The 288,358-nt window shown below is 43.2% G+C and overlaps 12 protein-coding genes and 1 long non-coding RNA gene across 24 annotated transcripts in view; 7 read left to right on the top strand and 6 right to left on the bottom strand.

Annotated features, from left to right (window-relative positions):
• Positions 1 to 4,328, top strand: part of LOC139581583 (trypsin-like) — a 7,691-nt gene extending 3,363 nt beyond the window's left edge. Inside the window, exons 5-6 of the mRNA XM_071411510.1 lie at positions 963 to 1,111; positions 3,709 to 4,328. Of these exons, the coding sequence (XP_071267611.1) occupies positions 963 to 1,111; positions 3,709 to 4,026 (467 nt within the window). The 3' untranslated portion in view covers positions 4,027 to 4,328. The remainder of the gene's footprint in view (positions 1 to 962; positions 1,112 to 3,708) is intronic.
• A 15,988-nt stretch (positions 4,329 to 20,316) lies between these two features.
• saxo3 (stabilizer of axonemal microtubules 3) lies at positions 20,317 to 25,723 on the top strand. 4 transcript variants are annotated; one of them, XM_071411491.1, is made up of 6 exons: positions 20,317 to 21,814; positions 22,150 to 22,289; positions 23,097 to 23,276; positions 23,374 to 23,490; positions 23,829 to 23,923; positions 24,078 to 25,723. In XM_071411491.1, exons 2-6 carry the CDS (start codon positions 22,188 to 22,190, stop codon positions 24,451 to 24,453), a joined length of 870 nt encoding a protein of 289 aa, XP_071267592.1. In that variant the 5' UTR covers positions 20,317 to 21,814; positions 22,150 to 22,187; the 3' UTR covers positions 24,454 to 25,723. The 4 variants fall into 4 exon arrangements, with proteins under 4 accessions (XP_071267592.1, XP_071267583.1, XP_071267600.1 ...); XM_071411482.1 differs by having other exon boundaries at positions 22,122 to 22,289; XM_071411499.1 differs by having other exon boundaries at positions 20,317 to 22,289; positions 23,124 to 23,276.
• A 36,707-nt stretch (positions 25,724 to 62,430) lies between these two features.
• On the top strand, positions 62,431 to 160,949 carry LOC139542598 (voltage-gated potassium channel KCNC1-like). 5 transcript variants are annotated; one of them, XM_071348357.1, is made up of 6 exons: positions 62,431 to 63,048; positions 108,200 to 109,160; positions 122,182 to 122,385; positions 147,355 to 152,504; positions 152,879 to 153,532; positions 155,760 to 160,949. In XM_071348357.1, exons 1-4 carry the CDS (start codon positions 62,431 to 62,433, stop codon positions 147,498 to 147,500), a joined length of 1,929 nt encoding a protein of 642 aa, XP_071204458.1. In that variant the 3' UTR covers positions 147,501 to 152,504; positions 152,879 to 153,532; positions 155,760 to 160,949. The 5 variants fall into 5 exon arrangements, with proteins under 5 accessions (XP_071204458.1, XP_071204550.1, XP_071204368.1 ...); XM_071348449.1 differs by lacking the exon at positions 152,879 to 153,532; XM_071348267.1 differs by having other exon boundaries at positions 147,355 to 153,532.
• Positions 160,950 to 161,730: 781 nt separating this feature from the next.
• On the bottom strand, positions 161,731 to 173,400 carry baxb (BCL2 associated X, apoptosis regulator b). Its single transcript, XM_071348737.1, has 6 exons — positions 173,121 to 173,400; positions 172,921 to 172,951; positions 169,810 to 169,974; positions 165,069 to 165,207; positions 164,855 to 164,959; positions 161,731 to 164,332 (listed from the first exon to the last, which is right to left on the bottom strand). The coding sequence occupies exons 1-6, from the start codon at positions 173,140 to 173,142 to the stop codon at positions 164,189 to 164,191; spliced, it is 606 nt and encodes a 201-aa protein (XP_071204838.1). The 5' UTR covers positions 173,143 to 173,400; the 3' UTR covers positions 161,731 to 164,188.
• Positions 173,401 to 173,485: 85 nt separating this feature from the next.
• aldh16a1 (aldehyde dehydrogenase 16 family, member A1) lies at positions 173,486 to 189,599 on the top strand. Its single transcript, XM_071348141.1, has 17 exons — positions 173,486 to 173,891; positions 177,579 to 177,678; positions 177,840 to 177,966; positions 180,888 to 181,045; positions 181,194 to 181,271; positions 181,558 to 181,745; positions 182,190 to 182,348; positions 182,658 to 182,816; positions 185,486 to 185,642; positions 185,731 to 185,806; positions 186,001 to 186,106; positions 186,284 to 186,414; positions 186,531 to 186,698; positions 187,775 to 187,979; positions 188,167 to 188,352; positions 188,484 to 188,609; positions 188,716 to 189,599. The coding sequence occupies exons 1-17, from the start codon at positions 173,805 to 173,807 to the stop codon at positions 188,881 to 188,883; spliced, it is 2,379 nt and encodes a 792-aa protein (XP_071204242.1). The 5' UTR covers positions 173,486 to 173,804; the 3' UTR covers positions 188,884 to 189,599.
• Positions 189,600 to 197,737: 8,138 nt separating this feature from the next.
• Positions 197,738 to 200,772, top strand: LOC139542268 (ferritin, middle subunit-like). Its single transcript, XM_071347536.1, has 4 exons — positions 197,738 to 198,140; positions 198,450 to 198,596; positions 199,969 to 200,094; positions 200,398 to 200,772. The coding sequence occupies exons 1-4, from the start codon at positions 198,033 to 198,035 to the stop codon at positions 200,551 to 200,553; spliced, it is 537 nt and encodes a 178-aa protein (XP_071203637.1). The 5' UTR covers positions 197,738 to 198,032; the 3' UTR covers positions 200,554 to 200,772.
• Positions 200,773 to 220,988: 20,216 nt separating this feature from the next.
• LOC139542209 (ferritin, middle subunit-like) lies at positions 220,989 to 223,055 on the bottom strand. Its single transcript, XM_071347408.1, has 4 exons — positions 222,732 to 223,055; positions 222,188 to 222,334; positions 221,833 to 221,958; positions 220,989 to 221,363 (listed from the first exon to the last, which is right to left on the bottom strand). Exons 1-4 carry the CDS (start codon positions 222,831 to 222,833, stop codon positions 221,208 to 221,210), a joined length of 531 nt encoding a protein of 176 aa, XP_071203509.1. The 5' UTR covers positions 222,834 to 223,055; the 3' UTR covers positions 220,989 to 221,207.
• Positions 223,056 to 230,010: 6,955 nt separating this feature from the next.
• LOC139542147 (ferritin, middle subunit-like) lies at positions 230,011 to 233,045 on the top strand. The gene is made up of 4 exons (XM_071347272.1): positions 230,011 to 230,445; positions 230,745 to 230,891; positions 232,256 to 232,381; positions 232,685 to 233,045. Exons 1-4 carry the CDS (start codon positions 230,338 to 230,340, stop codon positions 232,838 to 232,840), a joined length of 537 nt encoding a protein of 178 aa, XP_071203373.1. The 5' UTR covers positions 230,011 to 230,337; the 3' UTR covers positions 232,841 to 233,045.
• Positions 233,046 to 248,818: 15,773 nt separating this feature from the next.
• LOC139542015 (ferritin, middle subunit) lies at positions 248,819 to 251,685 on the bottom strand. Its single transcript, XM_071347025.1, has 4 exons — positions 251,327 to 251,685; positions 250,805 to 250,951; positions 249,652 to 249,777; positions 248,819 to 249,171 (listed from the first exon to the last, which is right to left on the bottom strand). Exons 1-4 carry the CDS (start codon positions 251,426 to 251,428, stop codon positions 249,016 to 249,018), a joined length of 531 nt encoding a protein of 176 aa, XP_071203126.1. The 5' UTR covers positions 251,429 to 251,685; the 3' UTR covers positions 248,819 to 249,015.
• Positions 249,773 to 251,469, top strand: LOC139542509 (uncharacterized). The gene is made up of 2 exons (XR_011668512.1): positions 249,773 to 250,076; positions 250,506 to 251,469. It is a non-coding gene; the product is annotated as an uncharacterized lncRNA (long non-coding RNA).
• A 1,603-nt stretch (positions 251,686 to 253,288) lies between the features above and the next one.
• Positions 253,289 to 255,907, bottom strand: LOC139541523 (putative nuclease HARBI1). 5 transcript variants are annotated; one of them, XM_071346555.1, is made up of 8 exons: positions 255,855 to 255,907; positions 255,686 to 255,772; positions 255,315 to 255,598; positions 255,200 to 255,235; positions 254,547 to 255,101; positions 254,362 to 254,477; positions 254,154 to 254,265; positions 253,289 to 254,059 (listed from the first exon to the last, which is right to left on the bottom strand). In XM_071346555.1, the coding sequence occupies exons 5-8, from the start codon at positions 255,016 to 255,018 to the stop codon at positions 253,689 to 253,691; spliced, it is 1,071 nt and encodes a 356-aa protein (XP_071202656.1). In that variant the 5' UTR covers positions 255,019 to 255,101; positions 255,200 to 255,235; positions 255,315 to 255,598; positions 255,686 to 255,772; positions 255,855 to 255,907; the 3' UTR covers positions 253,289 to 253,688. The 5 variants fall into 5 exon arrangements, with proteins under 5 accessions (XP_071202656.1, XP_071202572.1, XP_071202486.1 ...); XM_071346471.1 differs by having other exon boundaries at positions 255,200 to 255,598; XM_071346385.1 differs by having other exon boundaries at positions 254,547 to 255,235.
• A 6,594-nt stretch (positions 255,908 to 262,501) lies between these two features.
• On the bottom strand, positions 262,502 to 264,730 carry LOC139541951 (ferritin, middle subunit). Its single transcript, XM_071346918.1, has 4 exons — positions 264,229 to 264,730; positions 263,697 to 263,843; positions 263,345 to 263,470; positions 262,502 to 262,874 (listed from the first exon to the last, which is right to left on the bottom strand). Exons 1-4 carry the CDS (start codon positions 264,328 to 264,330, stop codon positions 262,719 to 262,721), a joined length of 531 nt encoding a protein of 176 aa, XP_071203019.1. The 5' UTR covers positions 264,331 to 264,730; the 3' UTR covers positions 262,502 to 262,718.
• Positions 264,731 to 284,506: 19,776 nt separating this feature from the next.
• Positions 284,507 to 286,641, bottom strand: LOC139541872 (ferritin, middle subunit-like). The gene is made up of 4 exons (XM_071346791.1): positions 286,240 to 286,641; positions 285,701 to 285,847; positions 285,344 to 285,469; positions 284,507 to 284,863 (listed from the first exon to the last, which is right to left on the bottom strand). The coding sequence occupies exons 1-4, from the start codon at positions 286,339 to 286,341 to the stop codon at positions 284,708 to 284,710; spliced, it is 531 nt and encodes a 176-aa protein (XP_071202892.1). The 5' UTR covers positions 286,342 to 286,641; the 3' UTR covers positions 284,507 to 284,707.
• Between the last annotated feature and the right edge of the window lie 1,717 nt (positions 286,642 to 288,358).

Below are 288,358 nucleotides of genomic sequence, written 5' to 3'. Positions count from 1 at the left end.
CATTGTCAAGCCACAGTCAGGTCCAGAATTATTGGCACCCTTGATAAAGATATATATATATTTTTAAATTAAATAAATCATAAATCTTTCTTTCAATGCCTCACCTTGCGAGGATAACGGCACTGAGCCTTTTCCTAATATGAGGTATCTCAGACCATTCCTCCGTACATAATCTTTCCAGATCCTTGATATCCTTCATTGTAAAACCACAGGTTATCAATGGGTTTAATGTCCGGTGACTGCAAAAGGTTAATTTTTGTGGTCAATTGACCATTTCTTTGTGGATGTTGATGTGTGCTTGGGGTTGTTGTCTTGCTGGAAGATCCACTTGTGGAAAAGTTTCAGCCTCCTGACAGAGGCAATAAGGTTTTTGTCTAAAATGCACTGGTACTGGGTGAAGTTCATGATGCTGTTGACCTTAACAAGAGCCTCAGGAACAGTGGAAGCAAAATAGCGCCATGACATCAAACATCCACCACCATATTTGACAGTAGGTTTGGGGTTCTTTTCTGCTTATGCATCCTTATTTCGACGCCAAAACCACCACTGGTGTTTGTGGCCAAAGAGCTCTCTCTCTCCGTACTCAAATCTCATAAAACAAATTAGGAAAAGGCTCAGTGCCACTATTTTTGCAAGGCAAGGTATTGAAAAAAGAGGCGCTAATAATTTTCACCCCTATGTTTTTCAGATATTTTTTTACTACATGTTCTCTGAGCAATTGTTTCAGTTTAACATAATTTTCCATACAATATAGCTCAGTATTCGTACTATTTTATAGTATTTTTTTGCTCATCTTCGTCAGGGGTGCCAATAATTCTGGACCTGACTGTACAACCTTTACCTGTACATATATCACCTTTTGTCAAGTTCAGTTTCTATCAATACAGTTGGAGCAGATCACAAAGGATCAGAAATGTATACAACGGTTTATCGGTAAAAGGTGACCTGTCTCTCCTCCTCAGTGTCTCTGCCCTCACCCCAGACCCTACAGGAGGTGGAGCTGCCAGTAGTGGGGAACAGGAAGTGTACCTGTCTCTATGCTGGAGTGGGTTCAATCACAAGCAACATGATTTGTGCTGGTCTATTGGCGGGAGGAAAGGATTCCTGTCAGGTGATACATGGCTGTGTTTAATTCCAAATACTGTAGTTGCAGAGCTAAAGCTGCATTTTAGCTGCGGTCTGCAGAGCTATTATTTAAAGGTCCCGAACAGTCATTCTGATTCCCATGTAAAATAACTTTTTGTATGACTACTTTTTCTCTCGTGTCAAACTACCAGGAAGTCTGAAAATACAGACTGAGTGGGGAGCTAGTAGGCTGAGTGGGTGGGTAGCTCACCTTGACGGTGAGGTTCTTTGAAAATTTCTTTGTCAAGCAACATGGATGCAGTGAGCATTGTTTGCAGTGAGCATTGTTGCAAGCAAATTTGCTTACACACGAAGCAGCTCAAACAACATTGAAATTGCATGCAACATCCAATCCTGTCATACATCACATCATGCTTTCACAAATGATTTGTCCAACTATTTTGTTATTGTAACGTCATCAATATAGACAAAATGTTGGCCATATAATTTATCTAGCTAGCCCAAATGGAATTGTCAGCACTGTTTATCAAGCTAGCTAGCTAATTCATTTTGGACAATTTCGATTGAAACTTTATAGGGTGAGTGCTGTCTGGGTACATTTAATTAAAATATATATATTGACTGCCAGACAATCTTCATATATCATGACTATCAATGATATAAAGAAGTTTGTATGAATTTCTTCTTCCTCCTCTTCTTCTTAAGGTTTTATGGTAGACTACACCTATTGCTGTATTGCCGCCACCTGCCGTATGGGGTATTGAAACAAAAACTATTCTATTATGGGAATATTCTACTATTCTATTACGTCATACAAAATACAAAAAAATACATTAAAAAACCATCCCACCCCAGTCATAGTTCAAATCACATCCCTAAACAGGCTCAGGTGCAGAGCATTCATTGAATGTAGCATTCATTGACAGGATTTCTTGTAATGCCTCTGCTATAAAATCCCTGAGTCTCAAAAAACGCTCAGCCGCACTCACAATGATGCCTATTTTCGCCGATTCCCTCTCCGTTTGTGCGGTGCACTTGATAATCAACGCAATAAACGCCACAAAGTCCACCTTCTTAACATGCAACATGTCAGGATCCCTCTGTTGACAAGGAACATCACCTGGTGCCTCTACTCCTACTACCATTACTTCTTCAACTTCACTCCTTTCTTCCACTCTTCTCACCGCCTCCAGATAGGAGACATTCTGGACAGCCCTGATTCTTGCCATTCTTCAGCCTAACAGGACACTTCAGAAATTCGGGTGCATCTTCACCACCACAATTGCAGCATTTAGACTCAGCTGGCGTACGATACCCCTCCCATGACACATGACCAAATAATTTGCCTTTATCACACTGCTCGGGTTTGGGTCACGTAGGCTCTCACAGGGTATCTCATAAAAGCCAAATACATGTGAGAAGGCAGAGACTCTTCATAAAAAACTATAGAATGGATGGGGTAGGCTTCCTTACTCCATCCGCCATGCGGGTCAGACGTTGTGCACCAACCGCTTGATCCAATTCTTCACGTATACACTTTGCATTTACTTCTAGCGCCACCCCAGAGGACACCCTTGATAGGTGCCCTGCTTCAAAGATCCACACATGACGCATTCCAATCCAATATCTTCTTGAGGCGCAGAGCATGCTCCTTCTGTTCCATCGATACGCAAAACAACATAATAAGCCCACTTCTCGTTACTCTCATCGACGCCACCTCATCCAACGCATCCACCATTTTTATCGAGACTTCAAACTGATCTCCCAGGTAACAGCATCAATTCAAAACCTTTACTCCGACCAAAAAAGAACCAGAACTAGGCTTGGATTTACTAGATCCCACGACCACTTCTCTTATTTCCTTTTGAATTCGCCACTGTAATCCAATTCCTCTCACTCTCATCTCCACTAGACACACCATCTGATTCAAACATAAAATCTGCTTCCGCCATTTTCCTTAGCCTGCTTTGTATGAATTTTCCAATTGTAATGTCGCTTGATGTAATGACATTACAACTGCGTAAGCGTTTTGGGCAACCCTTCCCCTGCTTTTGTTCCATGCTGGCCGAAACCCTAGCTAGCCAGTTACTAGCTAACACAGATGAAACAGATGAAAGTGGAAACCTATCAGTATCTTTGCCTTGAATAGATGAATAGGGGGCACCTCTAATTATATTTGCTGACACACTGCAGTCAAATTTTGGCACCGGTAGACTATCTACCTAGCTATCTAAACCACGCCCCTCTGTCAACACGCCTTATGCGATGACAGTTACAAGGCGGGTCATAATGAAATTAATAGTACATTACCATTGGTGTATTAAAATGAGAGGCCTTATGTGACGTCACATAAAGCCCTTAAAAATCCCGCCTCCTGAATCCAAGTGTTTGACATGGGGGAGGGGACCAGTAACTTTATGATCCAACTTTATCAATGTAGAAGCAGCAGTAATAGTTTGTTCTGGTTTAATCCAAATATCATCCAATTTCAAGAAAAACATGATTTTAACTGTGTAGGACCTTTAAAGACAAATTAGAGATGATCACAATCCAAAATCATGAGAACTTCAGCTGGTAATTGCATTGTTCACTGACCCCGATGCAACATTTGTCTCTGTACAGGGAGACTCAGGGGGGCCGCTAGTGAGCAAACCGGGCTTAGTCTGGATCCAGTCTGGTGTTGTGAGTTTTGGAGTAAGCTGTGCTAGACCAAATTTTCCAGGAGTGTATGCCAGAGTGTCCCAGTACCAGGCCTGGATCAAGAGCCAGATCAGCACTGACCAACCAGGCTTCGTCACCTTCTCCTCCAGTGGGAATAACTCTGACCTCACAGTCACCTGTGCTGCACTGTCCGGTGGGGCCACACACCTCCTCTCCTTCTCCCTCTCCCTCCTCCTCTCCCTCTCTCCTATTCTTCTTTCTTTCTATCTTTTCTTATAGGGCATACACTAAAAGTGGATTCTATGTCCGCTACACTTCTCATTGTATGTGAAAAGCACTGTAATAGTATGTTAAAACTGTCAACAATACGTGATTGGTTTCATTCAACATGAATATGACTCTACTGAATCTACTAATATTTTCTTCTTGTGATGTAAGTAATTAAGTTGGAGAGCAAATGTTATTGTGTTATGCTATAGGATTACATTTGGTTGATTATCAGAGCTCAGTTCAGGATTGTTAAGAGAGTAACACATAGACATCACAAGTGATGATTAAATGGAAACCTATTTTTATTATTATTTAACAAGTTGTGTATATTTTTCCATCTTGAGTATACTGTATCTGCAAATAGTTACATTCTTTATAGTGAACTACAGCTATTTGTCATTGAGCTTAGAATGCCTCTCAACAAGCATCTCCTATCATGTAATGGTGGACAGGCAGGCAGGTAACTATCAGACTGCCATAAATACCAAGTGTGTATTTATTTTGACCAAGACCGTAGCAAACAGTTGCAAAACCATTTACTCTTTGTTTTATTGGTATTTTTTAAGGAGTGGGGCAGTCCCACTAATTTGTTTGCTTTTATTGAAGAGATAGAACAGTGTTGGAAAGACAGTGAGAGGGTGAGTCAAAGGGCAGTGAGATAGATTCAAACCCATGCCCACTCTGGCATACATGTGTTCCAGGGTCAGCGGCTGTAACCACTGGACCACACAGGTCACGTTAAACCGTTTACTCTGAAGGGAAATGTTTTGCAATGGAAACAAGAGTTTCTATTGGACAAATTCAGGTAGGTCCCGTTCCGTTCTGTTTGGTTTGTTTGGTTCCCAGTGAATATACCCCAATTGGTAACCCTCTTACCTGGATTGGGTCATACAAACTCACTTAACCAGAGAGGTGATATCATCACTTTAGCTAAAATACATCACAGAATTGTACTTATAATAAAAGGAATGACATGCATAAATGAGACTTTTGAAGAAAAAAACATGCAGGGCTTGACATTAACCTGTTTATCCACTTGTTCTTCAGACAAGGTGACTGAACATGTTGTTTAATGCAAGAAGCCACTTTACAAAATAAAATGAATTATTATTCCCATACCATTATTACAGAGAATCAGACAAATGTTACCCTCTGCCTATTGGTTACTTAGCTTATTCAAGCCTGTCTCAAAATACAACACTGCCCCTTTAAGACCAAAAAAAAATCTCTTTACCTGATTTGCTTTTCAAAGATGTCTAGAAATGTATATGTTTTGTGCTCTGTAGGAAGCAATCACTCCCTATTACTGACTACAACTGATCTATAACTGGGCTAATAACTCACTATCTAGCAAAGGATATGAACAAAATGTGCACATGTGGCTACATGCAGCTTTCGCTTTGATCTCAAAACAAGTGCATCTACTCACCACCGCTCATGCTGTAAACACAGTCCAGTTTAAAGTAAATGGCACAGATCCATATATGGCAATGGTCTATTTGCATATAAGCCTACTGCAGCTCTGATTGTTTATGCCACACCGGTCTGTGTAGAGTACGTGCTGTAGTGCATGTCAATGCAATAGAATCCTACTCCGATGCGTTCTGCCTACAACAAACTCAAGTCGCACCGCATTATTTCTGCCTCATGCACAAATGTACGTTGTTACTCTTGTGAACAGAGAAAATCAAATATTCCTTGACATTAAAAAATACCCAAGCCACTAATAATAACAACTAAAGCACATAGATACACTTTCCTACTCATTCATTACTGCTGCAGTGATGGTTGTAGCACTGAGTGTAAACAGGAAGAACGTGCATTTTATGGGTTATAAAAATGTTGAATACTAAGAGTTGACAGTGCTGAGTAAGAACTTAAACATGAACTCAGTCATAAAAACAGCAGCTCTTTGCTGTATTCGTTGACAGTCTCTCTCTAGTCATGGTTTTAAACGTTTTGAAATCTCACAGTATCAACCTTGCTGTAGCTTTCTTTTATGCCTGCTACGTTACTGCAGACACTGTCATCTGAGCCATCCGATTGGCCAGCGGTAGACCTATAATGCACTTGATTTGCTCTCTGGGACCACCGGGAAGGCAGTGTTTTACATTCAGACACATTAAATGGTTTAAAATGGCAACATTCGACTACCCGGCGCGCAGGGCTGCTGAATTGAGTGCACCAACTGACAACAGTGGAGACAAATAAAAAAAAATAGGAACACAAGGCTTTATCGTTGGGTGTTTTGCAGAAATGTTTGGTGATCGACCAGCAATGCCTTGGAGATCGACCAGTCGATGGCGATCGACCAGTTAGTGACCACTGATCTAGAAAATTGAGTGAAATTAAATCTCGTACATCTGTCTGTGGGCTAATATTTCTGCGCGGCAGTCTCGGGGCTACACACGCAGTTCAGAGGGAACATTGGTGTTAAAGAGGAATGGAAATGATAGGCTTTAGAATGCCAGCTAACTGTAAATCGCCAGCTAACTATAAATCGCCATATTGCCATTTGTAGGAGAGAAAGTTTTGGAATTCCCAAAAGTGAGAAGCAGTAGCTCTGAGTCTGACAATTAATTAATGGCAGAGGAGGACACAGTTATTGAGCCAATAAACCTCCTTAAACATTTCATGTTATCGCCCCAGGTCAAAAAGTTGGCAAGAATAGCAACATACAGTAGATCGGTGTAGCAGTGACACAAACCGGTGTCAGTGCGGATGCTGCCAGATAATAGCCAGGGAGGATGAGTGTGTGTGTTGTAGAGCGGTGGTGTTGATACAGCACAAAATCCCAGTGGATAGTGGCTGTATTACATCCAGTCAGAGGTTCCTGTCAGTCTGTTTTATACTATTTTTTAGAAACCTTTAGAAGCGGTTACTCGACCTGTCAGCGCCACTAAACCCGTTACTGATAACCAATAATGGTGAGGTAAATGTAAGAAGTAGAATACACCCGACTGTAACTAAAAGGTACTACCGCAGTTTGGCGTGATGGTAACGTTCTTATATTTTGAATTGACGACAGGGGTTCGAATCGTAGAAAGCAACATGTAACGTCATAAATACATCCAGATGTATTTTTGATTGTGGATTAGAGTATACATTTGATGTTTGGCTATCAAACATATTTTTTATTTCTTAGCAGAGCATACAGGCTGGCTGCTTACCACCAGTTCACCCCATGGGAATGAGGGAGAATGTAAGAGGTGTATGGCGCGTCATACATGCGTGGGTCTTTTGTTAGGCGCGCATACCCAGAATCAAGTGGCATCTACATATGGTTTGAGCGTTAATAAAACGAGTTAATTTTAAATAGCCTCCACTACCAAATAAAATGTCTATACATGGAGTTTGTTCTAGGTGTCTGAGGTCATTATTTTTCAAGACATAACATTAGCGCCTTATGTAATAACGCCTTATGTAAAACAAAAAAAAAATATATATATATATATATATGATACAATCTGACTTGCTAAAATGATTAATCACATTCCCATACATTTGGTATCTTCTAAGACAATGATTCTAAAAATAGTATAAATTCTCTGTCGACTATAACAACAGGTCCAAGTGTTACCAGAAAAATCTAGCTTGGAAGATAAAACTGCTTTGAACACGCACCACCGGCCCGGTTTTAGATCTAACTTAGGCTGCTATTTAGTGGAAAGAAATGGTAACTACACTGAGCAACTAGTTGGAGATCTTAGACACTCGAGTTGGCACTTTGTTTGAGAAAAAGCACACATTACAAACAAACCACGTAAAATAGGTAGTGTTGAGATGCGGTCAGATATTCAGGAGGCAGAAGGTTCGGGTGCATACGTGTTGGTATTTATTTACAGTGTTCAAGTATAGTGGTAAATGGTAAAGATATTCACAATATTTACAATTCCAAATTGGACGAATAGACCTATGGGTGATAGAAAACAAACGAACTGAGCCTCATGCAGGCTTACTCTGCTGCTACCTTAGCTAGGCAGGTTGGGGTGTACCAGGCTCAAGCAGCCTCCCCAGTCAATTTTCCAAAACAGAAGTCAATTGCCACCTAAAACAAGGACATCCTGGAATGTATCATAAATCACCATAACATACAAAACTGGCTAATACACACAAATATAATTATGTAAAAGTACCACATAACATAATATTTAAACATTCAAATATACAAACATTTCATAGCGATCAATCAACGAGACATCTATAGTTGAAGTCGGAAGTTTACATACACTTAGTTTAGAGTCATTAAAAGTCATTTTTCAACCACTCCACAAATTTCAGCTACTTCAAGCATGACACAAGTCATTTTTCCAACAATTGTTTACAGACAGATTATTTCACTTATAATCCTCTGTATCACAATTCCAGTGGGTCAGAAGTTTACATTACACTAAGTTGACTGTGCCTTTAAACAGCTTGGAAAATTCCAGAAAATGTCATGGCTTTAGAAGCTTCTGATAGGCTAATTGACATCATTTGAGTCAATTGAAGGTGTACCTGTGGATGTATTTCAAGGCCTACCTTCAAACTCAGTGCCTCTTTGCTTGACATCATGGGAAAAATCAGAAGAATTCAGGCAAGACCTCAGAAAAATAAATGTAGACCTCCACAAGTCTGGTTCATCCTCGTGAGCAATTTCCAAACGCTTGAAGATACCAAGTTCATCTGTACAAACAATATTACGCAAGTATAAACACCATGGGACCACGCGGCTGTCATACCGCTCAGGAAGGAGACGTGTTCTGTCTCCTAGAGATGAATGTACTTTGGTGAGAAAAGTGCAAATCAATCCCAGAACAACAGCAAAGAACCTTGTGAATATGCTGGAGGAAACAGGTACAAAAGTATATCCACAGTAAAACGAGTCCTATATCGACGTAACCTGAAAGGCCGCTCAGCAAGGAAGAAGCCACTGCTCCAAAACCGCCATAAAAAAAAAGCCAGACTTCGGATTGCAGCTGCACATGGGGACAAAGATCGCACTTTTTGGAGAAATGTCCTCTGGTCTAATGAAACAAAATATAACTACTTGGCCATAATGACCATTGTTATGTTTGGAGAAAAAAGGGGGAGGCTTGCAAGTCAAAGAACACCATCCCAACCGTGAAGCACGGGGGTGAAAGCATCATGTTGTGGGGGTGCTTTGCTGCAGGAGGGACTGATGCACTTCACAAAATAGATGGCTTCGTGAGGAAGGAAAATGATGTGGATATATTGAAGCAACATCTCAAGACATCAGTCAGGAAGTTAAAGCTTGGTCGCAAATGGGTCTTCCAAATGGACAATGACCTCAAGGATACTTCCAAAGTTGTGGCAAAATGGCTTAAGGACAACAAAGTCAAGGTATTGGAGTGGCCATCACAAAGCCCTGACCTCAATCCTATAGAAAATTTGTGGGCAGAACTGAAAAAGCATGTGCGAGCAAGGAGGCCTACAAACCTGACTCAGTTACACCAGCTCTGTCAGGTGGAATCGTCCAAAATTCACTCAACTTATTGTGGGAAATTCAACTTCCGGCGCCGAAAAGAGATGGCCGCCTCGCTTCGCGTTCCTTGGAAAATATGCAGTATTTTGTTTTTTTATGTGTTATTTCTTACATCGGTACCCCAGGTAATCTTAGGTTTCATTACATACAGTCGGGAGGAACTACTGAATATACGATTAACGTCAACTCATCATCGTTCCTACCAGGAATATGACTTTCCCGAAACGGATCCAGTGTTTTGCCTTCCACCCAATACAATGGATCTGATCCCAGCCGGCGACCCTGTGCGACGCCGAAAAAGGGGCAAACGAGGCGGTCTCGTGGTCAGGCTTCGGAGACGGGCACATCGCGCTCCACTCCCTAGCATACTACTCGCCAATGTCCAGTCTCTTGACAATAAGGTTGATGAAATCCGAGCACGGGTAGCATTCCAGAGAGACATCAGGGATTGCAACGTGCTCTGCTTCACGGAAACATGGCTAACTCAAGGGACGCTAACGGAGTCGGTGCAGCCAGCTGGTTTCTTCATGCATCGCGCCGACAGAAACAAACATCTTTCCGGTAAGAAGAGGGGCGGGGGGGTATGCCTTATGATTAACGAGAAGTGGTGTGATCATCATAACAACACACAGGAACTCAAGTCATTCTGTTCACCTGATCTAGAACTCCTCACAATCAAATGTCGACCGCATTATCTACCAAGGGAATTCTCTTCAATCATAATCACAGCCGTATATATTCCCCCCCAAGCAGACACATCGATGGCCCTGAACGAACTTTATCTGACTCTTTGTAAACTGGAAACCACACACCCTGAGGCTGCATTCATCGTAGCTGGGGATTTTAACAAGGCTAATCTAAAAACAAAACTCCCTAAATTCTATCAGCATATCGATTGTGCTACCAGGGCTGGGAAAACCCTAGATCATTGTTATACTAATTTCCGCGACGCATATAAGGCCCTCCCCCGCCCCCCTTTCGGAAAAGCTGACCACGACTCCATTTTGTTGATTCCAGCCTACAAACAGAAACTCAAACAACAAGCTCCCGCGCTCAGGTCTGTTCAACGCTGGTCCGACCAATCTGAATCCACGCTTCAAGACTGCTTCGATCACGCGGATTGGAATATGTTCCGCATCGCGTCCAACAACAATATTGACGAATATGCTGATTCGGTGAGCGAGTTCATTAGGAAGTGCATTGACGATGTCGTACCCACAGCAACGATTAAAACATTCCCAAACCAGAAACCGTGGATTGACGGCAGCATTCGCGTGAAACTGAAAGCGCGAACCACTGCTTTTAACCAGGGCAAGGTGACCGGAAGCATGACCGAATACAAACAGTGTAGCTATTCTCTCCGCAAGGCAATCAAACAGGCTAAGTCCCAGTACAGAGACAAAATCGAGTCGCAATTCAACAGCTCAGACACAAGAGGTATGTGGCAGGGTCTACAGTCAATCACGGATTACAAAAAGAAAACCAGCCCCGTCGCGGACCAGGATGTCTTGCTCCCAGACAGGCTAAACAACTTTTTTGCCCGCTTTGAGGACAATACAGTGCCACTGACACGGCCCCCTACCAAAACCTGCGGGCTCTCCTTCACTGCAGCCGAGGTGAGTAAAACATTTAAACGTGTTAACCCTCGCAAGGCTGCAGGCCCAGACGGCATTCCCAGCCGCGTCCTCAGAGCATGCGCAGACCAGCTGGCTGGTGTGTTTACGGACATATTCAATCAATCCTTATCCCAGTCTGCTGTTCCCACATGCTTCAAGAGGGCCACCATTGTTCCTGTTCCCAAGAAAGCTAAGGTAACTGAGCTAAACGACTACCGCCCCGTAGCACTCACTTCCGTCATCATGAAGTGCTTTGAGAGACTAGTCAAGGACCATATCACCTCCACCCTACCGGTCACCCTAGACCCACTCCAATTTGCTTACCGACCCAATAGGTCCACAGACGACGCAATCGCAACCACACTGCACACTGCCCTAACCCATCTGGACAAGAGGAATACCCATGTGAGAATGCTGTTCATCGATTACAGCTCAGCATTTAACACCATAGTACCCTCCAAACTCGTCATCAAGCTCGAGACCCTGGGTCTCGACCCCGCCCTGTGCAACTGGGTCCTGGACTTCCTGACGGGCCGCCCCCAGGTGGTGAGGGTAGGTAACAACATCTCCACCCCGCTGATCCTCAACACTGGGGCCCCACAAGGGTGCGTTCTGAGCCCTCTCCTGTACTCCCTGTTCACCCACGACTGCGTGGCCATGCACGCCTCCAACTCAATCATCAAGTTTGCGGATGACACTACAGTGGTAGGCTTGATTACCAACAACGACGAGACGGCCTACAGGGAGGAGGTGAGGGCCCTCGGAGTGTGGTGTCAGGAAAATAACCTCACACTCAACGTCAACAAAACAAAGGAGATGATTGTGGACTTCAGGAAACAGCAGAGGGAGCACCCCCCTATCCACATCGACGGGTCAGTAGTGGAGAAGGTGGAAAGTTTTAAGTTCCTCGGTGTACACATCACGGACAAACTGAATTGGTCCACCCACACAGACAGCGTTGTGAAGAAGGCGCAGCAGCGCCTCTTCAACCTCAGGAGGCTGAAGAAATTCGGCTTGTCACATAAAGCACTCACAAACTTCTACAGATGCACAATCGAGAGCATCCAGGCTGTATCACCGCCTGGTACGGCAACTGCTCCGCCCACAACCGTAAGGCTCTCCAGAGGGTAGTGAGGTCTGCAGAACGCATCACCAGGGGCAAACTACCTGCCCTCCAGGACACCTACACCACCCGATGTCACAGGAAGGCCATAAAGATCATCAAGGACAACAACCACCCAAGCCACTGCCTGTTCACCCCGCTATCATCCAGAAGGCGAGGTCAGTACAGGTGCATCAAAGCAGGGACCGAGAGACTGAAAAACAGCTTCTATCTCAAGGCCATCAGACTGTTAAACAGCCACCACTAACATTTAGCGGCCGCTGCCAACATACTGACTCAACTCCAGCCACTTTAAAAATGGGAATTGATGGAAATTATGTAAAAATGTACCACTAGCCACTTTAAACAATGCCACTTAATATAATGTTTACATACCCTACATTACCCATCTCATATGTATACAGTGATCCCTCGCCACTTCGCGGTTCACTTATCGCGGATTCGCTATTTCGCGGATTTTCATAATGCATTTTTTATTTTTTTTTGGTGCATTGTGCTCTGCATTCTGATTCGCTAAAAACTCACTCCCGCTTCTTGTATCAAAACATGCTACGAATTGTGCTATCATTTTGTCGTCTCGTGCAGTTATGTGTACGTACATAAAACAGCTTGGCAAATTTACATTAAGTTGGCCAGGAAGGAAGGAAGGACTAACGCTTGGTCGCTTAGCAACCATGGTGCGAATGGCCACTGAACTTAAGCGAGTAGCTGAGGAATGGGACCCTTTGATGAGCCGTTCATTACAGTTCTCCAACGTAATCGATGGTGGCATGTCGGTGTACAAGGATCTTTTTGCAAAGAAGAAAAAAGAGCGACAACAGCTGCCTATCACTATGCTCTTCTCCCGAACAAACACACCTGCACCGCGGGCTTCAGAAGAAGAGAACACTGCAGAGCGCAGTCAGGATGCAGCGGCCCAGTCTGAAGAGCAGTGAAACGGCCTACACGTGAGTCACTGTATTTGTATACATGTAATAGTTGCTAATTGTAAAAAAAAAAGAAGTTTTCTATTTCGCGGATTTCACTTATCGCGGGTCATTTTCGGAACGTAACCCCCGCGATAAACGAGGGATTACTGTATACTGTACTCTATATCATCTACTGCATCTTGCCATCTTTATGTAATACATGTACCACTAGCCACTTTAAACTATGCCACTTTATGTTTACATACCCTACAGTACTCATCTCATATGTATATACCGTACTCTATACCATCTACTGCATCTGCCATGCCGTTCTGTACCACCACTCATTCATATATCTTTATGTACATATTCTTTATCCCTTTACACTTGTGTGTGTGTGTAAGGTAGTAGTTGTGGAATTGTTAGGTTAGATTACTTGTTGGTTATTACTGCATTGTCGGAACTAGAAGCACAAGCATTTCGCTACACTCGCATTAACATCTGCTAACCATGTGTATGTGACTAATAAAATTTGATTTGATTTGATTTGATTTGGGAAGCTTGTGGAAGGCTACCCGAAACGAGTTAAACAATTTAAAGGCAATGCTGCCAAATACTAATTGAGTGCATGTAAACTTCTGACCCACTGGGAATGTGACGAAATAAATAAAAGCTGAAATAAATCACTCTACTATTATTCTGACATTTCACATTCTTAAAATAAAGTGGTGATCCTAACTGACCTAAAACAGGGAATTTTTACTGGGATTAAATGTCAGGAATTGTGAAAAACTGAGTTTAAATGTATTTGGCTAAGGTGTATGTAAACTTCAGACTTCAACTGTAATAATGATGGGTGTGGTTTTGATGGGACTGTTTTACTCTCCACAGTGTAAAATAACTCTAGTTATTAACAGCAACATTGGGGGTTATTTTACACCACTGAGTGTTAAACTCACTCTGTAAGAGTGAAATTAACACCTGAATCAACACTAGAAATATAACACTGAAATATCAACGCTGGCCAATTTGCTGAGTACACTTTATATGACTGGCGACGAAAGCAACATATTTTTTGTTATGACACAAATTAGTAGGATATTCTGCTGACACTAACAAACAGATACAAATGACATCCATCTAATCTAGGCATACGAAAAGGGGAGACACAATTGTACAATATGATGTCCATCTAGCCTGGACGAGGAAATTATTATCCCCCCCAAAATCTTTCAATTGGGAGTTGAGAATCTTAAAAACTAGAGACAGAATAGACTATTTACTTTGTCGTTGTTTTCAGCAATAGCCATTTGCTTTCTAAACTATATTTTTTCGACAATTGTATTTAGAAATATTGCGATAGGCCTATTAAACTGCTTTTCACTGACAGCTGCAACTCAACAATCACCTATTTGGTAGGCTATTTGCAGCGCACCACGCACACTGCCCAAGATGTGCACTAAAAACAATCCACAGCTCATTTTTAAAAGAAGCAAATGATCCTCTGTGGCCAAATCACATCCTCTGGTGCAGTATTTTAAAATATTTTATTTATTTATGTATAGACATGAGTAATTATATAGCAAATTTTGGCAAATGTTATTACATTTACTTTAGGGGAAGTTTATAATCCCTATCCTATTGGATGTGCTGCCTATGCCGACGTCAATGTGAAAGTAACCGGTGCATAAAACAGCTGGCCACCAGCCAGAGTTCAAATGCCAATGTTATATCTAGCTTAGCTGTCAAAGAAAGCACATCTGCACAGTTTCACATTGTACATCATTCTGTTATTTAATGACATGTGCCACTCATTCTGACAACCCATTCATCCGTAAAACAGCACACTGTCGTAAACCATAACAATGTACAGTACGAAGAACAGCACGTCGTATCATACATAACATTTTCCAACTTTCTAAAACCAGGGACTGGTACCATATATAAAAATGTCCATAGGGCAAGAACCTAGAGTGATACCTGTAAGAAAGAAACATTAACCCTTAAACGGAAGAGGTAAATAACAACTCTCCGAACTAGCCAGTTCAGTCCATTAACCTGGAGGTTGACTAAGACACCTAACGGAGCCTAAGAATGAAAGGAGGTTAAGTAGTCCCCCAGATGAGCAGCGCGAGTTCGTTCCCTCATAGGCCGTTCTTCAGCCGCAAGTGGCTCTGGCCCTTGGGGAGCCCACAGAGGGTGTGGCTCGGGTGGTAGTAGTGGAGGAGGTCCATGAGGTGGCGTCTCTGGCCTGTATGTCAGTTTTGTGTTCCTTGAGGGGCAGGGACTGTTCTGAGGCGGCTGGCGTGCCAGCGTGATCCATTGCTCAGCATGAAGGTTGCGGCCCCCAGTTGTCGACTGACCTGCAAGGGGTCCTACCAGAATGAGGCCATTTTGTTGCACCGTTGAGGCTGTCGGGCTCGGACCCAGTCTGCCACTTGGATGATCGGCTTCTTCACCCTGTGTGCCTTGTCGAAACACTGTTTCATTTCTCTTTGTTGCCTGGTCACCGCCTGCTTTCCTTGGGTGCGCCTAGTCGCCGGTTCTGCTGCTCTCTGTGTTCTGAGTCTGTCCAGTGGCAGATCCATTGCACGACCTAGCATGAGAGATGCCAGGGAGACCTGTGTTGTTGTGAGTTTGCTTGCTCTGTAGTGCATTAGCGTTTGGTTCAAAGCAGTCTGGAACGTGCACCCCTGGAACAGGTGCGTTCTGATGCCATTCTTTAGCTTTTGGTTGAAGCGTTCCATCCCTCCGTTAGTTTGTGGGATGTAGTAGGCCGTGCGGATGTGTTTGATTCCCTTGTTGCTGAGATAGGAGGAGAACTCGACAGAGGTTAGCTGGAGCCCATTGTCCGTGGTGAGGGTGAGGGGTAGGCCCCACCTTGTGAACAGACTGTCTAGGATGTTCACAATGGCTTGTGCTGTGACAGTTCTGAAAGGAACCACTTCTGGCCACTTAAAATGGATGTCATATGCCACCACTAGGAAGCGCTGATGGTGAGGGACTGCATGCCCATGGATCTCGCCACAGATGTCTAGCTGGATGTGCTCCCAGGGGCGGGACGGCCACGCGAGAGGCAGCAGTGAGGGTGGGGCGGACTTTTCTGTTTTCTCACTGTAGCACAATCCCTGACCAGGGCTTCAATGTCGTGGTCGATGCCTGGCCACCACACAAGGTCTCGACATCGCAGCTTGACCTTCACTGTGCCCAAGTGACCCTCGTGCGCCATTGATAGAACACGTCAACGCAGGCCACTGGGGACCACAGTGCAAATCCCTTGAGAGACACAGACTTCTTCCCAGCAAGAAAGTTTGTGCTTCACCCTGGCGTAAGTTGCCAGCTCTTCTGGCACACGTGATGGCCATCCAGTGTGTATGTAGGTGTGCAGGGTACACAGTGTGGGATCCTGTTCCGATGCTTGCTTCAGCTCCTCCAGTGAGACAGCTGACTGGAGGGGAGCGTAGAGCATTTGTATGAGCTTTGTTTCGTTGTCTTCTGGCAAGACAGTCGGAGTAGGAGCGTCAAAGGAGCATGAGAGGAGGTCTGCCACCACGTTATCCCTCCCAGGAGTGAACTTCAACTGATTGTCATACTGTCTGAGGCGGTCGGCCCATTTGTGCAGCCGAAGTGGCTTGTGGCCAGTTACTGCTGCCGACAGTAACATTGTGAGGGACTGGTGGTCGGTTTGGAGCGTGAACAACAGGCCATATAGGTAGAGGTGCCACCTTTCGCACGCCCAGACACAGGCCAGTGCTTCTCGTTCGCCCAAAGAGTACCGTTGTTCAGTGGGGCTCAGGGCCCTTGAGGCGAATGCGGCAGGCATCTCAATGTCATTCTGCAGCTGTGAGAGGACAGCTCCTAGTGCTCCAGCTGAGGTGTCACAGGTGACAATGGTGGGGCAGACGGGTCAAAGTGAGCCAAGACTGGGGCTGTGGTGAGCTGGCTCTTCAGTGAGCGGACCGCGTCTGAGCAGGCTGCCGTCCAGGCCCATGGCTCGTTCTTCTTGAAGAGCTGGCGATGGGGCGCTGTGGTCTGAGTAGTGGGGCAGAAACCGGAGGTAGTAGGCTGTCATGCCCAAGAACGAGGCCACCTGAGAGGCTGAGGTCGGTTCCGGGATGCGGAGGACGGCTTCAATGTTCGACATGAGTGGGGCAATGCCAACAGGCGGAACCCCACAAACTCGACGGCTGGAACTGCAAAGGTGCACTTTTCACCATTCAGGGTCTGGTTGTTCCGCAGTAGAGCACTGAAAACTCTGTGGAGTCGATGGTCATGGATGTGGAGGTCATGGCCGTGGACCACGATGTCGTCCAGATAGACTGCCACCCCGGGTATTCCAGCGAAGATGGTGATCATCACCTTCTGGAAGCAGCTGGGGGCGGAGCTAAGTCCAAAAGGCTTGCGTGTGTATCTGAACACACCTGCATGTGTGACAAAGGCTGTGAGGTCTCTACTGGCTGGGTGGAGGGGCACCTGAAGATAACCCTGACGCAGGTCGAGCTTCGTGAAGACCGTGAAACCATGAAATTGTGCAGTCAGCTCCCCAGCTGTAGGCAAGGGGTACTTATCCGGGACAATAGCCTTGTTCACAGCACGGAGATCCACACAGGTCCGGATTCCAACTGACTTTTTAGTTGCGATGACCAACTTTGAAATCCAGGGGGCAGCGTTGACTGGCGCAATGATGCCTACCTCCAACTGTGACTGGAGATCTTTTGTGACGTCATCACGCAGTGCAAAGGGAATGCGCCGCAGGGGCTGCATGACTGCGGTCACGTCCGGGTTCACTAGGGGCCTGTGAGTGAAAGCTGTGAGGCAGCAGAGTCCATCAAACAGAGTTGGCCAGTTCTGTTGCCATGTGCCGGAAACTTGGTGGACAGCTGACCCACTCATCTCTCAGTGTGAACCCCAAGCCTGTGAAGAGGTCGAGGCCCAGGAGGTTGGCACCCCGCTTTGCAATGTGAAATGTGAATGATGGCAGATGCTTGGCGCCGTAGAGCACTGGGACCTGGAGGGTGCCTGTAATGTCTATCTTGGATCTACCACACCCACACAGGGCAGTGGAGGGCTGTTGGAGTGGTAGGTGACTGAAAAACGTGTAAGTGGCAAGGTTCAGCAACGACACCGCAGTGCCAGTATCCAGTAGCAAAGGCAAACCCACCTCGGCCAGCTGCACAGTGCATGTCTTGAATGACACATGGTTAGTGGAGAAGGTTTGGATTTCAGTGTGTTCATGTTGAGGGTGAGATGAAAATAAGGGCCTGTTCTGGGTGGAGCTAGTATGCAGCTGGGGCAGAACGACACACTTTAGCAAAGTAATTGTATTTTGAACAGTTCTTCCATATTTTCCCACAGGCTGGGCAATTTGAAGCTCTTGAATTGTGAGAGCTAGCCCCACAGTTGCCATAGCTACTTGTTTGTTTATCAGTCTGCCTGCTGCAGGGGCATGCGGGTGTCTGTGTCCATGCAGCTGTCAACGTGGGAGGGAGTGCGCAGCGTGTGATCGTTGTAGTGCGCCTGCTCGGGTAGAAGCTGCTGTGTGAGAATGGCTGGGGGCTGAGTGTATGCTGCAGAGCTGTCTGTTAGCATAGTAGAGCATTCCAAAGCCGCTTCAACCTGGAGTGCTATTTTGCTGGCTGGGAATTTTTAAAGGGACAGTACACGTTTATCACAGTTGTGTGAATGAGTTACATGAAACATCGGGGAAATTTAAAACGAATGATTTGAGGGTATTATCATAATTATTAGTTTTTGTTTTTGTGGTAAACGTTTGGGTTAAGGGGTTTTCCATGTTCCCGAGAGACAAGATAATATTAGGAGTTTTACTTTCTGAGTTTTATTTAGACAAGGGATTTTTTAAGATAAAGGGTTCTTTTGATATGTCTAGACATGGGATGGAACACGAATGTAGGTGTAACCTTTTTGACCTATTTTCGTTGCATTTTCCTGTGATTTGATCACTCACAGGGAAGTGTAGTGAGAGTAATGCAATTGTGGTCATTTGGGAATACTAGTTCTAAAAATCCCATTTGTCATCGATAATAAATATGGGATGATATGATACATTGAGGTTTGAACAGGAGATATTTTAAGCCAATAGGGCAGGAAAGTAATAGGTTTCAGTTCTTAGAGGAGTGATCCTGGGGGGAGAGAGCTTATTTAAATAGTAAGGACTTTAGAGATTGACACTATAAGACATGTTGTTGTTATTTTTAAATCCATGATAAAGTCAAAAGTGAGACACTTAGTTAATATTTATTAGAAAAAGGCAGACAGATGGGTCTACCCCGCACTGTTGAGACCTTGAAGGTTTGAGAGCAGAGTGGGGAGGGGGGTACCATGAAATGAGCAAGGTAGGCTGTGAAATAAGATAGTAGAGAAGGGGTTTAACATATATAAGCAGCACAGATACATTTTAAAGTAGATAAGTCACTTGACAGAGAATTGGAAAAGTATAGATATGAATGGACGCCCAAGGTACAATTGGACATGTGGAAAATGAAAGGGGCGTTCCTATTGTATAATGTAGAACATAAGAATATTTTACTACTCATAATTAAGTCCTTATTTAGAGTAGGTAAGGTTGTTACCTGGCCAGAGCCAGGTATCAAACGGGGGAGGGGTACATTGTGGACTAACATGATTCTGGCCAACCAGGGGGGTGTTTGTAAAATGTTTGGAGAGCAATGTTGCACGTTTGTCCCTAACAATACCAGTCTGGATGGGAGCATTTCAAAAGCTCTGAGTGGGTTGGAAAAGTTATCTGTGGAGATGAAGGGTCTTGCAGGTGTGGAGGAGAGTGGACTGTTCTCCTGGCTGGGTGGTTGGTTTGGTGAGTGCACTGTATTGATGGTTACTGGATTTCTGACCCTAATTGTATTTTGCTATGTTTTCTGTTGTGCTGCTTGCATTTTACCTTGTGCCAAGAAATCTATTGCAGATGCTGCTAAGGCCTCTGGCATGATGCCCCTGCTTGCAGATAGTGGGGAGGATACTGAGACCAATGAACAGAGGGGGTTGACTGAGGGTGACCCATGGTTTGCTGTAAAGGAGGTTTATTAATAACACTGTTCTCCCTAAGAAGGTTATAAGTTCCTGGGTGGTAACGAGCCCACCTAGTATATGGAAAAGGGATGGAATTTTTATTGTATGTGACACCTTTCGGGGGAATCAAAAATAAAAATGTCAATCAAAAATGTTTAAGTAATAAAAATGTCTATGTTAATCAAAAATTGTTTATGTTGACACCTATAGGTGTCAAACGGGGGATTGTGGGGTTTTTATAAGGTTTTTGACATGCTTAACTAACTATTCTTATGCATTAAAGTTTGAATTGCTGACTCTTGTGAACCTGCATTTTCCATTTGTCTCTACTCTTACCAGTGCTCTGTCTAGCCATGAATATCAGCCTGAAATGTGTGTGTGTTAAAGAGAGCGCTGTACTGTATGAAATATGTGTGTGTATGCAACAAATGTATCAGTAGTGTGGGCGCTGTACTATGTGACCGAGACTGTGCTAATCTTAGAGAGACACAGGAGGGGGGTGAATCAGGAGACTGCTGAATAGACAATAACAGATAAACTATACACACGAAAAACATGTGAGGTTCTGAGTTATGCACTATAACCCAATACTATAACAAACGTGATTAGCAACTATATCATATGTGATTGAATATTGTATTGTATGTGATTGAATACTATAACAAATGTGATTTGATATTGACAAACTGTTTGAGCGCCTGGATGTCTGTGTGTGTGTGTGTGCTGGAAGTAACAGTTAGCTCAGATAAGAAGCTGGGAAGCTGTAGTTAGCCTTGAGCGAGAACAGAGGACAATGCATACAGGTGCAGATATCTCAGACAATGTTATAAAACTGTCTGACCTCAGTCTTTGGGGTGAAGGAGCGTAATCTACACAGCAACAGTATCGGGACATCATATGCGCTAAGGGGCCAGGACTGGCTTAAGGTGCCAACATCAACGATAGGCTGGGTGAGTCTAAACCACGCCCAGTCTCAGTCTAAACCACGCCCAGTCTCACGAGTATAAAATATTATCTTTGTCAGAAACAAATCAGTTCTCTGTCTTATCCTGCGTGATGAAACATTGAACCCGTATATACGGAAATTGTATTTGCCATTTATTAACTTTTGAATTAAACAATTATTTTAACCAAGTTCAGGTGTTCCTATCTCAGTTGAACTTTCGCAACCCTAACAATAGCTCCATCAAGTTGTAAATTATCCGATTCCAAAAGTAGTTTCTCCTTGTCTTTATACATAACATCCCCTCTATCAACTGATCTCGTCTTGAACTGTCCCATAGTTACAAGAGCTAGCCAAATCCCTCAGATTAGCCATGTTGCTTTGAATGCACTCACCCAGGCGTTAGTGTCTTTTCCATAACCGGTAGCGTCCGAGGAGCACGCGCTCTATCCCGGCGAAGTGGTTCAGTAGGATGCTGACTGCAGTGGTGAATGTAGGAGCCGATCCAAGCGCTCTGAAAATCATATGTACCGAGGCAGTGACGGAGCAGTGCTGTCCTCCACTTGTCGAAGATTCTAGAAAAGTCCACATCTTTGAGATAAGTGTTAAAACTTTCAAGCCAGTTATTCCACGGGACTGGAGGTTCGCCAAGCACGGCGAGGAATGGTGCTGGTTGTGGTAAGCTAAATTCAGCCATCTTCGTCGCCAATGCTATATCTAGCTTAGCTGTCAAAGAACGCACAGTTTCACATTGTACATCAATCACTCTGTCGTGTAAGGACATGTGCAAAGTGACGTGTGTGCGCGCGCAGAATTTGCGCCAGTAGCGTCTACGGTATCCATGACGATATTACCTAAACAAAGCATAATGTTCAAGCACTGTTGAAGCTCCTGTCGTGTTTTCTTTCCTTTTCTGCTGATTTGAAGAACATGCGTATACATGTGTGATACCTCGTTTTCTTCATTCATGTTTATGGTATTTTAGTAGCTAAGTGAACAGGACTTTGGAACAGGGAGTTCCTGTTGTTGGATCAACTGTCACATCGATCCAATGGCTTTGTGGAAGGGACACAGGCGAGAGCTGGAACAGACAAGTGCAGGTGTCGGCCATATGTATGTGCAGCCCGTGCCTTTTTATGTGGAGAGTCACAAGGTAGGTTTAAGAGGAAGACGATTTACAATTTGAATTAGGCCTAATAAAGATTCAAAGAATTCGATTCAAAGAATTCTGACGATAAGTCTTCTAATTTTAATAAGAGATATGGCTCGGTAGGTTTATGTGTTTCAGTAGCTATATTTTTCACCGGCTATAGGATATTTTATGATTATCCGTGTTTAAAAGTGTTTACACCCACTCTCTCTAGCTTCGTTTATACTTGAGCAAGCATGTCCTGATCTTGTTCACATTCTGATTGTGTGCACATTTTCAGAAATATGGTATTAAAATGTGTCTCATATATCCACTGTCAGCATTGTGACCAGATTTCCTGTATGCAAATTATTTGACAGCTATTCTTTCAAAATAATATTGCTATATTATTTTTTTTAAGACACATTCATACCATAAATCAATAGTGCCACCTGTCAATGATTTTGGGATAATGATGATTTACATGGTTTCACGGTCCAGATCTGTCTACACTTGTAAGATATTCAGACCCAATGTGTGCCTGACATCCTCCAAAAGTGGTCAAGGAGATCTGATCATAATCAGATCCCAATGCGTCTTTTAATAGTCTACCCTGTCTGAAAAATGTGGGTACAATCAGAATGTGGACAAGATCAGGACAAAGGATGCATGATAGAACCAGGTATAAACAAGGCTTCTCTCGCTCTCCACACACACACACATACACACACACACACACACACACACACACACACACACACACACACACACACACACACACACACACACACACACACACACACACACAAACACACACCTTGTGTGTTTCAGGGTGCATCTCTGCCCCCTCTGTTCCAGCGTTCTCCCCTGGTGTCCACCAGCAGTCACTTCTCTGTCACCTCACGCTTGGAGCACGACAGGAAGCCTCAGACGGGGCCCCTGGCCAACACACTGCACCCACGTGCCCCTCCACACTGGAACACACACTTCCTCAATGAGCTGGCACAACAGGTGAGGAGAGAGCGATTGAGCGTGTATGTGAGTGTCTGTGTTTTCATTCAAAGGTAGCACCTGATTGGTTGTGTGTGTGTGTGTGTGTGTGTCCCAGCTCCGGGACTGTGGGACAGTGCGCCTGCTTTCTAAGCCAATCAGTGAAATGCAGGACAGCTACAGGGGCCAGGCTGCTCCACATGGCCCCCTGCTGGACCACTACTGCACCCTGCTGGTAAACAAACAAACAGACAGACAAACTGACAATAATATTGGGCAATATTTCATGTTCTGACATAATGACATAGGGCCCGATTCAGATAAGTACACTTAACATGGACTTGGGTCTAAGCTAATAAGCATTGATTTAAGTAAACATTTTTTAACTGAAGTCCATGTTAAGTTAACTTCTCTCAAGTCTGAATAGTGTATTTGTGAAATGGAAATTGTGAATACATCTACCTTTCAAAAGTAAACAATGGAGCCAGTTGAATGTGTGAGTGGAAAGATGAGACTAAATGAATGAATGAATGTCCAACCTGTATTCCAACAGATCTGTATATCTTCTCTCAGGCACTTTATGGACAGCTTGATCCAGGCCAGACCCCGACTGTGACAGCAGATCCTTTAGTCAGTACAGCTCATGCATACTACAGGCGCTTTAGCAGGTACCACTACACCAGAGAAGTCTGATTGTGTGTGTGTGTGTGTGTGTATATATATGTGTGTGTATTTCCTTTATTTCGCCACTAGAGGGTAGTGTGTGTTTGTGTGTGTCGTATCCCTCTCTCCCCTACCTTTCACCTTTTTTTCTCTCCTCAGGTCAGAGATTGCCCCTTCCTCTGCTCTGGAAGCCCCTTCCTCCTATCTTAGCCTGAACAAGAGCTCCACCCACAGCCGCCTGCCGGGCCACAAAGCCCCTCCCACCATGTCCTGCCACCCTTGGCTGCCCCGCCCCTCTGTGCCCTTACCCTATGGAGGGAAACACAGCCTGTACAGGGACAGCTTCCGTGTGCCTGCCCCTCACCCTGCTCCCTCTGGTCCCTCGCCTGTTGCAATCCCAGACTGGCGACAAGCCGGGACTGAAACTGGGGCTGGAGGAGCTAAGAGAGGGCTTCTCAGGGACATCGTGGAGGTCCCCAAAATGTACCTGACAGAGAACCGGGTCTATGGGGGGAACCGGACCGTACTGGTCTGAGACCGCGCCGGACCGTGCTGGTACGTGTGTGTGTGTGTCAGAAAGACAATAACATGTGTGTATTTTGCCAGATGTCACCAAGTGCAATCTAATTTATACAAGGACCATGACCCCACTTTGGAGTCAACCGTCCCAGTGTTTTTTTGTAACTATTTATCAAAGGCCCAATAAACAGGCAGGGTTTGAAGAAGACTGATTGATTTATCAATCACCACCAGTGATGCATGACCACGGGGTCCCAAGAGACACAACATATTTCAAGGAGTTGTAGGACAAAGGCTGCGAAGGCTGAGCTGAGATCAGTTTGGGCATTAGTGTTTCTTATTGTTAATGTTTTAATGGGAGCGGGCTAAGCTGGTCCAATATCTGTGTTTAGGGGGTCCTTCAGTCTGGAGCTAGAGAGAGAGACCAGGGCAGTATACTGTAAATACTGAATGTATGTATGTATGTATGTATGTATGTATGTATGTATGTATGTATGTATGTATGTATGTATGTATGTATGTATGTATGTATGTATGTATGTATGTATGTATGTATGTGTGTGTGTGTGTCAGGGAGAGAGAAATGCTGAGTAGGTTAGAGGTTATTTTGGCATCATCTCACAAATTACCCTCAGAATCCACTGGAGTCCCTCCGTCCTTTCTGCCTTTTTCTCTTCCGCCCACCTGCTCTCTCGCTCTTTCACTCTCCTCCCCCTCGTTCCTCCCTCCGGCAACACGCCAGACGGAAAAAGAGAGACAGAGAGAGAGATGGAGGGAGAGAGAGAGGGAAGAGATGGAGTAGGGTTAGATAAACATGCGTATGTTTATACAACTCTACTCCATCTCTTCCCTTTCTCTCTCTCTCTCGCTCTTCTTCCATCTGGCATGTTGGGGCAAATAAGGAGGTTAATACATAGAAGTAACAAATACATTAGGAATGATGTACACTTAGCACCAATTCAGAAAGAGAGGTAGATCTACGGTAGGGGAGAGAGAGGGAAAACGACAGAGAGAGCATTCAGATAAGCAAGTCAGAGATGTACAGACTAAGCTGACAGAATCATTGCTTACCACATCGGTGTATTTGTGTGTGTAGGCCTAAGTGCAACATAATTTATCTGCTAAAAATACAAATGGATTTAATAGTTACACTAACTACCTGTATTTGTGTTGCATGTGACTTGCCCAGAATCAATAATTTATCTGAACATGTATTTGAATATCAGGCTGTGCATTAATTAAAGGTTGTTGGCAGCTCTATAAAATAAACTCAGCAAAAAAACAAACGTCCTCTCACTGTCAACTGTGTTAATTTTCAGCAAACTTAACAGGTGTAAATATTTGTATGAACATAACAAGATTCAACAAGTGAGACATAAACTGAACAAGTTCCACAGACATGTGACGAACAGAAATGGAATAATGTGTCCCTGAACAAAGGGGGAGGTCAAAATCAAAAGTAACAGTCAGTATCTGGTGTGGCCACCAGCTGCATTAAGTACTGCAGTGCGTCTCCTACTCATGGACTGCACCAGATTTGCCAGTTCTGGCTGTGAGATGTTACCCCACTCTTCCACCAAGGCACCTGCAAGTTCCCGGACATTTCTGGGGGGAATGGCCCTAGCCCTCACCCTCCGATCCAACAGGTCCCAGACGTGCTCAATGGAATTGCAATCCGGGCACTTTGCTGGCCATGGCAGAACACTTACATTCCTGTCTTGCAGGAAATCACGCACAGAACGAGCAGTATGGCTGGTGGCATTGTCATGCTAGAGGGTCATGTCAGGATGAGCCTGCAGGAAGGGTACCACATGAGGGAGGAGGATGTCTTCCCTGTAATGCACAGCGTTGAGATTGCCTGCAATGACAACAAGCTCAGTCCGATAATGCTGTGACACACCGCCCCAGACCATGATGGACCCTCCACCTCCAAATCGATCCCGCTCCAGAGTACAGTCCTCGGTGTAACACTCATTCCTTCGACGATAAATGCGAATCCGACCATCACCCCGGGTGAGACAAAACCGCGACTCGTCAGTGAAGAGCACTTTTTGCCAGTCCTGTCTGGTCCAGTGACGGTGGGTTTGTGCCCATAGGCGACGTTGTTGCCGGTGATGTCTGGTGAGGACCTGCCTTACAACAGGCCTACAAGCCCTCAGTCCAGCCTCTCTCAGCATATTGCGGACAGTCTGAGCACTGATGGAGGGATTGTGCGTTGCTGGTGAAACTCGGGCAGTTGTTGTTGCCATCCTGTACCTGTCCCACAGGTGTGATGTTCGGATGTACCGATCCTGTGCAGGTGTTGTTACACGTGGTCTGCCACTGCGAGGACAATCAGCTGTCCATCCTGTCTCCCTGTAGCGCTGTCTTAGGCGCCTCACAGTACGGACATGCAATTTATTGCCCTGGCCACATCTGCAGTCATCATGCCTCCCTGCAGCATGCCTAAGGCACGTTCACGCAGATAAGCAGGGACCCTTGGCATCTTTCTTTTGGTGTTTTTCAGAGTCAGTAGAAAGGCCTCTTTAGTGTCCTAAGTTTTCATAACTGTGACCTTAATTGCTTACCGTCTGTAAGCTGTTAGTGTCTTAACGACCGTTCCACAGGTGCATGTTCATTAATTGTTTATGGTTCATTGAACAAGCATGGGAAACAGTGTTTAAACCCTTTACAATGAAAATCTGTGAAGTTATTTGGATTTTTACGAATTATCTTTGAAAGACAGGGTCCTGAAACGGAGTTTATAATTCAATCATGTTACCACGATTTCTCAATTGGTATCATATTAATTTATTAATATCAATCAATTATTCAACTTTTATTGGGTTTTCCCACGCCGGACCATTGTCTTCCGACAGGTGTCATCATAGTTCCCCTCAGTCATTTGGGGTTTCCCCTACACGATGCTGGTAGTCCCTCCACATTATTTATTTACTAATAAAGTATCTGATATTGCACTAACGATGCTACACTATTACCTTTCTTCAATAACTGTATACATCCAAATGGTCTCTGGGCTGCTCTGACACCAATGTAGCGATCCTTAGTTGGGGGATTTAATAATGATGACCTACCCCAGCCAAACCCTAACCCGGACGACGTTGGGCCAATTGCATGATACATGTCACTGTATTTAAAGATGAACTCTGCCACTCCAAACAGAGCACCAGGTGAATCCCCGACCAGTTTTACCCCATCTGCGGGGGAGGAGGAAAGAGAGTCAAATATGAATGAATAACGGATGAGTGATTTATTAATTAATCAATGGATGAGTGAATGAATGAATGAATAAATAATCAATGGAGGAATTAATGAATGAATGGACGAATTAATGAATGAGATGCTCATTCAATTCTTCATAGGAAAGAAGATTAGTTATATTTTCTTCTACAATGTATAAGACCAGGCTTCCGTCTAGCATTAGCTAGTTCATTTTCAAATGAAGAGATTTGTGGGATGATTTAATTTGACTGTGTGGAAACTGGCAACTGATTTACTGATGCAAGTGTTATTTGCCCTACAAAATGTTGGCATTCAGATAGTTATTTCTGGCCACCCGTGAGACTAAATGTAATTCCTGTCTATCTCTTCTCTTGCGTTGATATCACATGATAAGGTTGAACTCCGATTCTTTTGAAATTTTAAAAGGTCCTGAACAGCCTTTCTGAAAAGTACATTTCTCTCATGACTACCAGGAAGTTTGAAAGGACAGGCTGAGTGGGCGGGGAGCTTATATTCATTAGCTCGCCTTGACTGACAGCTCTTTCAAACACCTATGTCAAGCAACTTCGATGCAGTGTTGCAGTAAAATCGTCACAAGCAAATCTGGTAATACACAAAGCAACTCCAACATTGAAACTGCATCAATTATTTTTTTTAATACATCTCCTGTTTGGCATGTCTCTTGTGATGCAGCTCACAGCAGCACTGATGGATGTGTTGACTTGACAACTGTTTTCGCTGCACAATATTTAGAAGTTTTCCCTTTTCAGGTTTAGAAGAAGTGACTACTAAATGCTAACTCCCGTTCGTATTGGCTGGTAGCATAGCTTGCATACAGAAAATGGTGGTGGTTGTAAAAGTTGTTTTTAATTGTAATGCAGTTGATTGGTGACGATGACATCAACATGTATTGGGGTTGACATACAAGCATTAGACTAAGATTTTTACCTGAACATAGTGTGAAATACACATTTAAAACAACAGCCTAAATGTAGGCACATTTTGCTGGGGGGCAATGAGGAGATTCGGGATCTCCCCCCACGACATCTTTTCCTCACGCGTTTCCATGACATTCCCATTGTTTTGGTCAAGTTCCATTGACCGCTTTACCGCAGGGGCGGTTTCATGAGACATGAGCACACCCTAAATGCAGGGGGGGGGGGGGGGGGTGGCTCTAAATAACGCAGATTTAACCATTGTCCTATTTGTTAAAAATGACATTTGTGGGCCTCCTGAGTGGTGCAGCGGTCCAAGACACTGCATCGCAGTGCTAGAGATGTCATTACAGACCCGGGTTCGATCCCGGGCTGTATCACAACCGGCTGTGATTGGGAGGCCCATAGGGTGGCGCAAAATTTGCCCAGCGTTGTCCGGGCTAGGGGATGGGTTTGGCCGAGGGGGCTTTACTTGGCTCATCGCGCTCTAGCAACTCATCGTGCTCTAGCAACCTTTCCTTCATGACCTGGCCTCTGTAAATTGATATAGAATCACCTTGATCCCCTCTGGCGAAGACGCTTGGACCTCTTTCTTTATATTTTCAGTGGTATTGTTAACAAACATGCCCCCATAAAGGAAATGAGAATTAAAAACAGGTTCAGCTTATGGTTCGACCGTGATCTGGCAGAGTTACTCCACCTCAAGAATTCCATTTGGCGAAAGGCTCGGCACACGCATACTCAGGCTGACTGGCTGTCGTTCAGGCAAATGAGAAATAAGTGCACTCAGGCTATCCGGAAGGCTAAAGTTACTTACTTTAAGGAGCAGTTCTCTCTGTGGGTCTAACCCCAAGAAGTTCTGGGAAAATGCTGAAAGACCTGGAGAATAAACCCTCCTCCTCACAGCTGCCTATGTCTCTTAATGTTGATGATGTTGTTGTTACTGACAAGAAGCACATGGCTGAGCTCTTTAATCACCACTTCATTAAGTCACGATTCCTATTTGACTCAGCCATGCCTCCTTGCCCGTCCAACATTTCCTCATCTCCTAGCCCTTCTGACGCGACTAGCCCTGATGCTCCTCCCTCTTTTTCTCCTGCCCCGCTACAAAGTTTCTCCCTGCAGGCGGTCACTGAGTCCAAGGTGCTAAAGGAGCTCCTTAAACTTGACCCCCAAAAAACATCTAGGGTCAGATGGTTTAGATCCTTTCTTCTTTAAGGTTGCAGTCCCTATCATTGCCGAGCCTATCTCTGGCCTTTTTAACCTGTCTCTCCTTTTTGGGAACGTTCCCATTGTTTTTAAGGCAGCCACGGTGGGTCCTTTATTTAAAGGGAGAGATCAAGTTGATCCTAACTGTTATAGGCCAATTTCTATTTTGCCCTGTTTATCAAAAGGGTTGGAAACTTTTTTCCATAACTGGCTTTCTTGATGTCTAGAGTATTCTCTCTGGTATGCAATCTGGTTTCCACTCAGGTTATGGATGTGTCACTGCAAACTTAAAGGTCCTAAATGATGTCACCATTGCCCGTGATTCTAAGCAATGTTGTGCTGCTATTTTTATTGACTTGACCAAAGCTTTTGATACGGTAGACCATTCCATTCTTGTGGGCCGGCTAAGGAGTATTGGTGTCTCTGAGGGGTCTTTGGCCTGGTTTGCTAACTACCTCTCTCAAAGAGTGCAGTGTATAAAGTCAAAACATCTGCTGTCTCAGCCACTACATGTCACCAAGGGAGTACCCCAAGGGTCGATCCAAGGCCCCACGCTCTTCTCAATTTACATCAACAACATAGCTCAGGCAGTAGGAAGCGCTCTCATTTATATGCATATGATACAGTCTTATACTCAGCTGGCCCCTCCCCGGATTTTGTGTTAAACGCTCTATAACAAAGCTTTCTTAGTGTCCAACAAGCTTTCTCTGCCCTTAACCTTGCTGTGAACCCCTCCAAAGCAAACGTCATGTGGTTTGGTAAGAAGAATGCCCCTCTCCCCACCGGTGTGATTACTACCTCTGAGGGTTTAGAGCTTGAGGTAGTCACCTCATACAAGTACTTGGGAGTATGGCTAGACGGTACACTGTCCTCTCAGCACATATCCAAGCTGCAGGCTAAGGTTAAATCTAGACTTGGTTTCCTCTATCGTAATCGCTCCTCTTTCACACCACCTGCCAAACGAACCTTGATTCAGATGACAATCAGATGACAACCTTCCCATGCTAGATTACGGAGACGTAATTTATAGATCGGCAGGTAAGGGTGCTCTCGAGCGGCTAGATGCTCTTTACCATTCGGCCATCAGATTTGCCACCAATGTTCCTTATAGGGCACATCACTGCACTCTATACTCCTCTGTAAACTGGTAATCTCTGTATACCCTTTGCAAGACCCACTGGTTGTTGCTTATTTATAAAACCCTCTTAGGCCTCACTCCCCCCTATCTGAGATATCTACTGCAGCCCTCATCCTCCACATAAAACACCTGTTCTGCCAGTCACATTCTGTTAAAGTTCCCCAAAGCACACACATCCCTGGGTCACTCCTCTTTTCAGTTCGGTGCAGCTAGCGACTGAAACGAGCTGCAAAAAACACTCAAACTGGACAGTTTTATCTCCATCTCTTCATTCAAAGACTCAATCATGGACATTCTTACTGACACTTGTGGCTGCTTAGTGTGATGTATTGTTGTCTCTACCTTCTTGCACTTTGTGCTGTTGTCTGTGCCCAATAATGTTTGTACCATGTTTTGTGCTGCTACCATGTTGTGCTGCTGCCATGTTGTTATGCTACTGTGTTGTTGTCATATGTTGCTACCATGCTGTGTGGTCATGTGTTGCTGCCATGATGCCTTGTTGTCTTCGGACTCTCTTTATGTAGTGTTGTGGTGTCTCTCTTGTCGTGATGTGTGTTTTGTTTTTTTAATCCCAGCCCCCATCCCCGTAGGAGGCCTTTTGCCTTTTGGTAGGCCGTCATTGCAAATAAGATTTGGTTCTTAACTGACTTGCCTAGTTAAATAAAGGTTAAATAATAATTAAACATAAATTGTTGGTGTTTTACAAATAGTAGTCCACCTAGATGGGCATTCCTAAAATGTAATTTCCGGTGACACTTTCAACTCGTACCCTACAAGGTCCGGAGCCTGCAGGTTTTCTTTTCTACCTCATAATTGATTGCAGTAAGCACGGACCGACGCCGATGCCTTTTGGACATCTTATTTTTATTTCCACCTTCATGGATGTTGGTTTTTGGTCTGGATCCGGACCAAATCTGAACCAATCATAGACATCTAGGTTTGGTTTAGATTTTGTCTGGTCTGGACCTTGATTAGGCCAAAACATAGACAACTATACATGACATCTTTTCAACTTTCATTCAGAATGGAAAATAACCTGATTTCAACACCCGGAAAATACATATTTTCAACTGTCATACAGAACTGAAAATAAACCTGATTTCAACGTCTGGAAAATACACCTTTTCACCTTTCATTACGAACCTAAATAGAACTTAACTTCAACATATGAAAAATACATTATTTTGCTTACTGGGACTGTTCTAGTTTTGTGGGGATAGCAATTTCTTTGTCTCCACTACTGCTGCAAAATGGCTAGAACCATCCCTGACCCCAAGTTTGCCACCCTCATGTGCACTTTTTGTTCCGGCACCTCCTGGTTTACAAAAACTTATTCGGGATTGGTGGGTCCCCTGCGGGACGGTTGAGCTAACATAGGCTAATGCGATTAGCATGAGGTTGTAAGTAACAAGAAAGTTTCCCAGGACATAGACATATCTGATATTGGCAGAAAGCTTAAATTCTTGTTAATCTAACTGCACTGTACAGTTTACAGTAGCTACTACAGTGAAATAATACCATGCTATTGTTTTAGGAGAGTACACAGTTTTGAACATGAAAAGTTATTAAGAAATAAATTAGGCACATTTGTGCAGTCTTGATGCAACATTTTTAACAGAAATGCAATGGTTCGTTGGATCAGACTAAAACTTTGCACATACACTGTTGCCATCTAGTGGCCAATATCTGCATTGCACCTGGGCTGGAATAATACATTATGGCCGTTCTCTTGCATTTCAAAGATGATGGTACAAATAAAATACAAAAAAGTTATTTTTTCTTTGTATTATCTTTTACCAGATCTAATGTGTTATATTCTCCTACATTCCTTTCACATTTCCACAAACTTCAAAGTGTTTCCTTTCAAATAGTACCAAGAAAATGCATGTCCTTGCTTCAGGGCCTGAGCTACAGGCAGTTAGATTTGGGTATGTCATTTTAGGCGAAAATGGAAAAAAAGGGTCCGATCCTTATTAAGCACTGCTTATGTAACCATACCAAATGTAACATATCATACACATTTGAGTGTCCCGGATTTACGTTTACTATGTTACGTCTAGTTTATGAGACCAGTCTGCATGGGGCGATTCTCGTTTGGATAAAATAACATTCTCTCTCCTCAGTCCTCTCTCCTCCAAATCAAATCAAATGAAATTGTATTGGTCACATACACATGGTTAGCAGATGTTAATGCGAGTGTAGCGAAATGCTTGTGCCTCTAGTTCCGACAATGCAGTAGTATCTAACAAGTAATCTTACAATTCCCCAACAACTACCTAATACACACAAATCTAAAGGGGTGAATGTGAATATGTACATATAAATATATAGGATGAGCAATGGCCGAGCAGCATAGGCAAGGTGCAATAGGTGGTATAAAATACATTATATACATATGATATGAGTAATGTAAGATATGTAAACATTATTAAAGTGGCATTATTTAAAGTGGCATTGTTTAAAGTGACTAGTGATTGGGTCTAAATGTTCGCAGCAGTCTCTGAGTTAGTGATTGCTGTTTAGCAGCCTGATGGCCTTGAGATAGAACCTGTTTTTCAGACTCTCGGTCCCAGCTTTGATGCACCTGTACTGACCACGGCTTCTGGGTGGTAGCGGTGTGAACAGGCAGCGGCTCGGGTGATTGTTGTCCTTGATGATCTTTTTGTCCTTCCTGTGACCTGGAAACTGATCAAGTGGTCGAGGAGTGTGTCAATTCGTTAGTAGGCAAACGGAAAAGTGTCCACCACTCCTTGATAGCCCTTTTCATCAAGGATACTCATGTATATCCTACCACAGAAGAGTTTTGACATCTGCCACACCCCATTGGAATCAGCTTTTGTTTTGTCAGAGGAGAAAAACATGCTCAAGTTTAAAAACAATATGCTACTTATTGTTTTATCTATAAATATCTTGCACACTTAACTAAATTTGCTTGGAATCCACCTCTGTAAACGTCATTTGCCTAATAATGCGCGAGTCGAGATCTGGACCGTCTCATTTCAATCAAACTCATTTCCATCCATATTCACTCTCCTCGCCGACTCTCCTCGCCAATTCTCCTCTACAAACTTTGACCTTTTTCAAAAGGAGGCAAGAGAGGACGGAGGAGAGAGGATGCAGGAGGTGAGCACATCTAATTGATAAAAGGCCCAGGTGCCACCTATCCCTTCAATAGAGCTAAAGGGAGGGAGAGAGGGAGAGAAATAGAACGAGGGATTGGGCTACCAAGGATTTGCTTGTATGGAAATCCAAATGAATGGCATACAATAATAATCAGAAATCAGAAAGGGAGCAACAGGGCGAAATAACCTAAATATAGCCTACCACTAATCAGAAAAATCTGCAAGTTTGCAACCCGATTGGTACGGATATTGGATAGGCTTACACAAAATCAATGTGTGGTATTTCTTGACAATGGACTACGGAAAGCTCTAGAGTTCCTTTGTGGAGATAGGAGAACGTTCCAGAAGGACAACCATCTCCGCAGAACTCCACCAATCAGGCCTTTATGGTAGAGTGGCCAGACAGAAGCCACTCCTCAGTAAAAGGAACATGATAGCCCGCTTGGAGTTTGCCAAAGGCACCTAAAGGACTCTCAGATCATGAGAAACAAGATTCTCTGGTCTGATGAAACCAAGATTGAACTCTTTGGCCTGAATGCCAAGCGTCACTTCTGGAGGAAACTTGGCACCATCCCTACGTTGAAGCATGGTGGTGGAAGCATCATGCTGTGGGGATGTTTTTCAGCGGCAGGGACTGGGAGACTAGTCAGGACCGAGGAAAAGATGGAGCAAAGTACAGAGAGATCCTTGATGAAAACCTGCTCCGGAGTGCTCAGGACCTCAGACTGGGGTCTGAGAATGACCCTAAGCACACAGCCAAGACAACACAGGAGTGGCTTCGGGACAAGTCTCTGAATGTCCTTGAGTGGCCCAGCCAGAGCCCGGACTTGAACCCGATCGAACATCTCTGGAGAGACCTGAAATAGCTGTGCAGCAACGCTCCCCATCCAACCTGACAGAGCTTGAGAGGATCTGCAGAGAAGAATGGGAGAAACTCCCCAAATACAGGTGTGCCAAGCTTGTAGTGTCATACCCAAGAAGACACACTGTAATCGCTGCCAAAGGTACTTCAACAAAGTACTGAATACGTATGTAAATGTGATATGAGGTTTTTTTATGTTTATAAATGAGCAAAAATGTTTAAAATCCTGTTTTTGCTTTCTCATTATGGGGTATTGTGTGCAGATTTTTCAAATACATTTTAGAATAAGGCTGTAACCTATCAAAATGTTGAAAAAGTCAAGGGTTCTGAATAGTTCCGGAAGGAGCTGTATATATACAAATGTATGACACCCTTCAAATGAGTGGATTTGGCTATTTCAGCCACCTGCTGACAGGTGTATAAAATCGAGCGCACAGCCACAGCAATCTCCATAGAACATTTTAACTAAGGGGCCTAGCCCGAACCATGAAAAACACTTGACTTTAATATTAATCTGAAGACTGTTATTGATCTAATTAACTGTGTTTAATTGTTACCCAATTCAATTAATCATGTAACAATTAACACATTAGGATCTGGGGCACCACGAGAGCGGTACTTTAAAGAGTTACCATCTGTCACGGCCGTTGTAAGAAGCGGACCAAAGCGCAGCGTGGTGAGCGTACATATTCCTTTTTATTAGGATGACGCCGACAAAAACAATAAACAATACAAAACAACCGTGAAGCTTAAGGGCAATGTGCCACAAACAAAGTTAACTTCCCACACTGAAAGGAGGGAAAGGGCTACCTAAGTATGGTTCCCAATCAGAGACAACGATAGACAGCTGTCCCTGATTGAGAACCACACCCGGCCAAAACATAGAAATACAAAATCATTGAAAACAAAAACATAGAATGCCCACCCCAAATCACACCATCTCGTGACACCATCTCCAGAATTATACTCTAAAAGGTCTTTACCTATCACATCTATAGACAGTCAACTTATTAATCATAACCTCGTATCATGTCATCATCATTCAGTGGCGACCTCCTTGCATAGGCAAAAACCCCAGCCTTACTTATGATCCAGTACTACACAAATTGGTTTAATTATTTATTTACTAGCTAATTTAAGGGAACACAGGATAAACACACACACTGCACCGGTTATTGACGGGAGACGTAATACACTGAAAACAGGTCCCTAGCGAAATGTGTGGTGGAATTATTGTAATCAAAAGTAGAGACTTTTAGATTTCTTCAAAACAATCAAACTTTATTATTTAATTACTGCAGTAATGGAGCTGGTTGGTAATCACCCCTGGAGGTGACCACTGAGAACTCAACCAGCTGGTTTGAGCCACAGCATTTTATAGCAAAGTCCATCCTCCTTCAGTCTGCATGACACACAACAGATGTATGGAATGGGTCACAAGGTTAAGATTTGTATGAAAGATACTTATAATTCACATCAGACAGTATCTGCTGTAACAACAGTTTTCATTGTGTAGAGACTAGTGTCTGGCCCCCCAACTCCATACTGGAGCCATGTCTCCATGTATGGTATATGGTACCACCATGTATGGTCTATGGTACCGTATAGAACAGAAACATTAACTCATGTTCTGGAATGCTCTTCTCATGCTCTTCTCAAATCCCATCCCTCTCTTAATTTTTTCATATTACATGTACAACCCATAGTATGGAAACTTCAGCTATGTAGTGTGTGTACTTTCCATGTTACAGTATTTCCTTTATAACATTTTAACATCACAAAATAACAAACAAAATGATATTAATGTTCTATAGATTGCCTCTGACCATTCCCCACGTTCTACGTTTGAAATATTGTTCAAATATTCGCTTTTGAACATGTTAGAGTTTCAGTGGAAAAAAGGTCTGTTGAGACAAAGAACATTCCTTGGGTGAATTTTGAGAGCACAGGCATGGATCTTCTCCCTTGATTTACAACAGGATGTGAGTTGTTAATCCCCACTAGTTCTTTCCTTCCCCCTCTACGGGTGAGAGGGGGTCTGATTGAAGTTATTCATTGCAAACCTGATCTGACCTATTTGGTTTCTCGTGGACAGTCATGACAACAGTCCCAGACCATTATTCCTGCTCCACCAAACTTTACAGTTGGCACTATGCATTCGGACAGGTAGCGCTCTCCTGGCATCCGCCAAACCCAGATTTGTCCGTCAGACTGCCAGATGGTGAAGCGGGATTCATCACTCCAGAGAATGCGTTTCCACTGCTCCAGAGCTGAATGGTGGTGATTTTTACACCACTCCAACCGACACTTGGCATTGCACATGTTGATCCTAGGTTTGTTTGCGGCTTCTCGGCCATGGAAACCCATTTCATGAAGCTCCCAAACGTTTTTTGTGCTGACGTTGCTTCCAGAGGCAGTTTGGAGCGCGGTAGTGAGTGTTGCAACCGAGAACAGATGGTTTTTATGTGCAACGTGCTTCAGCACTCAGTGGTCCCATTCTGTGAGCTTGTGTGGCCTACCACTGTGTGGCCTATCGTTGTTGCTCTTAGATGTTTCCACTTCACAATAACAGCACTTAGTTGACCTGGGCAGCTCCTGCCCATGGCAGAAATTTGTCAAACTGACTTGTTGGAAAGGTGGCATCCTATGACTGTGCAATGTTAAAAGTCACTGAGCTCTTCAGTAAGGGGATTCTACTGCCATTGTTTGTCTATGGCTGTGTGCTTGATGTTATACACCTGTTAGCAATGGGTGTGGCTGAAATAGCCGTATCCACTAATTAGAAGGGGTGTCCACATACTTTTGTTTATAGTGTCGATATACAGTAGGTACAGTGCAGTTGATATACAGTTTATTAGGTACACCCATCTAGTACTGAGTCGGACCCCCTTTGCCTCCAGAACAGCCTGAATTATTCAGGGCGTTCTACAAGGTGTCGGAAGCGTTGCACAGGGATGTTAATCCATGCTGATGCGATGGCATCACGCAGTTGCTGCAGATCGGACAGTGGTACATTCATGCTGCGGACAGCCCGTTCCATCTCATCCGGACTGCGCAGGCCACTCAAATAAACTTAACTCTCTGTCATGATCCAGGCTATGTTTTATCACTCCTCAGTTGTCCAGTGTTGGTGATCACGTACCCACTGGAGTCACTTCTTTTTGTTTTTAGCTGATAAGAGTGGAACCCGGTGTGGTCGTCTGCTGCAATAGCCCATCCGTGACAATGATCGACGAGTTGTGCGTTCCGAGATGCCGTTCTGCACACCACTATTGTACTGCGCCATTATTAGTCTGTTTTTGGCCCGCCTGTTAACCATTCTCGCTCAACCTCTCTCATCAACAAGCTGTTGTCGCCCACAGGACTGTCGCTGACTGGATGTTTTTGTTTGTCGCCCCATTCTCGGTTTACTCCAGACATGGTCTTGCGTGAAAAGCCGAGGAGGGCAGCCGTTTCTGAGATACTGGATCCGGCGCGCCTGGCACCGACTATCATACACAGCTCAAAGTCGCTTAGGTCCTTATTTTTGCCCATTCTAACGTTCAATTGAACAGTAACTGAATGCCTCGATGCCTGTCTGCCTGCTTTATATAGCAAGCCATGGCCACGTGACTCACTGTCTGTAGGAGCGATACATTTTTTTGAACGGGGTGGTGTACCTAATAAACTGTCCGGTGAGTGTAGATATACAGGAGGTACAATATATACAGTATAAATATATAGGTCTGGTTATGACTAGCTATGGCATTATGCTACAGAGTAGCCATTCCATTAATGTCTGCTGATGATCCCTATCTAATCTTTTCAGCTCTCTTTCTCCTACACACTCGTCCTTTTCTTTCATCTATCCCCCTCTACTAGAAATCACTCTCTCTCCCATTCTTTCTGTTTTTTTTTATTCCCATTCAACCTATTGCCCTCTACTGACCTCACAAGGCCACAAGGCTCGACCTTTCACCTCAGACTGACACACACACACACACACACACACACACACACACACACACACACACACACACACACACACACACACACACACACACACACACACACACACACACACACACACACACACACACACACACACACACACACACACACACACACACTATCCTACTGACTCCCTCCCTGACTCCCTGGGATAAGAATAGGTTCCATCAAGTTCATATGTGATTTGGTTTAACACAATTATATCCCTCCTTCTCTCCCATTACTCCTTCTCTCTTTTTCCCTGTATTCCCTGGGTGCTTTACGTGGGCCTATAAAGAGGAGGTAATTAACCGCGAAGGGCAGTTTTATTAATTAGCTTTTAACGAGAGATGAGAGGAGAGAAGGAGAGAAGGGGAGAGGAGGAAAGGGGTTAAAGCTATCTTAAGGATATTGTTAGCTCTAGATATGGGAATAGACGGGATGGAATCGTTTCTGTCAGGAAACGCTTCACATCTCCCTCTGTCTCTCTCGTTCTTCCCGTCTTTCTCGTTTTCTTCTTTTAGAGTGTCTTCATTTGATTCTCTCACCTTTTTTTGTCTGGGTTTGAGACAGTTCTCTATTCTATTTCTCTTTTCTTCTTTCGTTCTCTATCTCTCACTTTCTAGGTGTCTCTGCCCCTCTCTCTCTCTCTCTCTCTCTCTCTCTTTATAGTCTCGTTTATACCTGGCGCTAATCTGGTGCCTGATCTTGTCCACTTTTGGATTTTCCCCCACATTTTCAGATGTGTGTCTACACATGGTATTAAAATGTGTCTCTTCTCCGTCCACTGTGTCCACATTTTGTGACCATTTCCTGGTCACTCCCTGTATGCAAATGATTTCACAGATATTCTTTCAAAATAATATTTATTTATTTAAATTCTTGATGTCATAAGGTGGCACACCTGCCAATTATTTCAGAGGACAGGAAAATGATTTCTTAAATGGGTTCACTGTCCAGATCTCTCTACACTTGTAAGGGCATATCTACACTTGACACTTACATGTGACTTCTGAAATCAGAATAAGATGATCGCATTGAAAAGACAGGTCTAGAAGCACAACAGTTGCCACTTCAGCAGGTGGTTAGGGACGCATTGTGTGCGGATAGCTCCTCAGTCTGGACGCAATCATGCTACCAAAAGTGCATACAGTGAGTGGCGTCATCAGCACTCCACCAACAAGTCTTCAGAAAACGTGTGTTTTGGGAGCGAGAGGCACCTTTTCATTATAACATTGTAGGAAATACTTCCCTAGCGTGTGAGGAAAGTATTTGCTGCTCTCATAAATACTAGCCAGCTAGTTAACATTTAGAAAAACAAATGTTTGTTTTGCTAGAGTTATGCTAACCGTTTGCAATCCTTTTAGCTTTGCTAGCTAGCTTGTTAGTTAGCTACAATAATCAAGTTGTTGTTGTGTTATAATCATATTTTGCCAGAATACATACTGGCATTTGAATATAGCGTGGGAAAAGGGTATCCTGACACAATGTGGACACGATGGACACATTTAATCGGAATTCCATATTCAAATGAACATGATTATGGTGTTTGCATAGCTCTACTGTACAGTAATATACAACACCTACAGTGAAAAACAAAACTGACGCTGTTACATTTTCTCAGTGTAAGAAATGAACAGCTGTAGTGTTACAGTAAATCATTTTGGGGTGTTGTTTTAACACTGTATGGTCTAAAGGCTCATTTGTGTATTTCACAGGGTGCCTTTTCTTTTCCAGTGAATGGTAGAGTTACCACCCATGACTATTTGTTAGTGACAGAGACATGGTTATTGAATTCTTTCCTTTTAAAAGGCCTGTGGCTTTTACCATGTGAGTACCTAGGCGAATGCTATCATTCATATTTAACTCTATGACAATACATACACTGAGTATATCAAACATTAGGAACACTTTCCTAATATTGAGTTGCCCTCCCCAAAGTGTTGAAAGCATTCCACAGGGATGCTGACCCATGTTGACTCTAATGCTTCCCACAGTTGTGTCAAGTTAGCTGGTTGTCCTTTGGGTGGTGGACCATTCATGATACACAGGGTTGGGTAGGTTACTTTCTAAATGTAATCCATTACAGTTACTAGTTACCTGTCCAAAATTGTAATCGGTAATGTAACTTGGATTACCCAGATGGAGACAGTGTCAAAGTAACAAACGTTTATTATTAGAACAGGGGGCAGGCTATAACTTGGGTGACTGCAGTCTCTGACAATTTTATGGGCTTTCCTCTGACACTGCATATTGTATAGGTCCTGGATGGCAGGGAGCTTGGCCCCAGTGATGTACTGGGCCGTTCGCACTACCCTCTGTAGCGCCTTACGGTCAGATGCCGAGCAGTTGCCATACCAGGCGGTGATGCAACCAGTCAGGATGTTCTCGATGGTGCAGCTGTAAAACCTTTTGAGGATCTGGGGACCCATGCCAAATCTTTTCAGTCTTCTGAGGGGGAAAAGGTTTTATCGTGCCCTCTTCACAGCTGTTTTTGTATGTTTGGACCATGATGGTTCATTGGTGATGTGGACACCAAGGAACTTGCAACTCTCGACCCGCTCCACGACAGCCCCATCGATGTTAATAGGGGCCTGTTCGGCCCGCCTTTTCCTGTAGTCCATGATCAGCTCCTTTGTCTTGCTCACATTGAGGGAGAGGTTGTTGTCCAGGCACCCCACTGCCAGTTCTCATAAGGCTTTACTTTGATGGCCTAGTTTAACCCTAACACAGCGGTGTTTAGAAACTCCTGGTTTACAGGCCACATCAGGCCTGCAAGTCGAATTATGCTGGCTTGCAAAGTCATGTGTAATTCCTATTGGAATCCAGCATGAGTTAGGATATTCAACCGTTGTCGTTTTTATTCACCCGCAACCTGCATTCAGAATGACTGTCAGGGTTAGGAAAGTTGATAAGAAGACTACCTTACTAATGAATTGTATCTATCTTTGTGTGGCTCAATGATCAATGTTTCAATCAATTAATGTACATGCAAAAACACAGATATTAAAAACAATCCTAAAAAATCTGCTTCCAGTATAGCATGCTGGGAAATATGATATTGATGGGTGTGGTTTTGATGGGACTGTTTTACTCTTCAAAGTGTAAAACAAAAATTCTGGTTATTAACACCAACACTGGGGGTTCTTTTACAATCCTGAGTGTTCATTTCACTCTTAAAGAGTGAATTTAACTCCTGAATCAACACGAGAAATGTCACACTGAAAAATCAACACTGGCCAATTTGCTGTGTGAAGGAGTGTGTGTGCTGTGTGTGTTTGTGTGTGCTGTGAGTGTGAGTCTTTTCTCTCCCCCACAGCAGTACCCCTAGTCTTAAGGTGATCCATGCCCACTGTCGACGACCTGGTGTGAGCGCCTGTGGTACTCGTCTGTGTATGTGTGTCTCTATTCGTCTCTCTCTCTATTCTCTCCCTCCGTTTATTATTCATCCCTACCTGACTCCCTCCACCCTTTCCTCTCTCCCTACACACCTCCTTCTCTCCCCCACCCCTCCCGATCTCCCACTGGTCTCGGCTGTTTATTCATTACAATTGGGCAGAGTAGAATTCTTCATGCAGTACCGGTTAACAGGTCATCAAAGAACAATGACAACCCTTTCTTTTTGAGAGAGAGAGAGAGAGAGAGAGAGAGAGAGAGAGAGAGAGAGAGAGAGAGAGAGAGAGAGAGAGAGAGAGAGAGAGAGAGAGAGAGAGAGAGAGAGAGAGAGAGAGAGAGAGAGAGAGAGAGAGAGAGAGAGAGAGAGAGAGAGAGAGAGAGAGAGAGAGAGAGAGAGAGAGAAAAAAGAAAAAGAAGAAAGAAGCTAGCTAGCTAACAAGGAGAGAGAGAGGTCATGATCAGATGATCAGATGAGCTCCTGCATTTTTCAGCATTTTCTTTAAAAAATATAGATTTAGAGTTAGTTAAACTTGGATTTTTTGTGGAACTGAGAGATACAGCTTCAACTGTAACTGACTTGATACAGCTTCAACTAGCACTGACGTGTCAAGTGAGAGGTGTCAAAGACCATTAGCCCAACAATGGCAGGAGAGTCGAATAGTCTACCCCAACCAAATGGAGAGGCCTTAGAAGCTCCCGCCTGCTGTTCAGAGGTAATTAAAATACAGTACCCTGTGAGTGTAAAGAATGATAAGGCAAGAAAAGAGCACAAAATGAAGCTCCTTATGGAAAATCAAGAGACACTTTTTGCTGACTATTACAAAAATGGGAACATCAGCAACCTTATCTTCCACACAAACCATCCCCTGGCATGGCACAGTGCTATATTAGCACACTACCCCTCTGTTAAGAGAGGGGGGGTTAACGAGGGGTGGAAACTCAGGATACTTGACAACGAGGACTCTGAGTCAGCTAACATAAATCTATATAAGTCTGGAACAGTATTGGTACAGGGCAACCCCAAACAGTTTCAGCTGGACTTTCACCTAATCAAAGAATTAGCCCAGCAGGAGAAGCTCTCCCTTGATAAAGATACCCCCACCCCAAGCGGGTCAGACCAGACCTCTTCATCATATAACCCCACAGACGAGCAACCCTCAGCAGACAGTCAACCTCCCAGTACAGAGCACATCTCCCTCATTGAAATTAAGGATAAATTCACCCAGCTGGAGGTAAGGCAGGTGGAGCTGGAACAGCAGGTGATTACACTCCAGTCAGCACAGACCCAGACAACAGTCCAGCACAACAACCCCTTAACCAGACCAGGAGAGCTGGAGGTGGAGAGAGACATATCTGCACTCTGGACAGTGGTGAGACAACTTCAACAGGAGAAAGAGCAGAAGCAGGAGCAGAACAAAGCACTAGAGGAGAGGATCAGACTGCTGGAGGAGAGGGAGAGGGGGATGGAGGAGAGGATCAGACTGCTGGAGGAGAGGTTGAGGGGGATGGCATGTGACAGAGAACAACCCACTCGGGAGGTGGCCATCCCCACAGAGACGCCAGCAGAACAGCCCATCTCAGCACCGGACAAAAGTCTCGACACCACAGCAGAACAGTCCACACCAGACCCTGACCATAGAGTCAACATCACAGCAGAACAGACAAAAGAAAAACCCCAAGCCCAGCAGCTCTCACCCCCCCTGAGCACCCCCCCTGTCAGCCACCCTGATAGCCCTCCTGACAACCCCCCCACACCCACTGAGAACAAACACAAGACACAGATTGTTCTCCTTATGGACTCAAATGGGAAATATATAGAAGAAAAAAAACTTTTTCCCAAACACAGTGTGTCTGTGTCTTTATCACTGACCTCAACCCAGAGTCTCTCAGAGCGTTCACAGTCAGCCCACTGACACCCCTATCAGACCACAGCAAAATCACAGTCTACTTGAACAGAGCAATACTAAATCATGAGGCATCAAAGCCAAAGGAACTGAGTAACATTAAGAAATGCTATAGATGGAAGGAATGCAGTTTGGAAACCTACCAAAAAACAATTAGGCAACAGCAAATTCAATCCCTTTTAGACAACTTCCTGGGTAAAATGTTCCACTGCAATAGTGAAGGTGTAAACTTGGCAGTAGAAAATCTTAATAGTATATTTGACCTCTCAGCTTCCCTATCAAATCTAAAAATCTCAAATAGAAAACAGAAGAAAATGAACAACAATGACAAATGGTTTGATAAAGAATGCAAAAATCTAAGAAATAAATTGAGAAACCTGTCCAACCAAAAACATAGAGACCCGGAAAACCTGAGTCTACGCCTTCACTATGGTGAATCACTAAAACAATACAGAAATACACTACGGAACAAGAAGGAACAGCACGTCAGAAATCAGCTCAATGTAATTGAAGACTCCATAGACTCTAACCAATTCTGGGAAAATTGGAAAACACTAAACAAACAACAACACGAAGAATTATCTATCCAAAATGGAGATGTATGGGTAAACCACTTCTCCAATCTTTTTGGCTCTATAACAAAGAATAAAGAGCAAAAACATATACATGATCAAATACAAATCCTAGAATCAACTATTAAAGACTACCAGAACCCACTGGATTCTCCAATTACCTTGAATGAGTTACAGGACAAAATAAAAACCCTCCAACCCAAAAAGGCCTGTGGTGTTGATGGTATCCTTAATGAAATGATCAAATATACAGACAACAAATTCCAATTGGCTATACTAAAACTCTTTAACATCGTCCTTAGCTCTGGCATCTTCCCCAATATTTGGAACCAAGGACTGATCACCCCAATCCACAAAAGTGGAGACAAATTTGACCCCAATAACTACCGTGGAATATGCGTCAACAGTAACCTTGGGAAAATCCTCTGCATTATCATTAACAGCAGACTCGTACATTTCCTCAATGAAAACAATGTACTGAGCAAATGTCAAATTGGCTTTTTACCAAATTACCGTACAACAGACCATGTATTCACCCTACACACCCTAATTGACAACCAAACAAACCAAAACAAAGGCAAAGTCTTCTCATGCTTTGTTGATTTCAAAAAAGCCTTCGACTCAATTTGGCATGAGGGTCTGCTATACAAATTGATGGAAAGTGGTGTTGGGGGTAAAACATACGACATTATTAAATCCATGTACACAAACAACAAGTGTGCGGTTAAAATTGGCAAAAAACACACACATTTCTTCACACAGGGTCGTGGGGTGAGACAGGGATGCAGCTTAAGCCCCACCCTCTTCAACATATATATCAACGAATTGGCGCGGGCACTAGAACAGTCTGCAGCACCCGGTCTCACCCTACTAGAATCCGAAGTCAAATGTCTACTGTTTGCTGATGATCTGGTGCTTCTGTCACCAACCAAGGAGGGCCTACAGCAGCACCTAGATCTTCTGCACAGATTCTGTCAGACCTGGGCCCTGACAGTAAATCTCAGTAAGACCAAAATAATGGTGTTCCAAAAAAGGTCCAGTCACCAGGACCACAAATTCCATCTAGACACCGTTGCCCTAGAGCACACAAAAAACTATACATACCTCGGCCTAAACATCAGCACCACAGGTAACTTCCACAAAGCTGTGAACGATCTGAGAGACAAGGCAAGAAGGGCCTTCTATGCCATCAAAAGGAACATAAATTTCAACATACCAATTAGGATCTGGCTAAAAATACTTGAATCAGTCATAGAGCCCATTGCCCTTTATGGTTGTGAGGTCTGGGGTCCGCTCACCAACCAAGATTTCACAAAATGGGACAAACACCAAATTGAGACTCTGCATGCAGAATTCTGCAAAAATATCCTCCGTGTACAACGTAGAACACCAAATAATGCATGCAGAGCAGAATTAGGCCGATACCCACTAATTATCAAAATCCAGAAAAGAGACGTTAAATTCTACAACCACCTAAAAGGAAGCGATTCCCAAACCTTCCATAACAAAGCCATCACCTACAGAGAGGTGAACCTGGAGAAGAGTCCCCTAAGCAAGCTGGTCCTAGGGCTCTGTTCACAAACACAAACACACCCCACAGAGCCCCAGGACAACAGCACAATTAGACCCAACCAAATCATGAGAAAACAAAAAGATAATTACTTGACACATTGGAAAGAATTAACAAAAAAACAGAGCAAACTAGAATGCTATTTGGCCCTAAACAGAGAGTACACAGTGGCAGAATACCTGACCACTGTGACTGACCCAAACTTAAGGAAAGCTTTGACTATGTACAGACTCAGTGAGCATAGCCTTGCTATTGAGAAAGGCCGCCGTAGGCAGACATGGCTCTCAAGAGAAGACAGGCTATGTGCACACTGCCCACAAAATGAGGTGGAAACTGAGCTGCACTTCCTAACCTCCTGCCCAATGTATGACCATATTAGAGAGACATATTTCCCTCAGATTACACAGATCCACAAAGAATTTGAAAACAAATCCAATTTTGATAAACTCCCATATCTACTGGGAGAAATTCCACAGTGTGCCATCACAGCAGCAAGATTTGTGACCTGTTGCCACAAGAAAAGGGCAACCAGTGAAGAACAAACACCATTGTAAATACAACCCATATTTATGCTTGTTTATTTTAACTTGTGTGCTTTAACCATTTGTACATTGTTACAACACTGTATATATATAATATAACATTTGTAATGTCTTTATTGTTTTGAAACTTCTGTATGTGTAATGTTTACTGTTAATTTTTATTGTTTATTTCACTTTTGTATAATATCTACCTCACTTGCTTTGGCAATGTTAACACATGTTTCCCATGCCAATAAAGCCCCTTGAATTGAATTGAGAGAGAGAGAGAGAGAGAGAGAGAGAGAGAGAGAGAGAGAGAGAGAGAGAGAGAGAGAGAGAGAGAGAGAGAGAGAGAGAGAGAGAGAGAGAGAGAGAAAGAGAGAGAGAGAGAGAGAGAGAGAATACAATACAATACAATACAATACAATACAATAGAGTGAAAGCCAGAAACAGATGGATATCGTAAACCAGCAGCACACTGCACCGAGATGGGGGGAGAAAGGGAGGGGGAGACTGCAGCATTTTGTCAGTCCGCAGTACCCCAGTGTGTCCTCTAGATGTCTCCTGTGTACCACAATGAAGGAGATGCAGGCAGAGATAAGGAGAAAGGCACTGCACTGTAGAGAGAGAGAGAGAGGGAGATGCAGATATACTACAGTGCATAAAAGCCAGCCACATACGGTTGGGTAGATCTCTCTCTCTCTCTCTCTGTGTTCACTGTGTCTCCCCAGAGGTACTCATATTTATATGTGGTATTCCATATCTGCGTACTTCCCATTTGAATCCTCCTCCTCCTCTCCTCTCTTTCTTCTTTCTTTCTATATTTGCTGTATTCCACCTCTTATTTTACTCTCACACACATTATATCTCTTCCCTTCCCTCTGTCTCGCTTCCTCTCTGGTAATCCCCCCCCCCCCCCCTCTCAGAACCAGTGTACTTTTCTCTCTCATCCCTCTACTATAACCACACCATCCAGGCCCTCTCTTTCTGTCTCATCTCCCTTTTTTCTTGTCCTCCGTCTACATCTTTTTCGCTTGCTTCTTATACTCTCATTCTTCTCGGCTTGCTTCTATCTCTGGCTCTATTCTGATGTTGTCGCATCCCATCATCAACACACACACACACACACACACACACACACACACACACACACACACACACACACACACACACACACACACACACACACACACACACACACACACACACACACACACAGCAAGGAGTTTCCTGTTTTCCAGTAGAAGCCATTTTTTGCTCAGTCAGCACACCTCCCCCTCCTTCCCTATCTCTGTCTCTCTCTCTCTATCTCTCTCTCTCTCTGTCACGCCCTGACCTTAGTTATCTTTGTTTTCTTTATTATTTTGGTTAGGTCAGGGTGTGACGAGGGTGGGTATGCTTGTTTTGTCTTGTCTAGGGTTTTTGTAGATCTAGGTTTTTTTTAAAGTCTAGGTAATTGTAGGTCTATGGTGGCCAGAATTGGTTCCCAATCAGAGGAAGCTGTTTATCGTTGTCTCTGATTGGGGATCCTATTTAGGTTGCCATTGTCCCTTTTGGTTTCGTGGGGTCTTGTCTATGTGTAGTTGCCTGTCAGGACTCTTTTGTATAGCTTCATGGTTTGTTTTGTTGTTTTGCTATTTTGTTCAGGGTTCATTCTTATAATAAAGAAGAATGTACGCATACCACGCTGCGCCTTGGTCTCCTCCATACAACGGCCGTGACACTCTCCCACCCTTCATCCCTCCCTTTTACCCCCCCATCTCTCTAAGCCATTTGTGTTTCTTGCTTTTTACTTCACAATCATTTATTCCTCTACCAATCTCTCTTCTTGCTCACACTCTCTTTCCCTTCCTCTCTCTATTACCCTTCCTCACTCTCTTTCCCGTCCTCACTCTCTTTCCCTTCCACTCTCTCTTTCCCTTCCTCACTCTCTTTCCCTTCCACTCTCTCTTTCCCTTCCACTCTCTCTTTCCCGTCCTCACTCTCTTTCCCGCCCTCACTCTCTTTCCCTTCCACGCTCTCTTTCCCTTCCACTCTCTCTTTCCCTTCCACGCTCTCTTTCCCTTCCACTCTCTCTTTTCCCTTTCACTCTCTCTTTCCCTTCCACTCTCTCTTTTCCTTTCACTCTCTCTTTCCCTTCCACTCTCTCTTTCCCTTCCACTCTCTCTTTCCCTTCCACTCTCTCTTTCCCTTCCACTCTCTCTTTCCCTTTCACTCTCTCTTTCCCTTTCACTCTCTCTTTCCCTTCCACTCTCTCTTTCCCTTCCACTCTCTCTTTCCCTTCCACTCTCTCTTTCCCTTCCACTCTCTCTTCGTCCCTCTTCCAACACCCCTCCCTCCCAGTGAAGTGTCAGTACTGATTCTAGTCTCTGGGTTGTTAGTTCAGTCATTGTATTACAGTTTTTTACAATCACTTTGGCACTAATTTTGGAACCTTGATGTCATTTTTCAAAACTCTAGACACAAAACTCACAACCAATGATCAAAATGCAAATTTTTCAAAACTCTAACACTTTTTCCAATTGCTTGGATACAATACACATAAAGCTAAGATCATTTGTTCATTGAACTAAAATCACCTGTTCAAAATGACACAACATAACATCAAAGTATTACCATTTCAAAATGCAATTCACACATTACATCTGAAATGACTGTCCATTCATTTCATTACAATGATCTAACTATCAATTGATACAACTGCTCAAAAATGATAAGTAACTGTTGCATTACTCTTAATGCATAGTTTTATGGAAACTGACAAACAATATTCCATGTTTAGCTCATGAAAGTTTCAGGATAACGAGATCCATTGACACCAATTACCGTGGAACATGAACCAATTGGACTACATTATCTATGGATATAATATTTCATCAGCATTCTTTATCAGACACTGTTTCTATGGTCCCATGTACCACTTTTCCAGACCATGTTTTCAGATTTGACATTACTGTACACTCACCGGCCACTTTATTAGTTACACCTATCTAGTACTGGGTAGGACCCCCTTTTGCCTCCACAGCAGCCTGAATTATTCACGGTGTTGTACGTTAAGAGATGCCCTTCTGCACACCACTGTTTTAAACAGCTGTTATTTGAGCATTTGTGGCGTTTCTGTTAGCTTGAATGAGTCTGGACATTCTCCTCTGACCTCTCTCGTTAACAAGGTGTTTTGCCCACAGAACTGCCGCTCACTGAATGTGTTTTGTTTATCGCACCATTCTCTGTAAACTCTAGAGACTGTAGTGTGTAACAATCCCAGGAGGCAGCTGTTTCTGAGGTGCTGTAATCACCATGTGTAGCATCAACAATCATACCACGGTCAAAGTTGCTTAGATTACTCATCTTGCCTGTTCTAATGTTTGGTCGAACAAAATCTAAAGCTCTCTACTCTATATACTCTATATATTGAGTTGCAGGCAGCCACATGATTCGCTGTTCGAATGTAACCGTCCTTGATGAGCTAAATTAGGTCTGTAGAGCAGATGGCATGACCTATGTCATTGTGTGGGATGATGTCAGGTTCCACCATGCTCAAATGGTGCAAGCATGGTTTCAGGCCCAACCACAATTTACCACCCTGTACTTATCCCATACTCTCCTTTCCTTAACCCGATTTGAGGAATTTTTCTCCACATGGAGGTGGAAGGTATATTGTAGGCGCCCTCACGAACAAGCCGCCCTTCTCCAGGCCATGGATGATGCATGCTATGACATCACTGCAGACCAGTGTCAGGCCTGGATTCGCCATGCCCGAAGATTCTTCCCAAGATGTTTGGCTAATGAAAACATCCATTGTGATGTGGATGAGAACCTGTGGTCAAATCCACAAGACAGGTTTGATGGAAATATAGAAGTACAGTAATCAATCCTTTGTTTTGCTTTTTACATTAAGCCAGGTGAGGAAGACTGCAGTTGACGTTTTACTGTAGTTTTTTTCTTTTTTTGTAGCTAATTATTTTTGCTTTGATTCAAAGAAGCCTGTTGTGATTTTATTGCATTTTATCAATAAATTTCATATTTTGTTCAATGATTCCACTGTGTCTGTAGTATTCTCTCTACTAGTCCTTTTACATTGATGCATTTACGTGTAGTAGCATAATGAAACATGTATCACATATTTTGTACTACAATATTTAATGATTGTACGAACAACTACACAGTGAAACGATTGGTATCTTGTGTGTGGGTGATCTAAATGAATGTTCTTATGGTATTTCATGATACATGAGTTATTTGAACCAATGATTCTGCAAGTGCAAGGTTTCTTTAAAGATATGAATGCACAATGCAATGTTTTGAACATTGGACAGCCTGTGTTACAAGTGATGACCGTTTTGAGTTTTGTGTCTAGAGTTTTGAAAAATTACCACAAGGTTCTGAAATTAGTGCCAAAGTGATTGTAAAAAACTGTAACCTCTCTCCCAGTGCAGTGTCAGTACTGATCCTAGTCCCTGGGTTGTTAGTTCAGTCATTGTATTAACCTCTCTCCCAGTGCAGTGTCAGTACTGATTCTAGTCCCTGGGTTGTTAGTTCAGTCATTGTATTAACCTCTCCCCCAGTGCAGTGTCAGTACTGATCCTAGTCCCTGGGTTGTTAGTTCAGTCATTGTATTAACCTCTCTCCCAGTGCAGTGTCAGTACTGATCCTAGTCCCTGGGTTGTTAGTTCAGTCATTGTATTAACCTCTCTCCCAGTGCAGTGTCAGTACTGATTCTAGTCTCTGGGTTGTTAGTTCAGTCATTGAGTTCAGTCATTGTATTAACCTCTCTTCCAGTGCAGTGTCAGTACTGATTCTAGTCCCTGGGTTGTTAGTTCAGTCATTGTATTAACCTCTCTCCCAGTGCAGTGTCAGTACTGATTCTAGTCTCTGGGTTGTTAGTTCAGTCATTGTATTAACCTCTCCCGACTGTGGGCTACTGTGTGTGTGTGTGTGTGTGTGTGTGTGTGTGTGTGTGTGTGTGTGTGTGTGTGTGTGTGTGTGTGTGTGTGTGTGTGTGTGTGTGTGTGTGTGTGTGTGTGTGATCCCTGTCTGCTCCTCTCTATCACTCTCATACAGTGCAGTCCTACGCACGTCCTTACTCAGCATGTTAGCTTAATTAATAATGTGTGTGTGTGCGTGCGTGCGTGCGTGTGAATGAGTGTCTTACCATAGGTGTAACTGAATGTTTGTGATGTAGACCTGTAAACCTTTTTGTAATTTTGAAGGTGGGTGCTGTCCGTGGTGCTGAAACCATATCTCACGACTACTGTTAGTAAATTACATTATTTGCCTCTTGCTATGGTCATAATCTCAGTGTTCACGTTGATATGAACATGTTGTGATTTACTTTGTTCTGGCGACATGTTTGTTGGCTATAACATGGTACGCTCCGAGAAGGGTCTATTGACGGCAACATTGTTTTTTAAAATCTATTTAAAGGGGCAATCTGCAGTTGCTACATCTATATTTTGAATTACTTATATACCCATTGATTCTTGAAGAACATAACCTATACATTCCTCATGAGCTTAGTTCAACTGTCGCACCCCACCAGAACCCAAAATATGATCTTGTGTTCTTCAGCTTGCAAGCCTCCCCCTTTTTCCTCCAAACATAACAATGGTCATTATGGCCACACAGTTCAATTTTTGTTTCATCAGACCAGAGGACATTTCTCCAAAAACTACGATCTTTATCCCCATGTGCAGTTGCCAACCGTAGTCTGACTTTTTTATGGCGGTTTTGGAGCAGTGGCTTCTTCCTTGCTGAGCGGCCTTTCAGGTTATGTCGATATAGTACTTGTTTTACTGTGGATATAGATACTTTTGTTCCTGTTTCCTCCAGCATCTTCACAAGGTCCTTTGCTGTTGTTCTGGGATTGATTTGCACTTTTCGCACCAAAGTACGTTCATCTCTAGGAGACAGAACGCGTCTCGTTCCTGAGCGGTATGACGGCTGCATGGTGTTTATACTTGCGTACTAGTGTTTGTACAGATGAATGTGGTACCTTCAGGCGTTTGGAAATTGCTCCCAAGGATGAACCAGACTTGTGGAGATCTACAATGTTTTTTCTGAGGTCTTGGCTGATTTCTTTTGATTTTCCCATGATGGCAAGCAAAGAAGCACTGAGTTTGAAGGTAGGCCTTGAAATACATCCACAGGTACACCTCCAATTGACTCAAATTATGTCAATTAGCCTATCAGAAGCTTCTAAAGCCATGACATCATTTTCTGGAATTTTCCAAGCTGTTGTGACGACCCTCCCACTCTGTCTGCCGTATTCTCTCTTTGTTCTTGTTTCCTTATTAGGATGCCGATGGGCGGAGTTGGGAGAGTCGTCAGCAACATGGGAAACACCTGGGCCCACTGTCATAGGATAAATGCACCACTTCCCCATTCATGGAGGAGACTCTCTCCATGCAGACACCTTTATAGATTTTGTTGTGTTTCTTGGTGGTTTTTTGGTTGTTTACTTTAGCATCTTTCAACACCCTGCATTATCACATTCATGCATGCAAAACACTCACTTACACTACTGATTACTGATTACACACACCATTGTATATTATACCTAGTTACTTTACTTAATAAATATATATATTGTTACTCCTTATCTCCACGTTGTCTCGCTTTTGTTACGGGCTTTGAGCTGGTTCGTGACACTGTTTAAAAGCACAGTCAACTTAGTGTATGTAAACTTCTGACCCACTGGAATTCTGATACAATGAATTATAAGTGAACTAATCTATCTGTGAACAATTGTTGGAACAATTACTTGTGTCATGCACAAAGTAGATGTCCTAACCGACTTGCCAAAAGTATAGTTTGTTAACAAGAAATTTGTGGAGCGGTTGAAAAACGAGTTTTAAAGACTCCAACCTAAGTGTATGTAAACGTCCGACTGCAACTGTAGATTATCGATTTGTTTCAAGAGAGAAAATGATATATATGTTGGTAGCATAGTTGTTAATGAGACTTGAAATTGAGCTCAGGTGCATCCTGTTTCCATTGATCATCCTAGAGATGTCTCTACAACTTGGAGTCCACCTGTGGTAAATTCAATTGATTGGTCATGATTTGGAAAGGTACACAAGTCTATATAATTTCCCAGAATTGACAGTGCATGTCAGAGCAAAAATCAAGCTATCAGGTCGAAGGAATTGTTCGTAGAGCTCCTAGAAAAGATTGTGTCGAGGCACAGATCTGGGAAGGGAAGGGTACCAAAAAATGTCTGCAGCATTGAATGTCCCCAAGAACACAGTGGCCTCCATCATTCTTAAATGGAAGAAGTTTGGAACCACGAAGAGTCTTACTATAGCTGACCACCCGGCCAAACTGAGCAATCGAGAAAGAAAGGCCTTGGGCAGGGAGGTGACCACGAACCCGATGGCCACTCTGACAGAGCTCCAGAGTTCCACTGTGGAGATGGGAGGACCTTCCAGAAGGACAACCATCTCTGCAGCACTCCCCCAATCAGGCCTTTATGATAGAGTGGCAGATGGTGGCCACTCCTCGGTAAAAGGCACATGACAGCCCACTTGGAGTTTGCCAAAAGGCACCTAAAGGACTCTCAGACCATGAGAAACAAGATTCTCTGGTCTGATGAAACCAAGATTGAACGCTTTGGCCTGAAACCTGGCACCATCCCTATGGTGGTTGCAGCATCATGCTGTGGGGATGTTTTTCAGCGGCAGGGACTGGGAGACTAGTCAGGATCAAGGGAACAGAGAGTACAAAAGTACAGAGATTTTTAATTTATTTTATTAACCCCTCCACCATCCCCCCTCTTCGGAGGACAATTGATTTTATTTTATTTTTTTTTACAGCTTTTTGCTACATGTACATACATTTTCCATACATGGTACTTTCATATACAGCATTCACATAACAATAATACCTTACCAAACATAAGCTCCTTTAAGCCAACCCTCAGCCACTCTCAGCCACTCTCAGCCCATCTCACCTATCACCGTAGAACACCCTCGTTTGGTTTCCATGTGCCATATATTCGGAGGCAAAGATGAACGGAGCAAAGTACAGAGAGATCCTTGACGAAAACCTGCTCCAGAGCGCTCAGGACCTCAGACTGGGGCGAAGGTTCACCTTCCAAAAGGACAACGACCCTAAGCACACAGCCAAGACAACGCAGGAGTTGCTTCGGGACAAGTCTCTGAATGTCCTTGTGGCCCAGCCAGAGCCCGGACTTGAACCCGATCGAACATCTCTGGAGAGACCTGAAAATCAGTGATGCCAATTTAGCAATTTTGTTGCTAGATTTAGCATCTTTTCAGACTAACCTGGCAACTTTTTTTTCAAACAGCACCTAGCAACAAATTTAGCTACTTTTAAAAATGTATTTGGAACTTTGAGCAACTTTTGAAAAGTGACTCAAACGCTAAAATGCACACATTTCCCCTCTAAATGACACAAAAACGATTTTCTCTGTCACACACTCAGTCACAACACACGTGCCTGGCTGCAAAAGTGCATTGTGAGTGACGTCAGCAGCAGGCGCTCAGCTCGTGCACAGGCAGCAGCAGGCCAGCAGCAATTTCAGCAAATTGCAAATCATTGTTGGCCGACTGCAGCAGCAGTAGTACGGGTTGGACGAGCCAAACCCAATGAATATAGTTGGTCATGAATGTTTGATCTTGAACAGAACTTACAACATCAATCAACATGTCTCAATCAAAATTGAGCCAGAATACAGCCAGAAGTACAGAAAAGAGTGGCAGTCTGTACCTGTAAATCATATTTTTCGCTGTGATGGCCAGTCAATTTGAGTAACTTTATTGTTTATTCTACGTAATGACGCAGTTTTACGTTATTACGTAATGATGTCATCACGCAATGACATCACAACGTCATTTAGCAACTTTTAGCAACAAATCAACCTGCCTCTAGCAACTTACCCTGAAAATGAGTTGGCAACAGTGCTGAAAATATCTGTGCAGCAATATCAAATATCCCCATCCAACTTGACAGAGCTTGAGAGGGTCTGCAGAGAAGAATGGAAGAAACTCCCCAAATATAGGTATGTCAAGCTTGTAGTATCATACCCAAGAAGACTCGAAGCTGTAATCGCTGCCAAAGGTGCTTCAACAAAGTACTGAGTAAAGGATCTGAATACTTATGTAAATATGATATTTCCATTTTAAAAAAAAATGTATTTATGAAAACTGTTTGCTTTGTCACTATGTGGTATTGATGAGGGGGGGAAATAATTAAATCAATTTTAGAATAAGGCTGTAACGTAACAAAATGTGGGGAAAGTCAAGGGGTCTGAATAATTTCCAAATGCACTGTACCACAACCTGTATAACCAACCTTTTATAGTATGAGAGCTACTTGAATGAAACATGGCTCGAACTACACATTTTTTTCTAGCTTTCAAATTGGCACATTCTTTTCCTCTTCTCTCCCCTGCAAATCTTCCCCGGGTCCTTGGTGTACAAAAGAAAGTAGTGCACTGCCCTGTTTTCTGTCACTATACCTGGTAAAATAATAGTTAATAATCATTTTTTTTCCTCTAAATTATGTTTTATATTTTTCCAAATTATGTTTTCTCCGTTTTATTTTTCCTGGTTTTAGATTTGTTTTTCACTCTCAAAATTACAATTGTTCATAGAGAAACAACGAAATGTGATGTTCTGAGTCCATGTCAATGTTTACATCACATCAGAATACATTTTTAGGGGGGCCTGGAAGAAGACTAACACATTTGGATTTTTGATTGTAATTCCCCTTTAATTGCGCATCTGGCCCTTTTAATTGCACATCTCTCGAGTGAGGAATGTGTTGTCTAATGTGCCGGTCTACTGATGGTTCTGTAATGCTGCTGCTCATGTCATGGCAAAGTTTGCAAGTAACAATAGATACAAATGATATACTTACTCATGATATACTTCTGCCAGGTAAGCATACTTTGTAGTTAACATTTAATTGAGAAGTGATAGACACACGTGCGCACCACACAGACATACGCTGTTCAATATTGCTGTTCAATTAATTGGCAGATATTGTGTTAGGTTTGGCTTTTTAAGCTAATAGTGGCTAACCAGGGTGGAGATGATGTCAATGTTGCGTTGATTAAATAGTAGCTGGGCGCTTGCGGTGTAACACGTGAAAATTCCATGTACTTTCAGAATTGTTTGGTGAGCTATAAGCTACTGGTAGTTCGCGATCCACCTGTCGGAGACCCCCGACCCCTGATCTTGGTGTTTACAATGATAAACGCTTTCTGATGTAGTAATTAGCTATTTGACATTGCAACAACGGACACGTTTTTATTTAACTAGGCAAGTTAGTTAAGAACAAATTCTTATTGCAATAATGGCCTACCCCGGGCAAACCCTAACCCGACGACGCTGGGCCAATTGTGCGCCGCCCTATGGAACTCCCAATCACGGCCGGTTGTGATACAGCCTGGACTCGAACCAGGGTCTGTAGTGACACCTCTAGCACTGAGACGCAGCGCCTTAGAACGCTGCGCCACTCGGGAGCCCCCATATTAAGGGCATGGTATATTATCTGGAATGTACTCCGTCATTACAGTAACGTTCCAGCAGACACAGAAATCACAGCAAATCTCGCCCTCGGGCTTCCTTCCTTTTCTCGCTCTATTTTTCTTCTTCTAAATTTCCGTCCTTGTCCGGAAATACCCGAAGGTGTCACGTGTTTTCACTGACGCGCGATATGCACGCTGTCCATGGTGATGAAACGGACAACCACTCCAATCATCTACAATGCAGTTATTTATTCAAAGAGTATGTGTGCTGACCATTGGTGACTGTTTGTATACCACAAATTAAATGTCATCATTGTAGAATAGTTTACTTTTATTTTTGTATCAATTTCTCCATATCATGTTTCCTTCAAATTCCTAAATTTTCATATATTTAATTATGACAGATATGAAAACCCCTTCCCCAAAACAAAATATGAGTTTCCCATACACACTTTTAATCTACAAATTTTACTTGGAGGTTTGTAGCCCCCCCTCCCTTCTCTCTCCCTCTCTCTCGCCTTCTCTCTCTCTCTCCCTCTCTCTCGCCTTCTCTCTCTCTCTCTCCCTCTCTCTCCCCCTCTCTCACCTTCTCTCTCTCTCTCTGACTGTGGTTCCCTCCTTCCTCTCAGGGGGACTGTGGTCCGGTCCGTGGCAGTTTGCCTGGACTTAATGAAGCGATAGCATGAGGTAGCGGCACAGAGGGCATCTGGAGTGGGGGGGGGGGGGGCTTTCAACTCAGAGACGGAGAGAGGAGAGGAGGAGGGGGGTTTCAAACAGCACCGCCAGCAAAGTAACGGTCCTGCGGAAGTGAATAGCCAAAAGACAAAAGAACAGAAAGGGAGAGAGAGGGAGAGGCAGGGATGGAGGAGAAGGACATACAGAGGGGAGAGGAGGAAAGGAGAGATATGGGTGTGTGAAAGAGATAGGGAGGGAGGGAGGGAGGGAGGGAGGGAGGTAGTAAATGTGATGAGTGCAGTACCTTTACTGAGATGGCGGAAACAGAGATGGAAAGATAGATAGAGAGAGGGAGGGTGAGAGAGAGGGGGGGGGAGAGAGAGAGAGAAAGAGCATGGGAAGGGCAGGAACATAAAGGAATGGTAAGAGGAGAAAGCGAGGGAAGGAAGGAAAGCAGAGAACGGTTAAGAAGACGGGTTCTAATTCGCCCAGTGAAATCTGATTATTTTATGCAGAACACGAGTGAGCCAGGGGAGGGAAGGAAGGAAGAGCGAAAGAGGTAGAGGGGAAGAGGAGTAGGAGAGAAGAGAGCAGAGCTGAAGTGGATGGATTACTTTGAGTAGGTAAAGGACAAAATGTGACTACGGTAGAGTGACACGGCCATTCAGAAAGCGAGAGTGGAGAGAGATTGGAGAGAGAGATATAGTGAGAGAGAGAGAGAGAGAGAGAGGGAGCCTCATTCTTGTTTTCACTGCAGCAAAAGATCATTCACTTTTCCAGCATGGACCCGGTCCCCGCTCGCAGTGCGGCTCTACGACTGTGTGTGCGTGCGTGTGTGAGAGTGTGTGTGTGTGTGTGCAGATACAGATCCACGTAGTTGTGTGTTAACCCTCCATGTGTGTTATTAACTCCCTCCTCTGAATCTCTCTCGCCATCCAGACTAATATCACTCCATACTCTCTGTAGTATATCACCGTTCAATAAAGGGCACATACAGTTGGATAATGCCTAGACGAATTTCTGCAACTCAAAGTCGTTTGCTTCTTTCTCGCGTCTTCTTTCGTCGACCCTCGTCTCTCGTCTCCTTTTCTCATCTCCTACTCTCGTCTCTCCTCTTCATCTTCTCTCCTTCATCCCCTCTGATCTGCAAGAGCAGGAATAGTGAAAGCCGGTCCTCCTGTAGGCTTGACTAGTGTGCTTCCCTTCATCCTCTCGTTACAGATCAGTGCAGATGAAGGAAGGAAGGGAGACTATTGAGATGCACCCCTCGTTGTACAAGGGCACTGCATAGCCTACTACAGTACACACACACACACACACACACACACACACACACACACACACACACACACACACTGACTCTGCAAACACAGCGACAATATGAATAGGGCTCTGCTTACATACTACAACAGCAGTGTATCAGCTATATTAAGACTTGCAGTAAGGAGACCCTGTGCTTGTATGTGAAGATGCTGTATAACTACACACGCCAACGACTACACCAAAGGAGGAATGTAGCCAATTGATAAGCTAATCCAGTGTAATCAATGACATTGCATCGCCGCAGTAAGGGTTAATACAGTATCATCAGAATGTACTCAATCGACTACACGGCACGTTAGCTTTGCACTGAGCACGAGAGAGGGAGAGAAGAACAGAGGAGAGAGAGAGGAGGGAGAGGAGAGTGAAGAGGAAGAGGGAGGGAGATGGGTGAGAAAGAGGGAGAGAGGGGAAGAGTGAGTGCGCGAGAGAGAGGAGAGCAAGAGAGAGGTAGAGAGAACAGGGTGCATTAACGGTCTGCAGTCTTTTCTCCCCATTTTGTGCAGCTCAGCAAATAATCGTTCTGCCTCTAGCTCTCCTCTCCCCCTCCTCGCACTCTCGCTCTCTCTTTCCCACTCCACTCTCCCTTCTCTTGGAGAGAGCGAGAGAAGGAGGGATGGAGAGAGAGAGAGACGGAGGGAGGGGGCGTCAAACACTCTGTCATATTCATCTCACTCCTCTCTAATTGAAGAAAGTGTTTTAGTGAAATGAAAGGCAGGAGGACGGGAAGAGTGGGGCCATGCAGGGGGGAGAGAAAGAGAGAGGGGGGAGAATAGAGAGAAGAGAGGGACCCATTCGTTATGTAATATCACATTAAAACGTTACCTCTCCCCAATTCAACATTGCCCTACCGGTGTGTCTGTGTGTGCGCACGTGTTTCTTCACTATTCCTCACCTTGTCCACTACGGACCGAGCACTAATGATAACACAAGGTTTCTCATGCAGTGCCCCTTATGTCATGCTCCATCTCATCAGTGTCTAGTCACCTGCTATCACTATAGTAGCCTGCACCTAATAACATCCCCTGTCTCAGGTTAATTTGCTGTTGTCAACTAGCCTATAGAATTGGTGAATTGGCCTGTTAATTAGCTGTGGTTTCAGTCACTATTGGGTGAATTGTTTCTCTAACTAGCCTGTAGGTTTAGGTGTATTTACAGTACCAGTCAAAAGTTTGGACACACCTACTCAGTCAAGGGCTTCTTTATTTTTACTATTTTCTACATTGTAGAATAATAGTGAAGACATCACAACTATGAAATAACACATATGGAATCATGTAGTAATCCAAAAAGTGCTGAACAAATCTAAATATATTTTATATTTGAGATTCTTCAAAGTAGCCACCATTTGCCTTGATGACAGCTGTGCACACTCTTGGCATTCTCTCAACCAGCTTCATGAGGTAGTCACCTGGAATCCATTTCAATTAACAGGTGTGCCTTGTTAAAAGTTCATTTGTGGAATTTCATTCCTGCTTAATGCGTTTGAGCCAATCAGTTGTGTTGTGACAAGGTAGGGGTGGTATACAGAAGGTAGCCCTATTTGGTAAAAGACCAATTCCATATTATAGCAAGAACAGCTCAAATAAGCAAAGAGAAACGACAGTCCATCATTAATTTAATACATGAAGATCAGTCAATCTGGAAGATTTCAAGAACTTTGAAAGTTTCTTCAAGTGCAGTCGCAAAAACCATCAAGCCCTATGATGAAACTGGCTCTCATGAGGACCGCCACAGGAATGGAAGACCCAGAGCTGAAGAGGATACGTCCATTAGAGTTACCAGCCTCAGAAATTGCAGCCCAAATAAATGCCTCACAGAGTTCACGTCGCAGACACATCTCGACATCAACTATTCGGAGTAGACTGCGTGAATCAGGCCTTCGTGGTCAAATTGCTGCAAAGAAACCACTACTAAAGGACACCAATAATAAGAAGAGACTTGCTTGGGCCAAGAAACACGAGCAATGGACATTAGACCGGTGAAAATCTGTCCTTTTGTCTGATTAGTCCAAATTTGAGATTTTTGGTTCCAACCGCAAGTCTTTGTGAGACGCAGAGTAGGTGAACGGATGATCTCCGCATATGTGGTTCCCACCATGAAGCATGGAGGAAGAGATGTGATGATGTGGGGGTGCTTTGCTGGAGACACTGTCGTGATTTATTTAGAATTCAAGGCACACTTAACCAGCACGGCCACCACAGCATTCTGCAACAATACGCCATCCCATCTGGTTTGTGGGAGTATAATTTGTTTTTCAACAGGACAATGACCCAACGCACCTTCAGGCTGGGCGGCAGGTAGCCTAGTGGTTAGAGCGTTGGGACAGTAACTGAAAGGTTGTTGGATCGAATCCCTGAGCTGACAAGGTAAAAATATATTGTTCTGCCCATGAACAAGGCAGTTAACCCACTGGTCCCCAGTAGGTCATCATTGTAAATAAAGTTTAAATTAAAAAAATATATAAAAAAGGGCTATTTTACCAAGAAGGAGGGTGATGGTGTGCTGCATCAGATGACCTGGCTTCCACAATCATCTGACCTCAACCCAATTGAGATGATTTGGGATTAGTTGGACTGCAGAGTGAAGGAAAGGCAGCCAAAAAGTGCTCAGCATATGTGGGAACTCTTTCAAGACGGTTGGAAAAGGATTCCATGTGAAGCTGGTTAAGAGTGTGCAAAGCTGTCATCAAGGCAAAGGGTTTTTCTTTATTTTTACTTTGATGAATCTCAAATATTTTGATTTATTTAACACTTTTTTGGTTACTACATGATTCCATGTGTGTTATTTACAATGTAGAAAATAGTAAAAAAATAAAGAAAAACCCTTGAATGAGTAGGTGTGTCAACTCTTGACTGGTACTTTATGTATGGTGCACGCACACACGGTCTATGGTCTATTTATATTTCAAAGATTTGACCCTCATCTGTAGATTTGACCGTCATGTTAAAAAATCAACACCACACTCAATCCTTTTCCACTCAATATTCTACCCCTCTCTCTTTCCCTCTCCACAGACTCCTCCTCCCCCCCTCCCCCCCTCCCCTTGTGTTCTCTCTCTTTTCCTCTCCCTCCCCCTTTCCCCTATGCTCAGTTCGGTGTCAGTCTCCTCTTTCAAAGGACGCAAGGGTGGGAACAAGTCGCCCAACAAAGCATGTTACAGTGCAGACATGACTTGTCCGCCAGACAGCGAGAAAATCGTAATAAACTGCGGAGGGGTGCGACACGAGACTTACCGCAGCACCCTCAAAACTTTGCCCGGTACCCGCTTATCCTGGCTTACCGATCCGGACGCGTTTAGCAACTTCGACTATGACCCCAAAATCGACGAGTTCTTCTTCGACCGCCACCCCGGCACGTTCACATTCATCCTCAACTACTACCGCACAGGCAAGCTTCACTGTCCCAACGATGTGTGCGGCCCACTGTTCGAGGAGGAGCTCGCCTTCTGGGGCATCGACGAGACGGACGTGGAGGCGTGCTGCTGGATGAACTACCGTCAACACAGGGATGCCGAAGAGGCGCTGGACAGCTTCGAGCAGCCGGAGCCAGAAGAGCCGGAAGACGACCTGGAGCTGACTGCGGACGGAGAGCTCAAGAGGCTGTGCCTGCACGAAGACGGGCGCAAGAGGAGCTGGTGGAGTGTGTGGCAACCCTATTTCTGGAATCTTTTTGAGGATCCGTATTCTTCCAAGAATGCCAAGGTGAGTCCTCCCTCCAGCACGATACATGCTGTTGCGATGCTTGTATTGCGCGCTCTCTCTCTCTCTCTCGTTATGTAATTTCCTCTTTAAAAACGTTTGCGTCCCACAAAAGTCTATTGCAGGTGCACTGGAATGTTAAACTGGATTTAGAAGAGGGAGATCCCGCATAGCCTAATGCTTATTTAGGCTATATATTGAATATCCCTGACATATTTTATAATGGACGTCATGTGTACAGACTGCAGTCAATGAAAGTTAGCTGCTATGTCCAAAGTTAATACGATGACGAGGGAGGGTGTGTTCATTGTGTTCTTGTCAGAATGATGGTGATGATCGCTTTGATAGTGAAGGAAAATTAATTGGAAGGAAAAAAACAGTGACTGTCATAAACATCGGTTAGGGATTTCCAACAAGCAGCAAGCAGCCAACTCAGACAGATGCTGGTGTGCTTAGAAATTGTTGCAGGTTGGAAATGGACTGTTGTGGCCCATAGTGCGTTATTTTCTCTATTTTTTTGTATAAATGATTATATTTAGCACCACAGTACGCTATTACAGTTGTGTGGGGAGACCCTCTCCCATGTACCTCGTTCCCTCTCACGCAGTCACTTGGTTGGTCCTCCATTCCTATACGCTTCTCACCTCATCCCTCTATCCTTCTCCATTTTTACGCATTATTTCCCCGTTACCACTGCGTCTCGAGCGTACTGCATACCCCCCCCCCCCCCCCCCGCACACCCCCACACACACACACGCACACACTTTCCCACGCTTGATTAAATTGTCGTTCTTTGTGGACCTCTAGTGCCGACTCCGTCGTTGTCATCGAGTTCATCACTCAATCTCGATTAGCGCATTGTCTCCTCGCTCACTCCCTCGTCTTCCACACCGTTCACTCCCCTGTTGCGCATCTCTCTCTGTCTCCTTGCCTTTCACTCTCTCCATCCCACTTTCACCCCCCCTCATCTTCATTTATCTCCTCACATCAATAACTTTTTCGTTTTAACAAGCCTTCTCGTGCTGCGTCCCGCCCCAGTCTATAGGCTACCCGCGTTTTGCGCACCCTGGCCGTTGATTTTGGCGCATTTTAAGCAGCCAGTTTTGTAAACTACACTAGTGTCCACTTTAGCTAACTCGAATAAAGTTAAAACCTAAATAAATGGATCATTAATGAATGGAACCATTGTCATGTTTGTGCCCACCACAGAAATGACTTCATTAACTCACCACTTTTCATTCTAATCTAGACCTAAACCTTTGACCATGCTCTCCTGCTGTTTGACCAACCTACCTGTTTGACCAACCTACCTGTTTAACCAACCTACCTGTTTGACCAACCTACCTGTTTGACCAACCTACCTGTGTGACCAACCTACCTGTCACCAACCTACCTGTAACCATTGCACTTGTCCTTCCTGCCAATCAACGTCTCTACCTTGTCTACCGCAGTCTCAATCTATACAAGTGAAGGGTTATTTTAGGCTTAGTTACTTTAAGGTTTTGTTGCCAACCAACATTATGAATGAAAGCTTTGCTTGCCTCTATATGTTGATTGACCAATTGTCAACAGTTGCCTATCAATTGCCTATCTCACTTTGCTTGTGGTGACATACACTAATGGAAAACTGTAAATGATACAGTAATTGTGTATTATCAACAGTAAAATACTTTAAAATGTTTTACTGCAGCACACCGTAAATTATGGGCATTGTGGGAAAATGTTGTGAGCCGGAAAGAATTGCTGTATTTAGAATGGTACTGTAATTCCAATATTTGTTGAGGCTATATTTGTTGCACCCGTGAGTGAGAATGCTGTACCAATTTCACTTGTATGTAGTTATAGTGCCCCTTCAACTTAAAATGTATAAGGGGGTGGCAGCAAGTCTTAAACCTTAATGGTTGAGCATTTTGCCATGTCCTGTAGTCACTGACAGTTTGGAAGCCTCTAGAAGTGCAAGTGATATAAAACACAAAATATTAATTAATATAATGTCATGTTTGTAAAGACTTTACCTAGCAGCCTAAGTGCTTGCGCCAATCCCTTGTAATTACAGTACAATACTGTGAAATACAAACCCTTAAACTCCTTTAATTTATTCACTCCGATTACAGTAGCATTACCTTTTTAAAAGTACAAGACAGTCAATTTTACGATATTGTGCTGTGTGTCATTACACAGTACTTGCTTTGATACTGTGTACTGTAATATGAAATACAACAATTTTACTTGCCGCTGAGCTGCCTGTAAGCTACTGACAAATTCGCGGTAAGCCCTTTACAGTGTAGGCCTAGTCAGTGCAGTTGGCATGCCAGCTATGAAGGTGACATACAGTAGCCCTATGTCACATGTGGCCCTGTAGGTATGATGCCCCAGCGGTTGGTTATTCCCCTTCCATAAACATTCATCCCTTCAACATGACAAACCATATAGCCCATTTATCTTCAGTCTGGTGGCCTTTTTATTGAAGGCTACCCACTGTTTCCCTTCGAGGTGATAGGCTATCTCTGTGTGAAAACAGGGACATCAACAGGCCTGCACCTGTGACAAATGAACAAAGACACATCTGTATGAGTATTCCGGTAGGACCACGCATCTGCTGAGATGAGAGAGCATTCATAACCAGGAACTGTTGGCTGAAATGTGTCGACTGTTGAGGATGTGCAGGCCAGGCCTGTGACCTTACCTGTTACAACGGCTCACTTGTGGACACCTGCACCTGCACCCAAACACAAATTAACACCTTCACGCAGGTAACACTGAACGCATGTGGTTCCCTGGCAACAGGATGTATGCTATGCTGTATTCTGGCCCAGGCTACAGTAGGCTATTACAGGTATTGGCTTGACGTAGAAATATAATTAGTAGAACCAAGGCGTTCTATAGAGAACACACAGACCTATTTAAGGTGTAAATTGTCAAGAGGCGGCAACTGAGGGATTCCGCTCTTGATTAAAAATGGGATAATCATCAATGGTCTGTATAGGGCCGATTGCTTCAGTTTAAGCCTGAGATCTTCGTACATGGAGTGACACTAGAATATTCACCGTCACACAACAGGCGTAATTTATACCAAAAGTCGTCCTGCGGGGGCGGCTATAGCTCCTTGTCCTTCTAAACGCAGGTTCTTGGTAGAATGGACATTCTAATCTATGCAATGCGGTGGGTTTTTCGAGTTGTGTATCTGTTCTACTAAGTCTAGCTCTATGAGATGAACTGACCTGATGTTCTCTTCCTGGTGTGGTGGCCCTCTACCTGACCTCCAAGGATGCTGTCTCCATGGGAACACAATACTGCAGGCTTTTGTTTCCCGGAGGTTCGTGTTAGAGGGCGCAACGGGCTTAGAGTCAGAGTCTATGTCCTTAAAGGCACCCTATTCCCTATAAGAGTGCACTTCTTTTGGCCAGAGTCCTATTGACCCTGGACAAAAGTAGTGCACTATGGGGAATAGGGTGACATTTGGGACGCAAACAGTGTGGCAGCTCCAGGTATAGAAGTTGCCCTCAGAAGCAGATCTGGGATCAGTTTACTCTCCTCCAATCCTAACCTTACCCAATAGGAGGAGGGAATGCAAATATAACCTTAGATCAGTGTCCAGGGCCAATGTCACCCTACCCCAGAGAGAAATGACAGCTAGGTCTCTTCCCAGGCTTACTCAGCAGGTAGTGTTGCCAAGATAACCCTCCTGGTTTGGGGCGTTGAATTTTCAAAATTTGTCATTTATCCCCTCCGACTATAAAGTGAAGTTATTTCAGCTGAATTTTCGAATGCTTGAATGAAATGAATAAATGTAATCGATGTAAGTAGCCCTGATGTCAAATTACTTTTATAATCACTTAAAAGTAGTTTTTTTTTGTCATTGCAGACAGGAGAGGGTAAACACTGGATCGACCTATTGCTGATCAGTACCCCTCTGCTCTATCGTCTAAATGTATGCACATTTATTGGGGCTAGTACTACTACTTCCACAGATGAGGGAGTTTACAGTGTGATGTGCATGGAGAAGATTCCTGGTAAGCTGAAATAACCACCCCATGATTGAGCATGCATGGTCTTTTCCTGTAGGCCACAATGCTATAGGCCTACTGTGGGCTGATCCAAAACAAGCTGATGCTTCTGAATGGACTTTTGCTTCGCACTGCAGGGTTGACTAGTAACATAGTGTAAAACAAGGGTAAGGTTTATAGCTTTAAACCAGTGGTGTAAAGTAACTTAAGTAAAAATACTTTGAAGTATTTGTACTTTACTTTACTATTTATATTTTGGACAACTTTTACTAAAAATATATATTTTTACTCCCATACATTTTCCCTGACATACAAAAGTACTTGTTACATTTCGAATGCTCAGGCAGATCAGCAATATGGTCAAATTCACGCACCTTTCAATATAATTGCATTGTCACCCCTGCTGCCACTGATCTGGTGGACTAAACACAAATACTGCATTTGTAAATGATGTCTGAGGCTTGGCGTGTGCCCCTGGCTGTCCGTACTTGTACTTTTGTCATACTCTTGTACTCAGGTATGACAATTGAGTACTTTTTCCACCACTGTACTTAGGTACATTTTAAAATCAAATACTTTTAGACTTACTCAAGTAGTATTTTACTGGATTACTTTTACATTTACTTGAGTCATTTTCTATTAAGGCATCTTTACTTTTATTCAAGTATGACAATCTAGTACTTTTCCCCGCCACTGTTTATAACACAACAGAAGTGAACCAATCACAGATGACTTTGTGTTGTTTGGGATGGTCACATTTTGAAGTTCATATTGCAAGACACTGTGAAGAGAATAAAGGGGGTTAGCTCAAGTGGGACGTGACTTTACACCACCACACACTTTGGAGGGAAGCGGAAGCACACCGTCACCTGTGCCAATATGATTCATCCACTTGGTAGTGGCTTTACTAAATGTAACTGTAGCAGGGTCGCTACCACAATAAACCTCTTTCTCTCCGTCTCTCTCTTGCTCCCCCTCCTCGTGCTTAATTGTCTCTAAAAATCCATATCCATTTACGGAGACAAAGCTGTGCCGTGACCCAGATTATTGTGTGTTAAACGAGTATTTTCTGTCGACTGGGCACATCAAGACAGCATATTGCCCGGGCTGCGCCTGCATGCCTGGTCTCTGGTGTTGCCTGGTTGAAGAGACTGCATGCAGGGGAAAAAGCATGAAAATCCATTCATAGCCCTAAATATCTCAGATAAACCACCCCCTCTGTCCTCCTACTGTCATTCAGTGACTGGATGTTGTAGATGCTTGTGTTGCTGTGTCTTTCAGGCTTCTTTTGTAACAGAGATGTTAACAGAGCCGGGAATTAATGACTGAAGAATGAAAGCATGGTGAATCCTTGGTTTCAAGTGGAGTGAAATCTATCCGAATGACGTGGTTTGCGGGCTTATAAATTAGTGAGTGCAAAAGTGACCTCGCCTGCATATTCCTAAAGGTTTGGGGTATAGTAAGATACCAGGGGCCTCATTTATCAAAAGTGCACAAAACTACTCTAAACCTTGCGTGCGCCAGTATTCCCGCTAAGGATGATATTTATCTTTTTTTTTTTTTTTACTTGATGGGAAAGTGTGCATACTGTATCTCCACGCAAATCTCAGACCATGCGTGTGCACACCTAGTGGTTGATCAACTGTATTGCAAGCAAAACACATTTTGGGGGAAATGGAGGTGTTTGATGCAGGGGAATTATAATAATGGTAGGCTCATAAAAGCATTCAAACCTAGGCCTAATGATAAAACAGATGCATTTGCTGTTAATAAGATCGCATAGCAGCAGGTTGCCTAATATATTTATTTTACTTGTATTATTATAGGCCTAAATCATAATTATATTGCAGGGCATGTCTCTCTCTTTCTGACATGACTGGTTTATACCCGCTACACAACAAATCTTCATCTTCTATTTACTCATCGTTATTAGTAAGTAGACCGTGGGCCTATGACAGTATTAGTAGACTACAGTAGTATTGTGCGATAGGAGCGCAACATAATAACCTGTTTAATCTCAGATCCTATAACATGTATTGATCATGTATTGATAAACAAAATATTGCACAACAATTCGTATTTTGTGTAGGCTGTAGGCAGCATTTACTTTTTAAATTGTTCAATAGACAATCAGTCTTGCAGAATGCGCAGCCAGTGTTTGGCACTTGCTATAGGCGAAATGTTTTTTTTTTTTTTTTAAGTCTTTGCAAAATATTAAAACATTCTGCCCACACCTCTACAAAAATGTTATTAACATTGCCATTGCGCTGTAGAAACTATCATAGGCCAGTTCCAACATATCCTAATCCCGCAGCAAATGAGGGAGTTTTTGTTACCATAAAAGGTGAATGAGGGGCGCTTTCCAGGCGGGTTTGTAGCGCTTGTTCATGAGCGCGCAAATATAGTATGACTGATTTGTCAATGATAGTAATCAGACCCCTTAACTTTTTCTACATTTTGTTACGTCACAGCCTTATTCTAAAATGGATTAAATTTTTTTTTTATCCTCTAATCTACACACAATACCCCATAATGACAAAGCGAAAAGAGGTTTTTAAGAAATGTTTGCGAACGTATTAAATGTAAAAAACTGAAATACCTGATTTACATAAGTATTCAGACCCTTTGTTATGAGACTCGAAATTGACCTCAGGTGCATCCTGTTTCCATTGATCATCCTTGATGTTTCTACAACTTGATTGGAGTCCACCTGTGGTCATTTCAATTGATTGGACATGAGGTGCTTCAACAAAGTACTGAGTAATGGGTCTGAATACTTATGTAAATGTAATAATTCTGTTTTTTATATAAACTACATTTGTAAAAATGTCTAAAAAACAGTTTTTGCTTTGTCATTATGGGGTATTGTGTGTAGATTGATGAGGGAAAAAACGATGTAATCCATTTTAGAATAAGGCTGTAACTTAACAAAATGTGGAACAAGTCAAGGGGTCTGAATACTTTACGATTGCACGGTATGTTTGATAAATCCCAATAATTTGTTGCACATGCAAATTGGTTGATAAATGAGGCCCCTGACCTGTTTGTAACATAATACATGCTGTGGTCCTGTATGGCTCAGTTGGTTAAAGCATGGCGCTTGCAACGCTAGGATTGGGGTTTCAAATCCCGGCGCCACCCATGCTAAAATGTGTGCGCACTTGACTGTAAATCGCTTTGGATAAAACGTCTGTAATACATTATTATATGTTCTGAAAATGAATGAAATAATGGAAAACGCTGTGGAACGGAGAGGAAAAAACGGCTCTAACACAGCATTGATTAGGCAACATAATTGACTACAGATTCCCCCATTCGGTTTGATAGTGAGAAACAGCATATCGTTTGGGGGTGGCTTATTCTTTGCACAGTGGGTATATGTCGTCATCGCTCTGCGGCGCCGACAGTGTATCCCTCAACTCTTTATCAAATACAACACACGACTTGTTTTATTGTCACGGATGCAGGGGTGTGCGCTGGATTGCTTATTTTCACCTTCGAGCCCACCGGAGCCCTCCCCCCTCTCTCCTACTCTCTCTCTCGTTGTGCTATAGCGTAGCACTGCGGTGCTGATAGTAGCTGACTTCGCGCCGATTTCTGCTGCAGCGCAGCACACGAAGCAGCGGTCTAAAAGGAGAGAAAGGGGAGAGGGGGAGGCGGAGAGATCGGGGGCTGTTTGTGCTAGCCCTTTTAAGACATCGATCGAGAGTAAAAGCACTAAAACTATTGTATGGGGTCGCTTTTCCCCTCTTTCGCGATTTCTTTTTGCTTAGCCTTGCAATCTTGGATGTGCGTATCCGCTTATTGATTAATCCATATGTCTCCGTGGCTGTCTCCACCAAATGGTGTTATTTGTAAAGCGAAGCCCCCACTTTACGCAGCGAGTTGCGCTGGCTTTTCAACCCCCCCCCCTCACACACAGACACTGAGAGAGGGGAGGGGGGTAATGCGGGTAGACGATAGCCGAGTGCCCGCTGTTAGTGGCGATACCTGTCAAGCTCTAGAATGGCTGACTAGTCTCTCTTTTCACATCATGCCCGTAGAGGTTACCTCCTTTCGTGTACTACGCTTGCGCTGTTTGGTTAGTTTTAAGTATTCTATCATATTTGTGTGTGTGTGTGTGTGTGTGTGTGTGTGTGTGTGTGTGTGTGTGTGTGTGTGTGTGTGTGTGTGTGTGTGTGTGTGTGTGTGTGTGTGTGTGTGTGTGTGTGTGTGTGTGTGTGTGTGTGTGTGTGTGTGTGTGTGTGTGTGTGTGTGTGTGTGTGTGTGTGTGTGTGTGTGTGTGTGTGTGTGTGTGTGTGTGTGTGTGTGTGTGTGTGCGCGTGTGCGTGTGCGTGTGTGCGCAGACTGACGGGCGCTCAATATCACACCTCTAGAGAGAAATTAACCCTCGTCCACCTTGTAAACTTCCCGAACGACCCTGGTCCAGTTTCACTCGTGTTACAATTACGACACACACACACACTGTGCTTTTGAGAATGTGCTGCTACAGAGGTTACCCTAGATATCAGAGGGAGCGCTTGATATTTGATGACATGTCAGGAAAAAATCTGTTTAATCTCTGTGTGATCCAGCTCTGTCCATGTCACGCGCATCCTCACGCCTCTTGGCTGAAGACAGATATACCTGCGCTTGTGAGGAAGAATAAATAACATCACCAACAAAAAAAAAAGAAGTAAATGACTCTCTTTAGGACTAGGCCAAACATACAGCTGAGCTGCATATACACCTACCGGTATGTAGTTCTTTGACCCCGGCACCATATTTCCTATATGCACCTATTAGTACACAACACCAACAACATCCTGCAGGTGAACAGTTAGCCTATTCATTCTCCTATTTGCTATGGATGAGCAAGTTTTTAATAGACTTCATGCAAATTAAGGTACTAGGCTAACTATTAAATACAACTAATTCGAGTCCCAATTTTTCACACAAAGCAGGCCTGCAGTCTGTAGTAGGCCTGTAGTCTGTAGTAGGCCTGCAGTCTGTAGTAGGTCCTGTAGTCTGTAGTAGGTCCTGCAGTCTTCCCCCAGATGTAAGAGCGGCCACATTTCTAGGCCTATGGTGCTTATAGGTTATTAGAGCTTATTGGTTATTAGTGCTTTTTTAAATGACACACTGCCAACGATGTATCCCGTTCTGTATATTATGTAGGCTACATGGAATGCTATGGCTATTTTGGTCAAACGATATGAGTAGAGCCCGTCATTTGAGTCTAAATGAGCAGGTAGAAAGATGAGTAGGTAAAGCAGTAGAGGCGAGAAATGATGGAGACTAGCAGGCCTAGGCGGAACAGTCTGCTGAAATGCAGTCCTCTAGCACAGAGATTGGCAACTCCCGTCCTCTGGTGCTTGCTTGGTGTCACACTTTTGCCCCAGCCTCAGTTAACACACCTGACTCAGCCTCAGTTAACACACCTGACTCCAATAATCAACAAATCATGATTTCCAGTTTCTAATGCAATTAGTTTAATCAGCTGTGTTTGCGAAGGATGGAGAAAAAGTTTGACACAACACTGACCCCTGCGGCCTGGCTTTTTCATCCCCATCCCTCTAGAACCGGACAGCTCCACCCACACCTTCTGTATTTCAGCACTGGACAGCGGCAGTCTGTTGGCCTATTTCAGCACTAGACAGCGCCTAGACCTCTCCCTTTTACTACTTTACTCGCCTTTCTACTTGTGTGAACTAAAGTGTCTGACTACATAATGGCTGCTCTTGCAATCTATTATGTTACAAGAATGCGACCAGACAAGTTGGTGTCACTTATAGCCTAGGTCTACTCAGTGTGTCGATTGTCGAGGACGCGTTTCGGTCACTGAGTTATATCATTCAGTTCACGCTGCCGGTCTCGATCACTTGTTCGAACTTCTCTGACTGACTCAACTCTCTCAGGTCTCATTGTCTCCGTAAGACACGTCACTGAGGGTCAAGGGAACATCTCAGCAAAGTTTATTCTCGAAACATATTGATCACCTTGTGTTATCCAACTCCAGTCCTCGAGTATCCCCAACAAACTATTAGCCTAAAATAAACAGTATAGTCTATTATACGTTTAGGGGCATCCGTTTTCCCAATGTTAATGGCCACACCCCCGGAAACTGCATCGCTTGCTAAATCTGTATTTTCTTTCTATCCATAGTGTTAAAAATTGGCTAGCCTACTGCATGGCACATGCACAGTACTATTCACCCAGGAATCAACTCATTGGTGACGTGGCCGTAGAGATCAAGAGCAAACACGTGTTTGATGACTTTGATGTGACGTGTTCCACTTTTTAAATGGGGCTAAATCGTCCTTGTCTCGGTGTTTCCGTTGTCTCTTTCTCTCCCCAGGTGTTTGTAAACAATCTGTGAATAGGGGACCCGGGTGCCGAAAATAAACCGGCGTGTGTGAACTAGATTCCTTTGTACTGTATACATCAAAAGTGTGTCGTGCGCACTCCGACAGACTTACTCGCGCGCATGCTCGAGCCGGCAGGGATCTCACCTTTCCCCGTCGGCAGTTTTATTTATCACCAACCGATATTTGTTGTGGGTCCTCTGTGGAGGCATTGACCGCTGGGAAACCTTTAATTTCCAGGCCGTATTGGTCTGTCTGTGGCCGATTTAAATGCTGCTTCTGCTGCGGATTGCCATTTCTGTGTTGTTCTTTATTAAATGTAATGGGAAACGCATGTGACAGAGTAGCCTATTTGGGGGCTTGTTGACATTGCGTGAAAAACACGGTCTCAAATTTCCTTGGGCATACAAATGTCGCACTCCACTCCTTTTACACCACCTTGCCGTTTTTCTGCTAAGGTTTCTGTTTGACTGGATCCTATTTGTGATTCTGTCCCTCTACCCCCCCCCTCTCCTCTTCTACCTCTAAATATAGAACGAAAAAGGGGAGATGGGCTGCATCTTTCCTCCTCTTCCCCATACTGACACGCACACCCCTCTTCCCCATACTGACACGCACACCTCCCCCGGTGTTTTTCGCTGGATGTTACTGCACCTCCGTTGCACATTCCCATGCAGCAGAGTGCTTTGAAGAAGCAACTGGCCACCGTGTGCATCAAAACCGCCCGTGGTTCTCTCCCCTTTTCTCTTTTCTTTTACCGATGTGCGTGCTGCCCGCCCTCAGCGGCCGGTTACTTGGCTTCCCTTACACAGCGCTGGATGGTTTGCAGCGTGTACCCCAGCCACATTGTTTTCGCCCTTGTCGTCGTCGATTGTACCTGCTCGGAGTGTTTCGTGTGAATTGCATCCACTGCGGTGGCAGCGGGGCCCCTCCGCGGGTAGAAATGCGACAAACGTCGGGGGAACTGAAAGCTTTCAGCGCCGGTGTTCTCACATAGGGCCCAATCAAGGGGGCTTTAAAAAAAAAAAAAAAAGCTTCATTATTTGTTTTAGTTAATTTAACCGTTTTTTTAACATGCATGATAGATAATCTACCTACTGGTCACTTTATGTGTAACCTGTTTTTTAAGTAATCTAATAAATACAAAAATTGTCATTTATTTACAGGCAGAATGCAGACCATGGACTGTATGTAGGTTTATGTTTGAGGTAGGAATCATATAGGGTTTTGGCCTTGTGTTTCCCATAACAAGATTCTGTTGTATAGAGAACAGGCAATAATAGTATGCTATGGTGCTGCATCACAAAACTTTGAATTTTTCTCTTCCAGAATTGAGTAGCGGCAGGGACCACCTCCTATAGCCTTTCTGTGACACACACACACACACACACACACACACACACACACACACACACACACACACACACACACACACACACACACACACACACACACACACACACACACACACTTTCTCTCTGTGTCAATCCTTGCATCATCTAATTTTGTACCACCCCTTACGTACCACCCACACATCCTGTTCCTCAGTGTCCTTTCAGTTCATAGGGGACTGTCCCCATTCAAATACTTTAAACATGCATAATTCCAACCTTCTTTCAGTTAGTCAGGGACTGGCCCTGTTCAAATATTTTAAATATGCATCCTTCCTTCCATCCTTCCTTCAGTAAGTCAGTATCTGGCCCCGTTCAAAAACTCTAAACATGCATCCTTTCGTCCTTTGTTCAGTTAGTCAGGGACTGGCTCCATTCTTAAACTTTAAACATGCATCCTTCTGTCATCAGTAATAACCTTGAGAAACAGCTGAAAGGAAGGAGGCAGTCTGAAAGTATTGGAACCGTGCCCTGGAGTCAATGTCATGATAGCCGTGCTATCCCACTGAGCTAAAGACTTGGCGTTTGCCTCTGGGAGACACAAGTCTCCAAGTCCCAAGCAAGGTGACTTGTGTCACTTGAGTTTAGTTTGGCAAAATACCACCTCTCCATTCGCCTGATAGGGGACAGACAGAGGAGAGCAGAGTGCCACGGGGTGCTGCAGTGCAGATGGATCTCCCCACTGGGCACACACTGGATGAATCAAAGTTGTTTGAACGTCATTTGTCAATTTATTGCGACGTGGAATTAACGTGGAACATACATTGGATTTGAAAAAAAATCATTAACCAGTACTATTTGAAAAAAAATCATTAACCAGTACTGTTTTCATCCCATTTCAACCAGTGTTGTAAACATTGAAGTTAGGGTAAACTTCAACATAAATACATTGACTTAACCGGACTAACATCCATCTAATTTCAACATAATTAGAACTGTATACGTTGAAATCGTGTTGAAAATTCCACATAGAAATATATTCAATATATTGGGTGGTTGAAATTATGTTGAGTTTCATATTTGATAAGACATATGTTATTTGACCTTGTTTCAATGTTGATAGTAAAAGGGTATGTTTGAATCAACGTCATTGTTTCAACGTCATGCCAACAACCAAAATAGAGGTATATTGAAATAAAATGTGAAGTCGCAGTCCAACAATTCCTGCCTGAACAGTGACTCCTACTGGTGCATGAGGGGTAAATGCATTTCAGTGAGAACAAGTATACCATCCGGATGCCTACCTCTACGAACCCTACTTAGCTTTGGAAACAAGCTGTGTTTGATTCAGCTGAGCTGTCACGTCTACACATTTAGACATTGCTTAGCTTCCGTACTCGTTTGCGTAGACGTCCTAAGTAACGTTGACGAATTGAAAGTAACTCCTCTAACTTTTCTTACACAAGCTGTATGTGATAGTAAATTGGAGTGAGGTTGGGTTTACGTAGGATACATTGACATCTGATTTGCCCGAAGGACACCATCATTTTAAATACAAGTCAATGTATTTAAGTTGAAGTTTTACCCTAATTTCAATGTTTGCAACGCTGGTTGAAACGAGAGGAAAACAATACTGGTTAACAACTTTTTTTCAGATTTCAGTATTTTCCATGTTGATTCGATATCACGATACGTTGACAAATTACGTTGAAACAATGTTGATTCAACCAGTGTCTGCTCAGTGGGTTGGCTCTGGTCACTTTATGCCTTAAACAGCTGATTTATGATCAGATCTAACCAGAACCAGTTAGAACAAAAATTATTATAAGTGGCCTGGGATCAGTTGAGGTAATAATGTAAAACGTAAAAGTTAGCCAACAATAAGTTGTTACAAAATGATTTCAGGTCAAGGGTCAAGCCAGTCATATAGGCTAGCTAAGGTATAGTACTAGAGTTATACCTTGTTAGAGAGACACTCAAGCAAACTCTGAATGAACTTGATCCAGTATACTGCAATGTGAGATGATATGTTGTGGTGTTTGACTTGATTAAAAAACCACCTCGGACCGTAACATTTGTCACATAAAAAGTAGTTTGGGCGTTTTCAGTGTGTGCAAATGTTTTGTTTTTGTTCCTTTATACTGCCTTTTAATTATATCCATATTCAATGAAAAGCACATTATCAATTCAATGTATTATTATCGAAAGGAGAGGTAGCAGTCAGAGCGTGTGTTCATGTGACATAGGGCTTGTGTCCCGCTGGTCTACATCCTCTGGGGGAAGGGGAAGGGGTAGAGGTAGGGTTGGGAGGGTGCCTTTCCTGTTGACCCTGAGGGAACACTCTTTCCCCTTGTGTAAAAATTGCTAATTTGGCACAGGACAGGGGGTGAAAAAACACAACACTTAAACACCCTCTTTCCTTCTCCTCTTTCTCTTCTCTTTCTCTCCCCTCTTCCAATCCAGTCTTCCCCTCTACCACTCAGTTCCCCATTTTCCCCCTCTTCCATTCTTCCCCTCCCCTCCTCCACTCCTCTCTCGCTCTCCTCTCCTCCCCTTTTCTCCCATCCTCCACTCTCGCCTTCCCCTCCTCCCCTCTTCTCCTTCTGGTTACAGGATGGTGGGATGATTCTCATCCTCCGGAGAGAGAGAACTGGAAGCTTTTGGAGATTTTTTGGGATTTGTCAGGCAGATGTCAAATTCTCCTTACTTACGGCCCTGTATTAGCCTCTTCACATAGCCCTACAGGGCCCAGTTCAATCAAAACTGCTAACCAGGTTTCCGCGGTCAAGCAATGATGTGGCGAGACTACTTGAATTGTATTGATTTGACACTTGAATTGTATATGTGCATTGATACACTCAGTAAAACAATGTTTAGGCCTACATTAGAAACAAAATCAATCGTTAGAACGTATCAATGAACATCAATAGGCCATATCAAACACAACTTCCTCCCATTTACCACAAAATGGTGGAAAGTATTACCCCAGTTTCCCCTATACAATGTAAAGCACCTTGAGTTTGAGGAAACTCTTGTGTAATCTGTACTGTAAACACAAACCATTATAATGCAGCTGTAATTTCCCAGAAGTGTACCATGTGTGGTGCTGCTGAAAAGGCCAGGCTTTGCATCCTTGATTAGTATTTATGGATCAGCGGAGATAAGTGAATGGCATTTGGATTACCAGTGGAGAAATTACACAGGAGTAGAGAACAGTTATTGTGGCCAAGCCATTTGGCTGTGAGGCCCATCTAGTCGAATCGAACATTGCCTAAGGAACAAGGAATTGACAAGTAATACATTACACACACACACACACACACACACGTGATGGTTTATAGCATACATAAATTTCCTTGCACACTGTTTCTCACCCAACCTGCTCCGGATTCTCTCTCCAACAAGATTTCATTTTTGAACAGGGCAGGAAAAACTGATCTGAGGGAGGGAAAGAGAGAGAGAGTAAGAGAGGGACAAATGGAGAAAGCAAGAGAAGGAAAGGGAGAAAAAGAGAGAGAGTGTGAGAGAGATGGAAAGGGAGAGAGAGGAAGTAAAGGAAAGATGGAGACATCCTGTCTTTAAAACAGAACATTATTTCAGACTGCTGTTACACACACACACACACACACACACACAATAAACCTCTCCGTCAATCTCTGTGCACCACGTCGATAACATGATGATGTCCGTAAACCCTCTGTGTGTTCACGATGTTGAAATCCCTCGTGGCACTTTCCAGGCAAAAACAGAGTGTATCGATATGTGTGCATGTATGTGTGAAAATGTGTGTTTTTATGTGAGTGAGTGTGTGTGCGCGTGCGCACTGCAGAGAAGAGGTCTGTGAGAGGAGGGAGACTCATGAAATGATGATGACGGTAATGCTGCAGAGCTCCGTATAGGGGAGGGGGAATGAGAGAGAGAGAGAGAGAAAGAGAGAGAGAGGGGATGAGAGTGGAGAGAGGCTGGCGGGAAGGAGGAAGAGAGAGAGAGAGATGCGGCGGAGCAAGAAGAAAGAGGAGGAGGCGAGGGCCCGACGCTGCCTGGTAATGAAAGAGGGATGATTTGAGAGAGGAATGAAGGAGAGAGAAGCAATGGAGGGACAATCCTGAGCTTAGCAGTATCAAAGCACCTTAGGCCACAAACTGCTGGGGAAAAAGCCTACACGTGCAGAATAAAGGTGAATGGACAGACAGGGATACAAGACAGGACAGAAAGAAGTAGAGAGAGAGAGAAAGAAGAGAGAGAGATTTGCAAAGAGGGATGGAATGAGATAGATAGCAAAGTTCTGCATTTTAATATCTCTCTCGCTCTCTCTCTGTCAAAGTGTGAAGCGTGGGTACATTTACCAGCCAACCCAGTCAATCTCTGGGTGGCCCTGTCTCTGACAGTTTGGACACAGTTGGCCCGTGTGTGTGTTGTATTTAATGACGGAGAAGATTCCAGTGTGTCTTTGTGGAATAGCGGCTGCTCCGCTCTCTGCTGACTGTTCCTGTACAAATACAGACGCTATGACTCAGTGCCCAGAGCCTGTGTGTGTTCATTCTCTAGGACAATTATGCTTTTCCCCCATGCAGTGTGTGTGTACTTTACTACAGAACATATGTGTGTGGAGTGGTTGATCAAGTGTTGGAGATAAACAAGGGGAGGGGGAGAGGGAGGGAGAGAGAGAGAGAGGGAGAAAGCGAAAGAGAAGGAGAGAGGGGGAGAGAGAGATTGCGGGAGAAGGAGAGAAGGAGAGAGAGGGAGAGATTGAAAGAGAGGGAGAGAGAGAAAGTACAATAAGGGAGAAAACTGTAAAATACTGAGTGATGTGAGGGCACAGAGAGAGAAGAGAGACTGACAGAGGGAAAGAAGGAGGGAGGGAGAGCAGGAGAGGAGAGGCACATTTGCAAGGACAAACATGAATAGTGCACTGCAGTGATCAGGTTTGAATACTAAGCAGAAAAAATGCAATGCCTTCTCTTTTCCTGGTTTCACCTCAATGGACAGGGTGTGTGTGTGTGTCCCGGCCGGAGAGGGAGGGAGTGTGTGTGGGTGTCTGTGTCCTTCTGCATGTGTGTGTGCGAGAGTAAGACCAGTTGGTGTGTGTGTGTATTCCTGCGTGTTTATGGCTTCCTATTGCACTTACTGTACTTTCCACAGTCTAATGCACTGGAATACAATGTACACGATAAGCACTCTCCAAGACTTAGGGGTTAGTGCTCTACTTACCTGAGGCTAACATTACCCTCTATACTTCACTGTTCTTCAAGAGTTTAGCTACCTGAAGCTAACATTACTTCACTGTTCCACTTTGTTTTCAATAGAATTCCTATGGTGTTTCCATCCTTCCAAACCTCCATCTTTAAGATGTCCTAATTTCCATGATTATTCCCAAGGCTGCTGGGCTTTTTCTGTTCCCAGTCCCACATGGGAGCATCTCCTTCCTCTTTCTGTCCTTCTCTTTCTGTCCTTCTCGCTCTCTTTCTTCATTTGTCTGCTCCTCTTCTTCGCTTCCTCGTCGTCCTCCTGCCCCTTTCCTTCTTATTCTCGCTTTCTTTCTGTCTGTCTTCATCTCTCTCTCTGTCACTCAGACTCTCTCTCCCAGTGGAAACGCGTGTCCACTTCTAAGGGCTCATAATATTCCCTCCTTAGGGACAATAGGAAGTAATGTCCACTTGGGTGTTAAGATGTCTCCACTGACTTCTCTCCAGGAATGAAGTCCTCTTAGGACACAGGGACACTCAGACCCAACGGGATATGTGAGAGTTCATTCCACTCTTTGGTAGCATCAATGCACACTCCTCAGGGCATGGGGATGTTCCCTCCCTATGTAGGGTACACTTTAGTCCCTGGTTAGTGAGGACTGAGCAGTAGTGTCATTACTGTTGAATGAGCTGGTTATATAAAAATGGCCTGGGATGCGTGGGACTGTCTCAACATCTATATGTCTCAATGGGCATGGGCAAAATACAGTGTATGGATCAGGGAGGGGGGGAGAAAGAGAATGGAGTGGGGGAGAGAAGAGAGAAGAGAGGCAGGAGGGAGAGAGAGAGAGGTAGAAAAGAGAGGGGAATAAAAGAGAGAGCTGGAAGAGAGAGAGAGTGGGATGAGGGTTTGCTTGTCATTAGGGATGGTTCGAAATTAACAGAATGCGGACCAGGAGGAAAATGTGGGAGGGTCATGATTTTTCAATTTCAGTCAAGGGGCGGGATTAGTATTTTGAAAATCTAGTCCAGGGGAGGGTCATGTAATTTGTAATTGATGAAATTTCAATATTTCTGAGTGTTTTAGAATTGGTTGCCTAGCAGGCTTTTATCGATGTGTGCTTGATGCCGCCCCTCATCTCTGATTCTTCGCTGGGCGCGCAATATCAAGTGCACCTGTAGGCTATTTAGTGTGGTCTCAATCAAATGCTCTGTAGGCTATGGGCTGGGCTGCAGGAGCACAGAGCAAAGTTATATTCATAAGGAAATGTACTTCCTCCTTTTGCGCTGCTGGGAACGGCGTAATTCAAACTAGGCTGCCATGCTCTCGCAGATCGAAACCTGTTGGCTGTTCTGTGTAGCTTTTAAAGGGGCAGTTCAGGAGGAGAGTCCAAGGCTTCTTCCGAAGTGGGTATATATTTATAATCCCCCCCCTCCCAGAATTCTATACCGTGCACGCAGAGCGGCTTATTCTGTTCACGTTGAGAGGGAAAGTACGAAGATGAGAAGGAGGAGCGGAAGTCAACTTTGATAGCTTGCTGCTACTATAATTGATTTGATAAACAACACGTTTCTTGCCCATGATGGAACTATACCGAACAAAAGTAGAAGCGCAACGTGCAACAATTTCAATGATTTTTACTGAGTTCACAGTTCGCATAAGGAAATCAGTCAACTTAAATAAACTCATTCGGCCCTAATCTATGGATTTCACATGACTGGGAATGCAGATATGCATCTGTTGGTCAAAGATACCAAAACACAAAGAAAAGTAGGAGCGTGGATCAGAAAACCAGTCAGTATCTGGTGACCACCGTTTTGCCTCATGCAAATGATGGTCACGCCAGAGTTGATCAGGCTGTCGATTGTGGTCTACGGAATGTCGTCCCACTCCTCTTCAATGGCTGTGCGAAGTTGCTGGATATTGGCGGGAACTGGAACACACGGCAGAAGAATGGCACGACAATGGGCATTCAAATTGCCATCGATAAAATGCAATTGTGTTCACTGTCCGTAGCTTATGCCTGCAGTACCATAACCTCACCTCCACCATGGGGCACTCTGTTCACAATGTTGACATCAGCAAACCGCTCGCCCACACGACGCCATACACATGGTCTGCGGTTGTGAGGCTGGTTAGACGTACAGCCAAATTCTTTAAAACAACGTTGGAGGCAGCTTATGGTAGAGAAATGATCATTAAATTATCTGACAACAGCTCTGGTGGACATTCCTGCAGTCAGTATGCCAATTGCACACTCCCTCAACACTTGAGACATCTGTGACATTGTGTTTTGTGACAAAACTCCAGATTTTAGAGTGGCCTTTTATTGTCCCCAGCACAAGGCGCACCTCTGTAATGACCATGCTGTTTAATCAGCTTCGTGATATGCCACATCTGTTAGGAGGAAGGATTATCTTGGCAAAGGAGAAATGCTCACTAACAGGGATGTAAACACATTTGTGCACAAAATCTAATCGAAATAAGCTTTTTGTGCATATGGTATGGGACATTTATTTTATTTCAGCTCACGAAACATGGGACAAACACGTTACATGTTGCATTTTTTTATATATATTTTTTTATATTTATCAGCGATATTTACCTCACAATAATCGCTAATTTAACTAACTTGGATTGTGGTGCTGAAACCATGACGCGGTAGCCGTGGCACAATCAGTCAGACAGCTCATGGTGCTGCGTCATGCACTCTAAATAGCCTACCTCCGTGTCTGTGAAGTTAAAACCAAGACTCGCATTGAGGGGATATGAGTGTGCTATAGGCTTACATTTGGTTAAGAATATTGTTTTGTTCCAGAAAAGCATAGGCCTACCCCTTGTTAGCTTAAAGGGATCCTTCAAGAATTTGGACAATGAGGCCCTTTGTCTACTTCCCCAGAGTCTGATGAACTTGTGCGTACCATTTGTATGTCTCTGTGTCCAGTAGGGAGGAAGTTAGAGAGTGTTTCACCAGCCAACGCTGACGCTAGTTAACAACTTCCTTCAAACGGCACACAGAGACATAAAAATGGTCTCCACATGTTCATCTGACTCTGGGGAAGTAGATAAATGGACTCATTCCCCAAATCCCGAAGTATCCCTTTAAGGTTTTGAAGAAAATAAAACGAATCCGATGATATGAAGTGATCTATATTAGCGCTTTGGTCCTTGATGCTTTATGCTAGAAACAAGCTGTAAAAAACCTGGGAAAGAAGAGACTTGAATGCATATGCGGACGTCTTTGTTTAGTTTCTATGACATTCATTGGCTGAGCTACAACTTTCTATAGCAGAGGAGACAGAAATAGACTCTGCTTGGGAAGTAATCTAATTCTGTCGCTATCAATTGATTAAGCTACTCACTTTCTGTAAGATAGAAGACGTTTAAACCCAGACAGCTTTTAGGGAAACACTTGTGACCTTCTCTCGTTGGTTTAAGCCTTGGAAGAAGAGTAGCCAGCAGTTAAAGCTGACATTTTTCTGCGTCTGTAGGCCTACTCTGTCTGGGGTGGAAAGGTAGGACTACTCTGTCTGGGGTGGAAAGGTAGACCTACTCTGTCTGGGGTGGAAAGGTAGACCTACTCTGTCTGGGGTGGAAAGGTAGACCTACTCTGTCTGGGGTGGAAAGGTAGGCCTACTCTGTCTGGGGTGGAAAGGTAGACCTACTCTGCCTGGCGTGGAAAGGTAGGCCTACTCTGCCTGGGGTGGAAAGGTAGGTCTACTCTGCCTGGGGTGGAAAAGTAGGTCTACTCTGTCTGGGGTGGAAAGGTAGGTCTACTCTGTCTGGGGTGGAAAGGTAGGTCTACTCTGTCTGGGGTGGAAAGGTAGACCTACTCTGTCTGGGGTGGAAAGGTAGACCTACTCTGTCTGGGGTGGAAAGGTAGACCTACTCTGCCTGGCGTGGAAAGGTAGGCCTACTCTGCCTGGGGTGGAAAGGTAGGTCTACTCTGCCTGGGGTGGAAAGGTAGGTCTACTCTGTCTGGGGTGGAAAGGTAGGTCTACTCTGTCTGGGGTGGAAAGGTAGGTCTACTCTGTCTGGGGTGGAAAGGTAGGCCTACTCTGTCTGGGGTGGAAAGGTAGGCCTACTCTGTCTGGGGTGGAAAGGTAGACCTACTCTGTCTGGGGTGGAAAGGTAGGCCTACTCTGTCTGGGGTGGAAAGGTAGGCCTACTCTGTCTGGGGTGGAAAGGTAGGCCTACTCTGTCTGGGGTGGAAAGGTAGGCCTACTCTGTCTGGGGTGGAAAGGTAGGCCTACTCTGTCTGGGGAGGAAAGGTAGGCCTACTCTGTCTGGGGTGGAAAGGTAGGCCTACTCTGTCTGGGGTGGAAAGGTAGGCCTAATCTGTCTGGGGTGGAAAGGTAGGCCTAACTTTTGAAAGTACCACGGATTCATGATGAAGTCTCAGATTTATTTAGTTGCAAACAGGGACAGTTTCATTACAAACAAGACACGATGATTTGGCATTGGAGAAATATGAAGAGATGAACACATAGGGCTTTCTCTCTGTCCATTCTTAGCCTGTCATTTTTGTAATTTGTGTGGTATTAAAAAAGATTCTGCAAGTTCTCCAGTCATGTGAAATGACGTAGAATTGCACTGCATTTTTATAAAAGGCTTATTTGTCTCAGACCTGCAAATACGATGATAGATTCATGCAATGCTTTTATTATAAATAAGATATTTCCCACCCTACTCTATTTCCACGGTGGTTTGCGAACCCACAACCTTCTGACCCGGAGCCCTGTGCTATCAAAACTCCTGCATTGCCATGTAATGCTTACAGGACGAGGATCAGTTTCTAAAACTGCATATTTAGTCTCTGGTCCATCCTAGAAGTGAGTGTAAATGGTAGGCATGTTTCCTGTTATCCAATTTATGTTTTAATTATTATTTTAGGGGATAGTCACTTGCTTTCTTTTCAGGGAAGGTTTGGTTAAAGTATATTTTGCTGAAGGGAGAGCCTGTTGTCAAACTATTGTCTTCTACATTATGTATTTGACGTTCACTTACAGTGGGGCAAAAAAGTATTTAGTCAGCCACCAATTGTGCAAGTTCTCCCACTTAAAAAGATGAGAGAGGCCTGTAATTTTCATCATAGGTACACTTCAACTATGACAGACAAAATGAGAAAAGAAAATCCAGAAAATCACATTGTAGGATTTTTAATGAATTTATTTGCAAATTATGGTGGAAAATAAGTATTTGGTCAATAACAGAAGTTTATCTCAATACTTTGTTATATACCCTTTGTTGGCAATGACAGAGGTCAAACGTTTTCTGTAAGTCTTCACAAGGTTTTCACACACTGTTGCTGGTATTTTGGCCCATTCCTCCATGCAAATCTCCTCTAGAGCAGTGATGTTTTGGGGCTGTTGCTGGGCAACACGGACTTTCAACTCCCTCCAAAGATTTTCTATGGGGTTGAGATCTGGAGACTGGCTAGGCCACTCCAGGACCTTGAAATGCTTCTTACGAAGCCACTCCTTAGTTGCCCGGGCGGTGTGTTTGGGATCATTGTCATGCTGAAAGACCCAGCCACGTTTCATCTTCAATGCCCTTGCTGATGGAAGGAGGTTTTCACTCAAAATCTCACGATACATGGCCCCATTCATTCTTTCCTTTACACGGATCAGTCGTCCTGGTCCCTTTGCAGAAAAACAGCCCCAAAGCATTATGTTTCCACCCCCATGCTTCACAGTAGGTATGGTGTTCTTTGGATGCAACTCAGCATTCTTTGTCCTCCAAACACGACGAGTTGAGTTTTTACCAAAAAGTTATATTTTGGTTTCATCTGACCATATGACATTCTCCCAATCTTCTTCTGGATCATCCAAATGCTCTCTAGCAAACTTCAGATGGGCCTGGATATGTACTGGCTTAAGCAGGGGGACACGTCTGGCACTGCAGGATTTGAGTCCCTGGCGGCGTAGTGTGTTACTGATGGTAGGCTTTGTTACTTTGGTCCCAGCTCTCTGCAGGTCCTTCACTAGGTCCCCCCGTGTGGTTCTGGGATTTTTGCTCACCGTTCTTGTGATCATTTTGACCCCACGGGGTGAGATCTTGCGTGGAGCCCCAGATCGAGGGAGATTTTCAGTGGTCTTGTATGTCTTCCATTTCCTAATAATTGCTCCCACAGTTGATTTCTTCAAACCAAGCTGCTTACCTATTGCAGATTCAGTCTTCCCAGCCTGGTGCAGGTCTACAATTTTGTTTCTGGTGTCCTTTGACAGCTCTTTGGTCTTGGCCATAGTGGAGTTTGGAGTGTGACTGTTTGAGGTTGTGGACAGGTGTCTTTTATACTGATAACAAGTTCAAACAGGTGCCATTAATACAGGTAACGAGTGGAGGACAGAGGAGCCTCTTAAAGAAGAAGTTACAGGTCTGTGAGAGCCAGAAATCTTGCTTGTTTGTAGGTGACCAAATACTTATTTTCCACCATAATTTGCAAATAAATTCATTAAAAATCCTACAATGTGATTTTCTGGAATTATTTTTCTCATTTTGTCTGTCATAGTTGAAGTGTACCTATGATGAAAATTACAGGCCTCTCTCATCTTTTTAAGTGGGAGAACTTGCACAATTGGTGGCTGACTAAATACTTTTTTGCCCCACTGTATATAATTCAAGTTTATCCGTATTTGCTTTTGACGGAAAGAGAGGGAGAAAGAAACAGTGAGAGAGGGGGGGGCAGAGAGAGAGGAAGAGAGGAATAGAGAGATATACGAAGAGAGGTGGGAGAGGAATATATATATATATATATATATATATATATGGAGAGATTGCATTAGAAGGCTCTCAAGTTCTTGAGGAGAATGAGGCTCAGCTCCTCTGGAAGATGTTTTTATCAATGTGAGGTGATCTAACCATTCACAAGTACTGTTCAACACTCAACCCACAACTATGACACATATTCTCTTCTCTCTCTCTCCCCGCTCCAGCCCACTCACGCTCTCCCTATGCACATATGCACACACTTATAGTAACACATGCATACTGTACCTTTACACAATTGCATTATTGTACACACACACACACACACACACACACACACACACACACACACACACACACACACACACACACACACTATCCCAATGCTATTAGTTATGAAAGTTTAGACACTTTAATGATCCATGCAAGGTTGATGTGTGTAGGGCAAAGTGTGTAGTGCACAATACATATTACATAGTGTGCAGTCTGTAATGGAAAGTGGTGTATCGCACACCAATGAGATGCTCACTTTTCAACAGCACCAACAACAGGGGAGTGGTTGGTAACTCATGATCCATGATTATTCATAATCATGGTAACTCGTCAGAATGGTTGTAGAAGTGTTAAAAAACATGTTAATATGATGAATCTGACTGGGCTGGATGGGTGTACACCCTGTGGTCTCTAGAATGACACCAATTTGCTATTTAAAAAATGTGTGCACTTTGATATAAACTCCTGTACATTTTTCCTGGTCCGGTCACATGGTCAGAAGAGCTATAACTGGCTATAACTGTCCGGGCTCAGAGTTTTCCCTGGCCCTAGCCTCATTTTCTCCATCCACCCCCTCCTCCAATCTCTCTCTGGCCCATGACAGGGACCAGCTGCTGGGCCGCTGGGGTTCTCCTGGCCCCTGGCCCCTGTGGCTCCACCACTCTGTGGCTTTGTAGCTCTGGCCAGTTCCCACTCCCTCTGGTTTGCTGAGAGGGAGAGAGGGAGAGAGGAGAGAGGGGTTAGGGGGGAGAGAGAGAGAGAGAGAGAGAGGTGAGGGGGGAGCGAGAGAGAATGAGAGAAGCATGGAAAGAGTGAAATAGAGAGAGACAGAATGAGAGAGTGAGAGAGAGGGAGCGTGTGGGAGATATATATATGAATTTAACCAGCTTTTATTGGCACTATTCAAATCACACAGGAAACGGTATGAGCAAGATGCTGAGAGAGAGTAAAATGGGAGAATTCGAGAGGGAATGAGAGACAAAGAAATAAAGAGAGCGAGCGAGACAGAGAGAAAGAGAAAGAAAGCGAGAGAGATAAATGTATAGTCAGAGGGAGAGAGAAAAACAGAGAGACAGAGAGGGAGGGAGAGCTGGCTAGTATGGTGCACAGTATGTCTGTCCTAACCTCCTCCCTCCCCCAGATGGCTCTGATGCTGCGACTGGTCCCTGCGTCTACCGCTTCACCTCTCTCTCTCTCTCTCTCTCTCTCCTCTCTCCTCTCTCCTCTCTCCTCTCTCTCTCCTCTCTCAAATTCAAAGGTCATTATTGGCATGGGAAACATATGTTTACAAAGCAAGTGAAGTAGATAATAAACATGAAACAAATGCAAAAGTTCCACCTCTCTCATTCTCTTCCTCACGCACTCCCTGTCACAGTTCTCACTCTTTGTTCCTCTCACACGTTGATGCTATTCATATTACCCCCCCTTTGTCTTACACACTCTGGCTCTCGTTCCTCGCTCCTCCCCTCCTCTTGCAGGGTCTTTGTATTTCACACACCATCTCTATGCTTTAGTGGGATTCTCTCTCACGTAAAAACACACTCACACACTTCTCTTCTTGGTGTGGTGCATTCAAGCATAAATACGCAGACACACGCACGCACGCACACACACACACACACATAAACACACACACACACATACATAAACGCACACACACACACACACACACACACACACACACACACACTGACTGACTGATTGCTGATCAACAGAGAATGCGTTGATGACCTCATGCACATTAAAGTGTCAGTAAGAGGCAGGTGGGCAGAGCCTTGCTGTCAATCATCGGTCACATCCCACACTAGCACAGCCCCTCCCACCACATAGGCCTATACCTCACAGGACGTGGAAGTTACCCAGGGTCAGATATTCTTACATCTCTCTTGTAGTTGAGGTTAGAGTTAGTGGTCAAGAAATCTGATATTAGATCTGTGTTTTCTTTTGTTAGATTAACTTAGAATCCAATACTGTCCAAAATATATTGTTTTAAAACTACTAGCACATGGATATCCCTCTACACATACTGGACACGGAGCTGTGCTGCTTTCGTATTATAATGGGCAAAATAAAGCAGATTATTTCATTCTGGTTGAAGCAGATGATGTCACAGTGGTTTACACCCCACATCACTCTCTCTCTCTCTTCCATAATGCATGGTTTATACCTCTCTCTCTCTCTCTCTCTCTCTCTCTCTCTCTCTCTCTCTCTCTCTCTCTCTCTCTCTCTCTCTCTCTCTCTCTCTCTCTCTCTCTCTCTCTCTCTCTCTCTCTCTCTCTCTCTCTCTCTCTCTCTCTCTCTCTCTCTCTCTCTCTCTCTCTCTCTCTCTCTCTCTCTCTCCATATAGCCCTTTGTACTGGGCCATTATTCGAGTCGTGACTGATACCGCTCCCTATGGTATTCTCCATTCATGCAGCTCTAAAGACCTGTAGCGATCTCTTTCTGGCAGGGCCTCCTTTCGGTTATGACTGTGTTGTGTAGGAGCCCGGAGCAGGATTTGGCAGCTGGCTGTTCTTGCCGTTCAGAGCAGTAGTCATTGCACCAATCTCTATCCACTAGCAGAGCTGGAGTGAGCACATTTTCTCTCTCTCCTTTCCTTTTTGCCTCCTCTTCTCCGATCCCCATCCTCCTCTCTTCTCCTTCTTTCCTGTCTTAGCATAATCGCTGTGCTCACAATGTTCATTTTGTTAGCCGCTGTCAATATCCTCGGACACATGCACACATTCTCACGTTCACACACATTATGCAGGTTTGCACCGTGGCTCGGGGTTGTTTGCACTTCTACGTACTGTAGCTACTGTACGGATGGATATGCTTTGTGCTATAGCCCTATGACTGTGCCACTGCTTCTCTCTCATTTCTCTCTCCTGCCTCTCCTCCCTCCCTGTTCCACCTTGGGTATCCATTGGTCCGTGTCATGAGAGAGAGAGAGAGAGCTCAAGGCAATACATTAGCGTGAAGCTCAAGTGCTCTCCCTCCCTCCCTCTGTCGCCCTCCTTCCCTCCCGATATATTAGAGATATCACATCAAAAATATGACTTTTACCCCCCAATAAACCCTGTGTTTTCTGTTTTTGTCTGCTATGATCTATGGATGCTTTTAGTTGATGGCTTCAACCTATTGATTTCTAATTAAAGACTTCTCCGCCACTCTTTTGTTTTTCATCTTATTGATTTTTGATGTGCTGATTCAGTGCAGCGATCCCGCTTACGGCCCAAAGCAATTAAATGTCAGAGCTAGTGAGGGTTGTAGGGTCTTTCTTCTGCTTTAATATCTACTTGTCCCTCTGAGCTTTTGAAGGATGGATGTGTAGCTAAGAGAGACATTTTTCTTCCTTCGGATGTTGCGCAGTTGGGTGGGAAACCTTGACATTTTGACTGGCGTGAATGTGGAAGTATAGACTGCGTCAGTGGTGGCTGGTGGCACTTTAAATCGTAGGATGGGCTCATATAGTCTGGATTCCATATGTTTGATACGCTTCTGTTCATTCCATTCGAGCCGTTACTGTGAGCCGTCCTCCCCTCACCAGCCTCCGTTTGACCATATAGGCTACTATAGCGTTATGGCAGTTTCCCCGTCAATTGAGCTGTCATTTGCGAGCGCAATTGAAGCTTTGGAATATCTGTTCTAACCCAGATGTAAATTTATCCCTGTTAGAAGCATCTCTGTCAGGTAAAGGTCCAATGTAGTCGTTTTTATATCAAATCATTTCTGGGTAAACAATTAAGTACCTGACTGTAATAGATTTCCATTAAAATGTTCTTAACTATTTCTCAAGCAAGACTTGTGCTGGGACTGTCTGGGAGTGGTCTGAGTAGGGAGGGGAAAACTGAAAACTAGCTGTTATTGGCAGAGAGGTTTGGAACTCTTTCTTATTGGTCTATTAACCAATTTACCACATGGTGAAAGCCGAAACTCCCACCCATGCAAACGTGCTGATTTAGAAGGTCCTGTGTAGATTGTGTTTTCAACCAATTAACTATCAGGAAATAACACTGATCAAATTTCTTCACACATGGTTAGTTTCATCAGCTGTTATCATGCAATATGATACGAAACACAGGGGAAACTGAATTTTGACTACACTGGGCCTTTTAAAGGCCATCATCATAATGCTTTATAACAACTACAATCCATAAATTCAATTCTGCCCAGACTGCTGCTATTGGTTCTTCATTTGATCCCTCCCTTGAGACGCCCACACTGGGAAGAGCCAATCACGACACTCTTGTCTGTTTTGAATTGTATGACTTTTGATGTCTGTTATTAAGTGATCAAGGGCATTTGGATTGTAGATAGGGTGCATACATAAAGTATTCAGACCCCTTTACATGTTCCACATTGTGTTACGTTACAGCCTTATTCTAAAATATATTAAATAAAACATTTTCCTCATCAATCTACACACGATACCACATAATGACAAAGTGAAAACAGGTTTTTAGAAATACCTTATTTACATAAGTATTCAGACCCTTTGCTATGAGACTCGAAATTGAGCTCAGGTGCATCCTGTTTCCACTGATCGTCCTTGAGATGTTTCTACAACTTGATTGGAGTCCACTTGTGGTAAATTCAATTGATTGGACATGATTTGGAAAGGCACGCAACTGTATATATAAGGTCCCACAGTTGACAGTGCATGTCAGAGTAAAAACCAAACCATGAGATTGAAGGAATTGTCCATAGAGCTCCGAGACAGGATTGTGTCAAGGCACAGATCGTGGGAAGGGTACCAAAACATTTCTGCAGCATTAAAGGTCCCCAAAAACAGTGTTCTCCATCATTCTTAAACGGAAGAAGTTTGGAACCACCAAGGCTCTTCCTAGAAGAACTGAGCAATCGGGGGAGAACGGCCTTGGTCAGGGAGGTGACCAAGAACCTGACAGAGTTCCACTGTGGTGATGGGAGAACCTTCCAGAAGGACAACCATCTCTGCAGCACTCCACTAATCAGGCCTTTAAAAGTAGAGTGGCCAGACGGAAGCCACTCTTCAGTAAAAGGCACATGACAGCCGCTTGGAGTTTGCCAAAAGGCACCTAAATGACTCTCAGACCATTCATTTGGTCTAATGAAACCAAGATTGAACTCTTTGGCCTGAATGCCAAGCGTCATGTCGGGAGGAAACTTGGCACCATCCCTTTGGTAAAGCATTTGTGGCAGCATCATGCTGTGAGGATGTTTTTCAGCGGCAGGGACTGGGAGACTAGTCAGGATCGAGGGAAAGATGAACAGAGCAAAGTACAGAGAGATCCTTGATGAAAACCTACTCCAGAGCACTCAGGACCTTAGACTGGGGTGAAGGTTCCCCTTCCAACAGAACAACAACCCTAAGCACACAGCCAAGACAACGCAGGAGTGGCTTCGCGACAAGTCTCTGAATGTCCTTGAGTGGCCCAGCCAGAGCCCGGACTGGTACCCGGTAGAACATCTCTGGAGAGACCTGAAAATAGCTGTGCAGCGACGCTCCCCATCCAACCTGCCAGAGCTTGAGAAGATCTGCAGAGAAGAATGTGAGAAGCTTGTAGCGTCATACCCAAGAAGTCTCGAGGCTGTAATCTCTGCCAAAGTTGCTTCAACAAAGTACTGAGTAAAGGGTCTAAATACTTATGTAAATAAGGTATTTCTAAAAACCTGTTTTTGATTTGTCATTATGGTGTATTGTGTATAGATTGATGAGGAAAAAAACTATTCAATCAATTTTAGAATAAGGCATGTGAAAAGGGGGTATGAGTACTTTCTGAATGCACTGCAAAGTGGTATGAGAATACAGTGGTAGGTAGTACAGTGAGGGAAAAAAGTATTTGATCCCCTGCTGATTTTGTACGTTTGCCCACTGACAAAGATATTATCAGTCTATAATTTTAATGGTAGGTTTATTTGAACAGTGAGAGACAGAATAACAACAAAAATATCCAGAAAAATGCATGTCAAAAACGTTATAAATTGATTTGCATTTTAATGAGGGAAATAAGTATTTGACCCCTTCTCAATCAAAAAGATTTCTGGCTCCCAGGTGTCTTTCATACAGGTAACAAACGGAGATTAGGAGCACACTCTTAAAGGGAGTGCTCCTAATCTCAGTTTCTTACCTGTATAAAAGATACCTGTCCACAGAAGCAATCAATCAATCAGATTCCAAACTCTCCACCATGGCCAAGACCAAAGAGCTCTCCAAGGATGTCAGGGACAAGATTGTAGACCTACACAAGGCTGGAATGGGCTACAAGACCATCGCCAAGCAGCTTGGTGAGAAGGTGACAACAGTTTCTGTGATTATTCGCAAATGGAAGAAACACAAAAGACCTGTCAATCTCCCTCAGCCTGGGGCTCCATGCAAGATCTCACCTCGTGAAGTTGCAATGATCATGAGAACGGTGAGGAATCAGCCCAGAACTACACAGGAGGATCTTGTCAATGATCTCAAGGCAGCTGGGACCATAGTCATCAAGAAAACAATTGGTAACACACTATGCCGTGAAGGACTGAAATCCTGCAGCGCCCGCAAGGTCCCCCTGCTCAAGAAAGCACATATACATGCCCGTCTGAAGTTTGCCAATGAACATCTGAATGATTCAGAGGACAACTGGGTGAACGTGTTGTGGTCAGATGAGACCAAAATGGAGTTCTTTGGCATCAACCCAACTTGCCGTGTTTGGAGGAGGAGGAATGCTGCCTATGACCCCAAGAAACCATCCCCACCGTCAAACATGGAGGTGGAAACATTATGCTTTGGGGGTGTTTTTCTGCTAAAGGGACAGGACAACTTCACCGCATCAAAGGGACGATGGACGGGGCCATGTACCGTCAAATCTTGGGTGAAAACCTCCTTCCCTCAGCCAGGGTATTGAAAATGGGTCGTGGATGGGTATTCCAGCATGACAATGACCCAAAACACACGGCCAAGGCAACAAAGGAGTGGCTCAAGAAGAAGCACATTAAGGTCCTGGAGTGGCCTAGCCAGTATCCAGACCTTAATCCCATAGAAAATCTGTGGAGGGAGCTGAAGGTTCGAGTTGCCAAACGTCAGCCTCAAAACCTTAATGACTTAAAGAAGATCTGCAAAGAGGAGTGGGACAAAATCCCTCCTGAGATGTGTGCAAACCTGGTGGCCAACTACAAGAAACGTCTGACCTCTGATTGCCAACAAGGGTTTTGCCACCAAGTACTAAGTCATGTTTTGCAGAGGGGTCAAATACTTATTTCCCTCATTAAAATGCAAATCAATTCATAACATTTTTGACATGCGTTTTTCTGGATTTTTTTGTTGATATTCTGTCTCTCACTGTTCAAATAAACCTACCATAAAAATTATAGACTGATCATTTCTTTGTCAGTGGGCAAACGTACAAAATCAGCAGGGGATCAAATACTTTTTTCCCTCACTGTATATAGTGGTAGTATATAATGGTAGTAGTAGCATATAGTGTTATGCTGGTGAATGAGGACCCAAAAGCGACTTAATAGAAACAGAGTCTTTATTCCAGTCTTAACAAAAAACGATACTCCTGGATATTATCTTAGGTAAATCCAAAACAGGAAAACTGAAATCCTCTCGTCAGTAGAGAGGAACGACTGGAGACGCGACCACAGACTGCAGGTCGCTTCGGGAAGGCACAGGCCGTAGCTGACATAGACACCTGCTCACACGCAGCATCTGAAGAGGGCAAAAACACGACAGGGCGGAACAAGGACACAGAACAGCAAACATCAAACAAGGATCCGACAAGGACAGAAGCGGAAAACAGAGGGAGAAATAGGGACTCTAATCAGAGGGCAAAATAGGGGACAGGTGTGAAAGAGTAAATGAGGTAGTTAGGAGAATGAGGAACAGCTGGGAGCAGGAACGGAACGATAGAGAGAGAGAGCGAGAGAGGGAGAGAGGGAGGGGGAGAGAGGGATAGAAAGAGGGAAAGAACCTAATAAGACCAGCAGAGGGAAACGAATAGAAGGGAAGCACAGGGACAAGACATGATAATCAATGACAAAACATGACATATAGTGGTAGTATGCGCACTGAGTGTACATAACTCTTTCCATAACCTGGACTGACCAGGTGAATCCAGGTGAAAGCTATGATCCCTTATTGATGTCACTTGATAAATCCACTTCACTCATTGTAGGGGTAGGAGACAGGTTAAATAAGGATTTTAAGCCTTGAGACAATTGAGACATGGATTGTGTATGTGTGCCATTCAGGGGGTGAATGGGCAAGACAAAAGATGTAAGTGCCTTTGAATGAGGTATGATAGTAGGTGCCAGGCGCACCGGTTTGTGTCAAGAACTGCAACGCTGCTGGGTTTTTCATGCTCAACAGTTTTCTGTGTGTATCAAGGATGGTCCACCACCCAAAGGACATCCAGCTAACTTGACACAACTGTGGGAAGCATTGGCGTCAACATGGGCCAGCATCCCTGTGGAATGCTTTCGACACCTGGATCCTGAGTGGCGCAGCGGTCTCCGGCACTGTAATCGGGAGTCCCATAGGGCGGCACACAATTGGCCCAGCATCGTCCGGGTTAGGGGAGGGTTTGGCCGGGGTAGGCCGTCATTGTAAATATGAATTTATTCTTTACTGACTTGCCTAGTTAAATAAAGGTTCAAATTAAACCTTGTAGAGTCCGTGCACCAAAGAATTGAGGCTGTCCAGAGGTCAAAAGGGGGTGCAACTCAATATTAGGAAGGTATTCCTAATGTTTTGTACACTCAGTGTACAGTGCTAATAGTATATATTAGTATTGTCCAGGTTTGGGTTACAGTATATTACATCACACGTATAGCTTGAAATGATTCAGCAGAATAGTGGGTCTAATGTACAGTATGTCGTTGTCCCCTCCCCAACTCAAAAGAAGCTGACGTCATGACCGTGTCCTTACTGTGACGAGAGTGTGTGTGTCCTTTACGGTGTTGTGTGCGTGTGTGTGCGCGCCAGCGTGTGTGTGCATGTCCTTACAGTGGGGTGAGACTGACCGGAGCGTCATGGAGGTGACCGGACTGCAAATAGCTCCTCTTTACATTTGCATCAGTTATTCCCCATGAGGTGTCAATAAACGCTGTGCCCTGCCTGGATGCTGCCTGCCTGTCTTCTATACTCTCGTCTTAATGCTCTGTCCTCTAGTCTACGCTCTATGTTTTTTGCTTTGGTCTCAGCTGCACACTGGCAGTTGGGTTCGGTCAAGGTGTGTGTTTTGTGTGTGTTTTGTGTGTGTGTGTGTGTATTATGATTTGGTTTCGATTTTTGTCTGTTTGTGTCTCAACACTCTTAGAAAAAAAGTGCTATCTAGAACTTAAGGGTTCTTTGCCTGTCCCCATAGGAAAACATTTTGAAGAACCCGTGTTGGTTCAAGGTAGAACGCTTTTGGTTCCAAGTAGAATATTTTTGTAGACCATGTAGAACCCTCGGTGGAAAGGGTTCTTTGCCTGTCCCCATAGGGGAACCCAAAATGGTTGTACATGGAACCAAAAAGGGTTCTCTTATGGGGACAGGCAAAGAACCCTTTTTTCTAAGAGTGTACTGCGTCTCTTCACATTAAGACTTTCCGTGTGTGTACGTGCGTGCGCGTGTGTGTGTTTGTTTTACCCTGCCTCCACTTCTTACTCATGAACTGTACTTGCGTGTTGTGTTGTCTATTCAGACTGGAGGTGGTGGTGCAGTGCATTAGTGTTTAGCAGGCTGGGTTGTTTTAGGTAGCAACTCTAGTGTCTCTCTCTCTCTCCCCCCATCTCTCCTCTCTATCGCTCTCTCTCCCCCTTCTTTCTCTCTCTCTCTCTCCGACTCAGTGCTACCACTCTGGAGAGTCCCTCCACAGCTCTGGGGCTGCCTAAGGTCTGGGATATGAATAGAGCACAGTGCTAATGCACGGCCTACTGAAAAAAGGTCTGGAGAGAGAGATGGATGGGGAGAGATGTGCCTCCTATGCACCCCACACTACCGTAGCACCCCAGGAACATGGCAGGACTAGTTCCGCCATACACAGATAGATGGTATTGTTTCTAGGTATCTTACTGTTGCTGTTCAGTTATAAGAATAACTAATGCACATGTGTTTAGATGAGCACACACACACACACACACACAACCCTAACCCAAAAATCTAAACTTTATCCTAACCCTAACCCTAACCCTACAACTAACCCCAGCTCCTAACCTTAATATTTAACTTAATTCTAACCCTAACACTAATTCTAACCTTAACCCTAAACCCCCTAGAAATAGCATTTGACCTTGTGGGGACTAACAAAATGTCCCCAGTTGGTCAATTTTTACTTTGTTTACTATTCTTGTAGGGACTTCTGGTCCCCACAAGAATAGTTAAACACGTCCACACACACACACACACACACACACACACACACACACACACACACACACACACACACACACACACACACACACACACACACACACACACACACACACACACACACACACACACACACACACACACACACACACACACACACACACACACACACACTCTCTCTCTACGCCTCTTCTCCCTGTACTCAGGCTCTGGTCTAGCCCATGTGTTGTGTTGTACTGCAATATTTATACAACTGCAATATTAATCCCATGTTCTTTCTTTGTATACGTAGAGAGCAAAGTTTTCAGCTCCTCTGTATTGTGGTGTACAGGAGTGTTGGTGACCAGTCAGAACTCTTCATTTTGGGAAACTTTGGCCAACTACAATGACATGTAGTTGGGAACCCCACCCCAACTTGTTATTAGACAGAGAGGAGAGAGAAAGTGGAAAGGATAGGAGGAGAGAGTGTCACATAGACAGTGGGTCAGATACTCAGACTCAAACCCATGTCGGTGTGCCGCTGTGGGCGGCGGCACAGACCGCTGGTCCACCCGGGCCACAGGAAACATACCTTTTTGTTTGTCATTTCGTGTTATGGTAACAACATGCATTGTGTTATTGACGAGCCTATCATGACTGTATTGTGAAAGGATAGCTCCATGTATATGGGCAGCAGGTAGCCTAGCAGTTAGAGAGGTGAGCCAGCGGCCGGAGGATTGCCAGTTCGAATCCCGGATCTTACAGGAAAGATCTGGTGGAAGTGAGCTGGCAACCGGAGCGTTGCTGGTATCAAATCCTAGACGCCGTTGCCTGCTGTTGTGCCCTTGAGCAAGGCAGTTAATCCCCAACAACAACTGTTCCACGGGTGCCCAGTGTGGCAACCCCCTGCTCTTACCTCTCCAGCCTCTATATGCATGTGTCTTTTGGAGGGGTTGGGATAAAGCAGAAGTAAAATTTCCGTTGGACCTTGTTTACAATTGACAAATAAAGTAATCTTAAAGTACCAGTAGAAATAGATAGCTAGGTGATCTCTAGAGCTGCTCACATTCAGTAAGTGATGAGTTTAGTTTCATGGAACACCCTTCTATATGACAGTGCACCCTATATGACCAGTATTCACACTTAGGGTGCACTTAAACCCTGCGTCTCTCTTGCTACCTCTCTTGACTTTCTCTCTCTAGTCTAACCTGATTCCCCTCTCTCTCTCTCTCTCTCTGTCTCACTCTCGGTTTCCCTCCCCCTCGGGGATGTTAGATCCGTGCTGTGCTGTATGATCTGACTGTGATGACTTGTGAGCGGGGCTCGTCTTCATACAGCCTAATTGATGCTAATAGTCTGTTGTGATCTGCTGTCCCAAGCTCTCTTTCTCTCCCCCTTTACACCTCACTACCTCTTCTTCTTCTCCTACCCTTCTCTCGTCACTCCTCCTTTCCTGCCACCTCTCTTTTCCTTTATCCTGTATATCTCTCTCTCATCTATCCTTCTCTCTCTCCCTCTTTCACTCTGCCTATTTTTCTGTCTCCCCCTCTCGTTCACTCGCTCTCTCTGTCCCTCCCTCTCTCGCAATTCCTCTTTCTTTCTTTCTTTCTTTCTTTCTTTCTTTCTTTCTTTCTTTCTTTCTTTCTTTCTTTCTTTCTTTCTTTCTTTCTTTCTTTCTTTCTTTCTTTCTCCCACTCTCTGACTATCTCTTTCGCTCTCTCCCTTTTTCTCTCCCCCCTTTTAGCAGTACTCTGAAGTTTTTAACTGAGAGACCATTAATGAGAATGCTGTTAATATCCACTTTTATGTGTTATTTTATGCACAAGCAGACCTGTGTGTGTGTGTGTGTGTGCGCGCGCGCGCACGTTTGTGTGTATGAACTTCTTGATCCTGAGACCACTTAGTTGCTTTCAAGAAGCCATGAAGGCTTGTATTTTTGTTAAAAGGCATTTTTTTAGGGGTGAACACCAGATTGCCTAATGGCCAGTGTGCATGTCAGCGAACTGTGGAATGTTTCCAAGCCCATATATTATTCAAACTAAACAATGGAAGGGTTAGAGAGGAGAGAGGGAAGAGAGGGAGGAATGAGAGGAGTAGGACAGAAAGAAAGAGGAGTAAATTAAGGTGGAGGCACTAAGAGATAAAAAGGAGAGATAGACGAGGGAAGAGAGAACAATAAAAGAGACAGGAAGAGAGGAAGAGATGGCCGTCCTACTTTAAACAAACAACTTTGACGCTCATTACTTTTTCTCTATACATGATTTGTGAAGCATCTATGGAGGCTTAAAGGTTTTATGAACGGTTCTTGAAGTTTTTCTTCGATTAAAGTGGACCAGAGATGGCGAAACAGAAAGGAAAATCAGTGTGAGGAGAGGAAGAGGAGGAGAGGAAGAATAGAGGAGGAGAGGAAGCTATAGGAGAGCTGTGAGATTGAGGAGGCATTAATGAAAATTAGGTCACTGACTTGAGTGAGTGTGAGGGAGAGGGCTAGATTGGAGGGGAAAGGAGAGAAAAGAAAAGAGAGCGAGAGATTAACTTTGAGGGAGGGAGGGAGGGAGGGAGGGAGGGAGGGAGGGAGGGCAAAACAGAGAGAGCTATGGGGATGATGATGAAGCCTGTGCTTGTTTCAGATTTAGATTAGAAATAGTTTAAATGTGGGTAAAATTAGACATTCGGGGTAGGCTTGGGCGTTATACCGTATATAACATATACCGGGGTATTTGGAAATAGTCACGGGATATTTTTTCAATACCATTGAAACGATTCCTTCTAAGTTGTTTTAATATTTTTGAATATTTGTAGCCACTTTTTAAGTATATACCTGCAGTCAACTTGTGCAATACATTCTGGGATAAAGCACATCGCGTTCTTCATTTCACCTGTCACATTATTTTTTCATTAGGAAGCTTACCGGTAGTCCCCAGTCACATGGTGTTTGTTTACAAGCACACAATGATGAGAGACCGGAGCCTTGTGAGTCAATCACTGTTGTGCAGTAAGCGCCAGGTGATCTAGTTACGGTATGGAATTCACAACTAAATGTTTGCCAGCTATATACAGTATCTTAATAGTTATAAGTTAACTGTCTAAAATGTGCTAAATTCTCTGCAGTTGTGCATTTGGTTTGCTAATTTAGTAGCTAGTTATCTAGCTAGATAAGTGGTGAGCTTCTTGCTAAATCAAGCTTCTCTTGGTAACAGCAGAGAATCCCCTCCTGTAACAAGAGCCTTGCTGTCTAATATTTGCTTTGTGCGTGCAGCAAACTGTGAGTAGCATTTTTGTGTTAATTGTATAACTTTATGGGCTGGGATGTCTGTCCTGCAAATAGTTTTGTCTGAGACTGTATAAAATGTGCTCGTTAGCATTTAGCTAGCATTCGCTATGGGAATTTACTTGTACTTGTTAGCATTGCTAAACTTCGGATTACTTGTGTTCAGTGCCAGTATTACGGAATATCCTGCAACGGTACAAGGTAAGTATGAAGCACAGGAGGTTGGTTGCACCTTAATTAGGAAGAATGGTGGAATGGTATCAAACACATGGTCTCCAGGTGTTTGATGCCATGCCATTTGCTTTGTTCCGGCCATTATTATGATCCATTTTCTCCTCAGCAGCCTCATGTGGTATGAAGGTATGACAATCTGGATACCACCCAAACCTGATAAGGGGTGTCTTAGAAAGGATCACATCGTCTTTTCAAATACTCCTAGCTGTCTCACCTCTTCTGATAAGGTCTTTCTCAGCAGTTAGTGATTTTAATATGATTAAAATCAATAACTGTTTAGAAACACCACCGTCATGTCCATTGACAAACCTAAGACCTTTCAAATGTCATTTCTAATTCTTAAGTATTCCTGCTGGTCACTTTTCCAGGCAGACAGATTTACTGAGATCACACGTTTATTTATAAGACGTAACCACTGTAAATAATCACTTATTTATGAAAACAACAATTTATTCATCAGTGCCACCTTCATCTTATGTTTTAATTTAATTCCTACTCTCTCTTAGACATTGGTCCAGTCATTTCTCTCTCTCTCTCTCCCTCTCTCTCTGTGTGTTCTCTTCCCCCTCCTCCTCTCCTCTGCTGCAATGTCGAGGGTTTTCATATTGGTGCAGTGTTTAAAGATGTCCTCAGACCATTGCAGTGTTCAGTATGATGCTCAGATCATCATTCATAATGCTATGTGTGTAGTACTAAAGCACTGTTTCGGAAGTCATATTATAGGATGATATGTCTGTCTGTCATAGTGTGCTGTCTGTATGGAGATGAGCTCTGTATTCTGATTTGGAAACAGAAGAGGTCTGTCTGTGTGTGTCTCTGGGTCTGTCTGTGTGACGGACTGACAGACTCACTGCTTGTGTGCGTGCGTGTGTGTGTGTGTTAGAGCTCAGAACAATATAGCCTTCAAGACAACCCCATTACTTCAGTGTGACTGAAAACCCACTACTAAGTGTTCTCCTCCCAGCACTACCCTCATCACTGTCACGTTTACATCCGGGTGAGGTAGACCAGGGCTTTGTCTGAAATGGAACCCTGTTCCCTATGTAGTGCACTACTTTTAACCAGGGCCCATGCATCCCCATTCTCCACCCTTCACCCCAAGTGCACATGTGCACACTTCCCTGCATGCATTTAAAAGCATTGGATTGGTGTAAGCATTGGTTGGAGGAGTTTGCACCATTTTAAAACCCATACACTTCAGGAGAAGGGTGGAGGTAGAGATTTGGCCATCCCTCTGACTTGACCTGTACCAGAAGGGCTGTCTGCCTGTCCATCAGTAGGTGTGTTGTTAGTCTGACTGGGTCCCACATGGCACCATTTTCCCTATATAGTGCACTACCTTTGACAGGACCCTGCACCCTATTCCACTACATAGTGCACTACTTTTGACCAGAGCCTTATGAGTCCTGGTCAACAGTAGTGCACTGTGTAGAGAATAGGATGCCATTTGGAACACAGACGTACTGTATCATCTCAGGGACTCCCTAGGGAGCTTTCAGGCGCTTTAAGACGCGATGTGCTCAATGACCCTACAGGGTCTTCGCCTCCCTCTCAAAGCTTATTCGAGGAGCTCAGAGGGGCGGGACCTTCGATTCGTTCCTCCAATGAGGGGAAGGTGAAGAATTGAGGGAACAAAGATGGAGGAAACAAGGACTGAGGAAGTAAGGATTTGACGGCAGTCATGGACTCAAGGTTAGGAGGATAGTAGGAGCCTGTGTGCTATTAGAAGAGGGAAACATCTCACCCTGCAACTGCAAGGGCCAGGGGAAAGGCATGCTTTTGCTCCAGCCAAGGTTACATAGGCACACATAGTCATCTATCATAAAACATGCATGTCAAGGGAGGGGACCGTTAAATGTTTGATAAAGCAACAGAAAGAGAAAGATCCAATGGAAAGAGAAGCGAGATTTGCACACACAGACGACAAAAAAAAAAGTGTCCCCAAAAGTGGAGCTTGAGTGCTTTAGGATGGCGAGGCAGGTGACATCACAGGCGATGGGCGGCGGTGTCTCTAGTCGGCACGGAAACGGGTCTCCTCATCATCAGCGTTTCCAGGCCACAGTGAGATGAGATGAGGCTCGTTAAATGAGTTCATGTTAATAGGCTGGGGGAATTAAGCAGTTCTCCCAGGAGTATCCAGACCACTCATTTGGGCTGTTTTTTTTTATTTTATTCATCTGTTATGAGAAGATTGACCCGACTGCTGCTATTTGAGACGCATCCTCAAAGACATCTATAATATAATGTACTGTATTAAGGGTATATATACACTGGAGCCACTTGTCATTTTGGGCTGGGTTGGTTTGAAATTCATTATGTCGGTTGAGCATGTGTAGGTTTTTGTATTTTTGGAAAAATTAGAGGGATTTTGTTGTGTGTGTGTACCTATATGTTTTAAGGTTGTGTAGTATGAAATGCAAGCTGCCTATCCAGATGTACGTGTGTCTCTCTATACGGAGATCTGAGCAGGCATTTTGCAAGACGACTGTACTCTGCAGCCAGGGCTCTGGAAGGACCCCGATACGTTCAGGCAGCTTACTGCATAGACCAGAGAGAGAGGGAAGGGGAGAGAGAGACAGAGGAGGAGTGTGGAGCTATGGGAGAGCTAAAGATCTAGAAGTAGAGAGAGAGAGAGATTTTTGTGAGAAAGAAAGGGGAGGAGGAAGAGGATAGCGAAGGAACAGAGAGGGGAGGGTAACACTGCAGAGGGGGAAACAGCAGCAGCACCACACACACACGTATATAAGTGACTGTAATGACGTGTTACATAAAGGGAATTCATTGGGTGGCAGAGAGAGAGAGAGAGGCATATAGAGACAGAGGCAGAGAAATAAAAAAAAGAGGCAGAGAAAAAGGCTGGGCAATATGGCCTAAAAAGAAAATCAAACTTATGGGCAATTCACAACATATATATCTTGATTTTTAAAACAGTTTTCTCTAAATAAGCTTTGTTGTACAATTAAAGGTAAAATACACTGCATTTTAAACAGTGAGCAATACTTTAATGAATTCAGGGCTTGTGAAACAGTGAGCAATACTTTAATGAATTCAGGGCTTGTGAAAGTATACATTGGCTACTTAGGCCTTCCACAATAATAAGACCCACAAATAATGTCTTTATTTTATCAAAATAGTTTAACTGTGTATGAAAATGGCCTTTTTGTTAAAAATTTTACCAGAACCATGCCTAATGCACATTCACTAATAATGATCAACTTGTTGTAGCAGGCATTATAGAAAATGAACACAGGTCTCATAAACAATCTCTCAAGCACAAGCCCACATGCTAGTGAGAAGCCAGCTAATCTTTATAGTCTAGCCAACTTGGATCTATTTGCTAACTAACAAGGTAGAACAGTCAAATTGTTATGAACACACCATTCTGTCCGTCTCCCCACTGTTTGAACAGCATGCCAGCCTGTCCACTTTGTTCTTAAGTTTTTGTTTTTGCATCATTTACTTTTGGTTTTGTACACCAGCTTCAAACAGCTTAAAATGCTATATTTTTTGTTAATTGAAAATATATTTCACAGCTGTTTAGATGGTACAATGATTCTCTACACTATACTTGCTTGTTTTGTCACATAAACTGAAATTAGGCAAACTATTAGAATGTTAGCAACCAAGAAATGGCGGAGCGATTTCTGCATAATGCATCTTTTAAGTTTTCCTCTATTATAGTAAAATAATGTGTCACTGTGTTTTGCTGTCCTTATGAGCGATTCTGTTGGACCAAACCGCAAATGCAAATGGCGAGTAGAAACCGCATGTTGTCACAGAGGAAGAAGTTATTTTTCCTATTTGTTGTTCTCAGTGGCAGGGGGAGGAGTTTGGTGTTTGTGTGTAATTTGGAAGGTGCACAGTCACAGCAGAAGGAGTGAGACCAAAAAGACAACACGAGAACAAGTGGACATAAACCTCCATGAAAAATACAGGCATTTGGAATATCGTGCTAAAACATACATTTGAATGAATCAGATGAATTCAATATATCGCTGAGCCATAGTTGAGGCTGGGTTGTGGATTGGTTAGGTTGAGGCTTGGTTGAGTTAGTTTGGGTTGAGGTTGTGTTTGGTTGAGGCTGGGCAGAAGTTGGGTGAGGTTATGTTGAGTTGAAGCTGGGTTGGGTTTAGGTCGGTTGTGTGAGAAAGAGTGAGGTTCTGTGTGCCTGAGATGAACAGATACTGTTGGGCTCCCAAGTGGTGCAGCGGTCTAAGGCACTGCATCTCAGTGCAAGAGTTGTGCAGTGCAGTTTCTGGTGCAGTTTCTGGTTTGAATCCAGGCTGCATCACATCCAACTGTGATTGGGAGTCTAATAGGGCGGCGCACAATTGGCCCTGCGTCGTCCAGGTTTGGCTGGGGTAGGCTGTCATTGTAAATAAGAATTTGTTCTTAACTGATTTGCCTAGTTAAATAAAGTTTTAATTAAAAATACTATTGATCCAGAGGGGCTGATAGGAGAAAAGGCCTGGTGCTTTAAACGGGCATGCTGGCTCAATCAATAGACATTTATCTATGTGAGAGCGAACATGACATCTCTGTTTTCTTAAGGGTGGCCGCGCATTGCCCACAGCGTCGTAACTCACTAACCCCCATCTCTCTCTTTCTCTCCCTCTTTCCACCACTCTCTGTCTCTACTGTACAGTCACACTCCATCTTGAACCCCGTCTCCCACCGTTTTCTACCTCCGCCTCTCTTTTCCTCTAGCTCTCTCCCTCCCTCTTTCTGTCTCAGTGCAGCTTCAATGAGATTGCAGCAGAATGCCCATACTGTATTAGCTGCATCTCTCTCTCTCATTTATGGTCTGTTGTTCATGGTGTCTGGCGCCACCTATCTTCCGTCTCTTATCAGAAGCACAGGTCTGAATGCACACCACAGTACCACTGCAATGACCCAAAACGCAGCACAGCCACCCTTCACTATATATATATATATATAGCTACCCATCAGAGAACATTAATTTAGCTTTCAGCTAAATACTGTTTATTTACATTCACTGTCAGCTGATAGGCCAAAGCTATGGGTGTATTCTCATTGACGAGAATTAAGGAGAATTTCGAGAGATTCTTGGAGGTATCTATTCTCGAGACATTACTGTAATATTGCGTATTTCTCACGTCTGGAATGCAACCTCAGCACGACACTCGTTCTACAGTTGCCCCCCTCTAAGCAGGGGAGTGTAAACAGAATTATCCTTGAACCCAACATGCATATAGTAAAAATACTAATAGCTGAGCAATGTTTCTGAAACAGCTGAAATGTACAGACATTTTCATTATATTTTAAACTCGTTTTATTGAGTGTTCACCTGATATTGCATTAACCTGTTATATTCTAAAATTGTCGCCGTAGCTTTAAGCTTTAAAAAAGGGAAACTCAACGGTGTTGATGTAACAGTATAACTTTAGTACGTCCCCTCGCCCCGACACGGGCGCGAACCAGGGACCCTCTGCACACATCAACAACAGTCACCCACGAAGCGTCGTTACCCATCGCTCCACAAAAGCCGCGGCCCTTGCAGAGCAAGGGGAAACCCTACTTCAGGTCTCAGAGCAAGTGACGTAACCGATTGAAATGCTATTAGCGTGTACCCGCTAACTAGCTAGCCATTTCACATCCGTTACATTGACTTACATGATATTAAGAAAAATGAACTTGTATTTTCGTATGAGGGGTGAACGTTCATGTTTGATATGCTAACATTACTAGCTAGCTAGCCCAATAATGGGCGAAAGGAGCCAAGGACCTTACATGTTCTGTTTAAAGGTGAATCAGCACTGGAAGCCAAAACAGGCTAACGCTCCATCTCAATTGCGGCACGGTTCTAGAAACATAAATCTCTCTACTTTCACAAATGTAAAATACACACTGCTTTTAACTGTTGCAGCAGGCAGTATTTTTCAGTGACAACACGTTTGTGGCGTCCATCTTCCGTTTACACAAGGTATTCGGAGACGCATATAAATAATTAGCACAGGTAGTCCACTCTTTCTTCCGTCTGTTTTCCGTAAACATGCGCTGTAACATGGACATATGGTTGTGTGTGAACCTTAACCCTTTTAAGGAGTCTAGTAATTGAACTTATTTTGTATTTTTACTATTTCTCGCTGATATGAAGTATACGTTACTTTTGTTTCCAAAACCGTACTACAAGCGATGCATGCTCATTTTTAGAGGAAGCGCCGGACCTTTTAACAAAACTCCCCTGGTCAGAATATAACGTTACTATCGTCAAAAGGTGATAAAGCAGTTACCGTCTATGAATGGGGTATTAGCTAGCTAGCTAGCTGTGTTATTGTCTTGCAAACTACATTTAATGTGTGTATAAACGAGAAAGTAAACCCTTTAATTGTCTGCACATGCGTGTGAATTTTAGCATTTTTCAAGAGTAACGTTAATACGTTTTAGCCACAAAGTCATAAAATCGGAATTTAAACCTAACCCACACGGCTAACCTTAAATAACCCTAGCGTTAACCACACTGCTAACCCTAATGCCTAAGCCCTAACCTTAAATGAAGACCAAAAAGCAAATTTTTGTGTTCATAAATGTTTACAATATAGCAGCTCAGTTAAAACAATTTGGCTAATCTATATATCCATAGCTAGGCCCATTTCCTTTTTTTGAAGATCAAAGGGTATTAAATTAATTGGAATGACAGAAAATCTGACAGACTGTTGTTTTTGTAATGTAAATATATAGCCTAATTGTTTTATTATCTGTAGTAGAAGCCTACATCCATATATGGCCAGCTATGTAAACTCTAACATTGATTTATGCTGCAATAAATGTTCAATTGGTAATATCAATGTTTGTCTTCTAATGCCTCTTAAGCAGGTTTACATTTATGAGTCTTGTCCTTGAGGCAGAACTGAGTGATTTCAGCTAATTTGGTGTGTCATCATATTGGTCTCTGACTTGTGGTCAGACTCGCTCAGGCAGAACAAACTGAAATTTGCACCAATGCTCATTTGAATGTCATTGAAAAAACAGAAAGGTGTCATACATTTTGCGCAAACGTCTTTTCTGAATGTTAAAGTAATCCTAGAAGTAACCATCTAGTTTTTCAAAAGTGTCTGTAATCGGATTACAATATTTTTGCTGGTAACATAACGAATTGCGGTCAGAGTTTTTTTTTTTTTTGTCATCCATGTAATCCGTTACTCCCCAATCCTAACTGCATGGTTGCTATGTGGTTTGATCAGTTGACCTGTTGAGTTCATCGGAGTTTCTGTGTAATTGTTGGCGTTAGACCTAAAACTGTGTCTAACAGATCTATTCGTGCAACTGGGAACCATTGGTGTTTTTTTTAGCAGTTTAGGTTAACCCCTGTTGCTGTATGTTTTCTGTGATACCGTATGTGAATGACATTCATCTGTAAATCCATGTGATCCTTTGGGTTAGGCTTCGGTGAGAATTCAATGAGCCCAAGAAACATAATCCTGTAACTGGCATCTAAGTAAACAAACTTGAACCTAACCATCTTTCTCTCTCTCTCCCTCTCTCTTCTCCTCCAGTACTGTGCGTTCCTCTCCCTTCTGTTCATCCTCATCTCCATCACCACCTTCTGCTTGGAGACGCACGAGGCCTTCAACACCATCTACAACAAAACAGAAAACGTGACGGTGGGCAATGTGACGCGTCAGGAGATCGTCTACGAGGTGGTGACCGATGGCTGGCTCACCTATGTGGAGGGAACGTGCGTCATCTGGTTCACCATTGAGGTCATGATGCGCGTGATCTTCTGCCCCTGCAAGAAGGAGTTCTTCAGTAGCACCCTCAATATCATTGACTTTATTGCCATCATGCCCTTCTACCTGGAGGTGGCGCTGAGCGGTCTGGATTCCAAAGCCGCCAAAGACGTGTTGGGCTTCCTGCGAGTGGTGCGCTTCGTCAGGATCCTGCGTATCTTCAAGTTGACGCGTCACTTCGTGGGCCTGCGGGTGCTGGGACACACGCTCCGCGCCAGTACCAACGAGTTCCTCCTCCTCATCATCTTCCTCGCCCTCGGAGTGCTCATCTTCGCCACCATGATCTACTACGCTGAGCGCATCGGCGCCGACCCTGATGACCCTACGGCCGCCAAACACACAAACTTCAAGAACATCCCCATTGGCTTCTGGTGGGCTGTGGTCACCATGACCACTCTGGGCTACGGGGACATGTACCCCGAGACGTGGTCGGGGATGCTGGTGGGCGCGCTGTGCGCCCTGGCGGGGGTGCTGACCATCGCCATGCCTGTGCCCGTCATCGTCAACAACTTTGGCATGTACTACTCACTGGCCATGGCCAAGCAGAAGCTGCCCAAGAGGAAGGGCAAGCACATCCCTCGGCCCACCATGCCGGGCTCGCCCAACTACTGCAAGCCAGACGCCCTGGCCATGGCCACCGCCGGGCCGGGGATGGTGGGCTCAGGCAGCCTGGGGGGAGGGGACTGCCCTCTGGCTCAGGAGGAGATCATCGAGATCAACAGGACAGGTGAGTAGATCAGGGGAGGGAGGAGAGGGATGGAGGGAGGAGAGGCATGCGTGTGTGTGTGTGTGTGTGTGCATGCACCTGTGTGTTTGTGTGTGAGGATGCAGTATATTTGGAATCTATCTAGAGTGACTGACTGCTGGTGACCTGCAGCATCCCTCACACTAATATTATGATCAAATTACCCCGATCACTCTCTCTACATGATGTGGTGTCTCGGCTTGTCTCTGAGTCACATATAACTAACCCAATGTACCAAAACATATAACCCATGTCTGAATCACTGTACTGTAGTTAAGGTACTGGAAATAGCACTCTGTCAGATTATGGTTCCCACCCATCACAATCCTCCCTTTCTACCATGACCGCATGTGTGGGTATGTGGTGTGTGTGTGTGTGTTTCCATCCCTCTCCAGTATGTAGAGTTAACCAGATTAGAGAGTGTGGGGAGAAATGAAGTGGATGTGTAACCATGTTAAATAGGGAAGCTGAGGCCACACACACAAGCTGATGAAGTCAGATAGACACCGTAACTCTGTATAGAGCAGGGTGATCCCATAATCTAACCCCTCCCCCCCCAGCCACCCCTCCACCCTCATCCTTCTCTCTCTGCTGGGGAGCTCTCAACACGTCGGCTTTAACGTTTATAAATATTTGGTTGGGAAGATTGGCCTGTCAAAACGCTGTTTGACAGTGGACAGAAAAGCAATTAAACTGGAAGAGTAGAGCGGGGTGTTGATGGGTGGAGGGTTGGGGGGGTGGATTGAGAGAAGGATTAGTTATGACAAGGGAGAAGTTGAGAAGCATGTAAAATGGCATTAGAGAGGGACCCTCAATTTACACATGTAGGCTACTCAGAGCCTGACACACACATGTGCACACACACACACACACTAGGGATGGGCACGAGTACTCAAGTACTGGAATCGGTGTTTGTACTCAATTAAATATTGAGTACTCAAAATGTTCAAATGCAACTGTTTAGCAGGTTACATTTTAAAAGCGCTGACAACATGTCTGTCAGATGTGAGTATGTCAAGGGCAGTGAATGTGAAAGTTGTGTATCAGAACAACCAGTAATTGGAACAACCGATGGCATACCACAAGCTTTTTTTGCCTTCAGCCATTGCTTCATATTACCCATCCCTAAAACACGCACTTGCGCGGGCGCACACACACACAGACACACACACACAGTGTTCCCATAGACTTCCAATCATTGAGCCAATGGCTATCCATTTAAAAGCACATCTTGGCAGAAATATATATAAAATATCACATCATATTTTTTTGTAGTGGTGGCAAAAATGTAGCAGCAGTGGGCCACTGCTGCTAAATGAATATAGGGGAAACACTGCACTCACACACACACACACACTTACATACATTTGCACATCATATAGGCCTATTTCCTTCTTGCACTAGCCATCCCCCCACACTAGTAATAAATAGACGTGTGTGTGTGTGTGTGTGTGTGTGTGTGTGTGTGTGTGTGTGTGTGTGTGTGTGTGTGTGTGGACATGCCAGTCCCGATCAGCTGGTGAGTTCACACAACCGAAAGAGCTCCTTCTGTCAGCACAGCTTACAGCCCAGGAGAGGAGACAAGTGTAGCGCAGTTAGTAGTCCTGTGTAGCTCAGTTGGTAGAGCATGGCTGCTTGCAACGCTAGGATTGTGGGTTCAACTCCCACGGGGGACCAGTACGACAATGTATGCACTCCCTACTGTAAGTCTGCTAAATGACTAAAATGTAAATAAGAAGGGAGAGGAGAGAGGATTGGAGAAGAGGTTGCTACAAAACGTAACAAATACGATAAGAGCAGAGAGGTTTTGACCCTGATCTCTATCCTGTTACTCTTATCTACATTTCAATCGCAGTTTTTCTGTTTTGCTTTCTTTTACGCCATCTAGGCTCAGTCTGTTTGAAAGTTGTAGGGTCAGTTACCGGGAAACAGATTAAGCCTAGTCCTAGACAAAAAAAAATATTTAATTAAGAATTTCCATTGAACATGCGGTTTAGTCCTGGGAACTTTTATTTCAGCTCGTAAGGCATGATACCAACACTTTACATTTGTACAATCAAGATGGCGGCAGGGCAGTGTCGCTAAGACGTGCGCTGTGACATAACGTCTAGATGCGCTGGGCTTCCTAGCCCAGGATATCCCTGCTGGGTGGACTCGCCACCGGTGATTGGTCGGTCTACTGGGCTCACTGCTGCCTCACTGTGCGGTAGCCTACTGCAAGTTGACTGGGCGCATTGACCATATCCACACACTGGGCGAAATCCCTGTCAGCACATTCCTGCAGCAGCTGTTGGAACGCGCTAGCATTCTAAAATGCTGACCAGACCGCTCGCGTTGTGCCATCGAGCGCATGTTGATTTTGTCCAACCACACCAGACGCGATCAGGACACGCAGGTTGAAATATCAAAACGAACTCTGATCCAACTATATTAATTTGGAGACAGGTCGAAAAGCATTAAGCTTGCTGTTGCTATCTAATTTGTCCTGGGATAAATATTAGGTTGTTATTTTACCTGAAATGCACAAGGTCCTCTACTCCAACAATTAATCCACAGATAAAAGGGTAACATTAAACCGAGTTTGATTCTAGTAATCTCTCCTCCTTCAGGCTTCTTGTTTTTTGGACTTTATATGGCAGTTGGTAACCAACTTTAAGGTGCATTACCACCACCAACTGGACTGGAGTGTGGACCTCAGTTCATCTTTCAATCACCCACGTGGGTATGTACTCCTAAAAACCAATGAGGAGATGAGAGAGGCAGGACTTGCAGCGCATCAAGTGTCACAAATAGAACCAAGTTCTATTTTAGCGCCTGGCTACGCAGACTCTCATTGACGTGCGTGAGCAGTGTGGGTGCAATGATTGAATAACATGTATGTGTAAATTTATTTTGCGACTCGTGCAGTGTGGTCAGCACGTAACTGTCACGAACCGGCTCGAAGCCCGTAACAAAAAGGGATACAACGTGGAGATAAGGAATAACAAAAATATATTTATTAACTGAGGTAACCTACAGTTGAAGTTTACATACACCTCAGCCAAATACATTTAAACTCTGTTTTTCACAATTCCTGACATTTTCTCCAAGTAAAAATTCCCTGTCTTAGGTCAGTTAGGATCACCACTTTATTTTAAGAATGTGAAATGTCAGAATAATAGTTGAGAGAGTGATTTATTTCAGGTTTATTTTCTTTCATCACATTCCCAGTGGGTAAGAAGTTTACGTACACTCAATTAGTATTTGGTAGCATTGCCTTTAAATTGTTTAACTTGGGTCAAACGTTTTGGGTATCCTTCCACAAGCTTCCCACAATAAGTTGGGTGAATTTTGACCCGTTCCTCTTGACAGAGCTGGTGTAACTGAGTCAGGTTTGTAGGCCTCCTTGCTCGCACACGCTTTTTCAGTTCTGCCCACACATTTTCTATAGGATTGAGGTCAGGGCTTTGTGATGGCCACTCCAATACCTTGACTTTGTTGTTCTTAAGCCATTTTGCCACAACTTTGGAAGTCTGCTTGGGGTCATTGTCCATTTGGAAACACCTATTTTCAGGAAGCTTTAACTTCCTGACTGATGTCTTGAGATGCTGCTTCAATATATCCACGTCATTTTCCTGCCTCATGATGCCATCTATATTGTGAAGTACAACAGTCCCTCCTGCAGCAAAGCACCCCCACAACGTGATGCTGCCACCCCCGTGTTTCACGGTTGGGATGGTGTTCTTCGGCTTGCAAACCTCCTCTTTTTTCCTCCAAACATAATGATGGTCATTATGGCCAAATAGTTATATTTTTGTTTCATCAGATCAGAAGACATTTCTCCAAACAGTACGATCTTTGTCCCCATGTGCAGTTGCAAACCGTAGTCTGGCTTTTTTATGGAGGTTTTGGAGCAGTGGCTTCTCACTTGCTGAGCGGCCTTTCAGGTTATGTCGATATAGGACTCGTTTTACTGTGGATATTGTCACGTTCCTGACCTGTTTTCTCTTGTTTTTGTATGTGTTTAGTTGGTCAGGGCGTGAGTTGGGGTGGGCATTCTATGTTATGTGTTTCTATGTTTAGGGTCATTGTCTGTTAGCCTTATATGGTTCTCAATCAGGGACAGGTGGTATTCATTTCCTCTGATTGAGAATCATATATAGGTAGGCTGTCTCACACTGTTTGTTTGTGGGTGATTGTCTTCCGTGTCTGTATGTATGTTCGTACCACACGGGACTGTAGCGTTTGTTTGTAGTCTGTACCTGTTCGTGCGTTCTTCGTGTATTTGTAAGTTCTCATGTTCAGGTCTGTTTAGTTCGTTTTGTTGTTTTGTATTTTCAAGTATATTTTCGTGTCAGTGTTCCCTGGTCTATTAAATAAATATTCATTATGTATTCATCACCCGCTGCGCCTTGGTCCGCTCATTCACCACAAGACGACCGTTACAGATATAGATACTTTTGTACCTGTTTTCTCCAGCGTCTTCACAAGGTCCTTTGCTGCTGTTCTGGGATTGATTTGCACTTTTCGCACCAAAGTACGTTCATCTCTAGGAGACAGAACGCGTCTCCTTCCTGAGTGGTATGACGGCTGCGTGGTCCCATGGTGTTTATACTTGTATACTATTGTTTGTACAGATGAACGTGGTACCTTCAGGCGTTTGGAAATTGCTCCCAAGGATGAACCAGACTTGTGGAGGTCTACAATTTTTTTTCTGAGGTCTTGGCTGATTTCTTTAGATTTTCCCATGATGTCAAGCAAAGAGGCACTGAGTTTGAAGGTAGGCCTTTAAATACATCCACAGGTACACCTGCAAATGACTCGAATGTTATCAATTAGCCTATCAGACGCTTCTAAAGCCATGACATAATTTTCTGAAATTTTCCAAGCTGTTTAAGGCACAGTCAACTTAGTGTATGTATATTTCTGACCAACTGGAATTCTGATACAGTGAATTATAAGTGAAATAATCAGTCAAAATGTTTTGGGGAAAAATTACTTGTGTCATGCACAAAGTAGATGTCCTGACCGACTTGCCAAAACTATAGTTTGTTAACAAGAAATTTGTGGAGTGGTTGAAAAACACGTTTTAATGACTCCAACCTAAGTGTATGTAAAATTCTGACTTCAACTGTATATGCAAATAAACAATGGTGTGTGTAATCAGTAGTGTAAGTGAGTGGTCTTGTGTATAGATCTGATAATGAGGAGTGTTGAAAGATGCCAAAGCATGCCTGCCACAACCAAAATCAAACAGTGTGTCTGCATGGAAGGAGCCTCTTCAATGAATGGGGAAGAGGTGTATTTATCCCGGGACACACCCGGGGCCAGGTGTGTCCCATTTTGCTGACGACCCTCCCGGCTCCGCCCACCGAAATCCTAATAAGGAAAACAAGAGCAAAGAGAAAGAATACGGCAGACAGAGTGGAAGGGCTGTCACAGTAACCAACGCACGAACGCTCGGGCACCCACTTGGTTTCTAACGCTACTAGACCTGTAGGCTACAGCATTTTTAGGGCATTTAAGGTTTCAAAAGACTGACTCAGCATATTTTAATGTTTTCTTTCTGTTTTAGTGAACTGTTGGATTCAGTGGTTAAAATGGGTATTTTTGTACAAATGGTTTTAATTGCTGTGTACATGGGTTATGGCTTATTGTTTTTGATCATTCAGACTATGCAATCTCATCTCCCTAACCCAGAGATACCGCTAAACTCTACTTTAACTGATGGTATAGCAGCTTTTATCTTTCAGAGGGATCCCATTGTGTTACCATTTGACTCCTACTGTGACATGTTCATAAAACATTTCCATCTACAGGGTTTGGTCTGGCTAAAAACTGTGTTTGTTGTATCAGATGACTGTAGTTTGGATTATTTGAAATCATCAAAGTGCAGAGAGATTTTAGGAAGGAACAAATCATGGTGTTTTATTATTCTTCTGCTTTTGGTGTCAGGAAACATTCACCCAAACCCAGGCCCATTGGCTATGGATCAGGAAACATTCATCCAAACCCAGGCCCATTGGCTATGGATCAGGAAACATTCACCCAAACCCAGGCCCATTGGCTATGGATCAGGAAACATTCATCCAAACCCAGGCCCATTGGCTATGGATCAGGAAACATTCACCCAAACCCAGGACCATTGGCTATGGATCAGGAAACATTCATCCAAACCCAGGCCCATTGGCTATGGATCAGGAAACATTCATCCAAACCCAGGCCCATTGGCTATGGATCAGGAAACATTCATCCAAACCCAGGCCCATTGGCTATGGATCAGGAAACATTCACCCAAACCCAGGCCCATTGGCTATGGATCAGGAAACATTCACCCAAACCCAAGCCCATTGGCTATGGATCAGGAAACATTCACCCAAACCCAGGCCCATTGGCTATGGATCAGGAAACATTCACCCAAACCCAGGCCCATTGGCTATGCTGGAAATTGACATGATAAAAGTCTAGGTTCACACTGCTGACCCAGATGTCTTAGTTCTGTCTGAGACCTGGCTTAAGAAATCTGTTCCAAATCAGTCTCAAGGCTTGGATGGTTATAATGTTTATCGATGTGACTGACGAAGTAAGGGGGACGTATAGCCATCTATATTAGACAGATATTTGGTTACTGAACTAAGGTCTTTATCTACACCAAAACAGTTAGAGTTTTTATCATTGAAACTGCAGTTATCGAAAGCTGTGAACTTAGATTTAATAGGATAATATAGAAATCTGCAAAAGTAGAATCCCTGGATTCTCTGGCTGAACTGATGCGTGGTTGGGGGGAAAATGAAATGGTCCTTTAAACTGGAACTGGTTATCTCCAAACTCCGAGGCCATAAGAGGACTGTGAAATACACTGAATTTTACTCAAATTATAAATGCAGTCACAAGACTCAATCCAAAAGACATCTCTTAAGTCAACACTTATTGATGTTATTAACAATCCCCATAAATACTCTGCCGTTGGTATTTTCCCTAATGATTTAAGTGATCATTGTGTAGTTGCTTGCATTAAAGACACCAAAAAAGTGCACCCCTCGGTTCATAGTACCAACAAAATGTTACGCAGTTCTGTGAGCAGGCATTCCTGCAGCCTACGTCTGGAAAGCAGCCCACGTCACGCCTTTACATAAGGGTGGACATCCATCCCTGTTGGATAACTATCGTCTCATATGTCTGCACTGGCAAATGTTTTGGAAAACCTCGTGAACTCGCAGTTGAAAGAATTTCTTTATAATAACTCAGTTTTATCTCAATTCCAGTCGGGTTTTAGAGCCAAGCGTAGTACAATTATTGCAGTAATTTAGGTTGTAGGGGATATTCTAGATGCTCAGGACAAGACAAATCACTGCGTTTCACTTTTTATTGACTTATCGAAGGCCTTGGACACTGTTGACCATGCCCTGTATAGACTAAAAAAGGTTGGTTTAAGTGTTGATGCATTGGATTGGTTCCAGAACTACCTTTCTGACAGAACACAGTGTGTAGCTCAGGAGGGTGTGACATCTGCGTTTACAAGGCTTACAAAAGGAGTTCCCCAGGGCTCAATTCTAGGTCTGATCCTTTTTACACGGTATATACATGAAATAGGGAAGACTGTTGACTCTGCAAATCTCCATCTGTATGCTGATGACACAATTATTTATTCTAGCGCATCTAATATTGAGAAGGCTTTTCAGGACTTACAGTTTGGCTTTTGATGTTATTCAAAGGCAGCTTTTCCAATTGAAACTTGTGCTTAATGCAAGGAAAACAAAATGTATGGTTGTCTCTTCCCTGAAAGTGTAACGATCGTCGTAATCCTCCTCGTCTGAGGAGGAGCAAGGATCAGACCAATATGCAGCGTGGTATGTATCCATATTTATTAGAATACTTTTCTAGACGAACTAAACAAAATGAAACCAACGACGCTACAGTCCTGAACAAGTGAACAATGAAAAAACAATGAACGCACGAACAGGAACAATCACCCACAAACAAACAGTGAGAACAGTAATATGGTTCCCAATCAGAGACAACGTAAAACACCTGCCTCTGATTGAGAACCATATCAGGCTAGTTAGACAACCCTAAACCAATGAAAACACATAACATGGAATATACCCACCCAGCTCACGTCCTGACCAACTAAACAAAGACTAAACAAAGGAAATAAGGTCAGGAACGTGACAGAAAGTGAACAGATGGAGTCACTTGCAGATTTGACCTATAAAGGCCAGTAAATTGGTTGGGGCACCTCCTATAAGTATCTATGGATCTGGTTTGATGAAAAGCTGCATTTTAAACAGCACATTGATAACTTGACCAAGAAACTGAAGTTGGGTTTCTATTTTAGGAACAAATCTTGCTCAATGTTTTATTTATATATATATAAATATATATATACAGTTGAAGTCGGAAGTTTACATATACTTAGGTTGGAGACATTAAAGCTCATTTTTCAACCACTCCACACATTTCTTTTTAACAAACTATAGTTTTGGCAAGTCGGTTAGGACATCTACTTTGTGCATGACACAAGTAATTTTTCCAACAATTGTTTACAGACAGATTATTTCACTTATAATTCACTGTATCACAATTCCAGTGTGTCAGAAGTTTACATACACTAAGTTGACTGTGTATGGAAAAATTCCAGAAAATTATGTCTTGGCTTTAGAAGCTTCTGATAGGCTAATTGACATAATTTGAGTCAATTGGAGGTGTACCTGTAGATGTATTTCAAGGCCTACCTTCATACTCAGTGCCTCTTTGCTTGACATCATGGGAAAATCAAAATAAATCAGTAAAGACCTAAAAAAAATAATTGTAGACCTCCACAAGTCTGGTTCATCCTTGAGAGCAATTTCCAAACGCCTGAAGGTGCCACGTTCATCTATACAAACAATAGTACGCAAGTATAAACACCATGGGACCACGCAGCCATCATACCGCTCAGGAAGGAGACGTGTTCTGTCTCCTAGAGATGAACGTACTTTGGTGCGAAAAGTACAAATCAATCCCAGAACAACAGCAAAGGACCTTGTGAAGATGCTGGAGAAAACAGGTACAAAAGTATCTATATCCACAGTAAAACGAGTCCTATATCAACATAACCTGAAAGGCCGCTCAGCAAGGAAGAAGCCACTGCTCCAAAACCGCCATACAAAAGCCAGACTACGGTTTGCAACTGCACATGGGGACAAAGATTGTACTTTTGAGAAATGTCCTCTGATCTGATGAAACAAAAATAGAACTGTTTGGCCGTAATGACCATCATTATGTTTGGAGGAAAAAGGGGGATGCTTGCAAGCCGAAGAACACCATCCCAACCGTGAAGCACAGGGGTGGCAGCATCATGTTGTGGGGTTGCTTTGCTGCAGGAGGGACTGGTGCACTTTAAAAACAGATGGCATCTTGAGGGAGGAAAATTACGTGGATATATTGAAGCAACATCTCAAGACATCAGTCAGGAAGTTAAATGTTGGTCGCAAATGGGTCTTCCAAATGGACAATGACCCCAAGCATACTTCCAAAGTTGTGGCAAAATGGCTTAAGAACAACAAAGTCAAGGTATTGGAGTGGCCATCACAAAGCCCTGACCTCAATCCTATAGAAAATGTGTGGGCAGAACTGAAAAAGCGTGTGCGAGCAAGGAGGCCTACAAACCTGACTCAGTTACACCAGCTCTGTCAGGAGGAACGGGCCAAAATTCACCCAACTTGTTGTGGGAAGCTTGTGGAAGGCTACCCGAAACGTTTGACCCAAGTTAAACAATTTAAAGGCAATGCTACCAAATACTAATTGAGTGTATGCAAACTTCTGACCCTCTGGGAATGTGATGAAAGAAATTAAAGCTGAAATAAATAATATTCTCTACTGTTATTCTGACATTTCACATTCTTAAAATAAAGTGGTGATCCTAACTGACCTAAGACAGGGAATTCTTACTAGGAGTAAATGTCAGGAATTGTGAAAAACGAAGTTTAAATGTATTTGGCTGAGGTGTATGTAAACTTCAGACTTCAACGCTCTCGCTCTCTCTCTCTCTCATATATATATTTTTTAATGTTACCTTTATTTAATTAGGCAAGTCAGTTAAGAACAAATTCTTATTTACAATGACGGTCTACCGGGGAACAGTGAGTTAACTGCCTTGTTCAGAACGACAGATTTTTACCTTGTCAGCTCTGGGATTCGACCCAGCAACCTTTCGGTTACCGGCCCAACTCTCTAACCACTGCCATTATTTAGAAAGGGTCTTGTTCAAAGCACTTCTTTTTAAATCAGTGCTGGATTATGGTGACATTGTCTATATGCAGACCTCAGCAAGTACCTTAAACTCTGGACACAGTGTATCAATGTGCGTTAAGGTTTACTGCAAATGCTGGATCACTCACTGTGATCTGTATGCTGTGGTGCAATGGACCGCTCTCTCCACCAGGAGGCTAAAGCACTGCTACACTTTTGTGTACAAAGCATTGATGGGACAACTCCCTTTGTATCTCTGTTCCTAACTAACCAGATCAGTCACTCAATACAGACTTAGTTCACTGTCGCTGCTGTCCTTGTCTGTTCCTAAGGCTAGAACTGAGATGAGATGGGGGGGAAACAATCTTTTTCCCATAATGCCCTTTCATCCTGGAACATGCTTCAAAAGATATTAAAGTTAGGGGAGTTAGTGTCCTTGCCTGTTTTTAAGACTCTGATCGACAACACTGTTTGTGATAGCTGCAGTTGTTTCTCATCTTCAATTGTTTCTTTAACTTGTGGCACTTTGTCTTTTGTGTGTATTTAGTATTTTTCTGTAATATTCTATGTACACGCTGCTATTTCCCTGTTTTGCCTTCTTGCCAGGTCTTACCTGGTTAAATAGAAACAAATAAATAGTCTAGGACTAAGCTTAATCTGTGTCTGGGAAACCGGCCCGAAGTCTAAGGCCGTCCTAAATAGTAGGCCTTTTTGATTCATGTGAAAAAAAATGCAGTTTTTTATACTACGTGATATTTCAAAAACCTATTATACATGAAATGCTTGATGTCACAGTGATTCGGGCTTTTTTTCTAGTAGAATTCTCTGCACACTGAGAGAGAGAATCGTCTTTTCACACCCACGTGTGTTCGACAACAGCTGAAAATGAACGAATAGAAATGAGAACACGAGAAAGTAAGTAAGCTATATACAGGGTCAGGGCCAATACCATATTTATAATGAACAATATAGCCTGACATGTTGCTTTAGTATTGTTTTGAGTCAGAAGTACTAAACCTGCGCTCAAAAACAACGGCGTCAAGGAAGATTAAAGATGGCCTTTTCTTTTTTCTAATATGCTGCCAACTGGTGCGTGGCTGTATCCTTTTGATAAATAATGCAGGTATAAACAGGTAATATATAACAGATATTTACAGATTCATCCAGAATAACACAGTGTTCAAATGTGTAGCTATTTGGACTTGAGAGGGAGGAAGGTAAGAAGCGGTAGTCAGGGGGAGAGAAAGTGGTGAAGAGGGGCAAAGAGGGAGGGAGGTAAGGAGGGACAGACTGTATAGTGATCTTCGTACTTCAGTTTTGTAGTTGGTAGAGTGAGTGATCTTCGTGAAGCCTCTTACTTTAATGAATCTTTGACCTCTTAATGTTCCGACGCCCCCTGGCTCCACTACCAGGTGTTGCCACAGCATCGTGTTATACGCCTATTTGAACACACACACATGCTCACAGACATCTGCGCGCACGCACGCTCACACACACGCGCTCAATGACATATACTGTACACGCTCACATATACACACACCTCTCTCACCACTTTCCCTCTCTCTGTAATATGCTATTTACTGAATGTCTCTCTCTCTCTTTCTCTCTTTACTCTCTGCAATCTCGGTTCCTTTCTCTCAGTCTCTCTGCCCCCTACAATCCCCCCCCCCCCCCCCCTCGCTGTCTCTCTGCGTCTCTCTGTGTGTCGTTGTGAGGTTTGGCCCTCTGGGGTATTTCTGTAAATTGTTGAGCAGTAACTCGCGTCAAATTAGATTTGACAGCTGTGTCGGAAGCTATAAGCACAAGTTACCCCGCAGCATCTCACCGTGTGTGTACTGTGTGTGTGTGTGTGTGTGTGTGTGTGCACGAGTGCGCATGTATGTGCATATCTACACTCTATAGTATCTCTCAGTTCCCCCTCTCTTTCTCTTCCTTCTCTCTTTCTCTCGCTGTCCCACCCTCTCTCTTTTGCAATGTGTGTGTTAATGTAATGATGCTCAGCTCAGTGTGTGTGTGTGTACCTGGTGAGGCTGGGCTCCTGCCTCTTCTCCTCCACTGCAGTGTTTTGGTCACATCACAGGACACTAATGTTCTTTTCTCCCCCCTCTTTGCCTCCTCTCCTTCTTCTCGCCTCACCGTCTTCACCATGTACAACCCGCACTCTCGCTTTTAACAATCTCATCCTCTCTTCTATTCATTTCGCCCTTTGTCTTCCTCCCCCTCTCTCGTTCTCACACATCACCCTCTATGTCTCCTTCTTCATTCCTGTCCTTCTCTACTTCCTTGTTCTTATTATCTCACCTTAAACCTAATTGTCATACCTTTCCCCATCCCCCCTTTTCCTGCTACTTGTTTCTTTCTCTGCCTTCTCGCCTCTCCATTTATACCCCTCTTCTTACACATTCTTCCTCCTCCACTTCTCCTCTTCACTTCATCTCTCTCTTGCCCTCCACATATTTTCTCTTCCTCCTCTCCATCCTTTTACCTCTCCTTTTTTCTCTCTCCCACCCTTCTCCTTCCCCCCATTCCTTACACCCCACCTATCCACCTTCTCTTTCTTCCTCCCTACTTATCTCTCCCCCGCTCCCACCTCCTCATCCTTCTCTGTCCCTCCCTACCTCTTCTTCCCTCCACCCCTCTCTCCCACCTCCTCACGCTTCTCTGTCGACTCTCCTTACCTCTTCTTACATGCCTCCTTGTCTTCCCCCTCCCTCCAACCCATCCCTCCCCTATCTTTCTCCTCCTTCCCCTCTCTCCCCTCTCTTCTTCCCCATACCCCTCTCCCCTCCAGATTCCAAGCAGAATGGCGACGCAGCCAACGCAGCCCTGGCTAACGAGGACTGCCCCACCATAGACATGGTGCTTGGGGAGGAGAGGAGTCCTGCTGCTGGGGGTCTGGGCACCGGCGGGAGCCGTGAGCGCTATCCCCATGACCGCGCCTGCTTCCTCCTCAGTACTGGAGAGTTCCGTGCTACAGACGGCAACGTGAGGAAAGGTACGCCCGGGTCAGGCTCAGGGTCAGGGCCGGGGTCAGAGCCGGGGTCAGAGTCAGGGGCAGCGCTCCGCCATACCCAAGGGTTCAGTAGCTCGACACTCAGCAGCTCAACACTCACTGTGTGCTCATGACACTCCCATACACACATGGCACATACACACACACACACACACACACACACACACACACACGTACAGAACTATACACGTCAGAGCTGGTTCAAGTACCTTAGGTCAAATACTTTCATTAAACTCAACAGTATTTGAGGTGCGTTTGATTCAGCTTTGGGTTTGCTTTTGGAACTATTCTATTGGTTCCATCGTACCAGGCAAACGTAATCAAGTGTAGCTCTAGGAGGAATTTGGCTTCCAAATAACACACACACACACACACACACACACACACACACACACACACACACACACACACACACACACACACACACACACACACACACACACACACACACACACACACACACACACACACACACACACACACACCAGGTAGTTCCCTACCTCCTCTCCTCTCCTCTAACCCCTCCCCCTCTTCATATTCCTCATAACCAATCATTTTGACTGACAGTCATAGACCCCACCTACAATATCCACAGGCTGTTTTGAGCTGTTTCACTCTCCAGACCTTCCTATATGAACTGGGTCATGCCACATTATGGCATAAGTGAAATATCAATGGATTGATATTTTGTTGGCCCAGTTCCCACATGCTGTATTCAATTACATTGGCACCCCACGTCTACTACTGTACATCTACATGTGCTGTGGTGCTTTGCATTCCCGTTTTGGACGCTGGAGTTGTAAAATAACATATAGGTATTATTGCCAGAGTTTGGTACATGTCAATACAATATCAGTACATATCAATAGTGGTCCATTGTAGCTCAGTTGGTTGAGCTCAGCGCTTGCAACGCCAGTATAGTGGGTTCCACCACCCATACGTAAAATGAATGCACACATATGTATGTACGTATGTCGCTTTGGATAAAAACATCTGCTAAATGGCATATATTATTATTCAATTATTCATATCGTTTTTCGACATACAGGCACTTACACGTACTCTTATTTCAACCCACCGGTTTAGGCTTTGTTTTTTTTCTTTCTTCAGCTTTAATGCACATTTTCACAGCCTGTTCTGAAACGAGATCTGTACAGTACGATCGCTGACTGAATAGCTATCACACTGCATCTGGCTGTCAATCTGTCTTCTACTGCCTGTAGTCATGCTATCTATCTCTATCTATCTATCTATCTATCTATCTATCTATCTATATACACAAAAGTATGTGGACACCCCTTCAAATTAGTGGATTTGGCTATTTAAGCCACACCCATTGCTGACAGGTGTATAAAATCGAGCACACAGTCATGCAATCTCCATAGACAAACATTGGCAGTAGAATGGCCTTACTGAAGAGCTCAGTGGCTTTCAACGTGGAACCGTCATAGGATGCCACCTTTCCAACAAGTCAGTTCGTCAAATTTCTGCCCTGCTAGAGCTGCCCGGTCAACTGTAAGTGCTGTTATTGTGAAGTGGAAACGTCTAGGAGCAAGTGGTAGGCCACACAAGCTCACAGAATGGGACCGCAGAGTGCTGAAGAGCATAGCACGTAAAAATCATCTGTCCTCAGTTGCAACACTCACTACGGAGTTCCAAACTGCCTGTGGAAGCAACGTCAGCACAATAACTGTTCATCTGGAGCTTCATGAAATGGCTTTTTCATGGCCGAGCAGCCGCACACGAACCTAAGATCACCATGCCAATGCCAAGCATCGGCTGGAGTGGTGTAAACCCATTGGACTCTGGATCAGTGGAAACGCGTTCTCTTGAGTGCTGAATCACGCTTCACCATCTGGCAGAGAACGCTACCTGCCCTAATGCTTAGTGCCAACTGTAAAGTTTGGTGGAGGAGGAATAATGGCCTGGGGCTGTTTTTCATGGTTTGGGCTAGGCCTCTTCGTTCCAGTGAAGGGAAATCTTAACGCTACAGCATACAGTGACATTCTAGAGGATTCTGCGCTTCCAACTTTGTGTCAACAGTTTGGGGAAGGCCCTTTCCTGTTTCAGCGTGACAATGCCCCCGTGCACAAAATAAATTGGAACGCCAGCTGCGACCCAGGCATAATCGCCCAGCATCAGTGCTCAACCTCACTACTGCTCTTGTGGCTGAATGGAAGCAAGTCCCCACAGAAATGTTCCAACATCTAGTGGAAAGCCTTCCCAGAAGAGTGAAGGTTTGTGAAGAGTGACCAACTCCATATTAATGCCCATAAGGACGAGGAGCAGGTGTCCACATACTTTTGGTCATGTAGTGTATCTTTCTATCTATCTATGGATATATCTATATTGTGGCTCTCATTCTGGCTCTCATTTATTGGTCATGCTTTCTTCCTCTTTGTCTCTCTCTCTCTCCTCTCCACACCCTGTCGGCTTGCTATCGCTCCACCCTCCATTCATCCTCCTCTCCCCTCTCCTCCTCCCCTCCATGCTTTCTCAATGGACATGCATGCTCTTTTTCATTTACCTTGTACCACTCACCTGCTTCCTCTTTCACCTGACATCCCCATGGTTCTACCTCCAACAATCCAACCCCTTCCACCCGCCATTTTGAACCGCCACCTCAACCTAAAACGAACCCCCCCGCCCGGCCTGCCCCTGGCATCCCCGATCCCAAATACACTCCTCTACAAACCCCACTCCAACATTCCCCTCACAACAAACACCAGACGCTGCAGCGGCCAGCCCGGCATTCCCCCCAGGAGAGGAGTGGTTCAAGCCGGAGGGGCCTCTGCTGCAGCAGGACCTCAATGCAAACTCCGCCTCCTCCTGGATCAAACCATAGCGATACAGAGGTAACACAAAAGACACATACCAAAGTTTGGATGAAAGCACAATGAGCAAACACACAGTAACATGGCAAGCGTGCATCCACACACACACGCACATGCACACACAAACGCACACAAACCACATCAAAGCACACACACACATGAAGTAACATGGTACCCCCCCACACACACACTCTTGAAAGGTTGTATGTTTAAGAATGCATGACAGTTAATTGCTTGTTACAGTAAAGCTTTAAAGTTTGGTTCAACATTTTCATGGTGGAATATGGTCCTAAGTGTAGGTTGGGAGGGTAAATGTATGTGTGTTCGTGCGCGTGCGTTTGTGTGTGTGTTCGTTCGTGCGTGCGTGGGTGCGCGTGCGTGCGTGCGTATGTATGTGTGTGTTCGTGCATGTGAAAGTATGTGTGTGTGTGTGCATACAGTGCCCTCCTGAATTATTGACACCCTAGGTCAACACTTTGAACAAAAAAAGTCAGTGAAAACATGTAATTGTTGTTTATCAGCTTGATCTTACACTCAAAATATCATATGAATCTGACCTTTAATTGAGTTTAAATTATTCATAGAAAAAAAATTGTCATCAAGAAAAAAAAATGTATTCAAAAACGTGCATGTCACAATTATTGGCACCCCTGCATATAGTGCTTTGTGCACCCTCCCTTTGCCAAGATAACATCTCTGAGTCGTCTCCTATGATGTTTGATGAGGTGGGAGAACACATAGGAAGGGATTTGAGACCATTCCTCCATACAGAAACTCTCCCGATCCTTCAGAGTCCTTGGTCCTCGCTTGTGGCCTCTCCTCTTCAGCTCACCCCACAGGTTTTCAATGGGGTTTAGGTCAGGGGACTGGGATGGCCATTGCCAAAGCTTGATTCTATGCTCAGTGAACCATTTTAGTATGGATTCAGAGGTATGCTTGGGATCATTTTCCTGCCGGATGACCCCGTTTTAGCCTCCTGGTAGAGGCAGACAGGTTTTGGCCTAAAATCTCCTGGTGCTTGATGGAGTCCATGATGCCATGTATCCTAACAAGGTTCCCAGGGCCTTTGGAAGTTAAACATCCCCACAACATCACAGATCCACCACCATACTTCACAGCGGGGTTTAGGTTATTTTCTGCATGACCACGGCTCTTTTTACACCAAACCCACCTCTGGTGTTTGTTGGCAAAAAGCTCTATTTTAGTCTCATCAGACCATAGAACCTGGTTCCAATCAAAGTTCCAATCGCATTTAGCAAAATCCACACGCTTACATTTGGGGTTTGGTGACAGCAGAGGTGACGACCCTTCCAAATAACTTGTTGGCGTGGAGGGGGTGTTTAATTGTAGTTTTAAAGAGTTGGTGACCCCAAGATGTAACACACTTTGGCAATTCTCCAACTGTGATCCTTGGAGATTTTTTTTGCCTCTTAAACCATCCTTCTCACTGTGTGTGGGGGGGGGGGAAATAAACTTGTGTCCTCTTCCAGGCAGGATTATCACAGCTCCAGTTGTTTTACATTTCTTAATTCTTGCCCTAATAGTGGAGATGGGTATTTTCAGGCTCGTAGCTATCGTTTTATAGCCATTGCCTGATTTTGTGAAGGTCAACAACCTTTAATCTCATTTCATTTGTGTGTTCTCTGGCCTTTCCCGTGTTGATGGATGACTAAGGGAGTTTAGCCAGTGTGTCACCTCATATTTATACCCCAGTGAAACAGGAAGTGATGGATGGACCACTTAAGACTTCCCAAATAGTCAGATGAAGTTAAAAAAGTAAAATATGAATCGAAATATACATGAATTAGATTTTGTTCATAAGAATTTCTAGGGGTGCCAATTATTATATATTTTTTACAATTATAACTCAATTAAAGGTCAGAGTCCTATGATATTTTGAGTTCAAGATCAAGCTGATAAACAACAATGACATTTTTTCACTGTCTTTTTTTCCGTCATATTTACTGAGGGTGACAATAAATCAGGAGGGCCCTGTACATCAATGTATGTTTGGAAATGTATGTGTTTACATCTCCCCACATTTAACACAGCTCGCCACAACTATGGCCTAGCCTCTGGTCAATTTCATTCAGTTCAACTTCTGCGCTTAACCTTTACATTACAGACACACACACAGACAGACAAGACAGACAGACGCACAACCTTTAACCTCCTTTTCTGCTCTCTGGATGACCCCAAACCCCCTCTCAGTCTCTGCAGACCAGTGTAGTCCTCTGTCTCTCTCTCATCCACTCTCTCTATTCTCTCTCTTTCTCGACCTTCTCTTTTCTCTCTCGCCACCAAAACGCCACAACCGTTTTCCACTGAGGGGTGAGATAATGTGCCCTGAGCGAATGGGGTCGATTAGACCTACATGACTCATTGGATCCAATAGAGGGAGAAATAGAGGGAGAAAGAGAGGATGAGAGAGAGAGGAAGAAAGAGAGGGGAGCTGGGCTTAATTGTGCGATGGGAGGCTAAACGGCGTTATGTAATGTGATGTGAGCGATATGATGGCCATCTCCCCTCCTCATCTCCTCCCTCCATCCTTCCTTCCCCGAGACCTCGTCTGCAATCTCAGCCCCGGCCTCCACTCAAATGCGCCCTCTCAGAACTCTACTCCGCGCACACACAACACACAGGATTTCCCACCACACGTACTTGTAGCCTACCCCTCGACTCCCCGTCTTAGAGCCCTGTTACACACCGTAAACTGAACCCTTCATGACCCATTTGACCAATTAAGCCACTACGCAACGCTACCAACATAACACACGATTCTGATTGGGAGTGTGTGTGTGTGTGTGTGTGTGTGAGCTACGGTACGTGTGTTTGGCTGTGGATGTCCCTCTGTCCGTCGGCTAGCGCTGTGTGCGTGCGAAGGTGTTTGCGTGTATATCTGTGTGTTTGTGTCGGCTGCGATGCTAGCCCTCTGTTCTCTGCTGTGTGTGTGTGTGTGTGTGTGTGTGTGTGTGTGTGTGTGTGTGTGTGTGTGTGTGTGTGTGTGTGTGTGTGTGTGTGTGTGTGTGTGTGTGTGTGTGTGTGTGTGTGTGTGTGTGTTAGGACCACCATGGGTGGGGGTGGGGTTGTGAGGGGGGCCATGTCTTCTGACGTGTCTGTTGTTGTTGTCTCCCTCCTCAGGTTGTGTCGTGTCATGCGTTTGTATGTCGGCTCTTGTTGCTCTGTGTTACACTTGTCTGTTTGTCGCTGTCCTCTCCCCAGTCTCTCCGTCCGTCTGTCGGTTGTTGTGTCCTGCGTTTTCCTTTGTGCTCCCGTTGTTTTTGTTGACGGTTTTTGTTTTGTGTCGCCGTGTCCTCCTCTCGCTCCTGTGGCTCTTTCCTCTGGTACGGTCTCCTCTCTCCTTACTCAGAGACACCTGTACAACTGTCCTGTTTAGCAGTGTACAAACAGTCACACAAACGATACACAAATCCAAGATACTGTATAATCCATACACAATTGGAGAATTCTGAGAAGAAAGAAAACTGTGACGGACTTAAATCCAGATGATTAGACCAAATCAGTGTGAACATGTTTGTCTATATAAACTGGTAGCAGAGTAAAGGCCACTGGTGTGTACTGGTTCATTTCTTGAAGTGAAAGCTGGTTACTTCTCTCTCTTTTCTGGAACGGACCTCCACTCTGAGGTGACCAGAACATTGTTTCATCACAGTACCAGGGGGGAGCCCAGGCCCTATGTGCTGGTCCAGGGTCAGTCCATTGGACCTAAATCCTCTCCATTCTCCTTTACAACCCTAAACCAAGACTGACTCTGGATCATATCTATGCCTGCTCCCTAATCCCCAACCACCACAAATGTCCCTATACGAGTGGCATTGACTCAAGATGTCAAGCTATCGTAGTCTACATAGCGGTAGATGTATGAATGTCAGTGGCTGGAGTGGGGGATGCATTTGGCTGTGCTGAAACACTGTTCACGAGTCTAGTGCTTTTAAGGTGTGCTTCAGTCCTTTAGTGGGAGAGCACAAGGCCAGGCTAGATCAAAACGTAGAGGTCTAGTCTAGATACTGTACACACTTTGGGACTGAAAGGCTTACCGGCACTGGGCACCCCTCCACACACGTAGTGTTACACACAGACAGACTGGGAGACAGACTGGGAGACAGACTGGGAGACAGACTGGGAGACAGACTGGCAGACAGACTGGCAGACAGACTGGCAGACAGACTGGCAGACAGACTGGCAGACAGACTGGCAGACAGACTGGCAGACCGACTGGCAGACCGACTGGCAGACAGACTGGCAGACAGACTGATTGACTGGCAGACAGACTGATTTACAAGCAGACAGACCGACAAACAGACCGACTGACGGACCAACCATCAGACAGACACAGTGCAGTGCCAGGTAAGTGACGTTAGTAGCTGTACGGTCTGTGATGACTAGCTGACTGGTGTTAGTGGTGACAGAGTGTGAGCCACAGCCCCTGACAGCCCTGTAATAATAATAGAAGCTTCCTCCACACTCTAAAAGCGAAAAAAGCCATCCACCAAAGGCGTCCCAAAATGGCTGCCGGCCTTCCGCTTTTAAAGTGGGATATAGTGCTTTAAACCTCCCCTTCTTCCCCTTCTTCCTCCTCCTCCTCCTTCTGGCGCTTCTCCATTGTTTCTGTGCCCGGAGGGGTTCTGCTGGTTTATGGCTTTATTTTAATGTGGTTTATTTTATGACGCGTGCAGCTTTGACCTCTGTTGACAAATGCTAAAGTGCAGCGGTCAGGAAAGGTTAAAGCTTGGAGGGTTGGGCTCCTTACGTCTGTACCCTGCGTCCCAATATCTGTCCTTACTCCCGAAGTGTGCACTTGTTCACTACCCTCATGGATTTAAAAGAAAAAGATTGGTATGCCTGAAACATATGGTGGAAACTCTGTCTAGAGCAAATCCAATGGTTACAATGCTTTTCAAATGCGCTGGGGGAAAGCACAAGCGTACACTTCAGGAGACAGGACATATTGGGACGCAGCCTTTCTCTCCCTCTCTCTGTAATACTTTCCTCTGATAAATATTGTATAGTGTAATAGTGTAATTGGTGTGTTTGAGGGTGTGTGTAGATATTGTGTTGTGTTTTATGTACATGTGATGTGTGTATAATTTGTTTATTGGTGGTTATTATTTTCTTGTCTGTAATGTACTGTGGAATATATTTTTTTTCACCTCCTTTCCTTCTATATCTTTACCGCTCCTCTTCTTTTCCTCTCTCGCTCTCGCTCTCCCTTTTCTCCTTATTTCCCACTGTTGCCAAGGAAACAGTGGAAGAGAGCATTCTGGGACTTTTGTGCAAAGCATTCTGGGTTAGATTATTAAAATGAATGATTGCATAATTCTTTCACTTTAATAATGTGTAAATGTGTTGTGCTATGTGTTGTAAGTAATCAAATCAGATAATGCTACACGTAGTCATCAAACCATGCTCCCACGATGCACTGAGTTCACATTGTATTATTATAATTTTTTATTCTACATTCTGTAGAATTTTGCTTTTTGTTCTCATGTACTATTAATTGTAATGTATTATTTGTCGAAAGACCTCATCAAATCCAGAAGTGGCCTCTATCCCTATTAACCCTAGACAGACTGATCCGGGACCAGGGTGAATCCCCTCCCTAAGGACTCCTAGTGGAGCAGAGTGCCTTTGTCCTGTAAGAGCTGATCTAGGACCAAAGTGTTCCCCTGGGGCTCTTACACTGAGAGCAGCTTGAGTGGCACTTACAGCCTGTCAGGCTCTGCTTTTAAAACACTGGAGTAGTCCAGGGTTGCTTCCCAAATGGCACCCTATTCCCTATGAAGATAACTACCCTCTATGTGCACTGGTCAAAAGTAGTGCACTATATAGGGAATAGGATGTGACTGGAGTGGGTTCGTTTAGAATCTGGGGTCCGTACAATTAATCTCTCTCATGTGCGCTGTTCCAGTTGATCTCTTCTACAATTGATTTCCCCCCGTAGACACAAAGCACCACCGCCATTAGGCTGCTGCTCTCTCTGTGCTGCACTCGGAATCATTGATGGACGGAAGGAGATGCCGTTCCACAATGGTGTTCTCTCTCTCTCCCTCTCCCTATTTCGCTCTGCTTCTCACTTTCCCTCTCCCTCTTTCTCTTTGACACTTTGCCCCCCCCCCTCTCTCTTCCCCTCCCTTTCCCCCTTCTTTCTTCCCCCCCCTACACACACACACATTTTAATTAGCAATCTCATGGCACCCATTTTGTTATTCAAACCAGGCTGTCTTTTTAATCAATGGCCTTTTAGAATGGACTTTGATTATTGGCGGCAGACTTTGCCTGAGGTTTGCCTCAGGATCCCTGTAGGTTTATATACCTGGGTATGTGATGCAGTGATGGTAAAACTGCAGATTAAAGACAAAGATAATATTGCACTTATATTGCTAATATTGACCATTGAACAACAGCTAATATAAAAAATAAATCCAATGCTGTACATGACAATATGCGCTCAACTCCCCTCGATCTAAACCAATAGGATGTCTTTTAGAATCAGCAGGTGAAAATACTGTCTGCCAAATCAGGCAGGCACGATTATATATTATGTCAACAAATAGACTGGGATATACTGCATGTGACAGTGACATAGAGTCCGCATTATGTCCACAAATAGACTAGGATATACTGCATGTGACAGTGACATAGAGTCCGCATTATGTCCACAAATAGACTAGGATATACTGCATGTGACAGTGACATAGAGTCCGCATTATGTCAACAAATAGACTAGGATATACTGCATGTGACAGTGACATAGAGTCCGCATTATGTCCACAAATAGACTGGGATATACTGCATGTGACAGTGACATAGAGTCCGCATTATGTCAACAAATAGACTGGGATTTACTGGTTGTGACATAGAGTCCTGGAGGGTGTGGGTCTGTGCATGCTTGTGTGTGTGCGTATGTGTGTGTGTAATGTTGTCCTATCTCGGTCATTGACGCCAACATGGAATCATTTCTGCTGTATATACTCTGGTTATCCTCTGTATATACAGACCATATATGTGTAAAATACATCTATGGGTTATGTTCATTGTAGCAGTGTTAGTACAACAAACTGTTTCCTGTTTCTTAGATTACGTCCAATATTACCATAATACTAAACTAACCCTTTTCACCTCATAGAATATCTCTTTCTCTGTCTGTCCTGTCCCCCCCTCTCTCTTTCTCTCCATCTTACTCTTTTCCCCTCTCTCTCTTCCACCCTCCCCTTTCTCTCTCTTTGTCCCTCAATCTCTCTTTTCTGCCCTCAGTCCTCTCCCTCTCTCCCTCTCTCTTTCTTTTCCACCCCATTCTGTCTCTCTCTCTCTCTCTCTCGTTCTCTCATCTCTGTCTTTCTCTCCATCATGTGCCACTATCAAGGTACATGCAATATGCATTAGGAAAAGAACAGTTGGATTAGATTCTTCAATCAGGAGGAGATGTAGTAGGTTTATTCATTCATCTATAGTGCCCCTCTCCCTCTCCCCATCGTAAGTAATGTGTGTTCTGCATGTGTGTTCATGTATGGTGTCCATGTGACATAGCAGGAGAGCTGGCCGTCTAGGCCTCAGCGTGGTTTCCTATGAATCAACTCAATGTTCTTTGGGGATAAGGTGTGGGGTGTGTTAAAACAGGGTACAGTTTGTCATGCTATGTCTAATACATACAGATTGTCTACTGTATGTATGGTTACTGTGCCAATTGTGTTGTCTGTCATACATCCATAAATGTGAAAAATGTGTTTCAAATATTGCCTCGGGTGATTACAAATCTACATGTTGCTTCGCAATGTGACATAACAATAATCAGCCAATGCAAATATATAATACTTTGTATATAATACAAAAAAGTGGGAAAGTAATTAAACATTTATGCAAATTAAGATATTTAGCAGTTTAAAACAATGTACAGTATATGCATTTATTGAATACTACAGTGATAGATACTACAGTGATACTACAGTGATACTACACTAATACCACAGTGATACGATACTACAGTGATACTGTACCACAGTAATACTACAGTGATACTACTACAGTGATACCACAGTTGTACCACAGTAATACTACTACAGTGATACCACAGTTGTACTTCAGTGATACTACAGCACACATATTATTGAACTCTATTGCTACAAAGGTATCTAGTGCACAATACTGGAGTATATAGCCTATACAGTATCTGACAACTACCTGAGCGTGCATATTTATTTACATCCACTACCAACGATCCAAACACTAGATGTACTACAAAATGGCTGCCGTAACAACGTATATAGCAACTCTGATATTGGAAACCTTATCTGCATGTGGATTTGCCCTGGGGGAAATATTTGCCCCCTTGTACCCCCTTGTTTCCCTCAATCCCCCTCCCCCTCCCCCTCTCAGACTAACTTCCATGTTCCGTTCCATCCCATCCCCAGGACATCCCCAGTCATTGCACCTGCGTAGCATAACTAAAGTTTGACCTGAGGTACGTACAACCGACTAGCTTCCTGCCCTCCTCCTCTGTAACACAATCTTCACACTATCAAGCCGACCGGAACCATTCTGAACCATACTGAGCTGGCTCACAAATCTTATTTTCACATTGTCCATTCCAGCAGAGTTCCAGCAATTGTAGTGGATGCGGCCAGCGCAGTACAGCTTGGTTTGGCTCGGCTCTGTTTGGCTCGGTAGTGTGAAAAGGGTACAGGAGGATCAAGCTGGTATGTCACGGCTTTGGCAGGAACAGTGCTGTATTCTGCTGCATTAAACAACCAGGCTTTGCCATGAAGTCCTGTAGAGTGGCGTGAATGTGTTCAACCTGATATATGTAAGGATTAAATGCAAGAATGGAGTAGAATTACGTCCATTAGCTTTTACAAATCTAAACGTTTTTTTTATAGTCTGAGATCTAATAGCATTGATCATCTTTGATCGTGAAGCACAATGCATGTTTCCCAAGCAAGAAAGCTTCGGCAATGGATATTGTGTGACCTCACAACTTCTTGGCCAAACTATAGATCGCATACCAACAGGCCAGCTTCAATTCATCTTGTTTTATGGCGTGTGTGTGTGGGTGCTTGCGTTCGTTCGTTCGAGTGTGTGTGTGTGTGTGGTAGTAAGGTATGCATTTGTGTCAAGAATTAAGCTATGAAACAGAGTTAAGTTCTCCAGAGTGTTAATCAAACAATAGGAGTTCCTGATAAAGTCAAAAATAGATCATATTTGTACCGTTAATTGGCAAATTTATTATTATTATAATTATTATTATATTATTTAGCACTCTTTGTTGATATTTATGGTTTGACATTTTTTTGCGATAATTTAATGAACCATTTTTGCTTGTACTCTCTCTCTCTCTCTCTCTCTCTCTTTCTTTCTTTCTTTCTTTCTTTCTTTCTCTCTGTCACGCCCTAGTTGTAAGGTGCATGTTGCATGGCGTGTTGGGTGCTGTGAAGGAGGTGATCTGGGTAACGGTAGATGAACAGTATGGCTAATGACTATTGGCCGATCAAATTGTCACTACCAACCACACATTCACCTATCTATCCATTGTATTTACACATAGCCTAGTTCTAAGACATTATATAGGTCCAGGAGTTTTGTCCAGACCACCTGATCCGACCAAGAAAATCCCAAGGCTCTAGTTCAGAGTTATATAACGAGGGCCCAGAGTTTTCCCCAACCCTGTGACCTGACCAAGGAAAACCTCCCGGTGTATCATGACATACATTACAATTCAACAAATGAATCATTACGCTTGGTATGGCTGGAATCCGTCCAACGGCTACCAGCCGTTACCAATGGTTACCACGTTGTTCTTTCCCACCTCAACCTCCCCTGAGCAGGGCCTTCGTCCCTATCCTGGTCCTGTCCTGGTCTCAGTGAGCTGAGCTAAGCGAGGCCTAAAAAAAACAACCATGTCATTACTGTAGGACACGACGGGCCAACCGGTTGGGAGGTATCGAGCTCAATCAACCCCCCCCCCCCCACGGCTTGTGGAACCCTGCGCACACACACACACACTTCCTAATCAGCTAAGAGCTGCAGGGCTGGGATTGATGAGGGCTGTTACAAGGGTCGACGTCTCGAACACAAGAGTTTGAATAGAGAAAGACCAAGGCAGGAGGTTATCCTACACAGCCATGTACTGTACCTTTGAATAATAATCATGTGTGTACTGTACCCTACACCTAAAGTGATGCTAGTCAGATGCATGTGTAAAGATATGAAAACGGCAATTCATGCTAATGCGTAAATATATTGTAATTAGAGAGTAGACACATGCACATGTATTTACACATCATTAATTTGACACATTAACAGTACATGTTTGAATACAGAATCCTGGAAATTACTGTACCCTCAAACAGGCACACAAACCATTAAAACACACACACACTTTCATCACACCCACTCGGCCAAGAGGAGTGGTCAGGTTGTAAGGAACACGATGACCCAGATCTGTCGCATAGCTGTACTACCCGGGCAGTATTACCCAGCATGCCTCCTGTTCACAGCACCAGCCCATGACTGAGTGGCTCCTATAGGCTATGCATTAATGTAAGAGCCTGGCGTCAAACTGATTTACTAACTAATCCGGCCGGAACAACATTAGCCCAGTGCTCCCCAACCCCAAACCTGCCCCTCGGTGTGGTATTCTAAATTCCAGACAGAGGCACAAATAATCTGTTTTCTGGAGAGGATGGAAGTGCAGTAATGATATTAACACCTGGTAATTGTGATAGTAATTCAGCGTTATATTATTTTGTTTTGTGTTCTTTTCATATTTTGTATTGTTTGTGATGATCCATGTTTTGTCTCTCATTTTGTTTGTTGGTTTGTGACACTGTGAGGAGAGGGATGGGAGCCTACAACCTCTCCCCATGCTGTTGGCGACTATGGCCCACATTTAATCAACTACAGATATTGAAAGAAACCGCACTACCTGCTGAAAAAAAATCAGCATAGGCCAGCCTTTGTTGCGTTTTCTCTGGTGACCAGCCCTTGTGTTTTCTCTGGTGATCAGCCTTCGTTGTGTTTTCTCTGGTGACCAGTCTTTGTTGTGTTTTCTCTTGTGACCAGCCTTCGTTGTGTTTTCTCTTGTGACCATCCTTCGTTGTGTTTTCGTCAGTGACCAGCCCGAGCTGACAAGGTAAAAATCTGTCGTTCTGTCCCTGAGCAAGGCAGTTAACCCACTGTTTCCCGGGCGCCGAAGACGTGGATGTTGATGGCAGCCCCCCGCACCTTTCTGATTCAGAGGGGTTGGGTTAAATGCGGAAGACACATTTCAGTTGAATGCATTGACTAGGTATTTCCCTTTCCTTCGTTGGGTTTTTGCCGGCGACCAGACTTCGCTGTGTTTTTGACACTGATGACCAACATAAGCTGGTCACCCGCAAAACCAGCATCAAGTCACGTTATGCTGGCTTGAAAAGGAATTTGTAATTCCCATTGGAATCCAGACTGAATAGTGATATCCAATAATTGGACCATTCATTAATTCACTCACTCACTCACTCACTTTCTATGCAAAAATATAGATATTGAAACAAACAATTCTAAAGACAGCAATAGAGCATACTGGGAAATATGATAATGATGGGTGTGGTTTCGGAAGACCAGCTGGACCAGCATACACACAAAGAAAAGGTTCTTCAGGGGTTCTTTGTCAGTGGTGATGTGTGTAACACAGCATATCAGGAAGGGTTCACTACTGTTGTGATGGTTGTGAAGAACCACCATGTTTTCCATTTATGCTATAAAATGCACTGTTAAAAAGTTCGTCATTTTAAGGTACACTACAGGCTACTGGTTGCAGTAAAAGTAAGGTAAACAACAAGTTAATCAAGTTTTTCTGACAAATTATTATTATATTATTATTATTTTTTCACCTTTATTTAACTAGGTAGGCCAGTTGAGAACAAGTTCTCATTTACAACTGCAACCTGGCCAAGATAAAGCAAAGCAGTGCGACACAAACAACACACATGGGATAAACACATGTACAGTCAATAACACAATAGAACAATCTATATACAGTGTGTGCAAATGTAGTAAGATTAGGGAGGTAAGGCAATAAATAGGCCATAGTGGCGAAATAATTACAATTTAGCATTAACACTGGAGTGATAGATGAGCAGAAGATGAATGTGTAAGTGGAGATACTGGGGTGCAAAGGAGCAAAAATAAATTATAACAATATGGGGATGAGGTAGTTGGGTGGGCTATTTACAGATGGGCTGTGTACAGGTGCAATGATCGGTAAGCTGCTCTGACAGCTGATGCTTAAAGTTAGTGAGGGAGATATAAGGCTTCAGTGATTTTTGCAATTCGTTCCAGTCACTGGCAGCTAGAGAACTGGAAGGAAAGGCGGCCAAAGAAGAGATGGCTTTGGGGATGACCAGTGAAATATACCTGCTGGAGCGCGTGCTACGGGTGGGTGCTGCTATGGTGACCAGTGAGCTGATATAAGGCGGGGCTTTACCTAGCAAAGACTTATAGATGACCTGATGGGTTTGGCGACGAATATGAAGCGAGGGCCAGCCAACGAGAGCATACAGGTCGCAGTGGTGGGTAGTATATGGGGCTTTGGTGACAAAACGGATGGCACTGTGATAGACTACATCCAATTTGCTGAGTAGAGTGTTGGAGGCTAGTTTGTAGTCAAAGTCAAGTCAAGGATCGGTAGGATAGTCAATTTTTACGAGGGTTTGTTTGGCAGCATGAGTGAAGGATGCTTTGTTGCGAAATAGGAAGCCGATTCTAGATTTTATTTTGGATTGGAGATGCTTAATGTCTGGAAGGAGAGTTTACAGTCTAACCAGACACCTAGGTGTTTGTAGTTGTCCACATATTCTAAGTCAGAACCGCCCAGAGTAGTGATGCTAGATGAGCGGGCGGGTGCGGCCAGCGATCGGTTGAAGAGCATGCATTTAGTTTTACTTGCATTTAAGAGCAGTTGGAGGCCACGGAAGGAGTGTTGTATTGCATTGAAGCTCGTCTGGAGGTTTGTTAACACAGTGTCCAAAGAACGGCCAGAAGTATACAGAATGGTGACGTCTGCGTAGAGGTGGATCGGAGAATCACCAGCAGCAAGAGCGACATCATTGATGTACACAGAGAAAAGAGTTGGCCTGAGAATTGAACCCTGTGGCACCCCCATAGAGACTGCCAGAGGTCCGGACAACAGGCCCTCCGATTTGACACACTGAACTCAATCTGAGAAGTAGTTGGTGAACCAGGTGAGGCAGTCATTTGAGAAACCAAGGCTGTTGAGTCTGCCAATAAGAAATTAAGGTGTTATCGCTGTAAAAGGACAGTTTGCCACTGAATGTTGGTTACTTGAGACTATACCCAACTCGGGTTTTGAACTGGTTGTTAGTGACCTGAATGACCTGCTAACCCCACCAGGTCTGTGGGCATAACAGAGATTGGCCACAGAGAAACAACAAATGTCGGTACATATAAGTGTCTTATATCGGCTGAAACCTTAAATTCGTGTTAATATAACTGCACTGTCCAATTTACGGTAGCTATTACTGCGGGGGAAAAAAGCCATGCTATTGTTTTGAGGAGGGCTCTTAACAACAAAACACTTTTTTCACCGGGATATGTTTGATAAATTCACCTCTGAAGGTGAAATGTGTACTTACATTCTGAAATCTTGCTCTGATTTATCATCCAAAGGGTCCCAGAGATAACATGAAGTGTCGTTTTGTTAGATAAAATCATTTTTCATATCCTAAAAAGGTCCATATAGCATCGATTTTGTATTTCCACTCGTTCAATTTGCAAAGAAAGGAATCTGTGAAAATCTCACCCTAAACGTTGTTTCAATGAGTCAAATCACGTGTGTATGTATTCCTCAGAGATCCTAGAATGTAACAAGACTTCACTATATTGTTAGGGGTGTAGTATATCCTATAGGACACCATATTTGGTCAGAGAGCGACGCCTTCATGGCACGCCGATGACGCAGGCGGTCTTCACTTGAATGACTGTATCTTTGTCAAATAAGCACCAATCGGGGTCAAATAAAGCTTGCTAGATAGCCAATGAAGGAAACCCTGTGTCTGTCGCAAAATGTAGGTGCTAACCTTTTGCGATAGCATGCCTTTTCCTTTTTGGACCAAAATGATAAGAATATTCAGAGTTATGAAGTTATGAAAACTGATTGTTTTGCAAATGTTTAACTTATAATATGGCTACTGGAAAAGCTAAATCAAAGTCCGAGTATACAGATTTTACAATATTCTTGCAGAAAAATGTAATATGATTGCAAATGTCTCTTTCACGATTTGCCCATATGTACCTAGGTGACTTCACACTAAATCTCCTGTAGCTCGCTCATACTTCAAGTTATCCGTCTGAACATACATTTCACATACACTGCTGTCATCTTGTGGACACCATCGGAATTACAACCAGAGTGATGGCTAGAAGTGGGACCTTTCTCTTGCATTTCAAAGATGGTGGTAGGAAAAAAACGGTTGTTTTTTTTCTTTGTAATTTCTTCTATCAGATCTATTGTGTTATATTCTCCTACATTCAATTCACATTTCCAAAAACTTCAAAGTGTTTCCTTTCAAATGGTACCAAGAATATGCATATCCTTGCTTCAGGGCCTGAGCTACAGGCAGTTAGATTTGGGTATGTCATTTAGGCGAAAATTGAAAAAAAGGGGGCTATCCCTAAGAAGTTTTAAAGAGCTGCACTGTTAAGAAGTAGTGGCAGGTGGCCTAGTGGTTAGAACGTTAGACCAGTAACCGAAAGGTTGCAAGATCGAATCCCTGAGCTGACAAGGTAAAAATCTGTCCTTCTGCCCCTGAACAAGGCAGTTAACCCACTGTTCCTAGGCCGTCATTGAAAATAAGAATTTGTTCTTAACTGACTTGCCTAGTTAAATAAAGGTCAAATAAAAAAGAGGTTAGTGCATTTCAGTAGTGATGAGAAACCGAGGCTTTCTGAAGGCTTTGACGCTTTCACCAAATTGTGCTGAAAAACAGTTCATTACTCAGAGCTTCATTATCTGTTCACAATGTACAGTAGTTGCATCTCCTGGTCAGCAATAAATAGCAGCGTATGATTATCATATAAAGTATTTCTTTCTCTACTGTTTTCATCAAAACTCCTATAATCAGTTGGAATACCAGGTTCACATCTGTCATCATGCTTCCCTTTTTTACCTTCAAGTTTACTATTGTTCATAATCTGAATCTATGACATTATTTAGGATGCTGAAGACAGAAGCTTATACTATACCAAATAAAACAAATTATTTGAACAACAGTGTAGAAAGTGTGGTTTCACATAAAACAATTTTCTAAATAGTGTGCCTTCAACAGGATTCGACCTCATACCCTCACGTCCCTGAATTGTTCCCTACTCTACCTGATAAATTACTGGTCAGATTAAAATATTTGTACAAAATCATTACTATATTTGTAAGTACAGTGTCCAGTAGAGGTCAATGTTTGAAAGCAGCTTGGAATCGAAGAAAGCACCGGAACCACGGCGAAATCAGTGGGACCTCGCATTTTGAAACACACGTTTTGAAAAAGCACGGAATCAAACGAAGTCTCGGACATCATTGATGACGTACTACTGATAAAGTGATGCACGCATCGGCACACTGCTTCGAAGTTAGCTGCTTAGCAATTTCAACGCATGCCTCGGAGCTCCGGTACCAAACGTAACATGACTACATTTCACAGTAACTTAATGGAAATGAGTTGGCTCGAAGTTGCTTTGAATTCTGCGTTACCTAATTGGCAACCAGTTAAAAATTCACAGTAACTTAATAGCCAGTAACTGCTAGTAACTCACTGACAACTAACTGCCAGTAACTTACTGGCACCTTAACTGGCAGCCAAATGTCAGTAAGTTATTGTAAAGTGCACAGGAACTTACTTGCAGCCAGCAGCTCACTGTACTTTCCCTGAACCTTTCTGATTACAAGATAGCATATAACATTAGGAGACAACTACTCAGCATTCCTGGTGGTGCGAGCACTTGGGAACCTGCCTCACCTGGCCTCAACCTCTTGGTTGGTAGCAAGCTGACCTTCCTGTCACATCATCAGGTCAGTGAGCGTGACAGAGATCGGCCACAGTAAGTTACTGTGAATTTCACAATAACTGCTTGCAGCAAGCTAACAGTAAGTTAAGGAAAATGAAACATGAACTTCCTGATGAAAAACTGCCATTAAGTTACTGGGAAATGCACAGTAACCTCTTAACAGCGCAGCTCTTGATTGTCACAAGCTCTTACAAAGATGTAGAACTGGGACCGGACAAATAAGGCGCTCAACCTTATTCTTCTTCTATGATATCATGGCGGTCCACAAACAAACATTTAAGGGCATGTCGTTACCTACTGTGCTGGAATCAATCATGATCTGTCCAATTCTGTACTATCATGAAAATAAAAAAACAGATAAATCCCTACTAACTTCTTCCACACCCTCTCCCAAAACCCCTCCCCAACCCCCCTACCCCATTAAACTTGACCTATATAATGCTGAAACACTCCACCCTTAGGATTGTTCAGCATGTCAACAACCATTTCACCAGTAACATCTGTTATCCCCCAATATCTCTTTTGCGGTCTCCACAATAACCTTTGACCTTGCGAATGCTACACTGTGTTCTCCCCCACACAATTACAACACTTAACCTTCACATTGCTCCCACATCCACTGTAATCATGTTCCCCTCCACACTTGACACATCTTTTCCTGCCTTTACATTGAACAGCTACATATCCCATTCTTTGACATTTAAAACACTGCAATGGGGACGGGACAAAATCTCTGACATTGAAACTAAGGAATCCTATCTGTACTTTCCCAGGCATAACCTTCTCAAACCTGAGCAGCACTGATGGGCTTCACTTCTTTGACCCTCTTTCTTACTGATCGACCTTTTGGAGTCAATCACTCTTCCTCCCTTCACATGTTCTTTGATATTATCTGTGGACATAGATATCAGGACCCCAGTGACGACTCCCCTCAATATAGCATAATCACCAGGGACATGGCTTTTAATCTTCTTCCCATTAAGCTTTTCCATTTTCAGAATCTTGTCTTGCTGAGCCTGTCTACCACACAATATTAACAGTCTACCATTTCCAATGAACCAAGCTAATTTGACCTACAACTTTCTCTACGGCATTAGTTAGTCAGATAGGGTGTGAATGAGGCCCTGTGGTCTTTCCACTCCGACACATTATTACTTTTGCTTCCTACCTTGGTGCTCTTTATGCTTTCTTTACTAAACGCTCCACTGCTTTCAGTATCATGATCTCTCTTCTTCCTATGTCTTTCCACTACAGACCATTTCAGTCCTTGACCCTCATCCTCCCGCTCCATACCATCGGGACTGACACCCATATTTGTTCGCATTCCAGCACAGCTGTTGCGTCATCAACTTTTTCTCCATTTCGTCTGCACTACTCGCCACCATTCCGACTCCCAGACACCATACATTACACCTAGATGATTGCACCGGTTTTCAATGTCTGCACTCATTGAGCAGCACACTGCACTGTGCGATAGTTCTACCTCCTCAACCTTCATTAACATAACGATAAAACCTCTTAAACTGGTACAATACTTCCACTAACAATTGGCAGAAATACAACATATTTTAGACCATGCCCCCCAAAATATGTTACTTTTCCCCGCCAGCACATTGCCCCCACATACATTTCAATGTGCAGTGAAAGTAAGGTAAACAACAAGTCATTTAAAAAACAATAACACTGTAAATCAACTGTAAAAAAGCAATAGTTGAAAGTTAACATGCACAAAATGAGTATCAGCCAATGAAAAGCGTTGATTTACTTGCATGTGACCAAATGCTAAATTGTAGCTGGTCCCATCAGATAACATGGAACAAATTAACCCTATGCGAACTTCAACAGGTGGTACTGATTATATCCAGGCACAGGTGCGTCAGACAATTAAAATTGTCAAAGTAGTTGGAAGTGTCCTTGACATAACTAAGTCCAACAGCATGTTCTGATCATCAAAGCAACTATCACGTGTATTTGACTGACTGGTCAAATTGCTCTCTGTGTAAAGTGCCTAGTCCACGTAATTGTTGCAGATTGTGGCAAGGGTTTGAATCTCACATGAGTTTCCCCCCCTTTGAAATGTTGATTTACATGTATTGTGTGCAGTGCTTGAATTGGACTAAAATAGGTGCCGGTACTGTTTATATTTAAGTGCAGGAACTGTACAATACTTTTGAGCTAATATTTTATAAGGGGTGCAGTAGAACATTTTGAGGTGCCGGTACTCAGTTCTGGTGAGCTCCTGCCCAAGTGTTATTGTGTTGAAAAGGGACGCCTACAGCCAACAGCTTGAAAATGAAGATTATGAATGAATTTAATATGGAGCTACCTCTTTCTTCAGCCTTGCACACAAACACATACAGATCGTATTGCATCGGCTATATTACATGGTCGTGTACACCTGAATGTAGGGCTACAACGTTTTATAGGCTACGCATTATTAGAATCATCCACTTCATCACATGCGTTTTGAATCGAGCATCAAGGACCGGCAGTGAACAGGTTTATGTTGTTGTAAGGACCTCGTTTATATTTTCCCCGTGAAAGCACATGGATGTGTGTGGAACTCGTAAACAACAACGTGGCCTAATCAAAGATGCATCACTGCAATATTGGCACACAACATTTTGTTACAGTAGTAAATCTTGAATTTGTAGGTTTAAACTATCCCTCTAATGGCCAGGGTTGACCTATTTTAAGAAATTACTTTGGTTGGTCGATATAAAGTCTAAGATCTTTCATAGAAGAAGAAGTTGTGCCAGGACATAATCAGTACCATTTGTTGAGGTTAGCATAGGGCTAACGTGTGCCATGTTATCTGATGAGACCAGCTACAATTTAGCGTCACATACAAGTAAATCAACACTTTTTTTATTGGCTGATACGCATCTTGTGCGTGAGAACCCATTTAACTTTAAATGCTTGCTTATGTTCATAAGTATGGCCCACTGTATTTTACTGCAACTCAGTAGCAGGGAACTTATACTTATGGGATACTTCAGGCACATCCGAAGTATCCTATAAGTATAACTGTAGAACCTGTCATTGGTTCTACCTGGAACCAGAGGGTTCTTCATGAGATGGTTCTAAATGGAACTCAAAAGGTTTCCCCTACAGAGACAAATCAAAGGGTTCTACATGGCACCCAACAGTCATTCTGAAAAGTACCTTTTCTCTCATGGCTAACTACTGTACCAGGAAGTTTGAAAAGACAGGATGAGTGTGCGGGGAGCTTATATTCATGAGCTCGCTTTGACTGACAGCTCTTTGAAACGCCTATGTCAAGCAACTTGGTTGCAGTGTTGCAGTAAAAATCCTCTCAAGCTAATTTAGTGGTTCACTAAGGAACTCAAACAACATTGAAATTGCATTAATGATGTCATTTTTTATATATATACATCTCCCGTTTGGGATGTCTCTTGTGATGCGGTTCACAGCTGCACTGACGGACGTGTTGACTTGACAACTGCAGTTTTGAACGACCCCTCCCCCCTCATCTTCTAAACCATTGGCAGTCATTCTGAATGCAGACTGTGGGAATCCTCTCTGGTTAGATTCCAATAGGAATTAAACGTCACTTTGTAAGTCAGCATAATGTGACTTGATGCTGGTTTTGATTTAGCTGATGCTGGTTACCAGCAAAACACAATGAAGGCTGGTCATCTGCGAAAAGACAACGGAAACACAACGAAGGCTGGTCTGCCAGGATAACCAGCTAGACCATGCTGGTCAGACCAGCTAGATCATACTGGTCGGCCAGCAGAACCAGACCATCCTGGTCAGACGACCAGCACTGACCAGTATAGACCAGCATGAACCAGCTTGAAATGTATGCAGTTTTTTTCAGCATGGCTGCAGGTTTCATTCAGAATATTGATGCTGTATTTTAAGGGTAGATGTGGTTTTACAAAATCTATCCAATGACAATGTCTGTGAGACCTTGTATACGGTGTAAACCACAGTGTGGTTTCACTTTATCTGTGATTGATTGAATTGGATCCCAGGTTTATGTTTGATGACATGTGATGTGACTGCCTTTCCACCCTCATTCATTCCTAACCCAGGGCCACATTCTCTATTATCAGTAACGATGAAAAAAAAGTCATTCATGACAACAAAAAGGACACAAAGAAAGTACACATTAGGAGGAGATGTGGCTGCTTTGAGTTTAGAGAACAGAGGATGATCAAACCTATCCTGTTATGCCACCTAACCTGACAATTATACTGCTTGGTCAGATGTGTTGAGGTTTATATCCACTTTTTCCTCTAAATTGTATCTTGGAAAAGAGCGACTCACTCTTAAAGGGGTGGTGTTAGATTTTCGCTTGCTTTTAAAGGGGTGGTGTTAGATAACGGTCATGTTCCCCTGCTCAGATGTTGCTGACAGCACAGTCAATGACGTGGCATGCAACCATTGGTTGATGCATGCAACGTCCGAGCAGGGTAATGCGACTTTTCGCTCACTCTTAAAGGGATGGTGTTAGATTTTGGCTCACTCTTAAAATGTGGTATTGGATTTTTGGCTCACCCTTGAAGGGGTGTTGTGAGATTTTGGCAGATGCAACAACAGCTTGAGCTTGTGTCAAACCTTGATCTCTTTTGCTCTACCTGGTCATTCTCCAGGGTATTGACATCTGTTCTCTAAAAATGTCAAACAGACCGACACAAGTTGTAGGAAATGCTGAGGAAGTAGTGTCAAAAACGACATTCTGAACGCCATCACAACGACTAGTTGGGAGTAATGCAAATTCGAACACTAATCTGGCATAATAATATGTGCATAGAGGCTATCCACAACATGAAAAGGTGCAAAAACGGGTGTTTTATGTTTACGTTCTACTACATCCCTGGGGAAGAAGGTAGGCTTGGACCATGAGAGGGAGTATGGGCCTACATTCACAAACCGTCTGAGTGCTGATCTAGGATCAGGTCACCTCCGTACATTCAAATATTATCTTATTCATTTTATTCGTTTTGATCTAAAAGGTCAAACTGACCCGAGATCATTACTACTGTGATGGGGGCTCCGAGAGGAAGGTGTAAATGGTGAATAAGGGGAGGCAGCCAGGTTCTGTTGGGCCCGGTGAAGCTGTCAGTGTTTTCATAAGGTCTTCCACCACACACACACATACAGTAAATGTTCTGCTGATGTTTCTGTTCCCAAATCCTGACGACTTCACCAGGTCCAAGTTGGTCACGTTGTTATTCTGGGGAGGTGCTGAATAGAGCTTTGACTGTATGTACTGTTGCCCTGTCCGTCTGTCTGTCCCTCTGTCTGAAGTCTGTCTGTCTGGAGGATTAGAATTCAGTGTTGGAGGCTAAAACATCTGGATGCTGAGTCTGCCCTCTCTCTTTCTTAATATCTCCCTTTTTCTGAGAGACACATGAGTGTTCTTCCCTCTTTGTGTGTGCCAGAGGGAGCTAAAAGTCACTGGAGCTTGACACCAGCTGTTTTATCCATCAGTACTCTCCCCCTACTATATTCTACTGTACTGTGCTGTACTGTGTATGCTGACACTACTGACAGAGAGCACCATTTTATATTGATGTGACAAAATTTTGATGCCATATTTTCATAACTCATTTTCCTGTTTTGTCCTGTCTCTCCCGTCTGTCTGTCTTTCTCTCTGTCCCTTGTCTGTGGCCTTAACACTTGATTTGGATTTTCGGTTTGACTTGATTTGGTATGATTTTTTTTTAATTATTGTTTTTGTTTTTTGAAACCTATTTATTCATAACAATCGCTATTCCTTGCTATTTCTAATCCATAATATATTTTAACGCGACATCTTTCTCTGTCATCCAAATTATATCCATGTCCTCCTTAAACATGAAAAAATAACATAATAATCATTAAAACGTTTAAATTAACCACAAACATTTATGCAATTTTACTTTATTTTGCACCAAATGTCCTGCATTTAAACTGTTTTTAACCCTAAAACGACTTTTCCCAAAAACACCACTTAACTTCTGTCACCTCTCCGGTAACCCCTTGACCTCTAACCTAATGTAACCCTCTAACTATGACAACCCGGTCACCACAGCGACAGGCTATGAGAAGTCTCGCAGCCTCAATAACATTTCGGGCATGTCAGGAGCCCCCATGCGCCTCACCCCCATCACCAACCCTTTCGATCCCCCGGGAACCAACCTCCGACGCTGTCACTCCCCCATCCCCTCCATTTTGTAGCGTCATGATGTGGAGAAGCAAGCCAACAAGTCAACTGCAGGAGGAGCATCAGGAAAGAGAGACATACCAACACCACTGTAATCCCAGTACTCCCACTTATATTAGTCCAATAGTGATAATGATAATGAGCTGTAGGGGGTGCCATTTAGCCACATTTAATAATGCTCTATATTGAAAGCCAGGTAGAGGGGGACATCTCATAAGAGACTTAGAATGAATAGCAAAAATATCCACTATTACTACATGCACTTTCCCACCACATGCAATGTGCAATATGTTAAGCCGAAGCAAAATGTTTAGAGGTATTCAGCGTTAGTCTACAGCAATGTTACGCCTGTTGGAGCAATGAGAACACACATCACCACACACACACACACAAACACTCCCTCACACACACACACACTCCCTCGCGCTCTCTCACACACACACGTATACTCTCACACACTTGCCTTATTAACAGGGATTGAGTGTAGGTTAGTGATTTGGACTGATAAATAATGTAGTGTGCTACAATAGCAGGCCTCCCTGTATTATTGTAAATGTGTGCTGTTTTTGCACTCCGTATTATCACTAATCCTAAAGAGCTCCTTAGTCAAATGAGACTTCTTCTGATACTCTACACCCCCCACACAACATAAATTCTCAACAATACACCCATCCACTCACTCACACACGCATCGCTTGTATTTGGGATGAGGAACACACTTACAGTAACTAACACCAACAAAATATCGAATATATATTAAAATGCATGCATTCGTTTTTGAAGAACAAAAAAAAAAATCACACAAAGAAATTCTTATATTTAACAGAAAATCTTTGAAAAGAAAAGAGGCAAGCCCAAAGTAAGATTTTTTTTTTTTAGTAGCACCCATAAAACAAGCCATGTACTGGCTAGTGCTAGATCTCCCAGGGGAGATGACTCAATGGACCGTTAAATGTGTTTCTGTATGCTGAAAATAGACTGTATCACACACACATACACACTTATAGAGACTCACGACCGATCAAACAGCAATGTATCATTTTAAAAGCTGGGGGGTGCTAGAGAGTTGTACTATACTAGCATTCATTCACTACTACTGTTATTATCATTATCATTATTGATGTTATCAGTGCCATGTAGAGCTGGAGAGAACGCAAAGCGTTCTGGGGCTTTTGTGCAATACACAGACTCTGATGAAAGCCTGAACAACGGCCATCAATGTTTTAAAGAAGAGATTCCGAGTAGCGTCCTAACCCACAGAGAGGGAGGTCATAATAACAAACTATTTTTATAATGGTTTTGAGGATTAAAGGGATGGAGGGATTCTCTCTTCTTTCTCTAGGGGACGGGGTTAGGTGTGGTAGAGAAGACGGGGTCGGGGTGGGACTCTCATTCCCATTGGTCGGGAGCAGTAAAAGGGGCCATCGAAGCAGGGATCGGTATTTTTCATCATTGACCATATACCGGCCCTCCCTGCCCTCTTGTATGCAGGTGCATGAAATGAAGCTTTCTCTTTTTCTAAATATGGCTCCTCAGAAATCAATCTGTACACATATCAAACTATACCTTTCAGTCTGCACATGTCAGTGTCAGGAGGGTGTGGCTATAATCAGAAGTGGCTTCGGGTCACCCGTTAGACGAGATCAATTTCGGTTTTTATCATCTTCATCATCGATCTCCCTTCACTTCCTCAATCCTTTGTTGTCTTCCTGTCTCGAGCATTTCACCACATCGCCACTCTCACAATGACTCTTATGATTTGAGTGTAGCGATTTTTTTTTCAGTTTTCTTTTTTGCTTTTTCTCTTTTGTCCTTTTTGACCTCCCCCCCCCCCCCACCTCCCGGTCCTGGCTGCTGAACCATCGCTCCTCACATAAAAAGAGGGCACCGTGAATGGAGGATGGACTGACAGCGCTTGGTAGAAGAACAGAACGAAACAATGATAAAATTAACAAAAAAAGGCAACATACATATATAGAAATATGCAATGTATAGAAATATATTTGTATCTATGTATAGGTAATCCTATGGAGATATGTTGTATATCTGTGGCGCACATGGGAGTTGTGTGGTTTTGTGTACACAGACATGCATCTACCTCTTGTCCAAGATGCAAGAGTGCCAATTCATCAGAATTATACATCATTCCTTTCTTTCTCACTGTTTTCTGAGGGGGAAAAGGAGGGAAAAGGAAGTGTTGAAGGAGGACAACTGTTTTCCCTCCATACCAGACATCAGAAAAAAAGAGACCAAAACTTCTTAAAATCCCGATTTCTTTCGAAATTTTGTTGAAATGTAGAAGATGACGAGGTTATAGTGACAATGTTTAAAAAAAATCTATCTTGATATACCCAATGTCGACATTTTAATTATTGTCACTCTTATGGATTGTATATTTTCATTTAAGCGGTTGATTTACAGAAATGTTTATTTTTGTATTTTCCGATGTTACTGTCTATTTTATTATTGATATTTATTGGCATCGAATGTTGCCATCTATTAAGGTAATGCTTATGTCTCTAACTGTTCGTATCCAGTTCTGTTGTTTGAAATGTGTCTCTGATTTGATGTGATTTTGGGGGGGTTTGACCTTCCTATCTTCCCCCCTCCTCATTTCTCACTCTGCTACCTGCTCCTCTCTCACTAGAGACAGAGGGTTGTGTAAGGACCGAAGGTGAAATCTTTTCACATTTCGTAGACATGGCATTCTCTATGACTAACATTAGCATTAGCCTTATACAGGTGTGGACTGTATACACTCTAGATAGTGTTAAGCTAAAGAAAAAAAGCTATTAGGGCAACCTCGCTCAGCGATCGAAGCAAAAAAAATACAATTAGACAAAACCATTCGATAATTCAAAGCTCAGGACTCGTTCGGTTGAGAACTGTGCCCTCTACAGGCTCAAGGGATGCTGTGAGAAGGTTTGACTTTTTATTCGTTTAAAATATGAACTGCTGTTGTGAGTCACGTGACATAAACTCCATATCTGCATTTCATATCTGCACATATCCAATAGTAGCCCGAGTGCCAGTTGGTTCGTGCTCTATTACCAAGTCCTTGTCACTCATTGTCACATCAAACATGTCATGTTTAGCTTGCCAATGACATAGGAGTTGGCTAGACAGCACAAACAGATCTGGGACCACGCTAATTCAATAGTAGTGGGTGAGAATCCGAAAAGCCTTCATCTGTGTAGAGTTTGAGGTGGGAGTGACAGGGAGGGTGAAAGCTTGACCTATAACTATGTTTGGGGTGCACTCCATTTTGATTGCAGTCAATTCAGGAGATGCATTGAATCTCAATTCATTCATTGAAAATCGGCTGTTATATTAAATGTCGGATTGTTTTCAATGAATGGTTTGGATTTTTATTCACCTCCAGAGTTGATATAATATAAATGGAATTCACCCCAACTTGCACCAGTACTCTACACCCAGAGTAATATATATGATAATATAGTTATATATGGTAGTACACATAGATATATTCCCTATATATGGTTTTGTTGACACCCAGACACCAGTCTACAAAATACCAAATCTATTTTTTCTAATTGTCTCTCTTCATCCCCACATCCCTCCCTTCCTCCCCTGTCTTCTCCCTTAATCTAGTGCTTTGGTTGTTTGTTCTTGTATTATAGGAATTCTTCTTATACCTGTTATTGGTCCAAATGTTCTGTACAGTTGTAAAGTTTTGACTTATTTCAGTCTTCATGGGGTTTCCATTGCGAGCAATAAGGAATTGATATGTCTATATCCATAATCAAGGAAATGTGATTTGAGAAGACATCCGATTTGATCATAAGCTTAATGAATGTGTATATATTTACTGTATATATTAAGTGCATATGAATGTGTATATTTCTATACACAACATATAGACTAACAGCATGCTATTAGGGAAAAAAGCACTCGGCCCTCACAGTTTTGTCTGAGAAGAGTTGGGCTTATATATGCATGCTAAGATGTTCTAGGGTGGAAGAGACCATTGGTACCCTAATGGGGAGGGGGTTTGGGAAAGTTTTATTTTTTAAGGATGGGGAAGGGTAACCAGTGGTCTTGTGTAGCCGCTCTGTTATTTCTTATCGACCTTCCTAGACTAACTGGTAATAATAATTACTTTATGATTGATCATTTTTGTTATCTTTTTACAGAGAACTATTCTGAGAGCTCAGTGCTTATCAGGTATATGCAAAAAGAAGCAGTAACTGTGAATTAATACTAGAGAAACAAATCGACTTCTTCCTTTTCCCACGTTAGTCCGAACACGTCCTCAAAACTCAATTTCCCTCGGTGAAAACCACATCGGCGAAAGCCCACCCAAACCCTACCGACTTTTCGACACACTTCCTCTCTTCTCTGTTCTCCCTCTCTCTTGTTCCATCAATCCATCCTGTCTTGTCCCTCTCTTGCTTGAAATATCCTGAGATACAGTACATACCCGACATTTTAGGGGTTTAACGTTTGAAACGATACGATAACCTCCACTATGTGGAGGGAAAGCTCACACAACGTTTTGCATTATTAGTGACATTTTTTGTTGTTGATAAACTAATAACCTGTAACCTGGGATATGATGTGCATTACTTCGTTTTGCTACACCTCGTGGTTACTTATTAGGACAGTTATTGAGTCATAGCAGATAGAAAAACGAACCTCGACTGTCACGAACAATCTACAAATAGACTATACTTCCCCTCTGGTGGTAGAATTCACACGTAACCAACCGTAGGCTACAGACATGGATGACTCATTGTTGAGCAAAAATGCTTATGCTACTTCCTTGTGCATCCTGCACGTTCTTTAAACTTTAGGCTGCATCTGAAATGGCACCCTAGTCCCTATATAGTGCACTACTTATGACCAGAGCCCTATTATAGGGAATAGGAATAGTCAATACCCACTGGGCACAACGTGGAATAGACACTGAATTAACATCTGTTAACATCAACGGGTCGTGAATTTTCCCCCATTGTCACTGGGACAGGGAGGTGCTGCTCTTTGACAAGCAGTAGGAGGTGAGCATGTGACATTCTAGAATGGATCAGTAGAGGTTGTTGTGATAGGTGGTTATTTTGCTCATTATTGACGGGCAAGTTGATGGTTTAGTTAGTGGGGTCAGTTAGTAGAGTGATGTTCAGGTCTGTGTATCATAGCATGTTCTTGTTCAATCGTTGCAGATTTAAAAAAAACTCTGTGAAGAAGTTCTTCAGACACTTTTTTACCAATCCTAAGAAAGGAGAAGGACTTTAAGATGCTGAAATGGAGGATGTTTGTAGTCTAGTCAACAACTGACGTAGAAATGAATTGAATAATATCACCAGTGCAATGTTTTTGACTACACCTCTGTCTTCCCCCTTTTCCACATTTCCCCTTTCCCTCTCTTCGTCAGTCTCCCTACACTCACAACTCAGGTATATCTCTCTCTATGTTGGTTTAAATCAGTGCTTCCAGACGTAATGTCTATCAGAGCCGAACAGAGAGAAGGTTTGAAATGTTTTGCTTCCTCTCTGCTGTATGTATGGACGTGTAAATATTGTATGTGTCCTGTGTTCTCATCCCAGCTCACCTATGTACCCTGTTATGTGATTCTGAGGTTGTTTTGTCCCTCCACTCTCCTCTCTCTCCGACACACACGTTTCACCCCATCTCAACCTACCCACTTTCTGCTATAATTTGTTGTATTGGTATTTTGAGATGTGCTTTCTCTACTGTTTCCATTACAAAACCCCAAACTGAAACAACAGACTTTGGGAAAATGAAAAGACCCATAAACGTTAAAGTTTCATCTCCCCTAAAAGTGGATTACAAACGTCTCCCGAGGATAGGAGTGGACAGAAAAAAGGACAGAAAGACTGTCAGATGCTACGTATGATGTTTTTGTTTTTGGAGGGGGGGGGGGGGGGTAGGAACTGTATATATATAAAAAAAAAATAAATTAAAAAAAAGGATTGTCATCAAAGGAAGAACCATGAAATGGAGGACAGTTTGGGGAAGAAAGAAAAAAACTAAATGAGAGGAGGAAGTAAGCTGATCACTTCTCAGTGTAATAATGTGTTTTGTGTTCTGTGTGCTGTTTCGCTCTGTGCTTCGTGTGCTGTGTTTTCGCAGTGTGTGTGTGTGTGTAACTGTGTTTTGTGTTGTGTGTGTGTGTCTTGTGTTTCTGTGCTTCGCTCTGTTTCATGTCAAATTGTTTCCTCCATGTTGCCTATCTGTGTGTGTAGGCTGTAGGATACATACAGTGCTTTCAGAAAGTATTCATACCCCTTGATTTATTCCACAGTTTATGTTACAGCCTGAATTCAAAATTGATGAAATATTTTTTTGCTTGTCATCCATCTACACACAATACCACATAATGACAAAGTGAAACTCTGTTTTTTAGATTTTTTTTTGGTAAATGTATTTCAAATGAAATACAGAAGAATCTAATTTACATAAGTATTCATACCCCATGAGTCAATACATGTTAGAATCATTTTTGGCAGCGATTACAGCTGTGAGTCTTTCTGGGTAAGTCTCTAAGAGTTTTGTACAACTTGATTAAACAATATTTGCAGATTATTCTTTTTAAAATTGTTCAAGCTCTGTCAAGTTGGGTTGTTGATCATTGCTAGACAGCCATTTTCAAGATTTTCAACCTAATTTAATCCAAAACTGCAGGCCAGTCAGGAACATTGAATGTTTCCTTGACAAGTAACTCAAGTGTATATTTGGCCTTGTGTTTTAGATTATTGTTCTGCTAAAAGGTGAATTTGTCTCCCAGTGTCTGTTGGAAAGCAGACTGAACCAGGTTTTCCTCTAGGATTTTGCCTATGCTTAGCTCTAGTCCATTTATTTTACCCCCCCCAAAAAACTCCCTAGTCCTTGCCGATGACAAGCATAGCCATAACCAGATTGCAGCCACCACCATACTTGAAAATATGAAGAGTGATACTCAGTGATGTGTTGGATTTGCCAAAAACATAGCATTAATTTATTTTCTACATTTTGTGCAGTTTTACTTTAGTGCCTTATTGCAAACAGGATGCATGTTTTGGAATATTGTTAGTCTGTACAGGCTTCCTTCTTTTCACTCTGTCATTTAGGTTAGTATTGTGGAGTAACTACAATGTTGTTGATCCATCCTCACTTTTCTCCTATCAGACACATTAAACTCTGTAACTGTTTTAAAGTCACCATTGGCCTCATGGTGAAATCCCTTTGCGGTTTCATTCCTCTCCGGAAACTGAGTTAGGAAGGATCCCTGTATCTTTGTACTGACGTTGTGTATTGATACACCATCCAAAGTGTAATCAATAACTTCACCATGCTCAAAGGGATATTCAATGTCTTTTTTTTACCCATCTACCCATTTGGAAAACCTCCCTGGTCTTAGTGGTTGAATCTGTGTTTGAAATGTACTACTCGACTGTGGGACCTTACAGATAATTACCGAGATGAGGTAGTCATTCAAAAATCATGTTAAACACTATTATTGCACACAGAGTGAGCCCATGCAACTTATTATATGACTTGTTAAGCAAATGTTTACTTATTTAGGCTTGCCATAACAAAGGGGTTGAATACTTATTGACTCAAGACATTTTAGCATTTTATTTTAAATTATTTTGTAAAAAAAAAAAAAATAACATAATTCCACTTTGACATTATGGGGTATTGTATGAAGGCCAACAAAATGTGGAAAAGTCAAGGGGTATGAATACTTTCTGAAGTGCTCTCAGGTCTTGGTCTGTGTTTAGCTAAACTAACATTCCTGGTGTGCTGTAGTGCTGTGTGGGAATGACCTCCAAAATCACTGACTCAGTCCTTTTGGCTGGAAAAGCACCCTATTGGAGTATGACTAACCAATGAATTAAGAGGTAGGCGAACACCAGCAGACTAAACAGCCCACAAGGACTGAAACCACCCACGCCAATTGTATTGGTGTCTGTGCGTGTGTCTGTGCAAAACTTACAGGCTTTTCTGCCTTTTCGTATTTTGTCTACATGCATGTCAGATGTGCTTTTATCAGTTGAATCATTTGCTTTGAACAGTTGTACTCATCATAAGTAAACCCATCCAGTCATACAATCAAACACTGGACTATAACTATTGAGAATGTGAAATTAATTCAAACTCCCATTCAAGCTCATGTTAGGTTAATAGTATCAACTAAACTACCCTGGATCATGTAGGTTTTTAAACATCCAGTCGTAGCTGGTTGATTTTCTAGGTTTGCTGGAACTTCCACTGATTCTTCTCCTTGTTTCTCTCCTCTTTTTTTCCCCCAGTGTTGAGTTTCTAAAATTCCCCTTCCTGTCCAAGAAGAGGAACAACCATAGGACACTATTCACCCAGAGCTCCCTACTGGATTCACTGTGGGCTGAAGGGATACGTAACCGGAGAGAGAGGGAGAGGGAGAGAAAAAAGGAGAGCGAGCGAGAGAAAGAAAGAGAACTGAAGGTAATGGTGATACTGGGCGGATGATAGAGGACAAAGAGAGTCAAAGAGATTTGTTCATCCCTCCGCACCAGAAGCACCCTTCGTTCCTGTGGACTCCTCAATCAGCACCATCCTGTAGGAAAACAAACTCCAGACCAACATAACAGACTTACAGACTGAAACACATACCTTATGTCAGCATACTTTACAGTGTCTTATTATACTAAGTTTATTGACATTGAAATCCCAGACAAATGATAAAAGAAACAAACAATAGAACAGAATGCCCCTAGGAAAGAGCCAAAGGGTTATGGGACAGTAGGACAATGTTCCACAACTTGGTTGTCATCCTACTGTATCATAGACAATGTATGCTCTTAACCACTGTCAAATGTTCCCTTAGACAAGTGACATGTTACCGGCTCTCAGATACAGTATATTCAATTGTTTTTAAATCTTCCTATTTGGTACTTCAAAGATTGGACATACAGTACGGTAGGCAACATAAACAAACTACTGCAGTGGTCTGAGATCACTCAACACAGTCAGCGTGGATGTGACTACAGAAAGGCGAGCCAGGTGCTAGCCAATGGCAAAATACATTTACATAACAGTCATTTTACTGTTTTGCAGCCAAACACTATGCAAAGCTATGAGGCCGAATGACCATTGCGTCCAGTGACTCTTGAGTCGGCCCACTATGGTGACGCTACCTTATGTAAAGTCAGTCACAGCTGTTGGACTGTTTTCAGTGATTGACAGCCCTTCTCTTACCCTCTCACAAGAGACACACTTCAGAAGATACTGAATTATGGGCCACAATAGTAGAGCAACCAGTTATATAGTATACCAGGCCATTGGTCATTTCATAGAAACCTGCACATAGGTCTGACATACGATACACTCCCTGACTGACTGATGTTGACTCGTGTTGCATGAGAGAGGGTGTCGGCTGACCCTAACAGACCTACTCATCGACCACTTTGAAGGATTTGGGACTAAAGAAAACCAGAGTGTGTGTGCGCGTGTGAGAGTGTGTGCGCTGGAGAGTTGAGGAGGACGCCAAAGGAGAGAGACACTGGAAGCATGACCGCAATGCGCATGCCAAGAACGCCAGCGACTGCTGGAAAACAAGGACATACATTGCCCTCTCTTTTTCGCTCTCAATCGCTCCCTCTCTTTATCTCCAACCCTCTGCATCTCAGCATTGCTGCTCCTCCTCCGTAGCAAACTGCATGGCATGATCGGAAAAAAAACCTGAGGAACGAAACGTAGAGAACAAAAGGATGGAGAGAGAGACCAGAGAGACTTTATTTTTTAAACCAAACAATCATAGTCACATCAACCTTTTTCAAAAAGATCCAATTGGTAACTATTTGCAAGTGTCAAGATAACAGATGGTCAACTGCATGTTGAGAGAGTGGCTACTGTAAAGGTCTCTCTCCTTTCTGTAGAAAGGAGGAAGGTCAAAGAGCACTGCACCTCTGGGGGGATCAGAGAGGTTCATAAGGAAGTGTGAGAAAAGAGCGGGAAGAGGGTGAACTTTGATAAACAATTCCGGGAAAAAGTGAAAATGCATTTTTATTACTTTGTTTACCAGCATGACTATTCTGCATGAGTCTACTTCTGCAAGCCCTAACCCCACCCCCTCCCTAAAAAAGAGGGCTAGGAATTGAAAAAATGTACAAAATCGAGACGAAACAAAAAATATTTATGTTATATGCAACTCATTTTAAAAAAGAGCAGGATTATATAAAAAAAAAAAAATCTATATTTTGTTTTGGGATAATAAAAAAAGGAATAACGAAAAAAATATATAAGATTGCAAGATACACATTGAACAATGTTTTCTTAGACAAATAAGATAAACACACACCACATAATCTACCAGAGATGAACTGTGCGAGGAACTTCCCCTGATACTACAACTACTCTACTACTACTTCGATGACTACTCTTCTCCCTCTCTGCTACTTCTTCTTCTACTGCTCTCACTCTCTGGTCCTACCGCCCTGATTGCGCCCCCTGCTGCCAATTCTCTGTCTTCCACCCCACTGTCCATCCAGGTCCCCTCTCCACTGTCTGTCTGCATAACTCTGTTTAGTTGGACTGTGCTCAGATCCGATGGGTCATATTTACTAGGATCCAAACGGGCCGGAACGGACTATACCTGAACTTGTCTAACAAGTTTTCCGCTGCAAAGCTGTTTGCTACGGTGTGCACCAATGAATACGACCATGATGGACTCTGTTTTTGTTCTTTCAGTCTCGTGCTCAAGGTGGGAGATGGCAGCTTCACCACCGGGACCCGGTTGTAGACTCTAAGGTCTCGGCTAACTAAAGCAGTTTAGCGATACCTAGCAGAGATTAAACCTCACCCCGTCCCCAGGCTAAAAACCCAATGCGCATTGGGAGAAAGTATCTGATCTGGTGAACGAGATTAGCGATGACGTAACACAACAAATAACATTGATTGGCTTGTGTAGCCTAATAATAATGTAGCTCTGACCCTGTACTGTAGCTAGCACCTGTAGCACTGCACTGACTGGCCATAGATAGCACCATATTAGCTCAGCCCTGATATTGTAGCTATACAATGCGTAGCTTTGTGCTGCTATGACATAATGTACTGTAGGCCTATCTCCCTGATTATGGAGATGTGTATAACATGTCGTTGTGGCATTTAACCCCCCCAACTCGCTTACTCTACAGCCCATGTGACAGTCAACAGTGTTTGTTTTACACATGCTGGTGCCCCCGGCGTTGGTGAAGCAGCCATCTTTGCTCCATTTCCCAGGTGGGGATAGCATATTGCCAGGAAAACTGCTGTTCAAAGATGCGTGAAGGGAACGCCAAACTGTCTATCTATGCTATCATAATGAGCTTATCTAGATAAATTGTTGTCGTTTCTGTTGATGAACAAAAGCTCTTGTTGACCTTCCACCACCCCTGCCTGTTTTGCAGTATGGCTGTATGCATCGCACCAGGCACCTCACCACACACTCAACAACAACAGATTTTTGGTTTTGTTTTTCCATGTTTCTTTTCAAGTGATTTTGTTGTTGTTGTGTTGTTTCTAGGCCTGTATGTATAGGTAATATCACCAGTCACCGCAAACCCTTAGCTAGGCCCACATCAGAGTTGAGATAATATGTCGTTTATCCCCAATGAAGAGTGCCATCATCTGAGCCGTGGTTAGTCTCTGGTGACACTGGTCTAGCCGAGTGTTACGGCAGAGCAGGGTTCATCTCAAGGGTGTTATTTAATGTTACAATGGGGGAGGAGGAGAGGAGTGTTAATAATGTTGGGGGGGGGGGGGTTAAAATGACGTCACTTCAGACCGTGTCAAATACAATTTGGGTCACATTCATTTGCATATTGCTCGTTTTAGATTTTTGGTCTCAAATGAGTGTTAACTTGTGTTCACTTCCCAAAACTGTTCCTTTTGTTTTTGTTTGTTTATTTGTTATTACGCAATGATGATGATTTTGATGATGTTCCAGAGATGCTGGGGGCTAACTGTACTGAGAACTGAGCAACTAACTATGCAAGAGTTTGACTGTAGCCTACGACTAACTTCAGTGTTTCATTGTGCCAAAGGAGTTCAGTGTGTTGGGTCTGTTTGTCTGTTGTGTGGGAGGGCAAGAATGGGGCAGGGTAAGGATGGAAAAGGGGGGCAGCTACTATATCTAGCATGGTGCATTGTTTACTGAAGTAAATGGGGGTGTGGGGGTTAAAGTAATTAGAATAGGGGCTCCCCTGAAGACCTCTGGAGTTTGCCACTCAGGATATGTCCCTGTTCTCGCAGTTTTCATTTGATACACTGGATCTCTGTCATTCATCACCTTATGTCTGATTCCTCCCCCTTTCCTTCTCCTCGACCCCCATCCCTTTCACATTCATTCCTTCTCCCTCTCAACTCCTGCCTACTCCTTCTCTCACTCTCTCCCTTCCCCAAAAAAGTTTATTATGGCACGATGTTTGTTACAAAAAGAATGATTTGAAATGATAGCGATAAGTAACCATAGATTATGGAAGGTCGCATCACTACTAGACATTTCATTCTGAAGATGGAAATGATTGTTTGTGAGGTAGAGAAGGAGAGGGATCGGGTGCAAGGTGGATGGGAAGAAGAGGGGATGGGCACAACTGGCTTAGATACAGCTAAAGACAGAGGTGAATGGATCATACCCCCCCATCAACCTTCTGGTAGCACACCCCACACAGACACGTTAAATGGAAACATAGACCGTTCTATTTAAAATGTCAGGGGGGAGGGGGGGTCTATTGTCAGAGCAATAATTTGTTCCAAACCCTTGATTTTGTGGGGGAGTCCAATGCCATTTCCCTAAACATACTGTCAAAGCAACCTTACCACCTGTAAAAAAAAAAAAACCTGTTAAATACTTTATTCTGTATTGTTTTCATCTTGATTTTAAAGCATGCATACACATCTAGTCTCCCTGAGTTTTGGGATGGGTTTTCACAAAACAGGTGGTGAATATACTGTGAATAACCGCCATCTTACGTGAATGACTGTACTACCACTGTGTGTCAGTGGGAATGTATGTGTGTGCGCTACCAGAAGACACGTTGTGCAGGTGGGGGTGTGTGTGATCCTCCTCCACGCCCACTTGAGAGGATTGACAGCTCAACACTTGCATAACTTTACTTGAAACCCAAATACAAAACATATCAAGAAAGGAGCAGAGTAAAGCCAGAAACCCTGCTGTCATATATTCTCTTTCCCCGTCTTCCTCCCTCTCATCCCCGTCTCCTATCCCCCTCTCTTTCTCTTTCTCCACACATTTTTGAGGAAGAAGCTCTTTTTGCATCCTTGTTCTTGTGTTTTTCTAACATATTGTTTGAAGTTGAATTCTAATGCATGCGTGGGAGAGGAAAAAAAAGACGACTTAACCTATTTGTGAATGGCCAGAATGAAGTAACTCTCTTTTCGCCGGAAATCTCTGTCTTCCTCTTTCTCTGTCAGCCAGTGGTGAGATGATGGGGGGGAATATGCAAACTGAAACACTCTTTAAATTTTTTTTTCTATATCACTGTTTTATGTTCATTTTTTTGTTGTCATATTTTTTGTTTACTGCAGTGTGGCTTGACTGAATTGGTAGAAATACACTGGCCATCTTTCTATGTGTATTGCACTTGGAAGGAAAGGGAAGGTGAAATAGGCTCAGTTTCATGAGTCCGATATCTTTCTTGATACACATACAACAGTTTGGGAGATCTCAGCAGTGCTAGTAGCATTGTGCCAATCTGTCCATGCTGTTCCATTTTTACATGTCCATCTGTCTTTTGCATCTGTACATCTCTATATATCATTCTGCCTGTCACTTCTTCTGTCTTTAACAGTAGACGTATCTATTAATCTACCCCTCTAGATACGTCAATATCATTGTTTTGCTTCATTTGCATCAGTTGTTTTCTGTTCATTTTCATTATTTGGTGTTTTTACTTCATTTCTTATCATTTGGTGCCTTTGTTTACTCTTGTCTGATTCATGTTGTCGGTGATTTGTGTTATGAATTTTACATTTGAAAGAACATTGCACTACTAGCGCCAATGCAGCTAATGTTTCTATTGGTCCTGCCAACTGTTGTGACTACATCGCCGCTAAGCGAATAAGGCACTGGGTGCAGCCATGCCACTTTCCTATCAGGGGAGAAAGAGAGGGAAGACAGAGACGGAAGAAGAGAAGGTTACTACAATAACACTGAATGGGGTTTATGCTATAAAGACCGATGCTGGATACAATTTTAATGTCACAACACAGAAAAAATAAAAAAGAATCAAGAACTGTATAAAATATATTTCAATGGAATGTTTATTATTTACCTTTTATATTTTTGAAATGTGTAAAGAAAAAATATGAATAAACAGTAATACTTTAAACAAGTTTGTGAAAAAAAAGAGACTTAAACACAGTTCTATTATTAAAAGTATGAAAGTTTGAAAGTGAATGCTAATTAAACTGAAAAACTCTTCTCCTTTACAGATAGGAAAATAAAACAAGAATAATAAAACGAAATACCCACAAAATTAACTGGAAAAACAAACAAATCCAATTTAAAGAGAAAACGTCAAAAACTCTATAAAAATATTAAAAGCTTATGCCAAAATTTTCTATTTGTGTCCTGTGCATTTTTTTGTACATTTAGCATCACGACTGATATTATGGAGCTGACTGACTCATGTTGAGTACTTTTAGGGGTCATAGTTAAAACATGATTATTGCAGAACAAACATAATCAACTCATATTTATTTTGTTTATCCTAATAAAATGTCCCATTTAATACATTATACATTCAAGTCAAACGTTCCAGACGTTATTTTGTAATCAAAATACATGTTTCATACATTTTCATAAACCTAAAGATTCAATCGGTATTCATGTGTTATTTCTGTATAATATTGTATTGAAAAATAATGACCTCTCTGTTAAAACCAATCACATAACATGATGCTTGGCTGTCTGTTATGCTTACACTGGTTTCTCATTTCAAGCACAGATACCCTAGTCTAGCAGGATACCAACAAACATGATGATATACCCTTATGGGAAAAACCACATGATTTCACATGTGAAATTTCCACATATAACATTTTATTTCACATGTGAAATCATTTGAAACCATGTGGTTTTGGAACACTTCATATCATATACATTTTTGTTGTTGCAGTTTCACATGTGAAAAATCACATTTGAAATCATATTTACACGTGAAATAACTGTTCACATGTTGAGCAGAAATGTTCACATTTGAAAACAAAAGAGACACGTGAGCTCAGTTGTTCACATGTGAAACCAGTTGTTCACATGTATTCAACATAGAGTTCACACCACCCTTTCATATGTGAGCATATCATGTTTTCACCTCACACGTGAATTGCAGTTTCACACATGAAAGACTTTCAAATGTTGTGAGGTGTAGTTTCTTAGTATCACATGTTGATATTTTGCAATTTCATATTATCACGTGTTGCTTTAACATGTTATCACATTAACTTCCCATAAGATCACATGTTAAACACGTGAAATTCATGTATTATTTCCCGTAAGGGTAGTGAGACAAAATGTACTGAGCTCTGCCCCAACACTTTGGTTTCATTACTGTAGGTCAATATATACAGTGCCTTCAGAACGTATTCACACTCCTTTGTGATACAGCCTGAATTTAAAATGGATCACATTGAGATTCTGTGTCATTGATCCACACACAATACCCCATAATTTCGAAGTGGAATTATGTTTTTAGATTTTTTTTTACTAATTAATAAAAAATGAAAAGCTGAAATGTCTCGAGTCAATAAGTATTCAACCCCTTTGTTATGGCAAGCCTAAATAAGTTCAGGAGTAAAAATGTGCTTAACAAGTCCCATAATAAGTTGCATGGACTCATTGTGTGTGCAATAATGGTGTTTAAAATAATTTGCCACACCAACATTAGACAACTACACAGAAAACCCTAAAATTACTGAAATAATTCAACTAAATCAATGATGAGAGAAAAGTCAGATTAACTGATGACTAAAATAGCAGTGCAGATGACACTCTTTTGCTAAGTGCAGAGATGTATAGAGTATTTTGTGTAGATCATTGACCAAAAAATGCATTAAATCCCTTTAATCCCACTGTAACACTACAGAATGTGGAAAAAGTCAAGGGGTGTAAATACTTTTTGAAGGCACTGATAAAAAGGAGTTTAATTTTATTTAAGCCTTATTTTACCAGTTAAGTTTGACTGAGAACACATTCTCACTTACAGCAACCACCTGGGGAATAGTTGCAGGGGAGAGGAGGGGGGATGAATGAGCCAATTGTAAACTGGGGATGATTAGGTGACCGTGATGGTATGAGGGCCAGATTGGGAATTTAGCCAGGACATCAGGGTTAACACCCCTCTCATACAATATGTGCCATGGGATCTTTACTGACCACAGAGAGTCAGGACATGTTTTAATGTCCAATCCAAAAGACAGCACCCTACACGGGGGAATGCCCCCAATCTTTGCACTGGGATTTCTTTTCTTCTTTTTTTTACCAGAGGAAAGATTGCCTCCTACTGGCTCTCCAACACCACTTTCAGCAGCATCTGGTCATCTTATTTATCCTGAGCAAACCAGAAGGTAGGTAACTAATAATACATGGACTAGGTAAACAAATGTATTTGTGTGTGTGCACGCCCACGCGTTTGCGTGTCATGCCACACAATTGCGTTTGAACTGGAGTGGAACTGTGTGTGTGTGTGTGTGTGTGTGTGTGTCAGGTCCTCCTGGCCAGTTTCCAGGTGATAACACTACCCAGTATGACACCTCCGAGGAAGACCAGGATGATCCCTGAGGACCAGGCGTTCATAGAGGACATCTTCTCCACCTGCACACGTGCCAGCTCAGCAAAACTGTTCATCTGGGTAGAGAGAAAGATAGGGGGGGAAAGAGAAAGAGGGGGGACAAAGAAAGATGAGGAGAAAGGGGGAGAAGAGAAAGAGGAGAAAAGAAAGGGGGGAGAAATAAAATGGAGAGAAAGAAAGAGGGCAGAAAGAAAGAGAGAAATCAATGACAATCCAAGTTCCGTTTTTTCTAACAATAGTTAACACCACATAATTTATTTTTATGTAACCTTTATTTAATTAGGGTTGTCAGTTAAGAACAAATTCTTATTTACAATGACGGCATATCCCGGCCAAGGCTTGGCCAATTGTGCACTGCCCTATGGGACTCCCAATCACGGCCGGATGTGATTCCGCCTGGATTCGAACCAGGGACAGTAGTGACGCCTCTTGCACTGAGATGTAGTGCCTAGACCGCTGCGCCACTACTCTACAACCAATACCAAGTTTATATCAATATAGAATATTGCCAATTTGGTTTATTTTAATACAAAAGGGGAAACACTTGGGGGCAGCCTCTGATGGTATCCATAGCTTACCCATCCTCCATGTTTCTGGATCCAATCCAGTAATTTGTTTCTGAAGTACTCCAGAGTCCACTTCAGAATGTCCTTCACTAACTGGGGGATGTTAGCAATCACCACCTAACAGAGACAAAAAGAGTGATTTAATACACACACGCTCACACACACTGATTGTACTGTACATCCAATAATAATAATAACAAAGTAACAAGAACACTGTATAACATACCTTGACAGCTATCCTCCCTGCTACGTAAAACAGCACAGCAATTCTCTCCCAGGTGATTTGACTGTCCTCAAATACCTTTTCTACCAACTTCCAGTAGCTGGTCTTGCTGGTCATTTTCCCCACCATTCCATCTATCGCACTGGAGGTAGGGTAGGAATTAGACTACTGACTTAGACCATTGTAAACTAACACACAGATAGACACACATACAGTACCAGTCAAAAGTTGGGTCACACCTACCCATTCAAGGGTTTTTCTTTATTTTTTACTATTGTAGAATAATAGTGAAGACATCAAAACTGTGAAATAACACATATGGAATCATGTAGTAACCAGAAAAGTGTTAAACAAATCAAAAAATACATTAAATTTGAGATTCTTCAAACAGCCACCCTTTTCCTTGATGACAGATTTGCACACTCTTGACATTCTCTCAACCATTGTCACCAGGTAGTCACCTGGAATGCATTTCAATTAACAGGTGTGCCTTCTTAAAAGTTAATTTGTGGAATTTCTTTCCTTCTTAATGCGTTGCGCCAATCAGTTGTGTTGTGACAAGGGGAGGGGTATACAGAAGATAGCCCTACTTGGTATTATGGCAAGAACAGCTCAAATAAGCAAAGAGAAACCACAGTCCATCATTACTTTAAGATATGAAGGTCAGTCAATATGGAACATTTCAAGAACTTTGAACGTTTCTTCAAGTGCAGTCGCAAAAACCGTCAAGCGCTATGATGAAACTGTCTCTCATGAGGACCGCCACAGGAAAGGAAGACCCAGAGTTACCTCTGCTGCAGAGGAGAAGTTCATTAGAGTTAACAGCCTCAGAAATTGCAGCCCAAATAAATTTGTTCAAGTGACAGACACATCTCAACATCAACTGTTCAGATGAGACTGTGAATAAGGCTTTCATGCACAAATTGCTGCAAAGACTGTAAAACTGACCATCCTACCAATCCTCGACTTCGGTGATGTCATTTACAAAATAGCCTCCAAAACCCTACTCAATAAATTGGATGCAGTCTATCACAGTGCCATCCGTTTTGTCACCAAAGCCCCATATACTACCCACCACTGCGACCTGTACACTCTCGTTGGCTGGCCCTCGCTTCATACTCGTCGCCAAACCCACTGGTTCCAGGTCATCTACAAGACACTGCTAGGTAAAGTCCCCCCTTATCTCAGCTCGCTGGTCACCATAGCAGCACCTACCTGTAGCACGCGCTCCAGCAGGTATATCTCTCTAGTCACCCCCAAAACCAATTCTTCCTTTGGACGCCTCTCCTTCCAGTTCTCTGCTGCCAATGACTGGAACGAACTACAAAAATCTCTGAAACTGGAAACACTTATCTCCCTCACTAGCTTTAAGCACCAGCTGTCAGAGCAGCTCATAGATTACTGCACCTGTACATAACCCATCTACAATTTAGCCCAAACAACTACCTCTTTACCTACTGTATTTATTTATTAATTTATTTTGCTCCTTTGCACCCCATCATCTCTGTCTCTACTTTGCACTTTCTTCCACTGCAAACCAACCATTCCAGTGTTTTTTATTTTTTATTTTACTTGCTGTGTTGTATTCACTTCGCCTCCATGGCCTTTTTATATTTTTATTTATTTATACATATACAGTGGGGAGAACAAGTATTTGATACACCGCCGATTTTGCAGGTTTTCCTACTTACAAAGCATGTAGAGGTCTGTCATTTTTATCATAGGTACACTTCAACTGTGAGAGACAGAATCTAAAACAAAAATCCAGAAAATCACATTGTATAATTTTTAAGTATTTAATTTGCATTTTATTGCATGACATAAGTATTTGATACATCAGAAAAGCAGAACTTAATATTTGGTACAGAAACCTTTGTTTGCAATTACAGAGTTCATACGTTTCCTGTAGTTCTTGACCAGGTTTGCACACACTGCAGCAGGGATTTTGGCCCACTCCTCCATACAGACCTTCTCCAGATCCTTCAGGTTTCGGGGCTGTCGCTGGGCAATACGGACTTTCAGCTCCCTCCAAAGATTTTCTATTGGGTTCAGGTCTGGAGACTGTCTAGGCCACTCCAGGACCTTGAAATGCTTCTTACGGAGCCACTCCTTAGTTGCCCTGGCTGTGTGTTTCGGGTCGTTGTCATGCTGGAAGACCCAGCCACGACCCATCTTCAATGCTCTTACTGAGGGAAGGAGGTTGTTGGCCAAGATCTCGCGATACATGGCCAAATCCATCCTTCCCTCAATACAGTGCAGTCGTCCTGTCCCCTTTGCAGAAAAGCATCCCCAAAGAATGATGTTTCCACCTCCATGCTTCACGGTTGGGATGGTGTTCTTGGGGTTGTACTCATCCTTCTTCTTCCTCCAAACACGGCGAGTGGAGTTTAGACCAAAAAGCTCTATTTTTGTCTCATCAGACCACATGACCTTCTCCCATTCCTCCTCTGGATCATCCAGATGGTCATTGGCAAACTTCAGACGGGCCTGGACATGCACTGGCTTGAGCAGGGGGACCTTGCGTGCACTGCAGGATTTTAATCCATGACGGCGTGGTGTGTTACTAATGGTTTTCTTTGAGATTGTGGTCCCAGCTCTCTTCAGGTCATTGACCAGGTCCTGCCGTGTAGTTCTGGGCTGATCCCTCACCTTCTTCATGATCATTGATGCCCCACGAGGTGAGATCTTGCATGGAGCCCCAGACCGAGGGTGATTGACCGTCATCTTGAACGTCTTCCATTTTCTAATAATTGCGCCAACAGTTGTTGCCTTCTCACCAAGCTGTTTTTCTATTGTCCTGTAGCCCATCCCAGCCTTGTGCAGGTCTACAATTTTATCCCTGATGTCCTTACACAGCTCTCTGGTCTTGGCCATTGTGGAGAGGTTGGCGTCTGTTTGATTGAGTGTGTGGACAGGTGTCTTTTATACAGGTAACGAGTTCAAACAGGTGGAGTTAATACAGGTAATGAGTGGAGAACAGGAGGGCTTCTCAAAGAAAAACTAACAGGTCTGTGAGAGCCGGAATTCTTACTGGTTGGTAGGTGATCAAATACTTATGTCATGCAATAAAATGCAAATTAATTACTTAAAAATCATACAATGTGATTTTCTGGATTTTTGTTTTAGATTCCATCTCTCACAGTTGAAGTGTACCTATGATAAAAAGTACAGACCTCTACATGCTTTGTAAGTAGGAAAACCTGCAAAATTGACAGTGTATCAAATACTTGTTCTCCCCACTGTATTTGTTTGCCTTCACCTCCCTTATCTCACCTCACTTGCTCTCATTGTATATAGACTTATTTTTTTCACTGTATTATTGACTATATGTTTGTCTTACTCCATGTGTAACTATGTGTTGTTGTATGTGTCGAACTGCTTTGATTTATCTTGGCCAGGTCGCAATTGTAAATGAGAACGTGTTCTCAATTTGCCTACCTGGTTAAATAAAGGTTAAAAAAAAAAATAATAATAATAAAAAAAGAAACCACTACTAAAGTGGAAATTTGTCCTTTGGTCTGGAGTCCAAATTGGAACGTTTTGGTTCCAACCGCCGTGTCTGTGAAACGCGGTGTGGGTGAACGGATGATCTCCACATGTGTATTTCCCACCGTAAAGCATGGAGGAGGAGGAGGGGGTGTGATGGTGTGGGGATGCTTTGCTGTCTGTGATTTATTTAGAATTCAAGGCACACTTAACCAGCATGGCTATCACAGCATTCTGCAGCGATACGCCATCCCATCTGGTTTGCGCTTAGTGGGACTATCATTTGTTTTTCAACAGGACAATGACCCAACACACCTCCAGGCTGTGTAAAGGCTATTTTACCAAGAAGGAGGGTGATGGAGTGCTGCATCAGATCACCTGGCCTCCACAATCATCCGACCTCAACCCAATTGAGATGGTTTGCGATAAGTCGGAACGCAGAGTGAAGGAAAAGCTGCCAACAAGTGCTCAGCATATGTGGGAACTCCTTCAACACTGTTGGAAAAGCATTCCAGGTGAAGCTGATTGAGAGAATGCCAAGAGTGTGCAAAGCTGTCATCAAGGCAAAGGGTGGCTATTTGAAGAATCTCAAATATTAAATATATTTGAATTTGTATAACACTTCTTTGGTTACTACGTGACTCCGTATGTGTTATTTCAAAGTTTTGATGTCTTCACTATTATTCTATAATGTAGAAAATAGTAAAAATAAAGAAAATCCCTTGAATGAGTAGGTGTTCTAAAACTTTTGACCGGTAGTGTACTCTATATTCATATTTGTTTACCTACCCAGCAAACCAAAATTGGTTCCCAGAACATTCGTTAGGTTGCGGCAAATGTTCTCATAACACAAAACCTGTCCAGTTGTGCTGATGATTATACAGTGTTTGTATAAAACATTTGCCTGATGTTGCAAGAAAGTTCCCAGAAGACATTTAGTTTTTGTTATTACATTACCTGCAAATCTAATGAGAACATTTGGGGAATGTCCTGTTGTGATTATTACAAATGTTGTGCACAACATTTTAGTGAATGTTAGGAGAACATCCCAAGGATATTTAATTTAAAACATTTTCTGAAGAAGGCTAATGTTAGATAAAGCCCTAACTGGAACTTAATGTGATTCTTAGATAATGTTATGGGAATGTTCCCAGTTTGCTGGGTAGTCTTTGCATCAAATTCATCAATGTGAATTCACAAGAATAACAGTTTGAGAAATTGAACAGGTACTGTAAGACACAAAGCAATGGCAACTGACTCGTCCAGCTTCCCGTCCTTCTTGACGGCGTCTCCGATGGTCCGTATCATCATGGCTAGCTGTGAGACAATCTTCTGCTCCTGATCACTCTCCACCTCCTGGGTTTCTGTGGAGACCACTACCAGGACGTCTGATGACACCTCATCCAGCTGCTCCTGCATCACTCTGGGGATGAGAGAGCATTCTGGTCCAGAAACACTCCTTCTTAGAGCACATAGCTGGGGAGTGGGGCTGGGGCGGCCGGTAGCCTAGTGGTTAGAGCGTTGGACCAGTAACCGAAAGGTTGCTTGATCGAATCCCCGAGCTGACAAGGTAAAAATCTGTCCCACTGTTCCTAGGCCGTCATTGTAAATAAGAATTTGTTCTTAACTTACTTGCCTAGTTCAATTGAAAAAATTGCCTACTGTGTGTCAAACTAAACTACTGTTGTCACGACACAGTGTCTGACGGTTTTCATTTCTTCCTTGCACTTAGCTGATAATGTAGAGAAAACCTAATTTTTTTGCCGTCTGTTTGGTCAATTCCCAACCCCATGGAAAGTGCACACGCATACACATCCAAGCAAGAGGCTGGAAGCAGCCAGTGGTATTAAATACTTTAAAGTACTACTTAAGTAGTTTTTGGGGGTATCTGTACTTTACTATTTATATTTTTGACAACTTTTACTTCACTACATTCCCAAAGAAAATAATGTACTTTTTACTTCAATTCACACACTTTTCAAGAGAACATCTCTGGTTATCTCTACTGCCTCTGATCTGGTGGACTCACTAAACACAAACGCTTTGCTTGTAAATTATGTCTGTGTTAGTGTTAGTGTGCCCCTGGCGATCTGTAATTTTTTTTAAATAAACACACAAATTGTGCCATCTGGTTTGCTTAATATAAGGAATTTGAAATTATTTATATTTTAACTTTTGATACTTACAGTTGAAGTCGGAAGTTTACATACACTTAGGTTGGAGTCATTAAAACTCATTTTTCAACCACTCCACAAATTTCTTGTTAACAAACTATAGTTTTGTCAAGTCAGTTAGGAAATCTACTTTATGCATGACACAAGTAATTTTCCCAACAATTGTTTACAGACAGATTATTTCACGTATAATTCACTGTATCACAATTCCAGTTGGTCCGAAGTTTACATACACTAAGTTGACTGTGCCTTTAAACAGCTTGGAAAATTCCAGAAAAGTATGTCATGGCTTTAGAAGCTTCTGATTGACTAAAATGATGTCAATTAGCCTATTGGAGGTGTAACTATGGATGTATTTCAAGGCCTACCTTCAAACTCAGTGCCTCTTTGCTTGACATCATGGGAAAATCAAAAGAAATCAGCCAAGACCTCAGAAAAAAAATTGTAGACCTCCACAAATATGGTTCATCCTTGGGAGCAATTTCCAAACGCCTGAAGGTACCACGTTCATCTGTACAAACAATAGTACGCAAGTATAAACACCATGGGACCACGCAGCTGTCATACTGCTCAGGAAGGAGACGCGTTCTGTCTCCTAAAGATGAACGTACTTTGGTGCGAAAAGTGTAAATCAATCCCAGAACAACAGCAACGGACCTTGTGAAGATGCTGGAGGAAACGGATACAAAAGTATCTATATCCACAGTAAAACAAGTCCTATAACGACATAACCTGAACGGCTGCTCAGCAAGATAGAAGCCACTGCTCCAAAACCTTCATAAAAAAGCCATACTACGGTTTGCAACTGCACATGGGGACAAAGATCGTACTTTTTGGAGAAATGTCCTCTGGTCTGATGAAACAAAAATAGAACTGTTTGGCTATAATGACCATTGTCATGTTTGGAGGAAAAAGGGGGAGGCTTGCAAGCCGAAGAACCCCATTCCAACCGTGAAGCACGGGGGTGGCAGCATCACCCTCAACAACTACTGTGATTATTATTATTTGACCATGCTGGTCATTTATGAACATCTTGGCCATGTTCTGTTATAATCTCCACCTGGCACAGCCAGAAGAGGACTGGCCACCCCTCATAGCCTGGTTCCTCTCTAGGTTTCTTCCTAGGTTTTGGCCTTTCTAGGGAGTTTTTCCTAGCCACCGTGCTTCTACACCTGCATTGCTTGCTGTTTGGGGTTTTAGGCTGGGTTTCTGTACAGCACTTTAAAATATCAGCTGATGTACGAAGGGCTATATAATTAAATTTGATTTGATCATGTTGTGGGGGTGCTTAGCTGCAGGAGGGACTGGTGCACTTCACAAAATAGATGGCATCATGAGGCAGGAAAATTATGTGGATATATTTAAGCAACATCTCAAGACATCAGTCAGGAAGTTAAAGCTTAGTCGCAAATGGGTGTTTCCAAATGGACAATGACCCCAAGCATACATCCAAAGTTGTGGCAAAATGGCTTAAGGACCACAAAGTCAAGGTATTGGAGTGGCCATCACAAAGCCCTGACCTCAATCCTATAGAAAACTTGTGGGCAGAACTGAAAAAGTGTGTGCGAGCAAGGAGACCTACAAACCTGACTCAGTTACACCAGTTGTCAGGAAGAATGGGCAAAAATTCACCCAACTTATTGTGTGAAGCTTGTGGAAGGCTACCCGAAACATTTGACCCAAGTTAAACAATTTAAAGGCAATGCTACAAAATACTAATTGAGTGTATGTAAACTTCTGACCCACTGGGAATGTGATGAAAGAAATAAAAGCTGAAATAAATAATTCTCTCTCCTATAATTCTGACATTTCACATTCTTAAAATAAAGTGGTGATCCTAACTGACCTAAGACAGGGAATTTTTACTTGGACTAAATGTCAGGAATTGTGAAAAACTGAGTTTAAATGTATTTGGCTAAGGTGTATGTAAACTTCTGACTTCAACTATAAGTATATTTTAGCAATTGTATTTACTTTGATACTTAAGTACATTTAAAACCAAATACTTCACTCAAGTAGTATTTTACTGGGTGACTTTCACTTAGACATGAGTCATTTTCTATTACTGAAGTATGATAATTGGGTACTTATCCCACCACTAGAAGCAGCACAGGGTCAGCCACAGGTTTACAGCTAGGAGTGTCGATAAGATGCGTCTTTCTGGTTATTTTTAAGTATCTGTGAAAGTGACTCACCTATTCAGCAGGACCTCTCCTACTCTGTAATCTGTAGAACAAATAAAACATTTAACCAAAATCAGCTTAGATCTAAACAACATAAAAAAGAATTATGAATGTAAAATAGAACAGAATCATGATAGCTAGCAATGACAATGTACTGATAACTTGGTAACGTTGTTGCAGTGATGAGACATTGCACTGGCAGACCTAGCTACCTGATGTCTCTACACACGCCATTGGCAGTCCACACACCGCCAAAACGATAGCTAACGTTAGCTACTATCACCGTAACTTCAGAAAACTTCAGTATCGCAATTGTAGTTCTTCTCTTATAACATAAACCTATTATAGCTCTATTTGACATACGATGTTGCTGCTGTTTTCTCTCTATTAAGAAAATACTACATTCCTTAGAGATAATATGCAGAATCTACAAACGCCTGAAATAAGAAAGACCACAGACAGTAACAAGACCGGACAGCAAAACGAAAGTGGAGAGCAGACCAGCAGCGAACAGACAATCGGCGCATGCGCATTGTCAACATGGGTCCACACGCTAATGTGTCCGTGAAGAAACCGACTACCGTACACAACATGGTAGCTAGTTGATTTTTGTCCGACTAGTTAAAGCAAAGAGGGCAGCGACGAAGCTAGTAAAGTAGGGGGGAGTTAGTGCGACAGGGAAGAACAATATTTCTTCATTCAGCACGTTGCAGTTCGTCGTGGGGAACTTTTCTTTTGATATCTGAACTCTCAGACCACAGAATTAGCAAAGCTAGTTAGCATTATTTCTGGTTAGCACGCTGACGGACTACAGAGCAAGCAAGCCAGTGTCTGATATATAGTCTTCTTGTTGATGATCAATATAAGTTAAAAGTTACTTCTTGCAACATTGTGTAATGGCTGGCAGCACCTCCAAGACAATACACGATATCTTTCAATCTATGGAGTACGGACCGAGTAGTTCCAGCACTGCTACTGCTCAGGTAAAAACAAAAAAAACATGTATTTGCTGCACAAGTGTCGAGATATTGGTTGCATAGGTCTAAGTAGTAGTAAGACACATACCTTCGAGGTCAATTTACTCGAAATAAAGAACATTTTGTTAGAATTTCACCCATGTAATGACATTTAACTTATCTTTCTCGTCACGTTTTACATCATGTTTTAGATAATAGGAGTTAGCTGGCTATTACCATGTGAAGTTTATTACGGTAACTAACTCAAAGGCAGTCATGTGAGATGTGGTCTTGGGGATCAAGTTGGATGGGATCTTCTGTAGAGAACAGCAGTCTCTTTCAACAGCTAACCACCTAACATGTCCAGATTACGTTTCAGAAATGTAGTTTTTGCTAGATTATGTGCAGTATGATGTGCTTGGAACTAGTGAAAAGTGTATCCTGACCTCCCTACTCTCTGTGTTAGAGGTGTCTGTCTCTGCAGCCAATCAAATGTGACCAACTCAGAATTGGTCTCATTCATGTCTACCTGTCCAGATTTGAATAGGCCCACATTATAAGTAGGGCTGACCCCAATTAGTTGTCTGGTCGATTGTTTGGTGGTTAGGCTGTTGGTCAACCAAGATTGTTTTAACCGAGCAGTAACAAATATATACAGTACCAGTCAAATGTTTGGACACGCCTACTAATTCCAGGGTTTTTCTTTCTTTATATTATTTTCTAAATTGTATAATAATAGTGAAGACATCAACTATGAAATAGCACATATGGAATCATGTAGTAACCAATAGTGTTAAACAAATCAAAATATGGATCTTCAAAGTAGCCACCCTTTGCCTTGACAGCTTTGCACACTCTTGACATTCTCTCAACCAGTTTCAATAGGTAGTCAGCTGGAATGCATTTCAATTAACAGGTGTGCCTTGTTAAAAGTTAATTTGTGGAATTTCTTTCCTTAATGTGTTTGAGCCAATCAGTTGTGTTGTGACAAGGTAGGAGTGGTATACAGAACATATACCTAATTGGTAAAAGACCAAGTCCATATTATGGCAAGAATACCTTGAATAAGCAAATAGAAATGTCCATTATTACTTTTTGGAAAATTTCAAAAACTTTGAACGTTTCTTCAAGTGCAGTAGCAAAAACCATCAAACGCTATGATGAAACTGGCTCTCATGAGGACCGCCACAGTGAAGAGGCGACTCCAGGATGCTGCCCTTATAGGCAGAGTTGCAGAGAAAAAGCCATGTCTCAGACTGGCCAATAAAAATAAAAGATAGGCAAAAGAACACAGACACTGGACAGAGGAACTCTGCCTAGAAGGCCAGCATCCTGGAGTCGCCTCTTCACTGTTGACGTTGAGACTGGTGTTTTGCGGGTACTATTTAATGAAGCTGCCAGTTGAGGACTTGAGGTGTCATTTTCTCAAACTAGACACTAATGTACAAGGACATTTCTAGGTGACCCCAAACTTTTGAACGGTAGTGTGTGTGTACAGTTGAAGTTGGAAGTTTTCATACACCTTAGCCAAATACATTTGAACTCAGTTTTTCACAATTACTAACATTTAATCCTAGTAAAAAATACCCTGTCTTAGGTCAGTTAGGATCACCACTTTATTTTAAGAATGTGAAATGTCAGAATTATAGTAGAGAGAATTATTTATTTCAGCTTTTATTTCTTTCATCACATTCCCAGTGGGTCAGAATTGTTTATTTTTTTAAAATGTTTTATTATCCCCCATTTCTCCCCAATTTCGTGGTATCCAATTGTTAGTAGTTACTGTCTTGTCTCATTGCTACAACTCCCGTACGGGCTCGGGAGAGACGACGGTCGAGAGCCATGCGTCCTCCGAAACACAACCCAACCAAGCCGCACTGCTTCTTAACACAGCACGCATCCAACCCGGAAGCCAGCCGCACCAATGTGTCGGAGGAAACACCGTACACCTAGCGACCTGGTCAGCACGCACTGCGCCAGTCCCGCCACGGGAGTCGCTAGTGCGCGATGAGACTAGGATATCCCTACCGGCAAAACCCTCCCTATCCCGGACGACGCTAGGCCTATTGTGCGTCACCCCACGGACCTCCCGGTCGCGGCCGGCTGCGACAGGGCCTGGGCTCGAACCCAGAGTCTCTGGTGGCACAGCTAGCACTGCGATGCAGTGCCTTAGACCACTGCGCCACCCGGGAGGCCCGTGGGTCAGAAGTTTACATACACTCAATTGGTATTTGGTAGCATTGCCTTTAAATTGTTTGGGTCAAACGTTTCGGGTAGCCTTCAACAAGCTTCCCACAATAAGTTGGGTGAATTTTGGCCCATTCCTCCTGACAGAGCTGGTGTAACTGAGTCAGGTTTGTAGGCCTCCTTGCTCGCACACATTTTTTCAGTTCTGCCCACAAGTTTTCTATAGGATTGAGGTCAGGGCTTTGTGATGGCCACTCCAATACCTTGACTTTGTGGTCCTTAAGCCATTTTGCCACAACTTTGGAAGTATGCTTGGGGTCATTGTCCATTTGGAAACACCCATTTGCGACTAAGCTTTAACTTCCTGTGATGTCTTGAGATGTTGCTTCAATATATCCACACGATTTTCCCGCCTCATGATGCCATCTATTTTGTGAAGTGCACCAGTCCCTCCTGCAGCAAAGCACCCCCACAACATGATGCTGCCACCCCCGTGCTTCACGTTGGGATGGTGTTCTTCAGCTTGCATGCCTCCCCCTTTTCCCTCCAAACATAACGATGGTCATTATGGCCAAACAGTTCTATTTTTGTTTCATCAGACCAGAGGACATTTCTCCAAAAAGTACGATCTTTGTCCCCATGTACAATTGCAAACCGTAGTCTGGCTTTTTTATGGAGGTTTTGGAGCAGTGGCTTCTTCCTTGCTGAGCGGCCTTTCAGGTTATGTTGATTTATAAGACTTGTTTTACTGTGGATATAGATACTTTTGTATCTCCAGCATCTTCACAAGGTCCTTTGCTGTTGTTCTGGGATTGATTTGCACTTTTCGCACCAAAGTACGTTCATCTCTAGGAGACAGAACGCATCTCCTTCCTGAGCTGTATGACAGCTGCGTGGTCCCATGGTGTTTATACTAGCGTACTATTGTTTGTACAGATGAACGTGGTACCTTCAGGCGTTTGGAAATTGCTCTCAAGGATGAACCATACTTGTGGAGGTTCTGAGGTCTTGGTTGATTTCTTTTGATTTTCCCATGATGTCAAGCAAAGAGGCACTGAGTTTGAAGGTAGGCCTTGAAATACATGCACAGGTACACCTCCAATTGACTAAAATGATGTCAATTAGCCTATCAGAAGCTTCTAAAGCCATATAATTTTCTGGAATTTTCCAAGCTATTAAAGGCACAGTCAACTTAGTGTATGTAAACTTCTGATCCACTGGAATTGTGATACAGTGAAATAATCTGTCTGTAAACAATTGTTTGGCGAGTCGGTTAGATGTCCTAACCGACACGCCAAAACTATAGTTTGTTAGCAAGAAATGTGTGGAGTGGTTGAAAAACAAGTTTTAATGACTCCAACCTAAGTGTATGTATACTTCCGACTTCAACTGTATGTATGTGTGTGTGTGTATATATATATATATATATATATATATATATAAATAAATAAAAATCCCTATCCTCCATTGTATAGCCTACTCTCTCATACACACTGATGTAAGCTCTATCTCTGTATCTTTCCTCAGGCTTGGCTTGAGTCTCAGTCTCGTGCTCTCGGTCTGTTCATCGATGGAAAGTTTGTCCGTTCTGCAGACAGACAGACATGCAATGTGACCGACTCTTCAGGTAAAAAAGATAACCTACAGGGGAGCCATCCCCTTAATTTAGTATTGTTGTTCTATCTATATCTCTTGTCCTCCACTGCCCACTGTTTTCTCTTGTTATATTTGAAATGCATCATCAATAAAATAGTATTTTGCCATGTTTTTCTCCCACTCCCTCCCTAGGTGGTCCTGTGTGTAGTACTGTGTGTGCTGTGGATGAGGATGCATCCCTGTCTGTGTCCTCTGGGGCCAGTGGCTTCAAGGCCTGGAGTGCTCTCCCCTGTCATCTCAGAGCCAAGACTCTACTCAAGTAGCTACACACCACCCCTTTACCTCTGTCTAGGGTTCACTGATACACACTACACCTCTTTACCTCTGTCTAGGGTTGACTGATACACACTACACCCCTTTACCTCTGTCTAGGGTTGACTGATTCACACTACACCCCTTTACCTCTGTCTAGGGTTGACTGATACACCCCTTTACCTCTGTCTAGGGTTGACTGATACACCCCTTTACCTCTGTCTAGGGTTGACTGATACACCCCTTTACCTCTGTCTAGGGTTGACTGATACACCCCTTTACCTCTGTCTAGGGTTGACTGATCAACCCCTTTACCTCTGCCTAGGGTTGACTGATACACCCCTTTACCTCTGTCAATGGCTCACTGAGATACACACTAATAATACTTGATGTAAAGGGCTTTTCTCACCCACGACGCTGAAGAAAATAATACAAAATAAAATAATAACAATCAGAAACACAGAACATTGTAAGCGGACCACAATCAAAGCTATATATAGGCGTCGTCAGGAGAACAGAATTAACATAGGTCTTTGAAAGCTTTTCTGAACAGCTCAGTCTTTAGCATGTGCCTTAAACGAGGCCAGAGACTCTCCAGCCCTGACAGTGACTGGAATGCTGCACTGAGGTCCAGCACTATGAGGGTGCTGGCAGCCCCAGAGCCGGCATTCATGAGCTGTGTCCAGCTCTGATGCCCAGCTGGAAGGGCTCGAGTAGGTTGCGAGTGGCCAGATGGCGTGTTCGATAAGCTTACTCAGAAATGGCAGGTTGAAGATGGGCCTGCAGTTCTAGAGGTTGTTGGGGTCAGAACCAGGCTTTTTAAGTACTGGTATGACTGCAGCGAGTTTGAGCTGAGGGACACATCCAGTGGTGAGGAACGTGTTGATGATTTCCGTGAAAGGCTCCAGGGCAGGTAAGCAGGTTTTGACAAGGGAGGTGGTGACAGGGTCAAGTGGTGGGCCTCATTTTGTTCTAACCAGTTTGGTTACATCAGCTGCAGTGACTGTGGTGAAGGTGGAGAACCTTGACTCAGGGAGCAGAGGACCGGCTAGATCAACTACAGGGGCTGGAGAGGACAGAATGGGGGTGTTGATGTTTTCAATTTTGCTTTGGAAGCACAGGTATTGATTGCGCTGTTCTGGGGAGGCTGAGGCCGGAGGAGCTTGCTCCCAGTCGGAGAGCGCACCCAATAGTTTCCACTGCCGTTGCGGATCAGTTGGGAGTAGTAGTAGGATGTCTGAGCTTTAAGGCCTGTTTGTAGTCTTTCTGATGTCGCTCAAATATCTGCACGTGACAGTTAGCCCAGTTTTCTTACACTGCCGTTCTAGACGACGGCCAGTTGCTTTGAGAGAGCGTAAGCTCCTCGGTGTACCAGGGAGAAGATATGGGGAAAGACGTTTTCAAAGGAGCAACTTCATCAAGTTTGGAGGCCAAGGCAGTGTTGTATTGAGCCACAGAGTCAGTAACTGGCAGGTTGGAGATGGGCTGTGGCTGTGTTTTATAGTTTTAAGACTCCTATAGAGCGTTTCTTGGGCTGAGTGGGCAGAGGAATAGCTAGGGCGAAGGTGATGAGTTTGTGGTCGGACAGGCCTGGCATAATTCCATCCAGTTTGGCCAGATCCACGCCTCTGATTACAGACCAGCTCTAGTGTAATGGCCTTTGTCGTGGGTGGCAAAGTCCACATGCTGTTAGAGTCCAAAGTTATGCAGAACATCAGCCAGGCCAGTAGAGAGACTGCAGTCAGGGGAGTCGACATGTATGTTGAAATCACCAAGCACTAGCGTTGCAGGGCACGAGACTTAGGAGTGTTCGTAGCTCGGATAGTTCAACAAGGAAGTCAGTTGAGTTTTGGAGGCCGATTTGTATTTTTATTTTATTTTTTTTATTTTTTTTATATATTTTTATTATAATTATTATAATTATTTTTTTAATCAACACAGCCAGTACTGACGCAGAGCCAGTTATCTTGAAAGCTACGCGTTCAAAAGATGAGACAGCTGGTAACTGGAGTAGACTTCACAATAGTCAGTCCTGTAGATTTACAGCCAATCCTCCACCCCATCCGGGTGTGAGAGGACTGTCCAGGTCGGTGTGGCCAGTTGCAGCGCCTCGGTTGAGGGAAGATATACTCATTGCGCTGATGCCAAGTCTCAATGAGGCAGAAAGTCCAGACCTCTATCAGTGACCACGTCATTCAGCAGTAAAAGCTCTTGTTGTTTCTGGATTTTTGCATTTTTAAAATACCCAAGCTGAATGACTTTGGGAGTTGCCCTGAGGCCCAGTGTACTTTAGCATCCAACTCCGGTGTGCATGTTCTACTGCACTCGTTAGGAGTGCACACAGTAGACGTTTGTTAAATAGTCTGGTACCGGGTCCCATATTGAAAGAGGCTGTTCTCCAGCTTCTCACACAGGGTTGTTTTTAATATGTGCAAAACTTCTGCGGAATCATAATCAGTGGAGGTGTGCTGCCATTTCTGAATCTTTTGGCGCAGACTTCGGTCCTGTCCGTGGGAGATGAGTTGAGATGACGATCTAGCTAGTCTGGCATTTGAATCCAAACAATTAGCTAGTTGATTGGAGAAGTAGCCAAATGTGTCAGCTAATTTAACAATGATAGTAAAAACCTTTTTAAAATGAGATTTCTGTCTTCTATACCTAATAAGCTACAACAACAACAAGAAGTTGATAAACAATGCACATTTTAAAAACAAATAATTCCGGATCATTTTGCAGGAGTAAACTACCAAGGCTGGCACTAGGTGCCATCGCAACCATAAACACTACACTACAGACCACAATTTAATATCTAATATTTATGCCGGGCAAATTCAAGTTAGCATTTTGAGAAATGCTCTGTATTATCTCTATAACGTCTGTCTCTTCGCGTGTGCTTGCGTGTGTGCGTCCATCGTGTGTGTGTGTCAGGTTGGTGAGTGGCCTCCAGAGACACGGTCAGTGTCTGTCAGAGCTGTGTGACCTGGCCCAGTCTCCCAGTTCCCCTTCAGCACTGGTCAGACTGCTGCAGTACTATTCCGGCTGGGCTCAGCTCAGAGACTCACTCATTCCCGACTGGACGCCACGAGGTTAGTCCATGCTAGTGTGCGCGTGTTTGTAAGTGAATCTTTATCCGCGCGTGCATGGATGTCGTGGAGATCTTTCCTTGAGTATTGTACAACTGTGATTTGTGAAGTGTGTGTGTGTTGAATGTTCTCTTGTGTTTGTGTCTTTCAGGTGTGGTGGTGGTGGTTGTCTCTGACGACTGTTCTCTCTACTCTCTCATGCTGAAAGTCTTACCTGCACTGGCCATGGGTATGACACACACACACACACACACACACACACACACACACACACACACACACACACACACACACACACACACACACACACACACACACACACACACACACACACACACAGAGAGTTACAGATCCAGGCTATCTAATCAACATGACCAAAGGTCAATTACCTAGAAAGTCATGGGGGAAAAAACGTTTCAAAACGGACCCTGTCACCTTCTACCCTGACAAAGATTCCCTTCTGGAAGGTAAAGCTTTACTCTACCGTTTGTGACCTTAACGTTTCTGTTTCCCAGGCAACGCAGTGGTGGCGATCCCTGGCGTGGGGACAGCGCCTCCTGTTCTGTTATTGGCTCAGCTGTTTGTGGAGGCGGGACTTCCTGCGGGGGTGCTGAATGTGGTGACGGGCGACGTTTTGTCGCTGGGTTCTAAAGTGGCTCAAAACCCGCACGTCAGCTATGTCACTTACAGTGGCAACAAGAAGGTGGACACACACACACACACACACACACACTCACTCAAACCAATGTGTTAGTCAGTAGTGCTTATGCATCCTTTTTGATGTCTTTTTCCTGTATGCATCTGCTCGTGCATCTTCTCACTAGCTCTCATTTCACTGACAGGTTCTTTATCGAGGAATGTTTTCACTTGCTATGACTGTGATATGCGGTTGTTTTATCTACCCTGGTTGAAACCACTGACTGTAAGTCGCTCCGGAGAAGAGGGTCTGCCGAATGACCAGAATTCTATGTAAATGTAATGGGACTGCAATTCGCTGTGTGACGTGAACGTTTTCCATTTGGTGCGGCAGTGAATTTGACAGTTGTCCCGTGACAGTCGTGTGTGTTTGTGCTTTTGATTGAACTTCCTCTTTTCTCTCTCACCAACTAGTAACTTCCCTCCAATCTCTTCTTTCCTTCTTTTTCAGGATGGAGAGATTCTGTGCAGGGCCACAGCAGGCATGGGTGTTCCCGTCTCTCTCTCCCTCTCCCTCGGAGCCACCTGTCCCTTCATCATCTTTGAGTCTGCCGATATCGACAGTGCCGTGGATGGAGTGATCGAGACCGCCTTTAAGAAGAACAGAGAGGTGAAACGGATGGCTTTCTTTTCTCACTCGTTTAAAAAAAAGAAAGAAGCCAAATCATTGAATGAATCGAGAGATTCCTGTGAAAGAACAAGATGCAATCCGAACCATGGCCACAGGTGGTCAGTGTTGTACAGTATGACCGATCTGTACCTCTCCCTCACACCAAAATAAATTAAATAATTAAAGCCCCCATTTAAAGCCCCCTCTCTGACTCAGTAGGCCTATATGACTTATATGAACAGTAGACCAATAAAATAACCCCCCCCCCCATATCTTTATTTTGCTCTCTTTCTCACCCTCCTCCCTCAGTACCAGTGGATGCTGTGTGTCCAGGAGTCAGTGTTGGACAGTGTTGTAGCCCGTCTGAAGGTTCGGATGGCAGGGATGAAGAGTGTTCCTCTCCTGGCCGAGGGGGACCGAAGGCTGGTGGACGCTGCAGTACAGGAGGCCCAACAGCAGGGGGCCACGGTCAGTCACGATATTTACATTTAACATTTTAGTCGTTTAGGAGACGCTCTTGTCCAGAGTGACTTACAGGTGCAGTTAGGGTTAAGTGCCTTGCTCAAGGGGACATCGACGGATTTTTCACCTTGTCGGCTCTGGGATTCAAACCAGCACCCTTTCGTTTACTGGCCCAACACTCTTAACCGCTAGGCTACCATGTACACTGAGTGTACAGAACATTAGGAACACCATCCTAATATTGAGTTGGACCCCCTTTTGCCCTCAGAACAGCCTCAATTCGTCGGGGCATGGACTCTACAAGGTGTCAAGCGTTCGGGCCAATGTTGACCCCAATGCTTCCCACAGTTGTCAAGTTGGCTGGATGTCCTTTGGGCGCTGGACCATTATTGGTACCACATTAAACTGTTGAGCGTGAAAAACCCAGCAGTATTGCAGTTCTTGACACACTCAACCCGGGTTCGCCTGGCACCTACTAACATACCTCGTTTTAAAGGCACTTCAATAGTTCACCTGGTCAGTCTATGTCATGGAAAGCGCAAGAGTTCCTAATGTTTTGTACACTCAGTGTACACCCTCATTCTGTAATCGTCAATCCCATTAAAAAAATATCTTAAAATGTTAGAAAACGGGGGCATTTTAGATATACAATTATATTAGTGTTTGTGGAGAAACATATTTCTCCAAATGCTTTTTTATGAAATTTGACTTGAAGACCATTCGAAAAGCCTACAAAAGTTAGAATACCAGGAAGTAGCCTTGTAGTTAATGACGTGTCACTTTCATAGCGTACAGCCTTAGTATAGGTGGGGGACATTAGTCACTCTATACCAATTAGGCCATAGGAGGGAAACATTTTGAACAAGCACTGCAGTGAGCAAAATAATCATAACATTTCAAGAAGACCTGAAGACAGTAAATCCAATGCAAGTTCCAAATACTGCAACTCAGAATTCCATCTTGGACTATATGGACTATTTCATCTTGCTTTTTGGCATTTTTTTTTTTATCATTATTTTGTTAGATATGGTGTTGAGCACAATGAATAAAATTACCTTTTTAATATATATACATTGCTCAAAAAAATAAAGGGAACACTAAAATAACACATCCTAGATCTGAATGAATGAAATATTCTTATTAAATACTTTTTTCTTTACATAGTTGAATGTGCTGACAACAAAATCACACAAAAATTATCAATGGAAATCAAATTTATCAACCCATGGAGGTCTGGATTTGGAGTCACACTCAAAATTAAAGTGGAAAACTACACTACAGGCTGATCCAACTTTGATGTAATGTCCTTAAAACAAGTCAAAATGAGGCTCAGTAGTGTGTGTGGCCTCCCTACAACGCCTGGGCATGCTCCTGATGAGGTGGCGGATGGTCTCCTGAGGCATCTCCTCCCAGACCTGGACTAAAGCATCCGCCAACTCCTGGACAGTCTGTGGTGCAACGTGGCGTTGGTGGATGGAGCAACACATGATGTCCCAGATGTGCTCAATTGGATTCAGGTCTGGGGAACGGGCGGGCCAGTCCATAGCATCAATGCCTTCCTCTTGCAGGAACTGCTGACACACTCCAGCCACATGAGGTCTAGCATTGTCTTATATTAGGAGGAACCCAGGGCCAACCGCACCAGCATATGGTCTCACAAGGGGTCTGAGGATCTCATCTCGGTACCTAATGGCAGTCAGGCTACCTCTGGCGAGCCCATGGAAGGCTGTGCGGCCCCCCAAAGAAATGCCACCCCACACCATGACTGACCCACCGCCAAACCGGTCATGCTGGAGGATGTTTCAGGCAGCAGAACGTTCACCACGGCGTCTCCAGACTGTCACGTCTGTCACATGTGCTCAGTGTGAACCTGCTTTCATCTGTGAAGAGCACAGGGCGCCAGTGGCGAATTTGCCAATCTTGGTGTTCTCTCGCAAATGCCAAACGTCCTGCCGGGTGTTGGGCTGTAAGCACAACCCCCACCTGTGGACGTCGGGCCCTCATACCACCCTCATGGAGTCTGTTTCTGACCGTTTGAGCAGACACATGCACATTTGTGGCCTGCTGGAGGTCATTTTGCAGGGCTTTGGCAGTGCTCCTCCTTGCACAAAGGCGGAGGTAGTGGTCCTGCTGCTGGGTTGTTGCCCTCCTACGGCCTCCTCCACGTCTCCTGATGTACTGGCCTGTCTCCTGGTAGCGCCTCCATGCTCTGGACACTACGTTGACAGACACAGCAAACCTTCTTGCCACAGCTCGCATTGATGTGCCATCATGGATGAGCTGCACTACCTGAGCCACTTGTGTGGGTTGTAGACTCCGTCTCATGCTACCACTAGAGTGAAAGCACCGCCAGCATTCAAAAGTGACCAAAACATCAGCCAGGAAGCATAGGAACTGAGAAGTGGTCTGTGGTCACCACCTGCAGAACCACTCCTTTATTGGGGGTGTCTTGCTAATTGCCTATAATTTCCACCTGTTGTCTATTCCATTTGCGCAACAGCATGTGAAATTTATTGTCAATCAGTGTTGCTTCCTAAGTGGACAGTTTGATTTCACAGAAGTGTGATTGACTTGGAGTTACATTGTGTTGTTTAAGTGTTCCCTTTATTTTTTTGAGCAGTGTATATATATATTTTTAAGTAAATGGTAACCTAATTGTGTTTTGCTTGTGTCAGCTGATCCAGCCATGTCCCCCGCCCTCCTCCGGTGCTGCCTATCCCCCCACGGTGCTGTGTGGAGTAGCCCCCTCCTGCACCTGTGTGGTGACCCCATCCCCCGGCCCTCTGTTACCCCTCCTCTCCTTCAGGAGCCACGGGGAGGGCGTCACTCTGGGTAAGGAGGACCACACCATACGGTTTCTATGACCACACCAACCACTAATGAAACACTCATCTATCCATCTGTTTATCTGTCTTGACAGGGAACCACAGCCCTCACGGCCAGGCTGCCTCTCTCTGGACTGAAGACCTAACTCTGGCCCTGGAGGCTGCCAAGAGGTACAGGACACACACACACACACTATCTTGGTCTCCCAATATTAATCTCAAGTCACCATGGCTGAAGACATTTAGTGTGGTGTGTCCTCTCTGCGTTAGATGTATAATTCCTATCACCCAAAAGCCACCTGACAAATAATGGACTATGAGATATAACACACCTTATTAACCCTTCCTCGAACCTCTCTCCCCAGCCTGTCTGTGGGTACAGTGTGGGTGAACTCCCACTCTGTGATGGACCCTTCCCTGCCTATCTCTGGCCACAAGGAGAGTGGCAACTGCATCGATGGAGGGAAGGAGGTATGGAGAATAGCCATGTTCTGTCCCTGTCCAGAGGGAATTTTGTTGATAATGCTTGTAATTATCCAATCTTTTCTGATATTCACACATGCCTTCTAGAGTGTCGGGCTATAGGTTGTTTGTAGACAGTGTGCCTTATGTCTGAGTGTCTCCTAAATGACCCCTTCTCTTTTCCAGGGTCTGTTCCAATTCCTCCGCCCTTCCTCCTCTCCTCCTCTACCCCGCTCCTCTCCAGCCTCTGTTGATTACTCCAAGTTTGGAACGGCGGCATCAGCGGCCATCATTCCAGAGGGATCTAATTCATCCAGGTGTGTGTGTGTCTGTCTTCCGAGACTTCTTTTAAAGTTGCCTTTGTACTTATTCAGTCACTTGTAATGTTCTTAATTCCCTCTTTCCCTCCCTCCTGTTTCTATCTCTCCTTCAGTACCCCTCGTTCCTATCTGCAGTATGTGGGGGGGAAGCAGTGTAAGTCTGAGTCTGGCAGCAGTGTGTGTGTCCTGGCACCAGGGGGAACTGTTCTCGCCTACTGTCCTGACGGGGGGAGGAAAGACGTTCGCAACGCCGTGGAGGCGGCCATTAAGGTCCAACCTGGGTAAGCTCTGCTCTAAGCTGGATTTTTATCGACCAAACGTCACCGACAGTGTCGTCAGGGCCGTATGATACTGGGGCAGTATGGAGGTGTGTTTGACACCTGTATAATGACATATTGGGGGAGACACACCAACAAATAGCACTTCATTGTATTCTGTAAGTGAGCTGTGTTTTAATGTGAATCTAGCGTTGTCTCTGGTCTCCGCTCCCCGCACCTCTCTGATTCAGAGGGGTTGGGTTAAATGAGGAAGACACGTTTCGGGTGAGTGCATTCAGTTGTGCAACTCACTAGTTGTCCCCCTTTCCCTTTAACTCTGGCAAGCACCGCATTCTCTTTGCAGAGCCCTCTGCGGTGTGGTGAAGGTGGTTACGGAGTACGTTTAGTGGAGCATTAATCTTACTCTGGGCTCTATACAGTATGGACTATCACATATAAATGCCTTCTCTCATCTCTCCTTCGAAGTGACTGGCATGAAAGGAGTTTGAAAAGAAAATGCATATGAGTCTGGGTCTGTGTGTGATTTACACTGAGTATACCAAACATTAGGAACACCTTGCTAATATTGAGTTGCATCTCCTTTTGCCTTCAGAACAGCCTCAATTAGTCGGGGCGTGGACTCTACAAGGGGTCATGTGTTCCACAGGGATGCTGGCCCATGTTGACTCCACTTCCCACAGTTGTGTCAAGTTAGCTGGATGTCTTTTGGGTGGTGGGCCATTCTTTAACACACGGGAAACTGTTGAGCGTGAAAAACCCTGCAGCGTTGCAGTTCTTGACACAAACCGGTGCGCCTGGCACCTACTACCATACCCTGTTCAAAGGCACTTACATTTTTTTAGTCTTGCCCATTCACCCTCTGAATGGCACACATGCACAATCCTTGTCTCAAGACTTAAAAATCCTTCCTTAACCTGGCCCCTCCCCTTCATCTACACTGATTTGAAGTGGGTTTAACAAGTGACATCAATAAGGGATCATAGCTTTCAGCTGGATTCACCTGGTCAGTCTGTCATGGAAAGAGCAGGTGTTAATAATGTTTTGTGTACTGTGCATATTTTCTCTCGCTATCCTGACAGTTGGATGAAGAAGAGCCCTGTGGCCCGAGCTCAGTGCCTCTTCTCTCTGGCTGAGACCTTGGAGCTGAAGAGACGGGACATGGCCGTGTCACTCCACTCCCAGACAGGCCTCTCATTGGAGAAGGCGGACATGGAGGTGGAGCTGAGCATCGCTCAGCTCTGTGATTGGGCCGCCCGCTGTGATAAGGAAAGGGGCGGAGTTCCGGTGAGACTTTTATGTATTCTGTCCTAATAGTAGTAACTTCTGTATAATACTAGTGGCTGTTTGTGTTTAACACTTACTCACGCACCCCCAACGTTCTGGCTGGCACACAGGCCACCAACAAAGCCTCTCCACTTCAGGAGGTCATACTGTAAATAAAGTGTCTCTTCTCTAACCTCCTTTTCTCTAGTCCGTCCCACAGTCCGGTTCGGCTCTGTCCATCCCCGAGGCTCTTGGAGTGGTGGGTGTGGTTCTCCCTGACTCCTCCCCCCTCCTCTCTATGGTCTCCCTGCTGGCAGCTGCTGTTGCCATGGGCAATGCTGTCGTCATGGTGCCCAGTCCAAAGTACCCACTGCCTGCTCTAGAATTCATCCAGGTGAGTTCTGTCCTGCCCCCTGACGTTTTGATTCAACTGTGTACTTGTGTGCACACGCTTGCTTGTGTATGCTGTTGCGTGTGTGTGTGCATGTATTTTCGCCCAAACACATCTGTTACCTGTCTCTCTAGGTTCTCCAGTCCTCAGATCTTCCAGGAGGCGTGGTCAGCATTATAACTGGTGGCAGAGATCAGCTGACCCAGGCTCTAGCCAATCACAGTGTCATCAAGGCCGTATGGTACTGGGGGAGTATGGAGGTATGTTTGACCCCTGTATACTCACACAACAACAAATAGCACTTAATTGCATTCCAGTAGAGTATATAAATGAGCTGTGTAATCTCTCTCTCTCACACACACACAGGGTTGCCAGTTCCTACAGCACACGTGTGCCAGCCCTCTGAAGAGCCTGTGGCTCCACTGCCAGGAGGAGGATGGAGGGAGAGACTGGGCCCAGCCTCATGCCTCACTCCTGGAAGAGATGTGGAGACAGGCCGTCCAGTGGAAGAGTGTCTGGATACCCACTGCTTAGAGAGAGACGGGGGGGGGGGAGGGAGGGAAAGAGACAGATGGGTGAGAGAGAAAGAGGCAGGGGGAGACAGTAGAGTGAGAGATTAAGTATATTAAAACAAGAACATTTATTTGAAGTGAAGGGGGCGGGGGGTTGTAAGGGTCATTCTTAGTCGCATTCTGGGAATGATTTTATGTAACGCACTTGACAGAAGGGCAATTTGGAAATGTTCTACAAACTGTATGAAACGTCCTCTTTCATGACTATGAAACCTAGGATGTTCCAGTGGTTTCCTCCCATCAGAGGACTGTATGCCGACGACTCGGTGGTAAATAACACCAGATTCTCTACAGGAAGCCAGCTTTAGTCAGCCAACAATGCCTTCATAATTTTGCCTTACTGTATGTTATCAAATAGGGGCTTAGATTGAGGAAGAAATCAAAATGTAGATTTCTGTCCCCCATGAGAAGTTAATACAGCTGTACCGATTTTTACATTATTAGTACCGTATTATGTTAAACTAGTAGTGTTCCAAACACAAAAGTAGACATTCCTTTTGTGGGGATCTTCAATCGTGCCGGATAGGCTAGGCCTACTGTTTCAGCACGAGTAGTCTTCACGTTTTTAGTCTTCATTTTTTTATGTCCAATCAGACATTTTGAAATGTATATGATAAAAACATTCTAAATAATGTACTTCTGATGTTCAAAAGCCAAAATAAAAAGATATTCACCTCATATCTTGTGCTCTCTTTTTAAGTAGGCCATCTTAATTCATGAGGGCTGGTCATGAGATTGCTTTTTCTGGAAGTGATTGTATGACTGGCATGTGTGTAAGGTCATGACGATGTTTTTTTATGTTTTTTATACCGTGATGAATTTGACTGTTTTATAAATTTGTTCCCCGCTGTAAAGCGGCAAGCAGCTACTGGTTTTCTGTGGCTTTACATCACACAGTGCTACTCTATTATCTTTAGGTGTGTAAAAAACTGTCGGTCGCTAAATCCAGGACGACCTAGGACCGTGTAAAAACAGCTAGCTGGAGTTTGTCTGAGCCCTCAGCTGCTATGTATTTAATGCTGAGGCTACATACAGGCACCCTAGTCTGATGGCATTGTCTCACATTTCATTATTGTGCTGATGGTGCATTCTTTACGGTTATAATTGTATTATACAAGGGCAGTGCCTTTCCCGCATTGTGGTCATTTCCAGGCCTAGTGCTTTATCATAGCCTTATAGCATACCTGCCATGGCTAATGCTAGCTTCAGGCTCTACCCGAGCCTCCTTATTATACTGAACAAAAATATAAACGCAGCATGCAACAATTTCAAAGATTTTACTGAGTTGGTTTGTATAAGGAAATCAGTCAATCGAAATAAATTAAGCCCTAATCTATGGATTTCACATGACTTGGCAGGGGTGCAGCCATGGGTGGGCCTTATTACATACAAAAATACTCAGCACACCCCTCTATAGTTGCCTTGTACACTTAGTATACCAAACATTAGGAACACCTTCATACTATTGAGTTGCATCCCCTATTGCGCTCAGAACAGCCTCGATTCGTTGAGGCATGGACTCTACAAGGTGTCGAAAGCGTTCCATAGGGGTGCTGGCCCATGTTGACTCCAATGCTTCCCACAGTTGTGTCCAGTTGGCTGGATGTCCTTTGGGTGCTGGACCATTCTTAATGCACAGGGAAACTGTTGAGCGTGAAGAACCCTGCAGCGTTGCAGTTCTTGACACAGTCAAACCGGTGCACCTGGCACCTACCCTGTTCAAAGGCACTTAAATCTGTCTTGCCCAAGGCACACATACATAACCCATGTCTCAAATGTGTCAAGGCTTAAAAATCCTTATTTAACCTGTCACCTTCCCTTCATCTACACTGATTGAAGTGGCTCTAACAAGTGACATCAATAAGGGATCATAGCTTTCATACTGGTCAGTCTGTCATGGAAAGAGCAGGTGTTCCTGTTTTGTACACTGTGTATAGTCTTGTGTTTGTCTACGATTTGCATGTATCTCTTTCTTCCTAGAAACCACAAACCCATCTGAATATGTACCAAGTGAACTGGGGTGCATTAAGACCCACACAGTATACAAAACAATAACACCTGCTCTTTCCATGACAGACTGACCAGGTGAAAGCTATGATCCCTTATTGATGTCACTCGTTAAATCCACTTCAAATCAGTGTAGCTCAGGCCTCTCCATCCCTGTTCCTGGAGAGCTACTCTCCTGTAGGTTTTCACTCCAGGAACAGGGATGGAGACCCCTGTTGTAGACGAAGGGGATGAGACCATTCAGAGGGTGAATGGGCAAGGGGTATGGTAGTAGGTGCCAGGTGCACCTGTTTGTGTCAAGAACTGCAACTCTGAGTTTCACGCTCAACAGTTTTCCATGTGTTTCAAGAATGGGCCACCACCAAAAGGACAAAAGCGGGAGGCATTGAAGTCAACATGGGCCAGCATCCCTGTGGAATGCTTTCGACACCTTGTGGAGTCCATGCCCCGATGAATTGAGGCTGTTCTGAGAGCAAGCCGGTTGCAACTCTATTAGGAAGGTATTCCTAAAATTTGGTACACTCGGTGTATGTGTGTCTTTGATTAGAAATGATTTCCCTACTGTAAAGTGCCACGCAGCTACTGGCCTTCTGTGGCTTACACCACGCAATGCTACTCAATTCCTCATTTGAATGTGGGCTCAATTCCTCATTTTGTGTTTGAAACCCCCTGCTGCCAATTACACTTTTGGTTGGTCCTGAGGCAGAAGTTTGTGAAGGGGAAGGCTTATAAAGGAGAACAGAGGCACAATACGTCTTCACTCTTTTTTTTCTCTTTTGTGACGGTAATGAGGAAATATGGAAATATGTTCAACAATGTCCCCCACTTAATTTTTATATAGTATTCTGTAACGAATATAATAATATTGTATAGTGGCCTATTCCTCTCGGCATATAAAAACTGTTGTGCCCTAAATCTGGTAAGACCATGTAAAAACGGCTTGCTGGAGCTCATCTGAACCGTTGGCTTCTGAGCCCTCATCCTCTATGTACTTAATGCTGAGGCTACATGCAGACACACTAGTCTGATGGCCGTCTCTCATTTCATTTTTGTGCTGATAGTGCATAATTTACTGTTAGAATTGTATGCAGTGCCTTTCTGGTCATTCTGGTCATTTCCAGGCCTAATGCTTTATTATAGCATTAGCCTTATAGCATACCTGACATGGCTATCTTCAGCCTCTATCTGGACCTGCTTACTGTTCAGCCATCCGTGTTCATTGAAATGTGATTTGGGCTCTTCAATCAGATTAGCTTTAGCTGACATTTGCATAGCGGTTGTTTTGGCGGCGTCAGAGGTGGAATTGCGTTGGTGGAACTGGCATTATAACTAAAGTGGAGTCGCATTAACAGAAATCCCATGCAGACTTGTTCTCCACAGTGAAACCGGGGAGGAGACTGTGGATCAGTTTTCGTCTGTTAGTATGTTAGGTCACGCGATATCAGACAGCACTGGCCAATTTTGATGAAACTTGTGTGAATGATGTGTCTTGCAATAGTGGTCTGACATTTACAAAATTACACAGATTGGCCACATGGTGGCGCTATAACAAGAGATTGAAAATGCAAATGTCAAAGGTCACGCCCATCACCCCATTTGACCTAAAGTCATGAAATTTGGTACACACATCATTCTCCTCACAAGGAACAAATTTGACTCTGTGACCCATAAGGTCCTCCCTGATGGATTGTCTGCCATTTTGAATTTGATAAACACTTAAAACGCTACTCTTCTGGCACCGAATGACCGATCTGCACAAAACTTGGACAAAGGTCTCTTAACGAACACAATGTGGAATTTGCAAGATGGCTACCGGTCTGGACAAAAAGGGCACAAAAGTCTGTTGCAACTACGCTAACAGTGATGGGAAAGTAAATGCCACCTGTTACAGCTGCATTTGCATATGTCTGAAGCAGATAGAGAGAGAGGACCCAGTAACACTTTGAACCTTCAAGAAATCTGCTATATGAGAGGTATGTGTTTTTTTCCCCCCTCTGATAACCAGGTGGTGAATCGCATCTCTGCATGTCTGGCAGACATATCAGTGTGGATGACGGATCACCACCTCAAGCTGAACCTCGGCAAGACGGAGCTGCTCTTCCTCCCGGGGAAGGACTGCCCGTTCCATGATCTCGCCATCACGGTTGACAACTCCATTGTGTCCTCCTCCCAGAGTGCTAAGAACCTTGGCGTGATCCTGGACAACACCCTGTCGTTCTCAACTAACATCAAGGCGGTGACCCGTTCCTGTAGGTTCATGCTCTACAACATTCGCAGAGTACGACCCTGCCTCACGCAGGAAGCGGCGCAGGTCCTAATCCAGGCACTTGTCATCTCCCGTCTGGATTACTGCAACTCGCTGTTGGCTGGGCTCCCTGCCTGTGCCATTAAACCCCTACAACTCATCCAGAACGCCGCAGCCCGTCTGGTGTTCAACTTTCCCAAGTTCTCTCACGTCACCCCGCTCCTCCGCTCTCTCCACTGGCTTCCAGTTGAAGCTCGCATCCGCTACAAGACCATGGTGCTTGCCTACGGAGCTGTGAGGGGAACGGCACCCCCGTACCTTCAGGCTCTGATCAGGCCCTACACCCAAACAAGGGCACTGCGTTCATCCACCTCTGGCCTGCTCGCCTCCCTACCTCTGAGGAAGTACAGTTCCCGCTCAGCCCAGTCAAAACTGTTCGCTGCTCTGGCACCCCAATGGTGGAACAAACTCCCTCACGACGCCAGGTCAGCGGAGTCAATCACCACCTTCCGGAGACACCTGAAACCCCACCTCTTTAAGGAATACCTAGGATAGGATAAAGTAATCCTTCTAACCCCCCCCCCCCCTTAAAAGAGTTAGATGCACTATTGTAAAGTGGTTGTTCCACTGGATATCATAAGGTGAATGCACCAATTTGTAAGTCGCTCTGGATAAGAGCGTCTGCTAAATGACTTAAATGTAAATGTAATGTGTTTAATGTTTGTCAACAAAGTCAATGCGAAAATGTAGAGCAGTACATCGTAAATCTGAAGAAGTTAAAAGATAAGAATTTGGCGCATTACAAGAGGAACTTATCAGTGACGGGCTTGTCATTGGCACTAAGGCTATAGGCACACGAGCACGCATGATCAGAGAACTGAACCTCACACTGAATAAAGTCAGACGATTTTCACTCAAGTGAACAAGCACAAAATGCAAATCAAGAAAATTGGCAGAGGGGAACCAGAGACTGAATTATACCTCCTGTGAGCGACGTTCAGAATCAAAAGGCCAAACCTGTGGTCCCAAACAGATAGCCAAATGACTCAACTTGTCATTACTGTGGAACAGTGCATGCTAAAGCCAAATGCCCAGCATATGGTGTCACATCTACTCCCGCTCCGGCGCTCAACATCGGCGGTTTACTAACCACTGGTCCTGGCAGCCCATCATTACGCACACCTGGCAACCCTCATTACGCACACCTGTGCCCTATCATGAGTTTATGATTAAACTCCCCACCTGCTTCCTTCCTTCCTTCCAAACAAAACCATTTTGCCAGAGATTGCAAACCAGCACAGCACAAACCTCAACTCAATCTAGTAAAGGTAGACAATGAGTCAGTCATATAACCAAACCGATGCAAATTGGTACATCTCCCGTGTTAATTCTGTGGAAGACAGCACCAACAAAAGGCTAATTAAAGCTAGCTCCACACAGTGATGAGCAATTGACTTATGACCCCAGCCATACATTAAAATGTCAACTAGACACAGGATCCAACAGTGAATGTCATAAGCTATGGGGACCTAGAACATGTCATGCAAGATGGCAATCTAGTTCCCCTGTCAAGCAAAGCCACGCTCAAGCTATATGACGACACACTGATAAAGCCAACAGGAGAATGCAATGTCAAAGTAGACCACGATGGAAAAGTGTTCACTCTCAAGTTTAAGGACATGGAGACATCACAGATTCCTCTGCTGTCAACTGACACGTGAGAGACTCAACCTACAAACATGTTGTAAAGGGGTGCATAACTGGTGGCAGTAAAGTCAGACGCAGGAGAGCAGAACTAGGTAATTGTTTAATTACAAAACCAACGGCATAAAGAAAATACCGACATGGGTACAAAACCCGACGCGCACCAGTAACCATGTGTACAAGCACTTACAACAAACAATTCCACACAAAGACATGGGGGGGAACAGAGGGTTAAATACACAACACTTAATGAGGGAAATGAGAACCAGGTGTGTAGGAAAACAAGACAAAACAAATGGAAAATGAAAAGTGGATTGACGATGGCTAGAAGACCGGTGACGCCAACCGTTGAACGCCACCCGAACAAGGAGAGGAACCGACTTCGGTGGAAGTTGTGACACATGTGAACCACAGCCATGTGTTACATCACGTCGACACCCCAAGCACCACATCCGCCGAGGCACCATGACAACTGAGGAGATCATCTCCAAGGATAACCTAGATAGAAGTGGACACAGCAGCCCGGCCCGGCAGCAGCTACTAAGACGAATATCTATTCCACTGAAAGAAAAGATTACAAAGGCCATACATTCAATGGACAAAGCAGACATCATCACAAAAGTTACTGGACAGCCATAAGCAGGTATAGATGGCTCAGAATGCCATTTTGAATCAAGCCACCAGCTTGTCGTGGAAATTACCACCAGGGACACCTGATGTCCATCTTAAATAAATAATGATTTATTATCAGCCAGCTGGAGAGGTTCCAACAAACGTAATGCAACATAGTACATGTTGATTGGGAGCTACGCCAGGGAAATCCTGTTAGTTCTCTTATGTACTGCTTACACAGACAAGATATATTTGCATGATTATGCTTATTCATAAATAATTTATCATTAACGTTTGGTTCATGCATGTGACCGACCAATACCGCACAAGACTTCTTCTCTCCAAGCTGAGACCTTGAAACTGAGACACCCCTTTCGGTTCTCAAAACAATGTTCTGGGGGTACTGCCAAATTGCTTGTACTGATAGTGAGGATTCCTCCCAGGCACAATCAATCAGTCACTTGCATGAACCCAGTTGGATTGGTTATTAGAAAAGCACAAACATAAAATGTTCCTTCACAAGTTGAAGAATACCAGCGCAGACAGTGTGAAACACTACAGAGACTAAAAGGGAGGGATCGCAGATGACGTTCTACTCTATGGATGTGGCGACACAAGCGAATAAGCAATGGTAGATCATGACAGAAACCTCATAGCTCTCCTGCAGAGAGCCAGAGAGGTCAACCTGAAGCTGAACAAAAATGTATTCAGGTTAAAGCTAACTAGCATGATGTAAATGGGGCATCTTCCCACCACAAAGAGCCTTCGCCTCGACCCAGAGAAGACAACAGCTGGAGGCTGAGATACTGTCTCAGCCTCCAGTATTTATGCTGCAGTAGTTTATGTGTCGGGGGGCTAGGGTCAGTCTGTTATATCTGGAGTACTTCTCCTGTCTTATCCGGTGTCCTGTGTGAATTTAAGTATGCTCTCTCTAATTCTCTCTTTCTTTCTTTCTTTCTCTCTCTCGGAGGACCTGAGCCCTAGGACCATGCCTCAGGACTACCTGGCATGATGACTCCTTGCTGTCCCCAGTCCACCTGGCCGTGCTGCTGCTCCAGTTTCAACTGTTCTGCCTGCGGCTATGGAACCCTGACCTGTTCACCGGACGTGCTACCTGTCTCAGACCTGCTGTTTTCAACTCTCTAGAGACAGCAGAAGCGGTAGAGATACTCTTAATGATCAGCTATGAAAAGCCAACTGACATTTACTCCTGAGGTGCTGACTTGTTGCACCCTCGACAACTACTGTGATTATTATTATTTGACCATGCTGGTCATTTATGAACATTTGAACATCTTGGCCATGTTCTGTTATAATCTCCACCCGGCACAGCCAGAAGAGGACTGGCCACCCCTCATAGCCTGGTTCCTCTCTAGGTTTCTTCCTAGGTTTTGGCCTTTCTATGGAGTTTTTCCTAGCCACCGTGCTTCTACACCTGCATTGCTTGCTGTTTGGGGTTTTAGGCTGGGTTTCTGTGCAGCACTTTAAAATATCAGCTGATGTAAGAAGGGCTATATAAATCAATTTGATTTGATTTGATTTATTTTAGGGGGTGCCCATGGAGCTGGGGATCAGAAATGTCCCGTGCGAGAGAAGCAGGTTGAGGTTTCCAGGGTTAGAGTAGTGCAGAAGTTGTCATATGCTGAGGCAGTTAAGAAGTAGAGGAAGATGGGTCAAGGGGGAGAGATCCAAAGAGGAGGGGTGTGAGGAGTAGATCTGTACCAGCACAGAGGGATAAACCAACAAGTGATATATGTTTCAGTAAGATTGGATTTTTGGCATTTATAGTAATGGTTATCAACTGTACTGCAGGGATGGAACGTAAAGTCGCAGGAAATATAGGTTGTGGTGGCAGCTGTAGAGAGGTATTTGGGTGTGCGAGACTTGACATCAGAAGAGTTTTATCTCTTATATCTTATTCTTATATGTCTTTTTTTAACTGCACAGTCGGTTAGGGGCTCGTAAGTAAGCATTTCACTGTAAGGTTTACACCTGTTGTATTTGGTGCATGTGACTAATAAAATTTGATTTTAATTATTTTGAGTTAGTTAAGTGGTGGTGTCCCATCCTTTCATGCTGTTGGCCTGAAGTAGGACTAAATAGATGTAAATAGTGGAGTATAGTGGAGTTTTTTTTGTGAGTGGAGTTTTAGATGGTAGGGTATTTGTTGTATTAATTGTTGGTGTGGTTGTTGATAAAAAAAAAACATAAGTAGACTATAAGGGAGTTATACTCCAGTCTAATAGGTGGCGGTAATGCAACATTTATTGGATGCCAACATGCCGTCAAATCTCATCGAAGAAGAGGGTCGATTTCACTGACGCGGTCCGCTTGGAACAATAAATAGAGCGAACAAGGCTCCTTCCATTTCACAACTCTTGGAAGACGAATGAAGAACTTCTTGCTTCAACAGTGATTGAACGGAACTCTTCTGCCCGCCTCTCGCGCTATATAACATTCCAGATTAACGTAACACTTACTTGAACTGTTTTAGTAAAATAATCTAAGAATCTCTATTTTTGCACCGTTCATTTTGATATAAAATGAAAATGGAGTCTCAGGTCCGCCAGAACTATCACCAAGATTGCGAAGTTGCAATCAACCGGATGATCAACATGGAGATGTTTGCCTCTTATACCTACACATCAATGGTAAGGGGACTGTAATTGGCTACCAAGAGGACCATTTTGTTGCTTTACATGTGTATTATTATGCCTGGGTTTAAATATTTTCTGTACGCCTAGGCAATTAACAGCCTTGAGGTAGACCTATCATTCAAATAAAGCTGATAAATATATCCTTGGACAGAGCGTATCGCCTTGACAGGTTAATTGGCAGGTTACCAAGTAGGCTAATGATTTTCCGCATCATATTGCTGTGTCAATCATGCTTAGATCCCTTAATAATAGAATGAGTCACGTTTGACATGTGTTTCTAAACAATTGTGTCTGTCCACGCAGGCTTTCTATTTCTCCCGTGACGATGTGGCTCTGCCTGGCTTCGCGCATTTCTTCAAGGAGAACAGCGACGAGGAGCGCGAGCACGCCGACAAGCTACTCTCCTTCCAGAACAAGAGAGGTGGACGCATTGTCCTTCAGGAGATCAAGGTGAGTGCCTGAGCGTCGAAAAACACATTTGCGTTGTTTTTGTTGCGCAGTATACAAACGTAAACTTCTTCGTAGAGGGTTCTCTGGTTGAAATGGTTCTGGTCTCAGTTGAAAAGGTTCTACCTGGAACCAAGTGGTTGATCCAGAATCTATGGCAGGAAGTCTGAATATAAAAGGGTTCTTTAATCTAGAGCCTTTTCTTCTAATACTCTTAACTTCAATGGTTTTTGGATGAGTAGTCATCCATGTTAATACTGAGTTCATTCTAAGGCACGCCCTATGTGGCTGCCCTGGTATTAGAGCAAGGTGGCCAGAGGAGATAATGTCCTGACTGCTTAGAGCTGAACACACTGCCTCCATTCCTTCATAACCACTGAAAGAGCATGAGGGGTGTAACTCCATTCACTCTATCCAAACTCCCCCAATGTTAATATAATATATGCTCACTGGACTGTTTCAAATCAAATTTTATTGGTCATGTCCACTTAATAGAACAGGTGTCGACTTTACAGTGACATGCGTACTTACGAGACCATTCCCAACAATGCAGAGTTAAGACATACTTGCTAAATGAAAAAGGATATGGGAACAAAGAATAACAAGGCTATATACAAGAATTACTGAGACATATGCAGGGGTACAAGGTTGTTGAGAAATATAGTACGTACATGTAGGTAAGGGGTAAAAGTGACTAGGCAATCAGGATATGTGACTGGTGTCAATATGCTTGTCTGTGGGCTTATGTAGTGTGTGTCGGGGTAAAGTCTAGTGAGTGTGAAATAATAAGTGGGTAAACACATCTACTCAGACCCCTGTTTGCCTCCAGAACAGCCTGAATTTTTTGGGGCATTCTACAAGGTGTCTGAAATGTTCCACAGGGATGTTGGTCCATGCTGACACGATGGCATCAGGCAGTTGCTGCAGATTGTACGGCGATATAGTCATGCTGTGAACAGCCCGTTCCATCTCATCCCAAAGATTCTCTATTGGTTTGAGGTCTGGGGACTGCGCAGTAAACTGAACTCACTGTTCCAGGCAATGATTTCCACTCAATTGCCCACTGGAGCCACTTGTTTTTAGCTGATCGGAGTGTGGTTGTCTGCTGCAATAGCCCATCTGTGAAAAGGATGGACGAGTTGTGTTTTCTGAGCTGGGGTTCTGTAAACCTTCGGCGTTGCAAGCGCCATGATCTATCGACTGAGCCACACCGGACCCATGATGTGCTTCAAACTCCAGCTTATGTGGTTGTTCATATTGACTGTTAAAATGACTCCATCTTGAGATGTACTGATTTAACTGTTGACTTTTAATTATGTCTAGAAACATCTGCTAGTAGTCCCTAACCCTCCTGTGTTCACTCTGTCCTGTGTAGAAGCCAGAACGTGATGAGTGGGGCAATGGGCTGGAGGCCATGCAGTGTGCTCTGCAGCTGGAGAAGAATGTGAACCAGGCCCTGTTGGACCTGCACAAGATTGCCTCTGACAAGGTTGACCCCCATGTAAGTTATGAGGAATCGCACATCACATGTATCACATAGAAGACAGGTACTGTCTCAGGAGATGATCAGGTTGTTGTAACTCTGCTAACTAATTACACTGGATTGTGTGACCTGCCTCTACACACACACACACTAGTCCACAGACGCACGGATGCAAACTATACACACAATGCAGCTCATGCAGGAGTTAGACAGCTGCAAACACCTCATTATCTGCACTTATGCCATTACCCCCAGGCTCTTGTGTTACTGTATCTACAATAGTCTAGTCATTCTCTTGTCTGACCTGTTTTTTCTCTTTAGCTGTGTGACTTCCTGGAGACCCATTACCTGAACGAGCAGGTGGAGGCCATTAAGAAGCTGGGAGACCACATCACCAACCTCACCAAGATGGATGCTGTCAAAAACAAGATGACAGAGTACCTGTTTGACAAGCACACCCTGGGAGGCCAGAGCTAAACCACTTCCATCTCCAGGCTACGGCCTCCAGCCTCAGTCCAGGACTCCTGGCTTGTCTGATAGATCCTACTGGCTTTGTATTTATAGGGAGGGGAGTGTTAAACTGGGTCAGTACAACACAGCTGTATCATTGAGGTGTTTTTGTTGACGACACTACTGTATTTTGGAGGTAAGGCATGTTGTAAAACAATAAAAAAATATCACAAGTTTTGTAATTGACCTGTAGTAATGGATGTTGTATCAGTCTATTTGGGTTCTTTGCTCCATCTTACTGAGTTTCTCATTACCCAGTGATAAATACTGACATTTGTAGCCTTACTAGTGACTGGTTCATAACAATAGGGAAAGTTTAACATGAGGTTTATAAAAGACATTACCTCTGACCACAGAGGGCACTATTACAAGATATGTTATATACACCATGTCAATTAAGGGCCTTACTGTCAACTCTTTAATCATAAATGTGAAATGGGTAACTACAGTCAATGTGGACCTTTACTCTGCATCTCAAAAGGGTACATTAGATGGCCTATAGGTCAATCAAACCCTTGCCTCCTGCTCAGTAAATTCATATGGTGCATTTCTCTAGTGATGGAAATTTGGCTCTTACTGAGAAATGAATCTATAATCATTTTGTTTAATGCCCAATAGTAGCCCTACAGTAAACTATGAACTGAATGCTAAAATAGAAATGATTCTACAAGCCTCTCGTTCACCATAAGGGGCTTATTGGAGCTGTCATATGGTTGCAAAGCTACTGGTAATTTACTGAACACTTTCATTTTGGTAATTAACAGGCAATCTAACTTTGATAATTTATACTTTAACTGAATATATTTATTTTTCATGTGTCCATATAGTTCATGGGTTTCTAGTGGATATACCAGATGGTTGACGGGGAAAATAGCCAGATGCCAAAAGTTCTCATTTACAATTGCGCCCTGGCCAAGATGAAGCAAAGCAGTTCGACACGCAACACAGAGTTACTCATGGAGTAAAAGAAACATACAGTCAATAATACAGTAGAAAAATATGTCTATATACCATGTGAGATAAGGGAGGTAAAGGGGAAGTAAAGGCCATGGTGACAAAGTAAATACAATATAGTGAGTTTAACACTGGAATGGTAGATTTGCAGTGGAAGAATGTGCAAAGTAGAAAACAAAATAATGGGGTGCAAAGGAGCTAAATAAATACAGTAGGGGAAGAGGTAGTTTGGGCTAAATTGTAGATGGGCTATGTACAGGTGCAGTAACCTGTGAGCTGCTCTGACAGCTGGTGCTTAAAGCTAGTGAGGGAGATAAGTGTTTCCAGTTTCAGAGATTTTTGTATTTCGTTCCAGTCATTGGCAGCAGAGAACTGGAGAGGTGGCCAAAGGAGGAATTGGCTTGGGGTGACCAGAGAGATAAACCTGCTGGAGCGCGTGCTACAGGTGGGTGCTGCTATGGTGACCAGCGAGCTGAGATAAGGGGGGACTTTACTTAGCAGGGTCTTGTAGATGACCTGGAGCCAGTGGGTTTGGCGACGAGTATGAAGCGAGGGCCAGACAACGAGAGCGTACAGGTCGCACTAACCAGACACCTAGGTATTTGTAGTTGTCCACATATTCTAAGTCAGAACCGTCCAGAGTAGTGATGCTGGACAGGCGGGCAGGTGCAGGCAGCGATCGGTTGAAGAGCATGCATTTAGTTTTACTTGTATTGAAGAGCAGTTGGAGGCCACGGAAGGAGAGTTGTATGGAAGTTGTAAATGAAGGAGAGTTGTAATGAAGTGTTTTATCAACAATGACATTTCCAATAATTCTCCAACTCATCCATTTTTCTTTACACAACTGCCACCAACATTTACAACCATGAAATACTGACATGGTAAAATAATTGATTACATCTTTTTTAAATAAAGGTAACGGTTTTCACTAAGTTGATGGTTTATATTTAGGGTAATGTTTTGCGGCTTTGTCATTCTATTTTAAAGTATATTTTACATGTGATAAACCCACACAAAGGGCCAGAGATTTGTGATAATCTGAAGAACGCAAAAAGGCCACTAGATGGCACCTGATTAAATTACATATTCCTTGAAATTTCATACATTTGTGTTTGTTATGGATCCCTATTACCTGCTGTCAAGGCAGCAGTTACTCTTTCTGGGGTTCAGCAAAGAAAAGGCAGTTCTATACAATAAAAATAACGTTACATTACTAAACAGATTTCACAACACAAGTGTTTGCCCTCAGACCACTACTCTACCACATATCTACAACACAAAATCCATGTGTTTCTATAGTGAATATGTTACTGTGTTTTTATGTTTTTAAATATGATTTTGCTGCTTGCATGAGTTACTTGATGTGGAATAGTAGCCATGTCATGGCTCTCTGTAGTACTGTGCACCTCCCATAGTCTGTTCTGGACTTGGGGACCATGAAGAGACCTGGTGGCATGTCTTGTGGGGTATGCACTGTTGTCTGAGTTGTGTGCTAGTAGTTTAAACTGGCAGCTCGGTGCATTCAACATGTCAATACTTCTCACAAATACTAGTAGTGATTAAGTAAATCTCCTCTACTTTGAGCAATGAGAGATTGACATGCATAATAATGTTAGCTCTCTGTGTACATTTAAGGGTGAGCCGTGCCGCCTAGTTCTTGGCCAATTGTATTTTTCCTAAGTCCCTCTTTGTGGCACCTGACCACACGACTGGACAGTAGTCCAGGTGCGACAAAACTAGGGCCTGTAGGACCTACCTTGTTGATAGTGTTGTTAAGAAGGCAGAGCAGTGCTTTATTATGGACAGACCTCTCCCCATCTTAGTTATTGTTGTATCAATATGTTTTGACCATGACAGTTTACAATCCAGGGTAACTCCAATAAGTTTAGTCTCCTCAACATTTCCACATTATTCGTTACAGGATTTAGTTTAAGTTTAGTGTTTTAATTTTAGGTCCCAAATACAATGCCTTCAGTTTTTTAAATTCATATATTTAGGACAGACTTTTTTCTTGCAGCCCATTCTGAAACTGACTGCAGGTCTTAAGGTTTGCAGTGATTTCACCTGCTGTGGTAGCTGATGTGTATAGTGTTGAGTCATCAGCATACATAGACACACAGGCTTCACTCAGCGCCAGTGACAAGTCATTAGTAAAGATAGAACAAATAAGGGGCCTAGAAAGCTGCTCTGGGGAATGCCTAACTCTAACTAGATTATGTTGGAGAGGATTCCATTAAAGAACACCCTCTGTGTTCTGTCAGACAGGTAACTCTAGAACCACAATATAGCAGGGGATGTAAAGCCATAACACTTACGCTTTTTCCAGCAGCAGATTATGATCAATAACATCAAAAGCTGCAAAGAAGTGTTTAAAACATTTTTTTATTTTTTATGTTTCTGTATTAAATATTTATAATGTTTTGACCTTTATTTAACTAGGCAAGTCAGTTAAGAACAAATTCTTATTTACAATGACGGCCTACCATGGCCATACCCTAACCTGGACGGCGCTAGGCCAATTGTGTGCCACCCTGTGGGACTCCCAATCACGGCCGGTTGTGATACAGCCTGGAATCGAACCAGGGTTTGTTGTGACGCCTCAAGCACTGAGAGTTATGTAATGGTCAACCATTTACAGTATTACTTACTGTTTATAACTTTTTGCATCTGGTCACATGATGGACCCGGTCGTGACAACTTAACACATGTTCTCTGGGTTGAACATTACAGAAAAGATTTGCATTAAAAAAATAAGAAAATACTTTGTAAAATGCTCTGTTTACCCTTCTGCTAAAACAAGGTCACTGAAAACAACCTGGACTCAGGGGTAGACGTAACATAGTAAATGTAAATCTGGGATACTCCAATTAGTATGATATGTTTTGTATGGTATGTTTTCATTTGTGGAAGTCCATCATCCATTTCGTATGATATGTTACGAACTGCAATTTGTACAATATGTTAGGAATTTGCAAAACATATGATATATTACGAATTCCAATTTGTTGTGGCTAACGTTAGGTCGGTGGCTAATGTTAGCTAGGCTAGTGGTTAGGGGTTAAAGTTAGGGTTAGGTCTAAGGTTAAGGTCAGGATTTAGAATAAACGTTTAAGGTTAGGGGAAAGGTTAGCTAAAATGCTAAAGTTGTCAGTGATGAGTTTCAAACAAGCAAACTTATCCTTTAAGCATGACATATCATTTATTCAAAAAGTGATGTCACTTTTCACCAAAAAATAAAGAATTCCAATTATGTCACAGCCCTTTTGAAGCACCATTTTAAGCATAAGTCTACTGTCACTCCCAACAGTCTGAAGAGGCTTTGTCTCATTGTCTCCAAAACTTTGTTTGCACTCATAATGAAAGCATTACGCTATAAAGTGAGGTTCAGCCTAGAACAGTTGATCAAAGTAACAGAAAGCAGGGCACATACTTCAAGGATTATCTATGTTGAAGACCCTTACCCCCATTTGAAGCAGCTTCATAATTTCTCAACAAACAATGAACCTAGATAGTAGCTATGACAAACTGATAGATAGAGTCTGTTTTGGATTACATTTTAGGAAAAAGGGGTCCTGTTCTCAAACAATTGGAGTAAAGGCATTACCTTACATACTAGGCCAGGAAAGACCAGGGGCTGTATAAAGGTATCAAGCCTGTTGTCAGAATAGGATTAGATGTAATGTTATTCAATATGATCTAAAAGACAAAAACTGAAACTAAATCAGCACTGAGACGTTTGATACATACTGCCCCAGAAGACCTAGTTCTTATGAATAACAATGACGTTTCAACTACATGGCTGTATTGAGCAATAACCCAGCACCCTGAAAGCACCCTGTCAACAGTCATGTGAACTGAAGTTGTTAGGAAGGTTACTTTATTACTATAGTCTTTGATTTTCATTAGCTGTAAAAAGTTTTCCACTTCACAGTTTTAGCTTAATAACCTATGTATGGTTAGATGTATGTAGCTACTGATTTTGTGTAGTTATTTGGAGGCTAATGTGCTCAACTTTGATAGACCATTTGTCAACTACAATATGTAATTTGAAACCGAAAGATGTATCATCAAATACCATTTTTACAAAAGCCAAAATGTCTCTGTCAAGCCTGCGTGAAGGGTTTGGTGGTGAGTTTCTGAACTGTTAGAGTTAGACCAAGAGTTTAAAGTAATACAGAAAAATATTGGTCTTTGAGTTCTGATTGACTATATTGGGCTCCCGAGTGGCACAGTGGTCTGAAGCACTACATATCAGTGCTAGAGGCGTCACTACAGACCCTGGTTTGATCCCGGGCTGTATCACAACCGGCCGTGATCAGGAGTCCCATAGGGTGGCGCAATATTGGATCAGAGTCGTCCAGGTTAGGGAAGCATTGCATGAAGCCCGAGGGGTTTGTGCTGATTGAACGGAGATTGTGACAGCCGGTTAAATGGCGTCCCTTGACAAGGCAAGAGCAAGACGTATCTCAGGAGAAGTGCAGTATTATCAGAAGGAGAGTTACACTCAACGTGATCAAGACAAAGGAGATGATTGTGGACTTCAATCACACACACATCTGGCACAATCACACACATTACAGCACCACTCACCCCCACCATGGGACCCATGCACCAGGAAAGCCTTCCCTTCCTTATCATCACTGCACAAAGTCATCATCACAAAGTCCTCCTTGGCACCCCGTGGCTCCAATGTCATAACCCCACCATCTCCTGGTCGAGGATGAAAATCACTGCCTGGGTACCAGGATGCCGGAAGACCTTTCCTGTAACCTGTGGTTCCACACCAGTTGAGAGTCCTGAAAGTGCCCTCCAGCCCATCAGTCGGTCCTCCCGTATCATTGGCCCTGTGATTTGTGACGTAGATGTGGACATCCGCCAGGCTCTGGGGAAGGAATTCGCTCCTGCTACCGGCACTCCAGAACGCATCTACGTCACCACGGGGGTAAGTGATCGGCTGTTGACCTGGGCACACACATTCCTCGTCGCTGGACACCCAGGTATCACCCGCACGATCCAAACCCTCTCTGAAAAGTACTGGTGGCCCATCTTGGCGCAGGACATCGCCTGCTATATCAACTCCTGCTCCATATGTGCCCAAACCGAATCCCCCCGGCACGCTCCAGCAGGGAAACTACTTCCCCTTCCCGTGCCTCAGCGGCCCTGGTCCCATCTGTCCATAGACTTCGTTTCCCCCCGTCTAATGGTTTCACCACTGTTATGGTTGTTGTGTACAGATTCTCCAAATCCTGCCATTTTATCCCTCTGGTCTCCCTACCGCTCTCCAGGTCGCTGAGGCACTGTTCCAGCAGGTCTTCCAGCACTATGGCCTTCCAGAGGACATCGTCTCCGACCGTGGCCACCAATTCATGTAGCGATTATGGAGAGCCTTCATGGAGAAGCTGGGGGCCACGGCCAATCTCACATCCGGGTACCGGCCTCAGTCCAACGGGCAGGTAGAAAGGACCGACCAGGAGCTGGGGAGGTTCCTAGGGAGTCACTGCCATGACCGACAGGGAGAGTGGGCCCGGTTCTTTCCCTAGGCGGAGTACAGCCAGAACTCACTTTGTCACTCCTACACTGGGCTGACTCCCTTCCAGTGCATTCTGGGAAATCAGTCGGCCCTGGCTCTGTGGACTCCGAGCCAGACCGAGGCCCCTGCAGTTGACGAGTGGTTCCGGCACGCAGTCCGCCGTCAGAAGGATCAGGCAGACCGCCACCGCAGTGTGGCTCCTGTGTGCCATCCTGGTGATCGCATCTGGCTCTCCACAAGGAACTTCCCGCTCCGCCTGCCCTGCCGGAAGCTGAGCCCCCCAGTTTGTGGGGCCCTTCACGGTCCTCCGGAGGGTCAATGAGGTAACATTTTCAACTCCCCACAAACTACCAGATCTCACCCTTTTGTCATGTTTACTTCCTCAGGTAGGTGGTTCCTGGTCCACTGGCTGATGCCTCCCTGTGACACCCCTCCGCCTCAACTGAACATCGATGGGACCCCTACTTATGCCGCCAGGTCCCTACTGGACTCCCGACGTCAGCTTAAGTACCTGGTGGACTGGGAGGGGTGCGGCCCAGAGGAGAAATGTTGGGTTTCGGCGGACGACATCCTGGACCCCAACATTGTCCAGGATTTCCATCTCCACCGTCTGGACCGGCCTTCTCTTCGCCCTAGGGCCGTCCTCCTGGCCGGCATCGTCTGGAGGGGGATACTGTCACACCTACTCCCGCTCCCTCTCTCCAGTGCTCAACTTTACCGGTCTACTAACCATGGGCCCTGGCAACCATTTTTAGGCACACCTGGTCCCCATCATTACGCACACCTGGACTTCATCATCACCTTGATTACCTTCCATTTATTTAGCCCTCAGTAGCCTCAGTCATTAGGCAGTATTGTTTTGTTTTCACGTTCAGTACACATCCCCTATTTTGTTCATTTGCTTTGCAACATTGTTATTAAACTCTCCTTCTGCACCTGCTTCCTGACTCCCTGCGTATACATGACAGCATGTAAATGTTAAGTTGTAAATAGTTTTTGGCCATGTTTTTTTGTCAAAAAAGTATACATATATACGATTACATGGACAGGGAGGACCTGATCCTATATCAGCACTCCTGTTCTGACAACAGACTTGAAACATTTAAACGACCTCTAGTCTGTCATGGCCTAGTATGCTCACCCAGATGTTTGAGAACACAATCCCCCTTTTTCAAATATGTAACCCAAAACCGTCTCTATTAGTTTGTCATAGCTACTATCTAGGTTTATTGCTTGTTTAAAAATTAAACGATGCTTCAAATGGGGGAAAGGGTCTTTGAACATAGAAAGCCCTTGAAGTTTGTGCTCTGCTCTCTGTTACTTTGACCAACTCTCAGATTGAACCTAACTTTATAGCCTAATGTTTTGGAGACAATGAGACGAAGCCCCTTCAGACTTTTGAGAGTGACAGTCTTACTGTATGCTTAAACCAGTGTTGCAAAAGGCCTGTGACCTACCTAGCATTCCTTTTCTTTGCGATAAGTGACATCACTTTTTGACCAAATTATGTGTCATGCTTAGGAGAGATAGTAATCCATGATTCAGATCAGGAGGATTGAGATTTTGAGTCAGTTTCATAGTATCACAAAAGGACAAATGTTCCTGTAATATCTGTCATCTCAACTGTTGCTAGTCAGCTACAACCCTCACTCATTCAAAGTGACCTTGTTTTAGCAGAAGGGCCAACTTCAGGAGTGAACATTATTTATAATGTAATTATTATAAGGGTTACAGAGAAAATCGAACATCTCTGAAATGAAAATGGATATCTCTACCTTCAGAAAATTATATTTTACTTAAACCCTCCCTGAACGCTTGAGAATGAAACAAGTGACTCTCCTCAACCAAAAAATTATTAACACAAAGTGGATAACTGTCACGATTGTCATAACTGGACCAAAGCGCAGCGTCATCTGAGTTACACATCTTTTCATTTCTAAGTGAAACTCACAGCAAAACCAAAAACAATAAATCTCAAAACTAAACGTGTAGCTAACAATAGTGCTAACATGCAACTATCCATAGTCAAGGTCCCACAAAGCACAAAGGGGAAATGACTGCCTAAATATGATCCCCAATCAGAGACAACGACAAACAGCTGCCTCTGATTGGGAACCATACCTGGCCAACATAGAAACATAATCCCCTAGATGACCCACCTCTAGTCACACCCCGATCTAACCAACAGAGAATAAAAAGCTCTCTATGGTCAGGGCGTGACAGTACCCCCCCCAAAGGTGCGGACTCCGACAGCAAAATCTGACTCAATAGGGGAGGGTCCAGGTGGGCATCTACCGTCGGAGGCGGCTCCACTCCGCTCGCGGACACGTTATCCTCAATGGCGGCTATGGTGCGGGGATCGTCGCCGGATGCTCCGGACCATGGATCGTCACCGGGGGCTCCGGACTGGGAACCCTCGCAGGAGGCTCTGGACCGCAGACCGTCGCTGGAGGCACTGGGCTGCGAAGGCGCACTGGGGATACAGCGCGTAGAGCCGTCGCAGGATATCCTGGACCGAGGAGGCGCACTGGAGACCAGGCGCGCTGAGCCGGCACAACCCGTCCTGGACAGATACCCACTTTAGCACGACAAGTGTTACGGTTAATCATTTACAGTATTACTATCACTTCAGTTTATAACTTTATCTTAAGAACATTCTTAGTTTTTACGATAAAATTGTAATGCTAAGAGATGGATAAAAATGTACAGGGTGGGTACCTGGAGGAAAATGGGGGAGGGTCATGCTTTTTCAATTTCAGTCAAGTAGAGGGATTAGTATTTTTAAAATCTAGACCAGGGGAGGGTCATGTAGTTTGTAATTGAAGAAATTTCAATATTTCTCAGTGTTTAAGAATTAGTTGCTTATTAGGCTATATATCGATGCCCGATTCCACCTGATTCTCTGCTGGGCGTGAAATATGAAGTGTGCCTATAGGCTATTTAGCGTGGTCTCAATCAACTCTTTTCTTTTCACAACTGCCACCAACATTTACAACCAAGAAGTATTGACATGGTAAAATAATTGAGTACATTTGTGTGTTGTAGATATGTGGTAGTAGAGTAGTGGCCTGAGTGCAAACCCTTAATGTGTTGTGAAATCTGTTTAGTATTGTAATGTTAGTTTTATTGTATAGAACTGCCTTTAATTTGTCAGACCCCATGAGTAGTAACTGCTGCCTTGACAGCAGCTAATAGGGATCCATAACAAATACAAATGTTGGTAAATTAAGGAATATGCAATTTAATCAGATGCCATCTAGTGGCCTTTTTGGGTACATATTATTACAAATCTCTGGCCCTCTGTAAAATATATTTTCAAATAGAATGACAAAGCTGTGAAACTTTACCCTAAATATTAACCAAGTCAGTGAGTACCATACAAATGTACTCAATTATTTTACCATGTCAATACTTCTTGGTTGCAAATGTTGGTGGAAGTTGTGTAAAGAAAAGTTGCAAAGTTATTGAAAATGCCATTGCTTATTAGACTTCTCATTAGGCCATTTTCCCAATTAACCAAATGGTTTATCCACTAAAATGTACTATATGGACACATTAAAAACATAAATATTTGTCAGTTAAAGTATTAAAGTTAAGCTTGCCTGTTAATTACCAAAATGAAAGTGTTCAGTAATTTCAGTAAATTACCAGTAGCTTTGCAACCATGACAGCTCCAATAAGCCCCACTCATACACATGACCTAAAGCAAAGATTATTTATTATATTGACAAGAGAGCCGAGTGACAACTCCAGCAATGGAAATACATGTGCCCAACGATTGAAAACAGGCAAGACTATAACCAATGAGAGGGCAGGTACGCGTGTAAACAACATGCACAACTAAAGTTGCCGGAATGCCACGTGCATCCTTTCGTAAAAGCTTAAACATTACGAAACTTCTATTCGATCAAAATCCTTAAGTAATAGACACTCTGTTATACACCTCAACACATAAACGGCCTTATCTCACGCGGACCGATTTTGTGCGGAGTAAATGCTCTCGCCTTGACCTCTTCATCTCGATCTGTTTTTTTTAAATATATTTTTTAAACTTTGTTTATTACAAAGTAACATTTTATTGGAAACAACTAAAGGAGTAGTATCAGCCAGGGTGCTGGGTTATTGCTCAATACATCCATGTAGTTGCAACATCATTGTTATTCATAAGAACTAGAGCTGTGTTCGAATACTCATACTAACCGCACTAACCATACTATTTGTGATGTAAGTGGAGTATGTAGTATGGTTATTGGTCATAGTATGGATATAGTTAGTATGCCAAAAGTTCCCGGAGGTCATACTAAATTAGCGAAAATACGAAGTATACAAGCAGTGGACATTATTTCCGTGCTTTCAGGGCCCATAATACAATTCTTCAGAAAACGGGCGGTGCCACACAACGTTTTCAGATTTTAAGAAAATGGCGGAAAATATGCAGCCGAAGTCAGACGAGAGCGGATACAATTTCATTGCTTTCACTAATTATGACAAATGTTAAGAAAATGTTCAGCGATGTAATGAATTCAAATAAGTTACAAGTTAAGTTACAAAACTTTCAAATAAGTTACAATTCTTTAGCTACGCTATCCTTATGAACCGCATAGCATATCATTGCAGTAGTATGTATCGTTATGTTAGCTAGCTACCTAACATCAATTTAGTTGGCTATTAAGACATCAGGCTTAGCTAAGTGGTATAGTCATTGTGCATTCTCAATGGACGTTGTTAATTCGCTCTGGCTATCTACTCCGATTTCAGAGCACTCTCATCTGAGTGCACCAAATCGCAGATTAATTGATGAATTTACAAACGTAACATCCATTGAAAATAACCGGTGTCAGTAAACGTCTGCAAAAAAAATCGTATTAAATTGTTGCCAGCACCATAGTTACAGTCACCAATGCTCTGGATAACATGAAAACAGCCTAACCAGCTCTGCTAGGGCGAGTAAAATGGTCAGAGTGAGGTGTTCTCTCATTTGTGTCTGGAAGTATCTAGCAAGCTAGCCAAAGTTAGCCAGTTAGCTTGGGTGCTTGACTGCCGTTGTGAGGTCAGAACGCTCGGATCAACCCTACTCCTCGGCCAGAGCGTCCAGTGTGGGCTCTGAATGCTCAGAGAGCAAAACGCTTTGAATTTACGAACGGACAATCAGACAACGCTCTGAATTTACGAACGCCCAGAGCATACTCTGGCACTCCAGATTGAATTTACAAACACATCCGAAATCGTATGATGTCTAGCTAGTAATTAGTTTTGCTAACAAGCTAGCAAGAGGTTGCATAGCAACAGCATCAGTTTCCGGTAGACAGTCGAAGCGCTAGTAGGCTCAACTAAAAGTTTACCGTTCTTTTACAGTATACTCAAATGTAACCTTTATTTAACTAGGCAAGTCAGTTAAGAACAAATTCTTATTTTCAATGACGGCCTACTCCAGCCAAACCCCGACGACGCTGGGCCCAATCATAGCCCAATTACAGGAGTACTATAGTGACGCCGCTTGCACTGAGATGCAGTGCCTTAGACCGCTGCGCCACTCGGGAGCCCTATGAACTAATTGTATATAGTATGCAGTATGTACTCATTAAGTATGTAGTATACAGTATGTTAGTATGGGTATTCGAACACTACTTAGGTCTTCTGGGGCAGTATGCATCAAGCCTCTCAGAGTAAGAGTGCCGATTTAGGATCAGTTTGGACTTTTAGATCACATTGAATAACATTACATGGATGGGGAAGCTCCTCCCCCCAGCCTCCACTGATTTCCATCAACTGATCTCCATCAACTTGGATAAATACATAATGGGCAAGAAACATATTTATTTTCTTCAAATCAATTATAGTAGTAGCAAGCTATCAAAGTTGACCTCCGATCTTCATCTTCACGCTCTCCTTCTCAAACTGAACAGAACATAGGCTATAGGCTAGTGCACGTGCAAGATATTTCATTTTTTGGACTAGGCCTGATCAATAATAATTTTCGGAGGAACTATTTGACTCTCCTCCTGAACTGCCACTGTAGGCCTACACAGCACATCGTTGGTTAGCCTGCACAAAAAAAAGTTTTTGATCAGCAAGGGCAGAGCAGGCCTCAGGGTTGGAATATCCATTGCAGTGTGTAATGCAGTCTAGTTTGATTTACGCAATCCCAGCAGCTATCTTAGAAATATAACTTTGCTCTGTGCTTCTCTGAGCATGCACTTCGTAGCCTATAGGCTATGAATCAATTGATTGAGACCACGCTAAATAGCCTATAGGCACACTTCATATTGCATTTCCAGCAGAGAGTCGGGTGGAATCAGGCATCGATATATAGCCTAATAAGCAACGAATTCTAAAACATTGAGAAATATTGAAATTTCTTCAATTACAAACTACATGACCCTCCCCTGGACTAGATTTTAAAAATACTAATCCCTCCCCTTGACTGAAATTGAAAAGGCATGACCCTCTGCTATTTTCCTCCAGGTATCCACCCTGTACATTTTTATCCATCTCTTAGCATTACAATTTTATCGTAAAAACTAAGAATGTTCTCAAGTTAAAGTTATAAACAGAAGTCATAGTAACACTGTAAATGATTAACCGTTACAGAACTCTTTCGTTTGAAGTTCTGAAGGGGAACACAGCGTTTTTAGTCTGTAATCTTTCCCCTTTCCCCTCTATTCCTATTTCTCTCCCTCCTTCCCACTCTTTCTCCTGTCATAACCTCCTGTTGGTTCTAATACAGTATGGAATGACTCAGGCTATGCCATGGCTGTATTTCTGCCTTGTCATTGTGACTCAGCATTCTGGAGTCTCAAGCAGAGACGGAAGAGGAAGCGAGATGTTCCACTTCCTCAATGGCTCTGTTTCAATGGAAGTCAAGGACTAAGCCGACAGCTATCGCATTGGTGTCTATGGAGAGCACCCCCCCCCCCCCCCCCCCCGCCCCCCTTAAGCAGACAGTGGTAAATGCCTAAATTAACTACCTTCATTTATCCACCATCTTTGGCCTGAAGGCCATGCTTTCCCACTATCACCGTGACAATGGTGGAAGGAGACTGGGTCTCATGACTGTGGAAACAGACTTGAGCGGTGGTGAGTGGGCGAAAACATGCTGAGTTTAGGGAAAAAAAGGGAAGAAGGAGAGAACAGCAGGAACATATACTATGTAACTTACTAAGGCATTTTTAAACAAATAGCTGTAATATGGTTGTTTCTGATGAACGTTGGAGGGAAAATACACCAACAACTTTCCTGATAATTTGGACAATATACCCCAATCACAATTCAAATAACAATATTTTTCAATATTACTTTAAACTGTTGGTCTAACTAACAGTTTAGAAAATCATCACCAAACCCCTTGGTTTTTCACACTCAGTAGTTTCCCGTGTGTATCAAGAATGATCCACCTCACATAGGGACATTCAGCCAATTTAACACAACTGTGGGAAGCATTGGAGTCAACATGGGCCAACATCCCTGTAGAACGCTTTTGACACCCTTAAGATCGGGTCCTTGCCCCAACAAATTGAGGCTGTTCTGAGGGAAAAAGGTGTGTTTCCAATTCAATATTAGGAAGTTGTTCTTAATGTTTTATACACTCAGTGTATATATACAGTGCCATAAAAAAGTATTTCCCCCTTTCTGGTTTTCTCTATTTTTGTTATCAGATCTTCAACCAAAACCTAATATTAGATAAAGGGAACATAGGTTTACAAATAACAAAAGAAATTATACTTATTTTATTTATTTAATTAACCAAGTTACGCAACACCTAATTCCCCTATGTGAAAAAGTAATTTCTCCCTTACACTCAATAACTGGTATTGCCACCTTTAGCTGCAATGACTAAAAACAAATGCTCAATAACCATATGGGTCCATATTATCATGAAGGTGTGTTATTTAGCAATAAGCATGATATCCTGTATTATGGGGTTGCCCATCTACATTTAGATGGGCAACCATCTAAATGTAGATTATGGGGTTGCCCATTATTATGGGCAACCCCATAATAATGTGCTAATCTGAACATTCGAGTCGTGTAGCCCACTTGTCATTCTAATCTCCTTTGCTTTAGCGTAGCCTCTTCTGTAGCCTGTCAACTATGTGTCTGTCTATCCCTGTTCTCTCCTCTCTGCACAGACCATACAAACGCTTCACACCGCGTGGCCGCGCCCACCCTAACCTGGTGGTCCCAGCCCGCACGACCCACGTGGAGTTCCAGGTCTCCGGTAGCCTCTGGAACTGCCGATCCGCGGCCAACAAGGCAGAGCTCATCTCAGCCTATGCGTCCCTCCAGTCCCTCGACTTCTTGGCACTGACGGAAACATGGCTCACCACAGATAACACTGCTACTCCTACTGCTCTCTCTTCGTCTGCCCACGTGTTCTCGCACACCCCGAGAGCTTCTGGTCAGCGGGGTGGTGGCACCGGGATCCTCATCTCTCCCAAGTGGTCATTCTCTCTTTCTCCCCTTACCCATCTGTCTATCGCCTCCTTTGAATTCCATGCTGTCACAGTTACCAGCCCTTTCAAGCTTAACATCCTTATCATTTATCGCCCTCCAGGTTCCCTTGGAGAGTTCATCAATGAGCTTGATGCCTTGATAAGCTCCTTTCCTGAGGACGGCTCACCTCTCACAGTTCTGGGTGACTTTAACCTCCCCATGTCTACCTTTGACTCATTCCTCTCTGCCTCCTTCTTTCCACTCCTCTCCTCTTTTGACCTCACCCTCTCACCTTCCCCCCCTACTCACAAGGCAGGCAATACGCTTGACCTCATCTTTACTAGATGCTGTTCTTCCACTAACCTCATTGCAACTCCCCTCCAAGTCTCCGACCACTACCTTGTATCCTTTTCCCTCTCGCTCTCATCCAACACTTCCCACACTGCCCCTACTCGGATGGTATCGCGCCGTCCCAACCTTCGCTCTCTCTCCCCCGCTACTCTCTCCTCTTCCATCCTATCATCTCTTCCCTCTGCCCAAACCTTCTCCAACCTATCTCCTGATTCTGCCTCCTCAACCCTCCTCTCCTCCCTTTCTGCATCCTTTGACTCTCTATGTCCCCTATCCTCCAGGCCGGCTCGGTCCTCCCCTCCCGCTCCGTGGCTCGACGACTCATTGCGAGCTCACAGAACAGGGCTCCGGGCAGCCGAGCGGAAATGGAGGAAAACTCGCCTCCCTGCGGACCTGGCATCCTTTCACTCCCTCCTCTCTACATTTTCCTCTTCTGTCTCTGCTGCTAAAGCCACTTTCTACCACTCTAAATTCCAAGCATCTGCCTCTAACCCTAGGAAGCTCTTTGCCACCTTCTCCTCCCTCCTGAATCCTCCTCCCCCTCCCCCCCTCCTCCCTCTCTGCAGACGACTTCGTCAACCATTTTGAAAAGAAGGTCGACGACATCCGATCCTCGTTTGCTAAGTCAAACGACACCGCTGGTTCTGCTCACACTGCCCTACCCTGTGCGTTGACCTCTTTCTCCCCTCTCTCTCCAGATGAAATCTCGCGTCTTGTGACGGCCGGCCGCCCAACAACCTGCCCGCTTGACCCTATCCCCTCCTCTCTTCTCCAGACCATTTCCGGAGACCTTCTCCCTTACCTCACCTCGCTCATCAACTCATCCTTGACCGCTGGCTACGTCCCTTCCGTCTTCAAGAGAGCGAGAGTTGCACCCCTTCTGAAAAAACCTACACTCGATCCCTCCGATGTCAACAACTACAGACCAGTATCCCTTCTTTTCTCTCCAAAACTCTTGAACGTGTCGTCCTTGGCCAGCTCTCCTGCTATCTCTCTCAGAATGACCTTCTTGATCCAAATCAGTCAGGTTTCAAGACTAGTCACTCAACTGAGACTGCTCTTCTCTGTATCACGGAGGCGCTCCGCACTGCTAAAGCTAACTCTCTCTCCTCTGCTCTCATCCTTCTAGACCTATCGGCTGCCTTCGATACTGTGAACCATCAGATCCTCCTCTCCACCCTCTCCGAGTTGGGCATCTCCGGCGCGGCCCACGCTTGGATTGCGTCCTACCTGACAGGTCGCTCCTACCAGGTGGCGTGGCGAGAATCTGTCTCCTCACCACGCGCTCTCACCACTGGTGTCCCCCAGGGCTCTGTTCTAGGCCCTCTCCTATTCTCGCTATACACCAAGTCACTTGGCTCTGTCATAACCTCACATGGTCTCTCCTATCACTGCTATGCAGACGACACACAATTAATCTTCTCCTTTCCCCCTTCTGATGACCAGGTGGCGAATCGCATCTCTGCATGTCTGGCAGACATATCAGTGTGGATGACGGATCACCACCTCAAGCTGAACCTCGGCAAGACGGAGCTGCTCTTCCTCCCGGGGAAGGACTGCCCGTTCCATGATCTCGCCATCACGGTTGACAACTCCATTGTGTCCTCCTCCCAGAGCGCTAAGAACCTTGGCGTGATCCTGGACAACACCCTGTCGTTCTCAACTAACATCAAGGCGGTGGCCCGTTCCTGTAGGTTCATGCTCTACAACATCCGCAGAGTACGACCCTGCCTCACACAGGAAGCGGCGCAGGTCCTAATCCAGGCACTTGTCATCTCCCGTCTGGATTACTGCAACTCGCTGTTGGCTGGGCTCCCTGCCTGTGCCATCAAACCCCTACAACTCATCCAGAACGCCGCAGCCCGTCTGGTGTTCAACCTTCCCAAGTTCTCTCACGTCACCCCGCTCCTCCGCTCTCTCCACTGGCTTCCAGTTGAAGCTCGCATCCGCTACAAGACCATGGTGCTTGCCTACGGAGCTGTGAGGGGAACGGCACCTCAGTACCTTCAGGCTCTGATCAGGCCCTACACCCAAACAAGGGCTCTGCGTTCATCCACCTCTGGCCTGCTCGCCTCCCTACCACTGAGGAAGTACAGTTCCCGCTCAGCCCAGTCAAAACTGTTCGCTGCTCTGGCACCCCAATGGTGGAACAAACTCCCTCACGACGCCAGGACAGCGGAGTCAATCACCACCTTCCGGAGACACCTGAAACCCCACCTCTTCAAGGAATACCTAGGATAAAGCAATCCTTCTGCCACCCCCCCCCCCCCCCCCCTTAAAAGATTTAGATGCACTATTGTAAAGTGGCTGTTCCACTGGATGTCATTAGGTGAATGCACCAATTTGTAAGTCGCTCTGGATAAGAGCGTCTGCTAAATGACTTAAATGTAAATGTAAATGTAATCATTAGCTAGATCACTGGTTCTCAATCCTGGTCCTGGGGACCCTAAGGGGTGCACATTTTAGTTTTTTCCCAAGCACTACACAGCTGATTCAAATCATCAAAGCCTTTTGATGAGTTGATCATTTGAATCAGCTGTGTAGAGATAGGGCAAAAACAAAAATGTGCACCTCTTTGGGTCCCCAGGACCAGGTTTGAGAACCAGTGAGCTAGATCATAAACTCAAAACATTATCTTGTTGCTAGCAACATAGGCTATTGCTGACTTGACTGTCCCAAACGTTCCACTGGTACTCAGCCAAGGATGTATAAACACTGAATAATGTAAGCCTATCTGTTACAACGGACTCATGTTACTGCCTACCATACTATGTTGTTGTCTTAGGTCTCTCTTGTCGTGAAAGGCCTTTTGTCCTTTTGGTAGGCCGTCACTGTAACTAAGAATTTGTTCTTAACTGACTAGCCTAGTTAAATAAAGGTTAAAAATAAATAAAGCACTTCTCTGCAGCTTTTTACATTATTGATCATAATCCGCTGCTGGAAAAAGCGTAAGTGTTATGGCTTTACGTCCCCTGCTATATTGTGGATCTAGAGTTACCTGTCTAACAGAACACACAGGGTGTTCTTTAATGGAATCTTCTCCAACATAATCTCGTTAGAGTCAGGCATTCCCCAGAGCAGCTGTCTAGGCCCCTTACTTTTTCAATCTAACTAATGACTTGCCACAGGTGCTGAGTGAAGTCTGTGTGTCTATGTATGCTGATGACTCAACACTATACACATCAGCTACCACAGCAGGTGAAATCACTGCAACACTTAAGAGCTGCAGTCAGTTTCAGAATGGGTGGCAAGAAATAAGTTAGTTCTAAATACATGAATTTCAAAAACGAAAGGGATTGTATTTGGGACATAAAATTAAAACACTAAACCCTCAACCTCAACAACATCTTGTAATGGATAATGTGTAAATGTAACAAGTTGAGACTAAACTTCTGTCATGGTAAAAACATATTGATACAACAGTAGCTAAGATTGGGATAGGTCTGTCCATAATAAAGCACTGCTCTGCCTTCGTAACAACGCTATCAACAAGGTAGGTTCTACAGGCCCTTGTTTTGTCGCACCTGGACTACTGTCCAGTCATGTGGTCAGATGCAACCAAAAAGGACTTAGGAAAATTACAATTGGCCCAGAACTGGGCAGCACGACTCACCCTTAAATGTACACAGAGAGCTAACATTAACATTATGAACGTCAATCTCTCATGGCTCAGAGTAGAGATTGACTTCATCACTACTTGTATTTGTGAGAAGTATTGACATGTTGAATGCACCGAGCTGTCAGTTTAAACTACTAGCACGCAACTCAGACACCAGTGCATATCCCACAAGACATGCCACCAGGTCTCTTCACAGTCCCCACATCCAGTACAGACTATGGGAGGTGCACAGTACTACATAGAGCCATGACATGGCTACTATTCCACATCAAGTAACTCATGCAAGCAGTGAAATAAGATTTAAAAAGAGATAAAAATACAACTTATGGGACAGCGGGGACTGTGAAGAGACACATATGCACTATAGACACACACACATGGATTTTGTGTTGTAGATATGTGGTAGTAGAGTAGTGGCCTGAGTGCAAAACCTTAATGTGTTGTGAAATCTGTTTAGTAATGTTAGTTTTATTGTATAGAACTGCCTTTAATTTGTCGAACCCCATGAAGAGTAACTGTTGCCTTGACAGCAGCTAATAGGGATCCATAACAAATACAAATGTTGGTCAATTAAGGAATATGCAAATGAATCAGATGCCATCTAGTGGGCTTTTTGATTTTCAGATTATCACAAATCTCTGGGCCTGTGTGGCCTTATGTAAAATATATTGTCAAATAGAATGACAAAGTTGTGAAACTTTGACCTAAATATAAATCAAGTTAGTGAGTACATATAAAAATGTACTCAGACATTTTACCATGTCAATACTTCTTGGTTGTAAATGTTGGTGGCAGTTGTGAAAAGAAAATAGTTGCATAGTTATTGAAAATGACAGTGCTGATTAGACTTCTCATTAGGCCATTTTCCCCTTTAACCAAATGGTCTATCCACTAGAAACTAATTTACTATATGGACACATTAAAAACATATATTTTTCAGTTAAAGTATTAAAGTTTAGTTTGACTGTTAATTACCAAAATGAAAGTGTTCAGTAAATTACCAGTAGCTTTGCAACCACATGACCGCTCCAATAAGCCCCTTATGTTGAACGAGAGTCTTGTAGAATCCTTACTATTTTAGTATTCAGTTCATAGTTTACTATAGGGGAACTATTGGGCATTAAACTGAAATAAACAATGATTATAGATTAATTTCTCAGTAAGAGCCGAACTTCCATCACTAGAGAATTGCGCCATAACAGCTGGCTAACGGCTTTGACCTCTAGGCCGTCTAATAAACTTGTGATGCAGAGTAAAGGTCTACGTCAACTGTAGTCACCCATTTTACTCCTATGGACCTAGAGTTGACATGGCACTATAACAAGATACGGTAGAGGACACACTCTGTGGTCAGAGGTAATGTCCTTTATAAACCTCATGTTAAACTTCTCCTATTGTTATGACCCTCAGTCACTAGTAGGTCTACAATTGTCAGTGATCAGCAGTGGGTATTGAGATGCTCAGTAAGACAGAGCAAACATGAATAGACTGATACAACATCCATTACTACAGGTCAACAATTAGAAAAGAAAAACTTTAATGATATTTTTTATTCTTTCACAACATCAATTGCCTCAAATACAGTAGTGTTGTCAACAAAAAACACCTCAATGATACAGCTGTGTTGCACTGCACCAGTTTAACACTCCCCTCCCTATAAATGCAAAGCCAATAGGATCTATCAGAGAAGCCAGGAGTCCTGGACTGAGGCTGTAGCCTGGGGATGGACGTGGTTTAACTCTGGCCTCCCAGGGTGTGCTTGTCAAACAGGTACTCTGCTATCTTGTTGTTGACAGCATCCATCTTGGTGAGGTTGGTGATGTGGTCTCCCAGCTTCTTAATGGCCTCCACCTGCTCATTCAGGTAATGGGTCTCCAGGAAGTCACACAGCTAAAGAGGGAAAACACAGGTCAGACAAGAGAATGACTACAGACTATTGTAGATACAGTAACACAAGAGCCTGGTGGTAATGGCATAAGTGTAGATAATGTGTTTCCAGCTTTTTTTAACAAGGCAAGTCAATTTACATTCTTATTTACAATGACATCCTAACGTGGAACAGTGGGTTAACTGCCTTGCTCAGGGGCAGAACATTTTTACCTTGTCAGCTAGGGGATTCAATCCAGCAACCTTTGTTACTGGCCTAACGCTTTAACCACTAGGCAACCTGCCGCCCTTTATGCAAACGTATGCATTTGCTGCATTGCGTGTATAGTGTGCATCTGGACTATTGTGTGCTTGTGAAGCAGGTCACACAATCCTTTGTCATTAGTCAGAGCTACAACAACCTGATCATCTCCTGAGACAGTATCTGTCTTCTATGTGATACATACATGTGATGTGCGGTTCCTCAACTTACATGGGGGTCAACCTTGTCAGAGGCAATCTTGTGCAGGTCCAGCAGGGCCTGGTTCACATTCTTCTCCAGCTGCAGAGCACACTGCATGGCCTCCAGCCCATTGCCCCACTCATCACGTTCTGGCTTCTACACAGGACAGAATGAACACAGAAGTGTTAGGGACTACTAGCAGATGTTACGGTTAGGATAAAGTGAGTCACACCTCACACTCAGTTCAGTGGTTAGAGACAGTATGTTCAGGACTACTCCAGGTTCTATAGATCAACTAAACTCTGTAGACACTCTCCTCCATGAAGTAAAGACATTTATATCAGTCTACAATCTAAAATGGGGTTTTCGATGCTCAGGGGCTCACCTTGATGTCCTGGAGTAGAATGCGTCCACCTCTCTTGTTCTGGAAAGAGAGTAGCTTGTCGGCGTGCTCGCGCTCCTCGTCGCTGTTCTCCTTGAAGAAATGCGCGAAGCCAGACAGAGCCACATCGTCACGGGAGAAATAGAAAGCCTGGGTGGATAAACAAGACAGTGTGGTTAGAGAAGAAAAAAAACATGCCAAACATGACAGCATTATGTTCTTGTTGTGGCACCTAAACTTGATGACAATAGCATGAATCAGTCTCGTCCTAGTCCGTAGTCTATTTGGTAACCTGACAATTAACCTGTCAATGAGTCGTTATGCGCTCTGTCCAAGGTAGGATAGATTCCCGGCTTCATTTGGATGCTATATCTCCCTGAAAACTCTTAATAGCCTAGCCAAGTAAAACTAAAATATGTACTTCACGGAGTTGAGTTCATTGGCTATTAATTGTCTAGGACTACAGAAAAGTCAGGTGAAGTGGCATTTAGGCTCAGGCAAAATAACAGGTAGATCAACAAAACGGTCATCATAGTAGACTCCTTACCATTGACGTGTAGGTGTAGGAGGCAAACATCTCCATGTTGATCATCCGGTTGATTGCAGCTTCGCAATCGTGGTGATAGTTCTGGCGGATCTGAGACTCCATTTTGGCAGATTTTCTTTTATATCAAAATGAACGGTACAAAATAGAGTTTCTTCGACTATTTTGCTAATATAGTTCAAGTAAGTGTTACGTTATCAATCCGGAATGTTCTATAATGCAGGATGAAGGCAGAGGAGTTCCGTTCAATCACTGTTGAAGCAAGAACTTCTTCATGCGTCTTCTCAGACTTGTGAACTGGAAGGAGCCTTGATCGCTCTATTTATTGTTCCCGAACGGAACGCGTCAGTGAAATCCACCCTCGGAGAGCGTAGCCAATCACCTTTAGAATTTCAACATGAACGAGTTGGATCATTTGATGACGATCCCACTCCTCAGGAGTGAATGTAACATTGTGTGTTCTCATGAATTCTTGATAATCATATAGTTATCATTATTTAATAATTGTTTAATCCAAATAATGTTGTTGTCAAACCAGTCTTGGAAAAATAAAGACTTGTTTTTGTGTTTTATGTCTTTATTTTTCCAGATTGTATACTTATGTTCTTATGTCAGAAGATGTTGGAGTGAGTTAGAAGATTTTATCTTAAAAGAAACGACTATTAATGTTACTCTGAGAGACCATGAGATTACGTTTTATTTTGATCCAAATGATATGGACCCTGATTTAACTTTCATTGTTAATTTGTTTATCTTTCATGGAAGATTCTTTATGCATAAAATGAAGTGGGCAGAGAACAAACCCCTCTTCACATTATTTAAGATAGAATTTAAATATTATTTTGAAAAGATCAGTAAATTTAAAAACAAAGAAGCAATATGCACCATAAAGAGACTCATATCTCCTTCACTAACTTTAAACATCAGCTGTCAGAGCAGGTCACAGGTCATTGCACCTGTACATAGCCCATTTGTAAGTAGCCCATCCAACTACCTCATCCCCATATTGTTACTTATTTTTTTGCTCCTTTGCACCCCAGTATCTCTACTTGCACATTCATCTTCTGCAAATCTATCACTCCAGTGTTTAATTGCTAAATTGTAATCACTTCGCCCCTACGGCCAATGTATTTCCCTACCTCCCTAATCATACCTCATTTGCACACACTGTATATAGATTTTTTTATATTGTGTTATTGACTGTATGTTTGTTTATTCCATGTGTAACTCTGTGTTGTTGTTTGTGTTGCACTGCTTTGCTTTATCTTGACTAGGTCACAGTTGTAAATGAGAACTTGTTCTCAACTGGCCTACCTGGTTAAATAAAGGTGAAGTAAAAACATTAAATATAAAGTGTTTAACAAATTGAAAAGGAATCTTGATATGTAATACTCCTCCCTGTCTGTTAGGTTTATCTACTCGTCTTTGTATATTTTTTGTATTGTTGTGTTCATAATAATAAATAAATATAAATAATAAAAAAATGACGATCCTACTCATACACATGACCAGAGGCAAAGATTATTTATTATATTGACAAGAGAGCCGAGTGACCACAATGGAAATACATGTGCTCAGTGATTGAAGACAGGAACAGATGGGGACCATTCTAGCCAATGAGAGGGCAGGTACGTGTGTGAACAACATGCACAACTAAACGTTGTTTTTCTCAAAGTTGGCGAAATGCCACGTGCATCCACATATATCAGTACATTTGTAAAAGCTTAAACATTACGAAACTTCTATTCAATCAAAATCCACAAGTGATTAGAAAATAAAACTGGCTTATCTCACGCGGACAGATTTTGGGCGAAGTAAAAGCTCTCGCCTTGACTTCTTCATCTCGGTCTGTTCTTATTTTTTTTTTAACTTTGTTTATTACAAAGTAACATTTTATTGGTAACACCTAAAGCAGTAGTATCAGGCAAAATGCTACAGTGCAGGTCTAACTACAGCGGTTATAGTTGAAAAATGTGTGTGTGTTATATCCTTAGAAGAAAATAAGAAGAATTGGAATATTCATTCTAATATTAGGCTAATTGAGAAATAATCTATGTCTACATTTGATTTAAGATATAAAAGGAAATTAACTTTGAGACGCAGTTCTGTAAACTTCTGTTTCATTCTCTAAGAGCACATGTTTCAATAGCACATGTAGCTTAATTATTTACCTTTTCCAGAATGCAGTCAAAAGAAAAACTGTAGGGTTATCACACTTTTTCATATAAACTCAATGTTCAATATGAGGTATGGGAATACAGTAGTGGACAGAGAAAGAAAGGCTGGCTTTTGTAGAAATGGTGTTTGATGATACACCTTTCGGTTTCAAGTGACATATTGTAGTTGACAAATGGTATATCAAAGTTGATTACATTAGCCTAGAAATAACTACACAAAATCAGTAGCTACATACATCTGGGCGAAGTAAAAATTTACGAAAGGACAATCTGACAACGCTCTGAATTTACGAACGCCCAGAGCGTACTCTGGCACTCCAGATTGAATTTACGAACCCCCCGAAATCGTATGATGTCTAGCTAGTAATTTGTTATGCTAACAAGGTAGCAAGAGGTTGCATATCAACAGCATAAGCTTCTGGTAGACAGGCGAGGCGCTAGTAAACTAAAATTATACCGTTCTTTTACAGTAAACTAAAATGTAACCTTTGTTTAAGTAGGCAAGTCAGTTAAGAACTAATTATTTTTTTCAATGACGGCCTATTCCAGACTACGCTGGGCCCAATCACAGCCGGGTGTGACACATGCTGGATTTGAACCAGGTACTATAGTGACGCCGCTTGCACTGAGATGCAGTGCCTTAGACCGCTGCGCCACTCGGGAGCGCTATGAACTAATAGTATATGTTATGCAGTATGTACTCATTAAGTATGTAGTATATAGTATGTTAGTATGGGTATTCGAACATAGCTTAGGTCTTTTGGGGCAGTATGCATCAAGCCTCTCAGAGTAAGAGTGATGATTTAGGATCAGTTTTGCCTTTTAGATCACATTGAATAACATTACATGGATGGGGAAGCTCCTCCCCCCAGCCTCCACTGATTTATACAGCCCCTGGTCTTTCCTGGCCTAGTATGTAAGGTAGTGCCTCTACTCCAATTGTTTGAGAACAGGACCCCCTTTTTCCTAAAATGTAATCCAAAACAGACTATCTATCAGTTTGTCATAGCTACTATCTAGGTTCATTGTTTGTTGAGAAATTATTAAGCTGCTTCAAATGGGGGTAAGGGTCTTCAACATAGATAATCTGTGAAGTATGTGCCCTGCTCTCTGTTACTTTGATCAACAGAAGGGAAAACATAGCATTACAATTGAAATTGACAAAGAATTGTCTTAATTTTTTAATGCAAATCTCTTCTGTAATGTTCAACCCCGAGAACCTGTGTTAAGTTGTAAAAGTCATGAACTGGTCCATCATGTGACCAGCCGCACAAAGTTATAAACAGTAAGTAATACTGTAAATGGTTAACCATTACATAACTCTTTCTATTGAAGTTCTGAAGGGTGACACAGTGTTTTTAGTCTGTACTCTTTCCCCCTCCCCCTCTCTCCCTATTTGTCTCTCCCTCCCACTATTATTACCAGGGGCACAACTTCGTTTTAGATGTGGGGGGGACATATATGTTTATATTTTGGGGGGTTTGAATAAACACTGCAAACAGCCTCCCGACTGCTCGGAGGCATCCGCATGGTCCTAAAGCACACAATTGCCTCGTTTTGTATCACATTCCAATGATAAAACTGGGGGGGGGGGGGGACAAAAATGCATGTCCCCCTGTCCCCAGTGAAATTTGCACCCCTGATTATTCCTGTCATAACCTCCAGTTGGTTCTACTACAGTAGACTCAGGCTCTGCCCTGGCTGTGTTTCTGCCTTGTCATTGTGACTCGGCATTCTGTAGTCTCAAGCAGAGACGGAAGAGGAAGCGAGACAGCCCACTCCTTCACCCCCTCCCCCCCACAATGGAAGTCAATTAACTAAGCAGACCACTATCGCATTGTTGTCTGCTTAAGGAGCCACCTCCTTAAGCAGACAGTGGTAAACGGCCTGAGTGAACTATCTTAATTTATCCACCATCTTTGGTCTCAATGTAGTTCTGTTCTGTTATCACAGTGCCAGTGGTGGAAGGAGGTGCAGTTTTGTGACTGCAGAAACAAACATGAGGGGTGATGAATGGGCGAAGACCGGCTGATACCAGATTTGAAGAAAAGGAAAAACGAAGAGGGATAGAACAGCAGGAACATATACTATAATATGTAACTTACATATACTGTGTAACTTACTGAGGCATTTTTAAACAAATAGCTGTGAATGGTTGTTTCTGGTGAATTTAAGGGAAAATACAACAACTTTTCTGAAAATGTTGTCAATGTAGTCAATCAGAACTCAAATACCAATATTTTTCTGTATTACTTTAAACTGTTGGTCTAACTATAACAGTTCAGAAAGTCACCACCAATGTCAAAACCCGTTATTCTATTTATGTTGCCTTCACCATGTCTGGGTAGTACATGGTCTTGAAATTACTAATTTCTTGATATATATTAGTATTTTCTCTTTCTTTATTGAGATATCAAGTTATGAATGAGAGGGGGGTGACAGAAAGGTAGAGGAATAAAGATATGAAGGCGTAGGCAGGGTTTGAATCCATGCCGCAAAGGGACATGTGTGGTCCAGAGTCAGCAGCATTACCACTAGACCAGCAGGTACATTTTTCTTCTGGACCTTCTTTGGACACTGTGTTAAACCTCTTTGGGGTACGTGGGACACTACCGTCCCACCTGGCCAACATCCGGTGAAATTGCAGAGAGCCAAATTAAAATGACAAAAATCGTAATATTAAACTTTCATGAAAATACAAGTGTCATACGTCTTTTAAAAGCTTAACTTCTTGTTAATCCAGCCACTTTGTCAGATTTCAAAAAGGCTTTACGGCGAAAGCACAACATCCGATTATCTGAGGACAGCGCCCCGCGCACAAAAGCATTACATACATTTTCCAACCAAGCAGAGGTGTCACGAATGTCAGAAACAGCGATAAAATAAATCACTTACCTTTGAAGATCTTCATCTGGTTCTTTTGTTTGATAAAGTCCTTCTTTATATCCCAAAAAGTCAGTTTATTTGGCGCGCTTGACTCAGTAATCCACAGGTTTCCCTCGTTCAAAATGCATACAAATGAATCCTGTAAGTTACCAATAAACCTCGTCCAAACAAGTCAAACAACGTTTCTAATCAATCCTCAGGTACCCTAATATGTTAATAAACGATCAAATTTAAGACAGAGAATAGTATGTTCATTACCGGAGATAAATAACAAAGTGCATGCTCTCATCCACGCACCCGTGAAAACACTACAGCCAAAATGGGAGCCACTTACAAAAACAAAAAATTATTGGAAAATTTTCAAAAAACAAGCCTGAAACTCTTTCTAAAGACTGTTGACATCTAGTGGAAGCCCTAGGAACTGCAGTCTGGGAGGTATTCCTTTTATATTCCCATAGAGAGCCATTATAATCAGTGGTGAGCTCAACAACAACAAAAAATCTGGATGGATTCTCCTCGGGTTTTCGCCTTCCAAATCAGTTCTGTTATACTCACAGACATTATTTTAACAGTTTTATAAACTTTAGAGTGTTTTCTATCCAATACTACCAATTCTATGCATATCCTAGCTTCTTGGCCTGAGTAACCGGCAGTTTACTTTGGGAACCTCATTCATCCAAACTTCCGAATACTGCCCCCTACCCCGAAGAAGTTAACTAACCTCCAGACGAGCTTCAATGCCATACAACTCTCCTTCTGTGGCCTCCAACTGCTCTTAAATGCAAGTAAAACTAAATGCATGCTCTTCAACCGATCACTGCCCGCTGCAGTAGTTTATGTGTCGGGGGGCTAGGGTCAGTCTGTTATATCTGGAGTATTTCTCCTGTCTTATCCGGTGTCCTGTGTGAATTTAAGAATGCTCTCTCTAATTCTCTCTTTCTTTCTTTCTCTCTCGGAGGACATGAGCCCTAGGACCATGCCTCAGGACTACCTGGCCTGATGACTCCTTACTGTCCCCAGTCCACCTGGCCGTGCTGCTGCGCCAGTTTCAACTGTTCTGCCTGCGGCTATGGACCCCTGACCTGTTCACTGTGATTACTATTATTTGACCATGCTGGTCATTTATGAACATTTGAACATCTTGGCCATGTTCTGTTATAATCTCCACCCGGCACAGCCAGAAGCGGACTGGCCACCCCTCATAGCCTGGTTCCTCTCTAGGTTTCTTCCTAGGTTTTGGCCTTTCTAGGGAGTTTTTCCTAGCCACCGTGCTTCTACAGCTGCATTGCTTGCTGTTTGGGGTTTTAGGCTGGGTTTCTGTGCAGCACTTTAAAATATCAGCTGATGTAAGAAGGGCTATATAAATCAATTTGATTTGATTTGATTTATTTTAGGGGGTGCCCATGGAGCTGGGGATCAGAAATGTCCCGTGCGAGAGAAGCAGGTTGAGGTTTCCAGGGTTAGAGTAGTGCAGAAGTTGTCATATGCTGAGGCAGTTAAGAAGTAGAGGAAGATGGGTCAAGGGGGAGAGATCCAAAGAGGAGGGGTGTGAGGAGTAGATCTGTACCAGCACAGAGGGATAACCCAACAAGTGATATATGTTTCAGTAAGATTGGATTTTTGGCATTTATAGTAATGGTTATCAACGGTACTGCAGGGATGGAACGTAAAGTCGCAGGAAATAGAGGTTGTGGTGGCCGCTGCAGAGAGGTATTTGGGTGTGCGAGTGTAACCGATGTGAAATGGCTAGCTAGTTAGCGGTGGTGCGCACTAACAGCCTTTCAAACGGTGACGTCACTCGCTTTGAGACCTTGAAGTAGTGGTTCCCCTTGTTCTGCAAGGGCCACGGCCTTTGTGGAGCGATGGGTAACGATGCTTCGTGGGTGACTGTTGTTGATGTATGCAGAAGGTCCCTGGTTTGCGCCCGGGTCTGGGCGAGGGGACGGTCTAAAATTAAACTGTTACACTTGACATCAGAGGAGTTTTATCTCTTATTCTTATCTGTATTTTTTAACTGCACAGTCGGTTAGGGGCTCGTAAATAAGCATTTCACTGTAAGGTCTACACCTGTTGTATTTGACGCATGTGACTAATAAAATTTGATTTGATTTATTTTGAGTTGCAGGGTGTGTTAAGTGGTGGTGTCCAATCCTTTCATGCTGTTGGCCTGAAGTAGGACTAAAGAGATGTAAATAGTGGAGTATTTTTTTTTTTAAAGCAAAGTATAAGGGAGTTATACTCCAGTCTAGTAGGTAGCGATAATGCAACATTTATTGGATGCCAACATGCCGTCAAATCTCATCGAAGAAGAGGGACGATTTCACTGACGCGGTCCGCTTGGAACAATAAATAGAGCGAACAAGGCTCCTTCCAGTTCACAACTCTGGGAAGACTCATGAAGAACTTCTTGCGTCAACAGTGATTGAACGGAACTCTTCTGCCCGCCTCTCGCGCTATATAACATTCCGGATTGTTAACGTAACACTTACTTGAACTGTCTTAGTAAAATAATATAAGAATCTCTATTTTTGTACTGTTAATTTTGAATGAAAATGGAGTCTCAAATCCGCCAGAACTATCACCACGATTGCGAAGTTGCAATCAACCGGATGATCAACATGGAGATGTTTGCCTCCTACACCTACACTTCAATGGTAAGGTGTCTACCAAGATGACCGTTTTGTTCATCTACCTGTGTATTATTATGCCTGGGCTTAAATATTTTCTGTACGCCTAGGCAATTAACAGCCTTGAGGTAGACCTATCATTCAAATAAAGTTGATAAATATATCCTTGGACAGAGCGTATCGCCTTGACAGGTTAATTGGGAGGTTACCAAGTAGGCTAATGATTTTCCGCATCATATTGTTGTGTCAATCATGCTTAGATCCCTCAATAATAGAATGAGTCACGTTTGACATGTGTTTCTAAACAATTTTGTCTGTCCACGCAGGCTTTCTATTTCTCCCGTGACGATGTGGCTCTGCCTGGCTTCGCGCATTTCTTCAAGGAGAACAGCGACGAGGAGCGGGAGCACGCCGACAAGCAACTCTCCTTCCAGAACAAGAGAGGTGGACGCATTGTCCTTCAGGACATCAAGGTGAGCGCCTGAGCGTCGAGAAACACATTTGTCTTGTTTTTGTTGCGCTGTATACAAACGTAAACTTCTTCATAGAGGGTTCTCTGGTTGAAATGGTTCTTGTCTCAGTTGAAAAGGTTCTACCTGGAACCAAGTGGTTTATCTAGAATCTATGGCAAGAAGTCTAAAGAACCCTTTATATTCAATCTAGAGCCTTTTTTCCCTAATACTGTTAACTTCAAGGGTTTTTGGATGAGTAGTCATTCATGTTAATACTGAGTTCATTCTAAGGCAAGTCCTATGTGGCTGCCCTGGTATTAGAGCAAGGTGGCCAGAGGAGATAATGTCCTGACTGCTTAGGCCTGAACACACTGCCTCCATTCCTTCATAACCACTGAAAGAGCACGAGGTGTGTAACTCCATCCACTCTATCCAAACTCCCCCAATGTTAATATAATATTTGCTCACTGGACTGTTTCAAAACAAATTTTATTGGTCATGTGCACTTAATAGAACAGGTGTCGACTTTACAGTGACATGCGTACTTACGAGACCATTCCCAACAATGCGGAGTCAAGACATACTTACTAAATAAAAAAGGATATGGTAACACAAAGAATAACAAGGCTATATACAAGAAGTACTGAGACATGTGCAGGGGTACAAGGTAGTTGAGAATATAGTACATACATGTAGGTAAGGGGTAAAAGTGACTAGGCAATCAGGATATGTGACTGGTGTCAATATGTGTGTCTGTGGGCTTATGTAGTGTGTGTCGGGGTAAAGTCTAGTGAGTGCGAAATAAGTGGTTAAACGCATCTACTCAGACCCCTGTTTGCCTCCAGAACAGACTGAATTATTTGGGACATTCTACAAGGTGTCTGAAACATTCCACAGGGATGTTGGTCCATGCTGACACGATGGCATCAGGCAGTTGCTGCAGATTGTACGGTGATATAGTCATGCTGTGACCAGCCTGTTCCATCTCATCCCTAAGATTCTCTATTGGTTTGAGGTCTGGGGACTGCGCAGTAAACTGAACTTGCTGTTCCAGACAATGATTTCCACTCAATTGCCCACTGGAGCCACTTGTTTTTAGCTGATAGGAGTGTGGTTGTCTGCTGCAATAGCCCATCCGTGAGAAGGATGGACGAGTTGTGTGTTCTGAGCTGGGGTTCTGTAAACCTTCGGCGTTGCAAGCGCCATGATCTATCGACTGAGCCACACCGGACACATGATGTGCTTCTAGCTTATGTGGTTGTTCCTATTGACTGTTAAAATGACTCCATCTTGAGATATACTGAATTTACTGTTGACTTTTAATTATGTCTAGAAACATCTGCTAGTAGTCCCTAACCCTCCATTGTTCACTCTGTCCTGTGTAGAAGCCAGAACGTGATGAGTGGGGCAATGGGCTGGAGGCCATGCAGTGTGCTCTGCAGCTGGAGAAGAATGTGAACCAGGCCCTGCTGGACCTGCACAAGATTGCCTCGGACAAGGTTGACCCCCATGTAAGTTATGGTGGAACCGCAAATCACATAGAATACAGGTACTGTCCCAGGAGATGATCAGGTTGTTGTAACTCTGCTAACTAATTACACTGGATTGTGTGACCTGCCTCTATATATATATATATATACAGACACACACTAGTCCATGGATGCACACTATACACACAATGCAGCTCATGCAGGAGTTAGACAGCTGCAAACACCTCATTATCTGCACTTATGCCATTACCACCAGGCTCTTGTGTTACTGTATCTACAATAGTCTGTAGTCTATCTTTTCTGACCTGTGTTTTCCCTCTTTAGCTGTGTGACTTCCTGGAGACCCATTACCTGAACGAGCAGGTGGAGGCCATTAAGAAGCTGGGAGACCACATCACCAACCTCACCAAGATGGATGCTGTCAACAACAAGATGGCAGAGTACCTGTTTGACAAGCACACCCTGGGAGTCCAGAGCTAAACCACTTCCATCCCCAGGCTACGGCCTCCAGCCTCAGTCCAGGACTCCTGCCTTCTCTGATAGATCCTACTGGCTTTGCATTTATAGGGAGTGGAGAGTGTTAAACTGGTACAGTGCAACACAGCTGTAACATTGAGATGTTTTGCTGACAACACTACTGTATTTTGGAGGCATCTTGTAAAACAATTAAAATAATCTCACTAAAGTTTGATGTTTTCTAAGTGTTGACCTGTAGTAATGGATGTTGTATCAGTCTATTCAGGTTCTTTGCTCCATTTTACTGAGCATCTCATTACCCAGTGATAAATACTGACATTTGTAGCCTTACTAGTGACTGGTTCATAACAATAGGGAAAGTTTAACATGAGGTTTATAAAGGACATTACCTCTGACCACAGAGGGCACTATTACAAGATATGTTATATACACCATGTCAATTAAGGGCCCAACTGTTTACTCTTTACCCATAAACGTGAAATGGGTAACTACAGTCAATGTGGACCTTTACTCTGCATCTCAAAAGGGTACATTAGATGGCCTAGAGGTCAATCAAACCCTTGCCTCCTGCTCGGTAAATTCATATGGTGCAATTCTCTAGTGATGTGAAGTTTGGCTCTTACTGAGAAATTAATCTTTAATCATTTTGTTTCAGTTTAATGCCCAATAGTTCCCCTACAGCAAACTATGAACTGAATACTAAATAGTAATGATTCTACAAGCCTCTCGTTCACCATAAGGGGCTTATTGGAGCTGTCATATGGTTGCAAAGCTACTGGAAATTACTGAACACTTTCATTTTGGTAATTAACAGGCAATCTAACTTCGGTAATTTATACTTTAACTAAAAATATTTTTCATGTGTCCATAAAGTGCATGGGTTTCTAGTGGATATACCAGATGGATGAAGGGGAATGTTTTATTTCATATAGCCTAATTTTTATTTCACCTTTAACCAGGTAGGCAAGTTGAGAACAAGTCCTCATTTACAATTGCGACCTGGCCAAGATAAAGCAAAGCAGTTCGACACACAACACAGTTACACATGGAGTTAAACTAAACAGTCAATATTACAGTAGAAAATTAAGTCTATATACAATGTGAGCAAATGAGGTGAGAAGGGAGGTAAAGGCAAAAAAGTCCATGGTGATAAAGTAAATACAATATAGCAAGTAAAACACTGGAATCGTAGATTTGCAGTGGAAGAATATGCGAAATAGAAATAATGGAGTGCAAAGGAGCAAAATACAGTAGGGGAAGAGGTAGTTTGGGCTAAATTATAGATGGGCAGGTGCAGAAATCTGTGAGCTGCTCTGACAGCTGGTGCTTGAAGCTAGTGAGGGAGATAGGTTTTTCCAGTTTCAGAGATTTTTGTAGTTCGTTCCAGTCATTGGCAGCAGAGAACTGGAAAGAGAGGCGGCCAAAGGAGGAATTGGCTTTATGGGTGACCAGAGAGATATACCTGCTGGAGCGCGTGCTACGTGCTGCTGTGGTGACCAGCGAGCTGAGATAAGGGGGGACTTTACCTAGCAGGGTGTTGTTGATGACCTGGAGCCAGTGGGTTTGGCGACGAGTATGAAGCGAGGGCCAGCCAACGAGAGCGTACAGGTCGCAGTGGTGGGTAGTATATGGGGCTTTGATAGACTGCATCCAATTTATTGAGTAGGGTATTGGAGGCTATTTTGTAAATGACATCGCCGAAGTCGAGGATCGGTAGGATGGTCAGTTTTACGAGGGTATGTTTGGCAGCATGAGTGAAGGATGCTTTGTTGCGAAATAGGAAGCCAATTCTAGATTTACCTTTGGATTGGAGATGTTTGATGTGAGTCTGGAAGGAGAGTTTACAGTCTAACCAGACACCTAGGTATTTGTAGTTGTCCACATATTCTAAGTCAGAGCCGTCCAGAGTAGTGATGCTGGACGGGCGGGCAGGTGCAGGCAGCGATCGGTTGAAGAGCATGCATTTAGTTTTACTTGTATTTAAGAGCAGTTGGAGTCCACGGAAGGAGAGTTGTATGGAAGTTGTAATGAAGGAGAGTTGTAATGAAGTGTTTTATCAACAATGACATTTCCAATAATTCTCCAACTCATCCATTTTTCTTTACACAACTGCCACCAACATTTACAACCATGAAATACTGACATGGTAAAATAATTGATTACATATTTTTTAAATAAAGGTAACGCTTTTCACTAAGTTGATGGTTTATATTTAGGGTAATGTTTTGCGGCTTTGTCATTCTATTTTAAAGTATATTTTACATGTGATAAGGCCACACAAAGGGCCAGAGATTTGTGATAATCTGAAGTACGCAAAAAGGTCACTAGATGGCACCTGATCAAATGACATATTCCTTGAAATTTCAAACATTTGTGTTTGTTATGGATCCCTATTACCTGCTGTCAAGGCAGCAGTTACTCTTCATGGGGTTCAGCAAAGAAAAGGCAGTTCTATACAATAAAAATAACGTTACATTACAAAACAGAGTTCACAACACAAGTGTTTGCCCTCAGACCACTACTCTACCACATATCTACAACACAAAATCCATGTGTTTCTATAGTGAATATGTTATTGTGTTTTTATGTTTTTAAATATGATTTTACTGCTTGCTTGAGTTACTTGATGTGGAATAGTAGCCATGTCATGGCTCTATGTAGTACTGTGCACCTCCCATAGTCTGTTCTGGACTTAGGGACCGTGAAGAGACCTGGTGGCATGTCTTGTGGGGTCTGCACTGGTGTCTGAGTTGTGTGCTAGTAGTTAAAACTGGCAGCTCGGTGCATTCAACATGTCAATACTTCTCACAAATACAAGTAGTGATTAAGTAAATCTCCTCTACTTTGAGCAATGAGAGATTGACATGCATAGTAATGTTAGCTCTCTGTGTACATTTAAGGGTGAGCCGTGCTGCCCAGTTCTGGGACAATTGTATTTTTCCTAAGTCCCTCTTTGTGGCACCTGACCACACGACTGGACAGTAGTCCAGGTGCGACAAAACTAGGGCCTGTAGGACCTACCTTGTTGATAGTTGTTAAGAAGGCAGAGCAGTGCTTTATTATGGACAGACCTCTCCCCATCTTAGTTATTGTTGTATCAATATGTTTTGACCATGACAGTTTACAATCCAGGGTAACTCCAATAAGTTTAGTCTCCTCAACTTGTTACATTTCCACATAATTCATTACAAGACTTAGTTGAGGTTTAGTGTTTTAATTTTATGTCCCAAATACAATGCCTTTATTTTGTCGTGGTAATTTCCTGTATTACTCAATAAAGAGAGAGAGAGAGCCAACCATACACAAGTCAGAGTTAAATTATATATGCCATTAATAATATATATACAAGCTTCACCAAAGCCCTTTTTTGACTCTCAGATCAATTCAGTGTCTATAAATGAATTCTCTGAGAGTGTCTACAAAACAATTCTTAGTTTCATTTATAGCCAAGATACACCCCTCTCAACTTACAAAGAATCCTTTACCCGAAAGAGGAGTATCCTATCGCTAGACAGCATCAGCTATAAATCATCGTTCAGTTTGATCTCCCAAGACAAGGCTTAAATCTCATGCTTGATACTTCACTGTCTACCAAAACATTACCTCATCCAATGGCATATATCAATTGTCATTTCTAGATACTCCCAAACCTGGACAAACTCAAAATCAGACAGTGAGCCCCTTAGGTCAAATACTTGGTCAAGATAAGGGCAAGCTCAGAGGGGACATACAATGGTTCCAAACACGGCCAAACTCCTTCCCCCTATGAGAAAAGTAGGGAGTGACTGGCGTACAGACATTGTATGAGATAACTAACTGGTTCCCCAATTAATAACTCCATCCCTTCACATGGTTTAGGAATAGTTACAAACAACGTTCCCATAAGAAACCAACGTTCCACTCTGTCCTCCTCCCCTTCTGATATTCTACTTAGCACCACATGGTTTAACAGATACATTGACTTATGAAGACAAGCCTGACCTCTCCCCTCTCTGGCCCCAAGTTACCAATCCCTAGCTCAGAAGATTCTAATGACAAGTATCTCACAAGCATATGATGAAAATAACATCTTATCTATCTATGTTACTTAGCTAAATCTGATTCTGCCACAACAAGTTTTTGAAATTCATGTATTTAGGACTAACTTATTTCTTGCCACCCATTCTGAAACTTACTACGGCTCTTAAGGTTTGCAGTGATTACACCTGCTGTGGTAGCTGATGTGTATAGTGTTGAGTCATCAGCATACATAGACACACAGGCTTCACTCAGCGCCAGTGGCAAGTCATTAGTAAAGATTGAAAAGATAAGGGGTCTAGACAGCTGCTCTGGGGAATGCCTGACTCTACCTAGATTATGTTGGAGAGGATTCCATTAAAGAACACCCTCTGTCTTCTGTTAGACAGGTAACTCTAGAACCACAATATAGCAGGGGATGTAAAGCCATAACACTTACGCTTTTTCCAGCAGAAGATTATGATCAATAACGTCAAAAGCTGCAAAGAAGTGTTTAAAACATTTTTTTAAATGTTTCTGTATTAAATATTTATAATGTTTTGACCTTTATTTAACTAGGCAAGTCAGTTAAGAACAAATTCTTATTTACAATGACGGCCTACCATGGCCAAACCCTAACCCGGACGGCGCTAGGCCAATTGTGTGCCACCCTGTGGGACTCCCAATCACGGGCCGGTTGTGATACAGCCTGGAATCGAACCAGGGTTTGTAGTGACGCCTCTAGCACTGAGAGTTATGTAATGGTTAACCATTTACAGTATTACTTACTGTTTATAACTTTTTGCATCTGGTCACATGATGGACCCGGTCGTGACAACTTAACACATGTTCTCTGGGTTGAACATTACAGAAAAGATTTGCATTAAAAAATAAGAAAATACTTTGTAAAATGCTATTTTAATGCTCTGTTTACCCTTCTGCTAAAACAAGGTCACTTAGAACAACCTGGACTCAGGGGTAGACGTAACATAGTAAATGTAAATCTGGGATACTCCAATTAGTATGATATGTTTTGTATGGTATGTATTCATTTGTGGAAGTCCATCATCTATTTCGTATGATATGTTACGAACTGCAATTTGTACAATATGTTAGGAATTTGCAAAACATATGATATGTTACGAATTCCAATTTCTTGTGGCTAACATTAGGTCGGTGGCTAGGTGGCTAATGTTAGCTAGACTAGGGGTTAGGGGTTAAAGTTAGGGTTAGGTCTAAGGTTAAGGTCAGGATTTAGAATAAACGTTTAAGGTTCGGGGAAAGGTTAGCTAAAATGCTAAAGTTGTCAGTGATGAGTTTCAAACAAGCAAACTTATCCTTTAAGCATGACACATCATTTAGTCAAAAAGTGCGATCACTTTTCACCAAAAAAGAAAGATTTCCAAGTATGTCACAGCCCTTTTGTAGCACCATTTTAAGCATAACTCTACTGTCACTCCCAACAGTCTGAAGAGGCTTTGTCTCATTGTCTCCAAAACTTTGTTTGCGCTCATAATGAAAACATTACACTATAAAGTGAGGTTCAGTCTAAAACAGTTGATCAAAGTAACAGAGAACAGGGCACATACTTCAAGGATTATCTATGTTGAAGACCCTTACCCCCATTTGAAGCAGCTTTATCATTTTTCAACAAACAATGAACATACAGTGGGGCAAAAAAGTATTTAGTCAGCCACCAATTGTGCAAGTTCTCCCACTTAAAAAAATGAGAGAGGCCTGTAATCATAGGTACACTTCAACCATGACAGACAAAATGAGAAAAGAAATCCAGAAAATCACATTGTAGGATTATTAATGAATTTATTTGCAAATTATGGTGGAAAATAAGTATTTGGTCACCTACAAACAAGCAATATTTCTGGCTCTCACAGACCTGTAACTTCTTCTTTAAGAGGCTCCTCTGTCCTCCACTCGTTACCTGTATTAATGGCACCTGTTTGAACTTGTTATCAGTATAAAAGACACCTGTCCACAACCTCAAACAGTCACACTCCAAACTCCACTTTGGCCAAGACCAAAGAGCTGTCAAAGGACACCAGAAACAAAATTGTAGACCTGCACCAGGCTGGGAAGACTGAATCTGCAATAGGTAAGCAGCTTGGTTTGAAGAAATCAACTGTGGGAGCAATTATTAGGAAATGGAAGACATACAAGACCACTGAAAATCTCCCTCGATCTGGGGCTCCACGCAAGATCTCACCCCGTGGGGTCAAAATGATCACAAGAACGGTGAGCAAAAATCCCAGAACCACACGGGGGGACCTAGTGAAGGACCTGCAGAGAGCTGGGACCAAAGTAACAAAGCCTACCATCAGTAACACACTACGCCGCCAGGGACTCAAATCCTGCAGTGCCAGACGTGTCCCCCTGCTTAAGCCAGTACATGTCCAGGCCCGTCTGAAGTTTGCTAGAGAGCATTTGGATGATCCAGAAGAAGATTGGGAGAATGTCATATGGTCAGATGAAACCAAAATAGAACTTTTTGGTAAAAACTCAACTCGTCGTGTTTGGAGGACAAAGAATGCTGAGTTGCATCCAAAGAACACCATACCTACTGTGAAGCATGGGGGTGGAAACATCATGCTTTGGGGCTGTTTTTCTGCAAAGGGACCAGGACGACTGATCCGTGTAAAGGACAGAATGAATGGGGCCATGTATCGTGAGATTTTGAGTGAAAACCTCCTTCCATCAGCAAGGGAATTGAAGATGGGCTGGGTCTTTCAGCATGACAATGATCCCAAACACACCGCCCGGGCAACGAAGGAGTGGCTTCGTGAGAAGCATTTCGAGGTCCTGGAGTGGCCTAGCCAGTCTCCAGATCTCAACCCCATAAAAAATCTTTGGAGGGAGTTGAAAGTCCGTGTTGCCCAGCAACAGCCCCAAAACATCACTGCTCTAGAGGAGATCTATCTGCATGGAGGAATGGGCCAAAATACCAGCAACAGTGTGTGAAAACCTTGTGAAGACTTACAGAAAACGTTTGACCTCTGTCATTGCCAACAAAGGGTATATAACAAAGTATTAAGATAAACTTCTGTTATTGACCAAATACTTATTTTCCACCATAATTTGCAAATAAATTCATTAAAAATCCTACAATGTGATTTTCTAGAATTTTTTTCTCATTTTGTCTGTCATAGTTGAAGTGTACCTATGATGAAAATTACAGGCCTCTCTCATCTTTTTAAGTGGGAGAACTTGCACAATTGGTGGCTGACTAAATACTTTTTTGCCCCACTTTAGATAGTAGCTATGACAAACTGATAAATAGTCTGTTTTGGGTTACATTTTAGGAGAAAGGGGGTCCTGTTCACAAACAATTGGAGTAGAGGCACTACCTTACATACTAGGCCAGGAAAGACCAGGGGCTGTATAAAGGTATCAAGCCTGTTGTCAGAATAGGATTAGATGTAATGTTTTTCAATATGATCTAAAAGACAAAAACTGAAACTAAATCAGCACTGAGACGTTTGATACATAGTTCCCCAGAAGACCTAGTTTTTATGAATAACAATGACGTTTCAACTACATGGATGTATTGAGCAATAACCCAGCACCCTGAAAGCACCCTGTCAACAGTTGTGGAAGATCAGGTCATGTGAACTGAAGTTGTTAGGAAGGTTACTTTATTACTATAGTCTTTGATTTTCATTAGCTGTAAAAAGTTTCCACTTCACAGTTTTAGCATAATAACCTATGTATGGTTAGATGTATGTCGCTACTGATTTTGTGTAGTTATTTGGAAGCTAATGTGATCAACTTTGATAGACCATTTGTCAACTACAATATGTAATTTGAAACCGAAAGATGTATCATCAAATACCATTTCTACAAATGCCAAAATGTCTGTGTCAAGCCTGCATGAAGGGTTTGGTGGTGAGTTTCTGAACTGTTATAGTTAGACCAAGAGTTTAAAGTAATACAGAAAAATATTGGTCTTTGAGTTCTGATTGACTATATTGGGCTCCCGAGTGGCACAGTGGTCTGAAGCACTACATATCAGTGCTAGAGGCGTCACTACAGACCCTGGCTTGATCCCGGGCTGTATCACAACCGGCCGTGATCAGGAGTCCCATAGGGTGGCGCAATATTGAATCAGAGTCGTCCAGGTTAGGGAAGCATTGCGTGAAGCCCGAGGGGTTTGTGCTGATTGAACGGAGATTGTGACAGCCGGTTAAATGGCGTCCCTTGACAAGGCAAGAGCAAGACGTATCTCAGGAGAAGTGCAGTATTATCAGAAGGAGAGTTACACTCAACGTGATCAAGACAAAGGAGATGATTGTGGACTTCAATCACACACACATCTGGCACAATCACACACATTACAGCACCACTCACCCCCACCATGGGACCCATGCACCAGGAAAGCCTTCCCTTCCTTATCATCACTGCACAAAGTCATCATCACAAAGTCCTCCTTGGCACCCCGTGGCTCCAATGTCATAACCCCACCATCTCCTGGTCGAGGATGAAAATCACTGCCTGGGTACCAGGATGCCGGAAGACCTTTCCTGTAACCTGTGGTTCCACACCAGTTGAGAGTCCTGAAAGTGCCCTCCAGCCCATCAGTCGGTCCTCCCGTATCATTGGCCCTGTGATTTGTGACGTAGATGTGGACATCCGCCAGGCTCTGGGGAAGGATTCCGCTCCTGCTACCGGCACTCCAGAACGCATCTACGTCACCACGGGGGTAAGTGATCGGCTGTTGACCTGGGCACACACATTCCTCGTCGCTGGACACCCAGGTATCACCCGCACTATCCAATCCCTCTCTGAAAAGTACTGGTGGCCCACCTTGGCGCAGGACATCGCCTGCTATATCAACTCCTGCTCCATATGTGCCCAAACCGAATCCCCCCGGCAGGCTCCAGCAGGGAAATTACTTCCCCTTCCCGTGCCTCAGCGGCCCTGGTCCCATCTGTCCATAGACTTCGTTTCCCCCCGTCTAATGGTTTCACCACTGTTATGGTTGTTGTGTACAGATTCTCCAAATCCTGCCATTTTATCCCTCTGGTCTCCCTACCTCTCTCCAGGTCGCTGAGGCACTGTTCCAGCAGGTCTTCCAGCACTATGGCCTTCCAGAGGACATCGTCTCCGACCGTGGCCACCAATTCATGTAGCGATTATGGAGAGCCTTCATGGAGAAGCTGGGGGCCACGGCCAATCTCACATCCGGGTACCGGCCTCAGTCCAACGGGCAGGTAGAAAGGACCAACCAGGAGCTGGGGAGGTTCCTAGGGAGTCACTGCCATGACCGACAGGGAGAGTGGGCCCGGTTCTTTCCCTAGGCGGAGTACAGCCAGAACTCACTTTGTCACTCCTACACTGGGCTGACTCCCTTCCAGTGCATTCTGGGAAATCAGTCGGCCCTGGCTCTGTGGACTCCGAGCCAGACCGAGGCCCCTGCAGTTGACGAGTGGTTCCGGCACGCAGTCCGCCGTCAGAAGGATCAGGCAGACCGCCACCGCAGTGTGGCTCCTGTGTGCCATCCTGGTGATCGCATCTGGCTCTCCACAAGGAACTTCCCGCTCCGCCTGCCCTGCCGGAAGCTGAGCCCCCCAGTTTGTGGGGCCCTTCACGGTCCTCCGGAGGGTCAATGAGGTAACATTTTCAACTCCCCACAAACTACCGGATCTCACCCTTTTGTCATGTTTACCTCCTCAGGTAGGTGGTTCCTGGTCCACTGGCTGATGCCTCCCCCGTGACACCCCTCCGCCTCAACTGAACATCGATGGGACCCCTACTTATGCCGCCAGGTCCCTACTGGACTCCCGACGTCAGCTTAAGTACCTGGTGGACTGGGAGGGGTGCGGCCCAGAGGAGAAATGTTGGGTTTCGGCGGACGACATCCTGGACCCCAACATTGTCCAGGATTTCCATCTCCACCGTCCGGACCGGCCTTCTCTTCGCCCTAGGGCCGTCCTCCTGGCCGGCATCGTCTGGAGGGGGATACTGTCACACCTACTCCCGCTCCCTCTCTCCAGTGCTCAACTTTACCGGTCTACTAACCATGGGCCCTGGCAACCATTTTTAGGCACACCTGCTCCCCATCATTACGCACACCTGGACTTCATCATCACCTTGATTACCTTCCATTTATTTAGCCCTCAGTAGCCTCAGTCATTAGGCAGTATTGTTTTGTTTTCACGTTCAGTACACATCCCCTATTTTGTTCATTTGCTTTGCAACATTGTTATTAAACTCTCCTTCTGCACCTGCTTCCTGACTCCCTGCGTATACATGACAGCATGTAAATGTTAAGTTGTAAATTGTTTTTGGCCATGTTTTTTTGTCAAAAAATGAATACATATATACGATTACATGGACAGGGAGGACCTGATCCTATATCAGCACTCCTGTTCTGACAACAGACTTGAAACATTTAAACGACCTCTAGTCTGTCATGGCCTAGTATGCTCACCCAGATGTTTGAGAACACAATCCCCCTTTTTCAAATATGTAACCCAAAACCGTCTCTATTAGTTTGTCATAGCTACTATCTAGGTTTATTGCTTGTTTAAAAATTAAACAATGCTTCAAATGGGGGAAAGGGTCTTTGAACATAGAAAGCCCTTGAAGTGTGTGCTCTGCTCTCTGTTACTTTGACCAACTCTTAGATTGAACCTAACTTTATAGCCTAATGTTTTGGAGACAATGAGACGAAGCCCCTTCAGACTTTTGAGAGTGACAGTCTTACTGTATGCTTAAACCAGTGTTGCAAAAGGCCTGTGACCTACCTAGCATTCCTTTTCTTTGCGATAAGTGACATCACTTTTTGACCAAATTATGTGTCATGCTTAGGAGAGATAGTAATCCATGATTCAGATCAGGAGGATTGAGATTTTGAGTCAGTTTCATAGTATCACAAAAGGACAAATGTTCCTGTAATATCTGTCATCTCAACTGTTGCTAGTCAGCTACAACCCTCACTCATTCAAAGTGACCTTGTTTTAGCAGAAGGGCCAACTTCAGGAGTGAACATTATTTATAATGTAATTATTATAAGGGTTACAGAGAAAATCGGACATCTCTGAAATGAAAATGGATATCTCTACCTTCAGAAAATTACATTTTACTTAAACCCTCCCTGAACGCTTGAGAATGAAACAAGTGACTCTCCTCAACCAAAAAATTATTAACACAAAGTGGATAACTGTCACGATTGTCATAATAACTGGACCAAAGCGCAGCGTGATCTGGGTTCCACATCTTTTTATTTCTAAGTGAAACTCACAGCAAAACCAAAAACAATAAATCTCAAAACTAAACGTGTAGCTAACAATAGTGCTAACATGCAACTATCCATAGTCAAGGTCCCACAAAGCACAAAGGGGAAATGACTGCCTAAATATGATCCCCAATCAGAGACAACGACAAACAGCTGCCTCTGATTGGGAACCATACCTGGCCAACATAGAAACATAATCCCCTAGATGACCCACCTCTAGTCACACCCCGATCTAACCAACAGAGAATAAAAAGCTCTCTATGGTCAGGGCGTGACAGTACCCCCCCCAAAGGTGCGGACTCCGACAGCAAAACCTGACTCAATAGGGGAGGGTCCAGGTGGGCATCTACCGTCGGAGGCGGCTCCACTCCGCTCGCGGACACGTTATCCTCAATGGCGGCTATGGTGCGGGGATCGTCGCCGGATGCTCCGGACCATGGATCGTCACCGGGGGCTCCGGACTGGGAACCCTCGCAGGAGGCTCTGGACCGCAGACCGTCGCTGGAGGCACTGGGCTGCGAAGGCGCACTGGGGATACAGCGCGTAGAGCCGTCGCAGGATATCCTGGACCGAGGAGGCGCACTGGAGACCAGGCGCGCTGAGCCGGCACAACCCGTCCTGGACAGATACCCACTTTAGCACGACAAGTGCGAGGAGCTGGCACAGAACCCACCGGGCTGTGAATGCGCACTGGAGACACAGTGCGTATCACCGCAAAACATGGTGCCTGACCGGTCACATGCTCCCTGCGGTGAGTACGGGGAGTTGGCTCTGGTTCACTCCCCTCAACTTTCGCTGCCCACTCCTCGCTCAATCTGTCCCAATATTCCTCCTCGGTCTCTGACTCACCCTTCAGCGTCGCCGACCACTCCATGTCCCCCCCCCCCGTCGTGGCCGCGAACCCTGGCGTCGTCGCTGTTGTTCCCTCGCTGCCTCCGCCTGCTTCCATGGCAGAGTTCTGTCTCCTGCCATAATCTCTTCCCACGTCCAGGATGTCCTCCACTTCTGGCTTTCCTCCTTGGCACACTGCTTGGTCCGTTGTTGGTGGGATCTTCTGTCACGATCGTCAGCGTGATCTTGGTTCCACATCTTTTTATTTCTAAGTGAAACTCACAGCAAAACCAAAAACAATAAATCTCAAAATGAACCGTGAAGCTAACAATAGTGCTAACATAGTCAAGATCCCACAAAGCACAAAGGGGAAATGGCTGCTTAAATATGATCCCCAATCAGAGACAACGACAAACAGCTGCCTCTGGACTGGGAACCATACCTGGCCAACATAGAAACATAATCCCCTAGATGACCCACCTCTAGTCACACCCCGACCTAACCAACATAGAGAATAAAAAGCTCTCTATGGTCAGGGCGTGACAATAACAGAACATCCTTACAGTTTAACCTCACCTCTTGGAGACACCAGAGCCTTAGATAGGACGAAGAACCGTTTCTAAAACGGCTTATCAGCATTACATGGCAACGCAGGAATTTTGATAGCGCACAGGGCTGCAGGGCAGAAGGTTGTGTGTTCACAGACCCCTATGGACAAGAGGTAGACTCATGCATTGCATGATGCTATAATCGTATTTGCAGGCCCGAAAAAAATTTGCCTTTATAAACAATTCATGCAACTCTACGTAATTTTACATATTAGCAGAATATTTTTTTATACTACTCAAATTACTCAAATTACAGGCTAAGAATGGACATGGAGATTGCCCTATGTGTTCATCTTATCCAGTGATGACCTGTCATTCAGGGCAGCTTTGTTTTTCATGTTTAGCCTTGTTTGAGCCTCACCTGTTTTGCATGTTATTATGGCATTAATACGTGTCACATATCAGTTTGCAAACAATGTACAAAAAAGAAAAAGCATTGAGTTAATAAAGCCACATACAAACATTCTCTTTTTTTGCTTTCTTCAGTAAGGCAGCTCCAAAATGCAGGTGTTTCCGCCTAGCTCAGTGCTTTCTGTGGTGGTGGGGCAGCCAGAAAATACAGAGCATAGGGGTTGGTAATGTTCTCTACTTGCGCCATGATTGGCTCAGTGTTCTGTCACTCATGTGGACACTACGTCACAGAAAAATGTATGGGGAGAGCTCGGAAATTCAAGCCCCTTGGGTGCTGCCATATAGTTACATTAGAAGTGCCCATCTAAGAAGACTCAAGGTCATTGACCGCAGATAAAATGACGTCAAATCACGTTATATCTACCGTAGCTTTGATTGGAATGATCATGTCAACATCAAACTTTCAAAATCTTCGTTAGCAAGCTAGCCGTCATCATCATGAATTAAGTTGACAATCTACTGGCAAATCCTTTTCAATCCTTGTCATATGAAGAAAATCCTGAAGATAAATTATAGATAAAACGTATCGGTGCTAATCGGCCATTGGACATAAACATTGCACAACAAATTGGTTATCGCGAATTCAACAATGAGTGGTTTGGAAGGAATCAGTGGCTAACTGCAAGCATTGCAAAGCAATCACTAGCCTACTATTCAGTGGAGTTGGTGTGTGGTCCAAGTCTGGGGTTAAGGTCCTCTTTTCCAAGCTTAAAATGATAAACATTCAACATTGGCCATGCCATTGGCTGAGTTCAAAACAACTGGAAACTTGGAACTGGGAAATCTCAGACTTCAGTGAGTTCAAGACAACTGGGAACTCAGAAAGGTCAGACTGGGAAAATACGTTTTGAACGGTCATCCAACTTGGAATTCCAAGTCGGGAACTCAGGCATCTTTCTAGAGCTCCGACCTGAAGATCACTGACTTCATGATTCAACCTTGTTTTTTATGTAATATGCCAGAGAGATATGCATACTGTAGCTAAGAAAGTAATACCAAGTGTATGTTGTGTAGTAAGCTGTTAGTAGCCCATGTCCCTTACTCTAATAATTGGGTCCTTTTCCCCCTCATAACTTAGCCTACTGTTCTCACTTGGTGGTGCACATGTAGCCTATAGCCTGTTTTAGAGAAATGTCATCAACAAATATTGTAAGAGCTTTCATTGTCTGCTTATATGCCCCCTTTGTTTATCCTACGGTTCTGACTTGGTGCACAGGGAGAATACTGTAAGAACGGCCCATGTTCTGAATTCTGCCGCTGTACATTTCAAAAGTGCTGACCGAATAGTTATATTGACTACGTTCGTCCTACTTTGCATATTGTCTTAATCGAAATTTCGCATTGCCTCTTATCGCTTTCGTTGTCCCCTTATGCCATCATTTGTGCTTCTCATTGTCAGTATAAACAACTGATATGGCAAGTCAGCCATACCAGCTATCTGTTTTTAATAAAGGCAGTAATTGAGGCTGAATTAACTGTATTGCTGCCAGGTGTAGCAATGGTAAGGTGTTGAGACTGCTATTGGAACAGCTTTATTTAGGCCCTAACAGTTTGGGCACCGTTATAGTGCAATTAATGTATTGTTTAGTGCTTTGCATCTACATTTTTGTGGGGGAGTTTGCCCCACCAGTAATCTTATATTTCTCCAATGTCAAATCAGTGTGTCTTGTTTGCAACGAAACTGTCCCTGTTAGGAATCTGAGCATGGTACTTTGAACAACCTTCATTTACCCACCATCTTTGGCCTGAAGGCCATTCTTTTCCGCTATCACCGTGACAATGGTGGAAGGAGACTAGGTCTCATGACAGTGGAAACAGACTTCAGCGGTGGTGAGTGGTCGAAAACGTTCTGAGACTAGGAAAAAAAGGAGAGAACAGCAGTAACATATACTATGTAACTTACTAAGGCATTTTTAAACAAATAGCTGTAATATGGTTGTGTCTGATGAATGTTGGAGGGAAAATACAACTTTCCTGATCATTTGGCCAATATACCCCAATCACAACTCAAGTAATTTTTTAATATTACTTTAAACTGTTGGTCTAACATTAAACGATTAATTTGATTGCTTTTCTGATTTGTGAGCAAATTAACTGATGCTAGGTGTACTTATTGTTTTGTTGAGCGATCGATAAATTTACACAAACGCTTGTATTGCTGTAAAGCATAATTTCAAAATCTGAGACAGGTGATTTAAAAGGCTAAGCTGTGTTTTGCAATATTGCACTTGTGATTTCATATTATTTACCTGTGGCGCTATGCTAGTCAGCGTTTCTGATGACAATTATCCCAGATCCGGGATGGGTAGTCCAGAAAGGTTAATTTCCCAAATTAGTGTTCAGTAAATTACCAGTAGCTTAGCAACCATATGACAGCTCCAATAACCCCTTATGGTGAACGAGAGTCTTGTAGAATCATTACTATTTTAGTATTCAGTTCAGTTTGCTGTAGGGGAACTACTGGGTATTAAACTGAAATAAACACAATGATTATAGATTAATTTCTTAGAGCCGAACTTCCATCACTAGAGAAATGCGCCACAGCTGGCTAAAGGCTTTGATTGACCTCTAGGCCGTCTAATAAACTTGTGATGCAGAGTAAAGGTCTACATCAACTGTAGTTAACCATTTTACTCCTTTGGACCGAGTTGACAGTTGGACCCTTAATTGACATGGCACTATAACAAGATACAGTAGAGGACACTCTGTGGTCAGAGGTAATTTTTTTTATAAACCTCATGTTAAACTTGAACTATTGTTATGACCCTCAGTCACTAGTAGGTCTACAACTGTCAGTATTTATCACTGGGTAATGAGATGCTCAGTAAAACAGCGCAAACATGAATAGACTAATACAACATCCATTACTACAGGTCAACACTTACAAAACTTTAGTGAGATTTTTATTGTTTTACAAGATGCCTCCTAAATACAGTAGTGTTGTCAACAAAATCACCTCAATGATACAGCTGTGCACTGCACCAGTTTAACACTCTCCCCTCCCTATAAATGCAAAGCCAGTAGGATCTACAAGAGAAGGCAGGAGTCCTGGACTGAGGCTGTAGCCTGGGGATGGAAGTGGTTTAGCTCTGGCCTCCCAGGGTGTGCTTGTCAAACAGGTACTCTGCCATCTTGTTTTTGACAGCATCCATCTTGGTGAGGTTGGTGATGTGGTCTCCCAGCTTCTTAATGGCCTCCACCTGCTCGTTCAGGTAATGGGTCTCCAGGAAGTCACACAGCTAAAGAGGGAAAACACAGGTCAGACAAGAGAATGACTACAGACTATTGTAGATACAGTAACACAAGAGCCTGGTGGTAACGGCATAAGTGCAGATAATGTGTTTCCAGCTTTTTTAACTAGGAAAGTCAGTTAAGGACAAATTCTAATTTACAATGACATCCTAACGTGGAACAGTGGGTTAACTGCCGTGTTCAGGGCCAGAATATATTTTTACCTTGTCTAGGGGGATTCAATCCAGCAACCTTTGTTACTGGCCCAACACTCTAACCACTAGGCAACCTGCCGCCCTTTATGCAAACTTATGCATTAGCTGCATTGCGTGTATAGTGTGCATCTGTGGACTATTGTGTGCGTGTGAAGCAGCAGGTCACACAATCCTGTGTCATTAATCAGAGCTACAACAACCTGATCATCCCCTGAGACAGTACCTGTCTTCTATGTGATACGTACATGTGATGTGCAGTTCCTCATAACTTACATGGGGGTCAACCTTGTCAGAGGCAATCTTGTGCAGGTCCAACAGGGCCTGGTTCACATTCTTCTCCAGCTGCAGAGCACACTGCATGGCCTCCAGCCCATTGCCCCACTCATCACGTTCTGGCTTCTACACAGGACAGCATGAACACAGAAGTGTTAGGGACTACTAGCAGACATTAAGGTTAGTGTGCTGCCATCCTGTTAGAAGGTAACAGATTATTTTATTACAATAGTTAAAATGGATTTTCATTGTGTTCCATGGTGTTATTTGCCCCCTAGTGGAGCTTTCTGGTACTTAGACTGTACGCAATCAGGAAGTAGAGAATTCGTTCTGCACGCTTAGAAGCAGCTAAAAACAACGCTACGGTGCAGGTCTTTCAGTGTAGTTATTTCTTGTCACGCTTCAGCCTTGGAAAATATTTGTTTGTAAGTTCGATTCAAGCATTTAGCTAATGATGATAATCTTGTTATTGATAGAGTTTCTTACATATCAATGTTGGTTGGTTGCATTTACTCACAAATTGCAATGCCTTTCATGTATGATGTTAGCTGTATTACTTTGCTCGTGCGTCATGCAAACGAATTGTAAAATATACAATACTGTATTTTTGTTACTGTTTCTAGTGTAATATGCCTTGTTATTCTACATAGATGGTTGTACATTATTAGAGTAATGAAAGGAGTTAGTCAATTACCATATGAGAAAGCAATTAGCTATATGGTTTTGGCATCATGCCAGATGCATGGTACCGTAGCACGTGCTTTGTATTCATGCAACTTCAAATGTATAATGTACAGCTACAGTATGTTGGTGTGAATTGAATACTAAAGTATATTCTTTTCTGTGTTTTGCAGTTTTACAACATAAACGTTTTCAATATATTCATTCAAGAAAAGTCACGCCTTGGGAGTTTTATTGAAGACTTAGTTGTTAGCTATCTGTCTAGTTTTGCATGGGAACGCAACTCAAGGGCAGAATAGTTAGGATAAATTGAACAGAGTTACACCCCTCACTCAGTTCAGTGGTTAGAGGCAGTATGTTCAGGACTACTCCAGGTTCTCTAGATCAACTCTGTAGACACTCTCATCCATGAAGTAAAGACATTTCTATCAGTCTACAATCTAAATGGGGTTTTCGATGCTCAGGCGCTCACCTTGATGTCCTGGAGTAGAATGCGTCCACCTCTCTTGTTCTGGAAAGAGAGTAGCTTGTCGGCGTGCTCGCGCTCCTCGTCGCTGTTCTCCTTGAAGAAATGCGCGAAGCCAGACAGAGCCACATCGTCACGGGAGAAATAGAAAGCCTGGGCGGATAAAGACAGTGTGGTTAAAAGAAAAAAATTACAACCTGAACGTGCCTCTGCATTCTGTCCTTGTTGTTGCAACTAAGGTTGATGACAAAGGCTAGTCCATAGTCTACTTGGTAACATGCCAAATAACGAGGAGTTGTTACGCGCTCTGTCCAAGGTAGGATAGATTCCCAACGTCATTTGAATGCTATATATACCTGAAGGCTGTTAATAGCCAAGCCAACAAACTCAAATATGTACTTCACGGAGTTAAGTTTATCGGCTATTAATTGTTTAGGACTACAGAAAAGGTGAAAAAAAGGCATTTAAGCCCAGGCATAATAATAAACAGGTAGATCAACAAAACGGTAATCTTGGTAGACTCCTTACCATTGAAGTGTAGGTGTAGGAGGCAAACATCTCCATGTTGATCATCCGGTTGATGGCAGCTTCGCAATCGTGGTGATAGTTCTGGCGGATCTGAGACTCCATCTTCGCAGATTTTCTTTTATATCTAAATGAAAGTACAAAAATAGAGTTTCTTCAACTATTATAGTTAGAGTAAGTGTTATGTTATCAATCCGGAATGTTCTATAATACAGGACGAAGGCAGAGGAGTTCCGTTCAATCACTGTTGAAGCAAGAACTTCTTCATGCGTCTTCCCAGACTTGTGAATTGGAAGGAGCTTTTTTCGCTCTATTTATTGTTCCAAACGGAACACGTCAGTGAAATCCACCCTCACAGAGCGTAGCCAATCACCATTAGAATTTCAACAGGAACTAGGCGGATCATTTGATGACGAGCCCACTCCTCAGGAGCGAATGAAACATTGTGTGTTCTCATGAATTCTTGATAATCATATAGTTGGCCATCATTATTCAATAATTGTTTCATCCAAATAATGTTGTTGTCAAAGACTTGTTTTTGTGTTTTAAGTCTTTCTTATTCCAGATTGTATACTTATGTTCTTATGTCAGAAGATTTTGGAGTGTTAGAAGATTTTATCTTGAAAGAGAAGACTATTAATGTTAATCTGAGAGACTTTGATATTATGTTTTATGATATGGACCCTGATTTAACATTCATTGTTAATTTGTTTATCTTTCATGGAAGATTCTTTATCCATAAAATGAAGTGGGCAGAGAACAAACCCCTCTTCACATTATTTAAGATAGAATTTCAAATATTATTTTGAAATTATCAGTAAATGTAAAAACAAAAAAGCAATATGAGTCTCTTTATGGTGCATATCTCCCTCACTAACTTTAAACATCAGCTGTCAGAGCAGGTCACAGATCATTGCACCTGTACATAGCCCATCTGTAGGTAGCCCATCCAACTACCTCATCCCCATATTGTTACTTATTTTTTTGCTCCTTTGCACCCCAGTATCTCTACTTGCACACTCATCTTCTGCACATCTATCACTCCAATGTTTAATTGCTAAATTGTAATCACTTCGCCACTACGGCCAATTTATTGCCCTACCTCCCTAATCATACCTCATTTGCACATACTGTATATAGATTTTTTTCTATTGTGTTATTGACTGTATGTTGTGTTTATTCCATGTGTAACTCTGTGTTATTGTTTGTGTCACACTGCTTTGCTTTATCTTGGCCTGGGGCCTGTTGCACAAAACTAGGATAAGGGATTAAGCCAGGATATCTTGGTGATCCTGGCTCAATTGATCCGTAATCCGGTTGCACTAAAGATGGATAGGGGGCAGGAGGATATGTTATGGTATAAATTACCATGGAGATTTATTCTGTGGAGCTAGCCTGCTCCAGACCAGGCTAAATTCCAGGATCTATTTAATCTCATCCCTAATGTCAGTCAGCAGTCACCACAAATGGAAACCAATAGTTATTTCACTGCTCACTATACATTGTTATCACATATAACTAGACCCACTGTTATTATTTAAACGTTTGTGATCATTAATTTCAATGATTTTGGATAAAAAATGATTTTTTAGATGATGTTGCTATCATTAGATAATTTACAGTTTCCCATAGACTATAAGGCTATATATAAAATGATAGAATATTAGGGCCACAGAGGGGAAAAAAACACAAGTCATAATATTGTAACCAGTTGTTTTAAAGGAGGACAGTTGTTAAAATGACAGATGTGGGGCATTTCGTGAAATTGTACTTCAGTATGGTTTCATAAACAAAGACATGCTGATGTGCCAGAATATTAAGTATCACATTGTCATAAGTATCAAAACTGTAAAAACAATATGTAGCTTTTCTGCAGAAAGAACCAGCCTCATAAATTTATGACTTTATCCTTTTTCTTCAGTGTGGCCCTAGTACTCTGTCATATAAACAAATACACATTCCATATGAATATAAAAACACAATGTGTAACATTATGTTCCTTTATTGAATAAGGACAAAACAAAGCAGGTAAACCATCAGCTCCTTTCGAAACTGAAGTCACAGTGACTCTACAAGATGGAAAGCACAGAATCCAAGCATATTATACAAAATGATACATACACATTCAAAGGTCTGTATAACACACCCTGCATGTCTGCACACTAAAATAAATGCAGGACAAATCCATACACATCAACTGAACAGACAAATGAATGGATGCAGTAGCCTCCCTGCAGCCTTGTATTACACACAGTATACCGCACAAACATCATAAGAGGCCAAATTCGTCAAAAAACGAACCCAAAAAAACCCAAATTCCTCTGCCACCGCAGGACATATTTAACCAAAATTGAAAGCACACATACTAACTAAAATAATTCAACACATATTGGTCCCTCAGCAGCCGACCACTGTCGTCATCAGGGAAGATTGCCGGATTGTCCCAGTCCATGGCTGGTGGCACTCTGGGGGCCCTCTCCTTCCTCAGGCAGGCCACATTGTGGAGGACAGCACAAGCCACAGTAATATCACATGCCCTAACAGGGCTGACCCTTAATTTGTGAAGGCAGTGAAAGCGTGCCTTCAGGAGGCCAAAGGTCATTTCAACTCTGGCCCTGGTCCTGGCATGGGCATGGTTGTAGGCCTGCTGTGCCTCCTGGGGGTCTGTGAAAGGTGTCAGGAGAAAAGGCTGGCAGCCATACCCCCTGTCTCCCAGCAACACACCAGAGAATTCACCTGTCAACACAAAATCTCATCATTACTACCTCATAAACACAGTGATATTCTTGACACAGCCATGATGGTTATAAATAGGGGTTGTGTGGCTTACCTTGTGATAGGCACTGATAGATTTCAGAGGCCCGAAAGATTCTGGAGTCATGGACTGAGCCAGGCCATTTTGCCACAACATTGCTGATCACACAGTCAGCATTGCAGACCATCTGAAATCATAAGATGAGGAATATTACACCAATCAATGCACATCACTGGCAATGCAGAGTGTTCGTCAATGGACAATATCAAAAAGTTATGTTCACCTGAACATTAATGCTGTGAAAGGATTTCCTATTCACAAAATCGGCCTCATGGGCACCTGAGGGGGCTTTTATCCTTATGTGTGTGCAGTCCACTGCACCAATGACATTGGGGAAACCTGTCACACAAAGTAATGAGTATCCTACTATGTGTTAACAGTTGTCCTGTAATTTGTAGATCCTCTTACCTGCAATCCTATAGAACTCCTCTTTGATGTCACAGAGTCTTCTGTGGCCAGGGAAGGAGATGAAGACATCTGCTAATGCTTTGATAGCCAGACACACACTCCTTATTGTGCGGCAAATTGTGGCCTTGTTCAGCTGTTCTGCATCCCCCACTGAGTACAGGAAGGCTCCACTAGCAAAAAAGCGCAAGGCCACACAAACCATTTGCTCCACACTCAGTGCATGGCTCCGTGCAGTGCGGTGCTTAATCCTGGGACCCAGTAGTCTGCATAGATACCTGATGCCATCTGCAGAAAACCTGTATCTTTCATATAGATGGTCATCAGGGAAGGCCAGTGGGTCCAACCGGTCCCTGAAGACCCTTTCTCGCCTGAAGGCTCTCCTCAGCACAAGTGCTTCTTCATCCACCACATCTCGCACGAATGGGCATGCCATTGTCAGAGCAGAAAGGAACACACAATTTTGGGCCTTCATATAGGCTAGTGGCCACACCTGGTGCTGGGGGGGTGGGCAAAAGAGGGCGATGCCTTATAACGATGACTTGGTTGTACTGATTGCTGGGAAAATAAAAAAAACCTTAGAAAGATGCCACCGTCCTGTGTGCTCACAATAAGAGCTCATATGTCATGGCTCACTTGACTTTACGAGAATATACCTAATTTTTATTTTGAGCTGTGTCATCTTCTTGGAGCTGGGGGAGGAAAGAAAAATAATGATTAATACATTTGTGTTACAGTTAGCATACAGTGTACATTGAAGGCATATCTCACCTCCCTCTCAAGTTTTTTTATTTCAAGGTCCAGTTTCCTAATTGTCCTCTTTTTTATTTCGGACTCCAGTGCAAGATTTTCCATCTTTTTCTTCTTGTACTGAATGTCTATGTCTGCCAGTTCTATTTGGCGCCGGAGGTGGTTGCCATACAACTTTCTGATAGCTTGTGAGCTCTGTGAACACAATACAATTAGCGCAGCTGGAATTTGGCAGGATGTGGTGTCCTTTTATTAATACGCACTATGTTGCCAGGCTGGTTTTCCCACTGTATAGCATCTGGGTCCTGTAAAAGAAATTAGATTTCTTGATTTTGATGAGGACTCCTCACCATTGTAGAGTAAATAGTACTTTCACAGTCTTAACATGATACCTCATGCCTTCTGGAATCCAGAGAGATGGTCTCCTCCTCATCATCGTCTCCATCATGTGCTGTTGCTGCTGCACTGGGGCCTTCACCCTATCACATTTAATCGGATTCATATTGAAGCTAGTAGACAAGACATGCCAGGCCTACAGTATGCCTTTGATGGAGTACTCACTGGATCAGCATCGTCTGGTGCTTGTGCTGGTGGCTCTAACAGGAACACATTGCAAGGCAATAGGTAAATAGGCAATATTGCAAGGCAATAGGTAAACCAAAGTCAGACAGTCCAAATTGATTCAATATGAATGTGGTTGTATCCCATGTAGAGATGGAAGGACATACCTTGAATGAAGCGGGTGGCATCTTGGGAGGAACCTATGCTCGTCTCTTTCCCCCCAGGGATCCCCTCTAAGACGGGCCTGCCTTTATTTAGCTCCAAGGCCATGTCCTCTGCTGGGGTAAGGTCAGCCTTTGGTGACCCACCACCCGTGCCTTGTCTGTGGGTATTCTTTTTCACTGCTAAAACAGTACAGACAATGTGTGAGCAGGCACCTTCTGGGTACAATATATGCTTGTGCTTTGTTAAATATTAGTCAGGGACCATACCATTCTGCAGAATGTTCTTGTATTTGATTTTGACCTGCTGCCATGTCCGTTTTGGCCCGTTCATGTTTAATCTACACACACACACACACACACACACACACACACACACATTTAATGGAGTCACACTGCAAAAAATTACTTGGTATTTTTGTCTTGTTTTCAGTAAAAATATCAAAAAATTTATCATAGCTTTATACAGTGTGATGGAGTTACTTTACACAATTTCACTCATATCTGCAGTGCATTTCAATTAAAAATTTAACCGTTTCATAATTACAGTACAACTGCATTTTTGGAGATGTGAATTAAATATTTGAATTGTAATTGTGATGTTTCAGCGGAGCGGTGAGTGTGTAATTGTGCACTACTTACGCATTCAGGCGGTCTGCAATACTTTGCCACGCTTTTTCTCTTTGCTTTATCACTGTGGCGGTGTTGCCTTTCTTCTTAATTATATCTTTTACCTCCTCGTATGCCTCCATGAGGATTTGTGCTTCCGACGGGGAAAAGTACGCGGCTCTAGTTGCCATGGTAAATCAGTTAATCTGTGATCTGTGGCGGGGTCTATTTGAGTGAGCCGTGAGCGCGCACCTATCCAGGATTGGTTTCACCTGGCTTAATGAATCCGTGTCTGCTCATCCTGGCTTGGTCTTTGTGCAACCAATTAAGCCTGGACGCACATGTTTTGGCTTCATTTTATTTATTTATTTTACCTTTATTTAACTAGGCAAGTCAGTTAAGAACAAATTCTTATTTTCAATGACGGCCTAGGAACAGTGGGTTAACTGCCTGTTCAGGGGCAGAACGACAGATTTGTACCTTGTCAGCTCGGGGATTTGAACTTGCAACCTTTCGGTTACTAGTCCAACGCTCTAACCACTAGGCTACCCCTGCCGCCCCATTGAGCTCAGCTGAGTCATTTATCCCGGATGTCTTAATTCTACTTTTGTGCAACAGGCCCCAGGTCGCAGTTGTATACGAGAACTTGTTCTCAACTGGCCTACCTGGTTAAATAAACTTGTCTACCGGAAGCTGATGCTGTTGCTATGCAACCTCTTGCTAGCTTGTTAGAATAACTAATTACTAGCTAGACATCATACGATTTCGGATGTGTTTTTAAATTCAATCTGGAGTGCCAGAGTACGCTCTGGGCGTTCATAAATTCAGAGCGTTGTCAGATTGTCCTTTCGTAAATTCTAAGCGTTTCGCTTGAGCCCACACTGGCCGCTCTGGCCGAGGAGTAAGGTTCATCCGAGCATTTTGACCTCACAACGGCAGTCAAGCACCCAAGCTAACTGGCTAACTTTGGTTAGCTTGCTAGCTACTTCCAGTGTCCATTGAGAACGCACAATGACTATACCACTTAGCTAATCCTGAACATTAGGTAGTTAGCTAACATACCGGTACATACTGCTGTAATGATATGCTATGCGGTTCGTAAGGACAGCGTAGCTAAAAAATTGTCAGCCAACATCAGACATAACGTGTAAAGTAACTTATTTGAAAAGTCATTACATCGCTCAACATTTTCTTAACCTTTGTCATAATTAGTTAAAACAATGAAATGTATCCGCTCTTGTAATAAACAAAGTAACATTTTTTAAACAGATTAAGATGAGGTCGAGGCGAGAGCATTTACTCCACCCGTGAGATTAGCCCGTTTTTGTGTGGATGTATATAACAGTGTCAAATTACTTGCGGATTTTGATCGAATAGAAGTTTCGTAATGTTTAAGCTTTAACAAATGTACTAATATATGTGTATGCACTGAAGGGTGACACAGCGTTTTAAGTCTGTATTCTCTCCCTCCTTCCCACTCCTTCTCCTGTCATAACCTCCTGTTGGTTCTACTACAGTATGGAATGACTCAGGCTCGGCCCTGGCTGTATTTCTGCCTTGTCATTGTGACTCAGCATTCTGCAGTCTCAAGCAGAGACGGAAGAGGAAGCGAGATGTTCCACTCCCTCAATGGTTCTGTTTCAATGGAAGTCAAGGACTAAGCAGACAGCTATTGCATTGGTGTCTATAGAGAACACCCCCCCCTCGCCCCCCTTAAGCAGACAGTGGTAAATGGCATGAGTGAACTACCTTCATTTATTCACCATCTTTGGCCTGAAGGCCATTCTTTTCCGCTATCACCGTGACAACTCAATAGTTTCCCGTGTGTATCAAGAACGATCCACCTCCCATAGGGACATTCAGCCAATTTAACACAACTGTGGGAAGCATTGGAGTCTACATGGGCCAACATCCCTGTAGAACGCTTTTGACACCCTTAAGATCGGGTCCTCAACGAATTGAGGCTGTTCTGAGGGAAAAAGATGCGTTTGCAATTCAATATTAGGAAGTTGTTCTTAATGTTTTATACACTCAGTGTATATATACAGTGCCGTAAAAAAGTATTTCCCCCTATTCTGCCCTTGAGTTGCGTTCCCATGCAAAACTAGACAGATAGCTAACAACTAAGTCTTCAATAAAACTCCCAAGGCGTGACTTTTCTTGAATGAATATATTGAAAACGTTTATGTTGTAAAACTGCAAAACACAGAAAAGAATATACTTTAGTATTCAATTCACACCAACATACTGTAGCTGTACATTATACATTTGAAGTTGCATGAATACAAAGCACGTGCTACGGTACCATGCATCTGGCATGATGCCAAAACCATATAGCTAATTGCTTTCTCATATGGTAATTGACTAACTCCTTTCATTACTCTAATAATGTACAACCATCTATGTAGAATAACAAGGCATATTACACTAGAAACAGTAACAAAAATACAGTATTGTATATTTTACAATTCGTTTGCATGACGCACGAGCAAAGTAATACAGCTAACATCATACATGAAAGGCATTGCAATTTGTGAGTAAATGCAACCAACCAACATTGATATGTAAGAAACTCTATCAATAACAAGATTATCATCATTAGCTAAATGCTTGAATCGAACTTACAAACAAATATTTTCCAAGGCTGAAGCGTGACAAGAAATAACTACACTGAAAGACCTGCACCGTAGCGTTGTTTTTAGCTGCTTCTAAGCGTGCAGAACGAATTCTCTACTTCCTGATTGCGTACAGTCTAAGTACCAGAAAGCTCCACTAGGGGGCAAATAACACCATGGAACACAATGAAAATCCATTTTAACTATTGTAATAAAATAATCTGTTACCTTCTAACAGGATGGCAGCACACCCCCTTTCTGGTTCTCTATTTTTGTTATCAGATCTTCAACCAAAACCTAATATTAGATAAAGGGAACATAGGTTTACAAATAACAAAAATGTATACTTATTTTATTTATTTAATTAGCCAAGTTACGCAATACCCAATTCCCCTGTGTGAAAAAGTAATTGCCCCTTTACACTCTATAACGGGTATTGCCACCTTTAGCCTGCAATGACTACAATCAGATGCGCAATACCATATCGGTCCATATTATCAGGTAGGTGTGTAATTTAGCATTAAGCATGATATCCTGTATTATGGGGTTGTATGGGGTTGCCCATCTACATTTACCCCAGTGTGCTAGTAATTAGCTAGATCAGTGGTTCTCAATCCTGGTCCTGGGGACCCAAAGGAGTGCACATTTTAGTTTTTTCCCAAGCACTACACAGCTGATTCAAATCATCAAAGCCTTTTGATGAGTTGATCATTTGAATCAGCTGTGTAGTGCTAGGGTAAAAACAAAAATGTGCACCCCTTTGGGTCCCCAGGACCAGGATTGAAAACCAGTGAGCTAGATCATAAACCCAAAACATTATCTTGTTGCCAGCAACATAGGCTATTGCTGACTTGACTGTCCCAAACTTTCCACTGGTACTCAGCCAAGGATGTATAAACACTGAATAATGTAGGCCTATCTGTTACAACAGAATTGTGTTACTCCCTACCATGCTATGTTGTTGTCTTAGGTCTCTCTTTATGTAGTGTTGTGTTGTCTCTCTTGTCTTGAAAGGCCTTTTGCCTTTTGGTAGGCGGTCATTGTGAATAAGACATTTTTCTTTACAGACGTGCCTAGTTAAATAAAGATTACAAATAAATAAAGCACTTCTCTGCAGCTTTTGACATTATTGATCATAATCTGCTGGAAAAAGCGTAAGTGTTATGGCTTTACATCCCCTGCTATATTGTGGATCTAGAGTTACCTGTCTACCAGAACACAGAGGGTGTTCTTTAATGGAATCCTCTCCAACTTAATCTAAGTAGAGTTAGCCATTCCCCAGAGCAGCTGTCTAGGCCCCTTACTTTTTCAATCTTTACTAATGACTTGCCACAGGTGCTGAGTGAAGCCTGTGTGTGTGTCTATGTATGCTGATGACTCAACACTATACACATCAGCTACCACAGCAGGTGAAATCACTGCAACACTTAAGAGCTGCAGTCAGTTTCAGAATGGGTGGCAAGAAATAAGTTAGTCCTAAATACATGAATTTCAAAAACTAAAGGAATTGTATTTGGGACATAAAATTAATACACGAAACCCTCAACAACATCTTGTAATGGATAATGTGTAAATGTAACAAGTTGAGAATAAACTTCTGTCATGGTAAAAACATATTGATACAACAGTAGCTAAGATGGGGATAGATCTGTCCATAATAAAGCACTGCTCTGCCTTCTTAACACTATCAACAAGGTAGGTTCTAAAGGCCCTTGTTTTGTCGCCCCTGGACTACTGTCCAGTTGTGTGGTCAGGTGCCACAAAAAAGGAGTTATGAACAGCACAGCTCACTCTTAAATGTACACAGAGAGCTAACATTAATATTCTAAATGTCAATCTCTCATGGCTCAGAGTAGAGGAGTGATTAACTTCATCACAACTTGTATTTGTGAGAAGTATTGACATGTTGAATGCACCGAGCTGTTAGTTTAAACTACTAGCACACAACTTAGACACCAGTGCATACCCCACAAGACATGCCACCAGGTCTCTTCACAGTCCCCAAGTCCAGAACAGACTATGGGAGGTGCACAGTCCTACAGAGAGCCATGACATGGCTACTATTCCACATCAAGTAACTCATGCAAGCAGTAAAATCATATTTAAAAACACAATAACATATTCACTATAGATACACACACATGGATTTTGTGTTGCAGATATGTGGTAGAGTAGTGGCCTGAGTGCAAACCCTTAATGTGTTGTGAAATCTGTTTAGTATTGTTGTTAGTTTTATTGTATAGAACTGCCTTTAATTTGTCAGACCCCATGAGTAGTAACTGCTGCCTTGACAGCAGCTAATAGGGATCCATAAATACAAATGTTGGTAAATTAAGGAATATGCAATTTAATCAGATGCCATCTAGTGGACTTTTTGGGTACATATTACAAATCTCTGGCCCTCTGTAAAATATATTTTCAAATAGATTGACAAAGCTGTGAAACGTTACCCTAAATATAAACCAAGTTATTGAGTACCATACAAATGTACTCAATTGTTTTACCATGTCAATACTTCTTGGTTGCAAATGTTGGTGGCAGTTGTGAAAAGACAATAGTTGCATAGTTATTGAAAATGCCATTGCTGATTACTGTTCTCATTAGGCCATTTTCCCCTTTAACCAAACAGAAACGCAGTAACTATATGGACACATTAAAAACGTCAATATTTGTCAGTTAAAGTATTAAAGTTAAGCTTGCCTGTTAATTACCAAAATGAAAGTGTTTAGTAATTTCAGTAAATTACCAGTAGCTTTGCAACCACATGACAGCTCCAATAAGCCCCTTATGTTGAACGAGAGGCTTGTATAATCCTTACTATTTTTGTGTTCAGTTCATAGTTTGCTGTAGGGGAACTATTGGGCATTACTAACTGAAATAAACACAATGATTAAAGATTAATTTCTCAGTAAGAAACAAACTTCCATCACTAGAGAATTGCGCCATAACTGGCTAACGGCTTTGATTGACCTCTAGGCCGTCTAATAAACTTGTGATGCAGAGTAAAGGTCTACGTCAACTGTAGTTAACCATTTCACTCTTACGGCCCTAGAGTTGACATGGCACTTTAACAAGATACGGTAGAGGACACGCTCTGTGGTCAGAGGTAATGTCCTTTATAAACCTCATGTTAAACTTTCCCTATTGTTATGACCCTCAGTCACTGATAGGTCTACAATTGTCAGTATTTATCACCAGGAATTTGAGATTCTCAGTAAGACGGAGCAAAGAACCCAAATAAACTGATACAACATCCATGGTCAACAATTAGAAAATAAACTTTAGTGATATTGTTAATTGTTTTTACAAGAAGCCTTGACTCCAAAATACAGTAGTGTTGTCAACAAAACACCTCAATGATACAGCTGTGCACTGCACCATTTTAACACTCTCCCCTCCCTATAAATGCAAAGCCAGTAGGATCTATCAGAGAAGCCAGGAGTCCTGGACTGAGGCTGTAGCCTGGGGATGGAAGTGGTTTAGCTCTGGCCTCCCAGGGTGTGCTTGTCAAACAGGTACTCTGCCATCTTGTTTTTGACAGCATCCATCTTGGTGAGGTTGGTGATGTGGTCTCCCAGCTTCTTAATGGCCTCCACCTGCTCGTTCAGGTAATGGGTCTCCAGGAAGTCACACAGCTAAAGAGGGAAAACACAGGTCAGACATGAGAATGACTACAGACTATTGTAGATACAGTAACACAAGAGCCTGGTGGTAACGGCATAAGTGCAGATAATTTGTTTCCAGCTTTTTTAGGCAAGTCAGTTAACACATTCTTATTTACAATGACATCCTAACGTGGAACAGTGGGTTAACTGCCTTGCTCAGGGGCAGAACATATTTTTACCTTGTCAGCTAGGGGATTCAATCCAGCAACCTTTGTTACTGGCCCAACGCTCTAACCACTAGGCAACCTGCCACCCTTTATGCAAACTTATGCATTAGCTGCATTGTGTGTATAATGTGCATCTGTGGACTATTGTGTGCGTGTGAAGCAGGTCACACAATCCTGTGTCATTAGTCAGACCTACAACAACCTGATCATCTCCTGAGACAGTATCTGTCTTCTATGTGATACATACATGTGATGTGCGGTTCCTCAACTTACATGGGGGTCAACCTTGTCAGAGGCAATCTTGTGCAGGTCCAGCAGGGCCTGGTTCACATTCTTCTCCAGCTGCAGAGCACACTGCATGGCCTCCAGCCCATTGCCCCACTCATCACGTTCTGGCTTCTACACAGGACAGCGTGAACACAGAAGTGTTAAGGACTACTAGCAGATATTAAGGTTAGGATAAAGTGAACAGACCTCTCACACTCAGTTCAGTGGTTAGAGACAGTTTGTTCAGGACTACTCCAGGTTCTATAGATCAACTTGACTCTGTAGACACTCCTCCATGAAGTAAATACATTTCTATCAGTCTACAATCTAAATGTGGTTTCGATGCTCAGGGGCTCACCTTGATGTCCTGGAGTAGAATGCGTCCACCTCTCTTGTTCTGGAAAGAGAGTAGCTTGTCGGCGTGCTCGCGCTCCTCGTCGCTGTTCTCCTTGAAGAAATGCGCGAAGCCAGACAGAGCCACATCGTCACGGGAGAAATAGAAAGCCTGGGCGGATAAACAAGACAGTGTGGTTAAAAGAAAAAAATTACAACCTGAACGTGACTCGGCATACTGTTATTGTTGTTGCAACTAAGCTTGATGACAAAGGCATGGATCCCTCTAGTCCATAGTCTACTTGGTAACATGCCAAATAACGAGTTGTTACGCGCTCTGTCCAAGGTAGGATAGATTCCCAACTTCATTTGAATGCTATATCTACCTGAATGCTGTTAATAGCCAAGCCAACTAAACTCAAATGTACTTACCGGAGTTAAGTTTATCGGCTATTAATTGTCTAGGACTACAGAAAAGGTGAAAAAAAGGCATTTAGGCCCAGGCATAATAATAAACAGGTAGATCAACAAAACGGTAATCTTGGTATACTCCTTACCATTGAAGTGTAGGTGTAGGAGGCAAACATCTCCATGTTGATCATCCGGTTGATGGCAGCTTCGCAATCGTGGTGATAGTTCTGGCGGATCTGAGACTCCATCTTGGCAGATTATCTTTTATATCTAAATGGAAGTTACAAAAATAGAGTTTCTAAGACTATTTTGCTATTATAGTTCAAGTAAGTGTTATGTTATCAATCCGGAATGTTCTATAATACTGGGATGAAGGCAGAGGAGTTCCGTTCAATCACTGTTGAAGCAAAAACTTCTTCATGCGTCTTCCCAGACTTGTGAACTGGAAGGAGCCTTGTTCGCTCTATTTATTGTTCCAAACGGAACGTGTCAGTGAAATCCACCCTCACAGAGCGTAGCCAATCACCATTAGAATTACAACAGGAACTAGGCGGATCATTTGATGACAATCCCACTCCTACACATGACCTAAAGCGAAGAATATTTATTATATTGACAAGAGAGCCGAGTGACCAATCTAACAATGGAAATACATGTGCGCAGCGATTGAAGACAGGCAAGATCAGGTGGGACCATTCTAGCCAATGAAAGTGCAGGTACGCGTATGAAAAACACACAGAACTAAACTTCGTTTTTGCTCAAAGTTGCCGGAATGACACGTGCATCCACATATATTAGTACATTTGTAAAGCTTAAACAATAGGAAACTTCGATCGAAATCCTCAAGTAATTTGACACTCTTGTTATATACCTCCACACAAAAACGGGCTTATCTCACGCGGACAGATTTTGGGCGGAGTAAATGCTCTCGACCTCGACCTCTTCATCTTAATCTGTTTTAAAAAATGTACCTTGTTCTATGACATGCTTGGCATTCCTTTTTAAAGGATACGTTTGGGTGAGCATATAACGCGAACGTCTAGCATTCCAAAAGTTGCTTGAGTTCACAGACAACTTTAGCATTTTTGCTAATTAGCAACTTTGCAACTATTTACAACTTTTTAGTTACTTTGCTACTACTTAGCATGTTAGCTAAACCTTCCCCTAACCGTAACCCTTTAACCTAACTCCTGACCTTAACCTTAGACCTAACCTTAACTCTTAACCCCTAGCCTAGCTAACTTTAGCTACATAGCTAATATATTTTATTTTTGAGATTCTTCAAATAGCCACCTTTTGCCTTGATGACAGCTTTGCACACTCCTGGCATTCTCTCAACCAGCTTCACCTGGAATGCTTTTTCCAACAGTCTTGAAGGAGTTTGCACATATGCTGAGCACTTGTTGGCTGCTTTTCCTTCACTCTGCGGTCCGACTCATTCCAAACCATCTCATTTTTGTTGAGGTCGGGGGATTGTAGAAGCCAGGTCATCTGATGCAGCACTCCATCACTCTCCTTCTTGGTAAAATAGCCCTTACACAGCCTGGAGGTGTGTTGGGTCATTGTCCTTTTGAAAAACAAATGATAGTCCCAGTAAGCCCAAACCAGATGGGATGGTGTATCGCTGCATAATGCTGTGGTAGCCATTCTGGTTAAGTGTTACCAGCACCCCCACAACATAACACCTCCTCCTCCATGCTTTACGGTGGGAAATACACATGCAGAGATCATCCGTTCACTCACAAAGATACGGCTGTTGGAACCAAAAATCTCCAATTTGGACTCCAGACCAAAGGACAAATTTCCACCGGTCCAATGTCCATTGCTCATGATTCTTGGCCCAAGCAAGTCTCTTATTATTATTGGTGTCTTTTAGTAGTGGTTTCTTTGCAACAATTCAACCATGAAGGCCTGATTCACACAGTCTCATCTGAACAGTTAATGTTGAGATGTGTCTGTTACTTGAACTCTGAAGCATTTACTTGGGCTGCAATTTTTGAGGCTGGTAACTCTAATGAACTCATCCTCTGCAGCAGAGGTAACTCTGGGTCTTCCATTCCTGTGGCGGTCCTCATGAGTGCCAGTTTCATCATAGCGCATGATGGTTTCTTTGACTACACTTGACTACACAAAGTTCTTGAACTTTTCCAGATTGACTGACCTTCATGTCTTAAAGTAATGATGGACTGTCATTTCTCTTTACTTATTTGAGCTGTTCTTACCATAATATGGACCTAGTGTTTTACCAAATAGGGCTATCTTCTGTATACACCCCCTACCTTGTCACAACACAACTGATTGGCTCAAAACTAATTAAGAAGGAAGGAAATTCCACAAATTAACTTTTAAGAAGACACACCTGTTAATTGAAATGCATTCCAGGTGACTACCTCATGAAGCTGGTTGAGAGAAAGCCAAGAGTGTGCAAAGCTGTCATCAAGGCAAAGGGTAGCTATTTGAAGAATCTCAAGTATAAAATATTATTTTTTGGTTACTACATGATTCCATATGTGTTATTTCATAGTTTTGATGTCTTCACTATTATTCTAAGATGTAGAAAATAGTAAAATTAAAGAAAAACCCTTGAATGAGTATGTGTTCTTAAACTTTTGACTGGTAGTGTATACATATTTTTTGTCTAATAAACACCACAAACAGCCTACCCGACCGCTCGGAGGCTTCCGCATGGTCCTAAAGCACACTGTTGCCTCGTTTTGTATCACATTCCAATGATAAAACTGGTGGGATGGACAAAAATGCATGTCCCCCCTGTCCCCAGTGAAATTTGCACCCCTGCTTATTCCTGTCATAACCTCCTGTTGGTTCTACTACAGTATGGACTGACTCAGGCTCTGCCCTGGCTATATTTCTGCCTTGTCATTGTGACTCAGCATTCTGGAGTCTCAAGCAGAGACGGAAGAGGAAGCGAGACAGCCCACTCCTTCATTTTATTCCTCAATGGAAGTCAACTAACTAAGCAGACCACTATCGCATTGTTGTCTGCTTAAGGAGCCACCTCTTTAAGCAGACAGTGGTAAACGGCCTGAGTGAACTATCTTCACTATCTTGGGCAAAGACCGGCTGATACCAGATTTGAAGAAAAGGAAAAACGGAAGGAGAGAACAGCAGGAACATATACTATACTATGCAACTTACATATACTGTGTAACTTACTAAGGCATTTTTAAACAAATAGCTGTTTCGGGTGAATTGAAGGGAAAATACAACAACTTTCCTGAAAATGTTGTAGATTTAGTCAATCAGAACTCAAATACCAGTATTTTTCTGTATTACTTTAAACTGTTGGTCTAACTATAACAGTTCAGAAAGTCACCACCAATGTCAAAACACATGATTCTATTTATGTTCCCTTCACCATGTTTGGGTAGTACATGGTCTTGAAATGACTAATTTCTTTATATATATTAGTATTTTCTCTCTTTATTGAGATTTCAAGTTATAAATGAGAAGGGGGTGACAGAAAGGTAGAGGAATACAGATATGAAGGCGTAGGCAGGGTTTGAATCCATGCCGCAAAGGTCCATGTGTGGTCCAGAGTCATCAGCATTACCACTAGACCAGACTATGGCACAAAATTAATAAGGTCTAATACTCAATGAACTTAAAAGGAGTCGAGGCACTCAAAGTCAAGAAACTGCTGACTTGATTACACAATTTAATTGCACTATCAATTAATTAAAAAGTATACATACATGGTTGTAAAGGAAATCATGTTCAGTCCTAATAAGCTGAAGATTCTATTATGAATAAACCAGCAAGCTCTGGATCTTGTAGAGTAAGAGTTGAATACTCCTGCACTAGATTGTGTAAGGCAAAACCTGCAAAGAAAAGGCAACAGGCAAATGCACAAACACTAGAGAAAACTAAGAAATATATTTTTATTTGCTATCTACCTGCATTTTCTCTGGTATTTCTAGAACCACCTGCAACTGGACACCGACATGTATAAGATAACTGGTTTCCAGAATTGGGAACGAAGAGGGTACTGCCAATACCAGGTTAGTTGTATAATCTATTGCAGTGTTTTGATTAGCCAAACCTGTAATGTCCAGAAATGCTGGATAACAACAATCTTTGGTTATATCATATCTAGTGTAGCTACAGTCTATGGATATTTTTTGCCATGGGGCAGAGAGAAAAATGTTGCAGTTTAATAGCTCAGGGATTCTTAAAAGATTTGCACAATCAACTTTTTTTCTATAAATATTTGTCTTATTATTAACAAAATGTGAAGTTTATATTTTGACAGACCAAAGTATCAGCTATTAACACAATGTAAAGGAACAACCTCCTATTTTTTCATTAAATGCAACTAAGTGGATTTATGTCAACTCCGTCCAGACACCATAAAAGGCATTTCATTTGTACAATTATTGTCCAACAAGTGTTTAAAGGCCTTGATTGTTTAATGCTAACATTTAGATTATTCATAAATGTCTAATACAAATTTCCAAACGTATTTTTGTTTTGTTTTATAGCTATATTAAATGCTCCAGGGCTAATTTACTTAGCAATCTGGCATGGTTTTCTAGATTTTGAACATAAAAGAACAATTATGAAGCTAACATTATCCCTTCGGTCTAGCACAGCAAATACATTAATTGTTGAAGCATATGTTGCAGAACAGTGATTACAATATTTGTTCAGAATATTGACAACAAAATAAATACATCTTAAGGGGGTTAGTTCCTCTGTAGAGATTGGAGAACCTTCCAGAAGGACAACCATCTCTGCAGCACTTTACCAATCAGGCCTTTATGGTAGAGTGTCCAGGTGGAAGCCACTTCTCAGTAAAAGGCACATGACAGCCCACTTGGAGTTTGCCAAAAGGCACCTGAAGGACTCTTAGACCATGAGAAGCAAGACTATCTGGTCTGATGAAACCAAGATTGAACTCTTTGGCCTGAATGCCAAGCGTCACATCTGGAGGAAACCTGGCACCATCCCTACGGTGAAGCATGGTGGTAGCAGCATCATGCTGTGGGGATGTTTTTTAGCGGCAGGGACTGGGACGCTGAACGGAGCAGAATTACAGAGAGATCCTTGATGGAAACCTGCTCCAGAGCGCTCAAGACCTCAGATTGGGCGAAGGTTCACCTTCCAACAGGACAACGAACCTAAGCACACATCCAAGACAATGCAGGAGTGGCTTTGGGACAAGTATCTGAATGTCCTTGGGTGGCCCAGGCAAAGCCCGGACCCGAACCCGATTGAACATCTCTGGAGAGACCTGGAAATAGCTGTGCAGTGACGTTCCCCATCCAACCTGACAGAGCTTGAGAGGATCTGCAGAGAAGAATGAGAGAAACTCCCTGAATATAGGTGTGCAAAGCTTGTAGCGTTACACCCAAGAAGACTTGAGGCTGTAATCGCTGCCAAAGGTGCTTCAGCAAAGTATTGAGTAAAGGGTCTAAATAGCAGTGGTTGAAAAAGTACCCAATTGTTATACTTGAGTAAAAGTAAAGATACCGTAATAGAAAATGACTCAAGTTAAAGTGAAACTCACCCAGTAAAATCCTACTTGAGTAAAAGTCTAAAAGTATTTATTTTTAAATACACTTAACCCTTGTGTAGTCTTAACATTCTGTATACTCCCCTTGTCCGAAGGGTAAAAAATGACCCGCCTTCACTAAACCCCTCAAATAAAGCAGGTTAATTGAATTTTAAACCCCAAATCTATTTTGCATGAAGGAACAACCTATCATGCGTCACAAACTTTGTGAATATCTGGGGTTTCCCTCTTCACACAGCAGAAAGACTGCATATAATCAGTGGACACCGCTCGTTTTTATTACACCACAACTGACATAATTGTTTTCTTTACTAAAGTAGAAGTTTATTATTATTATTATTGCTAAAGGAACTGCGTAGGTGTAAATATAATATTTTTGCAAGAGATAATACTTGTATAGCCAAAGAAAGTAGCAGAAATATGCAGAAAGTAGTTTTGAATGCATTTTATTGAAGGGAAAGAATAATAGTCTTGAACGTTTTTGGTAATATAGTGATATATTCTTATATACTGTACAAAGAGGAATTCAACTACAAAATACTAGTCTTCTCCCATGTTTTTTACCTTTGCCCCCACCCACAAGGTGTATAAACAACAACAATAAATAAGAATAAAATAAGATAATAGATACAAAACAAAAACGTGAAGAACATAAATCAATCAACTCTAATTTGCACATGTAGGACAGTATGCAAGTGTGTGTTCATGGACTTTGTAGATGTATTTCTCACATGTGCAGCACATAGTATTTGTTTTACAGTCCTTCTTTGGGGGGCAGAATTGGCATCTCCTCCTCTTGCCTGGCCCAGCTTTAGGTTCAGGTGGAACAGGACAAAATTCAGCCCACTAACAGCTTTCACAAGCACTGCAGAGGCTTCTTTAAATGTGTGGGGTTACAAGTGCCTTTTCCAGCTGCTCCAGGAACACCCTCCTCGTGTTCTGCTTATCAGGCATCTAAGTAGGGTTGATCTTGTTCCATATCACGAAGTCAAACTTTGATGAGAAGGCCTTTCTCTCTCTTGTAGCGAGGAGTGCAGGGGGGAGCTCAGGCTTGTTCTTTATAACTGCTCTTCATGGTGCTCTTCCTCTTCAGGAGCTGTTGGCTGAGTTCATAAGAGGTGAAGAAATTGTCACACGTGACATTGTGCCCCCTCAGTCCATCTGTCACATCAAGCACAACCCCCATCCCCTGGTTCTTCTCTGGCCCTCCACCGGTCGGCTTCCCTGTGTAGACTTACATCTTCCAAGCGTAGCTGGATTGTGCGTCACAGGCCACCCATATCTTGATGCCATACTTTGCTGGCTTGCTGGGAATATATTGCCGGAAAGGACAGCAACCTTTTGACAAAGGAGATTACTATCAGTAATTAGTATCAGTGTCACAGAAAACAGTCACATGATATTACAGGTATGGAGGTATGGAGGAAACTCCACCCACTTCTCCCAGACCTCTCTTATGGCCGCAGTTTGTCTCTCACACGTCTCGCAGGTCTTTTCTCACGGTTATCAAATCGTAGCGTTCTTGAGAAAGTGTGAAAGACTTTCAGTGGCATCGTGGCACGGAAAATCGCCCTTCCACTCTCTGCATCCCAGAGACTACATGTAGCCTCATCTCGGGACCTATACACACCCGCTAAGATTAGCAGCCCTATTTAGTCACGCAGATCAATCTCATCCATCCTTTTCCAGTTGTCTCCATATTTACGGAAACCCTCTAAATTTGTCATCTCCAGGATGATTTTTTCGATGGCTGGTGTGAAGAACATGTAGAATGTTGAGGTGGTGTCCTGGGCATGGGTAACTGCATGTCTTGTAGGCCCTGTGGTTGTCCAACTGACATTTTGTGCTGCCATCCTGCCCTGGTTGTCATATGGTGACAAGGACCATGTTATTTTGCTGTTCTTTGACAAAAATGTCTCTCTTCAGCTTGGGGGATTTCTTCTTCATCTGAAGATGATGCATCATGCTCTGGGTTGTATTCTTCCCCATCTTCTTCTTCAGATACCTCATCCTCCTCAAAATCATTGTTCTCTTGTTCCTCCTGGACATTGAAAAAAACAGATCTACAACCTGCTGGGCACTGAAACGTGCACTCATGGCTTCAGCAAAGAGAGAACTGGGAGGACTGTCATCTGCAGCACCTTTACACCCTCTGACTCTGTTCCCCATTAGTAAACAATGCTTTCAAGAAACATTTATTTTGTCTGAAATTGTTTTTATTTTGTCTGTGAACTTGAGTCGTGTTTGGGGTCGTGGAGGGGAGATGCTGCACATGTACAAGAAAGTTTTAGTTCTGTCTGAGTTCAATCAGTAGCAGACATCACCTCAATTTCTCAATGTGTGTGTGTCTTTGTGGTTTATGTGGTGTGTAAATGATTTTAAAACTGCCATGTCAAAAATGACCCTAAGACAATCTTTGTACTCTGGTGGTGTACAGATTTCATGGAAATATGAACAAAGGCGATGTTTCACTTTTTCTAATGTTGGGGTCACTCTTGGAAAAGTCATCAAATTTCAAGTTGAAAAAAGATATTTTAGGGGGTTTTCTCTGCTGTTAAACAAAGTGGCGGGTCATTTTTTTACCCTTAAGACAACACAAGGGTCAAGTATCAAAAGTACATGTCATTGCTAAAATATACTTATGTATTCAAAGTAAAAGTATAAATAATTTCAAATTCCTTATATTAAGCAGACCAGATGGCACCATTTTATTTTTTTATTTTTTTAATTTACGGATGCTGCAACCCTCAGACATACTTTACAAACGAAGCATGTATTTAGTGCGTCATCAGATCAGAGGAAGTAGGGATGGCCAGTGATGTTCTCTTGATAATTGTGTGAATTAGACCATTTTCCTGTCCTGCTAAGCATTCAAAATGTAACTTTTGGGTGTCAGGGAAAATATAGAGTAAAAAGTACACAATTTTCTTTGGGAATGTAGTGAAGTAAAAGTATAAAGTTGTCAAAAATATAAATAGTAAAGTACAGATACCCCCCCCAAAAATACTTAAGTCATACTTTAAAGTATTTTTACTTAAGTACTTTACATCACTGCTGATGACGTATGTAAATGTGATATTTCAGTTTAAATTTTGTTTATACATTTGCTAACATTTCTAAACCTGTTTTTGCTTTGTCATTATGGGACATTGTGTGTAGGTTGATGAGGGGAAAAAACAATGTAATACATTTTAGAATAAGGCTGTAACGCATTCTCTTCTGGAGAGCCTGAACCCATGGAGGTACGGGCCACACACCTCTCCGCGGCAGAGCAGCATCGCCAGAGACAGCTGGGGCTCTGTCCCTGTTGCAGCCAGGAGGGGCACCAGCTTCAGGGGTGTCTGGTGTGTTCCAACCCAGAGTTCACTAGGGCAGAGGGGATTGCCTCGTTATCTTCCGTCTCCCAGGGTAGGCATGAGTATTCCATCATCATCGTTTTCCACCAAACCCTTTCTGGTTCCCATTTTACTGGTTGGCTGTCCCTCAGGTGTTGTCTCTACAGCTCTAATAGACTCCAGGGCCCCAGGGAACTTCATTGACCAGGCCCTCGCTTCCTCCCTGACCATAACTTCACACGCGCTCTCCTTTCCTTTTCCAGTCCAAGCCCTGGAAAAACGACCATCGGTATCCAGCACAATCACGTACATTACAGCACCACTCACCCTCACCATGGGAACATGAACCAGGAAAACCTTCCCTTCCTGATCCTCACCGCACAAAGTCGTCATCACAAAGTCATCCTTGGCCCTCCGTAGCTCCAATGTCATAACCCCACCATATCCTGGTCGAGGATGAAAATCACTGCCTGGGTACCAGGATGCCGGAAGACGTTCTTTCCCGTAACATGTGGTTCCACACTGGTTGAGAGTCCTGAAAGTGCCCTCCAGCCCATCAATCGGTCTTCCCGTATCATTGGCCCTGTGTTTTGGGACGTAGATGTGGACATCCGCCAGGCTCTGGAGAGGGAACCCGCTCCTGCTACCTGCACTCCAGAACGCATCTAGGTTCCCACGGGGGTAAGAGATTGGCTGTTGACCTGGGCACACACATTCCTTGCCGCTGGACACCAAGGTATCACCCGCGCTTTCCAATCCCTCTCTGATAAGTACTGGTGGCCCACCTTGGCGCAGGACGTCGCCTGCTATGTCAACTCCTGCTACATATGTGCCCAAATCAAATCATGCCGGCACGCACCAGCAGGGAAACTACTTCCCCTTCTCCTGCCTCAGCGGCCTTGGTCCCATCTGTCCGTAGACTTTGTTACTGATCTCCCCCCGTCTGATGGTTTCACCACTGTTATGCTTGTTGTGAACAGATTCTCCAAATCCTGCTGTTTATCCCTCTCTCTGGTCTCCCTACCGCTCTCCAGGTCGCTGAGGCACTGTTCCAGCAGGTCTTCTGGCACTATGGCCTTTCGGAGGACATCATCTCCGACCGTGATCCCCAATTCAGACAGCAGGTATGGAAAGCCCTCATGGAGAAGCTGGGGGCCACGGCCAATCTCTCATCCGGGTACGGGCCTCAGTCCAACGGGCAGGTGGAAAGGACCAACCAGGAGCTGGGGAGGTTCCTAGGGAGTCACTGCCAGGACCGACAGGGGGAGTTGGCCCGGTTCTTTCCCTAGGTGGAGTACAGCCAGAACTCACTTCGTCACTCCTACACCGGGCTGACTCCCTTCCAGTGCATTCTGGGAAATCAGCCGGCCCTGGCTCCGTGGACTCTGAGCCAGACCGAGGCCCCTGCAGTCGACAAGTGGTTCCGGCACGCAGTCCGACGTCAGAAGGATCAGGCAGACCGCCACCCCAGTGTGGCTCCTGTGTTCCAACCTGGTGATCGCATCTGGCTTTCCACAAGGAATTTGCCGGAAGCTGATCCCCCAGTTTGTTGGGCCCTTCACGGACCTCCGGAGGGTTAATGAGGTAACTTACCATTTTCAAATCCCCACCAACTACCGGATCTCACCCTTTTGTCATGTTTCCCTCCTCAGGTCGGTGGTTCCTGGTCCCCTGGCTGATGCGACCCCCGTGACACCCCTCAGCCTCCACTGAACATCTATGGGACCCCTACCTATGCCATCAGATCCCTATTGGACTCCCGACGTCAGCATCAGTACCCTGGTGGACTGGGAGGGGTGCGGCCCAGAGGAGGGCTATTAGGTTTCGGCGACCGACATCCTGGACCCCAACATTGTCCAGGATTTCCATCTACACTGTACGGACCGGCCCGCTCTTCGCCCTAGGGCCGTCCCCCTGGCCGGCATCGTCAGTATGTAAATGTTAAGTTTTTTTGTAAAAAAATAAATACCTATATATATATATATATATATATATATATATATATAGGTATTTATTTTTTATATGGACAGGGAGGACCTGATCCTATATTAGCACTCCTATTCTGACAACAGACTTGAAACATTTAAACGACCCCTAGTCTGTCATGGCCTAGTATGCTAATCCAGTTGTTTGAGAACACAATCCTCTTTTTTCAAGTATGTAACCCTTAACCCATACCGGCACTATCAGTTTGTCATAGCTAATATCTAGGTTAATTGTTATTTCAAAAATTATAGCTTCAAATGGGGGAAAGGGTCTTTGAACATAGATAGCCCTTAAAGTGTGTGCTCTGCTCTCTGTTACTTTGACCAAATGTTAGATTGAGCCTAATTTTATAGCCTTATGTTTTCATTATGAGTGCAAACAAAGTTTTGGAGACAATAAGACGAAGCCCTTTCAGAGTTTTGGGAGTGACAGTACTTACTGTATGCTTAAACCGGTGTTGCAAAAGGCCTGTGACCTACCTAGCATTCCTTTTCTTTGCGATAAGTGACATCACTTTTTGACTAAATTATGTGTCATGCTTTGTTTGTTGTTGTTGTTTTACACCAAAGCATACAGGCCTAGCTATAAATCCTTACCCTGACAGTAGGCCTAGTCTGTGGGCCAGGAGAGATTCCATGGTTCAGATCAGGAGAATTGAGATTGAGTCATTTTCATAGCATCAAAAAAGGACAAATGTTCCTGTAATTGCTGTCATGTTGCTAGTCAGCAGCAACCCTTATGAACTGTTGTTAGTCAGCAGCAACCCTTATGAACTGTTGTTAGTCAGCAGCAACCCTTATGAACTGTTGTTAGTCAGCAGCAACCCTTATGAACTGTTGTTAGTCAGCTGCAACCCTTACGAACTGTTGTTAGTCAGCAGCAACCCTTATGAACTGTTGTTAGTCAGCAGCAACCCTTATTTTTAATTTTTTTCACCTTTATTTAACCAGGTAGGCTAGTTGAGAACAAGTTCTCATTTACAACTGCGACCTGGCCAAGATAAAGCATAGCAGTGTGAACAGGCAACAACACAGAGTTACAAATGGAGTAAACAATAAACAAGTCAATAACACAGTAGGAAAAAAACAAAATGAGTCTATATACATTGTGTGCAAAAGGCATGAGGTAGGCAAAATATGAACTGTTGTTATGAACTGTTGTTAGTCAGCTGCAACCCTTATGAACTGTTGTTAGTCAGCAGCAACCCTTATGAACTGTTGTTAGTCAGCAGCAACCCTTATGAACTGTTGTTAGTCAGCAGCAACCCTTATGAACTGTTGTTAGTCAGCAGCAACTCTTATGAACTGTTGTTAGTCAGCAGCAACTCTTATGAACTGTTGTTAGTCAGCAGCAACCCTTATGAACTGTTGTTAGTCAGCTGCAACCCTTATGAACTGTTATTAGTCAGCAGCAACCCTTATGAACTGTTGTTAGTCAGCAGCAACCCTTATGAACTGTTGTTAGTCAGCAGCAACCCTCACTCATTCAGAGTGACCTTGTTTTACAGGAGTGAATGTTATTTATAATAAAGGTTACACAGAGAAAATCAGACATCTCTGAAATAAAAATGGATGTCTCTACCTTCAGCAAATTATATTTTACCTAAACCTTCCCTGAACGCTTGAGAAAAAACAAGTGACACTCCCATATAACCCAAAAATACCAGAGAACATCCTTACAGTTTACCCTCACCTCTTGGAGACACCAGAGCCTTAAATATGTTGTTTTAGAAACTGTTCTTCGTCCTGTCAGCATTACATGGCAACGCAGGAATTTTGATAGCGCACAGGGCTGCGGGCCAGAAGGTTGTGTGTTCACAGACCCCTATGGACAAGAGTAAGGGTGGAAATATCTAATTTATAGTAAAAGCATTGCATGAATCTATCATCGTATTTGCAGGTCTGAGAAAAATGTGCCTTTATAAACATTTCATGCAAATATTTTTTAATACTACACAAATTTCTCAAATTACAGGCTAAGAATGGACATAGAGATAGGCCTATGTGTTCATCCTATCCAATGACGACCTGTCATTCAGGGCAGCTTTGTTAATCATGTTTAGCATTTGTTTTGTTTTGCATTCTATTCTGGCATTAATACGTGTCATATCAGTTTGCAAACAATGTACAAAAAATAACTAATTGAGGTAATAAAGACGCATACAACATGGTCTCTTTTTTGCTTTCTTGAGTAAGGCAGCTCCAAAATGCAGGTGTTTCCGCCTAGCTCAGTGGTTTCTGTGGTGGTGGTGGTGGTGGGGCAGCCAGAATATACAGAGCGTAGGGGTTGGTAATGTTCTCTACTTGCGCCATGATTGGCTCAGTGTTCTGTCACTCATGGGGACACTACGTCGAAGCAAAACGTCATACTTTCAAAACAGTTAGCAAGCTAGCAATCATCATCATGAATCAAGTTGACAATCTACTGGCAAATCCTTTTCAATCCTTGTCATATGAAGGAAATTCAGAAAATAATTATAGATTAAACTTATCGGTGCTCATCGGCCGTTGGACATAAACATTACACACCAAATTGGTAATCAGTGGCTAACTGCAAGCATTGCAAAGCAATCACTAGCCTACTATTCAGTGGAGTTGGTGTGTGGTCCAAGTCAGGGTTTAAGGGTCTCTTTCCCAAGCTTAGAAAGATACACAATCAACATTGGTCATGCCCTTGGCTGAGTTCAAAACAACTGGAAACATGGAACTAGGAAATCTCAGACTTCAGTAAGTTCAAGACAACTGGGAACACAGAATTACATTTTCTCCGACTGGGAAAATAAGTTTTGAATGGACATCCAACTCGGAATTCCAAGTCGGGAACTCAGGCTTGTTTCTAGAGCTCCAACCTGAAGATCACTGACTTCATGATTCGACCTTGTTTTTTTTGTAGTTCTCAGTTGTCTTGAAAGCATCATAAATCCAGAGAATGCCAGACTTTGATGACAAAGTTTGATGACAAAATTTGCCCATGAAGGACTGCCGCGCCACCTTCCTGTTCATGTGAGCACAGCACAAACAGGTGAGTCCAGAAAGGCCTTGTGTCACACCCTGGCCTTAGTTATCTTTGTTTTCTTTATTATTTTAGTTAGGTCAGGGTGTGACATGGGGGATGTATGTGTTTTGTATTGTCTAGGGGGTTTTGTATGTTTATGGGGCAGTGTTCAGTCTAGGTGTATGTATGTCTATGGTTGCCTAGATTGGTTCTCAATTAGAGACAGCTGTCTATCGTTGTCTCTGATTGGGAACCATATTTAGGCAGCCATATTCATTAGGTAGTTCGTGGGTGATTGTCTATGTTTAGTGTCAGCACTATTTGTTATATAGCTTCACGTTTGTTGTTTTGTATAGTTTGTCAAGTGTTCTTCGTCTTTGTTTATTAAATATGTATTCATTTCACGCTGCGCCTTGGTCCTCCTCTCTGCAATGTTACGACGAACGTGACACCTTGTATGCTGCTGCATAAATGATGTAATATGCCAGGGTGATATACATACTGTTGCTAAGAAAGTAATACCAAGTGTATGTTGTCTAGTAAGCTGTTAGTAGCCCATATCCTTTACCCTAATAATTGGGTCCTTTTCCCCCTCATAACTTAGCCTACTGTTCTGACTTGGTGGTGCACATGTAGCCTATAGCCTGTTTTAGAGAAATGTCATCATCAAATATTGTAAGAGCTTTCATTGTCTGCTTATATACCCCCTTTGTTTATCCTATGGTTCTGACTTGGTGCACAGGGAGAATACTGTAAGATCGGCCAATGTTCTGAATTCTGTCACTGTACATTTCAAAAGTGCTGAACTAATAGTTATATTGACAATGTTCGTCCTACCTCGCACATTGTCTAATCAAAATTACGGATTGCCTCTTATCCGTTCGTCGTCCCCTTATGCCATAATTTGTACTTCTCAATTGTCAGTAGAAACCACATTTGTTTAAGCAAGTCAGCCATATCAGCTATGTGTTTTTTTAAAGGCAGCAACAGACCAAAATGCTGTTATAGATCATGTCACGGCCATCGTTGAAGGAAGACCAAAGTGCAGCGTGGTGAGTGTACATTTTCCTTTTATTAGAATGTCGCCAACAAAACAAGAAACGAAAGCACAACCGTGAAGCCACTAACAAAAGTCAACTACCCACACTGAAAGGAGAGAAAAAGGGCTACCTAAGTATGATTCCCAATCAGAGACAACGATAGACTGCTGTCCCTGATTGAGAACCATACCCGGCCAAAACATAGAAATAAAGAAACATAGAAAACAAAGTATAGAATGCCCAGCCCAAATCACACCCTGACCAAACCAAATAGAGACATAAAAAGGCTCTCTAAGGTCAGGGCGTGACAGATCACTGTATGTAATGGGATCTGTTATATTTTATTCCAAATCTTAAGATAACAATGGGTAGGCATTTGCTTTTTGCCATTTTTTTCAATAAAAGGTAGGCCTATGGCATACCCTCTCATACCCCCTCAATTCCAGTACTGGCTTTAACTTCACAGCCCTTCACTGACATGGAGGGAGGCTATTTAAAGAGTGCATGGTGAGTGGAGGAATTGAATGACAAATCTATGGATATAGCAGCCTATAGCCTAATTCTCTCTGTCAAACAGGTAGAGCCACCTCTTATTTCTTAAGTAGGAAGAAATAGGCTCCAACACAAAGCCCTCTTGTTGTTAGTAAAGTCTAATTTAAATGAAGACCGTTTAAATGAATTATTCCTTCTCCAATTTGCCTATTTTCAGCACCATCAGCTGTCCATTTCCAATTGATTGTGCCGCGACTGCTGCTTCAAGTTTCAGCACCACAATGTAAGTCACTAAAATCTGGCTTATTGTGATGTCAATAACTTGGATAAATACATAATGGGCAAGAAACATATTGTTTTTCTTCAAATCAATTATAGTAGTAGCAAGCTATCAAAGTTGACCTCCGGTCCTCAAATGCTCTCCTTCTCAAACTGAACAGAACATAGGCTATAGGCTAGTCTACGCGCAAGATATTGCATTTTTGGACTAGGAGGAATTCTTTGACTCTCCTCCTGAACTGCCACTGTAGGCCTACACAGCACAGCATTTGTTAGCCTGCACAAAAAAACGGTTTTGATCAGCAAGGACAGAGGAGGCCTCAGGCTTGGAATATCATTTGCAGTGTGTAATGCAGTCTAGTTTTATTTACACAATCCCAGCAGCTATCTTAGAAATATAACTTTGCTCTGTGCTTCTCTGAGCATGCACTTCGTAGCCTATAGTCTATAGGCTATGAATCATTTGATTGAGACCACACTAAATAGCCTATAGGCACACTTCATATTTCACGCCCAGCAGAGAATCAGGTGGAATCGGGCATCGATATATAGCCTAAAAAGCAACTAATTCTTAAACACTGAGAAATATTGACATTTCATACATTTCAAATTACATGACCCTCCCCTGCACTAGATTTAAAAAATAGTAAACCCTCCTCTTGACTGAAATTGAAAAAGCATGACCCTCTGCTATTTTCCTCCAGGTACCCACCCTGTACATTTTTATCCATCTCTTAGCATTACAAATTAATCGTACTAACTAATAATGTTCTTAAGTTAAAGTTATAAACATAAGTGATAGTAATACTGTAAATGATTAACCGTTGCAGAACTCTTTCTTTTGAAGTTCTGAAGGGTGACACAGCGTTTTTAGTCTGTACTCTTTCCCCTTCCCCCTCTATTTCTCTCCCTCCTTCCCACTCTTTCTCCTGTCATAACCTCCTGTTGGTTGTACTACAGTATGGAATGACTTAGGCTCTGCCCTGGCTGTATTTCTGCCTTGTCATTGTGACTCAGCATTCTGGAGACCCAAACGGAGACGAAAGAGGAAGCAAGATGTTCACTCCCTCAATTGTTCTGTTTCAATGGATGTCAAGGACTAAGACTAGGTCTCATGACTGTGGAAACAGACTTGAGTGGTGGTGAGTGAGCAAAAACGTTCTGAGACTAGGAAAAAAAGGGAAGAAGGAGAGAACAGCAGTAACATACTATGTAACTTACTATGGCATTTTAAACAAATAGCTGTAATATGGTTGTTTCTGATGAATGTTGGAGGGAAAATACACCAACAACTTTCCTGATCATTTGGCCAATATACCCCAATCACAACTCAAGTAACAATATTATTCAATATTACTTTAAACTGTTGGTCTAACTAACAGTTTAGAAAATCATCACCAAACCCCATGGTTTTTCACACTCAATAGTTTCCCGTGTGTATCAAGAATGATCCACCTCCCATAGGGACATCCAGCCAATTTAACACAACTGTGGGAAGCATTGGAGTCAACATGAACCAGCGTCCCTGTAGAACGCTGTCGACACCCTGTAGATCGAGTCCTTGCCCCAACGAGTTGAGGCTGTTCTGAGGGAAAAAGGGGAGTTTGCAATTCAATATTAGGAAGTTGTTCTTAATGTTTTATACACTCAGTGTATATATACAGTGCCGTAAAAAAGTATTTCCCCCTTTCTGATTTTCTCTATTTTTGCATATTTTTGATACTGAATGTTATCAGATCTTCAACCAAAACCTAATATTAGATAAAGGGAACATGAGTTTACAAATAACAAAAAAAATGATACTTATTTTATTTATTTAATTAACCAAGTTACATAACACCTAATTCCCCTGTGTGAAAAAGTAATTTCCCCCTTACACTCAATAACTGGTATTGCCACCTTTAGCTGCAATGACTAAAAACAAATGCTCAATAACCATATGGGTCCATATTATCAGGTAGGTGTGTTATTTAGCAATAAGCATGATATCCTGTTTTATGGGGTTGTATGGGGTTGCCCATCTACATTTACCCCAGTGTGCTAATCATTAGCTAGATCACTGGTTCTCAATCCTGGTCCTGGGGACCCAAAGGGGTGCACATTTGAGTTTTTTCCCAAGCACTACACAGCTGATTCAAATCATCAAAGCCTTTTGAAGAGTTGATCATTTGAATCAGCTGTGAAGAGATAGGGCAAAAACTAAAATGTGCACCCCTTTGGGTCCCAAGGACCAGGTTTGAGAACCAGTAAGCTAGATCATAAACTCAAAACATTATCTTGTTGCTAGCAACATAGGCTATTGCTGACTTGACTTAACCAAACTTTCCACTGGTAGTCAGCCAAGGATGTATAAACACTGAATAATGTAGGCCTATCTGTTACAACGGAATCCTGTTACTGCCTACCATGCTATGTTGTTGTTTTAGGTCTCTCTTTATGGAGTGTTGTGTTGTCTCTCTTGTCGTGAAAGGTCTTTTGCCTTTTGGTAGGCCGTCATTGTAACTAAGAATGTGTTCTTAACTGACTTGCCTAGTTAAATAAAGATTAAAAATAAATAAAGCACTTCTCTGCAGATTTTGACATTATTGATCATAATCCGCTGCTGGAAAAAGCGTAAGTGTTATGGCTTTACGTCACCTGCTATATTGTGGATCTAGAGTTACCTGTCTAACAGAACACACAGGGTGTTCTTCAATGGAATCTTCTCCAACATAATCTAGTTAGAGTCAGGCATTCCCCAGAGCAGCTGTCTAGGCCCCTTACTTTTTCAATCTTTACTAATGACTTGCCACTGGTGCTGAGTGAAGCCTGTGTGTCTATGTATGCTGATAACTCAACACTATACACATCAGCTACCACAGCAGGTGAAATCACTGCAACACTTAAGAGCTGCAGTCAGTTTCAGAATGGGTGGCAAGAAATAAGTTAGTCCTAAATACATGAATTTCAAAAACTAAAGGCATTGTATTTGGGACATAAAATTAAAATTAAAACACTAAACCCTCAACCTCAACATCTTGTAATGGATAATGTGGAAATGTAACAAGTTGAGACTAAACTTCTGTCATGGTAAAAACATATTGATACAACAGTAGCTAAGATTGGGATAGGTCTGTCCATAATAAAGCACTGCTCTGCCTTCTTAACAACGCTATCAACAAGGTAGGTACTACAGGCCCTTGTTTTGTTGCACCTGGACTACTGTCCAGTCATGTGGTCAGATGCAACAAAAAAGGTCTTAGGAAAATTACAATTGGCCCAGAACTGGGCAGCACAGCTCACCCTTAAATGTACACAGAGAGCTAACATTAATATTATGAATGTCTATCTCTCATGGCTCAGAGTAGAGGAGAGGAGAGATTGACTTCATCACTACTTGTATTTGTGAGAAGTATTGACATGTTGAATGCACTGAGCTGTCAGTTTAAACTACTAGCACACAACTCAGACACCAGTGCATACCCCACAAGACATGCCACCAGGTCTCTTCACAGTCCCCAAGTCCAGGACAGACTATGGGGGGTGCACAGTACTACAGAGAGCCATGACATGGCTACTATTCCACATCAAGTAACTCATGCAAGCAGTAAAATAAGATTTAAAAAGAGATAAAAATACAACTTACGGGACAGCGGGGACTGTGAAGAGACACATATGCACTATAGACATAAACACATGGATTTTGTGTTGTAGATATGTGGTAGTAGAGTAGTGGCCTGAGTGCAAACCCTTAATGTGTTGTGAAATCTGTTTAGTAATGTGATGTTAGTTGTATTGTATAGAACTGCCTATAATTTGTCAGACCCCATGAAGAGTAACTGCTGCCTTGACAGCAGCTAATTGGGATCCATAACAAATACAAATGTTATTAAATTAAGGAATATGCAAATGAATCAGATGCCATCTAGTGGGTTTTTTGGTTGTCAGATTATCACAAATCTCTGGCATTGTGTGGCCTTGTAAAATGTATTGTCAAATAGAATGACAAAGTTGTGAAATTTAACCTAAATATAAACCAACTTAGTACCGTACAAATGTACTTAATTATTTTACCATGTCAATACTTCTTGGTTGTAAATGTTGGTGGCAGTTGTGAAAAGAAAATAGTTTCATAGTTATTGAAAATGCTATTGCTGATGAGACAGTTCTCATTAGGCCATTTTCCCCTTTAACCAAATGGTTTATCCACTAGAAACTCATTTACTATATGGACACATTAAAAACATCAATATTTGTCAGTTAAAGTATTAAAGTTAAGCTTGCCTGTTAATTACCAAAATGAAAGTGTTCAGTAATTTACCAGTAGCTTTGCAACCATATGAGTTCCAATAAGCCCCTTATGGTGAACGAGAGGCTTGTAGAATCATTACTATTTTAGTATTCAGTTCATAGTTTACTGTAGGGGGACTATTGGGCAGTAAACACAATGAGTAATTTCTTAGTAAGAGCTGAACTTCCATCACTAGAGAAATGCGCCATAACAGCTGGCTAACGGTTTTGATTGACCTCTAGGCCGCCTAATAAACTTGTGATGCAGAGTAAAGGTCTATGTCAACTGTAGTCACCCATTTTACTCCTATGGACCTAGAGGTGACAGTTGGGCCCTTAATTGACATCCCCTATTGTTAAGACCCTCAGTCACTAGTAGGTCTACAATTGTCAGTATTTATCACTAGGAATTTGAGATGCTCAGTTAGACAGAGCAAAGAAACCAAATAGACTGATACAACATCCATTACTACAGGTCAACAATTAGAACAGAAACTTTAGTGATTTTTTTTATTGTTTTACAAGATGCCTTGACTCAAATACAGTAGCGTTGTCAACAAAACACCTCAATGTTACAGCTGTGCACTGCACCAGTTTAACACTCTCCCCTCCATATAAATGATAAGCCAGTAGGATCTATCAGAGAATGCAGGGGTCCTGGTCGAGGCTGGAGGCCGTAGCCTGGGATGGAAGTGGTTTAGCTCTGGCCTCCCAGGGTGTGCTTGTCAAACAGGTACTCTGCCATCTTGTTTTTGACAGCATCCATCTTGGTGAGGTTGGTGATGTGGTCTCCCAGCTTCTTAATGGCCTCCACCTGCTCATTCAGGTAATGGGTCTCCAGGAAGTCACACAGCTAAAGAGGGAAAACACAGGTCAGACATGAGAATGACTACAGACTATTGTAGATACAGTAACACAAGAGCATGGTGGTAATGGCATAAGTGCAGATAATGTTTCCAGCTTTTTTTTAACTAGGCAAGTCATTTTACACATTCTTATTTACAATGACATCCTAACGTGGAATAGTGGGTTAACTGCTTCGTTCAGGGGCAGAACATATTTTTACCTGGTCAGATAGGGGATTCAAGCCAGCAACCTTTGTTACTGGCCCAACGCTCTAACCACTAGGCAACCTGCCATCCTTTATGCAAAATTATGCATTAGCTGCATTGTGTGTATAGTGTGCATCTGTGGACTATTGTGTGCGTGTGAAGAAGCAGGTCACACAATCCTGTGTCATTAATCATCAGAGCTACAACAACCTGATCATCTCCTGAGACAGTACCTGTCTTCTATGTGATACATACATGTGATGTGCGGTTCCTCAACTTACATGGGGGTCAACCTTGCCAGAGGCAATCTTGTGCAGGTCCAGTAGGGCCTGGTTCACATTCTTCTCCAGCTGCAGAGCACACTGCATGGCCTCCAGCCCATTGCCCCACTCATCACGTTCTGGCTTCTACACAGGACAGAATGAACACAGAAGTGTTAGGGACAACTAGCAGATGTTAAGTTTAGGATAAAGTGAACAGAGTTAAACCCCTCACACTCAGTTCAGTGGTTAGAGGCAGTATGTTCAGGACTACTCCAGGTTCTCTAGATCAACTCTGTAGACACTCTCCTCCATGAAGTAAAGACATTTCTATCAGTCTACAATGTAAAATGGGGTTTTCGATGCTCAGGGGCTCACCTTGATGTCCTGGAGTAAAATGCGTCCACCTCTCTTGTTCTGGAAAGAGAGTAGCTTGTCGGCGTGCTCACGCTCCTCGTCGCTGTTCTCCTTGAAGAAATGCGCGAAGCCAGACAGAGCCACATCGTCACGGGAGAAATAGAAAGCCTGGGTGGATAAACAAGACAGTGTGGTTAGAGAGAAAAAAAACATCCCAAACATGACACATTCTGTTGTGGCAACTAAACTTGATGACAAAAAGCATGAATCAGTCTCGTCCTAGTCCGTAGTCTATTTGGTAACCTGACAATTAACCTGTCAATGAGTTGTTACGCGCTCTGTCCAAGGTAGGATAGATTCCCGGCTTCATTTGAATGTTATATCTACCTGAAAACTCAAAATAACAAAGTAAAACTCAAATATGAACTTCAGGGAGTTACATTTCTTGGATCTTTAATTGTCTAGGCCCGTAGAAAAGTCAGGTGAAAAATGGCATTTAGGCTCAGGAATAATAATACACAGGTAGATCAACAAAGCGGTCATCATAGTAGACTCATTACCATTGAAGTGTAGGTGTAGGAGGCGAACATCTCCATGTTGATCATCCGGTTGATGGCAGCTTCACAATCGTGGTGATAGTTCTGGCGGATCTGAGACTCCATTTTGGCAGATTATCTTTTATATCAAAATGAAATGTAAAAAATTAAACTTCCTTCGACTATTTTGCTATTACAGTTAGAGTAAGTTTAACGTTATAAATCCGGAATGTTCTATAATGCGAGACGAAGGCAGAGGAGTTCCGTTCAATCACTGTTGAAGCAAGAACTTCTTCATGCGTCTTCCCAGACTTGTGAACTGGAAAGAGCCTTGTTCGCTCTATTTATTGTTCCAAACGGAACGTGTCAGTGAAATCCACCCTCACAGAGCGTAGCCAATCACCATTAGAATTACAACAGGAACTAGGCGGATCATTTGACGACGTGCCCACTCATACACATGACCTAAAGCAAAGATTATTTATTATATTGACAAGAGAGCCGAGTGACAACTCTAACAATGGAAATACATGTGCTCAATGATTGAAGACAGGCAAGACTATAACCAATGAGTGGGCAGGTACGCGTGTAAACATGCACAACTAAACGTCGTTTTTCTCAAAGTTGCCGGAATGCCACGTGCATCCACATATAATATATGTGTTGGCGTTTGTAAAAGCTTTTGTAAAAGCTTAAACATTACGAAACTTCTATTCGATCAAAATCCTTAAGTAATTTGACACTGTTATATACCTCCACACATAAACGGCCTTATCTCACGCGGACAGATTTTGGGCGGAGTAAATGCTCTCGCCTTGACCTCTTCATCTCGTTTTTTCCTGTCATTTTTTAACTTTGTTTATTACAAAGTAACATTTTATTGGAAACAACTAAAGCAGTAGTATCAGCCAAAAGCAATGCTACAGTGCAGGTCTAACTACAGCGGTTATTGTTGAAAAATGTGTGTGTGTTATATCCTTAGAAGAAAATAGGAAGAATTTGAACACTCATTCTAATATTAGGCTAATTGAGAAATAGTCTACGTCTACATTTGATTTAGGATATAAAAGGAATTGAACTTTGAGACGCAGTTCTGTAAACTTCTGTTTCATTCTCTAAGAGCACATGTTTCAATAGCATATGTAGCTTAATTATTGACCTTTTCCAGAATGCAGTCAAAAGAAAAACTGTAGGGTTATCACACTTTTTTTTTAATATCAGCTCAATGTTCAATATGAGGTATGGGAATACAGTAGTGGACAGAGAAAGAAAGGCTGGCTTATGTAGAAATGGTATTTGATGATACACCTTTCGGTTTCAAATGACAAATGGTATATCAAAGTTGATTACATTAGCCTAGAAATAACTACACAAAACCATCTAACCATACATAGGTTATTAAGCTAAAACTGTGAAGTGGAAAACTTTTTACAGCTAATGAAAATCAAAGACTACAGTAATAAAGTAACCTTCCTAACAACTTCAGTTCACATGACCTGATCTTCCACAACTGTTGACAGGGTGCTGTCATAATAGTGTGTATAGGTGGCATGGAAGTCAGACGCAGGAGAGTTAGACGGAGTGTAAATGTAGACTTTTACTAAATGTCCACTCGATATGCTCCAAGCACGAAAATATACATATATCAAATAAACATGGGTACGAGGTCCCGTCGCACACCTATACAACAAGAAAACAATACTTGACATAAAACAATCTCTGACAAACACATTTACATTTACATTTAAGTCATTTAGCAGACGCTCTTATCCAGAGCGACTTACAAATTGGTGCATTCACCTTATGATATCCAGTGGAACAACCACTTTACAATAGTGCATCTAACTCTTTTAAGGGGGGGGGGGGTTAGAAGGATTACTTTATCCTATCCTAGGTATTCCTTAAAGAGGTGGGGTTTCAGGTGTCTCCGGAAGGTGGTGATTGACTCCGCTGACCTGGCGTCGTGAGGGAGTTTGTTCCACCATTGGGGTGCCAGAGCAGCGAACAGTTTTGACTGGGCTGAGCGGGAACTGTACTTCCTCAGAGGTAGGGAGGCGAGCAGGCCAGAGGTGGATGAACGCAGTGCCCTTGTTTGGGTGTAGGGCCTGATCAGAGCCTGAAGGTACGGGGGTGCCGTTCCCCT

This window comes from Salvelinus alpinus, chromosome 1 (assembly GCF_045679555.1).
Source record: "Salvelinus alpinus chromosome 1, SLU_Salpinus.1, whole genome shotgun sequence".
Lineage (NCBI taxonomy): Eukaryota > Metazoa > Chordata > Actinopteri > Salmoniformes > Salmonidae > Salvelinus > Salvelinus alpinus.
Note: the sequence above shows the minus strand (reverse complement) of the source record. Positions and strands in the feature narration are given on the sequence as shown.

Excerpts from the sequence above, each read along its gene's own strand:
- aldh16a1 (XM_071348141.1), top strand. The coding sequence starts at position 173,805 with ATGGCTGGCAGCACCTCCAAGACAATACACGATATCTTTCAATCTATG. Across the intron at positions 177,967-180,887 it reads AGAGCCAAGACTCTACTCAA|GTTGGTGAGTGGCCTCCAGA; the intron begins GTAGCTACACAC and ends TGTGTGTGTCAG. Across the intron at positions 181,046-181,193 it reads TCCCGACTGGACGCCACGAG|GTGTGGTGGTGGTGGTTGTC; the intron begins GTTAGTCCATGC and ends TGTGTCTTTCAG.
- LOC139541951 (XM_071346918.1), bottom strand. The coding sequence starts at position 264,330 with ATGGAGTCTCAGATCCGCCAGAACTATCACCACGATTGCGAAGCTGCC. Across the intron at positions 263,844-264,228 it reads CCTACACCTACACTTCAATG|GCTTTCTATTTCTCCCGTGA; the intron begins GTAAGGAGTATA and ends TTATCCGCCCAG. Across the intron at positions 262,875-263,344 it reads CTGACAAGGTTGACCCCCAT|CTGTGTGACTTCCTGGAGAC; the intron begins GTAAGTTGAGGA and ends TTCCCTCTTTAG.
- LOC139541523 (XM_071346298.1), bottom strand. The coding sequence starts at position 255,018 with ATGAAGGCCCAAAATTGTGTGTTCCTTTCTGCTCTGACAATGGCATGC. Across the intron at positions 254,478-254,546 it reads GGAGTTCTATAGGATTGCAG|GTTTCCCCAATGTCATTGGT; the intron begins GTAAGAGGATCT and ends TTTGTGTGACAG. Across the intron at positions 254,060-254,153 it reads CTATCAGTGCCTATCACAAG|GTGAATTCTCTGGTGTGTTG; the intron begins GTAAGCCACACA and ends TTGTGTTGACAG.
- baxb (XM_071348737.1), bottom strand. The coding sequence starts at position 173,142 with ATGGCGTGTGTAGAGACATCAG. Across the intron at positions 172,952-173,120 it reads GGCGTGTGTAGAGACATCAG|ATTACAGAGTAGGAGAGGTC; the intron begins GTAGCTAGGTCT and ends TTTGTTCTACAG. Across the intron at positions 169,975-172,920 it reads GGAGAGGTCCTGCTGAATAG|AGTGATGCAGGAGCAGCTGG; the intron begins GTGAGTCACTTT and ends TCTCATCCCCAG.
- LOC139542598 (XM_071348449.1), top strand. The coding sequence starts at position 62,431 with ATGCTCAGTTCGGTGTCAGTCTCCTCTTTCAAAGGACGCAAGGGTGGG. Across the intron at positions 63,049-108,199 it reads ATTCTTCCAAGAATGCCAAG|TACTGTGCGTTCCTCTCCCT; the intron begins GTGAGTCCTCCC and ends CTTCTCCTCCAG. Across the intron at positions 122,386-147,354 it reads AGACGGCAACGTGAGGAAAG|CGACAGGCTATGAGAAGTCT; the intron begins GTACGCCCGGGT and ends CGGTCACCACAG.
- LOC139542209 (XM_071347408.1), bottom strand. The coding sequence starts at position 222,833 with ATGGAGTCTCAGATCCGCCAGAACTATCACCACGATTGCGAAGCTGCA. Across the intron at positions 222,335-222,731 it reads CCTACACCTACACGTCAATG|GCTTTCTATTTCTCCCGTGA; the intron begins GTAAGGAGTCTA and ends TTATCCACCCAG. Across the intron at positions 221,959-222,187 it reads TTCTACTCCAGGACATCAAG|AAGCCAGAACGTGATGAGTG; the intron begins GTGAGCCCCTGA and ends TGTCCTGTGTAG.
- saxo3 (XM_071411491.1), top strand. The coding sequence starts at position 22,188 with ATGGCTTTGTGGAAGGGACACAGGCGAGAGCTGGAACAGACAAGTGCA. Across the intron at positions 23,277-23,373 it reads TCAATGAGCTGGCACAACAG|CTCCGGGACTGTGGGACAGT; the intron begins GTGAGGAGAGAG and ends TGTGTGTCCCAG. Across the intron at positions 23,491-23,828 it reads ACCACTACTGCACCCTGCTG|GCACTTTATGGACAGCTTGA; the intron begins GTAAACAAACAA and ends ATCTTCTCTCAG.
- LOC139542147 (XM_071347272.1), top strand. The coding sequence starts at position 230,338 with ATGAAAATGGAGTCTCAAATCCGCCAGAACTATCACCACGATTGCGAA. Across the intron at positions 230,892-232,255 it reads TTGTCCTTCAGGACATCAAG|AAGCCAGAACGTGATGAGTG; the intron begins GTGAGCGCCTGA and ends TGTCCTGTGTAG. Across the intron at positions 232,382-232,684 it reads CGGACAAGGTTGACCCCCAT|CTGTGTGACTTCCTGGAGAC; the intron begins GTAAGTTATGGT and ends TTCCCTCTTTAG.
- LOC139541872 (XM_071346791.1), bottom strand. The coding sequence starts at position 286,341 with ATGGAGTCTCAGATCCGCCAGAACTATCACCACGATTGTGAAGCTGCC. Across the intron at positions 285,848-286,239 it reads CCTACACCTACACTTCAATG|GCTTTCTATTTCTCCCGTGA; the intron begins GTAATGAGTCTA and ends TTATCCACCCAG. Across the intron at positions 284,864-285,343 it reads CTGGCAAGGTTGACCCCCAT|CTGTGTGACTTCCTGGAGAC; the intron begins GTAAGTTGAGGA and ends TTCCCTCTTTAG.
- LOC139542268 (XM_071347536.1), top strand. The coding sequence starts at position 198,033 with ATGAAAATGGAGTCTCAGGTCCGCCAGAACTATCACCAAGATTGCGAA. Across the intron at positions 198,141-198,449 it reads CTTATACCTACACATCAATG|GCTTTCTATTTCTCCCGTGA; the intron begins GTAAGGGGACTG and ends CTGTCCACGCAG. Across the intron at positions 200,095-200,397 it reads CTGACAAGGTTGACCCCCAT|CTGTGTGACTTCCTGGAGAC; the intron begins GTAAGTTATGAG and ends TTTTCTCTTTAG.
- LOC139542015 (XM_071347025.1), bottom strand. The coding sequence starts at position 251,428 with ATGGAGTCTCAGATCCGCCAGAACTATCACCACGATTGCGAAGCTGCC. Across the intron at positions 250,952-251,326 it reads CCTACACCTACACTTCAATG|GCTTTCTATTTCTCCCGTGA; the intron begins GTAAGGAGTCTA and ends TTATCCGCCCAG. Across the intron at positions 249,172-249,651 it reads CTGACAAGGTTGACCCCCAT|CTGTGTGACTTCCTGGAGAC; the intron begins GTAAGTTATGAG and ends TTCCCTCTTTAG.